This window comes from Pinus tabuliformis, chromosome 2_2, assembly GCF_031772625.1.
Source record: "Pinus tabuliformis cultivar Carrire ecotype Pingquan chromosome 2_2, CPIR1, whole genome shotgun sequence".
Classification (NCBI taxonomy): Eukaryota; Viridiplantae; Streptophyta; class Pinopsida; order Pinales; family Pinaceae; genus Pinus; species Pinus tabuliformis.
Genome location: NC_142300.1, coordinates 1074541660 through 1074830017, shown reverse-complemented (window position 1 = coordinate 1074830017; position 288358 = coordinate 1074541660). Strand labels below are relative to the sequence as shown.

At 40.0% G+C, this 288358-nt stretch overlaps 3 pseudogenes; all 3 read left to right on the top strand.

Moving 5' to 3' along the window:
- Window positions 1-63682: 63682 nt before the first annotated feature.
- Window positions 63683-244780, top strand: LOC149197119 (ubiquitin carboxyl-terminal hydrolase 6-like; annotated as a pseudogene).
- Window positions 244781-249177: 4397 nt separating this feature from the next.
- LOC149197118 (ubiquitin carboxyl-terminal hydrolase 6 pseudogene) lies at window positions 249178-250844 on the top strand (annotated as a pseudogene).
- Window positions 250845-268587: 17743 nt separating this feature from the next.
- LOC149197117 (ubiquitin carboxyl-terminal hydrolase 6 pseudogene) lies at window positions 268588-272000 on the top strand (annotated as a pseudogene).
- The last annotated feature ends 16358 nt before the right edge of the window (window positions 272001-288358 follow it).

Genomic DNA, 288358 nt, shown 5'->3' with positions numbered 1-288358 from the left:
GAAAACGCAGCAACTTAACAAATTACTTGATTAAAATGGAAATTTACTTTAAATAATAACGATTGAAATTCAAAGAAACATGCACAGAACTAAACTACTGTAGATGTTCAAGGCAACACCTCATCCAAGGTAGTGGGCCCAACTGCCCAAGACTCAGTTCTGCCTTCAAAAATAACTTAGATCAGATTACAAGTAACAAATGCAGAACTCAATGGATAACTTCCATTATTAAAATATATGAGAGAAATAACTACAGGATAATGAAGCTCTTAGCTTTTCCTCAAATTCAATAATTGTTCATCTCCCATCTTTCATCTCTTATCTCTTCTCCTACATCCTATATAATAATCATCCATCTCCTATCTCCTAATTATCCATCCTATTATCCCCCCAGTTATTGTTATGAAAGCGGCTCACAAATAGATAGAAAAGATATATGAACGCCTTAGAAATAAGCCTCTTCAAGGGGGGAACCTCCTTTACATTACACAAATGAACAATTCTTAGATGATACAAATGACAAGACCTCCTTTCTATATATAGGAGTCTAAGGGGTCAAAATATAATCAGAGCTGACATAACAATAATAGTGTAAGGGCACAATAATAACAATAGTGGGCTTCTATGGGGCACAATAATAACAATATGGGGAATACATGTGTACAACAATATAATAGGGGGGCTGTACTAATAACAATAAGGGGTTACCCTAGTAGTATAGGGGCTTAACATTCACCTCTCCTTCAAAAAGTGTTGTCCTCAATGCTTGAGTAGTTCTTGATGCTTCCGTATAAAAATATTTTCCTCCCATGTGGAATCTTCAGCGGGTAAGTTCTTCCACTTGATGAAATACTCTAAAATTGATCGATTTCGTAGCTGTCAGGTTCTTTTTTCTGTGACTGCTCCAGGTTCCAATATGATTTTTCCTTCCTCTTCAAGTTCTGGCAATATTGTTTGAATTGGGATATTCTGCAACTTTTGAATGAGTGGCCACACTTCTTTGTCCTTCTTCCATTTATCCCTTGCTTCATTTATCCAATCTAGTTGGATAATAGAAATAGCACAAAACAATGACTACACATGCTCATCCTTTCTTGAGAGTGCATCTGCAACAAATATTTTCTTCCCTTTTCTATAGATGATGTCAAAGTCATAACCCAACATATTTGAGACCCATTGTTTCTATTCTTCTAAAAATAATATTTGTTCCAAAAAGTATTTTAGACTATCATGATCCATTTTTACCTTGAAGTGTCTTCCCATTGGGTAAGGTCACCATTTCTTGAGTGCATGTAGTATTGCCAACATTTCCTTCTCATAAATAGCTTGCTTGAGATGTAGCCATAGAAATACCCAATCACCTACATCAAAAAAAATTTCACTGCGATGTTGATCTACGTGTTGTTTCATTCAATTCTGCGCCAAAATGGTGTTATCCTTTAAAAGTTGGAGAACTTGTTGTTGATGCTCAATGTGATCTTTCACTACGTCAACCTTTTTCTTCTTGATATGTCCTTCTATCTTGAGAGTTTGAGGAGTGGTAATTTCTTCCAATGCTTTCAAGATATGGTCAGGTTCATTTCTTGATGCTCGATGTGATCTTTCACTTCTTCGCCATTTTTCTTCATGATGTGTCCTTCTGTCTTGATAGTTTGAGAAGTGGTAATTCCAGCCAATGCATTGCAAGATATGGTTGTATTCATTTCTTCTTTCTTGTTGTGATCTTTCACTTTTTGAACCTTTTTCTTCTTGATATGCCCTTCTATCTTGAGAGTTTGAGGAGTGGTAATTCTTTCCAATGCTTTACAAGATATGGTCGGATTCATTTCTTCTTTCTTTGGGGTTGGGTCCTAGCATATATCCTCTTCTTTTGATGTTTCTTGATACTTTTCTTCCTCATCTTCATACTCTATGTAAAATAATTTCTTCTCTGCACACTTATGACCTTTAGTGCATTTGCTATCACAATTGTAACAAAGCCCTTTTTCTCTTTTTTCTTCCAATTGTTGTGGTGTAAAACTTGTAGGTTCTGGAAGGCTAGGAGAAGAAATTCTTCCATAATTATAGTAGTGAGTGGTGGGATTCATCATTCCCATAATTTCACTTTCAATTTTTCTTGCCCACCTGAATGCCTTCTCCAATGAATCAAGTTCCCAAAGACGAACCTGATGTTGAATGTTATCCTTTAAAGTAACTATGAAGACATCAATCCTTTTCTTCTCTAGAATATCATTTACCCTTATATTCAATTTTTGGAAGTCCTCAATGTGCTCTACCACTGAACACTTTTGTTTGATATTTATCAATTTGCTAAAGAAGGTGTTTCTCTTTGTATCCTCATAATGTGCTATCATTTCCTCCATGAAAATTTACCACGTAACAGGTGGTTTACAAGAACAAAGCCCTTTATACCATAAAGATTGAACCAATTCTAAATATGAAGACGCAATATGTACCTTTTGTAATAGTTTCACCTCATGTAGATCAAAATATTGCTCCATCTGTAGTATCCAATTTATCAAATCCTTGCCATCAAACTTCCTCATATCGCCTTTTCTTGATTTTAGGAGCTCGATCTTGAAACAACTATAACTCTATAATTTCAACTCTTCTAGTTCTAAAATTGGGATCTGCAGTAGCCCTCTGTGTCCTCTTTCCAATTCCACCAGTCTGATCAGAATTAGATTCTCCAAAAAAGAGTTATGCTCAATCTCCCAGGATGACTTAATTATATATACTTTCAGAAGAGCGAACTTGTATTAAGTTCCACATGTTAGTGTTTTGACCTTTGGATCTAAAAAATATACAAAGAAAACTACAGTTAGTCCACTTTAAGAAACTTCTTACAAAATTTCAATCTCATGCTCAGAGAGAAAGTTATGATGATTTTCCCAAGGTCACCTATTTAAAATGTAATTCGGGAGTCTACAAAAACCATAACTTCCTCAGATCATAAATCTGAAAATATAGCAAGACAAGATCTAAAATTCGAGTGCGAGCTTCAGTACAATTTCAACTCAAATGGGTTTTTCTTTTAGCTTCTGAAACATCACAAAAATGAATTTATAGTGAAAATACCACAATGTCCTATTTGGAGCAAAGAAAACCCTAGAATCCAAAGCTCTAATACCAAATGTTATGAAAACAACTCACGAATAGATAGAAAAGATAGATCAATGCCTTAGAAATAAGCTTCTTCAAGGGGGCAACCTCCTTTACATTACACAAATGAATAATTCTTAGATGATACAAATGATAAGGCTTCCTTTCTATATATAAGAGTCTAATGGGTCATAATATAATCAAAGCCGACATAACAATAATAATGTAAGGGCACAATAATAACAATAGTGGGCTTCTACGGGGCACAATAATAACAATATGGGGACTACATGGTATAACAATATAATAAGGGGTTTGTACTAATAAAAATAAGGGGTTACACTAGTAGTATAGGGGCCTAACAGTTATCCTCCCAATCATCCTCATTATCCCCCCAATTATCCTCATTATCCCCCTCCTCTTTGATCTTTGCTTTCATTTAAATGCGCAGAGAGAAAAGGGAAGTTACAAAAAATCTGATTACAAACTGATTTCCATTACAAATTTGGATTGCACAAAACAAATTTATCAGATCATATCTGAAAGATCTTTCCATTAACATTCAACAAGAACAAGTCGAATTTGGTATTGCAATTGGAAGAATTTGGAAAATGACCACAACAACAAATTTGAGAAAATTGTCCTAGAAGAACCTTCTTTTTCTCTTAATATAGACTTCATTTTGGAAACTTTATCATTACAAAATTAACTCGGTCCGTTTTGGACAAAACCCATGTTTCGGATTCTCTAGATTCTCCTTGATATGTACGAAACATCCAATGAAAAACAGTCACTTCTTATTCTAGTGAATTTCTGAGTTGGAATATTTAATTATGAGTTGGATATCAGATTTGCAATCTAGAAACAATCTTGGAGGCTAAAATCATGAGTGATGTTACAAAAAATTCATTAGTAAACCATCATTGATAAAATCATCCATAATCATCATCAATTTATTGAAAATAAAGGAGAAGAAATAATATTTATTCATAAGAGCATAAATAATTACAAAATGGAAGTATATGATAAATTATGATAAATGACATGATAAAAAAGGGTAGAAATTGATGAAATAGATGTTAAAAAGTGATAATAATAAAGAAAAATTAGTAGCCCAACGCACATCTCAATTTTTTTCTTCATACAATTTGTAAATTGATGTCCCAACCACTCCAGATCACTGCCAAATATTATGTCATCTGCATACACTACCACAATAAATAGATTTTCATATTCATGCTTTATATACATATTTATATTTTTCATGCCCTGCTTAAAACCTTGTTGCTAAAGGTATATATCCAATCCAAAATACCTGGCTTTGGGGGCTTGTTTGAGCCCATATAAGGCCTTATCCAGTTTGCAAACAAACCCTTTATTTTCTATGAGCATGAATCCTTCTAGCCACTTGATGTATACTTCTTCTTCCAAATCTCCATAGAGAAAAGTCAAATTCACATCCATTTCATACACCTTGACTTCTTTATGACAAAAAAAGCCAGAAACATTTTGATAGCTTCCAATATTTCTATAAGTGCAAAGGTTTCCTCCAATTATATCCCCTCTATTTAGGTAGACCCTTTGCATATTAAGCGGGCATTGTTCCTAATCACTTGACCTTGCTCATTTAGCTTATTTTTGAAGACCCATTTGGTGCCTATGGCATTCTTCTCTTTGGGTCTTGGAAAAATCTCCCGAGTGTCATTCTTCTCAATTTGATCCAAATCTTAATTCATTCCTTTTACCCAAGAATTATCCTCACTTTCCTGCCAAAGATTCTTGAGCTCAATTTGAGATAGTAGAACAATATTCGTGCAACTCAGGCTACTAAGGAATATCCTCCTTGTTTGAAAACCTAATCTTTGATTTCCATTAATTTGACTCTCAAGATGTTGTTTTTGCACATACCTGTAAGTAGTTTTGGCCCTTAATGATAAAATTATTTCTTCATCTTCCTAATCTACCTTTATTTATGCTTGATCTAAGAATCTGATGGATGAAATTGCATATCCATCTGAGTTCATGTTTCCTTTGGTAGACTTAGATTGTGGTACTATTTCATCCATTACTATGTCAATGCAGTCTTCGACGCTCTTTGTTATTTTTCTGAAACATTTGTACCCTTTACTTTGGGCCGAGTACCCGAGAAATATATTGTCATCAACATGAGAATCAAACTTTCCAAGGTTTTTATCATTTGTTTTGATAAAGGATTTTCTCCGAAGCACCTTATAGTGTTTCATTGATGCATGTCTCCTCTTCCATAACTAATAGGGAGTCTTATCACTAGTAGGCCTGAGTTTTATTCTATTTTCTAGGTACACTTCTACTTGAGTTTCTTCTCCCCAAAAGATATGTGGTACACTTGCTTCATCCATCATAGCTATGGCCATCTCTTGATTTTTCTGTTGGGTCCCTATAATACTAGTGATTACCCCATTACTATTGTAGTTATACCCCTTATTTATATTGTTGTGCCCCTATTACCCCTATATTGTTATTTTTGTGCCCCATAGAATCCCTCTATTGTTATTTTTGTGGCTTTATATTATTATTGTTAGGTTGGTTGGATTATATTGTGACTCCCTAGACTCCTATATATAGAAGGGAGGTTTTGTCATTTGTATCATCCAAGAATTGTTCATTTATGTAATGTAAAGGAGGTTTCCCCCTAGAAGAGGCTGAATTCTAAGGCGTTGATCTATCTTTTCTATCTTTTCTTGAGCTGGTTTCATAACATTTGGTATCAGAGCTTTGGATTCTAGGGTTTCGCTGCTCCAAACAGGTCATCATGGAATTTTCGCTATAACTTTTTTTCTGTAATGTTTCAGAAGTCGCAAAAAAAACCCATTTGAGAAGAAATCGCGCTGAACCTTGGATCCAAATTTCAGAGCTTTTTGCGCGATATTTGCGGAGATATTTGCAGACTCCTGAATTACATTCAAAACAGGTGACCTGGGGAAAATCATCATAACTTTCTCTCTGGGGATCGGATTGAAACTTCATAAGAAGGTATAGAAAGAGGACCGACTGTAGTTTCTTTTTTGTGTGCGTTAGATTCAAAGGTTGAAACAATGACGCATGGCACGTCGTACAAGTTCGCTCTACTAAACCAGTCTAAAAACAGGTCACTGTGGGAGATTTCACATAACTCTTCCTTGGAGAATCCAATTTGGCTCAGACTTGTGGCATTGGAAGGAGGACGTAGAAAGCTACTACAGTTAGCAATTTTAGAATTGTATGATCTGAAATTACAGAGATACATCAGATTCAATATCAGGCTTCTATAAAGTGAAAAAAGGTGTGTAGTTTTTTTTTAAATTTTTGTGTAAGCTTGGTTTAACGGAATTCAAAGGGCATAGTAAAGCATTATTATCGGTAACTGATGCCCCGAGGAAAGAAAATGCAAACACCTAGTAAGGAACCTGAAAGCTCTAGCATGACTCATGAAGAAGAGGAAGAAATGCTACATGATATATCAAAATTACAAGAACAAGTGCAACAAATGTCACACTCACAAAAGCTAACAGAAGCTAAGATAAGTGGCGTGGAATCTAAGATAAATGGCGTGGAATCTAAGATAAATGGTGTGGAATCTAAGATAAAGGGCATGGAAGCTAAGATGGATGATTCGAAGACAGATTTGAAGAGAGACATGGCAGATTTGAAGATAGATATGAAGACAAACATGGAAGAATTGAAGAAGTTGCTACAAGAAAGGGTCACTAATGGTGAAAAGGTAGTAAAGGAAACTCATGATGAGAACAAAAGAAATGTTAATCATGATTCCATAGACGCTAATGTTGGATCGAAGAATCACCATATTCCAAAAATCGATATGAGGAAGTTTGATGGCAAGGATCCCGCCACATGGATATTACAGATGGAGCAATTCTTCGATCTCAATAATGTGCAAAACACACAAAAGGTACGTATGGCAACTGTATATTTGGAACCAAATCAGTTTGTATGGTATCAATGGCTTTGCTCTCGTAAACAATTTATCACTTGGGCAATTTTTACGGAAGAATTGATAGCACATTATGAAGATACAAAAAGCAACACTTTTTTTAGCCAATTGATAAGTCTCAAACAAAAGGGTTCAGTAATGGAGCACATTGAGGAGTTCCAAAAATTGAACATAAGGGTAAAAGATATTCCAGAGGAGCATAGGATTGATGTGTTCATAGGGTCTTTAAAGGATAATATCCAACATGATGTTCGCCTTTGGGAACCTGATTCATTAGAGAAGGCATTCAGGTTAGCAAGAAAAATGGAAAGCAAAATTATGGCAACCAGGAAGCATACCACTCACAACTATAAAGACGGAAGTGTTGTTGCCCCTAGTCTTCCACAACCTATAAGGTTGACACCACAACAATTGGAAGAAAAAAGAGCAAAAGGGCTTTGTTACAGTTGTGATAGCAAATACACTAAAGGTCATAAGTGTGCTGAGAAGAAATTATTCTACATAGATTGTGAAGAGGAAGAAGAAAAGGAGCAAGAAAGGTCAAAAGAAGAAGATATACTTCAGGAACAAAGCCTAGATGAAGAACAAATAAATCCGACCATATCTTGTAATGCATTGGCGGGAATTACCACTCCTCAAACCATCAAGATAGAAGGACAAATCAAGAAGAAAAAGGTAATAGTGTTGATTGATTCAGGAAGCACCCACAATTTTATTCATTGTAGGGTAGCAAAAGAATTGAATTGCTTCCTATATCCAGCACCAGAGTGTCAAGTGATGATTGCAAATGGAGGAACAATAAATTTCTCTGGAAAGTGCCATAATATCAAGCTATCCATGGGAGAATATGTATTGACTAGCCCAATGCTTTCCATTCCAATGGGAGGTGCTGATGTTGTACTAGGAGTCCAATGGCTACAATCCTTGGGTACAATAGCTTTTAATTTTCAAGAACTTTTCATCAAATTTTCTACGGAAGGAAAGGAAGTTGAATTAAGGGGTATTGCAGGGAAACCAGGAAAGATAATCAGCTCTAATGGTATGACAAAGCTTCTAAAAAAGGAGCAAAGAGGTGTAATTGCACAATTATGTTCGCTAGATGTTTCCACATTGGAATCATCTATTTCTCCAGATCTCCAAAAAGTCTTGGACAATCATTCCAAGGTATTTGAGACTCCCAAGGGTCTCCCACCTATGCGTGATCATGATCATGCTATTCATCTGATTCCAGGAAGTGTTCCTCCAAACATCAGGCCGTACAGATATCCCTATGTCCAAAAAAGTGAAATTGAACGTATGGTTGCAGAAATGCTAGAGGCTGGTATAATTCAACCGAGTCAAAGTTCTTTCTCAGCTCCAGTAGTATTGGTGCACAAGAAGGATGGATCATGGCGCATGTGTCCGGATTATAGGGAGCTCAACAAGCTCACTATTAAAGATAAGTTCCCCATTCCTGTTATTGATGAATTACTGGATGAATTGCATGGATCAATTTACTTCACCAAGTTGGATCTTCGTTCAGGATATCATCAAATCAGAATGAAGATTGAAGACATTCCGAAAACGGCATTTAGAACTCATGAGGGTCATTATGAATTTTTGGTCATGCCTTTTGGCCTTACCAATGCACCTTCAACATTTCAAGGTTTGATGAATTCAATTTTCAAACCATTCCTTAGAAAATTTGTGTTAGTATTTTTTGATGATATACTAATCTACAGCAAGTCTTGGAAGGATCATGTTGAACATGTTGACAGGGTGCTACAACTATTGGAGGAGAAACAATTATATGCAAAAAGATCCAAATGTTTCTTTGGAGTCCAGGAGGTGGAATATTTGGGTCATATTGTATCTCATGAAGGAGTTAAGGTAGACCCTAGCAAAATTAAAGCCATTAAGGAATGGAAAATCCCCACATCCATAAAGCATCTGCGAGGATTTCTTGGGTTGACAGGGTATTATCGCAAGTTTGTTAAGAATTATGGGAGAATAGCAGCACCTCTAACAACATTATTGAAGAAAGATTCATTTTCATGGACTCCGAAAGCAACAAAGGCCTTTGAACATCTTAAAGAGGCAATGTGCCAAGCACCGGTCTTAGCTACACCGGACTTCACAAAAACCTTTATTGTGGAATGTGATGCTTCAGGAAATGGAATTGGTGCTGTTCTAATGCAAGATGAAAGACCCATTGCTTTTGAAAGTCGTCCAATCAAGGGAAAGTTTTTAAGCAAAGCTATTTATGAGAAGGAAATGTTGGCAATACTCCATGCACTTAAGAAATGGCGACCCTACCTAATGGGAAGACACTTCAAGGTAAAAACGGATCATGATAGCCTTAAATACTTTTTAGAACAAAGATTATCCTCTGAAGAGCAACAAAAGTGGGTCACAAAGATGTTGGGTTATGACTTTGAAATCATCTACAAAAAAGGGAAGCAAAATGTGGTGGCAGATGCACTCTCAAGAAAGGATGAGGATGTGGAAGCATTGTTGTGTGCCATTTCTATTATCCAACCAGATTGGATAAACGAAGCAAGGGAGGAATGGAAGAATGACGAAGAAGTGTGGGCACTTATTCGAAAGCTACAACAAGATTCCAGTGCTTCTGATACATTTAGCTGGAAAAATGATTCGTTATGGTACAAATATCGCTTATACGTCTTCAAGAATTCCCAGCTAAAACAAAAGATTCTTATGGAATTGCACACTTCTCCCTTAGGAGGGCACTCAGGATTTTTAAAAACTTACCACAGGGTTAAGAAGGAATTTTTTTGGGATGGCCTTAAATCGGATATTCAAAAGTTTGTTGCGGAATGTTTGGTTTGCCAACAAAATAAAGTTGAAACAATTAAGACACCGAGTCTATTACAACCTTTATCCATTCCAAGCCAACGTTGGGAGGAGGTTTCAATGGATTTTATCACAGGTTTACCCAAGTGTTGTGGGGAAAAATGCCTATGCAGGACGATCCTATCCACCTAAGGTGTGACAGTGCCTTAGCAAAAAACAGAGACAGCTATTCTAGTATTCTTCCTTTATGAATTAAGAATGAAGAGAGATAGGTGGACTAACCGGTGTCTTCCGTTTGTCCCTTGATCCGGTCTCTCTTCTCTTTGAGGGTTCCCAGCTACTTGCCTTCTCGCTCGCCCAGCTTCAAGAGGTTTCTGCAAGATCACAAGAAGAGAACACTACACAAGACATGGATTCATATTCATAACTAGTTCAGGATTAGAAATAAACTAAACATACTAATGCAATCATACATCAAAGATACATCAGTATATAGGAGAAACCAAGATAGCTTTATTGATGAATAACAAGGTTCAAGAAGAGATACAACCCAGAGGGCTCCAATCCAGCATCTCCTTCCTAGCAATGGAATTCCTATCTTCACCCCCTTCAAAGCATTAAGCACCCAATGATTCCAATCTCAAACCAACAGCAATTCTTTGCAATAACAAAATTCCAGCCTCTAGATCTCATGGAGGAGAGATCCATATATAGATGTTTCGAGAGAGGATGAGTCAGCTTGAGATCTGACTAGTGTCCTCTCCCTCTGTCAGTTCTTGATTCCACTTGGAGGTTCTTGCTTCCACTTGGAGATTAGGAACCTCTTACTCATCACCAGTCGAATTCACTGAGGCAAGTGTCATTGAGGAAGATTCTGGAAGCTTCCTCGGTCTTGACACCTCTTGGATGAACTTGCCATTTGGCAATTCTCGCTCAATGCACCCTGGTAGTGCTTCTACCTGCGTTGCAGTGTAGGTAGCCAGTGTTGGCTTTGACATTCAGCGCAGACAGCTAGTGGAGCCATTGAATTGATCCTCAATTGACTTGTTTTTGAGCAGTTTCTGGTGGACAACTTCTGTGAATTGCTGTGGTTTTTTAGCCTTGTTCCTCTAGGGGTAGGAACAACATGTTTAGGGATTTTGGATCCCTTAGATTATGGACATTTCATGCTCAATGCTGTAAGGCACAAAAATGTCTATAACAGTTGCCACCTAAAGTATGAGGCCGTTTATCAGGTGAAATGCTTTATCAGGGGGATCCAAAGTTCATCCAATGCTGGGAGGAGACCTGTAATAAGATACAATACAATACATTATTTTTCATACTGCTTTCATGATCTAGCTGAGGCGGGCATTCCCATGCTTAGCTTTATAAATTCATTTTTCTGTACATAGAACAGACAATCGTCTGATGATAGACTGATAATTTTGATGAAATTATCATCCTTTGAGTAGGATGATTATCTGTTGCAATGATGTACATGTCAATGTCTTTATTTTTCCTGAATATATATCGCAGCCCGGATGGATGAAACTAGATCCGGGGTCTTCAAACGCATTTGATCTTCACTCTAAGTACAAGTCGATCCATGTGAGAAATGTTCTGAAGTCGAACATGGAAAGACATCGCTTGATTACCGGTCAATGAGGTAAACCTTTAACAAGCACGAGAGGAATCACCGATAATGATAATGACCCTCAAGGTACTACAGTACAATTCACGTGGTGTGAATAAAGGACTTGGCGTCGAACACCACGCAAAATCTTTCGATCGAAGGTCATTGATGTATACCTGTCGCCGGAAGTGAGAAACTTGCCATTGAGGCATGCAAGCTTCAAAGTACTGAAAGGGTTGTTCCTAGATCAACTTCTTGGATAATGAGCTGATGTCGACAAGAAGCGATCCGTCAAAGGAGGGCCTTAATGAATCCCACATCAATGACATGGAACGGAGCTAATGATTTTGATGGAGGTGAAAATGATCTGTGACATATGATTCAGGGTGGCGGTCATGAAAGGATGAAAGATAATGTACGACAGTGGATGGGACACGGTTGACTTTTCTGAACGACTTCTCTTGAACATATGGCGACACTGATGCGATGGATCGGTAGCATTACCCCAAATATGGATGGTATGGCGAGACCATGGATGCGACCGGTGAATGAAACAACCCAGCCCGATTGTGGTACGGAGGAAAAGTGTCATGTTCAAGAGCGACTTGCTACCATCAAAGTTTTCTTGAGTTTCTCCCAATTTTTCCCCAGTCATTGTTGACCAGTACCTCTTTACTTTTGTCAAGGTTGAGGAGGATAACATATGCTTGTTCTATAACCTGCCCTTTGGGCAAGCCCATCGCTATGTTTTAACGAACCTAGCGATAGTGAAACTCATTCTCGTCTAAAGACAAGTTTGTCGCTATTTAATGCATTTAACGAGTCTAACGACAAAGATAACTCGGTCCTTTTCATTTTTAGAGAGTCTAAAAAGGTACATAAAGTTAACTCCAAAAGTCCTTTTTCGTCATCTAATCCCTTAAGTCCGAAAAAGTATAAAACAATACAGAAGGGATGAGTTTTCGATAGTTTTAACGAGGCGAATAAAACAAGCGCTCGATCTTTTTGTGCAATAATCCCTCAGGTCCAAAAAGATTAAAATCTAGAGGAGGGATAGCACTTCCTGTCCCTTTAACGAGCTGGAAGGCCAACGACTCGGCAACCTTTTCATGTTTTACGAGTCAGATGAAAAGAGCTTAAAGAAGACTCATCTTTTGAGGAATGAGTGATGAAACAGGTTAGCAGTTGATTCCAGGTACAGGTTGGAATTTTCCAATCATGACAGTGTCACAAGGATGGCTAGTGAAATCACTCTTCGCAACTTTTCCTCAAAATGGGTAAACAAACATATGGAGGTGAATGATCGGCCAATGGAAAAGTGGAGGTGACGGGCAAACACGACCAAGGCTTTAATGGCTGATGATATTACATTCACTGTGGTTATTTACCAGGATAGTTCATTTTTTAACGAGCTTAAATGCGGGTGGAAACATTTGCTCAGTCTTATGTTTATTTTTTAACGAGCATGAACTATGTGCTAAAACTGCTCGGATCTTGCGTTTATTTTTTAACGAGCATGAACTGTGTGCTAAAACTGCTTGATTACCCAGTCATATGATAAGAATGTCTCATTAAGATTCTATTTTTTATGGAGCTTCATCTTACAAAGCTATGCCCCGCATCATTTCTTTATGCAAGTTAGGAAACGGCTAATCCAAAAAACAGATAAATAACCGCTCTTTGCTTGCACTCCCAAAGGTTTGCATGCCCCCAGGCATAAAACAGAGTTTCAAGGTTACCTCTACTTCTTTTCCATCAAAACATTTGTTTTAACGGGAGAGGCTTACCTCTTTCAGGTTACCCAAAGATTGTCTCGTTAATCTTTCAAACAAAACACTTCTTCGGTGATATCTACCGAAATAGACAAAGGTGAGAGACTTCCTTCGTCAACTCACATAACTTTGACAAAAGAATCTTATTCTAGAATAACCCTCTTCCAGCATGGGCGGGGTACAGACTAGTCATATTCTCCCACGGAAACCTACCCTATACCCAAAGTTTTCCTGCCGAAGCAGACCAGGACGCATGCCCCCTGGGTTCCAGTCATATCCTCCCAGATTACTCGCGCTCATCAGGAGGATGGACCGTGGGTTGAGACATTTCTTGCGTGAAGAGACCATTTAGGGATGGTATATGACAATTTGCGATGCGTGATCCGGGAAATGAAAGTTGGTCCATGAGCTTGACCACTCTTCCTTCATGCGGAAAACACATTACTCTAAAGAGTGAGGAGACGATGGCTCCCATGCAATATATATAGTCTCGTCCAAGGAGTAGGTTATAATCCAAGGGTCCTTGAATGACCATCATGTTCATTTGAACGGTCTTCCCTTTCAATGTTATGGGCACATTGGGGAGGAGCCCTAAAGGTCGACTGGTTCCTTTATCAAAGCCTGATAGATTTCTCATTTCAGGCAAAAGCGCTGGTGAACCAAGTGCTTTCCAAGCAATAGAGGAAAGGATACTCACGTATGCCCCCTCATCAATGATGGTGCCAGCCATTACCATTTTGTATATTTGAACGATAATCCTGAATAGTATGCTTGCTGGCAAATGGGGTCTGCCTAGTTGGTTCCAGTTGAACGAGACAACTAGGTTGCTTGGTGGTGGGACCGAATAGACGGCCGGGTGTGACTCTGACGAAGTTCCTTCCTGTGACAAAGGAATGGGCAAATTTCCCCCTTGTTCGTCGAAGTCTGTGTTGATGAAGAGAATTTGGACGGTGTCGTCTTTATTCTCCTCTGTGATGGTATCATTCGAAGATAGAGCCTCTGAAGGCAAAACCGGGTCAATTCCCGCCTCAACCTTTTGAATTTCGTCAGGTATGGATTCAGACGGTTCATCTTCAATGATAGGTGCTTCAGCTGACCACCTGGGCGGGCCAGTCGGGTTCTCAACTAGTGAAGGACTTGGCAGGAGTTTTTGATATCCAGGAGGAAGTTGCACTGGTAAAACCGGGCGATCTTCCAGAACTCTTTTGGCCTCATCTAAGAAGGGACAACGGTGGATGGCATGGTCGCCTTCACACAGTTTGCAGGGAAATCTAGCTTTCCCTCTCTGTCCTGTGGCTTCACTTTCACTAGTTAACGGTGAGCAGTCAACATGGCTATCAGAGGTTGACGCTACCGAATTGTGCAAACGGGGAGACCAGTCCCCTAGTATCCGAGGGATGCAGGGACAATCTCTGTGGAAGTGGTCTCCCTTGCATATGACACATGGCGATTTAGGCCTAGTCAGTGTTGTGTGTGGATTTTTGTCAGACGACACTTGTTTGCCCCCAGTCGCTTTTGGATCCTTCTTCTTCTTCTCTTTCTTCTTCTTTTCCTTCTTCTCCTTAGGAACTTGGTTTTTTGTTTTACCAGTTCCGTCAAGCGAAGAGGAAGGAGGAGAGGAAGAATTAGATGAAGTAGAAGGCTGGTGGGTAACTCTGGTCTGGTCTAACTGTTGATTCGACTGTTCAGGAATGGTGGTGTTCTGAACGACATTGGTTGAAAAGAGCCAGACCGGCAGGCCAATTGTCAGTCCTGGAAGCAACAATGTGGCCATATGGGGCACACCAACATCTCCCCAAGAGGAGAAGGGACTAGGATTTCCACCAAGGGGAATTCCTTGGTTGGTGTGCTCCATTTTCTCAACCTAAAGATCAACGCAGGAATAGGGGTGATTGTTCCGTTTAAAATAAATTTTTAACGACGCTTTAGACACAACTTTCTTTTTCACTTTTAAAGAGTCGAAAAAAAGCTAAAGATGACTCTAGTCTCCTTCGATGTTTCAACGAGCCCGAAGTGACAAATGCTCGGATGGACTTTTTCTGTTATAGAGTCTGAAAAAGGCCAAAAGAAACTGCTCTGGAGTTCTAGGCAGAGGGTGTGCCAAACTTTTCGCAAAGCCGCAGAATACTTTTTAGGGTACGGGTGGTCGATCTTCCTGAATGCTGTGTTTAGTGCATTGCGATCAGTAGGGCGGCCGACACGACTTCCTAAGGATAAAGGTTTTATGCCTATAGGGGTCTCCCAATATATACGCGACGATACGTGGGAGCACAATCCGTACTGGCGCTATCGTCCCTCAGGAGGAATCACCCACCATCAATGCGATTGACAGTCACCAGGCTTTACGACGCCGGAACACGTCTCTAGCCTAGACCTCTATGTTGTTCGTTATGTTGCAAAGCGTTGTTAAGTTCATTCAATTTATTTTAGGTTGATATTTTTATAAGTTTGCCTTTTGAGGTTCACCACAAGATGTATGATACAATTCCTAAATGCAGTCTAAAGATGATAAGCAAGCTTTATATCTTTTCAACTTATGAAAATCCTGGCTACTAAGGGAAAAGAAAGACACCATCTTTTCTCAAAGAGCAATCAGCACACTCTAATGCACTTTTCCTAAATCATACATGTAAACTATCAAAATGCAAATGCACAATGCAGGTGTTTGTTTTCCGCTTTCTTAGTATTGATGCCTACAAAGAAATCTTTTTGTACAACTTTGAATTTTCTTTTAAATGACAGATACAAACAAGTTTACTTTTTCGAAATCAGAGAGGGTAAAAGATATTACAACACTTAACGATTTTCGAAATGAATACTTGTTTTGACAGTTAAAAGAGACAAACTCAAACCAAAAGCAAAAGTAAATGTATAATCAACTGTAAACAGCCAATGAACTCTCTCCTAAGATCACAATCAACAGATCTGAATCAAGGGCTACAGGATGACTATTTCACTCTTGCAAAGGAAAACTGCAAATGACGTCAAAAACACATAAAAACACTCACAGTCTTTTTGTACAAAAGGAGGCAGAATTTAAGCAGAGAAAAGGAGTTATCAGACTGGTACCTATGCTGGTTACAGGATGCAAAAAATCAGAGATCAAAACAAGGCAAAACAGAGCAGAGAACCCCAGCTGCACAAGGCCTAACTGGATCAGCGCAACCTCAACACAGGGGTTTTGACATTCAGCACAGGTAGCCTTCACGGGACCTGTGTTGAAATGCAGAACCTCTTCACAGGGGTCGCGCTGAAGGAGAAACGAGAGTTTCTCACTGGGTTCTGGGTCACATATTGCTAATTAATCTACTGTTTCAGGCCAAATAAAAGCAACAAGAAAGGTACAATCAAAGGGATGTTTTGAGGGAGTACTAAGATCTATCACAAAGGATCATCAAATCATTTGTGAGTCCATTGTTCGGATCATAGACAAGTCTAGTGATTGGATCAAAGCAGCAACTTCCTACTTTGCATCTGAGAATAGCAGATGCAGTTCGATTGTTGATGTCGAGTATATGAAACAAACAATGATAGAGACACAAATAAAATGACTAAACAGATCTCCCCAGTGGAGTCGCCAATTTGTTGTGGGGAAAAATGCCTATGGAGGACGATCCTATCCACCTAAGGTGTGACAGTGCCTTAGCAACAAACAGAGACATCTATTCTAGTATTCTTCCTTTATGACTTAAGAATGAAGAGAGATAGGTGGACTAACCAGTGTCTTCCATTTGTCCCTCGATCTGGTCTCTCTTCTCTTTGAGGGTTCCCAGCTACTTGCCTTCTCACTCGCCCAGCTTCAAGAGGTTTCTGCAAGATCACAAGAAGAGAACACTACACAAGACATGGATTCATATTCATAACTAGTTCAGGATTAGAAATAAACTAAACATACTAATGCAATCATACATCAAAGATACATCAGTATATAGGAGAAACCAAGATAGCTTTATTGATGAATAACAAGGTTCAAGAAGAGATACAACCTAGAGGGCTCCAATCCAGCATCTCCTTCCCAGAAAATGGAATTCCTATCTTCACCCCCTTCAAAGCATTAAGCACCCAATGATTCCAATATCAAACCAACAGCAATTCTTTGCAATAACAAAATTCCAGCCTCTAGATCTCATGGAGGAGAGATCCATATATAGATGTTTGGAGAGACGATGAGTCAGCTTGAGATCTAACTACTGTCCTCTCCCTTTGTCAGTTCTTGATTCCACTTGGAGGTTCTTGCTTCCACTTGGAGATTAGGAACCTCTTACTCATCACCAGTCGAATTCACTGAGGCAAGTGTCATTCAGGAAGATTCTGGAAGCTTCCTGGGTCTTGACACCTCTTGGAATGAACTTTCCATTTGGAAATTCTCGCTCAACGCACCCTGGTAGTGCTTCTACCTGCGTTGCAGTGTAGGTAGCCAGTGTTGGCTTTGACATTCAGCGCAGACAACTAGTGGAGCCATTGAATTGATCCTGAATTGACTTGTTTTTGAGCAGTTTCTGGTGGAGAACTTTTGTGAATTGCTGTGGTTTGTTAGCCTTGTTCCTCTAGGGGTAGGAACAACATGTTTAGGGACTTTGGATCCCTTAGATTATGGACATTTCATGCTCAATGCTGTAAGGCACAAAAATGTCTATAATAGCAAGTCTGAGGGAAAGAGTGTCATCATGGTGGTAGTTGACAGACTTACCAAGTATGCACACTTTTGTGCATTATCACATCCACTTAAAGCCAGTACAGTTTCTACTGCATTTATGGAAACAATTCAAAAGCTACATGGAAACCCAAAGATTATTGTAAGTGACAGAGATCCCATTTTCACTGGAAATTTTTGGACAGAATTATTTTCTTGTCTTGGTACTCAGTTAGCTCATAGCTCATCTTATCATCCTCAATCTGATGGGAAAACTGAGATAGTAAACAAATGTTTGGAAGGATATCTTCGTTGCTTTGTATCTGATAAACAGACACAATGGGTCAAATGGTTGCCTCTGGCTGAATGGTGGTATAATACTTCCTTCCATACAACAACAAAAATGACTCCATTTATGGCACTTTATGGGTATCAACCACCATCTATCACATCATATTTAAGAGAAAATTCTAAGGTTCAGGCAGTGGAACATCACATCGAACATCAACAACAAGTCCTCCAACTCTTAAAGGATAACCTCGTGTTGGCACAAAATAGAATGAAACAACAGGCAGATCAACATCGCAGTGAAAGAAGTTTTGATGTAGGTGATTGGGTATTCCTACGGCTACAACCATATAAGCAAATGTCCCTAAAGCAAGCTAAGAAGGATAATAAATTATCACCAAAGTATTATGGTCCGTACAAGGTGTTGCAAAAGATTGGTACTATGGCATACAAATTGGAGCTTCCTCCAGCTTCTCAATTGCACCCAGTTTTCCATGTTTCATGTTTAAAGAAGGTTATAGGTGACAAGCTCCCAATTCAAACAATATTGCCAGAACTTGACGAGGAAGGAAAAATTATATTGGAACCGGAAGCAGTCACAGAAACAAGAACTCGATAGCTACGAAATCGATCAATTTCAGAGTATCTTATCAAGTGGAGAAACTTATCCGCTGAAGATTCCACATGGGAGGATGAGAATTTTATGCAGAAGTATCCAGAACTACTCAAGAGTTGAGGACAACACTTTTTTGAAGGAGAGGGGCATGTTGGGTCCCTATAATACTAGTGATTACCCCATTACCATTGTAGTTATGCCCCTTATTTATATTGTTGTGCCCCTATTACCCCCATATTTTTATTTCTGTGCCCCATAGAATCCCTCTATTGTTATTTTTGTGGCTTTATATTATTATTGTTAGGTCGGTTGGATTATATTGTGACTCCCTAGACTCCTATATATAGAAAGGACGTTTTGTCATTTGTATCATCCAAGAATTGTTCATTTATGTAATGTAAAGGAGGTTGCCCCCTCGAAGAGGCTGAATTCTAAGGCGTTGATCTATCTTTTCTATCTTTTCTTGAGCTGGTTTCATAACATTTTCCTATTCTTTTTCTCTGCTACTCCATTCTATTGTGGATTTTTGGCCATAGAATACTGCCTCCTTATTAGTCATTCTCTTCACAATATTCTTTAAACTTTCTTGATGTGTATTCTTGTTCTAGGTGGCTCCAAACACACCCAGAGGTCAAAGAGGGCTTATTATAGCTCAAAATTTAGAGTGGTCAGAGCGCTCTCGAACTAGGACCAGATCGAGGGGCTCATCGCCTTGATTCCAATGACGTGAACGACACTCCAATCCGAGTTCGTATGAAGAAGATAGAGCTGGTCAATGTTTTGGTCAAAGTGGGGATGTGGGCGAGGTTTAATGATCATAAAAATTGACCGAGACCCAGTGCATGTAATCCGGCCAGCAGGAGGGCGAAATTGTTTCCTACTTAATTTTCCCAATATCCCTCAAAATTGAAAAAGTTTAAAAATTCGTGTTTGTTTAATAATATATATATATATATATATATATATATATATATATATATATATATCTATTAAAATTGAGGGGCGAGCTTCCACCCCCTCCACCCTCGGGCCGATCAAACTATTGTTATAACAAAGAAATAACAAAATATAAAAAGGGGTTGCAGGCGGTCAAACTCCGTCACCCCAAACCCATATATATATATATATATATATATATATATATATATTTATATATATATATATATATATATAGATATATATATATATATATATATATATATATATATATATATATATATATATAGATATATATATATATATATAACAAAAACTGGTGGGAGTTGAACCCATAGCCAAACCGGTGGCCTCACCACAACCACAAATGCGCATAATACATTGCCTTAAATATTAACTACCAACTTGGAAACTACGCCAAAATTAATGAATGTGATAACCATCAGTTTAAAATTATAGTGCGGAATTTAAAAGATCAATGAAGCGCCAAGTTTAGATGGGCAATGATTTGAAACCCTAACCACTTGGAGATGAACATCCAACTTAGTCATTAGGCTAATGACCCTTTGCTGGTAAATGCACCACCACAAATGTATTAAAACTTAGTTTTTCATTCGACCGGGGGCAGAACCGATGGACCAGAGGAATGGAAAGTGGAACCACAAATTATAGTGTGGAACCCTAACATGGATGCTGGGGTGGAACTATGCTAGCACGAATTTCGAGATGAAAGTGTTGCAGAGAATATTCTAAAAGATTCCATGCAAGGTAAAAATTCACATTATTAGAATGCTATTAAGTTTATAATCATTTTTATCAGATTTTCGTAGGGAGTGTGACTGTGAAGTCAAATTCACCATCTAAGAAGCAAAATTGCAGGTTCTCCCCAACACAGAATCTTGAGAGAATCTTGAGTAATCTTTAGATTCCCTTGGAGGTTGAATTTCTCAAGTTTCGGAATGTAGGTGACTTTATACTTATTCTTCTCATAATTTCACAAGGATCGTGATGGAATGATCAAATTTGTGAGCTCAGCAAAAGATCTCTAGTCCCTCAATGGAGATGAATCTTTTAGGGAATCTTTAGGATTCCTAAAGGCCCAAAATTTTACGTTGTCATAATTGGATGAGTTGACAATCAATTTTACACTACTCATCACCAGAAATTCAATGATGCAGTCAGTTTCAGCAGCTTATCCCTTCATTTTTTGGGCCACCTTCAAACTTGGAGGCACATGATGCAATTATGTTATGCATCCATTTGTTATTGCTGAGATGATGTCTTATTCTTGAGATCCATGTTTGACAATATGGTGAGGGATGATTTTTGCGACATTATTGTGAGATTGTATTAGATTGTCATGCTGAAGGAAGACCCATTTTGAGTGAGGGTTCATATAGGGAGAATGTCTCGTGGAGAGACGCACCACTCTTGTTGAGGTCATTTTTCTTTTTTATGAAAAAGAACATTCCATGTACTTCATCATCATTTGTAGCATTCAATGAAGTGACCTCCACACTCTTGACACCAAGCCCAAAGACGTAACTCACCCTAAGTGAACTCCATTATCAATGTGTTGTGTTATTGGTTTGTTGATCGTGATTATTTTTACTCTTGTTTAGTTATGCACATGTGGTTCTTTTATGCTTGTTAAAATGAAATTATGATAACGTCAATCACAAAAGTAAAATATCTTGGATAATTCTGGTATTTGAAGAAATCCAGATTAAGTTTGGTATCATTGCACTCTTCTTGTTAGTGTGAATTGCGAGTGTGAACAATTGAAGGTGCAATAATGAAGGATGAAAAATAAATGTACGAGGCCCTCCTAATGATGTCCAAAATGGTGGACATAATGTATGAAGCTTATGAGAAGAGAATAGAGGAAGAGGAGAAAGAAAGAGAAGATGACGATGCTCCATCTACCCCATCAAGTAAGCATTCATCACCTTCATCGTCTTCTCATTGTTCAAATGAGGAGATCAACCAAAGCCTTCAAGAAGAGAATGTTGAATTAAAGAGGCTTCTACAATAAGAGAAAGAGGAGAAGAAAATACTGCAGCTTCAATTGCGAGCCGCGGAAGAGGCATTGGAAGAATTGAAGTGCAATGACTAGAATCTTCGAGCATAGAATTCTGAATCAAGGAAGCTCCTAAAAGAAGAGAAAGAGGAGAAACAGAGACTACGGTTTCAGCTATGAGACATAGAAGAGGCCTTGGAGGAGTTAGAGATCAATGAAGGATTAAAGAATCCATCATCACCTATTTCAGAATCAATAGTTGAGGTAAACAATGTTGATCATTCTTCAGTTTCATACTCACGTGATGTTATTTATGTTAGAAATGTGGAGCTACCCATTTCAGGGATTGGCATGAGACTCCTTACCAAGATGGGGTATAAAGGAGGAGGACTTGGTGGTAATGGCCAAGGAATGACTCAGTCATTAGAGTTTGTGCAAATACCTCAATTCATATGTTTGGGATTCACTGGATGAGAATTCTCAAAGGTGTCAGAAGCTTCCAAGACATAGTTGAAACCGTGGAGGAAAGAGAATTATGGGAACACATCACCATCATCCCATGACAGTGAACATTGTAGAGGAAGAGCTAAGGCAAGCTCTCATTGCCATAATCACACTAGAGACAACCAAGAAAGGTATAACAAGTCTTAGTATTCTAGAGTTCATTTTGATTACAAGAATGTTGTTAATGATGAAGATAAATCGTATCATAGAGAAACATGTAGTTTTTGTGGGTTTACATAACCATGTGTTTGTTGAGTGCTGGAAGAGAATGCTAGCACGAAAGAGGATGAGGCATGAAATTCCTTCTCCACAATAGGGGAGGAAGCATGTTAAGCAGGTATGGAGGAAGAAGACTTATTACAGTCATTGTAACAGAGGAGGTCATCAAAGATCCACATGTTGGAGGCTCCATCCATGGCAACATCTTAAGGACAAAGTGCCCGTGTAGAAACCAACAAGTGAAAATGTTCAACAAGAAAATCATCCACATTCATCATGGTTCACTTTGTTGAGTGAGAAATGGCTAGATTACGTAGCTTATAATGGCCTCACTTTGTAAATCATGTGTTTCAGTTTAAACTATAAAAGTGATGATGTGTTTTCCATCACTTGTTGAAGTAACATTGATGTTTTGGCCTTGTATTGATAGCTAGGGTATTGTTTCCATTTTTATGTAAACTTGACCATAGAATATATGTTATAAACACATGGCAAGCATGGGATGTTTAGGTAATAATTGGTCATGTAATTAAGCACGTAAGTTTCACAATATTGTACAACAGGTTTGCAGAGGATACAGGTGTCGACTCATCGCTTATGGCTCCGAAGAACGAAGGTGAAGGAGAAGGAAGAGTGACTTGTTAGGACACCTATGGTGTAGATAAAATACATGATAATTTCATATTATGTTCATGCTTTTGGAGGACCAAAAGCTCCTTAGTGGGGAGGAATGATCTAGGTGGTTCGAGACATAGTTAGAGGTCAAAGAGGGTTTGTAATAGCTCAAAATTCAAAGTGGTCAAAGTGTTGTCGAAACAAGACCAAATCGAAGTTCTCGTCATCCTAATTCCAACAGTGTGAATGACACTCCAATCCGAGTTCGTATGAATAAGATAGAGTTGGTGAAAGTTTTGGTCAAAGTGGGCATGCAGGCCAAGTTTAATGATCCTACAATTTTACTGAGACCCAACACATGGAATTTGGCCACTGGGCAAGTGAAATTGTTGCCTACTTGATTTTCCCAATATCCCTTAAAACCAAAAAAGTTAAAAATCTACGGTTGTTTAATAAAAGTAAAATAGTATATGTTAAAATTCAGGGGCGAGGTGCCACCACCACCTTTCCCAGGTCAGTTGAACTATTTTTATAACAAAAAAATAACAAAATATAAAGATGGGTGGTAGGCAGTCAAACCCCGCCACCCCCAACCCACACACACACACAAATATATATATATATATATATATATATAGATATATATATATATATCTATATATATATATATATATATATATATATATATATATATATATATATATATATATAGATATATATATATATATAGATATATAACCAAAACAGTGGGAGTTGAACCCATGCCCGAAAAGTCCGCCGGCCTCACCCAACGTGATGGTATCACCGCAACCACAAATGTGCATAATGCATTGCACTAAATATTAACTGCCAACTTGCAAACCACGCCAAAATTAACAAATGTGATAACCACCAGTTTAAAATTATAGTGTGGAATTTAATAGTTAAATGAAGCACCATGTTTGGAGGGGTGGAGATTTGAAACCCCAACCACTTTTTTGGTAAATCCACCACCACAAATATATAAAAACTTGAATTTTCATTCGACTAGGGGGCAAAACCGATGAACCAGAGGAGCGGATGGTGGAACCATAAATTACAGTGTGGAACCGTAACACAGATGCCGAGATGTAACTATGTCAACATGAATTTTGAGACAAAATCTTTGCAAAGAATATTTTGTGATGCATAGAGGAATCTAAAAGATTCCCTAAGAGTTAAAATTTCACATTTTCATAATGTTATCAAGTTTATAGTCATTTTTATCAGAATCTTTGGATTCCCTTGGAGGCTGAATTTTTCTAGTGTTGGAACATAGTTGACTTTATACTCATTCTTCTCATAACTTCGCAAGGATCATGATGGCTAGATCAGATTTTTGATTTGAGCAGTAGATCTCTAGTGCCTCAATGGAGGGGAATATTTGATGGAATCTTCAATATTCCCAAAGGTCCATAATTTGACTATGTTAGAATTGGAAGAGTTGACAGTCGATTTTACACTACTTGTCACCAGAAATTTAGTGGTAAAGTTAGTTTCGACAGTTGAGCCTTTAATTTTATGGGCCACCTTCAAACGTGGACCTACATGGTGTATTTATGTTATGCGTCCTTTTGTTATTGTTGAGATGATTTCTTATTCTTAATATCCCTATTTGACATGATGTGTTAGTGTCATTATATGCATACTTCCATCAAGGACCAAATATTCTCTTTGCATTTTCACTTTAGGTGTCTCATACTGAATTTTTGATCATTCCACTAGTTCATGCCAAAATGGTCCACTCATGGTTGTCTTCTTCTCAGAAAATCAAATTTTCCCTCATGAGGTACATTCACTGACCCATCTCCATGTTGCATTTAGTTATGGCTTCAATTATGTTACTTTTAGAGTCAAGGCAGTCATGTTTCCATTAGGTCTTTGGGTTCATTTCCAATGTCAAAATCATAGTTTCGGTGTAAATAAAAGGGCAACGAAGGTATGACGATGACCAATAAACAAAGAGTGATTAGTAGCAAGTCATGGTTATTGTACAAAGTTCTTATTTTACTAATGTAATTTTCATCTCAAAAACATGGTTTTAAGATGAAAACAGAGTATTTTAGTTCGTTCATTTTTTTGATGTAATTTAAGTCATTTTATGTAACCAGTGTTCCCATAAGCAGCCCAAGCATTTCTCCTTGCTGCAAGAAATGATCCCTTGAAGAAATCAGCTCAATCAAAGCAGCTTCCACTTGAAAAGAGATAAAGAAAGAAAATCATTAAACAGAGATTTGAAGACAAAGTAAAAGTTCCAAACAAACATTATAAAGTGGGTTTTTTCTAAGGAAAAATCAAAATCATCCTCGATATAATATTTCAAAATAATTTGTCAAACTTCATCATGCTCATTTGACAAAGAGAGAAAAAGGGATTTGCAGTGACCTGGTGTCCAAAGAAACCTTGGGCACTGCGCATAGAGCAAGGAGCACTGTGCACAAGGCAAAGTGGTCAAGCGTTGCACATAGAGTAGGGAGTGCTACACATACAACCAAAGCGCTACGAATAGAGCCTGTGTGCTATTGTATTTTTGCATGGTGTTGCGAATAGAGCGTTGCACACATATACAAGGCAGTGCGCATAGCGCTAGCAAACACCAAAACTACCCTAAAAACCATCTAAATCGCTCCTTTTGTTATCTAGATCCTCTAAGAAAGTAAGCACACTCCTTATACCATCCTCCCAGCACTTCTTTCCTGATTTTTGAGTATGTTTGCAATTTAAATTTTCAAACCCGAAGTTGTCTAAAAACCCTCCCTGCTTACCATTTTCCTTCATTCCCACATCTTGTTGTCATATCCCTCATTCCCACATCCTATTGTCATATCCCTAAATATCATCCCTATTCCCTATTTCCTACTGTCAAATACACTTATCCCCTATACCCTAATCCCCCAAACAAAATCCCTAAACCCCTACTTACAAAACAATCCATACTAAAAAATACCCCCCTTTCTCACTCTCACATCATACATATCTCATCCTACATCACACAAACTCCTCTCCCCTTCCCCTATCCCTATTCACCATAACTCACTTCCTGATTACCTTCTCTAGGGTTTCTAAAGCTTCAAACTCAAAAAAATGGATAAAGAGGATAAATATTATGAGGAGGAAAACAATGGCAGTGAAAGCATGGAAGACAAAACTCAACATTTGATAAAACCACATAAGGGAGGTAGAATTATTAGAGAGGAACCATAAAACATCAGAGAGTTAGAGGCTTCCCATAGGACTGTATCTTGTTTCAAGTATCTAGGATGTTATGAGTTTTCTAAGTAGGTACAAAGAGTTCAACATCATCCTATGTTGACCAGGCTTTTTGTAGCCAACCTCTGCGACAACAAGGTAACTCTTGCTAGGGTAAAATTTACAGTTTCCTCCTGCATCATTGCTAATACTACAAGGATTACGAATGTTGGGGAAAAATGATATAAAGCACAAGATTTGGATGAGCACTACTATTCTCCATACATCAAATCCAAGTACATGAATGAAAATAAAAGGACCTTCCCTTTCAGGTTCCTTCACGACAAGGATGCCCCTATGATGAGGATCATTATGAAGTATTTTACATGTGAGTGTAGATTTTCTAGATTATACACCTATCATATTAGGCTTCTTATGCACTTCACAAGAGTGAAAATGATGAACATATCGTACTTCTTATTCAATAGCATTGAGAAGATGGCCCACCTTGTCCAGAAATGGTCATACCCCCAACAGATGAATAGTATTTATCACTATTCCTTGATTAATATTATTGTGCTACATCATCTCAACCTCCTCAACATCTCCTGAGATACATTTATTGCCAATGACATCTTCAATGGTCCACAGATTCCACCATTGGTGCCTCAAGAAGCAGAAATGCCTTCCAATAGTGCCAAAGTAAAGAAAAGTAAGAAGGCTGAAGAGACTAAAGCTATTGAGAAGACAAAAACCTACAAAACATATCAAAGAGGGGCTAGAAAGTTGTTTGCAGTGGATAGGCAAGTGTTTACTCCACCTGATGTGGAAGGGACCTTGCCTTATTCATAAGCTCATAGGCAAATGATTTCTCCACAAACTGTGGAAGGGGCTTTGCCTTCTTCATCAACACAACAGGCACACTAGGTGTAGTAGGTGCATAAAGGGAAGTAAAATATGCTGGAGGAAAGTCTCAATGATGAAGAGGAAAGGGAATTTGATTTGATGGAACATGATGAAACATAACCACCACACATTCATCATGGCATTGAGATAGTCAACTTGGACGCTCAAGATAAGGCGACAAATGAAAATATAATCATAAAGGAAAAATATGCGCAAATCCAAAAACTGATGGACAACTTGGTGAGAGCTAAGTATGTCATTTCATACCTTGAGAAAGAGAACAAGTAGCTAAGTGACAAATAGGTCCTCATGGAGTTGGAACTTCTCACAAAAAAGAGGAAAGGTGGCAAAGTCAAATCAGTAATGCAAGAGGAAGAAACCCTAGCCACCTTGACTACAGAACAAAAGCTTGAAAAGGAGATTAAGGAGGATAGAGAAATATGGCTTGACAGGGTCAATTTTCATTTGGAGAATATGCTACAAAGGGCCAACAAGGACAATCAAATCATCAAGAACATCACTCACCATTACAGGACCAGGAACAAGATTTGTAACATAAGAGTCAAGCGAATGAAGACAAGGCTAAAACAAACCCTCAAAGGAAAAAAAGAGTGTGATAGGCTTAGGTTGCTTGCTGAAGCTTCCTTGGCTAACCTAAACAATTTATGGTGGTTTTTTCCACAAATTTTGAGTAATTTTTTAGAATTTTTTCATTTTTGAAGAATTTAGCAATTTTTGACTCAGAAAAAATGGCTCTATGCACAGTGCCACTGGCGATGCGCTGTGCCACTGGCGATGCACTTTTCCTAAGGGCATCCATTGAGGAAATGGTCAGAATTTTTAGATTCACAATGATGATTACATGCACCCTATGAAGTTTATAAGCTTTTGGAGCAAAAATGGTTAGCCAAAAGGTCAAAAAACACCAAAAAATGACCTTTCTGACCTCTTTTTAACCATGGCGCTGCGTATAGAAGAAACCTTGAGAGAATCCATTTTTGAGGCGTCAAATCAACTCTAAATGGGAAACTAAAAGAATATTTGGAAAGAATATAGCACAATCTTTCCAATGAGCTATCATGAGCTCAATTTGGACACCGGGAAGGCCTCCAAAATGGCCCTATAGAGAGTGCTGCGCATAGCCTTCTAGCGCGTGCATAGGACAATTTTATGTTGATTTTTCACTTTACTGTGCCATGACTGTAATTTTTGGGTTTTCTCTCAGATGATGTTTTTACTGATGTAAATGGTGACTAGGAATGTAAATAGGATGGATATTAGTTACTAGAGTGTAGATTCATTAGATCAAAAGTTATCTTGAGAACAAATGAATCAGTTTCCTTCCTTTAGAGGCAAGTTGTTAGGATTGTCTAGATTCCAGTTTCTTGTTCAACTTTCGATGGATTAAGATCCTAATCTTAGGGATTTTACACTTGAGGATGAGATGAGGTTGAGTTTATGTCTATATCTTCTTTTTCTTTCTCATTGTAAAGGGTTGGACTCAGTGGGATGCTTAGGCTTTGATAGACATCACTTTGTACCAGTTACAACAAGAGATTAATGAAAAATTGCAGCTATTTATTTGGGATCCATGTGGTATGATGCTTAGTTCAGTTTTTCTTATATTTTCATGTTTTAAAATGTTGACTCCATTTCATAATTTCATACTCTTTATGTGAATGTATACAATTTTGAAAGGCAAAATCCATAACTTTTATGCTTTGTTTTGGGTAAACATTTCACAGTGTGTGATTTCTTCAATTTAGGAAGAATCCATGAGGTTTAAATTCTCTTCCTAGCTCCTCGCTTTTCTTTTCACCTCATCCATCAAACTATAAGGTTATGATCATTGTGCCTACCTTGCCCCATCGAACACCCTGTAGTTTTGACCTAATTTCCTTTCCCTAATTGTTTGGCTCCTCCTAATCCAGTAAAACCCTTCAAAATCAAATCAAACCTTGTGCTACTATACATATCCGAATACCAGTTTCTAGATCCAGCTAATTTGGATAAGATCCTTATGGAGAGAGCCCTATCTTGGCCTAGTAGGGCTAGCTACTTGGCTAAGCATGGTTTGTGGTTGTGGAGTACCAAGGAAGGTATGTTTCGATGGTCATTTTGGTATCTTTTCATCAGAACTCAAAAGCCTTTTGCATGAGAAATCTAGATAATGATAAGAATTTATAATGAAACACGAGAGAATAATGAAAAGCACTGATAGTCGTCATTTCTATGTGCAGGAGGGAGGAAATATGGGAGATGGCCATTCCAAAAGTAAAGACAAGGATGAGTTAACTGCTGTGATCCAGATTTAAACAGGAACGCAACAAATTACAGAGATAACCATATACACAAAGATGCAGCGGAAATAATACTTCATTTCATTAATGGAAAATACTAAAATATGCTTACAACCAGAAATGGAAACAAACTAGCTAGGGCGATGGTAGCTTATCTCTGAGAAGAGATGTGATGGCTACATGCCTCTAAACTGTGTTACAATGAGGCTCGAAGGCCTATTTATTGTTGAGAAACAATGGAAAAACCCTTAACATTCCAAAACCTAACCCTAGGAGATGAAACGCCAAACTGTGGGCCCCGTTTGGGGGTAAGTTGGTACATCAACTTCCCGGGGTCGTAACTTTGGCATATGATCTCCGTTTGACGCATACAATAGCTCATTAGAAAGATCTATCCGAGCACTATCATTGTTGGAACAGGCAACATCGGTCCATTCCATGGACCCATGTTGCCCCCAGATTCCCCAAAAAACGTCGTTTAGGGCCTCAAAACGGCTCCGGAAGTTCAGGACCCGAAAAACTGCTAAAAATAGTAAGTTATGCTACAATTAAGGAAACTGAAAATGCTGAGAAAGACAATGGTGGGGGTCCAGGTGGACTTAGCAGGTGGCCACCAATATCCACCTGGATCATTCCTCCCCCCTTAGGAAGCAATGGTCCCCATTGCGTTGAGCTCCTCCATGAGATGAGGAAACTTCTGCTGAACTTGTTCCCTGGTGAGCCACTTGCCCTGCTGAAGGAGTTGGCCTGCTTTGACAACTCGATACAGTTGGATATTCTGTTGGCGAGTGTTCTTGATCTGTGTGTCCATGATCCGATCAGTTGCAGCTTGTTCCATGCAATCTGGATTTAATTCTATGGGTTTGAGCTATTCTGCAATGTCGGATGTGTCTAGCAATGGTGGAAAGTATGGCCGAAGGCGGTCCACATTGAACACTGTGTGCAGGCCAAGGAATGGGGGAATGCTGAGCTCAAATGCATTGTCTCCCATAGTCTTAGTAATGGTGTAAGGACCATATCGGAGTGGTCTCAATTTCCGATAGGCTCCAGTAAGGCGTTCCTTCTGCAAATGCTACCAGACTTTGTCGCCCACCTGAAACTTGTGTGGCACCCGATGTTGATCATGTCGCTGCTTGTACTTGGCATTTGATTTCTCAAGAATGTCATGGACCTGCTGGAGAATATGTTGGATGCGCTCAATGAAGCTGGTGGCCTTATCTGTTTCGGACTGGACATGAGCTGAATTCATGTGAGTAGCTACAAGTGGCATGGCCGCATCAATGGGGCATAGTGGCTGGAATCCCAAACCCACCTGAAAAGGGCTATGGCCAGTGGAGCTGTGAAGAGCTCGGTTGTAGCTGTGCTGAACATAGGGGAGGCTCTCGTCCCATGTGCGTGGATGCTTTGAGTTATACATGCGCAGAATGTGCACAATCATCCTATTGACAACCTTTGTCTGGCCATCAGTTTGAGGATGGAAAGCTGTGGACTTCGTGAGTTTGGTGTCCAGCATTGACCAGAGACTAGACCAAAATGTGCTGAGAAACCGACTGTCCCGATCTAAGATGATAGACTGTTGGATCCCAAAGTGCACCCACACTCGTTCAAAGAAGAGTTTAGCAGTGGCTTCTGCTGTGATATTCTTCTTGCAGGCCACCATAATGGCCATCTTCGAGAACCTGTCGACGACCACAAAAACACAGTCATTTCCATGCTTAGTGGAAGGAAGGCCTGACATGTAATACATGGAGATGGATTCCCAAGGTCGACTAGGGGTAGGCAACGGGGTATAGACGCTGTGCTTCTTAATGGCCGGTTTGGCAATGGCATAGGCAGTACATGATCGGATGTACTTCCCAACATCCTGTCGAAGATTCGGCCAATAGAAATAATTTTGCAGTACTGCCACTGTTTTCTCGACCCCGAAATGCCCAGCAGCCCGACTGTAGTGTGCTTCCAAAATCATCTTGGCACGCTCGCTTCAAGGAACACAAAGGTGACTGAGGTGGCATAATAGGGCATCCTAGAGGTGAAAATATGCAACCTGCCGACCCTCCAAGAGTGTTTGGTATGTGTGGCCGAATTCTGGGTCGCTTTTGTAGAGAAGTGGCCAATCAGAAGTCTCGTGCCCACAAGAGTTGAGCACGGTGGTTAGCGCCATGATCGGTGGTCGACTGAGGAAATCTGCAACATTATTGGTGTTGCCCTTTTTATACTTGATATTCAAGTGAAACTGTTGCAGGTATGTAGACCACTTCTGATGGCGATCATTCTGCAATTTCCCTTGGGTCTATATGAACTGCAGAGGTCGGTGGTCTATGTGGATAACTGTTTCCTTCCCTAAAATGTAATGCTTCCATTGTCGTCAGGCCTGTACAATGGTATACATCTCTTTATCATAAGTGGGGTACTTCCGGACTGTGTCTGAAATTGTTTCACTGTGATATGCCACTGGATGTCCATGTTGAGTAAGGACTGCCCCAATAGCATAGTCAGAGGCATCTGTCTCAACCTCAAATGGTTGTTGTAAATCTAGTAACGCGAGCACTGGTGCCGTGCAGAGGCGATCCTTCAACTCCCTCAATGCCTTCTGTTGAGATTCAGACCAAAATAAATTTGCTTTCGCCCCGCCCTTGCTGACTTGACTCAAGGGCCAAGAAACATGAGAAAACCCCAACACAAACCTGTGGTAGAAGTTGGCAAGGCCTAGAAAGCTGCGAAACTCTGTTAGAGTGGTTGGAGAGGGCCAATCCTGAATGACTTGGATCTTGGCTGGATCGACATGCACCCCTGTTCATCAATGATGTATCCCAGATATTGAACCTGGGTCATGCCAAAAGTGCATTTCTCCAAATTGGCACATAGCTGGTGTTGCCGCAGTGTTTGGAGAACCTATCGGATGTGGTGGAGGTTCTCTTCCCAACTCTGGCTGAAGATCAGAATGTCATCCAAGTATACTACTACAAAGGAGTTGGTGAATGGCCGCAAGATGTCATCGATTAGCCTCATAAAGGTTGCAGGAGCATTCGTCAATCCGAAAGGCATGACCAACCATTCGAAGAGGCCCTCCTTGGATTTGAAGGCAGTCTTCCACACATCAGAGGGTTCGATTGGTACCTGGTGATATCCCGACTTCAGGTCGATCTTGCTGAAATATTTTTCCCCCTTTAGTTGGTATAGGAGGTCATCAATTCGCGGGATCGGGTACCTATTACGGACAGTGATCTTATTCAGCGCCCGATAGTCAATACAGAGTCTCCACGTCCCATCCTTCTTCTGTACCAACACGATCGGGCTCCCACAGGGCGATGAACTCGGACGGATGTGACCTTTCTGCAGAAGCTCCTGAATCTGCCTCTTGATTTCATCGTTCTTCGGCGCACCTGGGGTCAGATCGATGGAGTGCTTGACTTGACAGTGCAGAGGAACCCCTGCCGAGGAGGTGAAGATGTCCTCGTACTCCTCCACAATCTTGTCCATCTGTAGTTGTCGTGCAGAGGGGCCCCGTTTGGAGGCCGCGACCACTGTCTTCTTCTTTCCTTGAGGGCGTATCATCAGGAAAACAAATTTCCTGGTTTTGGAAATGATCTTACTGCATTGTCTTGCAGTAATCAAAGAGAGGGCGGCAGGTGGTGCTACCTCTGGTATCCTGAACAACTTATTTCCCAATGTAATAATAACAGCACGGGGCCTTGATTCATACACAGCATGTCGCTTCCACAAGTATGGTTGTCCTAGTAATACATCACAAACTTCAAGGGGAGCAATGTCACACAATACCTCATCCGTGAAGGGCTTGATGTTGTATGGGAGGCGACACTGCTGGCTCACGCGAAGATCTCGTCCTTGGTGAAGCCACCCAATGGTGTATGGTTGTGGATGTGCTGTGGTCGATAAGCCCAACCGCTTCACGACCTCTACCGAAATGAGGTTCTTTTGACTCCCGCTATCAACAATGAACTGTATCGGGGAGCCCTTTACCCACATCTGGGAGTGGAAGAGACGCTCCTCCTCCTCTGGATCTTCGGGTTCATTTTTCTGGATCTTTGCGGTAGCAACAGTGGCGCTGGGGTCCGCATCAATGATCTGCTTCCCCTTTTCATACCCCTTATCGAGCTCTGACTCAGAGTCGGAACATGCATCTGATTCTGAAACCTTTAGCTCAGCCACCAGTGACTGCTTGGCCCGACACTCACTTGTGTTGTGAGTGGAGCTCTTATGGAACTCGCACCATTTTCTAGTGTTCTTTCTCGGCTTCGCGGCACTCTTCTTTGCTTACAGCTTCGGCTGGTTGTCTTGGGTTGTCCCGCCTTGGCTTTGTCCTTTGTTCTGTGGTTTAGGGGCACCTTTCCCCTGCTTTGGATTCACAGATCTGAAGTCTCGCTTCTTTTGTTTAAACTTCTGCTCGACCTTGATGACATACCGGTATGCTGCGTCGAGCGAGGGGATGTTTAGGAATTGTATTTCTTCCTGGATGTACTTGTGCAGGCAGCCACGGTATTTGAGTATCAAATGTTGCTCTGAATCCTTAATACCCAACTTTGTGCGAAGGGTATGGAAAAGATTGGTGAACTCTGGCACGTCTTGGTCCCTTCCCTGCCGCAGCGTGGTCCACTTTATGTATTCATCCTCATAGCTCCCGACAGGGTAGTACTGCTCCTTGATGGCATCCCGGAATGAATCCCAGATGGGTGCGGCTGAAAAGAGTGAACCAGTACTTTCATCCTTCTGCTCGCAGTAGGTTTCCCACCAGTCCTTGACGTGGGGGGCTGCTTTGAGGAGAGAAAAAACAATCTTTTCCCGACTCGAAAATTCATGAACAGAAAAATAACCCTCTAGCAGATTTAACCATTTATCTACGTCATCTGCGTCTATCTGACCCTCGAATATGGGGAATTCAAAATTAACTTGTACCTTAAAGGGTGTTGCGTTTCCAGAGTAGCTGCTGGAAGCCGATGCGTTGCTTCTGGGTAGCCACTGAAGGATCTGGGCAAAGTTGTCCATCATCGCGTTCCGTTGTCGCTCGAGGGCTTCTTCGAGCAAGATTTTGATGGGATATCCTGCCCCCTCGTCTTTCTTCTCGTTCGCCATGGGCGGCCGTCGGGATTTGCGAGGCTGGTCTTGCAAAGGTTCAACCAGTTCAAGCCCTAACTCCTTATATCCCGACCTTGTTGGGGACATGCAAAGAAAAAAAGAGAAAAAGCAGACCGCTCTGATACCACTGATCCGGATTTAAATAGGAACGTTGTTGTGGGGAAAAGTATCCGATGCGGATGACCCTATCCCTACTCTAAAGGTGACAGTCTTTAGCAACAACTGAAAGTAAAGTTTTGATGATTTCCTTTATGAAAGTACAGAGAGAATGAAGAAAGATTAACCAACCTGGTGTCTTTCGCTTAGTCGATCCTTGTCCTCTCTCTTTGTCTCCTGTTCCCAGCTCCTTGCTCTCTTTGCCAGTCCAGCTACACACAGATCCTGCACAAACAAAAGAGGAAACTACAAGATACAAGTACTCATAACTGATACATGGATTAGAGTGAATCAAATATACATGTAAATACAATACATCAATGCAATACAAGTATATAGGAGAACATGCAAAACTTTATTGATAGAAGTAACAGGGTTCTGAGAAGGTTACAACCAATGATGGCTCCAATCCAGCAGCACCTCCCCAGCAGCAAGAACTCTCCTCTTCACCTCTAGTAAAACAATCACCCAATAGCTCTAACTGTAAACCAACAGCACCTCCTTGCTTTACACAAAATTCCAGCCTCCTTAGACCTCATAGAAGAGCTCTATATATAGGAGAGAAGAAGAGAGGATGAGTCAGCTTGAGGCTGGCATAGCGCTGACTAGTGTCCTCTCCCTCTTCAGTTAATCTTCAGTTCTTGAGTCCATTTGGAGATCCTTGCTTACACATGGTGATCAAGTACCTCTTACTCATCACAGGGCGAATCTCATGAACCAAGTGTCAGTTTGGAAGCTTCCTGGGCAGTTGACACCTTACAGAATGACTGTGCCACTTGGCCAATCTCGCCCAGCGCAGGTAGCCTTCATTAAATTTGACTTCCAGCGCAGGTACAAGGAGGGACAGTTGCATTCCAGCGCAGAAGCTCAGTGGAGCAGCTGACATGATCCAAAATAAGCCTGATTTGAAGTATTTTCAGGTGGAGAACTGATTGGAAGTGTTGTTGTTTGATGACCTTGTTCTTTTAGGGGTAAGAACAACATGTTTAGGGACTGAGGATCCCTGTGATTATTGACATTTCATGCTCCATGATGCGAGGCACAAAAATGTCTATAACAGTTGCCCCCTAAAGTATGAGGCCGTTTATCGGGTGAAATGCTTTATCTAGAGGGTCCGAAGTTCATTCCAGTGCTGAGGAGGCGCCCTGTAATACAATACAATACAATACATTATTTTTCATTCTATTTTCATGATCTAGCTGATGCGGGCATTCCCATGCTCAGCTTTTATAAATACATTTTGGTACATATGACAGACGATCGTCTGAAGGTAGACTGATAATTTTCTGCTGAAATTATCATCCTTTGAATAGGATGATCATCTGTTGCAATGATGTACATGACAAATGCTTTTATATTTCCTGAATATATATCGCAGCCCGGATGGATGAAACTAGATCCGGGGTCTTCAAACTCGTTCGATCTTCACTCTAAGTACAAGTCGATCCATGTGAGAATTGCGCTGAAGTCGAACATGGAAAGACATCGCTTGATTACCGGTCAATAATGAAAACCGTTAACAAGCGCGAGAGGAATCACCAATAATGACGATGACCCTCAAGGTACTGCAGTACAATTCACGTGGCGTGAATAAAGGACTTGGCGTCGAACGCCACGCAAAATCTTCTGGTCGAAGGTCATTGATGTATACCTGTCGCCGGAAGTGAGAAACTTGCCATTGAGGCATGCAAGCTTCAAAGTACTGATGGGGGTGTTCCTAGATCAACTTCTTGGATAATGAGCTGAAGTCGACAAGAAGCGATCCGTCAAAGGAGGGCCTTAATGAATCCCACAGCAATGACACAGAACGGAGCTAATGAATTTAATGGAGGTGAAAACAAACTGTGACATATGATTCAGGGTGGCGATCATGAATGGATGAAGGATAATGTATGGCAGTGGATGGGACACGGTTGACACTTTCAGAATGACCCCTCTTGAACATATAACGACACTGATGCGATGGATCGGTAGCATTACCCCAAATGTGGATGGTTTGGCGAAGACCATGGCGATGAGACCGGTGAATGAAACAACCCAACCCGATGTGGTACGGAGGAAAAGTGTCATGTTCAAGAGTGACTTGCTACCATTAAACTTTGATGTTCTCCCAATTTTTCCGTAGTCATTTCTGACCAGTACCTCTTTATTTTTGTCAAGCTTGAGGAGGATAACATATGCTTGTTCTATAACCTGCCCTTCGGGCAAGCCCATCGCTATGATTTAACGAGCCTAGCGATAGGGAAACTCGTTCTCGTCTAAAGACAAGTTTGTCGCTATTTAATTATTTTAACGAGTCTAACGACAAGGAAAACTCGGTCCTTTTCATTTTTAGAGAGTCTGAAAAGGTACAGAAAGTCAACTCCATGATTCCTTTTTCGTCATCTAATCCCTTAAGTCCGAAAAAGTATAAAACAATACAGAAGGGATGGCTGTTCGGTACTTTTACGAGCCGAACAAGACAAGCGCTCGATCTTTTTGTGCAATAATCCCTCAGGTCCAAAAAGATTAAAATCTAGAGGAGGGATAGCTTTCGGTCGTTTAACGAGCTAGAAGGCCAAAAACTCGGCAAACTTTTCATATTTTACGAGTCAGTGAAAAGAGCTCAAAGAAGACTCGTCTTTTGAGGAACGAGTGATAAACAGGGATAGCAACTGATTCCAGGTACAAATTGGAATTTCCAATCACGGTAGTGTCACAAGGATGGCTAGGTGAAATCACTCTTCGCAGCTGTTCCTCAAAATAGGTAAACACACATATGGAGATGAACGATTGGCCAAATGAACAGATGGAGGTGACGGTGCACAAAACACGACCAAGGCTTTAATATGGCTGTCAAAGGTTACATTTACCACGGTTATTTACCGGTTCATTTTTTCTGGATGAGCTTGAACTCTAGGGGAAGATTGCTCACGACTTATGTTTTATTTTTTAACGAGCATGAACTATGTGCTAAAACTGCTCGGATCTTGCGTTTATTTTTTAACGATCATGAACTATGCACTAAAACTGCTCGATTATGCATGCCCCCAGCATAATAATACAAACGAGGCACATGCCCCCTAATCTTCATAGGGTCATTTCATTTTTTAACAAGGTTGACACGATAAAGAACTATCCTTATTTCATTTTTAACGAGGTTGACCTGAGATAGGAACTATCCTCGAAACTTTAGATCCATTAGAAACAGAAAGTTTCATACTCCACTGTAGCCATTTCCGCCATATTGTTTGAAGGCGGTAATGTGGAAGTACCCATTAAAGTAGGGTCTTTTAGGAGAATGACCCCGATATTTTGGAGAGAGTGATTCCTTCCCTGGATCATAGGAATGCTTCCCGTAGTAAATGGTGGCACAACTTTTGTCGAGGTTGTCGTTGAACTGCTTGGTTGATCATACCCTTTACTGTTCGACGACTGCGGATTCCCGCAGTTTTTGCACTTTGTCGAAATCAAAGCATCATTTTGCTGTTCAGAGGTCGACACCATTAGCACCTGGCACCGGGAAGTATCTCCATTATCAACCAGATTTTGACTTGGATTGGGAAACGGATCAGTTAATACAGCTGGGGTTTGTGAATTCTTTAAGAATCTTTTAAACTCGGCTTTATATGGACAATTTGCTGTCCAATGATCCTCATCGCATATATGACATGGACTCGTTGGTTTCCCTTTCCTAGGAGGGCTTGAAGAAGTTTTTTGAGGAGATGACTCATCCTGTTTCTTCTTCTTCCCTTCGTTTTGTTTCCTCTTGCTTCCTGGTTGATTGGAGTTTTTGCCTTTATCCGTAGATACAGCATTTACCTCCGAAGCAAGAATCTCTTGATTTGCTTTTTGATTCGAAGTCTTACGGGCTTTCTTATTTGAATCCCTTGTCGACTTAGCGTTTGCGGTTCCAATCACGCCATCACCGGCATGAGAGTCACTATTCGATCCGGGAGGAGGAGGGATTGAAAATTCCGGTCTGGGGGCGTCAGGTATCTTATCATAGAGCGTGCCCGACTGAGTATATACTAAGTCCAAATATTGAGCACGAGCAATCACTTGCTCTTCTGTTACGACACCTCCCTTGGCCACATCTTCTGTTATAGCAGGAAGAAGCGACTTTATAAACCACTCAGCTAATAGCTGATCTGGAACGTAGGTCTTTACCATTCTGCGACGACACCGCCACTCATGTATATGATCAGATATATGTGTGGCTGTTGTCTGCTTGAAATTGGTCAATATCTCTGTTCCAGTTTCGTACCTTATAGGTAACTGAAAGTGCGTTAAGAAAGTCGTGGCTAGGGAACTAAAATTGTCGAACGAGGCTCTAGGTAATTCAATATACCATTTGGCCACCGGACCAGTCAATGTCCTCTGGAAAAGACGAAGCCTTATCGAATCATCATTCAAGGTATTCGACGAACACCACAGATGGAATGTCATCACATGATTCGACGGGTCTTCGCCCGGATTTCCATTGAATTTAGGAATGTCCGAAGGAAGTTTGTGAGGAATCGTTGGCCACCAATGGGCATAGGCGATTGGATCGTTCGTCAATCGATGTAAATCTGGTAATTCTAAGGTCGCCACGAATGGCAACTGCTGATTCAGGTTTGGCGAGGCGTACCCAGGATACGATGGAATCGCCTGAGCAATAGGCCTTTGCACACCAGCATAATGCAACTGATGTTGATATGAATGATATGGTTGGTGGGCTTGGCCACTGTAAAGTGGTTGATTTAACCCGTTCTGAATATAGGGTTGCCCACTATTCGCAAAGATCTGTTTCTCAGATCCTTGGTACACCTGTTGAAACTGAGGTTGTTGGTATTGCACCATCCATGGTTGTGAAGCCATGTTTCGTTGTGCGACACTAACCGACGGACCAAGATGCGGGCTTATGGTTCCCGTTTGTATCTGTGTCGTCCCGGCAGTTGGTGATTGTGGTTGTGTTGCAGGGTCAATAGGCTGTTGCATTACAACTTGGGGTTGACATACAACAGGCATCGATTGAACTTGCGACACGGTTACAATTGCTGGTGTCGTCGGGATACTGGACATAGGTACACACTGTTGCATGGAATATACAACTCTTGGTTGTTGGGGTACCATAGGTACCCAACCGCTCGTCGTTACTTCAGTCAAACCTGAATGTTGTTGAAAACTGCCGTATGGGTATCCCCCCGGAAGGGGAAGTGAAAGGGCATATTGCCCCCCATACGGTAACAATCCGGAGCTCAAAGGTATAGATGGCCTTTGAGGACTGGATGGCCCAAACTGATTCCCAAAGGGATCAATTTGTCTAGTTTCAACATAAGAATTACCAGGCATTATACCGGAAGAACAAACTGGAACAGACCAAGTTGTCATAATAGTCCCTGGGTGGACTCCTTCTAGCTGATGAGAGCTAGTCGGGACGACTGGTATGCCGGCAAACATCGTCGGATTGGCAGCAGGAGCTTCTGCTATCGCTGTGTCATTTGGCACAGTCCTAGATGTTGACGGTTGCTCAGACATTTTAAGTCTATCCAATAAACTTCCTAACGATTCTTCAGGAACTTCTGGTGGCGATAGACAAACTTCTGATGCATAAGGAAAAAGAGGGGTACCTACTCCAAAATGAATTGGAGTATTCGCTTGCTGGTCCTCTACGATTTCCTCTATTGCAATCAGACCAGGAGGAAGAGGAAGACCGTCAGGTCCGTAAAAGATTTCTGGTGCCGAAGAAGGGGTTGCTTCGACAGCGACAGTCGTTTGAACAACAAGACTCTGTGGACCGGTTTCAGATGGAACTGGTTCAGTTATGCAAGTACTTGTCTTCAGACTAGGATCAGTACCGCTGTCCTTCTGTTGCTGTTGAACTTCTTCAATAGAGGCAGGGATTCCAGAAATATTGGGAGTGACCAGAATCTCAGATGTTGTTGGAACTTCCGTTCTAACTTTAAAAGGAGATTTTGACCTGGTCAAGCGAGTTCGCTTCGTCCGTACTACTCTCGGTGCCGTAGACAAAGGCGGTTGACTCGCAAGCCTCCTTGAACGACGGGGTTTTAATTGACTTTCCTCCACGGTTGCGGATTACTTGATCAACTAAAATACAAAAAGGGAAATTATGTTTCCGTATTGAATGAATTTTATTAGACGCTTTTAGACACAACTTTGCTTTTTCATGTTTTAAGAGTCGAGAAAAAGCTAAATATGACTCTAGTCGCCTTCGATGTATTAACGAGCCCGAAGTGACAAATGCTCGGTTGGACCTTTTCAGTTATAGAGTTTGAAAAGGGCCAAAAGAAACTGCTCTGGAGATCTAGGCAGAGGGTGTGCCAAACCTTTCGCGAAACCACAGAATACGTTTTACGGTACGGGTGGTCGATCTTCGTGAATGCTGTGTTCACTGCATCGCGATTAGTAGGGCGGTCGACACGGCTTCCTAAGGATAAAGGATAATTGCCTATAGGGGTCTCCCAATATACGCGACGGTACGCGGGAGCTCAAGTCCGTATTAGTGCTATCGTCCCTCAGGAGGAATCACCCACCTTCGTAGAGATCGACAGTCACTACGTTTAACGACGCCGGAACACGTCTCTACCTAGACCTCTATTGTGAGCGTTATGTTACAATGCGTTTTTAGATTCATTCAATATATTTTAAGTTGATCTTGTTTATCAGTTTGCCTTTCAGGATCACCACGAGATGTATTGGTACAAATTCCTAAATGCAGCTAAAATGATAAGCAAGCTTTCACAATCTTTTTAGCTTTGAAAATCCTAACTACTGAGGGGAGAGAAAAACAATATCTTTCCACACAGAGCACAAAGCACAAACTAATGCACTTTCTCCTAGATCAGACACACAAACTTATCAAAAATGCAAATGCAAGATGCATGTATTTCTTTTCTTTTCCTTTAATGTTGATGTAGACAAAAGGAAAACTGTTGTATGACTTTCGAATTCAATTTGAAGCGTAAACAAACAAGCTTTGTCTAAATGAAAAGACGCTTTACAAGTACTTGTTTCAACACTCAAAATATATGAATTCAAACCATAAAGTGAAAAACAAACAAACTCAAACAGCCATGAACAGTAATAAAACTAGCTCTTAAGATCACACAGACACTTTTACAGTTCAGGATCTAAGAGGTCACAGCTATACTGGTTCGCTTTTTCACAATGGGAAACTGTAACTGAAATAAGAAATACTGAAAGAACATTCACAGTTTCATCACACAACTGAGGCGGAATAATGTCAAGGAGAAGTGGTCTACATCAAGTACAATGACCAGCAAGCAATCAGCTAAAACTCAGTGAAAACAGGGCCAAGACACAAAGGGAAAGCTGAGCAAGACAATGGCTAACTGGACCAGCGCAGGTTCTAGTCTACCAGTTTGACTCTCAGCGCAGTTCCCGAAGGGAGTACCTGCGCTGTAATGCAGACTGCCTGTGGACAGCCTGCACTGACTCACGAGAGTTTCGTCTACAAAGAATTCCGGGTCATAAAAAGCTCAAAAATGCACTTTTTTTGCTGAAATAAAAAGCTATAGGTCAAGTACAGGCTAAGGGATGATCAAGAGGATGAAGATCTATCACAAAGAGTAAAGAGTCTTTTGTAGATAAGCTCTTCAAATCTTGAATCTGCTCAGTAAATGAGCAAGAGTAGCAGTCCCTCTACTTCGCTTTTGATATAGTCAAAAGCTTTTCGATTTGGTACTCTTTTCTTCAAGAAATGAATATCAAAATACTACAAACACCAACAAGATACTAGGCTCCCCAGTGGAGTCGCCAGTTTGTTGTGGGGAAAAGTATCCGATGCGGATGACCCTATCCCTACTCTAAAGGTGACAGTCTTTAGCAACAACTGAAAGTAAAGTTTTGATGATTTCCTTTATGAAAGTACAGAGAGAATGAAGAAAGATTAACCAACCTGGTGTCTTTCGCTTAGTCGATCCTTGTCCTCTCTCTTTGTCTCTTGTTCCCAGCTCCTTGCTCTCTTTGCCAGTCCAGCTACACACAGATCCTGCACAAACAAAAGAGGAAACTACAAGATACAAGTACTCATAACTGATACATGGATTAGAGTGAATCAAATATACATGTAAATACAATACATCAATGCAATACAAGTATATAGGAGAACATGCAAAACTTTATTGATAGAAGTAACAGGGTTCTGAGAAGGTTACAACCAATGATGGCTCCAATCCAGCAGCACCTCCCCAGCAGCAAGAACTCTCCTCTTCACCTCTAGTAAAACAATCACCCAATAGCTCTAACTGTAAACCAACAGCACCTCCTTGCTTTACACAAAATTCCAGCCTCCTTAGACCTCATAGAAGAGCTCTATATATAGGAGAGAAGAAGAGAGGATGAGTCAGCTTGAGGCTGGCATAGAGCTGACTAGTGTCCTCTCCCTCTTCAGTTAATCTTCAGTTCTTGAGTCCATTTGGAGATCCTTGCTTACACATGGTGATCAAGTACCTCTTACTCATCACAGGGCGAATCTCATGAACCAAGTGTCAGTTTGGAAGCTTCCTGGGCAGTTGACACCTTGCAGAATGACTGTGCCACTTGGCCAATCTCGCCCAGCGCAGGTAGCCTTCATTAAATTTGACTTCCAGCGCAGGTACAAGGAGGGACAGTTGCATTCCAGTGCAGAAGCTCAGTGGAGCAGCTGACATGATCCAAAATAAGCCTGTTTTGAAGTATTTTCAGGTGGAGAACTGATTGGAAGTGCTGTTGTTTGATGACCTTGTTCTTTTAGGGGTAAGAACAACATGTTTAGGGACTGAGGATCCCTGTGATTATTGACATTTCATGCTCCATGATGCGAGGCACAAAAATGTCTATAACAAACGCAACAAATTACAGAGATAACCATATACACAAAGATGCAGCGGAAATAATACTTCATTTCATTAATGGAAAATATTGAAATATGCTTACAACCAGAAATGGAAACAAACTAGCTAGGGCGATGGTAGCTTATCTCTGAGAAGAGATGTGATGGCTACATGCCTCTGAACTGTGTTAGAATGAGGCTTGAAGGCCTATTTATTGTTGAGAAACAATGGAAAGACCCTTAACATTCCAAAACCTAACCCTAGGAGATGAAACGCCAAACTGTGGGCCCCGTTTGGGGGTAAGTTGGTACATCAACTTCTCGGGGTCATAACTTTGGCATATGATCTCCGTTTGACACGTACAATAGCTCATTAGAAAGATCTATCCGAGCACTATCATTGTTGGAATGGGCAACATCAGTCCATTCCATGGACCCATGTTGCCCCCAGATTCCCCAAAAAAAGTCGTTTAGGGCCTCAAAACGGCTCCGGAAGTTCAGGACCTGAAAAAATGCTAAAAATAGTAAGTTATGCTACAATTAAGGAAACTGAAAACGCTGAGAAAGACAATGGTGGGGGTCCAGGTGGACTTGGTAGGTGGCCACCAATATCCACCTGGATCATTTTGGTATCTTTTCATCAGAACTCAAAAGCCTTTTGCATGAGAAATCTAGATAATGATAAGAATTTATAATGAAACACGAGAGATTAATGAAAAGCACTGATAGTCGTCATTTCTATGTGCAGGAGGGAGGAAATATGGGAGGTGTCCATTCCAAAAGTAAAGACAAGGATGAGTTAACTATTGTCCCTTTAACGGAAGACCGGAAACGAACTAGATCACAACGAATCAATCCAAGAAAGGATGCGGAGATACCAGCACGAAACAGAAAAGGGAAGAAGTAACGCAGTATTAATGATTCTGTGAATCCCTCAAGATATAAGATCCTGAGGGATCGCTATTTTACCTATTTTCTGTACCTAAATATCTCCACCATCTTCCCTATAAAAGGGGTAGCACTGTTGGCTTCAGGGACGATCTTTTGGGAGTGTAATTTCTTTTAAGGAAGATTAGGACTATGATCTTTATGTTCGGTTGAAGACTTGAGTTCCTGTAATTTTATTGCATGCTTTAATACAAACATGTTCACTCTTTTATCTTTGAGCCTGGATCTATCTTAAGCAGTGTATCCCTGGAGGCTAAGGGCCCGGCCCTGGAGGACACTTGCTCTTGTATTATTACGCGTGGTTTCCGTGTGGTGTGTTCATAGACGTACTCTGAATTCTTCACGATTGTGTTTTGCATTATAACAAGTCATCTGGAAAGATCTGTTGTACATGGGTATCGAATGTGACTATTCTTTATTATGAGACACAGTCGTATGTGTTTCAACAGAAGCAGATTAAGTATGGTGTGTTTCTAAGGTTCTATAGTATTGTTCCATCATATAAGATTGAGGGATTGGTGTTTTGATTGGCATGGTTAAATAGAGTTGCAGCTTAAAGAACTCAGTTATTACTTATTTCGATTACTATTCTATTCTTGAACTGCTGTTCCATTTACCTGTTGTTCCATTTATTTGTTGTTCCATTTATTTGTTGTTCCATTTATTTGTTGTTCCATTTATTTGCTGTTCCATTTATTTGTTGTTCCATTTCAATTTGCTGTTCCATTTCCAGATTGCTAATTTGCTGTTTCTTGAGGACGGACTTAGGCTGTAGAGGACCCCATCATCTGCTACTTGGTCCCCAGACCTCTGATCTGCTCCCATCAGCTATGAAAGGGATGTGTTATTGCTACCAAGCCCCTGGCTGATGTGCTGTTCCATTTCATTATCACTTCTTTTATCTTCTGTTTCATTTCTAATCATTAAGAACGATCCTAGGCTGTAGCGAGCCCAACATCTGCTATTTGGCTCCCAGACCTCTGATCTATTCTCATCAGTTATGAAAAGGATGGGTTATTGCTACCGAACCTTTGACTGATGCAATACTTGGTGTGATTTAGTCCGTTGAAGTAGTTAAGTTGTAGACTTGCATTAGTTTACTTTTGTAGTTGTAAATAGCTGTACTACAAGCATTACTCTGGCAAATACTAGCCTCAGACTGAGACACCCTTTGAAATAACCAGACGATCCTGGATTGACATATTAATGTGAGGTAACTAGAGGTGAAAGAGACCCTTTTATAGCTCTACATTTTGGCGTTGTTGCCGGGGAAGGAGTGTAGCCATTTGTCTTTTTCAGAGTAGTGTACGAACTTGCTGGGGAAGAATTGGGTTTTGAAAACGGAAGGTAAGAACCTACATACGGAGCATGTAAAATCCCTCCTCCTTTACCCGCTTTCCTGCAGATTTGTTGTTATCTGCTTAAGATTTAGTAGTTAAATTGAGTGCATGACTAAGCAGAAAAAGCTAGAGAAAAATACCAAACCGTTAGCGAAACCAGAAAAAGCTAAGGGACCGGTGACCCTTGGTCGATCGACATACATAGACGAAATCTATAAGAAAGCCGAATCTCAGCCTTCAGTAGGACCCAGGAAAGTTACTTCCAAACAACCTACTAGTTCCCTTCAGGCCTCAGGCTCACCATCTGAAGCCTTTGCTGAGGTGCATAGTCAGACTGACGAACAGGACTTTCAAGAAATTGAAAATTCTATTCTAGAACGACTGTAGGAGGGGAATCTAAGCAATATTTGTGAAGGAGAAGGAGAAACAGAGGAAATTGGGGAGCTAAGATCTCCTCCTAGGATAATTAAGCCATTAAATAGCCCAGACAAATGGAGCGCGGTAAAAATTATTATTGAAGACACCCTATTTCCTCAGACAAAAATTCCAGATAGAGGAAGTGTTATTAAAACTGTTCCTGTTGAAAATATTCCTCCTCAACCTAGGAATACCCTCTTAGATCTTCCGGAATGTTATTGGCATATATTTGACCCAATGGCTCAAAATCCGCCAAACACCCAAACCTCTACATTACAATACCCCATAGTGGATTCCGCAGCAAATGCTCCTATGAAATCAATCCCCCTTCAACACATTCCTACATTTCACGGACTTACATCAGAGGACCCCGATGCATTTTTATTTGAATTTGATGTGCTATGCAGGGGATATGATTACACCACTGACCCCCAGAAATTAAAATTGTTCCGCTCCACTTGAAAGGGTCAGCTTTAAGATGGTTTATGGGTTTAGGTGGTGGAGTTATAAATAACTGGGAACAAATGAAAGAATCTTTCCTAAAGAAATATCAAGATTACTGTAGGTTTAGAGAACTGAAAGATGAAATATTTCAGATGATAGCTAGACCAAATGAAACATTAGAAGAATACGTGGAACGTTTTCAGTGTAATCTGCAAAGATCCCCTTATGCATCATTGCCCTTGCCTGATAACGTGTTGAAAATAGCATTAATAAGGGGCATGAAAGAACAATGGATTGAAACATTAAACATTATGGGGAAAGGGGATATATATCAGGAAAGTTTTGCTGACATAATTGATTTATGTATCAGGAGTTCGAGAGGCAGTACACGAATCAAACTAGCAGAACATGATCGATTTGCACGGGAAAATAAAATTTCATCAGAAGGAGTAACACGTGTGGAAATTGGGAATTTACTTGAAAATTTTAAAAATGATATACTAGGAACACTGACTACACAATTGGACGTTTTGCAGGCTAAGCAGAAAAAAATGGAGGCAGAACATAATTTAGCAATTTTCTGCCCCAGATGCAGGAAGAAGCATAGCCATAAGGAATGCCCACTAAATACAGTTCAGACATGCGCCATTTGCACAAGGGATCACTCTACAGAAAATTGTCCCTCATTACCTGGACTAAAAGCGATATATAAGGAAGTGGAAGAAGAACCAGAAGCAGTGTATCTACTTAACCAGCGTCGTCAGTGGCAGCCGTGACAAACTGGTATGTTTTCAGACCCAGCTTCTTCTTTTCAGTATCCACAATACAATACTCAAGAGTATAATACATGGCAAAGTCAGTTTCAACCCCCATTTCCAAATTGGTCATCACAGTCATACCCTTCTGCAAACCCGTGGCTAAATCAGACAAGCCAATCTGGCTCGTCGAATCCTCCTTATCCCCCACCATACTGGGAAAACAACCCTTATCCACCGCAATGGACTCCCCCCACTTCACAAATTTCAAGCTGGCAGAATAACTGGCAAAGACCAACACAGTAGCCAGTAGGAAACATTCCTTTCCCTGAACCTACACTACCAGCTTTACAGAAAAACCCCCAACCTAATCTCAGACCCCAACTCCCAGCCTAGCCCAATCCCAATCCAAATAACATACCGGTCCAAGCACTCCAAATTCTAGAAACACCAGAAGAAGGACCCAATCTGAGGGAGTGCAATGATCTGCAGTTAAGATCTGGGCGTATCATTCAAACAGAGGGAAACAAAACAGTTCACATTGAAGATCGGTTACCTAGAGAACAGCTGTCACAAGCAGAGGATGAAAACAGGCAACAAACTCAGAATCAAGTAACTACATCCTCTCCCCCGTTCCCAGAACGTTTAGTCATACCTCGACCTATACAGCAACCTAATTTTGACATTCTCAGAGAATTACAAAATTTGTACATAAAAATCCTGTTCCTTCAGGCCATTCAGGACATCCCAATATACGCTAAAACTATTAACGAACTGTGAATAAAAAGACCAAGAAGGAATGTAATAGATAATCCAAGAGTTCAAGTAGTCGGCACTTTATCTGACCTATTATCAGGAAAGGAAACACCTATTAAGTATGAAGACCCAGGAAACCCAATAGTAACTATTCAAATTTATGGCCAAACCTTAACCAATGCCTTCGTTGATCTTGGAGCTGCAATCAATATATTGACCACCTCCACTTGCCAAAAGTTAGGAATTACATCTGCAGAACCTACTTCAACTTTGCTGGAATTGGCTGATCGATCTGTGGTCATGCCAGAAGGCATATTGCATGATGTTATGGTCTCAGTTGATTCCTGGGAATACCCAACTGATTTTCTGATAATAAATCCTAAAACCCGACTAGATGGACATCCATTGATCTTAGGAAAGCCTTGGCTCACTAATGTTGATGCCTACATCGGCTGTCGACAAGGAAACATGATCATAACTAAGGGGGTAGATATTAAGAACTTAGTATTATATCCCCCAGCGCAGCCAAGCATCACAATAGTCAAAACTAATAGGCACCCTGTATCATATTTTACTGACAACATTAGATCTCCATTAACTATACAAGAAGCGCTAGAGTTCAAAAATCAAACAGAAGATGATGCCATCAGTAATTTTATTAGTCAAACTGAACTCACATCTCGTACCCAGTGTCATATGATAAAAGCAGCATTCGATAACGAAGTAGAGGAGGAACCTCTGAAAGATGTGCAGGACCATACAATCCCTGTCACGTCAGTTGCACATAGTAAAATAGTGGAAATCGAACCTAGGAAGACCTTAAACATTAACGCCAACCTTACACCAGAACAAGCAACAAAACTCATCCATGTTTTAACAAAATATAAAAATGCATTTGCATGGGATTACCCCGATATGAAAGGAATTGATCCTCAATTGTGTACACACCACATCTACATAGAGAATGATGCAAAACCTGTTAGACAACCTCAGAGAATATTAAATCCTCATCTAAAAGAAGTAGTAAAAGCTGAACTCCAAAAACTTTTAGATGTTAACTTTATCTACCCTATCTCTGATAGTAAGTGGGTCTCCCCACTTGTGGTGGTACCGAAAAAGAATGGGAAGTGGAGAATCTACGTGGACTATAGAGAACTAAATAAGGCAACGCAGAAAGATCACTTTCTTCTCCCATTCGTAGATCAAGTATTGGACACTTTGGTAGGCAAGAAATTATTTTCTTTTCTTTATGGCTTCAGTGGGTATAACCAAATACAGATTGACCCTGAAGATCAGGATAAAACTACTTTTACTTGTCCTTGGGGAACATTTGCCTACCGAGTTTTACCTTTTGGTTTATCTAATGCCCCTGCCACATTCCAAAGAGTTATTCTTAGCATATTTGCAGATCTAATCAATGAAGGATTGGAAGTATATATGGATGATTTCACTCCATACAGAGAAGAGTTTGATCCAGCATTGGAAACACTAGAAAAAGTCCTACAACGCTGTATAGCTACCAGGATTTTTCTAAGCCATGAAAAGTGCTACATGATGATGACAGAAGGACTTATTCTAGGGCAATATATTTCAGCAGCCGGCATATAGGTAGACCCAGCCAAAATCCAAATACTTTTGCTTATTCCTACTCCTACTACTCAAACAGAGGTACATAGCTTTCTTGGATTCTCTGGTTATTACAGAAGATTTATAGAACATTATTCACGTATTGCTGCACCATTGTATGCACTAACTGGTAATATTGATTTCCTTTGGATAGAGAAATGTGAACCTGCTTTCAATGACCTGAAAAAGCTTCTATCTACAGCCCGAGTCCTTCGTGGACCAAACTGGGATTTGCCATTTCAGATATCATCGATGCCTCAGATACAGCCATTGGAGCGGTCCTTGGTCAGGAGGAGGATAGAAAACCATACGCCATTTATTACATTAGCAAAAATCTATCCCCTGCTGAATTAAATTATACTGTAACTGAAAAGGAATTTCTAGCTGTTATACATGCTATCAATAAATTCAGACATTACATCACTGGATATCCCGTTATCTTGTACACAGATCATTCTGCTATAAAGTATCTAGCAAATAAACATGTCACAAATGGCAGAATAACCAGATGGCTGATTTTATTGTAGGACTTTGACATTACAATCAAGGATCGACCTGGCAAAGAAAATCTGGTAGCTGATTTCCTCTCAAGAATGCCAAAACCAGTCGATGCAGCAACAGTTGAAGATCAGTTTCCAAATGAGCATCTCTTTGCTGTTGCTGTTCAAACACCCTAGTATGCTGATGTCGCCAATTACCTAGCAGTAGGTAAGTTACCAAAACATCTAACCCCTAATGAGCGAAAACAGATTGTCCAGCGAAGTACCAGATTTTCCTGGATTGGAGGCGATCTGTTTCACACAGGGGCAGACATGAAAATCAGGAGGTGCGTTCGACAAGATGAAATCTTTGATATGTTGAAAGCATGCCATGACCAACCATGTGGTGGACATTTTGATGATCCCAGGACTACACATAAAGTATTACACATAGGGTATTATTGGCCCACAATTTTTAAAGATGCAAAGAAATTTGTCCAAGCATGTGATAGTTGCCAGAGGACGGGACGCCCTAGTCACTCAGATGAAATGCCCTTGAAACCACAGCTAGTTATCGAACCATTTGAGCGATGGGCCCTTGATTTCATGGGGCCAATCAACCCACCATCAAACCAGAAAACATACATTCTAGTGGCAACAGAATATGTCACTAAATGGGTTGAAGCGAAAGCCTTGCCCAGGGCTACAGAAGAATCTGTTATACAGTTCCTGCTCCATCTATTTGTGCGCTATGGCCTCCCTAGAGAAATAATCATAGATGGAGGGCCACAATTTGCTGGAAACAGAATAGCGGCAATGCTCAAAAATTATCATGTTCAGCATAAAATGACCACCCCATATCACCCACAAGCAAATGGGCAAGTAGAAAGCAGCAACAAGATAATAGAAACAATTCTAACCAAAACAGTTGCATCACATAGATGCGATTGGGCTGCCAGACTACCAGAAGCACTGTGGGCTTATAGAACATCATGGAGAAGCACCACTGGCCACTCACCTTACCAGCTTATGTTTGGAAAACAACCTATCTTTCCTATAGAATTTGAAATCCAGACATTACGAACAACACAAGAAGTAGGGTTAGACTTAACCGAGGCGCAAGCTAATCGATTGCAACAGATTAATGAGCTGGACGAAATTAGACTCTCTGCACTTCAACATACTGCCCTGATACAGCAGCAAAGAGCTAAGTGGCATGATGCTCTCATCAAAAACAGAGTCTTCCATGAAGGAGACTGGGCTCTTTTATATGACTCTAGATTTCAGGACTTCCCCGGGAAACTCCAGACTCGTTGGTTGGGACCATATGAAATTCAGAAAGTACATGACAATGGTACCCTCACACTAATTACTATTGATGGTTCTGGGTATACCTTTAAGGCAAATGGCCATCGAGTCCGTCTCTATCGTAAACCACTTACTCGGGAGTCCTTTTGCCAGCAATTACGCCAAGATTCAGATATGGAGATCTTACGGGAGGAAGACAGGACTCCTCCACCTGTAACTCGCTAAGAAGTTTATTTTTCTTTACAATTTGTATATAATTCTTTGAATTATTTTTGTACATATTTTTTATTTACAGCATGTTGTGATTTTTGTTGTTCTTTTTTCAAAAGGAACAGCACTTGTGATTTTTTTGTTGTTCCTTTTTCAAAAGGAATAGCACTTGTGATTTTTGTTGTTCCTTTTTCAAAAGGAACAACAATTGTGATTTTTGCTGTTCCTTTTCCAAAAGGAACAACACTTGTGATTTTTGCTGTTCCTTTTTCAAAAGGAATAGCATTTGTGATTTTTGTTGTTCCTTTTTCAAAAGGAACAACACTTGTGATTTTTTTGTTGTTCCTTTTCCAAAAGGAGAAACACTTGTGATTTCTGTTGTTCCTTTCCAAAAGGAACAACACTTGCGATTTTTGTTGTTCCTTTTCAAAAGGAACAACACTTGTGATTTTTGCTGTTCCTTTTTCAAAAGGGACAACATTTCTGATTTTTGCTGTTCCTTTTCTAAAAATGAATAGCACTTGAGTGTTTTTGCTGTTCCTTTCTAAAAAAGAACAACATTTATGTGTTTTTCTATCTCTGAAAGAAACAACACGGTTTGATTTCTGCCGATATTTTTCCAGAGGAACGACATTTGTTTGATTGAACTGCACCATTGATTTCCACTGATCCTTTCTCTAAACGAACAACCGTTGTTGTATCTTTCTTGAAACTGCACTACAGCTTGTTCCTTCTCAAGGATGCAGAGTGCTAATGGTCTTTAGAATACAGCTATTTACTTATGTGATGGAAACAAAAGCATAGTATACGGAAATTGGTAAATCATATATCACTATCCTTATAAGAAACTGCCCTGAATTGATGAAAGAATGTAGGGAAAAGATATGCTTACTTATCACCTTTTGTTGCCATTGTTCTACTAACTCTGTTCTGATTGGTAATCTCTATCATGCTGATTTTTTTTTATCTATTTTAATTATCATTCGCCAATAAGATCAAAGAGTTTATATCTTCCTATTGGGATTTTAAGACTTCTTCCACCATTCCTACTCTTAAGGAGTGTGGAACCACCCTTTGTGTATAAACAGGAAAGGTTCTCTATTAAAACCAAAGAAAAAAGAAGCAAGCAAAGCAGTTTTGTCAAATTGTAGGATAGGGAGTCTCATTACGAGCTGGCCTACCATGATCATCAGGATGGAAGCGAAGTGGCATTCCCATTAGGGCCACCACACCCGGGAAATGGTCCAAAAGGTATATCAAAATAAATAAATAACCCTTGGAACAAGAGGTCTCACCACGAGCCGCCCTGCCCACTATTCGCTCCTTCCTCGTGAATGGCACTATGACTAACTGGTTACCAAACCTGCATAGTGGCCTACAGTTTTGACATCACATAACACTTCCTCGCATACACAAAGGACTATGGTTCCCGGGGTGAAATAAACAACTCTGCCAAGGTTATGGACACCTGTTGGCAGCAGAGCTTTGTTAATGGTATTGAAGTCGTAACCTTTATACCAATGGGTAAGCAAAATTATAACCTTTGTATCTTATAACGTGATAATTTAATTACCCAGCCATATACCGCATGACTATTTATTACCGCCAATCATTACGGAGCTAGTGACAGTGACCGCATGGGGCTCGCTAATTATGGCAAATGTCTATTCCCGAACTTCCATCAACTCACTGCAGTCGCTTACGTATTAAAAGCGATTTAACTTTTCACCTCGATTCCAGTAATACGCTGTTTTTGCGGACATGGCATATTTTCATAAGCTGCTCCATAAAGGCCTCGCGGATGAAGCAGATGCTGCTCCTTATTTGATGGCTGGGACAGCCTGTCATATTGTTGGGGGGGGGGGGGGGGGGGGGGAGTAACCTCATTATTCCCCAGAATACGTGTTGGCCCGTTATTCGAAAAGATCTTGTACTTGAGCACAGCACGGCTCAACGGTATGATCATTTGCCATTTTTGTTTCTTCTGCATGAATCGTTGTTCGAAGTTATTTCCATTGCATACGCCATCGTATTTAAACTTGAACGAGAAACTCGCCACCAGCTTCTATGCATCTTAACGAACAGCTGTTGTTCCTTTGAGAATTTGCAAGAGAAGCCATGGGTGGAAGGTCAGTCCGCAGAGAACCTCAGACATTGACTGCTTCAGCTGCAGCCCGAAGAATTCTGAAGAAAGCAGGATGGTTGACCTACCTCAACCACCTGAAGCAATCTAATGAAACTGTGGCGAAGGAATTTTTACAAAACCTGCAGGAAGAACATTCCACAATCAGAGGAAAACAAATAGAGGTCACGGATGATATAATAGCAAAAGTCACAGGACTACCGGCCACAGGGCCTGTGTGGACAACGAAGAAGGAAAGGCTACAGAAGATTGTGGAAATCTTTCAGGATGAGGGCCATAGCTTAACAGTTCGAGGAAAAGGGGTGCTACCAGCAACGCTAGGAGAGCCATGGGCGGAATTAGCGAAAATTGTCCAGAGCTACATTACTTGCGAGGGCAGAAAAGACGTGGTAAGACCAAGACATCTAAAACTCCTAGCTGTCTTAAAACAAAAATGTTCTGTGAATTTACCTGCATTTCTTAATTCACTATTGCATGATGTGGCACGAAGCATGAAAAAGGCACAGCACAAAGAATCTATGGTTAGCCACCACGGATTAATTCGTTTGATAGTAAACCATAGTCTCACCCAGCAGTAGAGCAGCTAGAAAGAATTAATTGATATCATTAATAAAGGGATGGCCACGTCTGGATGCCTAGAAAAATGAAAACAAATTGATAGCACACCCCAATGCCCAGAGAAGCGAAAGAAGGACGCTTGCACAGAAGTGCAAGCTGAAAGACAAGCCGAGAAACAAGCAGAAAAGCAACTTGAGAAACAACCCGACTCTGGTACATCTGAGCAACCAGCAAAGCATAGAAAGTCGGCACGGCTTGCAGGGTTACAAGCAAAGCTGAAGAAACCCCGGGCTCACACAAGCCAAGCAATAGAAATTATAGAGGAGCAATCGGTAGAGACAGATACAGAAGAAAAAAGTAAGGAGGACGCAGAACAATCCACAGGGACAGAGGCGGAAGAAGAAAATAGTAGAGAAACGGAGCAGTCCGCCGAGGCAGAAACAGGAGAGGAAGACGAAGAACAGTCAACGGAAATAGAAACAGAAGAGGAAGACGAAGGACAGTCAGCGGAAACAGAAACAGGAGGAGAGGAAGAACAGGATGAAGAAGGAGAAGGAGACGAGAAAGAAGAAGTTGAGCAGCTCGAGCAGGAGGAAGAAATGGAACAACAGGGAAGAAGCCCAGTACAAAACCCGATGGGGGAAGATGAATTGGCCAATATTCTGGCCAATATGGGCGAGTATGGCCAGCCCCTGAGTCCATCCAACCTCTAGGCTGAAGAAGAAACCCAGGAAAAAGATGCACCCAAGGAAGTGCATACGGAAGAAGCAGAAGTAGAAATTTCACCCGTCCATGATGAGAAGGAAACGAAAAATATCAGGCAGGAATGGCCCGTTCCTAGTCAGAAGGCACCAGAGGAGAATCCGGAGGAAATAAGGGCAGAGGAAGAATTGGCCCAAGAAACAACAAAGCCAAGAGAGGTTCTTACCCCGGATCAGCCACCTCAAGAAGAAAATCCGAAAATTAGTCACACTCCAACCCACGGCAAACAGTCAGCTATTCTTTCTGAGAAGTTGATGAAAATAAGGGAATTGTAAAAGGAAAAAGGGACACTGTTAAACGTGATAGTCAGGCTTCACCAGCAGATTAGGCTTCTAAAAGCAAGAGAAAGGGGGGTAGGGACCTCAACAAGAAAAAATTTGGCCACGCCAATAAGACCCCGTAAGAATAAAAGGCGAAGAACCGGGAGCCATTCCACTACTCAAAATCCTGACAGAAGCCAAACTGCTGTCCCTAATGAAGCAGAAAGACAAACTATTGTTCCAATTAAAACAAAAGGACAGACTGCTATTCCATTTGAAAAGGAACAGCAGTGGGCTGGAGTTCGTGTTAAAATTGAAAAAGATAATAAGGAGCCTCAGACTGAGACACCCTTTGAAATAACCAGACGATCCCGGATTGACATATTAATGTGAGGTAACTAGAGGTGAAAGAGACCCTTTTTATAGCTCTACAGTGGTTACCCTGGCATTGCCTTCCTTCAGCCTGAGGTTCAATCTAGGTGATAACATAGTGGCGACCATACTAGGGAATGAAAGATCATAAGTCAATCACCCCAGAAAGATGTTTTATTTGAATTCTTAAGCTTGTGGATGATGATTTTTAGACTTTAATCATAGGCTGGATTGGAAAGTTGTAAAGAAATATCTTAAATTTCAACATTAGACTTACTGGCTTCCAGAAAGTACACCAGATCCAATCTAGATCCGAATCCTCCAACCATTGGCAGTGATCCTCATAAAATTGGGCAAAAATCTAAGAAAGTTGAGAGAAATTTAGTGTAGTCGGAGAACAATCAAGTGAGGATTTAATTCCTCGAGTTAATTCACTCTTAGGAAGGTTAGACACTTTACAAGACATTGAGTTTGATATTAATTTTGAGCAAAGTTTATTTCGTAATAAATCTTTAAGTTGGATTTTTCAGATAGTTGTTGATTCCTCTATATCTCTTCATAACCCTGTTGAAGACTTGTTTTCACACAATAAATCAGGGTCACATCTTATTCACACACTTGACCATTTGCAGAACCTCTCTTAAAACTTAAACACTTGGGTTCAAAATAAGATTCATAGGCCATCTTTTGACTTTTAAAATACTTCCGTTACATCTACTACCACTCAAAATATCTCCCATCCTCCGCCTTCTTATTCAGAAATTGTTCACACCACTCAACTATCGTTAATCCCCCTTTGATTTTACCAAATATCCCAATCCTTGTTTTAAATCCACCACCTCCCCCACCTCCAGTTATGGCTACCCAATATGCACCCCTTGTTTTTCCTCAAAATCCTAATGCCATGCCCCCTGATTATCAAACCAAAATAGATTTCTTCAACGACACCCAAGCTATTACAACTCAAGAGCACATAGATAATATGAATGATTTCTTTGACCTCCATGAAGTTGAAATTGAAGATGTGATGATGAGGCTATTTGGACAAAGTTTTGGAGAAGTTCGGAAATGGTTCAGCCCTAGCAGTAGCTTCTATCACTACTCTACCTATCCTTCAGAGGCAGTTCCCAGATCAGAGGGAGGTGAAGAAGAATCCCCTTCAGATTTTTTCCAAATATGAGAACATCAAAATAAATGTTGGTGAGAGTGTACAAGACTATTGTGTGATATTTAATGCAATATACAATGCTATCCCTACAAATATAAAACCACTAGATGGATTGGATTTGTTTAGGTTTCCAGATTGATTTGATGTCGATATGGCATATCAGTTGTGTGATGTGATCCTACAACTCTAGAAGACATGCAAAAGAATGTTGTGAGCGTAGAATGAACTTGCTGGCCAAAAGAGCAAGAATGAGATCAGAGAAAAGTGTGATCATGAAAGAAGAAGCATCTACTTCAAATGTAAAAATGGATACATTGATTCGAACAATGGAAAGGATGGTTGACCAGTTGTCCATCATAAACAAACCTGAACCAAAAATCCATAACCCAAAGCTTAGAGGGTAGCAGCAGCCCCAATTCTAAATCAAGCAAAGATAGAAGAAAGCATCAGAAAAAACTAGCACAACAACGACAATAGATCAGTACTCCGTTACAACAGAATTATGTTCAAGAAGTGGAAGAAGAAGAGGAGGAAGATCTGGTAATTGAAAAAAATCACTTCTTCACTACAGATGGTATGCCTATATTTCTGACCGAAGATGAGAAGTATGCAGAAAGTTCGGACATTCTAAAGGATGAGGACTACATCTTATAAGATGATGTTGTTTTGGAGACTGAATCTGATGATTATCAATGTGGTTATATGAATGCTTTGAGTGCATAGTAGAAACAATATTCTTTGAGGAGAAGATATGTATCGGTCAATCCTATTCAAAAGAGGAAGCATGTTCAATCAAAGAGTGATCTCTCAAACAATTAGAAAAAAGGAAAGGATCATGCTGATTAGAATCCTAGAAAGGTAAATCAACCATCAACAAGTACAACTGCAAAAGAGAAAGACAATCAGGAAAAGGATAGTGCAATGAAGGAGCAAACAGATAAGAGGGACATTGGTGTCAAAGAGGTAGAAAAAGTCACATATTTTAATTTAGAAAGTGAAATCGCTAAATTGAAAGTGTCCATTCCTTTGACTGAGCTTGTTAAAAATAGCCATTACAAACACCATGTATCTAGAATATTGCAAATTGATCCTTTGCCTGACATGGTGAATGTTGAGGATGATCATCCTGAACTAATTGTTGGTCCAGCTATAGAAGGTCACCTATAATATAGTGAGGTCCCTCCCTTTTATTTGAGTCTTAAACTACATGAGCATATTCTTCATAATGTTATGCTTGATTCCAGAGCTTCTCACAATTTGATGCCCAAGGCTATCATCGAAAAGTTCGGCCTAGATTGATCTGAATGGAAAATGGCATCAACCCATGGGAGTCATCCACCCATATTATTCATCGACCCATGGAATTTACCCATGGTATTGTAAATGGCATCCGCCCGTGTTATTGTAAAATCCACCCATGGTATTCATTCACCCATGGAATTGACCCGTGGTATTGTAACTGAAAAATACTATAAGTAACAAGTCACATTTTGTAAAAAGATAGATTGTCCACCACAATGTAACCTTTACAGTTCAGAGGCATGTAGCCACCACATCTCTTCTCAGAGATAAGCTACCATTGCCCTAGCTGGTTTATTTCCATTACTATTTTAAATAAAAGTTTCTTTGTGGTTTTGTTTATTGGGCATTCTCCTATTTTTCTTTTGGCAATTCAACTTTTTAGATCTTGGGGGTCTCTACCCCAAGATCCATTTCAATTTTTTAGATCTTGGGGGTCTCTCCCCCAAGATCCATTTCAATCTTTTAGATCTTGGGGGCCTCCCCCCAAGATCCGGATCAGTGGTATCAGAGCAGGTTATGATTCCATGGGAATGAGGGTTTGATGCATATTTCAGTTTCAAATTTTGCAGCAATATTCAACAAACTTCAGGCATGTACTACAACCTCCACAGAGCACTTTCTTGGGTCAAGCAGGAAGAATTTTTGTTTTCTCATTTTTTTGCAGGAATTTTTTTTTGGGCGGCGATTTTGTAGATTAGATCTGAAACATTTGGCACAACATTTACAAAAACAAATACAAGATCTGGATTCCTCTCGAAAAAGCACCCAATTTCAAAAAACAAATGGGTCGAATCGGAGTTCGGATGTGGGAGATATCGCCGATTTAAAATCAGCTATTTTATCAGAATTTTTGTGACAGCGGAACTGTTGCAGCACGAATCTGAGATCTCAAAAGTGTCCAGATAGGGATTTCCAACTCATGGGAAGATGCAAAATGATGATTCTGCTTCTAAAAATAGGTTATAATAAATATTCTGAGTTATATCGGCTGAGTTATGTCCATTTTGATTCTGGAGCAGCATTCGGAGTGGGTTTCCATTGGAGAAGTGCCCTCCCACCCCACTTTAGTAGGCACCTGCTTCACATTCATCAGTTTCAACATAGCAGCATTCGGCTTGGGTTATTTGGAGACGTGCCCTCCCACCCCAGGCTATGTAGGCACCTGCTACTTCATCAACAACCAACATCATGGTTATGGGTCATCCACAAACCCACACTTCATCGAAGTCCATTTGCTAGGCTGCACACTGTCATCATCACAGTTGGTCACAAGCATTACAGGGTATCTCTATCCTCGGATCTTCGTTTATCATGGTTATGGGTTAACCACATAAAACCCTTATCTTCAATGGTTCTTCATATTCAACAAAGGCTTCACAGGAGGGAACTTTACGCAATGGGGACCATTGCTTCTTAAGGAGGGAGGAATGACCCGAATGGAAAATGGCATCAACCCATGGGACTCATCCACCCATATTATTCATCGACCCATGGAATTTACCCATGGTATTGTAAATGGCATCCGCCTGTGTTATTGTAAAATCCACCCATGGTATTCATTCACCCATGGAATTGACCCGTGGCATTGTAACTGAAAAATACTATAAGTAACAAGCCACATTTTGTAAAAAGATAGATTGTCCACCACAATGTAGCCTTTACAGTTCAGAGGCATGTAGCTACCACATCTCTTCTCAGAGATAAGCTACCATTGCCCTAGCTGGTTTATTTCCATTACTATTTTAAATAAAATTTTCTTTGTGGTTTTGTTTATTGGGCATTCTCCTATTTTTCTTTTGGCAATTCAACTTTTTAGATCTTGGGGGTCTCTACCCCAAGATCCATTTCAATTTTTCAGATCTTTGGGGGAGGCCCCCAAGATCTAAAAGATCCCCCAAGATCCGAAAAATTGAAATGGATCTTGGGGTAGAGACCCCCAAGATCTAAAAAGTTGAATTGCCAAAAGAAAAATAGGAGAATGCCCAATAAACAAAACCACAAAGAAACTTTTATTTAAAATAGTAATGGAAATAAACCAGCTAGGGCAATGGTAGCTTATCTCTGAGAAGAGATGTGGTGGCTACATGCCTCTGACTGTAAAGGCTGCATTGTGGTGGACAATCTATCTTTTTACAAAATGTGACTTGTTACTTATAGTATTTTTCAGTTACAATACCACGGGTCAATTCCATGGGTGAATGAATACCATGGGTGGATTTTACAATAACACGGGCGGATGCCATTTACAATACCATGGGTAAATTCCATGGGTCGATGAATAATATGGGTGGATGAGTCCCATGGGTTGATGCCATTTTCCATTCGGATCATAGATATCACTTGACAATATCATGATTTGTATTCATTTGATTCTGGTAGAGTTCGTTGCATTGGTCTCATCAAAGATTTAGTGGGTTCTTTAGATCAAATCCCAGCAAAGAATGTTTTGATGGACATGGTAGTAGCTGATATACCACCTTGATTTGGTATGATGTTGTCTAGATTGTGGGGAGCCAAACTCAATGGCACTTTCCAACTTGACTTCTCTTATGCTAAAATCCATGTTTTCAGTCAATTGAGGAAGTTTGACTGGGAAAAGAAGATGAAATATATGATCGCCAGTAAAGAGAAGACCATTAATCATTCGATAAATGTTGTACATATAGATTTAGAGTCTTTTGTTTTGTACACTAATAGTGGATTGAATGATGTAGATATTCAGCTCATAGAAGTAGATGATGTACCAGAAATTTCCAAAGGTTTTAGAGCAATTTTTAATCAAGCAAAGAAAAAAGTGGCAATTCCTTCTGAGCAACCTCCACAGGAGCAGAAAGCCAATGAAGAACAGAAAAATGAAGCAACCAACATAGGTAAGATTGAAACAAAAGAAGTATTCCAACATCTGGAAGATGAATACAACCTTTGGATCATGGACTTCGATGGTGCTTTGGGTAAGGATGGTGCGGGTATTGGAATTTGGATTTGAAGTCCTGTTTTTTATCCAGACAAAGTTCCAAGTAATGTTAGAGTGTGTTCTTATAAATTAGCTTTTGATTACTCTAACAATGAAGCAGAGTATGAGGCATAGATTATAGGTCTAAATATTTTGAAGAAGCTGGGTGTGAAAAGGATTTCTGTTTATAGTGATTCAAAGCTAGTGATTAAATAATTCAAAGGAGAATATCAAGCAAAGCATCTGCGGATGAGAGGTGCTTTGGGTAAGAATGGTGCGGGTATTGGAATTTGGATTTGAAGTCCTGTTTTTTAGCCAGACAAAGTTCCCAGTAATTTTAGAGTGTGTTCTTATAAATTAGATTTTGATTACTCTAACAATGAAGCAGAGTATGAGGCATTGATTATAGGTCTAAATATTTTGAAGAAGCTGGGTGTGAAAAGGATTTCCGTTTATGGTGATTCAAAGCTAGTGATTAAATAAGTCAAAGGAGAATATCAAGCAAAGCATCTACGAATGAGAGCTTGTAGGAATGCAGTCTTGGATATCTTGAAGATGTTTCCAAAATACACATTGATAGCAGTGCCGAGAAGTCAAAACATCATTGCCGATTCACTTGATACATCAGTGAGCAATCTGAAAATTCCAATGATTTCTAGCAATAAATTTGAAATTCATGTCAAACATAGGCATATTGTTCCCGATATTGGCAAGCTTTCTGGGATGACAATGAAATTAATTCCTTTTTTCAGAATGAAGGGAAGTTTAAGGATGCTTTCATTGATGATGTTTGTGATTCTGATGAACGAGACATTGAGGTAAATTAGATGGACATTTTACATCTGAAGGATAATGTTATCCCTAGAGGTCTTATACCTTTAGAGGAGTTGTTTGATCAAGATGATGTGGTGAGAAAACCAACATTGGTTCCTACTGACAAAGGAGTTGAAGATGTAAACATTGGGACAGTGGACCGGCCCAAGCTTGTTAAGTTATCAAAAACATTATCTCCCCAGTCAAAGGCTAAGTATGTTAAGTTGCTTTCTGAATTTTATAATTTTTTTGAATGTGATTACTTAGACTTGAAAGTGTATGACAAGAACGTCATTCAACACACCATTCCTATCAAGCTGGATCAAAAAAACTTTAGACAAAAGTTGACGAGGTTCAACTAAAAGCTATTGCCATCCATCGAGAAAGAGGTAAATAGATTGTTTAGAGCTAGTATCATTGTTCCAATTATATTCTCTGATTGAGTTTCAAATTTGGTCTCAGTATGAAAAAAGACCGAAGAGATAAGGTTGTGCATTGATTTCCAAAACCTAAATAAAGTATCCGTGAAAGATAATTATCCTCTTCTTGAGATGGACCACATTCTGCAAAGAGTAGTTGGAGCATCATGGATGTCACTGCTAGATGGCTACTTAGGTTACAATCATATTTTAGTGCACAAAAAAGACTAAGACAAAGCTGCCTTCACAACACCATGGGGGATCTTTCAGTATGCCAAGATGTCATTTGGGCTGAAGAATGCCAGGGCCACTTTTCAGTGAGACATGGATATAGCTTCTGCTAACGAGAAGGATGTTTTCTTAGTGGTTTACTAAGATGACCTCATAGTATTTTCTGGTTCTGATGATGAAAATTTACACCACTTGAGGATTGTTTATCAGAAATACAGGGAGTACGATATTTCTTTAAATCCAAAGAAGAGTATTTTTTTCCATGGAGGAAGGTAAGCTCCTTGGTCATATCATTTCCAAAGATGGTATTCGTATTGATCCTTCTGGGGTGGAGGTAATTTAGCAAATAGACTTTTCACGCAATAAAGAGATCCAAACCTTCAACGGTAACATGAACTTCTTACACAGATTTATACCAAATTTGGCTGAGCATTTGCGTGAGTTAATTAATTTGTTGAAGAAGGATAGCACTGTGAAATGAAACGAGGATGCCATGAAATATTTCAACTTGGTAAAGCTTGCTTTGGCCACATCTCTTTTTTTTTATCAGTCCCGATTATACTCATGATTTTATTATATTTTCATTTGCGTCTAAACACACTTTCGCTGCGGTGTTGAAGCAAAAGAAGGATCAGGTGGAGTAGACCATTGCATTTTTCAGTCGGACTATCATAGATGCTACTCTTCGCTATAACATCATTGAGAAACAAGCTTTGGCTCTAATAAAAGAATTGAAGGATTTTCGAGCTTACATTCTACATTCACATACCATAGCATATGTTCCCAACGCCGATGTCAAAGATGTCCTCATGCAAACTTATCTGGAAGGGAGAAGAGATAAGTGGATAGCAGCGATGTTAGAGTATTATATTGAGATTAAGCCCACGAAACTGATCAAAGGTCAAGGCTTGGCAAAACTCATGTCTGAGTCGAATCTCCATGCTCTGGACATAAACATTATTGCAACAATATTAGATGATGAAGATGGTGGTACACTCATTCAGGTATTAGAGATGTTTCTCAACTCACCTTGGTATTCCGATATGGTAATATGTTCTTGGGCATCTTTCTCCTCCTCCTAGAATGTCAAAAAGTAAAGGTAGATCACTAAAACTGAAGTCTGCAAAATTTTGCATTTTAAACAGTGTTCTCTATTGGAAAGATCCGGGAGGGGTTCTTCTTAATTGTTTCGTTGAAAATGAAGCTCAGCAGGTAATAAATGATTTTCATAGAGGATATTGTGGGGGTCACTTCTTTTGGAAAACAACATCTAATAAAATCTTGAGAGCAAGGTATTATTGGCCATCTTTATTTTCATATTTATATAAGACAATCATGAGCTGCCATGAATGTTAAGTTTTTTAAGGAAAAAGGAGGTTGTTTCCTCTTCCTTTGAAGCCAGTTGTAGTTAATGCGCCTTTCCAGCAGTGGGAGCTTGATTTCATAGGAAAAATTCATCCTACATCATCAACACAACACAGAAGTATTTTGACAGCTACCGATTACTTCACCGAATGGATAGAAGCCATTCCAACAAGGCAAGCTACAGACACAGTAATTATTCAGTTTTTAGAGTCCAATATCTTGTCTCATTTTGGTTGCCCTCACAAGATTGTTACAGATAATGCAGCAACATTTAAGTCGAAAAAAATGGTTGAATTTTGCAACAAATACAACATCACATTGGGTCATTCCACGACATTCTATCCGCAGGGCAATGGACTAGTTGAGTCTTCACATAAATCCTTGGTAAACATTATTAAGAAGATGTTGGAGGCAAACAAAAAGAATTGGCATCGAAAGCTTGTCAATGCTTTGTGGGCTAACAGAGCAAGCACTAAGAAATCAATAGGTATGTCACCTTTTGAATTGGTTCATGGTATTGATACGGTGTTTCCTACATCCCTTGCAACCCCAGTCATGAGATCATTGCAAGAATCCGGTAATGAAGAAGATGATATTCAGCGCCAGATCAATCAAATGATTCACTTTCAACCAACAAGGGAAAAGGTTTCTACAAATACTTTCTAACTGCAAGAGAAGATAAAGAAAATTTATGGCAGCAAGACCAAGGCAAAAAAATTTTAGTTGGAAGATGTAGTGTTGCGATGGGATGCATGAAATGAAGAAAAATGGAAACATGGTAATTTGACAATCTATGGAAAGGACCTTATAAAATCACAGCTTATCGAGGACAAAATGTTTTTTTATTAAAGGAAATGGATGGTGAAGAATGCTCAGGAGGACTAGTGAATGGTAGGCTTGTCAAATACTATTATTTCTAATGCAACTTGTTGAGGTTGTTTCACTGTCATTGTATATACTAGTTTACCTTCCTTGCAAGATTTGAAGTACAATTTCATTTGAGCTTGGGGGCCAAAGTGAAGGCTATAAAGCTTAAATGCTTTGTGTTGTTTTTAGTTGGTTTTTGAGTTAGTCTAGAGGCAGTTTTGAGTTAGTTTTCAGTTTGTATCGAGTCATTCCTCAAAAATTTCAAAAAGTTTTCATTCTTTCATTTGTTTGACCATATTGGCCCAATTAACTAGGCACTTGGTCTACGGTGTTCTTGACACCTCCAAGGAGCTTCCATCCCCAATAAGGCCAATGTTAGTGTTAGTATATGCATACCTCCATTAGGGATCAAATCTACTCTTTTCATTTTCATTTTAGGTGTCTGATACTAAATATTTGATCATTCCACTAGGTCATGCCAAAATGGTCCACTGATGGTTGTCTTCTTCTCATAAAATCAAATTTTGCCTCATGAGGTACATTTGATGACCCATCTCCATGTTGCATTCAGTTATGGTTTTAGTTATGTTATTTTTAGAGTCAAGGCAATGATGTTTCCATTAGGTTTTAGGGTTCATTTCCAAGATCAAAAGCATAGTTTCAGTGTAAATAAAAGGGTAGCAAAGGTATTAGGAAGACCAATAAACAAAGAGTGATTGGTAGCAAGTCATGGTTATTGTACAAATTTTTTATTTTACTAATGTAATTTTCATCTCAAAAACATGTTTTTGTGGTGAAAACAGAGTATTGTAGTTTGTTCATAATTTTTTGATGTAATTTAAGTCATTTTATGTAATAAGTGTTCCCATAAGCTTCCCAAGCATTTCTCCTTGCTGCAAGAAATGAGCCATTGAGGAAATCAGCTCAATCAAAATATCATCCACGTAAAAAGAGACAAAGAAAGAAAAGCATTAAACAAATATTTGAAGACAAGTAAAAGTTCCAAACAAATATTATAAAGTGGGTTTTTTCTAAGGAAAAATTAAAATCATCCTCTATATAAGATTTCAAAATCATTTGTCAAACTTCATCGTGCTCATTTGACAAAGAGAGAAAAAGGGAGTTACAATGAATCAGTGGCCAAAGAAACCTTGGGCGTTGTGCATAGAGCAAGGAGCCTTGCGCACAGGGAAAAGTGGTTTGAGCATTGTGCATAGAGTAGGGAGCATTGCGCATACAACCAGAGAGCTACACATAGACCCTGTGTGCCAGCGTATTTTTGCACAATGCTACACATACAACAGGACGATGCGCACCTGCACAAGGCTTTGCACATAAGGCCAGCAAACACCAAAAATACCCTAAAAACTATCTAAATCACTCCTTTTCCTATCTAGAGCCTCTAAGAAAATAAGTACACTCCTTAAACCATCCTCCCAACCCTTTTTTCACGATTTTTGAGTTTGTTTTCTATTTAATTTTTAGACTGTAAGTTGTCTAAAAACCCTTCGTGCTTACCATTTTCCTTCATTCCCACATCTTGTCATCATATCCCTCATTCCCACATCTTGTTGTCATATCCCTAAATATCATCCCTATTCCCTATTTCCTACTATAAAATACACTTATCCCCTATACCCTAATCCCCCAAACCAAATCCCTAAACCCCTACTTACAAAACAATCCATACTAAAAGAAAACACCCCCCTTTCTCACTCTCACATCATACATATCTCATCCTACATCACACAAACTCCTCCCCCATTCCCCTATCCCTATTCACCATAATTCACTTCTTGATTACCTTCTCTAGGGCTTCTAAAGCTTCAAGCTCAAAAACATGGATAAAGAGGATAAAAATTATGAGGAGGAGGAGAATAGTGGCAGTGAAAGCATGGAAGATGAAACTTAACATCAAAGAAAATGACATAAGGGAGGCAGAATTATCAAAGAGGAACCATCAAACATCAGAGTGTTAGAGGCTTCCCGTATGACTGTCTCTTGTTTCAGGAATCTGGGATGTTATGAGTTTTGTGAGCAGCTACAAAGAGGTCCACATCATCCTGAGCTTACTAGATTTTATGTAGCCAATCTTTGTGATAACAAGGTAAATCTTGTCGGGGTAACATTTATAGTTTCCTCCATCATTGTTGATGCTACAAGGATTCTGAATGTGGGGGAAAGATGGTATAAAGCACAAGATTTGGGTGAGCACTACTATGAGCCATACATCAAATCTAGGTACAACAATGCAAAGCAAAGGACCTTTCCTTTCAAGTTCTTTCATGACAAGTATGCCCCTATGATGAGGATCATTATGAAGTATTTTACATGTGAGGATAGATTTTCTAGATTATACACCTATCATGTTAGGATTCTTATGCACTTCACAAGAGTGAAAATGATGAACATCCCGTACTTTTTATTCAGTAGCATTGAGAAGATGGCCTACATTGTAAAGAAAAGGCCATACCCCCAGCATACGAATAGTATTTATCACTATTCCTTGATTAAGATTATTGTGATACATTAACTCAACCTCCTCAACATCTCCTGGGATACATTTATTGCCAATGACATCTTCGATGGTCCTCAGATTCCTCCACCGGTGCCTCAAGAAGCAGAAAGGCCTTCCAGCAGTGCCAAAGTAAATAAAAGTAAGAAGGCTAAAGATAATATAGTTGTTGAGAAGACAAAAACCTACAAGACATATTAGAGAGGGCCTAGAAAGTTGTTTGCAGCAAATAAGAAAGTGTTTACTCCACCTGATGTGGAAGGGGCCTTTCCTTCTTCATCAACTAATAAGAAAATGCTCTATCCACAAATTGTGGAAGGGGCTTTGCCTTCTTCATCAAAAAAATAGGTACAACAGGTGTAGGAGTTGCACAAAGGGAAGGGAAAGATGCTTGATGAAAGCCTCAATGATGAAGAGGAAAGGGAATTTGATTTGATGGAACATGTTGAAACAGAACAGCCACACATTCATCATGGCATTGAGATAGTCAACTTGGAGGCTCAAGATGACGCGACAAATAAAAATATAATCATAAAGGAAAAAGATGCACAAATCCAAGCATTGTTGGACAAGTTGGAAAGAGTTAAGTATGTCATGTCATACCTTGAGAAAGAGAACAAGCAGCTAAGTGACAAATAGGTACTCATGGATCTGGAACTTCTCAAGGCAAAGAGGCAAGGTGACAAAGGAAAATCAGTAATGTAAGAGGAAGAAACCCCAGCCACTTTGACTACAGAACAAAATCTTGAAAAGGAGATTGAAGAGGATAGAGAAATATGGCTTCACAGGGTCAATTTTCATTTGGAGAAGCTACTACAAAGGGCCAACAGGGGCAATCAAATCATCAGGCACATGCCTCACAATTACAGGACCCGGAACAAGATTTGTAACATAAGAGTCAAGCGAATGAAGACAAGGCAAAAACAAGCCCTCAAAGGAGAAAATGAGGGTAATAGGCTTAGGTTTCTTGCTGAAGCTTCCTTGGCTGACTTAGACACTTGATGGTAGTGCTATCCACCAATTTTGAGTAAGTTTTGAGAGTATTTGCATTTTTGAAGAATTCAGCAGTTTTTGACGTAGAAAAATTAGCTCCATGCACAGTGCCACTAGCACTGTGCTTTTTCTAGGGACATCCATTGAGGAAATTGTCAAAATTTTTGAATTCAAAATGATGAGTACATGCACCTTGTGAATTTACTAATATTTTGGAGCAAAACTAGTCAGCCAAAAGGTCAAAAAACACCTAAAAAATGACATTTATGCCCTCTTTTTGACCATGGTGTTGTGCATAGAATCAGTCTTGGGAGAATTAGTTTTTGAGAGGAAAAATCAACTCCAAATGGGAAACTAAAGGAATGTTTTGAAGGTAGATAGGAAAGGCTTTCCAATGCGCTATCATGAGCTCAATTTGGACACCGAGAAGGCCTCCAAAACGGCCTTGCAAAAAGTGTTGCGCATAGCCTTCTAGCGCTATGCATAGGACAATTTTATGTTGATTTCTCACTTTACTATGCCATGACTGTAATTTTTGGGTTTTCTCTCATGGATGATGTTTTTACTGATGCAAATGGTGACTAGGAATTTCAATAGGATGGATATTAGTTACTAGAGGGTAGATTCATTGGATCAAAAGTTATCTTGAGGACAAATGAATCAGTTTCCTTCGTTTAGAGGCAAGTTGTTAGGATTGCCTAGATTCCAGTTTCTTGTTCAACTTTCGATGGATTAAGTTCCTCATCTAAGGGATTTTACCCTTGAGGATGGGAGGAGGTTGATTTTATGTCTATCTTTCTCATTGTAAAGGGTTGGACTCAATGGGATGCTTAGGTTTTGATAGGCATCATTTTGTACTAGTTACAACAAGATATTAATGAAAAATTGCAGATATTTCTTTGGGATCCATGTGCTATGATGCTCAGTTCAGTTCTTCTTATGTCTTCATGTGTTAAAATGTATTTTTGACTCCCTTTCATCATTTCATACTCTTTATGTGAATGTATACAAGTCTGAAAGGAAGAATCCATAACTTTTATGCTATGTTTTGGGTAAACATTTCACAATCTGTGTTTTCTTCAGTTTAGGAAGAATCCATGAGGTTTACATGCTCTTCCTAGCTCCTCACCTGTCTTTTCACCTCATCCATCAAACCCTAAGGTTCTGATCATTGTGCCTACCTTGCCCCATCGAACACCCTATAGTTTTGACCTAATTTCCTTGCCCTAACTGTTTGGCTCCTCCTGATCCAGCAAAACCCTTCAAAATCAAATCAAACCTTGTGCTACTATACCTAGCCTAATATCAGTTTCTAGATCCAGTCAATTTGGCTGAGATCCTTATGGAGAGAGCCCTCTCTTGGCCTAGTAGGGCTAGCTACATGGCTAAGTGTGGTTTATGGTTACCTTGACATTGCCTTCCTTCAGCTTGAGGTTTAATCCAGGTGATAACATAGTGGCGACCATACTATGGAATGAAATATCAGAAGTTAATCACCCCAGTAAGATGTTTTATTTGAATTCTTAAGCTTCTGGAAGATATGTTTTAGAATTTAATCGTAGGCTGAATTGGAAAGTTGTAAAGAAATATCTTAAATTTCAAAATTAGACATACTGGCTTCCCAAAAGTACACTAGATCCAATCCATATCTCAATCCTCCTACCATTGTTAGTGATCCTCATAAAATTGAGTGAAAATCTAAGAAATTTGTAGAGAAATCTAGTTTAGTCGGAGAACAATCAAGTGAGGATTTCATTCCTCGAGCTAATTCACTCCTGGGAAGATTAGACACTTTGTAAGACATTGAGTTTGATATTAATTTTTAGCAAATATTATTTCGTAGTAAATATTTAAGTTGGATTAATCAGACAGTTTTTGATTCCTCTATATCTCTTCATAACCTCGTTGAAGACTTGTTTTCACACAATAAATCAGGGTCACATCTTATTCACACTATTGATCATTTGCAGAACCTCTCTTCAAACTTAAACACTTGGGTGAAAAATAAGATTCATAGGCCATCTTTCGATTTTTGAAATACTTCCATTGCATCTACTACCACTCAAACTATCTGTCATCCTCCGCATTCTTCTTCACAGATTGTTCACACCATTCAAAACTATCATTAATACCCCTTTGATTATACAATATATCCCAATCCTTGTTTTAAATCCACCACCTCCCCCACCTCCAATTATACCTACCTGATATGCACCCTTTGCTTTTCCTAAAAATCCTAGTGCCATGCCCCCTGATTATCAAAACCAAAATACCTTTCTTCGATGGCACCCAAACTATTATAGCTCAATAGTGCGTAGATAAGATGAAAGATTTCTTTGACCTCCATGAAGTTGAAATTGAAGATGTGATGATGAGGCTCTTTGTACAAAGTTTTGGAGGAGAAGTTCGGAAATGGTTCAGAGCCCTAGCAATAGCTTCTATCACTACTCTATTTGTCCTTCAGAGGTAGTTCCTAGATCGATGGGAGGTGAAGAAGAATCCCCTTCAGATTTTGTCCAAATATGAGAACATCAAAAGAAATGTTGGCGAAAGTGTACAAGAATATTGTTTGAGATTTAATGCAATATACAATGCTATCCTTGCAAATATCAAACCACCAGAGGGATTGACTTTTCTTATGTTTCCAGATGGATTTGATGCCGATATGGCATATTAGATGCATGAACATGACCCTACAACTCTAGAAGACATGCAAAATAATGATGTGATAGTAGAAGCGAATGTATTGGCCAAAAGAACAAGACTGAGATCAGAGAACAGAGTGATCGTGAAAGAAGAAGCTTCTAATTTAGATGTAAAAATGGATACATTGATTCGAACGATGGAAAGGATGGTCGACTGTTTTTCCGTCACAGACAAACCTGAACCACAGATCTAGAACACAAACTTTAGAGGGTAGCAATAGCCCATATTCTGAATCAAGAAAAGACAACAAAAATCACCGGAACAAAATGCCCAACAACAACAATAGATCAGAACTCCATTACAATAGAATTATGTTCAAGGAGTGGAAGAAGAAGAGGAGGAATATCTAGTAATTGAAACAAATAATTTCTTCACTGTAGATGGTATGCCTATATTTCTAACTGAAGATGAGGAGTATGCATAAAGTTTCAACATTCTAAAGGATGAGGAATACATCTTAGAAAATGATGTTGTTTTGGAGATCGAATCTAATGATTATCAGCGTGGTTATATGAATTCTTTGAGCACACAGTAGAAACAATATTCTTTAAGGAGCAGAGATGTATCGATCAGTCCTATTCAAAAGAGGAAGGATGTTCAGTCAAAGAATGATCTCTCAAACAATTAGAAAAAAGGAAAGTAGCATGTCGATCCGAATCCTAGCAAGGTAAATCAGCCATCAACAAGTACAACTGCAAAAGAGAAAGACAATCAGAAAAAGGATAGTTGAATGAAGGAGCAAACAAATAAGAGGGACATCGGTGTCAAAGAGGTAGAAAAAGTCACATTTTTTAATTTAGAAAGTGAAATTCCTAAATTGAAAGTGTCCATTCCTTTGACCGAGCTTATTAAAAATAGCCATTACAAACACCATGTGTCTAGAATATTGCAAATTGATCCTTTGTCTGACATGGTGAATGTCGACGATGATCATCTTGAACTTATTTTTGGTCCAGCTATAAGAGATCAGCTAGAAGATCACGAGGTCCCTCCCTTTTATTTGAGTTTTAGACTGCATGAGTATATTCTTCATAATGTTATGCTTGATTCTGAAGCTTCTCACAATTTGATGCCCAAAGCTATCATGGAAAAGTTGGGCCTCGATATCACTCGACAATATCATGATTTGTATTCATTTGATTCTGGTAGAGTTCATTGCATTGGTCTCATCAAAGATTTAGCAGTTTCTTTAGATCAAATCCCAGCCAAGAATGTTTTTATGGACGTGGTAGTAGCTGATATAGCACCTTGATTTGGTATGTTGTTGTCTAGATCGTGGGGACCCAAACTCAAAGGAACTTTCCAACTTGACTTCTCTTATGCTACAATCCCTATTTTCGATCAATTGACGAATTTGTACCAGGAAAAGAAGATGAAAAGTATGATCACTAGTAAAGAGAATCCCATCAATCATCTGATAAATGTTGTACATATAGATTTACAGTATTTTTTTTTGTACACTATTAGTGGATTGAATGATGTAGATATTTAGCTCGTAGAAGTAGATGATGTACCAGAAATTTTCGAAGGTTTTAGAGAAGTTCTTAATCGAGAAAAGAAAAAAGTGGCAATTCCTTCTGAGCAACCTCCACAGGAGTACAAAGTCAGTGAAGAATAGAAAAAAGAAGCAACCAACAAAGCTAAGATTGGAAAAAAAAAAAATATTTCCAACATTTGGAAGACGAAGAGAGCCTTCGGAGCATGGACTTCAATGGTGCTTTGGGTAAGGATGGTGTGGGTATTGAAATTTGGATTCGAAGTCCTGTTTTTCAGCCAGATAAAGTTCCAAGTAATGTTAGAGTGTGTTGTTATAAATTAGCTTTTGATTGATCTAAAAATGAAGCGAAGTACGAGGCATTGATTATAGGTCTAAATATTTTCAAGAAGCTAGGTGTGAAAAGAATTTCTGTTTATGGTGATTCAAATCTATTGATTAAACAATTCAAAGGAGAATATCAAGCGAAGCATCCGTGGATTAGAGCTTATAGAAATGTAGTCTTGGATATCTTTAATATGTTTCCATACTACACATTGACAGCAATGCCGAGAAGTCAAAACATCATTGCTGATTTACTCGCTACAGCAGCGAGAAATCTGAAAATTCCAATGAATTCTAGCAATAAATTTTTAATTCATGTCAAACATAGGCCTGCTATTCCTAATAATTTGAGATCTTGACAATTGTTCTAGGGTGACAATGAAATTAATTCCTTTTTGCAGAATGAAAGGAAGTTTAAGGATGCTTTCATTGGTGATGTTTTTGATTTTGATGAACAAGACATTGAGGTAAATCAGATGGATGTTTTATAGCTAAAGGATAAGGTTATCCCAGAGGTCTTATTCCTTTAGAGGAGTTGTTTGATCAAGATGATGTGGTAAGAAAACAAACATTGGTTCCTACTGACAAAGGAGTTGAAGATGTAAACATTGGGACAACGGATCAGCCCAAGGTTGTTAAGTTATCAAAAACATTATCTCCCCAGTCAAAGGCTAAGTATGTTAAGTTTCTTTCTATATTTTATAATGTTTTTGCGTGGGATTACTCAGATTTGAAAGTGTATGACAAGAACATCATTCAGCACACCATTCCTATCAAGCCATATCAAAAACACTTTAGACAAAAGTTGAGGAGGATCAACCCAAAGTTGTTGCCATCCATCGAGAAAGTGGTAAATAGATTGTTTAGAGTTGGTATCATTGTTCCAATTAGATTCTCTGATTGGGTTTCAAATTTGGTCCTGGCACAAAAAAGGACTAGAGAGATAAGGTTGTGCATTGATTTACGGAAACTAAATAAAGTATACGTGAAAGATAATTATCCTCTTCCTAAGATGGACCATATTCTACAAATAGTAGTTGGAGCATCAGGAATGCCACTGTTAGATGGCTAATCAGGTTACAATTAGATTTTGGTGCACAAAAAAGACGAAGACAAAGTTGCCTTCACAACACCATGGGGGACTTTTCAGTATGCCAAGATGCCATTTGGGCTGAAGAATGGCGGGGCCAAATTTTAGTGGGCCATGGATATAGCTTTCACTAATGAGAAGGATGATTTATTAATGGTTTACTTAGATGACTTGACAGTATTTTTTGGTTCTGATGATGACCATTTACACCACCTGAGGATTGTTTTTCATAAATGCAAGGAGTTCAGGATTTCTTTAAATCCAAAGAAGAGTATTTTTTCCATGGAGGAAGGTAAGATCCTTGGTCATATATTTTCAAAAGATGGTATTAATATTGATCCTTCTAGGGTGGATGCAATTCAGCAAATAGACTTTCTCCGCAATAAAAAGGAAATCCGAGCCTTTAACGGTAAGATGAACTTCTTACACAGATTTATACCAAATTTGGCTGAGCATTTACGTGAGTTAATTAATATGTTGAATAAGGACAACACTATGAAATGGAATGAGGATTCCATGAAAACTTTCAACTTGGTAAAGCTTGCTTTGACCACAACCCCTATTTTGATCAATCCTGATTATACTCATGATTTTATTATAGTTTCACTTGCATCTGAGCACACTTGGGCTGCGATGTTGATGCAAAAGAAGGATCAGGTGGAGTAGCCCATTGCATTTTTCAATTGGAATATCAGAGATGTTTCTCTTCACTATAACATCATTGAGAAACAATCTTTGGCTCTTATAAAGGCATTGAAGGATTTTTGAGTTTACATTCTGCATTCGCATGCCATAGCATATGTCCCCAATGCCGCTGTTAAATATGTCCTCATGAAAACTGATCTGGAAGGAGGAAGAGGTAAGTGGATACCAGTGATGTTAGAGTATGATATTGAGATTAAGCCCATGAAACTAATCAAAGGTTAAGCCTTGGAAAAACTCATGGTTGAGTCAAATCTTCATGCTCTGGACATAAATCTTATTGCAGCAATGTTAGATGATGAAGATGGTGGCACACTCATTCAAGTATCAGAGATGTTTCTCAACTAACCTTGGTATTCCAATATAGTATATGTTCTTCAACATCTTTTTCCTCCTCCTGGAATGTCAAAAAGTAAAGGTAGATCACTAAAATTGAAGTCTACAAAATTTTTCATTTTAGATAGTTCTCTCTATTAGAAAGATCTGGGAGGGGTTCTTCTTAATTATTTGGTTGAAAATGAATCTCAACAGGTAATAAATGATTTTCCTAGAGGAGATTGTGGGGGTCACTTGTTTTGTAAAAAATAGCTAATAAAATCTTGAGAGTAAGGTATTATTGGCCATCTTTATTTTCAGATTTATATAAGACAATCATGAGCAGCCACAAATGTCAAGTTTTTCAAGGAAAAAGGAAGCTTCTTCCTCGTCCTTTGAATCCAGTCGTAGTTAGTATGCCTTTCCAACAGTGGGGGCTTGATTTCATAGGATAAATTCATCCTACATCATTAGCACAACACAGATGGATTTTGACAGCTACCGATTACTTCACCAAATGGATCGAAGCCATTCCGAGAAGGCAAGCTACAAACATGGTAATTATTTAGTTTTTAGAGTCCAATATCTTGTCTCATTTTGGTTTCCCTCACAATATTATTACAGATAATGAAACAGTGTTTAAGTCGAAGAAAATGGTTGAATTTTGCAACAAATACAACATCACATTGGGTCATTCCATGGCATACTATCCGTAGGGAAATGGACTAGCTGTGTCTTCAATAAATCCTTGGCAAAAATTATTAAGAAGATATTGAAGGCAAACAAAAAGAATTGGCATCAAAAGCTTGTCAATGCTTTGTGGGCCGACAGAGTGAGCAGTAAGAAATCAATGGGTATGTCACCTTTTGAATTGGTTAATGGTACTGATATGGCGTTTCCTACATCCCTTGTAGTCCCGGTCATGAGATTATTGCAAGAAGTGGGAAGTGAAGAAGATGATATTCAACGCCTAGTCAATCAAATGATTCACCTTCAACAAATAAGGGAAGAGGTTTCTCAAAATACTTTCCAGCTGCAAGAGAAGATAAAGAAAATTTATGACCACAAGACCAAGGCAGAAAAGTTTCAGCTGGAAGATGTAGCATTACAATGGGATGCATGAAATGAAGAAAAAGGGAAACATGGTAAGCTTGACAATCTGTGGAAAGGACCTTATAATATCTCAACCTATCAAGGATAGAATGCTTTTCTATTAAAGGAAATGGATGGTCAAGAATGCTCAGGAGGACCAGTGAATGGTAGGCTCCTGAAACACTATTATTTCTGAAGTAGCTTGCTAAAGTTGTTTCACTGTCATTGTATATACCACTTTACTTTCCTTGCAATATTTGAAGTACAATGTCATTTGAGCTTGGGGCCCGAAGTGAAAGCTATAAAGCTTAAATGCTTTGTGCTATTTTTAATTGGTTTTTTAGTCAGTCTAGAGTCGGTTCTGAGTTAGTTTTTAGTTTGTATCAAGTCATTTTTTTAAAATTTCAAAAAGTTTTAAATATTTCATTTTTTTTACCATATTGGCCCAGTTAGCTAGGCACTTGGTGTACGGTGTTCTTGACACCTCCAAGGAGCTGCCATCCCCAATAAGGCCAATGTTAGTGTCAATGTATGCATACTTCCATAAGGGATCAAATCTTCTCTTTGAATTTTCATTTTAGGTGTCTCATACTGAAGTTTTTATCATTCCACTAGGTCATGCCAAAATGGTCCACTCATGGTTGTCTTCATCTCAGAAAATCAAATTTTCCCTCATGAGGTACATTTTTTGACCCATCTTCATGTTGTATTCATTTATGGTTTCAGCTCTGTTATTTTTAGAGTCAAGGCAGTGATGTTTCCATTAGGTCTTAGGGTTCATTTCCAAGGTCAAAAGCATAGTTTCAGTGTAAATAAAGGGCAACAAAGGTATGAGGAAGACCGATAAAAAAAGAGTGATTGGTAGCAAGTCATGGTTATTGTACAAAGTTCTTATTTTAATAATGTAATTTTCATCTCAAAAACATGTTTTTGAGATGAAAACAGAGTATTTTAGTTTGTTCATATTTTTTTTATGTAATTCAAGTCATTTTATGTAATAAGTGTTCCCATAAGCTGCCCAAGCATTTCTCCTTGCTGCAAGAAATGAGCCATTGAAGAAATCAGCTCAATCAAAGCATCATCCACCTGAAAAGAGACAAAGAAAGAAAAGCATTAAACAGAGATTTGAAGACAAAGTAAAAGTTCCAAACAAACATTATAAAGTGGGTTTTTTCTAAGGAAAAATCAAAATCATCCTCTATATAAGATTTCAAAATCATTTTTCAAACTTCATCATGCTCATTTGATAAAGAGAGAAAAAGGGAGTTGCAGTGAATTGGTGGCCAAAGAAACCTTGGGCGCTGCACATAGAGCAAGGAGCATTGCGCATAGGGCAAAGTGGTCGGGTGTTGTGCATAGAGCAGGGATCATTGTGCATACAACCAGAGCGTTGTGTATAGAGCTTGTGTGCTAGTGTATTTTTGTACGGTGTTGTGCATACAATAAGGCACTGCACACCTATACAAGGTGCTATGCATAGTGCCAAAAAACACCAAAACTACCCTAATAGCCATCTAAATCTCTCCTTTTGCTACCTAGAGACTCTAAGAAAGTAAGTACACTCCGTAAACCATCCTCCCAGCACTTATTTCATGATTTTTTAGTTTGTTTTCTATTTAAGTTTTCAAACCCTAAGTTTTCTAAAAACCATCCCTGCTTACCATTTTCCTTCATCCCCACATCTTGTTGTCATATACCTCATTCCCACATCTTGTTGTCATATCCCTAAATATCATCCCTATTGGCATTATGATACAGGTGTTATCCTTTATGGAAACTCACTCAGATGATAGATCATAGTGAAGGAGGTCAATAGCAAATATTTAATGATCAGATACAGGTATACGTAGGTTCACCTTGACAAAGGAGCGTATAAATGCAGTTTAATAGACCAAAAGGAGCATATAATGTACATACGCACTTCCATAGAAGGAAGGTGCGTATATCTTGGAAAACTAAATTTTCGTCTAAGGTATTTGGTCCATGGTATTGGTCCAAGATATCTAGTCCGAGGTATTGACCCCAAGTATTTGGTCCAAGGTATTGGTCCTAAGTGGTTTTGGACCATGGTAATGAGAAAGGCCTAAAACTATATAAGGAGGAGAAGATCATTAGGCCATGGTGTGCAAGTATTGAATATCCGATGAAGTGTGAGATCCAATATGTAGGTTATGGGTTTTTGATGCTTTGCTTGATTTAAACTAAGGATGCACCTATGTGGATGATGATGGATGAAGGATCGAGATCTTAAGGCTTGGAATGTATTATCATTATGTGGTTTGATCATGGATAGACTAGATTTGAATTACTGACGCATATTTTATTCTTCAAATGTTATGATCTGGGTATGACTGAATTCTTAAATAGTTGTGAAGTTTTTAAGTTAGTATTTGCATATATGTACGTGGGTTCGCTTTGGCAAAAGCGCGTATACACGCTGGTTCGGTTCATCAAAGTAGGCATACATTATGAAATATGATATCTTAATTTGCAGTTGGTTTTAGTGGTTGTTGCAGAGTTCTAGGTTCTGCTCTGTGTTCTGGTGACTGTGTTTTGATGACAGGCTTCAATTATTTAGTTGTTTGGTGATTCAGGGATTGATGATTGAGTTTTCAGTGATTGGTTAATGCAATGGTTGTATTGCAGTGGTGATTGATTTTGAGCTTCAATGTTATTAATGGGTCCAGTATGAAAACTGGATGAAACGTGGCCTTCAGATTATGGTGTTGTGTTCCAGGAGTATCCAGTCTTAAAAATTATGAAACGTGGTCCCTGGAGGAAGAGTGAAGGTTGGAGCCTTTAGTAGATCAGTTCCTACGTACTAGTAAACATATCGACCAGTACAAGAACCAAGGGGTTGGAGCTCCCATCCAGTAGTAGCTGGAAAACAAGAGAGGGTTGTAGCCTTATGTAGGTCGCTGCCTACGTACTAGTAAATATATTGGCTAGTAGAAGAGCCAAGGGGTTATAGCTCCCTTCCAGTAGCAGCTGGAAAATGAGAGAAGGTTGTAGCCTTCTGCAAGTGGGTGCCTACATACTGGTATGAGTCTATGCTAGTACAAGATTCTAAACAGGTTTTCTTATACTAAAAGGAAGACAGTAGCAAGTGGTTTTTGTCCCACATTGGGTTTCCACCTTATATCATGGTGTTCATGTGTGTCTCTTATGTGTGATGATCTATTCTATTTTTACTGCACCTGCTTACTGTTTATATGGTTAAAGAAGTTTTGATGCACTAATTAAAGATCAACATATCACGAATTAACTGAATCATAAGTTTGTTGGATATATGCTAGTTGCATTAAACACAGTTGCATGTACATGCGAGTTCCCTTAACTGAAGTAGTGTATATGAATATGATTATGGAAATGCAAAAGTTATTGATTTGCTAATACTAATTCACCCCCCTCTCAGTATTATTTCCAACAATTTGTATCAGAGCAAGTCCTTTGGTAGAATCTTGATCACTTGAAGGAGATCCGTAGAACAATGGGAGAGAAAGTGTGTCAGAAGAAGAAGACAACTCAAAGGATCAATGACAGCTTGTCATTAGGTAGAAGCAAGTATTTAGATTAAAATCTCAGCTAAAGTGTGACTTCAAAGTATGTCAAATGCTGCAAGATGAAGTGATATCATTAAAAAATAAGTAGAATCAAGCAGATGAAGAACAAGAAGATGAGATTCTCAAATTAAGGCAACAAGTGGAAGAAGGAAGAAAGGCTACAGAAATCTTGAAGAAGAAACATCTTGAAAAGGAAGAGAAATATCAGGTTGAGTTAAATATCTCAAAAGGTAAATTAGAAGAAAAGGATAAATTGTTACGATTTCAAGATAGTACTAAGATTTTGTATGATATTCTTAGTAGTCAAAGATCCCCTGCTATCAATACTGGTCTTGGTTTTTATGAATCTGTTGAAGGTGAATCTAGGTCACATGGTGAGGCAAGGAACTCTAATGCAAAACCTGAAATGCTCAACAAGGAGATAAGAGGTCAACCACATCAATAACCAAGTAAAGAAATCCATCAAAGAAAGTCTTTTACTCCAAACTATGAAGTGATAGTCGATTATTTTCTTAGATGAATAATGTTGAGCATTATGTATGTCATAATCTTTGACATGTTGGAGTGAGATGTAGAAGTAGAATGGTGCAAGACCATCACACAGAAAAATCATTACGTTTCGGGTACTTCAAGGGATATTGTTTTTCTTGCAATATGTTTGTCCACAAAGCCATTGACTGCTATAGAAGGAATATGAATCATATCAGATGCTATGCATGTAACAAGCTTGGACATATAGCAAAGGAATGCAGAAGAAGATTTTGGGCACCATACCAAAAGGATAAAACATCATCACAGTCGAAGATCTGGAAGAAGAAGGAAGTACAGTCAGAAAGATGTGTCATAGAAAAGTATATAGACATGATAGACTCAGAGGGTACTGAAAGTGTGAAACTTCATTGTTCTAAATCTCATATGCAAGTTTCATGAAGACAAGTCACATATATACATGAGTTCAAAGATGCACAGTCGCGTATATGTTAGTTTGAGGAAAAGCAGTGGGACAGACTTAGGAAAGGGGGTCTGATATGGTTCAGTCAATTATTTTCTCCATTTGATGATGGTTACTATCTGCTAATGATGTGTGGAAATGTGTTGGTACTCATAAGATGTTATTTAGAAGTGCTTTTGATCCTCACAAGTTAACTTAATGTATATCTGATTCATGATGATGCCTTGATACTTCTTGCTGACATATGCATGATCAAATCTGACAGTGAACAGATGGAACAGGCTTAGGGGGAGCATATGCTTCAAATAATGCATTGTTGACATTATGGTTGGAAGTCTTTGGTGATGATGCTTATGTGGCTAAATGATACATCTTGCTACTTATTGTTGTTTGGTCAAGAGAATGGTATTGCAGGTGACATATGCTTATGGTGCAGATCATATATGGTGAATGATAGTTGCTAATGACTATCATGGTATTTTTTATATTGTTGGTCCTTGTTATAAATGTCATGTATGTTAGGTAAAATTGACTCAGGATAGAGTCAAAGTTGACCAGGATAAACAGTGATGGTTTTGGGGCACATGGTATTGTGCACCCATAGTATTCTGCCCGTGGTATTATATGTAATGGAGCCTATAAAAGGCTGGAAGAATTTCATTGTAATGCAAGACCTGGAGGTGAGAGGTGAAGTCTCACTTGGTCAGATTGGCCAGGGTTTTGGCCAATGCTAATGAGATTTTATTAGGTTGGGTTTTTCCCTGGATTTGGGGTTTTCTCAGACAAACATTTGTGTTTATGTGTTTATGGCTGTTGCTGATTATTTTTATTTTTGTTTCTCTCAGTAATTCTCCGTAATTAATTTGTGTTCTCAGGAAAATTTCTTAACAACTGGTAGAGCCAGATATTGGCTTCAAAGGGATTCTTTTATGCCAGGGGTTTATAGTGCCTGATGAGATCAATGCAGCCTTTTTACAGATCTGGGTCTGAAAATAATGGTGGAAGAATCGTACGTGGCAGAAAATTGAGGCGAATGTGCGGAAGATAGTGCCATAACTGCTAGGGATCGCAATGCATTTGCGAAATTTACTGGTTTGGAACATGTTGACGAATTGTTAGGGATTCATGTGGCTATTTAAAGAAGGTCAGCAGAAGAAAATTGTTCATGCGACTTCGAAAATTGTTCGTTTTTTGCTACGTGAGGCCACTAGTGCTAGAATCTACGAGGGCTTATAGTTGGAGCAGTTTGATAGAAGTTTTTGAGTAAATCAAATTGAGAGAGGATGGATCAGAATCACAGCAATGAAAAAAAAATTAATGAAGTCAAAATTATTCCATGTAAATGGGCATACTACTATAAGACTTTGTAAGACATGTGTACCCCTCGACAATCACCGATAAAGTCCGGGTTAGACCTAGGTGATAGGGGGGATGTCGGGTTAATAATAACCCGGGTAAAAACTCTGAGGGGGGTAAGAGCTAGAGCGAGCGGGATTGTCTCACTTAGTAAGTTTGGCTGGAGTTAGTCAAGGAACCCCAAGTCAAGTTTAAGGGGGGAATTTTTAGGTAAACTTGACTCAGGATAGAGTCAAAGTTGACCAGGATAAACAGTGATGGTTTTGGGGCACATGGTATTGTGCACCCATAGTATTCTACTCGTGGTATTATATGTAATGGAGCTTATAAAAGGCCAGAAGGACTTCATTGTAATGCAAGGCCAGGGAAGTGAGTGGTGAAGGCTCACTTGGTCAAGTTGGCTAGTGTTTTGGCCAAGGATAATGAAATTTCAATATGGTTTGGTTTTTCCTGGATAAACTTATGCGTTTATGTGTTTATGGTTGTTGCCGGTTATTTTCTTATATATATTCCTCTCATTAATTATTAATGTTATGCAGTAAATTTCTTAACAATGTATATATTTCATATGATGTAACTTGTAATCCCACTATGCATGGGAAGGATGATGTAGTAATTTATATTTGACTCATGTATAAACATTTGGTATATCCCCACTTGGTTGGGTGGATGAGTCAAAAATGGTGTATCCCCACTTGGTTGGGAGATTGATGTATGTATGAGTCATTGGTGATAGGAAGGTCATACTCACATAGTTGAGTCATAGAGTCATGTTGTTCTTTTGAATATATTTTTGCAAACTCTGCATGTGCTCAGGGGGAGCAAGGATGGTTTAGTACATCTTAGCATGTACAAAGGGGGAGCTCAATCAAAGATTTCAGCATGTACTCAAGGGGAGTATGGACAACATAATGAATATCAAGGGAGAGAATATCTTGGTCAAAGGGGGAGAGTGACTTAGTGTTGTTGTTGCCATCAAGTCCAAAGGGGGAGATTGTTGGCATTATGATATAGGTGTTGTCCTTGGTGGCAACTCACTCATATGATAGATCATAGTGCAACAAGTCAATAGCAAAGATTTAATGATTAGAGAGAGGTATAGGCAAGTTCACCTTGAAAAAGGAGCATATACACATGGGTCAGCATACCAAAAGGAGTGTATAATGTACACACGCACTTTCATAGAAGGAATGGCACATATATCTTGGAAAACTAAGTTTTGGTTCAAGGTATTTGGTCCATCGTATTTTGATCCATGGTATTGTTACAAGGTATCTGGTCCTAGGTATTGACACCAAGTATTTGGTCCAAGGTATTGGTCCTAAGTGGTTTTGGGCCATGGTATTGAGAAAGGCCTAAAACTATACAAGGAGGAGAAGAGCATTAGGTCATGGTGTGCAAGTATTGAATATCTGATGAAGTGTGAGATCTAGTATGCAGGTTATGGATTTGTGATGATTTGCTTGATTTGAACTAAGGATGCACCTATGTGGATGATGATGGATGATGGATCGGGATCTTAAGGCTTGGTATGTATTATCATTATGTGGTTTGATCATGGATAGACTAGATCTGAATTACTGACGCATATTTTATTCTGCAAATGTTATGATATGGGTATGACTGAATTCTGAAATAGCTGTGAAGTTTTTAAGTTAGTATTTGCATATTCGAACGCAGGTTCGCTTTGGTAAAAGCGTGTATACACGCTAGTTCTTTTCATCAAAGTAGCATATACATTATGAAATATGATATCTAAATTTGCAGTTGGTTCTAGTGGTTGTTGCAAAGTTCTAGGTTCTGCTCTGTGTTTTGGTGACCATGTTTTGATGAGAGGTTTTAGTGATTCAGTTGTTGGGTGATTTAGGGATTGATGATTGAGTTTTCAATGATTGGTTAATGAAATGGTTGTATTGCAGTGGTGATTTATTTTGAGCTTCAATGTTGTTGATGTGTCTAGTATGAAAATTGGATGAAACTTGGCCGTAAAATTATGGTGTTGTGTTCCAAGAGTATCCAGTCTAAAAATTTATGAAACGTGGTCCCTAGAGGAAGAGTGAAGGTTGGAGCCTTAAGTAGGCTGGCACCTATGTAGTGGTAAACATATCAACCAGTACAAGATCCAGGGGGTTGGAGATCCCTTCCACTAGTAGCTGGAAAACGAGAGAGGGTTGTAACCTTCTGTAGGCCGGCGCCTATGTACTAGTAAATATATCGGTTAGTACAAGAGCCACGGGGTTGTAGTTCTTGTTAGTGTCAGTCTTTCCAACCTTCCTCCAGTGATCAAATATGCTCTTACAAAGTGGTCTCAGAGTGTCAAGGTCAAATTTTGTCATTTCAGTGAGCCTTCAAGCAAAATTTGGTCATTAGGCATTAGGTCTAGGGTTTGCTTTCACTCTATTCAAAATTGCCCAAATGCCAATCTATGTCACTATTCAGATGATTCTATCATCATTCATAGGGTTTTCATTATCATGTCAGTGTCTAATCAGTCATTTTACACCTTGTTCATGCTTCAGTTGCGCCCAGGCAAGGTCATTTCCCTCTCCTAGGGTTTTGAAGGCAATATCTCTTGGACGGTCAAATCATCAGCGAAATTTGTATCCTGATGTTCATACACCTTCCCCTATCCTTAAAGTACCTTATCAAATGCTTCCCATCACTGAGATCCCCCAAAATCCTCATTTTCGTACAAACCCTAGTTTCTTGCTACAACCTGGCAATTTTCTAGGTTGGGCCTGTGTTTTGCCCTTTTGGACCCCTTCCCCTCACTCAATATTTGATATTCCACTTTCCCCTGCTTCCTAACTTTCCTCCCTACTCCAAAAAATTTCCTCAAGAATTTAGAAGCCCCTTATCCCCTTCATTTCGCTTTATTTCAGCAAAATCCCTTGTTCCACACATCGGGATAAGTTTCACTCAAAAGATGTTTCATAGAAATAAAAGATGAATTTGGGAAAAATTAGAGAGGTTTTTGTCCACAACATGCCAAAGAAGAAAAACCTCCTTCACTTTTTGCACAGGTGTCATGGTTTTAGAGAAATGTCAAAATTACAATCGCTAGATCTAAGGAGGTTGGCCAAGGCACTAAAACGATGGAAAAGGCCCGATCCACTCCAAATTTTGGCCAAAGCCTCTTTGACTGAGCATGGTACTTGATTGGGGACTCCCAGCCCAAATTTCAAGAAATTTGGAGAAAATTTTGTCAATTGTGAATTTTTTGTGCCAAACACAGGTTTTTGCCCTCAACGCGTAGCGTGCCGCGCACTACCCTGAAGATGGGAAACTCCTTTTCATGAAAACTCAGAATTTTTGGATTTTTCATGCAAAAATACACTTTCTCAGCAATTTCCAAGATATTCCATCAAGTTTTGAGCCTCCAGAAGGTCAAAAAACAAGCAAAAAATGACTTTCTGCCACTTTTTTGACACATAGGAAGCAGTCTTGGGAGATTGCAATTTTGGAGGGGTAAATGACCACCAAATTGAGAAATTCCACTTGGTTTGGATAGTAGAAATCCAGACCTTTCCAACAAGCCCATTTTTTCCGCCCTTGGACACCTAGAAATGCCTCAAAAGTTGCTCCAAAGGCACGCTACGCGTTGGGCAATTTTCACAGAAATGCACCTACAGCTCAGCAAAACGCAGTTTTGACTGGATTTGAATTTTTGGAGTGGATTTTGATCCTCCTCATTGTAAATGATGTAATTTTATGATATTTTGACACTCATTTATCTCTTCTAGAAGATTCATTCATGAGATAGGTAAAAATTTAATGAATGAATTGGTTTCCTAGCTTATAGAGGCAAGTTGTTTTGATTGCCTAGATTGTAGTGCTCAGTTTAGAATTGGTTGAAACAGCTCCTAGGATGATGAGCTCGACCCATATAGGCAAGGAAATATGTTATATTGCATATATTATGTACTTTCTTGGTCATTTTCATGGTTGGACTCTTGAGGGAGAAGCTTCTATTGTATTACTCATTGTATCTCTGCAATTTTTGGCAAAGGAAGACCAGGGTTTTGCAGTCCTTTTTGGGATTACTATGGTTACATGTATTGATGGTGTGTTTCTCTTTGTACTTGTAAGTTTGTTATGTGATTCATATTCTTACTTTTCCTTCTGCAAATTAGGCAAATGAAGTGTTAAAGTAGAATTCATGATTGCCATGCTCTGCTTTTAAGTTTGCTTAATATTAATGTTTTCATCTGTTTAAGGAGAACTCAAGGTGTTTACTTGCTCTCCTTAGCTCCTCATCAATCATTCTTTCCCATCTGACTCTTTCAAAGGCATCAATACAGTCTCCTACCTTGCCCCAAAGAACCCCCTGCAAAAACTGTGTCCAATCCCCACACCCGAAATTGCCTTTCCTCGATTTTCCACCAAAATCCTAAAAATCTCAAATCAAACCTTTTATCATTTTACTAGCCTAAAATCAGTGTTCTTTATTGGTTATCTCCGCCCTTTGAAGATCTTTGCTGAGATATACCAGAGAGAGCCCTCTCCTGCCCCGTAGGGCTAGCTACGAGGCTAAGTGGTTTGATGTTGCCTTGGAGTTTGCCTTTCTCAGCCTGAGGTGAAATTTCAAGCGCTAACATACTGGCGACTATGCTGGGGTGAACATTTGACTTGTTGATTGTCTTGTCCCAGTACATGAAATCAAATTGCATATCTGATGCTGATGGTGGATAGCAGTCAGACACATATGCAGGCTGAACCATTCACCTGGCGACTCCAACTCGATCTAGACAGTCCAGTGCTCGCTGATCCATTTATGCAATGGTGGGGTATGTGGCAAACCCTGCCCTGTGTGAAGCTCTAAACGAAGTTAGAGAATGGTTAGTGGATATTGAAATTAATGAAGAATTTTTCAGTACCTTCCTTATGTGTTTGAAATCTCCAAAGTTTCATCTTGAAACTAAAACTGGTGTCTGTGAGTTAGTTGTTGAAAGAATCGAAAAGGAGATTCAATGTTTAGATGAGCAAATCCAGTCATATGATTTCCAAGACCCTAAAAAGTTCTTGGAAATCCTTCCTCCTTCGCAACAAGAAATAATAGACTTACCTAGAGATGTTTACATTGACAATGTGCAGCTGGAGGTATGTATTGCAGAGTTGGGGCAGCCAACAGAGTTCGGTTTCCGTGATCCAATGGCAACATACATGGACACATTTTTCAGTTTGATTGATAGATCAGGCTGTCTTGTACGTGACCAGGCTCATTACGTGCATGAAAGGCTGCCAGCAATTACATCCGTGTCCTCGCGGAAGCATTCTCGAGCGGCATCATTTTCAGGTTTACTTGAATGGTTAATCTGGCATTTTAGTATTACCTGATCTATTGTTTGTACAGAAAATTAGGGTAGATTTTGTAAATAAATAAGCAGCCAAAAGGCAGCATCTTGTTCCAGGTTCATTACAGTTTAGTTTGAAGTTTGCCGAATTAGTCTTTCAATCAATTCCGTCAGTTTCCAGTTAATAAGTTGAGTCTTCAGTTGTATAGATTTGTTGAAATAATGGACTCCATTTCCCAATGATTGTAAGGCACTGGTCTGCTCTCCTAGAGGTCTAAGGTTCTTGGTACCTCCAAGGAGCTACCATCCCCATTGGAGCCAATGTTAGAGTCGGTCTAGTAGCCCTCCATCAGCGATCAAAACTCTTTGCATTTCATTAGTAGGTGTCTCATCAGTGTCCTCTTATTGCATTCCATTAGGCATGCCATAACCCTGATGGAGGAGCTTGTGTCTTTTATTCCCCTCTTGGCACTGCTGGTTCAAGTTGTTTCAGTCAATAAATGCTCTACAGGGTCATTTGTCTTGTCTTGAAAGTCAAGGTCCTAGGTCTAAGGTTTAGTCCAATTTGTCTTTGAGGTCATGTTTTTAAGGTCAATAAATGCCCAGCAGGCCAGAGGGATGTCTATCAAAGCATCACTTCAAAGGATTTCATATTGTACAGCTAATTTTTACCTTGAATTCAAAAACCCTGTTTTTGAAGACAAGGTCATTTTCTCATTTTTTGTAAAATTGGTAAAAATTCAAACTCTTCGGAAGTCAGCATGCGGCCCTGGTCCCCTTTGCCAAGACTCCTTAGAAGCTACCTCTGCAAAAAATTTCAAGAAAAAGCATCATTTCAACCAATTTCAGGACAAAAAGGAAACCATAAGTCAGCAACATTTAAATTTTGAAAAGTGTCATGTTATAAACATTAGAAAGTGGGTTTGAGGGGAAATTAATTCAAATCAAGTTTATAAAAGCCCCCCTCCCTTCATTTTATCAGTATTTGCCTCCAAGACTCCAAGAGCAAGTGTGAAAGGCAACTTAGTGAAAAAACTGGGCGAAATTGTTGTTAGAGCCCGTGCGCTACGCATCAGGACCTGCACGCTATGCGTTGGGCAGGTGCTACGCGTCGGGGCAGTCATCGCAGTGGGAAAAAGACACAGGCGCTATGCGTTGGGCGCGCGCTACGCGTCAGGACCCGCGCGCTACTCGTTGGGGTTTACACACAGAAAAATTGCCTTCAAACCTCAAATCGACCCCAAATCTCTTCAAGGTTGCAGGTAGGCCTCCAAACATCAAAGTATATTTCTTGCTAAAGCTTGAATGAGCATTTAAATGTCATCATTTTGAAATGAGAAGTTCATGTATATTTTGCTTACAAATGTCAAAGTGCAAGTAAGGCTAGGGTTTTGCTTTTGCTGCTCAAGGTCATCCCTTTTCACCCCCAATTTTTCCCCACATCCCATTACCATCTCCCTTGTCATTTTCACCTAATCTCCCTAAAAAAAATACCAAAAGCCCTAAAACCCTACCCCTATCCCTAAAATTCAATAACATAACCCTAAACCCTACTTCCCGTAAAACCCCTGCAAATTATAATTATATGATGTTGTATATGTCATGATTCCTTCCCTAAATCCCCTTTTACTTATATTTTCCCTCAGTTCCCTCAAAAGTCTTCCTTCCCTAACATCTCCCTTGTGTTATTTGTCCCCTTGAAGCAACATTTCAACAGTTAAAACAACAGGTTTTTTGAGCAGAAGCAGCAGTACATTTCAGCCACTTTGCTCTTGAAACCATGTTAGAAACCGAAACCGACTATGAGCAAAGTGATGACCGTGAGTCAACACCAGAGGTTGAGGTACAAAGGAGGCCTCACAGGGGTGGTAAGGGTGGTCACCATGTGAGATAGGAGCCCACCTCTTTGACCTATTTACAGGCTTGTCCACTTGCAGTCGCATGTTTCCGCCATCAATCATGTTATGAATTTTGCGAGAGGATTTCTCAAATTCAGCACCATAGGGAATTGGTCCGCTTGTTTGTTTTGCATTTGCATGATGGGCATGTGAATCTTGCAGGGGTGGATTTTACATTGTCACCTGAGATTGTTGCTCAAGCAACAGGGATACCCAATGTTGGAGAAGAGTGGAACAAGCGCAAACTGTTGGACAGATTTCAGTATGAGCCCTACATTAAACCTGTGTACATGAGGCACATGACTGGTGTATTTCCTTTCAGATTTTTGAGGGATGAGTATGCTCCCTTGATGAGGCTCATCATTCGCTATTTCACCTGTGAGGGCAGATTTTCACATTTGTATTCGTACCATATCCGCTTGTTGATGCATTTCACACGGGTACGGATGATGAACATACCATTTTTCATGTGCCAGAATATTGAGAGGATGGTGCCCTTGATGCAGACAAAGAACCCAGCACAGCAACACAGGAGCATCTATCATTATGGTTTGATCAAGCTTGTGGTCATACATCAGTTGGCCCAGCAGGGTATCCCATGGGAGGATTTCATCTCTCGAGATTTCTTCACAGCACCACCACTCCCTGAGGTTGTCCATGAGGAGGGAGGACCATCATAGCAGTATGACATCCCTGAGCCCAGACATGTCAGCTCCCCTCCATTGGTCACATATCAGAGAGGCCACAAGGCCTTATTTGCATAAGCTCGGCGAGTATTTTCTCCACACCAGGTGGAAGGGGTCTCGCCATCTTCATCAGCACCGCGAGTGTTATCTCCACATCAGGTGGAAGGGGCCTCGCTTCCGACAGCAGCACAGGTATCAGAGAGGGGCAAGCAGCCCATGATTGAGGAGGGATTGTCAGGTGATCCAGATATCGACATCATTGATCTTGACACCCGTTCTCCTAGCACGGAGCTTCACAAGATCATTCAGCAAAAGGAGGCTGAAAATTGCTTGTTGCAAGAAAAATTAGAGATGGCACAATGGATGATTACATATTTGGAGCAGCGCAACAAGCAATTAGAAGATGAGCACACTCTTGATGAGTTGTGGAGGATCCATGAAGACCGCAACTTGGCTCGTAAGAGACCTGGTGATTTGGTACTCATTGAGCAAGAGGCTATGCTTCTCCAGGTGAATGCTTATTTGGAGAGGTTGCTGGCCAAGGCTAACAAAGATAAGGCCCTACTCCGGAACATGAAGAACCACTATTGGGTCCGAATGCACGTATGCAAGGCGAGAATGAAGGTGCTCCAAGGACGGTTGGCCAAAGCACTAAAATGAAGAAAAAGGCCCAATCCCCTCCACATCTTGGCTGAGGCTTCCTTGAAGGAGCATGATGCTAAATGAATCAACTCCAGCATAAATTTCAGAAAATTTTGAGCATTTTTGGTCACTTGTGAATTTTTTGGGCTAAAAACAGGTTTTCTTCACCAACGCGTAGCGTGCCGCGCGCGACCCTTAAGATGGACAACTCCATTCTAGTAAAACTCAGCATTTTTGGATTTTTCATGCAAAAATACACTTTCTCAGCAATTGCCAGGAAATTTCACCAAGTTTTGAGCCTCCAGAAGGTCAAAAAACATGCAAAAAATGACTTTCTGCCACTTTTTTGACACACAGGAAGCAGTCTTGGGAGATTGCAATTTGTGAGGGGCAAATGGACACCCAATTCTGAAATTCCACTTGGGTTGTAAAGTAGACATCCAGACCTTTCCAACAAGCCCAATTTTGCCTCATTGTGACACCTGGAAGTGCCTCAAAAGTTGCTCCAAAGGCGCGCTACGCATTCAGAATCAGGGCGCTACGCGTTGGGCAATTTTCACAGAAATGCACCTACAGCTCAGCAAAACGCAGTTTTGACTGGATTTGACTTTTTGGAGTGGATTTTGATCATCCTTGTTGTAAATGATGTAATTTTATGATATTTTGACACTCATTTATCTGTTCTAGAAGATTCATTCATGAGATAGGCAAAAATTTAATGAATGAATTGGTTTCCTAGCTTATAGAGGCAAGTTGTTTTGACTGCCTAGTTTTCAGTGCTCAATTTAGAATTGGTTGAAACATCTCCTAGGATACTGAGCTTGACTCCTAGAGGCAAGGAAAGATGTTATATTGCCTATATTATGTACTTTCTTGGTCATTTTCATGGTTGGACTCTTGAGGGAGAAGCTTCTATTGTATTACTCATTGTATCTCTGCAATTTTGGCAAAGGAAGAAAGACCAGGGTTTTGCAGTCCTTTTTGGGATTCCTATGGTTACATGTATTGATGGTGTGTTTCTCTTTGTACTTGTAATTTTTTATATGAATCATATTCTTACTTTTCCTTCTGCAAATTAGGCAAATGAAGTGTTAAAGTAGAATTCATGATTGCCATGCTCTGCTTTTAAGTTTGCTTAATATCAATGTTTTCATCTGTTTAAGGAGAATTCAAGGTGATTGATTGCTCTCCCTAGCTCCTCACCAGTAATTCTCATCCATCCAAATCTTTCGAAGGCACCAATACAGTCTCCTATCTTGCCCCAAAGAGCCCCCTGCGAAAACTGTGTCCAATCCCCGCACCCAAAATTGCCTTTCCCCGATTTTCCACCAAAATCCTAAAAATCTCAAATCAAACCTTTTATCAGTTTACTAGCCTAAAATCAGTGTTCTTTATTGGTTATCTCTGCCCTTTGAAGATATTTGCCGCGAAATACCGGAGAGAGCCCTCTCCTGCCCCGTAGGGCTAGCTACAAGGCTAAGTGGTTTGATGTTGCCTTGGAGTTTGCCTTTCTCAGCCTGAGGTGAAATTTCAAGCGCTAACATGTTGGCGACCATACTGGGGAGAACAAACTTGTTTGTGGATTGATGTGTTTGTTTCATAAGTCTTAGACGGAGCCTGAAGATATGCCAGGTAGCCTTCGAAATGCTTTTGCTTTACATAAGCGGAAGTAGATAAACGCTGCTTCAGTCCATCTCCGTGACCTTGTGAATACAACACTTCATTTGTGTGTTACCCTAGTACATTTGTAAACTCTGAACTTTTGATGATAAGTTGAGAGTTTTCACAGGCTGAAATCATTCACTTGGCGACTCCTTTCACTGAAGAATCCAGCAATCTGTGCTTCATGGTGACTTCACTGCAGAGAGATCAGTAGCTGTGAGATTTTCAAGATGGACCGAATCACAAGAAGATATGCTCCCATGAGCCGAGATCACATTCCAGGTTTTCCAAATAAAATTCCGAAGGTCGATTGGTCAAGGAATTTGCCTACATTTAAAGATGATGGTAGGAAGGATGCTGCTTTACATCTAGTTAGATTTCATATGCATATTCGCAAGTTGAAGGTGGATTTTCCCGAAGATTGTTTGATGAAGATATTCATGGCCACTCTGGAAGGTGAAGCCCAATCTTGGTATGAAAGTTTGCCGCCTGCTTCTATTTACTGTTTAAAGGATTTTCACGCTATGTTCATTGAAAGGTATAAGGACTTTTATCCATCATTAAATTTAGTACAAGACTGTTGCAAGCATGCTTATAGTTTTATTGAAAGCCTTGAGAAGTTTTATGAAGATGATAGTTTCATGGATGAAGAGATCATGGAAGCCCTGTATGAAAATCCATATTAGCAGCACACAGAAATCTTGGAGGATACTTGTCAAGATCAGCAGGCTGAAGATGGTCATACAGTGGAAGATGATGAAAGAGAAGAGCTTGTTTCAGATCTGCCCACAGAAGAAGACCAGATTGCAGAGTGTGATAATGTTAGGACAACTATTTCAGATCAACATTCAGATTATGATGACCAGGAATATCTTGTGCTGAAGCCCATCAAAGAGAGCTCTACTGTTGAGATCATAGACAGAGTTTTGGATTCAGATGTTCACGAACAACAAGGTGAGATCTTTGTGCAAGTAAGTGATAAATCTCCTTTCAATAACTCAGTAATTAATGATAGTTTGAATGCCCTGTCATATGAAGATAATTATTGTTTAAACAGAAGAAAACAAAAGGCATTGTCTCCTTTTTCTGAAGAGGAGATAGATCAGGTTTTGAAAGGTCTTGTTACAGCCCAAGCTACAGCAGATTTGCAATACACACATAGTCAGGAAAGTGTTGGGGAAACTTCTTCCTCTGTTGAAGAAGATGACTGTCTTGTAGATCAGCAAACAGATAATGTTTTCCTTCACAAATATGATAATCTGGATGTCATATCATATGAAGATGACCTACCATATTGTCAGACTACCGAAGATCATAGCAAACAGGATTACCTTTTAGATTCTTCATATGTTCCATGTGCTGAAATGCTTTTCCAAGAAGAGATCTGCCCATCCATTTGTTCAGAGTTTTTTGAAGCCCATGAGCATACTTTCACCGAAGCACATGAGGAAGGCAGATCAGAAATTGAAACAAAGGACACCTTGATCTTTCAGCAGGAGGTGGCAATGGCAAATCTTCATGTTTTTTACGATCCTCTAGCAAGTTTGTTGCAACCAGCAGTGAAAGTGTTTATTACAGTGTTTTGTTGCAGCCATGGTCAACTATGTTTTTGGATGCCCAGTGATAGGTTTGTACTGTTGACCAGAAGATCTAATCAGGAGAATCAATCAAGAAGGCATCTGCTTGATTGGTTGCATTGGCATTTTGATATAGTTTGATGTATATTGTCTTGTAAGAAACACAGGTGGTTGTCATCATGATTTCAAATCTTGATGGACTACTGCCCTTCAATAAGCTTTGTAAGATCTTGTTTTCGTTAAGTCAGTCATGAGTCATTTATGAGTCAGTTTTCAGTCATGTTGGTTTCATAATTGTGTCGGCTTGAGTCAGGTTTCAGTCAATAAATGAGTCAAAGTCTTGTGTCGTTTGTCAAATAATGACTCCATCGCCCAATGGATGAAGGCACTGTCTAGCTCTTACAGAGATCTGCGGTTCTTGGCACCTCCGAGGAGCTACCATCTGCATTGGAGCCAATGTTAGTGTCAATCTTTCCAACCTTCCTCCAGTGATCAAATATGCTCGTACAAAGTGGTCTCAGAGTGTCAAGGTCAAATTTTATCATTTCAGTGAGTCTTTAAGCAAAATTTGGTCACTAGGCATTAGGTCTAGGGTTTGCTTTCACTCTTTTCAAAATTGCCCAAATTCCAATCTATGTCACTATTCAGATGAGTGTATCATCATTCATAGGGTTTTCATTATCATGTCAGTGTCTAATGAGTCATTTTACACCTTGTTCATGCTTCAGTTGCGCCCAGGCAAGGTCATTTCCCTCTCCTAGGGTTTTGAAGGAAATATCTCTTGGACGGTCAAATCATTAGCAAAACTTGTATCCTGATGTTCATACACCTTCCCCTATCCTTAAAGTACCTTACCAAATGCTTCCCATCACTGAGATCCCCCAAAATCCTCATTTTCGCACAAACCCTAGTTTCTTGCTACAACCTGGCAACTTTCTAGGTTGGGCCTGTGTTTTGCCCTTTTGGACCCCTTCCCCTCACTCAATCTCTGAGATTCCACCTTCCCCTACTTCCTAACTTTCCTCCCTACTCCCAAAAATTTCCTCAAGAATTTAGAAGCCCGTTATCCCCTTCATTTCGCTTCATTTCGGCAAAATCCCTTGTTCCACACATCGGGATAAGTTTCACTCAAAAGATGTTTCAGAGCAATAAAAGATGAATTTGGGAAAAATGAGAGAGGTTTTTTTCCACAACATGCCAAAGATAAAAACCTCCTTCACTTTTTGCACAAGTGTCATGGTTTTAGAGAAATGTCAAAATTACAATCGCCAGATCCAAGGAGGTTGGCCAAGGCACTAAAACGACGGAAAAGACCTGATCCACTTCAAATTTTGGCCAAAGACTCTTTGACGGAGCATGGTACTTGATTGGGGACTCCCAGCCCAAATTTCAAGAAATTTGGAGAAAATTTTGTCAATTGTGAATTTTTTGTGCCAAACACAGGTTTTTGCCCTCAACGCGTAGTGCGTCGCGCGCTACCTTGAAGATGGGAAATTCCTTTTCATGAAAACTCAGAATTTTTGGATTTTTCATGCAAAAATACACTTGCTCAGCAATTTCCAAGAGATTCCATCAAGTTTTGAGCCTCCAGAAGGTCAAAAAACAAGCAAAAAATGACTTTCTGCCACTTTTTTGACACACATGAAGCAATCTTGGGAGATTGCAATTTTGGAGGGGCAAATGACCACCAAATTGAGAAATTCCACTTGGGTTGGAAAGTAGACATCCATACCTTTCCAAAAATCCCACGTTTTCCTCATTTGAACACCTAGAAGTGCCTCAAACGTTTCTCCAAAGGTGCGCTACGCATTCAGAATCAGGGCGCTACGCGTTGGGCAATTTTCACAGAAATGCACCTACAGCTCAGCAAAACGCAGTTTTGACTGGATTTTAATTTTTGGAGTGGATTTTGATCCTCCTTGTTGTAAATGATGTAATTTTATGATATTTTGACACTCATTTATCTCTTCTAGAAGATTCATTCATGAGATAGGCAAAAATTTAATGAATGAATTGGTTTCCTAGCTTATAGAGGCAAGTTGTTTTGATTGCCTAGATTGTAGTGCTCAGTTTAGAATTGGTTGAAACAGCTCCTAGGATGATGAGCTAGACCCCTAGAGGCAAGGAAAGATGTTAGATTGCCTATATTATGTACTTTCTTGGTCATTTTCATGGTTGGACTCTTGAGGGAGAAGCTTCTATTGTATTACTCATTCTATCTCTGCAATTTTTGGCAAAGGAAGACCAGGGTTTTGCAGTCCTTTTTGGGATTCCTATGGTTACATGTATTGATGGTGTGTTTCTCTTTGTACTTTTAAGTTTTTTATGTGATTCATCTTCTTACTTTTCCTTCTGCAAATTAGGCAAATGAAGTGTTAAAGTAGAATTCATGATTGCCATGTTTTGCTTTTAAGTTTTCTTAATATCAATGTTTTCATCTGTTTAAGGAGAACTCAAGGTGATTACTTGCTCTCCTTAGCTCCTCACCAGTCATTCTTGACCATATTACTCTTTCAAAGGCATCAATACAGTCTCCTACCTTGCCCCAAAGAACCCCCTGCAAAAACTGTGTCCAATCCCCGCACCCAAAATTGCCTTTCCCCGATTTTCCACCAAAATCCTAAAAATCTCAAATCAAACCTTTTATCATTTTACTAGCCTAAAATCAGTGTTCTTTATTGGTTATCTCCGCCCTTTGAAGATCTTTGCTGAGATATACCGGAGAGATCCCTCTCTTGCCGCGTAGGGCTAGCTACGAGGCTAAGTGGTTTGATGTTGCCTTGGAGTTTTCCTTTCTCAGCCTGAGGTGAAATTTCAAGCACTAACAGCTCTAATATAAACTTTTTGGGCACTGCAACCCCAATCATAAATGTCCATAACCCAAGGGCTCCTAAGTCCCTAAAAGTGTTGTTCCAAAGCCTAAAATAACAAGGTCAACTGATTACAGCATCTCCCAGAAGTTCTCCATGAAAAACTACTCAGAACTAGACAAAACTGGACCATCTCACCTGCTCCATGGTCAAAGTGCGTTGCATCCCACCTAAACGCACATGGGAGTTGTGATGCATACTGAAAATCCCTTCTATGGGGTGTGATTGGTGAGAGTGGACAAATGGCAGGGTCAATTTGCGAGGTGGAAGATCATGAAATCTTCCAAAAACTTCTCCTGTGACACTTGCCTCTCTGCATTCGCCCAGGGATGAGTAAGAGATCATCAATCTCTAAGTGGAATCAAGAACTATCAGAGAGAGGACACTAATCAAATCTCAAAAGCTAACTCACCCCATTTGCAAACATCTATATATGGATCCCTCATCCCAGAGATCCAGAGGCTGGAATTTTGAATCTTGTAAGGAAGTGTTGCTGGTTTCTTGGTGTAACATCATAGTGTTGGGTGATCTAAGCATTTCATGAGGTGAAGAAGTGCTTTCTTGCTGAGAGGGTGACGCTAGGTCAGAACAATTAGTTGTAATCCTCTTTTCTATTCTTGATTATTAATAAAGCTATTCAAGCTTTCCTCCACATTCTTGTATGATTGATGATATATGCATTTGTGTGGTCAATATATATTTGGTCCTATATTGTTTATGATAGCAGATCTCTGTTCTTGGATAGTGTTATGATGCTTTGATTCTACAGGTGCTCTTTGAAGCTGGGTAGACGAGGAAGCGAGTGGCAAAGATCTATCAGAAGGGAGAGGAATCAAGCAAGGAACCAAGAGCAAGATAGAGGTTGGTCTCCTTTTTTCCCCTCTTATCTACTTCTTATAAAGGAAAACGAAAGTGGTTTTAGTTTGTTTGTTTCTAAGGTAGCTACCAGCCTTAGTTGGACTAGTAGCTCTGCATAGACACTAGATTTCCCGATAACAAAATGGTGACTCCACTAGGGAGCGAATAGAGTGTTTGTTTGTCTATATTTGTTTTCTTTATAAACTTACAGACGGAGCCTAAAGTCAAGCCAGCTAGCCTTCGAACTGCATTTGCTATGCAAGTGAAAAGTAGATCAATGCTGCTTTAGTCTATCTCTGGGTTTTGTTTATGAACTGAACAATCGATTTACAAACTCTCTAATTGCCCTTGTGGTGGCTCTAGTAACCTCCTTAGATATACCCTTGTGATTTATTTATTGATTATCACTTGCTCGGCCGAAATCCCTGAACTGTGCTGCAAACTGTGATCAAGAACTGGATCAAAAGTCTTGCATTGTACCATCGCACCCTCTCTTCAAGGATATCAGTATGCATCACACTTCCCATGTGCTGTAGGTGGGATGCATACTGGAATCCCTATGTAACAGGTGCGCTGATCAGAAAAGCATAGTTTTGCCTCCATACTTTGGTTTTTTCACTCTTTTCAGCTCTATTCAAGAGTTTTGTTGTCTGTAGTCAGTATAACTCTATTGGAAACCCCCTTCCTTGCCATTATTCTGCCTCCATTGTGTAAAGAACTGTAAATGTTTTTATGTATTGCGAGCCATTTTCAGTTCTCTTTTACAAAGAAGTATCGTAATTGAACTATCATTTCTTGATTTGGAAGTGTCGCAGGTGTCGTTTTCAGTCATAGAAGAGAATCTGATTGTTCTTGATAGTCGATTACACTATTACTCTTGTATTTGATTTGAATTAGTAGTTTTTTCAAGTGTCGAAAGCAAGTTTTCAATTCCAAATAACAAAGTGTCGTCATTGTCTTCATGTTTTTTTGAAAAGAAGCTTGTTAGTAATGTCGCTTTGAAAATAGTTCAGATTTACACTTAGATTTCTTTTTGTCATTCACACATTAAGAAGGCTGAAAAAAAAATACATGCATGTGCATTTGCATTTAGACTGTTTGTTGGTTTGATTTAGGACAGTGCATATAGTGTGTGCTCTCTGCTCTATGTTGAAAGAATATCGTCTCTCTTTCCTTAGTAGCTAGGATTTTCATTGCAAAAAGAAGATTAAACTATTGTTTATCATCTTAGATTGCATTTTAGGAATTGTATATCTACATCAGGCGGTGAACCTAAAAGGAAAATTTCTTAAGCAAGATCAACTGTAAAATAAATTTAATGAATCTAAAAACGCTTTGGAACCTAACGCACAACATTTAGAAGTCTAGGCTAGAGATGTATTACAGCGTCGTAAAGCTTGGTAACTGTTATTTTCATTGCTGGTTTGGTGATTCCTCCACTTTGAAACGATAAGTGCCAGTACAAACTTGTGCTCCCACATACCATCGAGTATATATTGGGAGACCACAATAGGCTTTATCCTTTATCCATAGGAAGCCGTGTCTGCCTCCCTATCGATCGCAATGCACTAAACACAGCATTCAGGAAGATTGACTGTCGTACCGTAAAAAGTATTCTGCAGTTTTGCGATTGGTTTGGTAATCCCTCTATCTATATTTCCAGAGTAGTCTCTTTCATTCCTTTTTAGACTCCTTAAAGGAAAAGGTCCATCTGAGCACTTGTCACTTCAAGCTCATTAAAAATTGAAGGCGGCTAGAGTCATCTTTTGTTTTTTCTTGACTCTTAAAAATTGAAAAAACAAGTTGTGTCAAAGCATATAAAATTTATTTTAATCGGAATAAACATCGCCTTTCCTACGTTAGCCTTAGGTTGAGAAAAATGGAGTCCACCAACCAAGGATTTCCCCTTGGAGTAAATCCTAGTCCTTTCTCCTCTTGGGGAGATGATGGTGCACCCCATATGGCCACATTGTTTCTTCCAAGATTGACAATCGGCTTGCCCATATCTCTCTTCTCGACCTCTGTCATTCAAAACACCGTGATTCCTGAACAATAAAGTCAGCAACTAAATGATACCAGAGTTACCCCCCAACCTTCTACTTCTTCCAATTCTCTCTCTCCTCCTTCCTCTTCACTTTATGAAGCTGGTAAAGCCAAAAATCAAGTAGATGAGAAGAAGAAGGAGAAGAAGAAGAAAGAGCCAAAGGCGAAAAGGGGTAACCAAGCATCGTCTAGTGAAAATCCACACACTGCACCATCCAGGCCTAAATCGCCATGTGTCATTTGCAAAGGAGACCACTATCATCGAGACTGTCCTTGCATCCCTCGGATCTTAAGGGACTGGTCTCCTCGTTTGCACAATCCGGTGTCATCAACCTCTGACGATCATGTTGAGAATACACCGTCAACTAGTGAAAGTGAAGCCCTTGGACAAAAATGGAAATGTAAATTTCCTTGTAAATTGTGTGAAGGCGATCACGCCGTCCATCGTTGTCCCTTCTTAGATGAGGCTAAAAGAGTTTTGGATGACCGTCCAGTTTCACCGTTACGGTTTCCTCCTGGATATAAGAAACTCTTGCCAAGTCCATCACTAGTTGAAAATCTGACTGACACGCCCCTGTGGTCGGTCGAAGTGTCTATCATTGAAGATAAACCATCTGAATCCACACCAGACAAAAGTCAAAAGGTCGAGGCGGCAGTTGACCCGGTCTTGCCTTTAGAAGGTCCATCTTCGGATGATACAGTCACTGGAGAGAACAAGAACGACACCGTTCAGATTCTCTTTCGTAAGCATAGACTCCGATGAACATGGGGGTAGTCTACCTATTCCTTTACCGCAAGAAGGAAGTTCGTCAAAGTCATATCCGACCGTCTATTCGGTCCCACCTCCAAGCAACCTAGTTGTTTCCTTCGATTGGAATCTACTAGGCAAACCCTGTTTACCAGCTAGTGTACCATTTCTAATCATTGCTCAAATATATAAAATGGTCATGGCCAGTACCATCATAGATGAAGGGGCTTCTGTGAGTATCCTTTCCTCAATGGCTTGGAAAGCGCTTGGTTCACCATCGCTTTTGCCTGAAATGAGAAATCTAACAGGCTTTGACAAAGGAACCAGTCAACCGTTAGGGATCCTTCCCAATGTGCTGATAACATTGAGAAGGAAAATCGTTCACATGAACGTAATAGTCATCCAAGGATCCTTGGATTATAATCTACTCCTTGGACGCGACTATATTTATTGCATGGGAGCCATTGTCTCGTCACTCTTTAAAGTAATGTGTTCTCCACATGAAGGAAGAGTGGTCAAGCTCGTAGACCAGCTTTCATTCCCCAGTTCACGCATAGCAAATAGTCAAATACCATCCCTGAATGGTCTTTTCATGCAAGGAATGTCTCATCAATCCCTAGTTCGTCCACCGGATGAGCGCGAGTGATTCAGAGGACATGACTGAAACCCAGGGGGCATGCACCCTGGCCTATTTTGACAGGAAAACCTTGGGTATAGGGTAGGTTTTCGCGAAGGATATATGACTGGTTTATGAGATTAGATTGGAATAATATTCCTTCATCAAAGTTATGTGAGTGGAGCCAGTTGCACCACTCACCTTTGTTTATTTCGGTAGACATCACTGAGGAAATGTTTTGTCTGAAGTATGGATAGAAGAATCCTTGGTAACCTGGAAATTTTTCGCTATACCCGGGGACATGCAAACCTTTTGGCATGCAAGAAAAGAACGACCATTTATTTTTAAAATTTGTAGGTCCTCTAACCCTTTCAACTCGTAGGATTGGTCGTTTCCTAACTTTCATAAAGAAAGGATGCGGGGCAAAGCTTTGAAAAATGCCATTTTAAATGAGACATCCTTATAATACGACTGGATCGAGTAGTTTTGACGCGGAATTCAAGCTCGTTAAAAAATAAACATAAGCAATGAGCAAATGTTTCTTCTAGAGTTTAAGCTCATTTATTAAAAAAATTGAACCAATTTCCGGTAAATAACCATCGTGAATGCATTATCATCAGCCTTTGAAGCCTTGGTCGTGTTCTCATCATCACCTCCACTCTGTATTGGCTGATAATTCACCTCCATTTGATTGTTTACCCTTTTTGAGGAACAGCGACGAAGAGTGATCCTGTTAGCCATCCTTGTGACACTGTCGTGATTGGAAAATTCCAAACCTTACCTGGAATTACTTGCTACCCGAACTTATCACTCGTTCCTCGAAAAATGAGTCTCCTTTAATCTCTTTTCATCTGAATCGTAAAATATGAAAAGATTTCCGAGTAATTGGCCTTTCCAGCTCGTTAAAGTGACTGGAAGTGCTATCCCTCCTTTAGATTTTAATCTTTTTGGACCTGAGGGATTTTTACACAAAAAGATTGAGCGCTTGTTTTGTTCAGCTTATTAAAATTACCGAAAATTCATCCCTTTTGTATTATTTTATACTTTTTCTAACTCAAGGGATTATATGACGAAAAAGGATTATTGGAGTTCTCTTTACATCCCTTTACAGACTCTCTAAAATTGAAAAGGACCAAGTTATGTTTGTCATTAAACTCGTTAAAACCGAATAGCGACAAACTTGTCCATACAGACAAGAACGAGTTTCACTATTGCTAGGCTCATTAAAACATAGTGATGGGTTTTCCCAAAGGGAAAATTATAGAACAAGCATATGTTATCCTCCTCAAGCTTGAAAAAAATAAAGAGGTACAGGTCAGCAATGGCTGGGGAAAAATTGCGAAGAAAACTTGAAGAAACTTTATTGGTAGCAAGTCGCTCTTGGACATGACACTTTCACTCCGCATCCGAGTCGGGTTGGGTTGTTCTGTTCACTAGTCATATCACCATTGGTCCATCACACCATCCATATTTGGGGTTAACGCTACCAATCCATCATGTCAATGTCGCCGATATGTTCAAGAGAAGTCGCTCAGAGAATTCACCTGTCTCTCATCCACTGCAATACATTTACGCTCCATTCTTTCATGACCGCCACCCTGGACCTTGTATCATCAGATCATTTTCACCTCCATTAAAATCATTTGCTCTATTCCATGTCATAGACGTGGGATTCACTAAGGCCCTCCTATGATGGATCTCTTCTTGTCGACATCAGCTCATTATCCAAGAAGTCGATCTAGGAATAGCCCTTTTAGTACTTTGAAGCTTGCATGCCTCAACGGCAAGTTTCTCACTTCCGACGACAGGTTTACATCAATGGCCTTCGACCGAAATATTTTGCGTGGTGTTCGATGCCAAGTCCCTTATTCACACCATGTGAATTGTACTGTAGTACCTTTAGGGTCATCATCATCATCGGTGATTCCTCTCGCGCCTGTTAATAGCTTACATCATTGGCTGGTAATCAGGCAATGTCTTTCCATGTTCGACTCCAGAACATCTCTCACATGGATTGACTTGTACTTTGAGTGAAGATCGAATGAGAGTGAAGACCCCAGATCTAGTTTCATCCATCCGGGCTACGATATATATTTAGGAAAATAAATACATCAAATGTACATCATTGCTGCACAGATAATCATCCAATCCAAGGGATGAAGGCTCTACCAGAATCATCAGTCTGCACTCAGACGATTGTTTGTCTTATGTATATGAAAATGAATTTATAAAGCTGAGCATGGGAATGCCCACCTTAGCTAGACCGTGAAAATATTATGAAGATAATGTATTGTATTGTATCTTATTATAGGTCACCTTCCAACTTGAAAAAACTTCGGATCCTCATGATAAAGCATTTCACCCGACATCAAAAGATTAACAACCTCATGCTTTAGAGGGCAACTATTATAGACATTTTTGGGCACTGCAACCCCAATCATAAATGTCCATAAACCAAGGGCTCCTAAGTCTCTAAAATTTTTGTTCCAACCCCTAAAAGAACAAGGTCAACTGATTACAGCATCTCCCAGAAGTTCTCCATGAAAAACTACTCAAAACTGGTCAAAACTGGACCATCTCACCTGCTCCATGGTCAAAGTGCACTACATCCCACCTAAATTCACACGGGAGGTGTGATGCATACTGAAAAGCCCTTCTATGGGGTGCGATGGGTAAGAGTGGACAAATGGCAAGGTCAATTTGTGAGGTGGAAGATCATGAAATCTTCCAGAAACTTCTCCTGTGACACTTGCCTCTCTGCATTCGCCCAGGGATGAGTAAGAGATCATCAATCTCCAAGTGGAATCAAGAACTATCAGAGAGAGGACACTAATCAAATCTCAAAAGCTGACTCACCCCCCTTTCAAACATCTATATATAGATCCCTCATCCCAAAGATCCAGAGGCTGGAATTTTGTATCTTGTAAGGAAGTGCTGCTGGTTTCTTGGTGTAACATCATAGTGTTGGGTGATCTAAGCTTTTAATGAGGTGAAGAAGGGATTTCTTGCTGAGATGGTGACGCTGGGTCAGAACAATTGGTTGTAATCCTCTTTGCTATTCTTTATTATTAATAAAGCTATTCAAGTTTTCCTCCACATTCTTCTATGATTGATGATATATGCATTTGTGTGGTTAATATATATTTGGTCCGATATTTTTTATGATAGTAGATCTCTATTCTTGGATAGTGTTATGCTGCTTTGATTCTACAGGTGCTCTTTGAAGCTGGGTAGATGAGGAAGCGAGTGGCAAAGATCTATCAGAAGGGAGAGGAATCAAGCAAGGAACCAAGCGCAAGACAGAGGTTGGTCTCCTTTTTTCCCCTCTTATCTACTTCTTATAAAGGAAAACAAAAGTGGTTTTAGTTTTTTTGTTTCTAAGGTAGCTACTAGCCTTAGTGGGACTAGCAGCTCTGCATAGACACTAGATTTCCCAATAACAAGCTCCCTTCCAGTAGCAGCTAGAAAATGAGAGAAGGTTGTAGCCTTATGCAAGTGGGTGCCTATGCACTGGTATGAGTATGCGCTAGTACAAGATTGTAAATAGGTTTTCCCATATTAAAAGGAAGACAACAATAGGTGTTTTTTGTCTCGCATTAGGTTTCCACCTTATGTCATGGTGTTCATGTGTGCCTATTATGTGTGATGATCTATTCTATTTTTACTGCACCTGGTTATTATTTATATGGTTAATGAAGTTCTGATGCACTGATTAAACATCAACATATGATGAATTAACTGAATCATATGTTTGTTGGATATACGTTATTTGCATTAAACACAGTTGCATGTACACGCGAGTTCCCTTAACTAAAGTAGTGTATATGAATCTAATTATGGAAATGAAAAAGTTATTAATTTGCTAATACTGATTCACCCCCTTGCCCTCTCAGTATTATTTCCAACAATTGGTATCAGAGCTGCTCCTTTGGTAGAAGCTTGATCGCTTGAAGGAGATCCATAGAACAATGGGAAATAAAGTGTGTCAAAAGAAGAAGACAACTCAATGGATCAACGAAAACTTGCCGTTAGGTGGAAGCAAGTATTCAGATTCTAAATCACCTCAGATTGAAAATGAACAAGCAAATGAAGCATCAGATAAAATCATAAATCAACAAGTTCTATTTAACAAAAGGGAGTGTGCCATCAAAGAAGTAGTTACCAGATTAAAAGCTCAGCTGGAGTGTGCCTTCAAAGTACGTCAATTGCTGCAAGATGAGGTGATGTCATTAAAAAATAAGCAGAATGAAGTAGATGAAGAACATGAAGATGAGATTCTCAAATTAAGACAAAAAGTGGAAGAAGGAAGAAAGGTTGTAGAAATCTTGAAGAAGCAACATCTTGAAAAGGAAGAGAAATATCAAGTTGAGGTAAATATATTAAAAGGTAAATTGGAAGAAAAGCATAAACTATTACGATTTCAAGACAGTACTAAGATTTTGGATGATATTCTTAGTAGTCAAAGATCCCCTGCTATCAAAACTCGTCTTGGTTTTTATGAATCTGTTGAAGGTGAATCTAGCTCACTGGGTGAGGCAAGGAACTCTAATGCAAAACCTGAAATGCTCAACAAGGAGATAAGAGGTCAACCACATCAACAACCAAGTAAAGGAATCCATGAAAGAAAATCTTTTACTCCAAACTATGGAAGTGATAGTCGATTATTTTCTCAGATGAATAATGTTGAGTGTTATGTATGTCATAATCTTGGACATGTTGTAGCGAGATGCAAAAGTAGAATGGTGCAAGACTGTCACACAGAAAGATCATCACGTTTCAGGTACTTCAAGAGATATTTTTTTTCTTGCAATATGTTTGGTCACAAATCCATTGACTGCTATAGAAGGGATATGAATCATATCAGATTTTATGCATGTAACAAGCTTGTACATATAGCAAAGGAATGCAGGAGAAGATTTTGGGCACCATACCAAAAGGAGAAAACATCATCACAGTCGAAGATGTGGAAGAAGAAGGAAGTACAGTCAGAAAGATAGACTCAGAGGGAACTGAAAGTGTGAAAATTCAGTGTTCTAAATCTCATACACAAGTTTCATGAAGATAGGTCATGTATATACGCAAGTTCAAAGCTACACAATTGCGTATATATGTGAGTTCGATGTTGCACAGTCACGTATATGTTAGTTTGAGGAAAGGCAGTGGGATAGACTTAGGAAAAGGGGTTTGATATTGTTCAATCAATTATTTTCTGTATTTGATGATGGTTACTATCTGTTGATGATGTGTGGTAATGTGTTGGTACTCATAAGATGTTATTTAGAAGTGCTTTTGATCTTCACAAGTTAACTTTATGTATATCTGATTGATGATGATGCCTTGATACTTTGTGCTGACATATGGATGATCAGATCTGACAGTGAACAGATGGAATAGACTTAGGGGGAGCATATGCTTCGAATAATGCATTGTTGGCATTATGTTTAGAAGTATTTGGTGATGATTCTTATGTGGCTCAATGATACATCTTGCTACTTATTTTTGTTTGGTCAAGAGAATGGTATTGCAGGTGACAAATGCTTATTTTGCAGATCATATATGGTGAATGATAGTTGCTGATGACTATCATGATCTTGTTTAGATTGCTGGTCCTTGTTATAAATGTCATGTATATCTTTCATATGATGTAACTTGTACTCCCACTATGAAGGGGAAGGATGATGTAATAATTTCTATTTGAGTCATGTATAAACATTTGGTATATCCCCACTTGGTTGGGTAGATGAGTAAAAAATGGTGTATCCACACTTGGTTGGGAGATTGATGTATGTATGAGTCATTGGTGATAGAAAGGTCATACTTACATAGTTCAGTCATAGATTCATGTTGTTCTTTTGAATATATTCTTTTGCAGACTATGCATGTGCTCAGGGGGAGCAAGGATGGTTTAGTACATCTTAGCATGTACAAAGGGGGAGCTCAATCAGAGATTTCAACATGTACTCAGGGGGAATATGGATAGCATAATGTATATCAAGGGAGAGAATATCTTGGTCCACCCTTTGCCCTTGATGTCAAAGGGGGAGAGTGACTTGGTGTTGTTTCCATCAAGTCCAAAGGGGAAGATTGTTGGCATTATGATACAGGTGTTTTCCTTGATGGAAACTCACTCAAATGACAGATCATAGTGTAGCAGGTCAATAGCAAAGATTTAATGATTAGAAAGAGGTATACATAGGTTCACCTTCACAAAGGAGCATATACAAGTGGGTTAACAGACCAAAAGGAGCGTATAACATACACATGCACTTTAAGAGAAGGAAAGGCGCGTATATATTAGAAAACTAAGTTTTGGTCCAAGGTATTTGGTCCATGGTATTTTGATCCATGGTATTGGTCGAAGGTATCTCGTCTGAGGTATTGACCTCAGGTATTTGGTCCTAAGTGGTTTCGGACCATGGTATTGAGGAAGGCCTAAAACTATATAAGGAGGAGGACATCATTAGGCCATGGTGTGCAAGTATTGAATATCTGATGAAGTGTGAGATCTAATATCCAAGTTATGGGTTTGTGATGCTTTGCCTGATCTAAAATAAGGATGCACCTATGTAAATGATGATGGATGATGGATTAGGATCTTATGGCTTGGACTATATTATCATTATGTGGTTTGATCATGGATAGACTAGATCTGAGTTAATGGCACATATTTTATTCTGCAAATGTTATGATATGGGTATTACTGAATTCTGAAATAGCTGTGAAGTTTTTAAGTTAGTATTTGCAGATCTGTATGCGGGTTCGCTTTGGTAAAAGTTCGTATACACGCTGGTTCGGTTCATCAAAGTAGCGTATGCATTATGAAATATGATATCTGAATTTGCAGTTCGTTCTAGTGGTTGTTGCAGAGTTTTGTGTTCTGCTCTGTGTTCTAGTGACTGTGTTTTGATGGCAGGCTTTAGTGATTTAGTTGTTGGGTGATTCAGGGATTGATGATTGAGTTTTCAATGATTGGTTAATGCAATGGTTGTATTGCAGTGGTGATTGATTTTGAGCTTCAATGTTGTTGATGGGTCCAGCATGAAAATTGGATGAAACTTGGCCTTTAGATTATGGTGTTGTGTTCCAGGAGTATCCAATCTAAAAATTTATGAAACGTGGTCCCTGAAGGAAGAGTGAAGGTTGGAGCCTTCAGTAGGTTGACGCCTATGTACTAGTAAACATATCGGCCAGTACAAGAGTCAGGGGGTCGGAGCTCCCTTCCAGTAATAGCTGTAAAATGAGAGAGGGTTGTAGCGTTCTGTAGTCTGGTGCCTACGTACTAGTAAATATATCGGCTAGTACAAGAGCCAGGGGGTTGTAGCTCTCTTCCAGTAGCAGCTAGAAAACGAGAGAAGTTTGTAGCCTTGTGAAGGTGGGTGCCTGCATATTGTCTGCACTAGTACAAGATTGTAAACAGGTTTTCTTATATTAAAAGGAAGACAACAGCAGGTGGTTTTTGACTCGCATTTGGTTTCCACCTTATATCATGGTGTTCATGTGTGTCTCTTATGTGTGATGATCTGTTCTATTTTTACTGCACCTGTTTACTATTTATATGGTTAATGAAGTTCTGATGCACTGATTAAAGATCAACCTATGATGAATTAACTGAATCATAAGTTTGTTAGATATACGCTAGTTGCATTAAATACGGTTGCATGTACACGCAAGTTCCCTTAATTGAAGTAGCATATATGAATCTGATTATGGAAATGAGAAAGTTATTGATTTGCTAATACTAATTCACCCCCCCCCCCCCCACCCTCTCTCAGTATTGTTTCCAACAATTGGTATCATAGAAGGTCATTTGGTAGAAGCTTGATCATTTGAAGGAGATCTGTAGAACAATGGGAAAGAAAGTGCATCAGAAGAAGAAGACAACTCAAAGGATCAGCGACAGCTTGCCATTATGTGGAAGCAAGTATTCAGATTCTGAATCACCTCAGATTGAAAATGAACAAGCTAATGAAGCATCAGATAAAATCATAGATCAACAAGATCTATTTAACAAAAGGGAGTATGCCCTAAAAGAAGAAGTTACTAGATTAAAATCTCAGTTGGAGTGTGCCTTCAAAGTACATTAAACGATGCAGGATGAAGTGATATCATTAAAAAATAAGAAGAATGAAGTAGATGGAGAACAAGAAGACAAGATTCTCAAATTAAGGCAACAAGTGGAAGAAGGAAGAAAGGCTGTAGAAATCTTGAAGAAGCAACATCTTGAAAAGGAAGAGCAATATCAGGTTGAGGTAAATATATTAAAAGGTAAATTAGAGGAAAAGGATAAACTATTACGATTTCAAGACAATATTAAGATTTTGGATGATATTCTTAGTAGTCAAAGATCCCCTCCTATCAAAACTGGTCTTGGTTTCTATGAATCTGTTGAAGTTGAATCTAGCTCATAGGGTGAGGCAAGGAAATCTAATGCAAAACTTGAAATGTTCAACAAGGAGATAAGAGGTCAACCACATAAACAACCAAGTAAAGTAATTCGCAAAGAAAATATTTTACTCCAAACTATGGACGTGATAGTCGGTTATTTTCTCAGATGAATAATGTTGAGTGTTATGTATGCCATAATCTTGGACATGCTGCAGCGAGAGACAGAAGTAGAATGGTGAAAGATTGTCACACATAAATATCATCACGTTTCAGGTACTTCAAGGGATATTGTTTTTCTTGCAATATGTTTGTTCACAAAGCAATTAACTGCTATAGGAGGAATATGAATCATATGAGATTTTATGCATGTAATAAGCTTGGACATATAGCAAAGGAATGAAGGAGAAGATTTTGGGCACCATACCAAAAGGAGAAAACATCTTCACAGTCAAAGACATGGAAGAAGAAGGAAGTACAGTTAGAAAGATGTGGCATAGCAGAGTATACAGACATGACAGACTCAGAGGGAACTGAAAGTGTGAAACTTCAGTGTTCTAAATCTCATACGCAAGTTTCATGAAGATAAGTCATGTATATACACGAGTTCAAAGCTGCAGGGTCGCGTATATGTTAGTTTGAGGAAAAGCAGTGGGACAGACTCAGGAAAAGGGGTCTAATATGGTTCAGTCAATTATTTTCTATATTTGATGATGGTTATTATCTGTTGATGATGTGTGGAAATGTGTTGGTACTCATAAGTTGTTATCTAGAAGTTATTTTGATCCTCATAAGTTAACTTAATGTATATTTGATTGATGATGAGGCCTTGATACTTCGTGCTAACATATACATGATCAGATTTGATAGTGAACAGTTGGAACAGGCTCAGGGAGAGAATATGCTTCAAATAATGCATTGTTAGCATTATGGTTAGAAGTCTTTGGTGATGATGCTTATGTGGCTAAATGATACATCTTGCTAGTTATTGTTGTTTGGTCAAGAGAATGGTATTACAGGTGACAGATGCTTATGGTGCAGATCATATATGGTGAATGATAGTTACTAATGACTATCATGGTCTTGTTTAGATTGCTAGTCCTTGTTATAAATGTCATGTATATCTTTCATATGATGTAATTTTTACTCCCACTATGCATGGGAAGGATGATGTAATAATTTCTATTTGAGTCATGTATAAACATTTGGTATATCCCTACTTGGTTGGGTGGATGAGTAAAAAATGGTGTATCCCCACTTGGTTGGGAGGTTTATGTATGTAGGAGTCATTTGTGATAGGAAGGTCATACTCACATATTTGAGTCATAGAGTCATGTTGTTCTTTTGGATATATTCTTTTGCAGACTCTACATGTGCTCATGGGGAGCAAGGATGGTTTAGTACATCTTAGCATGTACAAAGGGCGAGCTCAATCAGAGATTTCAACATGTACTCAAGGGGAGTAGGGACGACATAATGTATATAAAGGGAGAGAATATCTTTCTCTGTCATTTCCCCTTGATGTCAAAGAGGGAGAGTGGCTTGGTGGCCCCCGGACCCCCCAGCCGGGGGCTCGGGGGCAACGCCCCCGAAGATAAAAACAGATGTAAAATTGCCTTGTAAATGTATAGTAATTTCTAGTCAATCTGAGTCGTTCATTAGGCGGATGATCTAATGGTAGATCTTATGTTTAGTTTAGGGTTTTTTCCCTAGAAGGAAACCCCTCGCTTTGTATGAGGGCATTGTATTTGAGACTGTGTAATAGATGTGTATTCGGTGAGCGAGAAATAGAGAGGTGAGACTGTGAGAGAAAACAGAGGATATTACAGCGGATCTATTGCAGGTTGTGTCTCTTCGTTTTGTTAGATAATAGAAAGGAAGGATTGGCTGTTCGGGGTGGACGTAGCCCAAACTGGGTGAACCACGTATATTTGTGTGTCTCTTGTTTTATGTGTTTTCTATGTTTATATTTCTGCAATATTTTATGTGTTTCATTGCTCCATAATATATAATTTTCTAACATGAATAAGAGTTATACAAGTCAGCATAGAGCATTCAAAGAGTTTCAAGTTGGAGAGCATGTGTACCTGTGCATCAAGCCCAAGAGGAGCTCCTTGAGGATTGGGTCATTTGTCAAGCTGGTGCCTTGGTATTGTGGGCATTTTGAGATCCTTGAGAGGATTGGACTAATGGCCTACATACTCACACTACTTCAAATAGTGAAAGTCCATCATTTTTTCCATGTTTCATTGCTTAAGAAATATTTATAGGATGTTGATCATGTGATTTATCGGCATGTATTATAGGTAGAACCAGAGGGAGAGCTCTAGCCAGAAACTTAGTTCATTTTGCAGCAGAAATAGCTTATGCTCCAGATGCAATAAATTGAGCAAGTTAGAGTGTAGTGGAAGCACTTTGGTCTTGATGAAGCTACATGGGAGACGGTTGATCAAATGCAGGATGCGTATTATTATATTTTGGTTGAGAAGATGTGCTTGGTTTATGTGTTTTGGGTTATATTTATATATGCATATGTGTATTGTAAATGCTATAATGAGTTGTGTTATAAAGCTTCAATAAGAAATGTTGGTGTTCATGGTTTGAGTAGGTTAGTATGATTTAAATGTTACATTGAGAAGTATTATAAAGCTCCATGGGAAGCATGTTTCTTTGGTTATAAGTGTCATAAAACACCAAGGATGGTGTTTCCCTAAGGGGGAGGGGTTTGTAACAACCCCTAGTTGATTTTCCATGTAAATAAAATAAAACAAAGCTCATGTGACATGTATTCTAAGCTAAAGCATGAGAAAAAAACTATAGTGGGCATCACTTATAGTTAATAATGGCTAGGGAAATTGGAAAAGGCATTAGAAAAGGAAAGGAGGCAATAATTTACATTTAATTAAAGAAAAAGAGAAAAATAGGAGAAAAGGAAGGTGAAGAGACACAAATTTGCATGTAAGGGAAATTAGAGGAAAAATAAAGGAAAATGAAAGAAAAAGAGACCTCAATAATAAAAAGACATCAGAGAATCAGTTCACAAATTTTGGTTGCTACAACTTTTGTAAGTTCAATTTTGGCTCTCTCATTTCATTCTCTCCTTCTCTCAACTCTTTCACACTTAGAGAATTCTTGGAGCATCCTTGGAAAACTCTAGAATCACTCGAATTAAAGAAAGAAAGCAAAGGAAATCAAGGAAGAACAATGGGATAGTTGGATTAGTAGCTACAAAAGACTTACTTTGCAGGTAATAGGTTGCATGTGTGCTCCTTTCTAGGTATTGAATGTATGGTATTTGAGTGTGGTTCCTTGATTATGTGTTTTCATCGGCATGGATATTTTCCTGAATTGATAGTGGTTTCAGCCTTGTCTTACCATTTCCCAGATAACCATGGTGTGGGTTCCCTGTTTAGTATTCTGATTGGTTCTCTGGTTTCTTATGGACGTGGGTTGTAAAAACTTCTCTAGAGCCCTAAAATAGCTTGGGTTCCCTAGAGGATATGGGTTGAATTACTAGTCCCTCGAGCGTATGGGTTGGAAAAAACAATATGAAGCCCTAGAACAACTCGGATTCCCTAGAGGTTATAGGTTGAGATACTAGTTCTTGGAGCCCTTGACAGCTTCGTTAGACACCTATTTGCATGATGTTAGTGATTTATGCATCATATAGGTGAGATCATTATGGTTGAGGGTTGATGTGGTTTGACCTCTCAAAACCCTGCTTGGATAATTTTGGTTTAACACTTATGATCACATTCATCCTTGGAATATAGAATGGGAGTGATCGGTAGAAAGAGAGATTTTGTTAAACTTAATCTATGGTTGGGTTATACGTGGAAGTCCCCTTACTTGGTTGGATTTTTCATATGTTAATATGAGTTATTTTCCTATTGTGATCTATGAGAACTTGTATTTATTATTATGTTGATCTTATGATTGATTCGTCATAGTTTCTATTGTGGTTATATGTTGGTTATATGCATGGTTTTATGATGTGCTCTAGAAATGCCTCTCATTCATTGTTTAATAATTAGTGAATGGTTGATGAATGCATCAGCTAACAAGTGTTATTGTAACTAGCTTGAGAGGTCGTCGAGTGTTCTTAGTGATTTTCAGATGAATTTCAGAAGTTTATGATCATACATGCATTCATGGCCTGTAGCTTATATGTTTATCATGTGTTTGAAAATTTCTATCTTGCATTAGGCATGGATAGGTAAAGATCTGGCTTGTCCTATTTTTTTAGATTTTTATCATTATTGTGAGAATTCTCGAAAGTTATATGTAGTTCTCGATAGTGCTTTGGAGGATTTCCTAAAAAGGTAGCATAGATCTCGTGACTGCATGCATTGAACTAAAGAATTTGGATCATAACCACTGGTAGCCAGGCCTATGTGTGTGGTTATAGCCTCCCAACCATATCAATTTATTGTTATGGTTGCGGTTGGGGAGTTTCTATTGTAAAAAAGAGTTCTAGCTTAGGGCTGGATCACTTGAGGTGGTTTGCAGACTCTTGAGTGGTATGTAGTCCCTAAGGGATGGTTGTAAATTGTGGATTAGTCGGTCCCACTTCCGTAGCTAGAACTTGGAGGTCAGGCCATATCATAGAGATAGTCAGCTCATGTTTACCTTGGAGAGGTTATAAAAATACGTAAATGTGGGAACTGGCATTACAGGTGCAAAGGGAAAAACAAATTTAAACTATTTTCCATTTAAAAGATTTATTGATTTGGTTGTGAGAAATTGTTATAGACATTTTTGTGCCTTACAGCATGAAGCATGAAATGTCCATAATCTAAGGGATCCAAAGTCCCTAAACATGTTGTTCCTACCCCTAGAGGAACAAGGCCAGCAAACCACATCACTTAATAAAAGTTCTCCACCTGAAAACACTCAAAAACAAGGCAATTTTGGATCATGTCAACTGCTCCACTGAGCATCTGCGCTGAATGTCAACTGCTCCACTATCTACCCGCATTGAATGTCAACTGCAAAAAGGCTACCTGCACTGGGCGAGTTTGGACATGTGGCACAGTCATTCCTCAAGGTGTCAATGCCCAGGAAGCTTCCAAAATGACACTTGGATCAAGGAATTCGACTGGTGATGAGTAAGAGGTTCTAGATCTCCAAGTGGAAGCAAGAACCTCCAAGTGGAATCAGGAACTTAAGAAGAACTGAAGTGAGAGAGGACACTAGTCAGCTTCATGCCAGCCTCAAGCTAACTTATCCTTTCTCCAAAAACTCCTATATATAGATCTCTCTCATGAGGTCTAGGGAGGCTGGAATCTTGTGAATGTAAAAAAATGTTGTTGGTTTGAGTTTAGAACTATTGGGTGATTTGCTTTGAAGGAGGTGAAGAGGAGATTTCTTTCTGCTGGGAAGGTGATGCTACATTGGGCCTCTTATGGTTGTATCACTTCCTAAACCTTACTTCTTCCATTAATAAAGCATTTGAGGTTCTTCTATATGCATGTGTCTCAATGGTGTATTGTTATACTTGTGTATTTGATTTATTCTAATCCTTGAATCAATTATGAATGTATGCTTCTTGTAGTTTCCCTGTCTTGCCATTTTGTAGGATCTTGGTGTAGCTGGGCCAGTGAAAGAGCAAGGAGCTGGGGGCAAGCAGCAAGGAGAGAAGATTGGATCAACCATTAGCAAAAGACATCGGTTAGTGGATCTCTTTCTCCCCTCTTTTACATCTCATAAAGAAGTAATCTCAGATAGCTTTGCTTTGATTGTTGTTAAGGAACTATCACCCTTAGAGTGGGATAGGGTCATTCCGTATTGGATACTTTTCCCAACAACAAACTGGTGATTCCATTGGGGATCCTATCTTGTTGGTTGTTTGTGTTTTTGCTATTCATTTCCTAAACACAGGGAGTACCGAATCGAACTGCATTTGGATCTTTCAAATGCAAAGTAGAGGGCAGCTACTCTAGCTCAGTTTCTGGGCATGTTTATGATTTGAAGAGCTGATCCACAAGGACTCTGAACAGCTCTTAGTGATAGCTTTTCATCCTCCTTTGAATCATCCTTTAGTGTGTACTTGATTGGTAGCTTTGATTTGGCCAAAAACTGTTGATTTTTGAGCAATCTGTGACCCAGAACCTAGAGAAACGAGAGTTTCTCTCTTCATTGCAGGCACTGTGAAGGCAGTCTGCATTTCATCGCAGGTCCCGAAGGGGCTACCTGCGCTGAATGTCAAACTGACAGTGTTCTACCTACGTTGAACCAGTGTGGCCTTGTGCAACTGGGGTTCTCTGCTTTCTGTTGCCCTGTTTTCATCCCTGTTTTTGCAGCCCATTATCAGTCAATGTACCTATCTGAAACCACCTTTCTTTGCCACTATTCCGCCTCGGTTGTATAAAGAAACTGTATTTGTCCTTTGTGTATTTCTTACATCATTTGTAGTTTCCCATAACGAAAGTGAACTAGCCTTGCTGTGGCCTCTTAGATCTAGACTTGTGATAAGTGTCGTTCTAATCTTAAGAGTTAGTTTGTTTGTTGTTCATAGTTGATTGAGCTTTCGCTTTCGTCATATGGTTTGAATTTACGTATTTCTAATGTTGAAACAAGTAAATCTTAAGGTGTCTTTTGATTTTGGACAAAAGCTTGTTTTCTTTCACTTGAAATTAAATTCAAAGTTATACAACAACTTTCTTTTTGTAGTACACCAACATTAAGAAAGAGAAAAGAAATACCTGCATTGTGCATGTGCATTTTTGACAGCTTGCATGTTGATTTAGGAAAAAGTGCATTAGTGTGTGCTCTATGATCTGTGTGAAAAGATGATGTCTTTCTTTTCCCTCAGTAGTTAAGATTTTCATAAGTTGAAAAGATTGAAAAAGCTTGCTTCTCATCTTTAGACTGCATTTAAGAGTTGTACCATACATCTCGTGGTGATCCATAAAGGCAAACTGCTAAACAAGATCAACCTAAAATAAATTGAATTTACATAACGCTTTGAAACATAACGCAAACACATAGAGGTCTAAGCTAGAGACGTGTTCTGGCGTCGTTAAACGTGATATCTTAGCGTTGAGTGGTTGGGTGATTCCTCCACGGTGAAGCGATAAGTATCAATACGGACTTGTGCTCCCACGTACCGTCGCGTATATATTGGGAGACCCCTATAGGAACAAAGCATTTATCCATAGGAAGCCATGTCGGCCGCCCTACTGATCGCAATGCAGTGAACACAACATTCACGAAGATCGACCACCCGTACCGTAAAACGTATTCTGTGGTTTTGCGAAAAGTTTGGCACACCCTCTGCCTAGAACTCCAGAGTAGTTTCTTTTGGCCTTTTTCAAACTCTATAACTGAAAAAGTCCATCCGAGCATTTGTCACTTCGGGCTCGTTAAAACATCGAAGGAGACTAGAGTCATCTTTAGCTTTTTCTTGACTCTTAAAAAGTGAAAAAGCAAGTTGTGTCTAAAGCGTCGTTATAAAATTTATTTTAAAACGGAACATAATCACCTCCTATTCCTGCGTTGATCTGTAGGTTGAGAACATGGAACGCACCAACCACGGAATTCCCCATGATGGAAATCCTAGTCCTTTCTCCTCTTGGGGAGAAGTTGGTGCGCCCCACATGGCCACATTGTCACTTCCAGGACTGACAATTGGCCTGCCAATCTGGCTATTCTCAACCAATGTAGTTCAGAACACCATGGTTCCTGAACAGTCGAGTCAACAGTTAGATCAGTCTAGAGCTGCCCACCAGCCTTCTACTTCCTATAACTCTTCCTCCAATCCTTCATCTTTGCAAGGTAGAGTCGGCAAAAGCCAAGCTCCCATGGAGAAGAAGGAGAAGAAGAAGGAGCCTAAGGCGACTGGGGGCAAGCAAAAGACATCTGACAAAAATCCACACATAGCACAGACCGGGCCTAAATCGCCATGTGTCATATGTAGAGGAGACCACTTCCATAGAGATTGTCCCTGTATTCCCCGGATACTAAGGGACTGGTCCCCTTGTTTGCACAGTTCAGGAGCATCAACCTCTGATAGCCATGTTGAATGCTTACCACCAACCAGCGAAAGTGAAGGTTCAAGAAAAAGAGGGGGAGCAAGATCCCCCTGCAGACTATGTGAAGGCGATCATGCCATCCACCGTTGTCCCTTCTTAGACGAAGCGAAGAGAGTTTTGGAAGATTGTCCGGTTTCACCGTTGAGACTTCCTCCTGGATACAAAAAACTCGTGCCAAGTCCTTCGTTGGTTGAGAATACAGCTGGCCCGCTCAAGTGGACAGCTGAAGCGTCAGTCATTCAAAATGAACCTACTGAATCTAGACCGGACGAAAGTCCAAAGGTCGAAACGGCAGTTGACCCGGTTCTCCCTTCAGAAGTTCCATCTTCAAATGACACCGTCACTGAAGATTCATCTTCAAATGACACCCTCACTGAAGAGAATAAGGATGACACCATCCAGATTCTTTTCATCAACACAGACTCTGACGAGTGTCAGGGCAATGCGCCCATTCCTTTATCGCAGGAAGGAACATCGTTAGGGTCATATCCGGCCGTGTATTCGGTCCCACCACCAAGCAACCTGGTTGTGTCCTTTGATTGGAACCAACTAGGCAGACCCCGGTTGCCAGCCAGTATACCATTCAGAATCATAGTCCAAATATACAGAATGGTAATGGCTGGCACTATCATTGATGAAGGGGCATCTGTGAGTATCCTTTCCTCTGTTGCTTGGAAAGCACTGGGTTCCCCGGCGCTTTTGCCTGAGATAAGAAATCTCTCGGGTTTAGATAAAGGAACCAGTCGACCATTAGGGATCCTCCCCAATGTGCCCATTACATTGAAAGGGAAGGCCGTTCAAATGAACGTGATGGTCGTTCAAGGACCCTTGGATTATAACCTACTCCTTGGACGAGACTATATATATTGCATGGGAGCAATAGTCTCCTCACTCTTTAGAGTAATGTGTTTTCCACACGAAGGAAGAATGGTCAAGCTCATAGACCAACTTTCATTTCCGGGATCACGCATCGCAAAATACCAACCCTGAATGGTCTATTCAATCAAGAAATGTCTCCACCCCCAGTCCTTCTTCCCGATGAATGCGAGTGATTCGGAAAGATGGGACTGGAACCTAGGGGACATGCATCCTGGCCTGCTTCGGCAGGGAAACTTTAGGTATAGGGTAAGGTTTCCGTGGGAGAATATGACTAGTCTGTACCTCGTCTGTGGTTGGAAGAGGGGTTGTTCTAGAATAAGATTCTTTTGTGAAAGTGATGTGAGAGGGCGGGGGTCGTCACTCACCTCTGTCTATTTCGGTAGACATTGCCGAGGAAGTGTTTTGTTTGAAAGATTAACGAGACAATCTTTGGGTAACCTGAAAGAGGTAAGCCTCTCCCGGTGAAATGAAAGTTTCGATGGAATTGAAGTAGAGGTAACCTTGAAATCGTACTTTATACCTGGGGGCATGAAAACCTTTCGGAGTGCAAGCAAGGGGCGACTATTTATTTTTTTAAATTTCTAGGTCCTGCCTTTAAACCTGTAGGTCTAACCCTTTAAACTCGTAGGATTAGCCGTTTCCGAACTTGCATAAAGAAAGGAGCGGAGCAAAGCTTAGTGAGATGAAGCTCCATAAAAAATAGAATCTTGAGGAGACATTTATTATCTTATGACTGGTAAATCGAGCAGTTTTAGCATAAAGTTCATGCTCGTTAAAAAATAAACGCAAGATCCGAGCAGTTTTAACGCGGTCTTCATGCTCGTTAAAAAATAAATATAAGAAGTGAGCAATGTTTCCTCCAGAGTTTAAGCTCATTTTTAACTAAAAAATGAACCCATCCCGGTAAATAACCGTTGTGATCGTAAATTTATCAGCCATAAAAAGCCTTGGTCGTGTTTGCACCTGCCACCTCCACTTTCATTTGGTCGATCGTTCACCTCCATATGATTGTTTACCCATTTTGAGGAACATTTGCGAAGAGTGATTTCACCTAGCCATCCTTGTGACACTGCCGTGATTGGAAAATTCCAACCTGTACCTGGAATCAGTTGCTATCCTTGTTTATCACTCGTTCCTCAAAAGACGAGTCTTCTTTAAGCTCTTTTCAACTGACTCGTAAAATATGAAAAGATTGCCGAGTTTTGGCCTTCCAGCTCATTAAAGGACCGGAAGAGCTATCCCTCCTCTAGATTTTAATCTTTTTGGACCTGAGGGATTATTGCACAAAAAGGTCGAGCGCTTGTTTTATTCGGCTCGTTAAAGTTATCGAAAACTCATCCCTTCTGTATTGTTTTATACTTTTTCAGACTTAAGGGATTAGATGACGAAAAAGGAAGTTTGGAGTTAACTTTATGTACCTTTTTAGACTCTCTAAAAATGAAAAGGACCGAGTTTTCCTTGTCGTTAGACTCGTTAAAATGATTAAATAGCGACAAACTTGTCTTTAGACGAGAACGAGTTTCCCTATCGCTAAGCTCATTAAAACATAGCGATGGGCTTGCCCGAAGGGTAGGTTATAGAACAAGCATATGTTATCCTCCTCAAGCTTGACAAAAATAAAGAGGTACTGGTCAGAAATGACTGGGGAAAAATTGGGAGAACCTCGAAGCTTTAATGGTAGCAAGTCGCTCTTGACCATGACACTTTTCCTCCGTACCACATCAGGTTGGGTTGTTTCATTCACCGGTCTCATCACCATGGTCTCGCCAAACCATCCACATTTGGGGTAATGCTACCGATCCATCGCATCAATGTCGTTATATGTTCAAGAGATGTTGTTCAGAAAGAGTCAACCGTGTCCCATCCACTACCATACATCATCTTTCATCCTTTCATGACCGACACCCTGAATCATATTTCACAGATCATTTTCACCTTCATCACAATCATTAGCTCCGTTCCGTGTCACTGATGTGGGATTCATTAAGGCCCTCCTTTGACGGATCGCTTCTTGTCAACTTCAGCTCATTATCCAAGAAGTTGATCTAGGAACACCCCCCTCAGTACTTTGAAGCTTGCATGCCTCAATGGCAAGTTTCTCACTTCCGGCGACAGGTATACATCAATGACCTTCGACCAGAAGATTTTGTGTGGTGTTCGACGCCAAGTCCTTTATTCACACCACGTGAATTGTACTACAGTACCTTGAGGGTCATTATCATTATTGGTGATTCCTCTCGCGCTTGTTAACGGTTTACATCATTGACCGGTAATCAAGCGATGCCTTTCCATGTTCGACTCCAAGAAATTCTCACATGGATTGACTTGTACTTAGAGTGAAGATCGGACGAGTTTGAAGACCCTGGATCTAGTTTCATCCATCCGGGCTGCGATATATATTCAGGAAATAAAGACATTGACATGTGCAGCAGATGATCATCCTACTCAAAGGATGATAATTTCAACAGAGAATTATCAGTCTACCATCAGACGATCGTCTGTTCTATGTACAGAAAAATGTATTTATAAAGCTGAGCATGGGAATGCCCGCCTCAGCTAGATCATGAAAGCAGTATGAAAAATAACGTATTGTATTGTATCTTATTATAGGTCACCTCTCAGCGATTGAATGAACTTCGGATCCTCCTGATAAAGCATTTCACCCGATAAACGACCTCATACTTTAGGGGGCAACTGTTATAGACATTTTTGTGCCTTAAAGCATGAAGCATGAAATGTCCATAATCTAAGGGATCCAAAGTCCCTAAACATGTTGTTCCTACCCCTAGAGGAACAAGGCCAGCAAACCACAACACTTAATAAAAGTTCTCCACCTGAAAACACTCAAAAACAAGGCAATTCTGGATCATGTCAACTGCTCCACTGAGCATCTGCGCTGAATGTCAACTGCTCCACTGTCTACCCGCGTTGAATGTCAACTACAAAGAAGGCTACCTACGCTGGGCGAGTTTGGACATGTGGCACAATCATTCCTCAAGGTGTCAATGCCCAGGAAGCTTCCAAAATGACACTTGGATCAAGGAATTCGACTGGTGATGAGTAAGAGGTTCTAGATCTCCAAGTGGAAGCAAGAACCTCCAAGTGGACTCAAGAACTTAAGAAGAACTGAAGTGAGAGAGGACACTAGTCAGCTTCATGCCAGCCTCAAGCTGACTCATCCTTTCTCCAAAAACTCCTATATATAGATCTCTCTCATGAGGTCTAGGGAGGCTGGAATCTTGTGAATGTAAAGAATTGTTGTTGGTTTGAGTTTAGAGCTATTGGGTGATTTGCTTTGAAGGAGGTGAAGAGGAGATTTCTTTCTGCTGGGAAGGTGATGCTAGATTGGGCCTCTTATGGTTGTATCACTTCCTGAACCTTACTTCTTCCATTAATAAAGCATTTGAGGTTCTTCTATATGCATGTGTCTCAATGGTGTATTGTTATACTTGTGTATTTGATTTATTCTAATCCTTGAATCAATTATGAATGTATGCTTCTTGTAGTTTCCCTCTCTTGCCATTTTGCAGGATCTTGGTGTAGCTGGGCCAGTGAAAGAGCAAGGAGCTGGGGGCAAGCAGCAAGGAGAGAAGATTGGATCAACCATTAGCGAAAGACATCGGTTAGTGAATCTCTTTCTCCCCTCTTTTACATCTCATAAAGAAGTAATCTCAGATAGCTTTGCTTTGATTGTTGCTAAGGAACTATCACCCTTAGAGTGGGATAGGGTCATTCCGTATTGGATACTTTTCCCAACAACAAACTGGTGACTCCACTGGGGATTGTATCTTGTTGGTTGTTTGTGTTTTTGCTATTCATTTCCTAAACACAGGGAGTACCGAATCGAACTGCCTTTGGATCTTTCAAATGCAAAGTAGAGGGCAGCTACTCTAGCTCAGTTTCTGGGCATGTTTATGATTTGAAGAGCTGATCCACAAGGACTCTGAACAGCTCTTATTGATAGCTTTTCATCCTCCTTTGAATCATCCTTTAGTGTGTACTTGATTGGTAGCTTTGATTTGGCCAAAAACTGTTGATTTTTGAGCAATCTGTGACCCAGCACCCAGAGAAACGAGAGTTTCTCTCTTCATTGCAGGCACTGTGAAGGCAGTCTGCATTTCATCGCAGGTCCCGAAGGGGTTACCTGCGCTGAATGTCAAACTGACAGTGTTCTACCTGCGCTGAACCAGTGTGGCCTTGTGCAACTGGGGTTCTCTGCTTTCTGTTGCCCTGTTTTCATCCCTGTTTTTGCAGCCTGTTATCAGTCAATGTACCTATCTTAAACCACCTTTCTTTGCCACTATTCTGCCTCGGTTGTATAAAGAAACTGTATTTTTTCTTTGTGTATTTCTTACATCATTTGCAGTTTCCCATAACGAAAGTGAACTAGTCTTGTTGTGGCCTCCTAGATCTAGACCTGTGATAAGTGTCGTTCTGATCTTAATAGTTAGTTTGTTTGTTGTTCATAGCTGATTGAGCTTTTGCTTTCATCATATCGTTTGAATTTACGTATTTCTAGTGTTGAAACAAGTAAATCTTAAGGTGTCTTTTGATTTTGGACAAAAGCTTGTTTGCTTTCACTTGAAATTGAATTCAAAGTTATACAACAACTTTCTTTTTGTAGTACACCAACATTAAGAAAGAGAAAAGAAATACCTGCATTGTGCATGCGCATTTTTGACAGCTTGCATGTTGATTTAGGAAAAAGTGCATTAGTGTGTGCTCTATGATCTGTGTGAAAAGATGATGTCTTTCTTTTCCCTCAGTAGTTAAGATTTTCATAAGTTGAAAAGATTGAAAGAGCTTGCTTCTCATCTTTAGACTGCATTTAGGAGTTGTACCATACATCTCGTGGTGATCCATAAAGGCAAACTGCTAAACAAGATCAACCTAAAATAAATTGAATTTACATAACAACGCTTTGAAACATAACGCAAACACATAGAGGTCTAAGCTAGAGACGTGTTCAGGTGTCGTTAAACGTGATATCTTAGCGTTGAGTGGTTGGGTGATTCCTCCACGGTGAAGCGATAAGTATCAATACGGACTTGTGCTCCCATGTACTGTCGCGTATATATTGGGATACCCCTATAGGAACAAAGCCTTTATCCATAGGAAGCCGTGTCGGCCGCCCTACTGATCGCAATGCAGTGAACACAACATTCACGAAGATCGACCACCCGTACCGTAAAACGTATTCTGTGGTTTTGCGAAAAGTTTGGCACACCCTCTGCCTAGAACTCCAAAGTAGTTTCTTTTGGCCTTTTTCAAACTCTATAACTGAAAAAGTCCATCCGAGCATTTGTCACGTCGGGCTCGTTAAAACATCGAAGGAGACTAGAGTAATCTTTATCTTTTTCTCGACTCTTAAAAAGTGAAAAAGCAAGTTGTGTCTAAAGAGTCGTTATAAAATTTATTTTAAAATGGAACATAATCACCTCCTATTCCTGCATTGATCTGTAGGTTGAGAACATGGAACGCACCAACCAAGGAATTCCCCATGATGGAAATCCTAGTCCTTTCTCCTCTTGGGGAGAAGTTGGTGCGCCCCACATGGCCACATTGTCGCTTCCAGGACTGACAATTGGCCTGCCAATCTGGCTATTCTCAACCAATGTAGTTCAGAACACCATGGTTCCTGAACAGTCGAGTCAACTATTAGATCAGTCTAGAGCTGCCCACCAGCCTTCTACTTCCTATAACTCTTCCTCCAATCCTTCATCTTCGCAAGGTAGAGCCGGCAAAAGCCAAGCTCCCATGGAGAAGAAGGAGAAGAAGAAGAGAGAGAAGAAGAAGAAGGAGCCTAAGGTGACTGGGGGCAAGCAAAAGACATCTGACAAAAATCCACACACAGCACAGACCGGGCCTAAATCGCCACATGTCATATGTGGAGGAGACCACTTCCATAGAGATTGTCCCTGTATTCCCCGGATACTAAGGGACTGGTCCCCTCGTTTGCACAGTTCGGGAGCATCAACCTCTGATAGCCATGTTGAATGCTTACCGTCAACCAGCGAAAGTGAAGGTTCAAGACAAAGAGGGGGAGCAAGATCCCCCTGCAGACTGTGTGAAGGCGATCATGCCATCCACCGTTGTCCCTTCTTAGACGAAGCGAAGAGAGTTTTGGAAGATCATCCGGTTTCACCGTTGAGACTTCCTCCTGGATACAAAAAACTCGTGCCAAGTCCTTCGTTGGTTGAGAATACAGCTGACCCGCTCAAGTGGACAGCTGAAGCGTCAGTCATTGAAAATGAACCTACTGAATCCAGACTGGATGAAAGTCCAAAGGTCGAAACGGCAGTTGACCCGGTTCTCCCTTCAGAAGTTTCATCTTCAAATGACACCGTCACTGAAGATTCATCTTCAAATGACACCCTCACTGAAGAGAATAAGGATGACACCATCCAGATTCTTTTCATCAACACAGACTCTGACGAGCGTCAGGGAAATGCACGCATTCCTTTATCGCAGGAAGGAACATCGTCAGGGTCCTATCCGGCCGTGTATTCAGTCCCACCACCAAGCAACCTGGTTGTGTCCTTTGATTGAAGCCAACTAGGCAGACCCCGGTTGCCAGCCAGTATACCATTTAGAATCATAGTCCAAATATACAGAATGGTAATGGCTGGCACTATCATTGATGAAGGGGCATCTATGAGTATCCTTTCCTCTGTTGCTTGGAAAGCACTGGGTTCCCCGGCGCTTTTGCCTGAGATAAGAAATCTCTCGGGTTTCGATAAAGGAACCAGTCGACCATTAGGTATCCTCCCCAATGTGCCCATTACATTGAAAGGGAAGGCCATTCAAATGAACGTGATGGTCGTTCAAGGACCCTTGGATTATAACCTACTCCTTGGACGAGACTATATATATTGCATGGGAGCAATAGTCTCCTCACTCTTTAGAGTAATGTGTTTTCCACACGAAGGAAGAATGGTCAAGCTCGTAGACCAACTTTCATTTCCGGGATCACGCATCGAAAATAGTCACATACCAACCCTGAATGGTCTATTCAATCAAGAAATGTCTCCACCCCCAGTCCTTCTTCCCGATGAATGCGAGTGATTCGAAAAGATGGGACTGGAACCCAGGGGGCATGCATCCTGGCCTGCTTCGGCAGGGAAATTTTAGGTATAGGGTAAGGTTTCCGCGGGAGAATATGACTAGTCCATACCCCGTCCGTGGTTGGAAGAGGGGTTGTTCTAGAATAAGATTCTTTTGTGAAAGTGATGTGAGAGGGCGGGGGTCGTCACTCACCTCTGTCTATTTCGGTAGACATTGCCGAGGAAGTGTTTTGTTTGAAAGATTAATGAGACAATCTTTGGGTAACCTGAAAGAGGTAAGCCTCTCCCGGTGAAACGAAAGTTTCGATGGAATTGAAGTAGAGGTAACCTTGAAATCGTACTTTATACCTGGGGGCATGCAAACCTTTCGGAGTGCAAGCAAGGGACGACTATTTATTTTTTTTAATTTTTAGGTCCTCGATTTAAACCTGTAGGTCTAACCCTTTAAACTCGTAGGATTAGCCGTTTCTGAAATTGCATAAAGAATGGAGCAGAGCAAAGCTTAGTGAGATGAAGCTCCATAAAAAGTAGAATCTTGAGGAGACATTTCTTATCTTATGACTGGTAAATCGAGCAGTTTTAGCATAAAGTTCATGCTCGTTAAAAAATAAACGCAAGATCCGAGCAGTTTTAACGCGGTCTTCATGCTCGTTAAAAAATAAATATAAGCAGTGAGCAATGTTTCCTCCAGAGTTTAAGCTCATTTTTAACTAAAAAATGAACTCATCCCGGTAAATAACCGCTGTGATCGTAAATTTATCAGCCATAAAAAGCCTTGGTCATGTTTGCACCTGCCACCTCCACTTTCATTTGGCCGATCGTTCACCTCCATATGATTGTTTACCCATTTTGAGGAACAGCTGTGAAGAGTGATTTCACCTAGCCATCCTTGTGACACTGCCGTGATTGGAAAATTCCAACCTGTACCTGGAATCAGTTGCTATCCCTGTTTATCACTCGTTCCTCAAAAGACGAGTCTTCTTTAAGCTCTTTTCAACTGACTCGTAAAATATGAAAATATTGCCGAGTTTTGGCCTTCCAGCTCGTTAAAGGACCGGAAGAGCTATCCCTCCTCTAGATTTTAATCTTTTTGGACCTGAGGGATTATTGCACAAAAAGGTCGAGCGCTTGTTTTATTCGGCTGGTTAAAGTTATCGAAAACTCATCCCTTCTGTATTGTTTTATACTTTTTCGGACATAAGGGATTAGATGACGAAAAAGGAAGTTTGGAGTTAACTTTGTGTGTCTTTTCAGACTCTCTAAAAATGAAAAGGACCGAGTTTTCCTTGTCGTTAGACTCGTTAAAATGATTAAATAGCGACAAACTTGTCTTTAGATGAGAACAAGTTTCCCTATCGTTAAGCTCGTTAAAACATAGCGATGGGCTTGTCCGAAGGGCAGGTTATAGAACAAGCATATGTTATCCTCCTCAGGCTTGACAAAAATAAAGAGGTACTGGTCAGAAATGACTGGGGAAAAATTGGGAGAACCTCGAAGCTTTAATGGTAGCAAGTCGCTCTTGAACATGACACTTTTCCTCCGTACCACATTGGGTTGGGTTGTTTCATTCACCGGTCTCATCACCATGGTCTCGCCAAACCATCCACATTTGGGGTAATGCTACCGATCCATCGCATCAGTGTCTTTATATGTTCAAGAGATGTTGTTCAGAAAGAGTCAACCGTGTCCCATCCACTACCATACATCATCTTTCATCCTTTCATGACCGACACCCTGAATCATATTTCACAGATCGTTTTCACCTTCATCACAATCATTAGCTCCGTTCCGTGTCACTGATGTGGGATTCATTAAGGCCCTCCTTTGACGGATCGCTTCTTGTCAACTTCAGCTCATTATCCAAGAAGTTGATCTAGGAACACCCCCCTCAGTACTTTGAAGCTTGCATGCCTCAATGGCAAGTTTCTCACTTCCGGTGACAAGTATACATCAATGACCTTCGACCAGAAGATTTTGCGTGGTGTTCGACGCCAAGTCCTTTATTCACACCACGTGAATTGTACTACAGTACCTTGAGGGTCATTATCATTATTGGTGATTCCTCTCGCGCTTGTTAACGGTTTACATCATTGACCGGTAATCAAGCGATGTCTTTCCATGTTCGACTCCAAGAAATTCTCACATGGATTGACTTGTACTTAGAGTGAAGATCGGAAGAGTTTGAAGACCCCGGATCTAGTTTCATCCATCCGGGCTGCGATATATATTCAGGAAATAAAGACATTGACATGTGCAGCAGATGATCATCCTACTCAAAGGATGATAATTTCAACAGAGAATTATCAGTCTACCATCAGACGATCGTCTGTTCTATGTACAGAAAAATGTATTTATAAAGCTGAGCATGGGAATGCCCGCCTCAGCTAGATCATGAAAGCAGTATGAAAAATAATGTATTGTATTGTATCTTATTACAGGTCACCTCTCAGCGATTGAATGAACTTCGGATCCTCCTGATAAATCATTTCACCCGATAAACGACCTCATACTTTAGGGGGCAACTGTTATAGACATTTTTGTGCCTTACAGCATGAAGCATGAACTGTCTATAATCTAAGGGATCCAAAGTCCCTAAACATGTTGTTCCTACCCCTAGAGGAACAAGGACAACAAACCACAGCACTTAATAAAAGTTCACCTGAAAACACTCAAAAACAAGGCAATTTTGGATCATGTCAACTGCTCCACTGAGCATCTGCACTGAATGTCAACTGCTCCATTGTCTACCCGCGTTGAATGTCAACTGCAAAGAAGGCTACCTGCGCTGGGCAAGTTTGGACATGTGGCACAGTCATTCCTCAAGGTGTCAATGCCCAGGAAGCTTCCAAAATGACACTTGGATCAAGGAATTCGACTGGTGATGAGTAAGAGGTTCTAGATCTCCAAGTGGAAGCAAGAACCTCCAAGTGGACTCAAGAACTTAAGAAGAACTGAAGTGAGAGAGGACACTAGTCAGCTTCATGCCAGCCTCAAGCTGACTCATCCTTTCTCCAAAAACTCCTATATATAGATCTCTCTCATGAGGTTTAGGGAGGCTGGAATCTTGTGAATGTAAAGAATTGTTGGTTGTTTGAGTTTAGAACTATTGGGTGATTTGCTTTGAAGGAGGTGAAGAGGAGATTTCTTTTTGCTGGGAAGGTGATGCTGGATTGGGCCTCTTATGGTTGTATCACTTCCTGAACCTTACTTCTTCCATTAATAAAGCATTTGAGGTTCTTCTATATGCATGTGTCTCAATGGTGTATTGTTATACTTTTGTATTTGATTTATTCTAATCCTTGAATCAATTATGAATGTATGCTTCTTGTAGTTTCCCTGTCTTGCCATTTTGCAGGATCTTGGTGTAGCTGGGCCAGTGAAAGAGCAAGGAGCTGGGGGCAAGCAGCAAGGAGAGAAGATTGGATCAACCATTAGCAAAAGACATCGGTTAGTGGATCTCTTTCTCCCCTCTTTTACATCTCATAAAGAAGTAATCTCAGATAGCTTTGCTTTGATTGTTGCTAAGGAACTATCACCCTTAGAATGGGATAGGGTCATTCCGTATTGGATACTTCTCCCAACAACAGAAATGATGTGTGTAGTCCAAGATATATATGAGAGAACGAAGGTGCAAATGGGACTTTATAACTTTAATTTGTAATGTAATGATATTTCATGTTTGTCTATTACATATATACAAATTTTCTCAATATACATATTAATTGAGGTAGGGCTCTTTCAATTTGCATTTTCTACAATAATAGTTTTGATTCTACTTTCATACTCTACACAATTAAAATAGACAACTCTTTATTTGTAGAGAATTTTCACTGTGTGAAAATATTTCATTCTTTGAAGATTTCTCCAAGTTCAGCTTAATGTGTAGTAAATTAATAGCAATATTTACAATTAAAATATTACAAATAATATATAATAATAATAATAATGTCGAAGAAGAGTGTGGAAAGAAAATGGATACAAAAGCATAGAACATTGTGGCACACTTGTATCACTGCAAATATCTTTTCTCCCTCACTATACTAGCCATTAACAAATGCTTGTGTAGAGACCTTTGTGCAGAAAGCTTTCATTGTGCGGATAGCCTTGTCTAGAGAGATATCATTATGAGAGCACAGCCTTTAATCAATTAATTAGAAAACTCTATAGAGCAAAAGAAGTTGATTATGCAAGAGTTTCGAAAAATCACTATTCTCCACACTTCCACACTTCTTACTAAAACCAACTAATAACATAGTGGTGGTGACTAGTATTGTTTATACGTGTCGATATGGACAAAAGTATTTTTGTAAATTTTGTGTTTAAAAAGCTTGTTTATGAGTGTGAGTGTGTATGAATTGGGTAGAAGATTTTTCATTGTTCAAAGTGCAGAGGCCCACACAATGAAAGCTTTAAATATTCCTCCACACAATAGACTTCCTTTGCATTCGTATAGATATGCCTATTTACACAAAGATAACCATAAATAAATCTTTCATTGTGCGAAGAGATTTCATTATGATAGCATAACTTTGAATCAATTCATTATAAAATTCTTTAGTGCAGAAGAAGTTGATTATGTCAAAATGCTAGAAAATCACTATTAGTTTCACTTCTGGACTCGGTCTCCAATAGGTGTTCGCCAACATTTGTGCTTATGCAGAGGGTTTTGTGCAGAGAGATTTCATTGTGTGGAGAGCTCTCATTGTACAGAGTTTTGTTCGCACTCCACATACTTGTTGCTCAATTAACTAGGGATATTTGGAATATAGAAATATTGATTATTTAGTATAAAAATATTACTAATAATATCGTATGGGTCCACCTTTTTTCCTAGTTGTTGTTGTAAATAGCAGTATTTGTAATACAAAAATACAGATTATTAATATTAAAATATTAGCAATAATATGTATGTGCAAGTGCAAAGCATCACGACATACTTGTATGGAGAGCTTTCACTATGTAGAGAGATTTTTGCCGAGAGCTTTCATTATGAGAATACAACCTTTAATCAATTAATTAGTAGTAGAGGTAGGGTCTATGCTTATAGCAACTATTCCTTTTGTTAATGTTTGCTTTTTACTTTTCATTTTTATTATATAAATATAAAATTGATTCTACTTATAATTAATTTAACATATTTTTTCATTATTAGAATTATAATTGACATGATTTCAAACCATTTATATCATTTTTCGTAATATATTTCTATATTTTGTTAAATAAATTATTTTAAAATTTATAATTAATAATTAAATATTTTCATTTTTAATTATAATATTATTATATTTTTTATAAATATTATTGAAAGTTAAATTAATTTTAAATAATTTTTTATTTGATAATTATTTGATATTTATAATAAAATTGTTTATAGATATATTGATAAAAAAAATTTTAAGGTACTTTGCAATGGAGTGGTTGTTTATTTGAAATTTGTAAATACAAATCTAACAATAAATACAAATTGGTATATTTGATGTTATTATAAATTAATTTTATATAATTTTAAATAATATATATATAAATAAATAAATTCAATACCTTAAAAAACTTATAGACCGCTCTAATTCTAAATTCTATATATTAAATAACAAGTTTTTTAGAATCTTTTTCAAATTTTAGTTAAAGTTAACCAAAAAAAAAAGCCTAAAATATATATGCCACAATAAATATATATATTTGTGTATATCCTTATGAATGATACACCTAAATTATAAATGGCAGGAACCTGTATTACATAAAGATAAGAGACGTGTTTTCCAAAAATAAAAAAGACACTCGCTTTCACTAATAAAAGAAGTTACATTTTCATGCATTATTGGCTGACATTTCCCATTTTGTGTTCTATCACTTTTCACTTCTCTTCTTCCTCAGTCTGACCTTTCGTATAAATCAAACTTACTCCAGTGAAAAACAATACTTGGTTTGACCTCTTGTCCAAATCAAACTTACTCAAACAAAAAACAATACTCTATTATTTTATGAGTCTCCTATCTCTACACTGAGATTCTATATGACATTGGTATCTTAACAAAATACAAAAACAACACTACTATCGCTAAAACAATTATATCCTTCTTATTTTAATGTAACATGTGCGATGGAAGGAGCCATTTTCAAAAATAAATGTTTTATCATTCCCGGATCGATGTTTAATCCATCTTTCCACCAAATATTGATACTACCCCTATCGTCTCATACTAGAGGATTAAAAATGTGTAGGTTCTACGTCCAAAAGTGATTTCCCTAAAAATGTACACTGAGACAATCTATCTTCTTATGTTATGGATTCACCTGCTTCATTACTTAATAAAACTAATAGAAGAAGACGATCATACGCAACACAAACATGACATGGTATTATGTCCCCTCACAATCCCACAATGGTATTACATTCCATCATTCCATACTCTAGCCCCAAAATTTTTACCCATATATATAAATTAATCTGAATCATTTATTTAAAAAAAATACAAATGTAAATCTTTAATTTATAAAAAGAATGGACATCCACTTGTCTTTTCATAAATAATGGAAAATTAAGCCTGTTCGGAGAGAAACATTTATACTCTATGTAATGAAGTGAAAGATAAAACCTATTTATGCATCATGTGAGCTGGAAAGATCATCCTTCGCAGTTGTCACCCATCTTTAATGTCTTCCATTATCAGATTTTGTTTGTTCAGGAGTGTTAGTGTCTGTCTTTGAAGCCTTCCACCAGTGATCAAATATGCTCTTACAAAGTGGTTTTAGGATGTTACAGTCAAATTTTTTCATTTCAGAGAATCTTCAAGCAAAATTTGGTCACTAGATATTAGGTCTAGCATTTGTTTTCACTTCTTTCAAAGTTGTCCAAATGTTGGTCCATGTTACCATTCAGATGAGTGTACCATCGTTCAGATGGTTTTCATCATCATGTCAGGTTCCAATGGGTCATTTTACACCTTGTTCATGCTTCAATTGTGCCTAGGTAAGGTTCATTTCCCTCTCCTAGGGTTTTAAAGGTAATTTCTCTTGGATGGTCAAATCATCATCAAAACTTGTATATTGATGTTCATACACTTTCACCTATCCTTAATGTACCTTATTAAACATTTCCCATCACTGATATCCCTCAAATTCTGATCCAAGTGGATGCTGGTGGCCACCAACCTATCCCATTTGGACCCCTACAACTGTCTCTTTCAGTCTTTTTAGTTTCCTAAATTGTAACACAGTTTACTATTTTTAGGAGTTTTTCGGGTCTTGAACTTCTAGAGCCGTTTTGAGGCCTTAACGACATTTTTTGGCAAATCTGGGGCCAACATGGGTCCATGGATCGATGTTGCTCTTCCCAAAGTGGTAGCTCTCAGATAGATCTTTCTAACGAGCTATTGTACGCGTCAAACGGATATCATATGCCAAAGTTACAACATCGGGAAATTGATGTACCAATTTACCCAAATGGGACCCACAATTTGGCATTTCATCTTCTAGGGTTAGGTTTTGGGATGTGAAGGGTTTTTCCATTGTTTCTCAATAGTAAATAGTCCTTTGAGCCTCATTGTAACATAGTTCAAAGGCATGTAGCTGCCACATCTCTTCTCAGAGATAAGTTACCATCGCCCTAGCTGGTTTATTTCCATTTCTTGTTGTAAGCATATTTCAGTATTTTCCATTAATGAAATGAAGTATTATTTCCACTGCATCTTTGTGTATATGGTTACCTCTGTATTTTTTTGTGTTCCTATTTAAATCCAGATCAGCGGTATCAGAGCGGTCTGCTTTTCCTCTATTTTTCTTTGCATGTCCCCAACGAGGTCGAGATATAAGGAGTTAGGGCTTGAACTGGTCAAACCTTTGCAAGACTAGCCTTGCAAATCCCAATGGCCTCCCATGGCAGATGAGAACAAAGACGAGGGGGAGGAGATTCTATCAAGATCTTGCTCGAAGAAGCCCTCGAGTGACAAAGGAACGCGATGATGGATAGCTTTGTGCAGATCCTTTAGCGGCTACCCAGAGGCGACACATTGGCTTCCAACAGCTACTCTAGAAATGCCACACCGTTTAAGGTACAAGTTAATTTTGAAATCCCCATCTTCGAGGGTCAAATAGATGCAGATGCCATAGATAAATGGTTAAATCTGCTAGACGGATATTTTTCTGTTCATGAATTTTCAAGTCAGGAAAAGATTGTTTTCGCTCTTCTCAAAGCAACCCCCCATGTCAAGGACTGGTGGGAAACCTACTACGAGCAGAAGGATGAAAGTACAAGCTCACTATTTTTAGCTGCACCCACTTGGGATTCATTCCAAGATGCCATCAAGGAGTAGTACTACCCTGTCAAAATCTATGAGGACAAATACATCAAATGGAACACATTGCGGCAGGGAAGCGACCAAGATGTGCCAGAGTTCACAGACATTTTTCATACCCTTCGCACACAGTTGGGTATCAAAGATTCTGAGCTGCATCTAGTACTCAAATACCATAACTGCATACACAGATACATTCAGGAAGAGATGGAGTTCTTGAACATCTCCTCACTCGGCACAACATACTGATACGCTATCAAAAACGAACAAAAGTTCAAATAGAAGAAGCGAGACTTTGGATCTGCAAATTCGAAGCCCAAAGGACAAAGCCAAGGCAGGGTGACCCAAGACAACTCGTCAAAGTTACAAGAAAATAACAACACCACGAAGCCAAAGAAGGACACAGGAAAGTCGTGTGAGTTCCACAAGAGTCCCACTCATAACACAAGTGAGTGGAGAACCAAGCAGTTGCTAGTGGCCCAAAGGACAAATCCAAGGCGGGGTGACCCAAGACAACCCGTCAAAGTCACAAGAAAAGAAAACCACCATGAAGCCAAAGAAGGACACAGGAAAGTGTTGTGAGTTCCACAAGAGACCCACTCATAACACAAGTGAGTGTCAAACCAAGCAGTCGTTGGTGGCCGAGTTGAAGGCTTCCGAATCATATGCATGTTCCGACCCTGAGCCAGAACCTGACAAGGGGAATGGCAAAGGGAGGCAGATCATTGATGCAGATCCCAACGCCATTGTTGCCACCACCAACATCCAGAAAAATGAACCAGAAAATGCAGAGGAATGGGAGCATCTTTTCCACTCACATATGTGGGTTAAGGGTTCACCGCTACAATTGATTGTTGACAATGGGAGCCAAAAGAACCTCATTTTAACAGAGGTCGTGAAGCGGTTGGGCCTACTAACTGCGCCACGCCCACAGCCGTACAGTATCGGGTGGCTTCACGAAGGAAGAGATCTCAAAGTTCGCCAACAGTGCCACCTTTCCTACAGCATCAAGCACTTCATAGACGAGGTATTGTGTGATGTTACACCTCTGGATGTTTGTGATGTACTATTAGGCCAGCCAAACTTGTGGAGGTGACACGCTGTGTATGAGTCAAGGCCTCGCACTGTCATTATTTCTTTGGATAATTCATTATACAAGATACCAGAGGTAGCCCCACCTACTACCACCTCTTTGATCACTGCCAAGAAAGGAAGCAAGCTCATCTCCCAGACTAGGAAATTCATTTTTGTCTGGTTCGCTCCCAAAGTAATGGGAAGATCATTGCTACATCCATGACCCCCGCAAAGGGTTCCTCCATGCAGTAGCAGCAACAAAGGGATACGGTCATGACAGAACACAGGAGCAACTTCTCCTCACCAATAGGGGTACCACACAAGTTTCAGGTGGGCGACAAAGTTTGGTTGCATCTACAGAGAGAACGCCTTACCAGAACCCATCAGAAACTCAGAGCACTCTGACATGGTCCTTACACCAATACCAAGGCTATGGGAAACAACGCTTTGAAGCACAACATTCCTCCATTCCTTTGCTTGCACCGAGTGTTCAAAGTGGACCGCCGTCGACCATGCTTCCCACCATTTCTAGACACAACAGAGATTTCAGAACAACTCACCAAAGACCCAGCTCAGCAGAAGCTTCCTCATCTCAGGGAGGAACTCAACGCAATGGGGACCATTGCTTCCTAAAGGGGGAGGAATGATCCAGGTGGATGTTGGTGGCCACCCACCTATCCCATTTGGACCCCCACAACTGTCTCTTTCAGTGTTTTCAGTTTCCTAAATTATAGCATAGTTTACTATTTTTAGCAGTTTTTTGGGTCCTGAACTTCCGGAGCCGTTTTGAGGCCCTAAACGACGTTTCTTGGGAAATATGGGGGAAACATGGGTCCATGGACCGATGTTTCCCTTCCCAAAGTGGTAGTTCTCAGATCGATCTTTCTAACGAGCTATTGTACGCGTCAAACGGAGATTGTATGCCAAAGTTACGACCCCGGGAAATTGATGTACCAATTTACCCAAAGGGGGCCCACAATTTGGCGTTTCATCTTCTAGGGTTAGGTTTTGGGATGTGGAGAGTTTTTCCATTGTTTCTCAATAATAAATAGACCTTTAAGCCTCATTGTAACATAGTTCAGAGGCATGTAGCCACCACATCTCTTCTCAGAAATAAGCTACCATCGCCTTAGCTGGTTTATTTCCATTTCTGATTGTCAGCATATTTTTGTATTTTCCATTAATGAAATGAAGTATTATTTCAGCTGCACCTTTGTGTATATGGTTATCTTTGTATTTTGTTGTGTTCCTGTTTAAATCCAGATCAGTGGTATCAGAGCGGTCTGCTTTTCCTCTATTTTTCTTTGCACGTCCCCAACGAGGTCGGGATATAAGGAGTTAGGGCTTGAACTCGTCGAACCTTTGCAAGACCAGCCTCGCAAATCCCGATGGCCTCCCATGGCGGATGAGAAGAAATACAGGGGGGCAGGAGATCCTATTAAAATCTTGCTCGAAGAAGCCCTCGAGCGATAAAGGAACGTGATGATGGATAGCTTTGCGGAGATGCTTCAGCGCTACCCAGAGGTAACGCATCGGCTTCCAATAGCTACTCTGGAAATGCCACACCGTTTAAGGTACAAGTTAATTTTGAAATCGCCATACTCGAGGGTAAAATAGATGGAGATGTCATAGATAAATGCTTAAATCTGCTAGAAGATATTTTTCTGTTCATGAATTTTCAAGTCGGGAAAAAATTGTTTTCACTCTTCTCAAAGCAGCCCCCCACGTTAAGGGTTGGTGAGAAACATACTGCGAGCAGAAGGATGAAAGTACAGGCTCACTATTTTCAGCCGCACCCACTTGGGATTCATTCCGAGATGCCATCAAGGAGTAGTACTACCCTGTCAAAAGCTATGAGGACAAATACATCAAATGGACCACATTGCGGTAGGGAAGGGACCAAGATGTGCCAGAGTTCACAAACATTTTTCATGCCCTTCGCACATAGTTGGGTATCAAAGGTTCTGAGATGCATCTGGTACTCAAATACCGCAGCTGCCTAAACAGATACATCTAGGAAGAGATGGAGTTCTTGAACATCTCCTCACTTGGCACAACATACTGATACGCTATAAAAATCGAGCAAAAGTTCAAACAGAAGAAGCGAGACTTTAGATCTGAAAATTCGAAGCCCAGAGGACAAAGCCAAGGTGGGGTGACCCAAGAACACCCATCAAAGTCGCAAGAAAACAACAACACCATGAAGCCGAAGAAGGACATAGGAAAGTGGTGTGAGTTCCACAAGAGTCCCACTCATAACACAAGTGAGTGTCGAACCAAGCTGTCGCTGGTGGCCGAGTTGAAGGCTTCCGAAGCAGATACATGTTCTGACCCTGAGCCAGAACCCAACAAGGGGAATGGCAAAGGGAAACAAATAATTGATGCAGATCCCAGTGCCACTGTTGCCACCACAAACAACTTGAAAAATCAGCCCGAAAATCTAGAGGAATGGGAGCATCTTTTCCACTCACAAATGTGGGTGAAGGGTTCGCCGCTACAATTCATTGTTGACAGTCGGAGCCAAAAGAACCTCGTTTCAGCAGAGGTCGTGAAGCGGTTGGGCCTACCAACTACGCCACACCTGCAGCCGTACAGTATCGGGTGGCTTCACGAAGAACGAGATCTCAAAGTTTGCCAGTAGTGTCGCCTTCCCTCCAGCATCAAGCCCTTCACAGACGAGGTATTGTGTGATGTTACACCTCTGGATGTTTGTGATGTACTATTAGGCCAGCCATACTTGTGGAGGTGACATGCTATGTATGAGTCAAGGCCTCGTGTTGTCATTATTTCATTGGATAATTCATTATACACGATACCAGAGGTAGCCCCACCTACTACCACCTCTTCGATCATAGCAAAGAAAGGCAGCAAGCTCATCTCCCAAACTAGGAAATTCATTTTCTGTCTAGTTTGCTCCGAAAGTAAGGGGAAGATCGTTTCTACATCCATGACACCCACAAAGGGTTCTTGCATGAAACAACAGCAACGAAGGGATACGATCATGACAAAACATAGGAACAACTTCTCCTCACCCACAGGGGTACCACACAAGTTTCAGGTGGGCGACAAAGTTTGGTTGCATCTGCAAAGAGAATGCCTTACCAGAACCCATTAGAAACTTAGACCAGTCCGACATGGTCCTTACACCGGTACGAAGGCTATGGGAAAAAATGCTTTGAAGCACAACATTCCTCCATTCCTTCGCTTGCACCGAGTTTTCAATTTGGACCGTCGTCGACCATGCTTCCCACCATTTCTAGACACATCAGAGATTGCAGAATAGCTCACCAAAAACCCAGCTCAGCAGAAGCTTCCTCATCTCAGGGAGGAACTCAACGCAATGGGGACCATTGCTTCCTAAGGGGGGAGGAATGATCCAGGTGGATGTTGGTGGCCACCCACCAATCCCATTTGGACCCCCACAACTATCTCTTTTAGTCTTTTCAGTTTCCTGAATTGTAGCATAGTTTTCTATTTTTAGTAGTTTTTTCGGGTCCTGAACTTACGGAGCCATTTTGAGGCCCTAAAAGACGTTTTTTGGGAAATCTAGGGGCAGCATGGGTCGAAGGACCCATGCTGTCCTTCCCAAAGTGGTAGTTCTAGGATAGTTATTTCTAACGATCTATTGTACGCGTCAAACAGAGATCGTATGCCAAAGTTACAACCCGAGGAAATTGATGTACCAATTTACCCAAACGGGGCCCACAATTTGGTGTTTCAACTTCTTGGGTTAGGTTTTGGGATGTGAATGGTTTTCCCATTGTTTATCAATAATAAATAGGCCTTCGAGCCTCATTGTAACATAGTTCATAGGCATGTAGCCGCCACATCTCTTCTCAGAGATAAGCTACCATCGCCCTAGCTGGATTATTTCCATTTCTGGTTGTAAGCATATTTCAGTGTTTTCCATTAATGAAATGAAGTATTATTTCTGCTGCATCTTTGTGTATATGGTTATCTCTATATTTTTTGTGTTCCTATTTAAATCTGGATCAGTGGTATCAGAGCTGTCTACTTTTCCTCTGTTCTTCTTTGCATGTCCCCAACGAGGTCAGGATATAATGAGTTACGACTTGAACTGGTTGAACATTTGCAAGACTAGCCTTGTGAATCCCAACGGCCTCCCTTGGCAGATGAGAAGAAAGATGAGGGGGCAGGAGATCCTATCAAAATCTTGCTCGAAGAAGCCCTCGAGTGACAAAGGAATGCGATGATGGATAGCTTTGCGCATATCCTTCAGCGGTTACCCAGAGGTGTTGCATCAACTTCCAACAACTACTTTGGAAATGCCACAACGTTTAAGGTACAAGTTAATTTTGAAATCCCCATCTTCGAGGGTCAAATAGATGCATATGCCATAGATAAATGGTTAAATCTACTAGAATGATATTTTGCTATTCATGAATTTTCAAGTCGGAAAAATATTTTTTCGCTCTTCTCAAAGAAGCCTCCCACGTTAAGGACTGGTGGAAAACCTACTGCGAGCAGAAGGATGAAAATACAGGATCACTATTTTCAGCCGCACCCACTTGGGATTTATTCCAGGATGCCATCAAGGATCAGTACTACCCTGTCAAAAGCTATGAGGACAAATACATCAAATGGACCACACTGCGGCAGGGAAGGGACCAAGATGTGCCGTAGTTCACAAACATTTTTCATACCCTTTGCACACAGTTGGGTATCAAAAATTCTGAGCTACATCTGGTACTAAAATACCACAGCTACCTACACAGGTACATCCATGAAGAGATGGAGTTCTTGAACATCTCCTCTCTCGGTACAGCATACCGATACGCTATCAAAATCTAGCAAAAGTTCAAATAGAAGAAGCAAGACTTCGGATCTACAAATTTGAAGCCCAAAAGACAAAGCCAAGCCGGGGTGACCCAAAACAACCCATAAAAGTTGCAAGAAAAGAACAACACCACGAATCCAAAGAAGGACACATGAAAGTGGTGTGAGTTCCACAAGAGTCCCACTCATAACACAAGTCATTGTCGAACCAAGCAGTCGCTGGTGGCCGAGTTGAAGGCTTCCGAATCAGATGCATGTTCCAACCCTGACCCAGAACCCGACAAGGGGAATGACAAAGGGAAACAGATCATTCATGCAGATCCTAGTGCCACTATTGCCACTACCAACATCCAGAAAAATGAGCCCGAAAATCCAGAGGAAGGGGAGCATATTTTCCAGTCACATATGTGGGTGAAGGGTTCATCGCTACAATTCATTGTTGACAGTGGGAGCCAAAAAAACCTCGTTTCAGCAGAGGTTGTGAAGCGGTTGGGCCTAATGACTACGCCACACCCACAGCCATATAGTATCGGGTGGCTTCACGAAGGACGAGATCTCATAGTTCGCCAGCAGTGCCGCCTTCCCTACAGCATCAAGCCCTTCACAGATGAGATATTGTGTGATGTTACACCTTTGGATGTTTTTTATGTACTATTAGGCCAACCATACTTGTGGAGGCGACATGCTGTGTATGATTCAAGACCTCGCGCAGTCATTACTTCTTTGGATAATTCATTATACAGGATACTAGAGGTAGCCCCACCTACCGCCACCTCTTTGATCACTGCCAAGAAAGGCAGCAAGCTCATCTCTTAGACTAGGAAATTCATTTTCTGTCTGGTTTGCTCCTAAAGTAGGGGGAAGATTATTGATACATCCATGACCCCCGCAAAGGGTTCCTCCATGCAGTAGCAACAGCAAAGGGATATGGTCATGACAGAACACAAGAACAACTTCTCCTCACCCACAGGGGTAACACACAAGTTTCAGGTGGGCAACAATGTTTGCTTGCATCTGTAGAGAGAACGCCTTACCAGAACCCATTAGAAACGCAGACCACTCTGACATGGTCCTTACACCAGTACTAAGGCTACGGGAAAAAATTCTTTGAAGCATAGCATTCCTCCATTGCCTCACTTGCACCGAGTGTTCAATGTGGACCATCATCTACCATGCTTCCCACCATTTCTAGACACGTCAGAGATTGTAGAACATCTCACCAAAGACCCAGCTCAGCAGAAGCTTCCTCATCTCGAGGAGGAACTCAACACAATGGGGACCATTGCTTCCTAAGGGGGGAGGAATGATAACCCACCTATCCCAGTTGGACCCACACAACTATCTCTTTCCGTCTTTTCTATTTCCTAAATTGTAGCATAGTTTACTATTTTTAGATGTTTTCTGGGTCCTGAACTTCCGGAGCCATTTTGAGGCCCTAAATGACATTTTTTGGGAAATCTTGAAGCAACATCAGTCCATCAATTGATGTTTCCCTTCCCAAAGTGGCAGTTCTCTGATAGATCTTTCTAAGGAGCTATTGTACACGTCAAACGAAGATCGTATGCCAAAGTTATGACCCCGGGAAATTGATGTACCAATTTACCAAAACAGGGCCCACAATTTGGCGTTTCATCTTCTAGGGTTAGGTTTTAGGATGTGAAGGGTTTTTCCATTGTTTCTCAATAATAAATAGGCCTTCGAGCCTCATTGTAACATAGTTCAGAGGCATGTAGCCGCCACATCTCTTCTCAGAGATAAGCTACCATCACCCTAGCTGGTTTATTTCCATTTTTTGTTGTAAGCATATTTCAGTATTTTACATTAATCAAATGAAGTATTATTTCTGCTGCATCTTTGTGTATATGGTTATCTCTATATTTTTTTGTGTTCATGTTTAATTCCAGATCAGTGGTATAAGAGCGGTCTACTTTTCCTCGGTTTTTCTTTGCATGTCCCCAACAAGGTCGGGATATAAGGAGTTAGGGCTTGAACTAGTTGAACCTTTGCAAGACAAGCCTCGCAAATCTCGACGGCCTCCCATGGAAAATGAGAAGAAAGACGAGCGGCAAGAGATCCTATCAAAATCTTGCTAGAAGACGCCCTCGAGTGACAAAGGAATGCGATGATGGATAGATTTACGCAGATCCTTTAGCGGCTACCCAGAGGCGACGAATCGGCTTCCAAAAGCTACTCTGGAAATGCCACACCATTTAAAGTACAAGTTAATTTTGAAATCCCCATCTTCTAGGGTCAAATAGATGTAGATGCCGTAAATAAATGGTTAAATCTGCTAGAAGGATATTTTTCTGTTCATGAATTTTCGAGTAGGGAAAAGCTTTTTTTTTTTTCTTCTCAAAGCAGCACCCCACATTAAGGACTGGTGGGAAACCTACTGCAAGAAGAAGGATGAAAGTACAGGCTCACTATTCTTAGCCGCACCCGCTTGGGATTCATTCCGAGATGCCATCAAGGAGCAGTACTACCCTGTCAAAATCTATGAGAACAAATACATCAAATGGACGACACTGTGACAAGGAAGGGACCAAGATGTGTCAGAGTTCACAAAAATTTTCATACCCTTCACACATAGTTCGGTATCAAAGATTCTAAGCTGCATCTAGTACTCAAATATCGCGGCTGCCTACACAGATACATCCAGGAAGAGATGGAGTTCTTGAACATCTCCTCACTCGGCACAGCATACCGATACGCTGTCAAAATCGAGAAAGAGTTCAAATAGAAGAAGTGAGACTTTGGATCTGCAAATTCGAAGCCCAAAGGACAAAGCCAAGGCAGGGTGACCTAAGACAACCCATCGAAGTCACAAGAAAACAAAAACATCACGAAGCCAAAGAAGGACACAAGAAAGTGGTGTGAGTTCCACAAGAGTCCCACTCATAACACAAGTGAGTGTCGAACCAAGTAGTCGATGGTGGCCAAGTTGAAGGCTTCTAAACCAGATGGATGTTCTGACCCTGAGCCAGAACCCGAGAAGGGGAATGGCAAAGGGAAGTAGATCATTGATGTAGATCCCAGTGCCACTATTGCCACCTCTAATATCTAGAAAAATGAGCCCAAAAATCCAGAGGAAGGGGAGCGTCTTTTCCACTCACAAATGTGGGTGAAGGGTTCATCGCTACAATTCATTGTTGACAGTGGGAGCCAAAAGAATCTCATTTCAGCAGAGGTCATGAAGCGGTTGGGCCTATTGACTATGCCACATCCACAGCCGTACAGTATCTGGTTGCTTCACAAAGGACGAGATCTCAAAGTTCTCCAGCAGTGCCACCTTCCCTATAGCATCAAGCCCTTCAAAGATGAGGTATTGTGTGATGTTAAACCTCTGGATGTTTGCGATGTACTATTAGGCCAGCCATACTTGTGGAGGCGACATGCTGTGTATGAGTCAAGGCCTCGTGCTATCATTATTTATTTGCATAATTCATTATATAGGATACCAGACATAGCCCCACCTACCGCCACCTCTTTGATCACCAACAAGAAAGGCAGAAAGCTCATCTCCTAGACTAGGAAATTCAATTTTTTGTCTGGTTCGCTCGTAAAGTACGGGGAAGATCATTGCTACCTCCATGACCCACGCAAAGGGTTCATCCATGCAGTAGCAGCAATAAAGGGATACGGTCATGACAGAACACACGAACAACTTCTCCTCACCCACAGGGGTACCACATAAGTTTCAGGTGGGTGACAAACTTTGGTTGCATCTGTAGAGATAACGCCTTACCAGAACCCATTAGAAACTCAGACCACTCTGACATGGTCCATACACTAGTACAAAGGCTACGGGAAACAATGCTTTGAAGCACAACATTCCTCCATTACTTCGCTTGCACCGAGTGTTCAATGTGGACCGTCATTGACCATGCTTTCCGCCATTTCTAGACACATCAGAGATTGCAGAATAGCTGACCAAAGACCCAGCTCAGCAGAAGCTTACTCATCTTAGAGAGGAACTCAATGCAATGGGGACCATTGCCTCCTAAGTAGGGAGGAATGATCCAGGTGGATGTCGGTGGCCACCCACCTATCCAATTTGGACCCCCACAATTGTCTCTTTCATTATTTTCAGTTTCCTAAATTGTAGCACAGTTTACTATTTTTAGCATTTTTTTGGGTCCTAAACTTCCAGAGCCATTTTGAGGCCCTAAACGACGTTTTTTGGGAAATCTGGGGGCAACATGGGTCCATGCGCCGATGTTTCCCTTCCCAAAGTGGGATTTCTCGGATAGGTATTTCTAACAAGCTATTGTACCCGTCAAACGGAGATTTTATGCCAAAGTTACAACCCCGGGAAATTGATGTACTAATTTACCCAAACGGGGCCCGCAATTTGGAGTTTCATCTTCTAGGGTTAGGTTTTGGGATGTGAAGGGTTTTTCCATTGTTTCTCAATAATAAATAGGCCTTTGAGCCTCATTGTAACATAGTTCAGAGGCATGTAGCCCCCACATCTCTTCTCAGAGATAAGCTACCATCGCCCTAGCTGGTTTATTTCCATTTTGGTTGTAAGCATATTTCAGTATTTTCCATTAATGAAATGAAGTATTATTTCCGCTGCATCTTTATTTATATGGTTATATATGTATTTTGTTGTGTTCTTATTTAAATCCGGATCAGTGGCATCAGAGTGCTCTGCTTTTCCTCTGTTTTTCTTTGCATGTCCCCAGAGAGGTCGAGATATAAGGAGTTAGGGCTTGAACTGGTCGAACCTGTGCAAGACCAGCCTCACAAATCCCAATGGGGCAAGAGATCTTATCAAAATTTTGCTCGAAGAAGCCCTCGAGTGACAAAAGAATGCGATGATGGATAGCTTTGCGCAGATCCTTCACCAGCTACCTAGAGGCGACGCATCGGCTTCCAACAGCTACTCTGGAAATGCCACACTGTTTAAGTTACAAGTTAATTTTGAAATCCCCATCTTCGATGGTCAAATAGATGCAGATGCCGTAGATAAATGGTTAAATCTACTAGAAGGATATTTTTCTATTCATGAATTTTCAAGTCGAGAAAAGATTTTTTTTGGTCTTCTCAAAGCAGCCCCCCATGTCAAGCACTGGTGGGAAACCTACTGCGAGCAGAAGGATGAAAGTACAGGCTCAATATTTTCAGCCGCACCCACTTGGGATTCATTCCGGGATGCCATCAAGGAGCAGCACTACCCTGTCAAAATCTATGAGGACAAATACATCAAATGGACCACACTGCGGCAGCGAAGGGACCAAGATGTGCCCAGGTTCACAAACATTTTTCAGACCCTTCACACACAGTTCGGTATCAAAGATTCTGAGCTACATCTGGTACTCAAAAACCATAGCTGCCTACACAGATACATCTAGGAAGAGATGAAGTTCCTGAACATCTCCTCACTCGGCACAACATACCGATACGCTGTCAAAATCGAGAAAAAGTTCAAACAGAAGAAGCGAGACTTTGGCTCTGAAAATTCAAAGCCCAAAGGACAAAGCCAAGGTGGGGTGACCCAAGAAAACCCGTTGAAGTCTAAAGAGAACAAAAACACCAAAAAGTCAAAGAAGGACACAGGAAAGTGGTGTGAGTTCCACAAGAGTCCCACTCATAACACAAGTGAGTGTCGAACCAAACAGTCGCTGGTGGCCGAGTTGAAGGATTCTGAATCAGATGCACGTTTCGACCCTGAGCCAAAACCTGACAATGGGAATGGCAAAGGGAAGTAGATCATTGATGCAGATCCCAGCACCATTATTGCCACCACCAAGATCCGAAAAAATGAGCCCGAAAATCCAGAGGAAGCGGAGCGTCTTTTCCACTCACAAATGCGGGTGAAGGGTTCATCGCTACAATTCATTGTTGACAGTGGGAGCCAAGAAAACCTCGTTTCAGTAGAGGTCGTGAAGCGGTTGGACCTACCGACTATGCCACATCTGCAACCATATAGTATCGGGTGGCTTCACGAAGGATGAGATCTCAAAGTTCGTCAGTAGTGCCACCTTCCCTACAGCATCAAACCCTTCACAGACGAGATATTATGTAATGTATTATTAGGACAGCCATAGTTGTGGAGGCGACATGCTGTGTATGAGTCAAGGCCTCGAGGTGTCATTATTTCTATGGATAATTCATTATACAGGATACCAAAGGTAGCCCCACCTACTGTCCCCTCTTTGATCACTGCCAAGAAAGGTAGCAAGCTCATGTCCCAGACTATGAAATTCATTTTCTGTCTAGTTCGCTCCCAAAGTAAGGGGAATATCATTGCTACGTCCATGACCCACGCAAAGGGTTCCTCCATGCAGTAGTAGTAGCAAAGGGATACAGTCACAATAGAGCACAGGAACAACTTCTCCTCACCCACAAGGGTACCACACAAGTTTTAGGTGGGCAACAAAGTTTGGTTGCATCTGCAGAGAGAACGCCTTACCAAAACCCATCAAAAACTCAAACCACTCTGACATGGTCCTTACACAGTACCAAGGCTATGGGCAATAATGATTTGAAGCACAGCATTCCTCCGTTCCTTCGCTTGCACCGAGTCTTCAATGTGGACCATCGTCGACCATGCTTCCCACCATTTCTAGACACATTAGAGCTTGCAGAATAGCTCACCAAACACCCAACTCAACAGAAAATTCATCATCTTAGCGACAAACTCAACGTAATAGGGACCATTGCTTCCTAAGGGGGGAGGAATGATCCAAGTGGATGTTGGTGGCGACCCACCTATCCCATTTGGACCCCCACAACCATCTCTTTATGTCTTTTTAGTTTCCTAAATTGTAGCACAGTTTACTATTTTTAGCAGTTTTTCGGGTCCTGAACTTCTGGAGCCGTTTTGAGGCCCTAAACAACAGTTTTTTGGAAATCTCATGGCAATATGGGACCATGGACCGATGTTGCTCTCCCCAAAGTGGTAGTTATTGGATAGATCTTTCTAACAAGCTATTGTACGCGTCATACGGAGATCGTATGCCAAAGTTACGACCCCGGGAAATCGATGTACCAATTTACCCAAAAGGGGCCTGCAATTTGGCTTTTCATCTTCTAGGGTTAGGTTTTGGGATGTGAAGGGTTTTTCCATTGTTTCCCAATAATAAATAGACCTTCGAGCCTCATTATAACACAGTTCAGAGGCATGTAGCCCCCACATCTCTTCTCAGAGATAAGCTACCATCGCCCTAGCTGGTTTATTTCCTTTTTTGGTTGTAAGCATATTTCAGTATTTTCCATTAATGAAATGAAATATTATTTCCACTGCATCTTTGTGTATATGGTTATCTCTATATTTTGTTGTGTTCCTATTTAAATCCAAATCAGTGGTATCAGAGCGATCTGCTTTTCCTCTGTTTTCCTTTGCATGTCCCCAATGAGGTTGGGATATAAGGAGTCAGGGCTTGAACTGGTCAAACCTTTGCAAGACCAGCCTCGCAAATCCCGACGACCTCCCATGGTGGATGAGAAGAAAGACAAGGGGGCAGGAGATCCTATCAAAATCTTGCTCGAAGAAGCCCTCGAATGACAAACGAACGCGATGATGGATCGCTTTGCACAAATCATTTAGCTTCTACCCAGAGGCGACGCATCAGCTTCCAACAGCTACTCTGGAAATGCCACACTATTTAAGGTACAAGTTAATTTTGAAATCCCCATCTTTGAGGGTCAAATATATGTAGATGCCGTAGATAAATGGTTAAATCTGCTAGAAGGATATTTTTATGTTCATGAATTTTCAAGTCAGGAAAAGATTGTTTTCACTCTTCTCAAAGCAGCCCCCCACGTCAACGACTGGTGGGAAACCTACTGCAAGAAGAAGGATGAAACTACAAGCTCACTATTCTCAACTGTACCCACTGGGGATTCATTCCGTGATACCATCAAGGAGTAGTACTACCCTGTCAAAAGCTATGAGGACAAATTAATCAAATGGACCACAATGCGTGTTATGCCTCTATTCCTGCAAAGCGAGACCCAGACATAGAAATAGCGAAGAAAAGATACCGAGACACAAAATATGCGAAGAAAATATACCCAGAGCACAGAATAGCAAAGATTTTATTATCCAGAGAGAAATGTTCACAGGCCTCTTCGAGGGGGCAACCTCCAATAGAGCAGAGCTCGATTACAAAACAAGACACAATACTCCTCGCAGGGAGTCTCTATCCTTTATATATGACTCATACATGCAATACCACGAGCCAATATCGTGGATTTTATTAATACCACCTATCTAATACTACCGCCTATTTACCATCTAACTAATACTTCCGCCCATTTGCAACTAACTGTGGTCCCGTCACTAATTGCGGGTTAACCACTTACAATTATTAATATGGGCTTTATTGACTCTTGACTATGACGTGATCCCATGGCATAAATAAGGGGGTTAGGGTGGGACCCTAACATGCCCTCCCCCTTAAGACTAGCCTTGTCCTCAAGGCTGAAGCTGCGGAAACTGCTGAAGAATAGCAGCTGGTTCCCAAGTTGCATCTTCTGGCGAGGTGTCTTTCCATTTGACTAGGACCTCCTTAATCACGCAGCCACGCAAGTGCTTGTCTCGTGTGTCTAGAACTTGTTCAGGTTGAAGCCAGATTGATCCTTCTTCATCCAATTCAGGTAGACTGGTTTGAACTCGGCAATTGTTCCCAATCACTTTCTTGAGGCACGATACATGGAAAACTGGGTGGATTTTTGCTGTAGGTGGTAAAGCCAGCTTGTAAGCCACTTCTCCAATGCGCTGAAGTACTTGATATGGTCCATAGAATTTTGGAGAGAGCTTTTGACAGCCCTTGTCTTTGAGTGATGTTTGCTTATATGGTTGCAGCTTCAAAAAGACCTGATCCCCTTCTTGAAATTGGCGCTCTGAGCGATGTTGGTCAGCCTATTGCTTCATACGGTTCTGAGCTTGATGAAGATTCTCGCGCAAATGGGCCAGCATGGTTGCACGGTGTTGTAAGAGTTGATCCACTGCTTGTACTTTGGAGCACCCCGTGAGATAAGAAGTAGGGGACGGCGGAAGTTGTCCATAGACTGCTTCATAGGGAGTCATTTTGGTGGTGGCATGATAGTTGGTGTTATACCACCATTCTGCTAGAGGTAACCACTGTGCCCAAAGGTGTTGTTTTTCTGAAGTGAAACACCTAAGGTAAGTTTCTAGGCATTTGTTGACGGCTTCGGTTTGACCATCTGTTTGCGGATGATATGAAGTACTGAGTTTGAGTTGAGTGCCTTGTATTCTGAAGAGCTCCTGCCAAAAATTACTGGTGAAGATTGGGTCGCGGTCGGACACAATCGAAGTGGGCATGCCATGCAATTTGAAGATTTGATCCATGAAAGTTTGAGCAACCAAGGTAGGTGTGAATGGTTGGGGTAGAGCGCAGAAATGAGCATACTTTGATAGTCGGTCCACAACCACCATGATGACGGATTTGTTCCCAGATTTTGGAAGACCTGTAATGAAATCCATGGAGACCTCCATCCAAATTGACGCCGGAATGGGCAATGGTTGTAATGTACCTGGTGTGTTGACTGTTTCCCCCTTGTGGCGTTGACAGACGTCACATTCTGCTACAAAAGTAAGGATGTCCTATTTCATGCCAGTCCAAAAAAATGATCTTCTGGTGCGGGCGTATGTCTTCTGAAAGCCCGAATGTCCTGCAATGGGAGAGGAGTGCAATTCTGCCAAGATTCGAGTTTTGAGGGTGGATGTTGGTGAGATGACCACTCTGTCCTTGTAGCGAAGAATATCATTCTGCCATGAGTAGCCCTTGCTGGAATTAGGATCTGCCTGTAAGTGAGAGATGAGTTGAGAGAGCTCAGGATGTGAAAACCATTCCCTGCGAGCCTCTTCAATCCAGTCTGGAATGGGGAGGGATATTGCAAGCAGAGTACTTTCCTCCTCAAATTGGCGTGACAAGGCATCTGCTACCCTGTTGTCTTTCCCTTTCTTGTAAATGATCTCATAATCATAACCCAACATTTTGGCTAACCATCTATTTTGTTGGGGGGAAGAGAGGCGTTGCTCCAAAAAATATTTAAGACTGTGATGATCTGTGCAGATTTGGAAGCGTCGCCCCAACAAGTAAGGTCGCCAGGTCTCAACTGCATGTAAGATGGCCATCATTTCCTTCTCATAGGTAGATAGGCCCAAGTTTTTCCCACTTAGTTGTTGGCTAGTGAAGGCCAATGGTCGCCCTTCCTGCATTAAGACTGCTCCAATACCTGTTCCCGAAGCATCAGATTCAATGACAAATGTTTTTGTGAAGTCCGGTAGTGCTAAGACCGGAGTGGAACACATGGCGGTTTTGAGAGCGGTAAATGCCTGTTGTGCTTCTTCGTTCCAGAAGAAGGAATTTTTCTTGAGAAGTTGTGTCAGGGGCTTCGCTATGCGGCCATAGTTGCGGACAAATTTACGATAGTAGCCTGTGAGGCCCAAAAATCCTCTCAAGCTTTTCAAGGTCTTAGGTTGAGGCCATTCTTGCATTGCCTGGATCTTTTTGGGATCAACCTTGACACCTTCACGGCCCACAATGTGGCCTAAATACTCCACTTCTTCCATGCCAAACGCACACTTAGACATTTTGACAAATAGTTTATGCTGACTGAGCAGTTGCAAGAGGATATCTACATGCTTAAGATGTGCCGCCCAATTGCCACTATAGATGAGGATGTCATCGAAGAAGACCAGGACAAATTTTCTGAGATATGGTCTGAGGAGGTGATTCATAAGGCTCTGAAAAGTAGAGGGGGCATTACAGAGACCAAATGGCATGACCAAGAACTCATAATGGCCTTCATGAGTTCTGAAAGCTGTCTTGGGGATGTCAACTTCCTTCATGCGAATTTGGTGGTAGCCTGAGCGAAGATCTAATTTGGTGAAGAACTGGGCCCCATTGAGTTCGTCCAACAAATCGTCAACCACTGGAATGGGGAATTTATCTTTGACTGTTAACTTATTGAGGGCCCTGAAGTCGGGACACATCCGCCACTCCCCATCTTTCTTGAGGACCATGACGACTGGAGATGAGTAAGGACTAATACTAGGACGAATGACACCTGCTTCCAGCAATTCCTTGATGATTTTTTCTATTTCATTCTTTTGGGTGAACGGATGTCTGTATGGCCGCACATTTGGGGGTTGGGCCCCTGGTACCAATGTGATGCTATGGTCATGTTCCCCTCGCGAGGGTGGAAGTTCATGAGGTTTGTCGAAGACCGTCCGATGTTTATTCAAAATCTGTTGCATCGCCAGATGAATTGGTGAAGACATGGTATCTACCACCTGGATGGCATTAAATTGAGCTACTACTCCATGATGGCCCTTTTTTAACAATTTTTCCATACGATGTGAGCTTATGATCGAAGGGTCTCCCGCTTGAAGCCCACGGAGAGTATGTGTGTAGTCATTCTGCTTAAAACTCATATATAACTCCTTGAAATCCATTGTGATTGGCCCAAGAGTGCGGAGCCATTCCGCACCTAGGACAATGTCGCAACCCCCCATGTGTATTGCAAACAGGTGGGTTTTCAAGTGATAATCCCCCATTTGAATTTTGACGTTGTCACAGCGACCTGCACATTTCATTGTGCCTCCATCTGCAATCTGGACTTGAAAGTTAGAAACTGCTCGGACATAACAATGTGCTGCTTCAGCGATCTTTTGGTGGATGAAATTATGGGTGCTTCCACTATCAATCAAAACTATTAGTGGCCGATGTTTAAGATAACCCCTGATTTTGAGAGTTTGAGGTGAAGAAATTCCTGCCAGTGCATGTAGCGAAATCATTGGTTCATCAGATACCATCTCCTGTTGGTTATCTTCGTCAGTCTCCTCTGGTTCCTCAAGTGGTGGATCTTCCTCGGTTTGGCTGGAGTCATTGGCATCTATTTGAAAAAACTTGTGCTCTTTGCATTTATGACCCGGGGAATATTTTTCATCACAGTAGTAACATAGTCCTTGCTTCCTTCTTTCGGCCATTTCTGCAGGTGACACCTTTTGAATCTTGAGTGTTTGGGTCATATTGGGGGCTTGTAGGGAACGCCCTTTAGCGGGAAAGTTGGGGCGGCTGGATTGAGCTGCTAAGGATCGTTCCACTTTACGGGCTACCTGGCAAGCCTCGTTCCATGTGGGGGGGTGGTGGAGTAAAACTTGAGCTTTGATGGCTTCTTTAAGACCGCTGACAAAGCATTCCATGTAGAATTCATCTGTGAGACCCTTAGTGCGAAAAGCTAATGCTTCAAAAGCTGTAATATATTCATCCACTGAACCTGTCTGTCGGAGCTTAGTGAGACGACCCAAAAAAGAGTCTTCCTGTTCAAAGCGATTTCGAAGAGCTTTGGTAAATTGGCCCCAATTCTTAAATTGTCCATTGCAACGCTCATACCATTCCTTCCATTGCCATCGTTCACTGTCCAGGTACATGGTGCCCACCATAAGTTTAGTCCCCTCCTCTATGATATGATTCAAAAAGAAATACTGCTCCATTTGTGCTAGCCATGCGGACGTGTGAGATCCGTCAAATTTAGGCATATCCAACTTGGGAGGTCTCTGATTGGGTGGTGGACGGGTGTGCCAGAGGTGAGGAGAGTGGCTAGACTCCCCCTCATGGTATTCATGACACTTATACGCCTCCTCGTGTGCTGGCTCCTTATCCTTCATCATGCCTTCGAAGCCTTTAAGATGCTTTTCGAGGCTTGTCACCGTAGAGTGGAGGGAGTCCAGCTTTTCTTCTAGTTTGTCTATCCTTTCACTGACCATTGCTTGAGCACGAGTTTCTACCATACACCCGTCTGATGAAAATTTGGGACCGCCGAAAAAATTTCACTTAGAATTGAATGGTACCACCTTGCTCAGCTCGTCGTCCTGATTCTGATGGGCTAGGTCACCAATAAGCGCCTTGGAAGATCTCAGACTCTTTTTTTTTTTTTTTTTTTTTTTTTTTTTTTTTTTGGAAAACTCCTAACGGAGTTTTACTCCTTTCTGATCAATACTGCAGTCACCAAATCCTCAAAATGTCAATGCCACCAAAAGTCCTGCGAAAATCATATGCAGGTACAGGAACCCTTCGCAACTACTCTGATCTGATGGATCTGAGATATCTGAATGGTGGACACTGCCGCTGCTGATCTGAAATATCCGATCTGGTGGATCTAAGAGATCTGAATGGTTGAACAACTGCCGCTCCTGACTGGAATAGATGATGTGTGATCCCCCAATAGAAAAGGGAACTATGGTCTTGGGGAGTGTCAGGTGCTACAGATCGCAATATACATAAGGGTCTGACAGTAGTACTCGGCCCAATGTTTCAGGGCTCTAACTAAGGAGGATCGACCGTACCCTTAGCCGTACAACCCGACTACCCTATCGTACGGGCGAGTAATCTCTCCGAGTGCTGTTCTTGGTGTACTGTAGCAACAAGACGGCCGAAGGATTATCTATGGCGAGGTTTCAAGGGAGCTAGGGGGCTTCCTATATACCCAGAGGGTACGTGGAAGACAGTCCGTGCGCGGTTCTGTCTAATGCGCTACTACTCAAAGGGGTACCCACAGGGGTTACAAGGGAGTCCAACAGACGTGACCACCTCTTGTATTTCCTGCGTGCATGCCTCCCCAAATCCGCAGGTTTATGCGCTTAACGACAGATCCCGTGGTTTAAAGACGCCGGAACACGTCTCTAGCCTAAAAAAAATTTGCTAAAATTTGGCGATCCCACCGAGCCCTGGAAAGTGCTCTGATACCACTTGTTATGCCTCTGATCCTGCAAAGCGAGACCCAGACATAGAAATAGCGAAGAAAAGATACCGAGACACAAAATATGCGAAGAAAATATACCCAGAGCACAGAATAGCAAAGATTTTATTATCCAGAGAGAAATGTTCACAGGCCTCTTCGAGGGGGCAACCTCCAATAGAGCAGAGCTCGATTACAAAACAAGACACAATACTCCTCGCAGGGAGTCTCTATCCTTTATATATGACTCATACATGCAATACCACGAGCCAATATCGTGGATTTTATTAATACCACCTATCTAATACTACCGCCTATTTACCATCTAACTAATACTTCCGCCCATTTGCAACTAACTGTGGTCCCGTCACTAATTGCGGGTTAACCACTTACAATTATTAATATGGGCTTTATTGACTCTTGACTATGACGTGATCCCATGGCATAAATAAGGGGGTTAGGGTGGGACCCTAACAATGCGGCAGGGAAGGGACCAATATGTGCCAGAGTTCACAAACATTTTTCATACCCTTCGCACGCAGTTGGGTATCAAAGATTCTGAGCTACATTTGGTACTCAAATACCACAGCTTCCTACACAGTACATCCAGGAAGAGATGGATTTCTTGAACATCTCCTCACTCGGCACAACATACCGATACGCTGTCAAAATCGAGCAAAATTTCAAACAGAAGAAGCTAGGCTTTGGATCTGCAAATTCGAAGCCCAAAGGACAAAGCCAAGGTCGGGTGACCCAAGACAACCCGTCAAATTCGTAAGAAAATAACAACACCACAAAGTCGAAGAAGGACACAGGAAAGCGGTGTGAGTTCCACAAGAGTCCCACTCATAACACAAGTGAGTGTCGAACCACGCAGTCGCTGGTGGCCGAGTTGAAGGCTTTCGAATCAGATGCATGTTTTGACCCTGAGCCAGAACCCAACAAGGGGAATGGCAAAGGGAAGTAGATCATTGATGCAGATCCCAGCGCCATTGTTGCCACCTTCAAGATCCAGAAAAATGAGCCCGAAATTCCAGAGGAAGGGGAGCATCTTTTCCACTCATAAATTTGGGTGAAGGGTTCACTGCTACAATTCATTATTGATAGTGGGAGTGAAAAGAACCTTGTTTCAGCAGAGGTCGTGAAGCGGTTGGGCCTACCGACTACGCCATGCCCGTAGCTGTACAGTATCAGATGGCTTCACGAAGGATGAGATCTCAAAGTTCGCCAGCAGTGTCGCCTTCCCTCCAGCATCAAGCCCTTCACAGACGAGGTATTGTGTGATGTTACACCTCTGGATGTTTGTGATGTACTATTAGGCCATCCATACTTGCGGAGGTGACATGCTGTGTATGAGTCAAGGCCTCGTGCTGTCATTATTTCTTTGGATAATTGAGTATACAGGATACCAGAGGTAGCCCCACCTACCGCCACCTCTTTGATCATAGCCAAGAAAGGCAACAAGCTCATCTCCCAGACTAGGAAATTCATTTTCTGTCTGGTTCACTCCCAAATTAAGAGGAAGATCGTTGCTACATCCATGATACCCACAAAGGTTTCCTGCATGCAGTAGCAGCAGCAAAGGGATACGGTCATGACAAAACATAGGAACAACTTCTCCTCACCCACAGGGGTACCACACAAGTTTCAGGTGGGTGACAAAGTTTGGTTGCATCTACAAAGAGAATGCCTTACCAGAACCCATTAGAAGCTTAGACCACTCGGACATGGTCCTTACACCAATACCAAGGCTATGGGCAACAATGCTTTGAAAAAAAACATTCCTCCATTCCTTCGCTTGCATCGAGTGTTCAATGTGGACCGTCGTCGACCATGCTTCCCACCATTTCTAGACACATCAGAGATTGCTGAACAGCTCACTAAAGACCCAACTCAGAAGAATCTTCCTCATCTCTGGGAGGAACTCAATGAAATGGGGACCATTGCTTCCTAAGCAGGGAGGAATGATCTAGGTGGATGTTGGTGGCCACCCAGCTATCCCATTTCGATGCCCACCACTGTCTCTTTCAGTCTTTTCAGTTTCTTAAATTGTAGCATAGTTCACTATTTTTAGCAATTTTTCGGGTCCTGAACTTCCGGAGCCATTTTGAGGCCCTAAAAGACGTTTTTTGGGAAATTTGAGGGCAACATGGGTCCGTGGATTGATGTTGTCCTTCTCAAAGTGGCAGTTCTCGGATAGATCTTTCTAACGAGCTATTTTACGCGTCAAACGGAGATCGTATGCCAAATTTACAACCCCGGGAAATTGATGTACCAATTTACCCAGCGGGGCCCACAATTTGGCGTTTCATCTTCTTGGGTTATGTTTTGGAATGTGAAGGGCTTTCCCATTGTTTCTCAATAATAAATAGGCCTTCGAGCCTCATTGTATCACAGTTCAGAGGCATGTATCTGTTATAGACATTTTTATGCCTTACAGCATTGAGCATGAAATGTCCATAATACAAGGGATCCAAATTCCCTAAAAGAGTTGTTCCTGCCCCTAAAGGAACAAGGTCAACCAATGACAGCTTCTCCGAGAAGTTCTCCACCAAAAACCACTCAGAACTAGTCAAATCAGGATCAATTCAGATGCTCTACTAGCTGCCTGCGTTGCAATGCACCCCAGTACACTAGCTAGGTGCGTTGCAACACACCTAAATGCACTACTAGGGTGCGCTGAGCGAGAAATGCCAAATGGCAGTGTCATTCCGCGAGGTGTACAGACACTGGAAGCTTCCAGAATCTTCCTCAATGACACTTGCCTCAATGAATTCGACCAGTGATGAGTAAGAGGCTCTCAGCCTCCAAGTGGAAGCAAGAACTGACAGAGAGAAGCCACAAGTCAAAACATAAGCTGACTCATCCTCTCTGCTTACATATATATATGGATCCCTCATCCAAGAGATCCAGAGGCTGGAATTTTGTACTTTGCAGAGAATTGTTGTTGGTTTGAGATTCAGATTAGTGCATTGGGTGATTTATGCTTTGTTGGAGGAGAGGAAGGGATTCCTTTGCTGGGAGGTAGATGCTGGATCGGGACTCACTTGGTTGTATCTTCTCTTGGACTTTCTTATCATATCAATAAAACTATTTGAGTTTCTCCTATATGCTTGTATATCAATGATGCTTTGTTATATTTTCATGTTTAGTTTAAATCTGATCCTAAACTAGTTACGAATGTAAATCTATGTCTTTTGTGTAGTTTCTCTCTTCTGTGATCTTGCAGGAACTTGGTGAAGCTGGACCAGTAAGGAAGCAGGCAATGCGAAGCGAACAAAAGAGAGAGCGATTGGAACAACAAACTAGCAAAAGACACAGGTTAGTTACATCCTTCCTCTTTGTTTACATTTCATAAAGAAGAATACGAAAATAGTTTTCCTTGTTTGTTGCTAAGGCACTATCACACCTTAGAGTGGGATAGGGGCGTTCCGAATGGATACTTTTCCCAACAACAAATTGGCGACTCTGTTGGGGATCGTATCTAATTAGTTTATTCGTGTTTCTATTGTTGTTCATCTCATAAACTCAGGAGTGCCGAATCGAACTCCATTTGCCATTTACAAATGCAAAGTAGAGATCTGCTACTCTAGTCCATTCACTGGGCCTGTTTATGATCTGAACAGCTTATCCACAAATGCTCTAACAGCCCTTTGTGATAGCTCTTAGTCCTCCTTTAAATCATCCCTCTAATTGTACCTAATTGATAGCTTTTATCCGGCCAAAAACAATAGATGAAACTGCAAACCGTGACCCAGAACCCAGAGACAATTCTCGTTTCTACTTCAATGAAGGCTCTGTGAAGAGGTTATGCATTTCAACGCAGGTCCCGAGAGGGCTACCTGCGCTGCAATTCAGTTTCTCTGTGCAAGGGGTGCGCTGATCAGCCTTTGCCTTGTGCAGCTGTGGTTCTCTGCTTCTTTTTGCTCAGTTTTCTCTCTGATTTTTGCAGCCTGTTATCAGTGTGTGTACCTATCTAAAACCCCTTTTCTTTGCCTTAATTCCACCTCAGTTGTATAAAAGAAATTGTATTTGTTTTTGTGTATTTGTTACATCATTTGCAGTTTCCCATTACAAAAGTAAACTAGTCATACTGTCGCCCTTAGATCTAGACCTGTCGTAAGTGTCGTTTTGATCTTAGGAGTGAGTTTGTTTGTTGTTGATAGTTTATTGCACTTTTACTTTTGTCTTTTGGTTTGAATTTATGCATTTCTAGTGTCGAAACAAGTATTTACTTCAAAATCATAAAGTGTCGTAATCGTCTTTTTTGATTTCAAAAAGAAGCTTGTTTGTGTTTTCACTTGAAATCGAATTCAAATTTGTACAACAACTTTCTTTTTAGGCATCAATATTAAGAAAGTGAAAACAAATACATGCATATGTGCATTTTCATTTTGACAGTTTGTATGTTGATTTAGGAAAAGTGCATTTACAGTGTGCTCTATGCTCTTTGAGAAAAGATTGTGTCTTTCTTTTCCCCTTGTAGCTAGGATTTTCATTGTTGAAAAGATATAAAAGCTTGCTTATCATCTTTAGACTGCATTTAGGAATTGTATCTACATCTCGTGGTGATCTAAAAAGGCAAACTTCTAAGAAAGATCAACCTAAAATAAATTGAATGAACTTAACAACGCTTTGTAACTTAACGCACAACATAGAGGTCTAGGCTAGAGACGTGTTCCGGCATCGTAAAACTTGGTCACTGTTCGCCTCACTGATGGTTGGGTGATTCCTCCTGAGAGACGGAAAGTGCCAGTACGGATTGTGCTCCCACGTACCGTCGAGTATATATTGGGAGACCCCTATAGGCATAAAACCTTTATCCATAGGAAGTCGTGTCAGCCGCCCTATTGATCGCAATGCACTGAACACAACATTCGAGAAGATTGACTGCCTGTACCTTAAAATGTATTCTACGGTTTTGCGAAAAGTTTGGCACACCCTCTACCTAGAACTCCAGAGCAGTCCCTTTCGTTCCTTTTCAGACTCCTTAACGAAAAAGGTCCATCTGAGCACTTGTCACTTCAGGCTCATTAAAAATCGAAGGAGACTAGAGTCATATTTTGCTTTTTCTCGACTCTTTAAAATTGAAAAAGCAAGTTGTGTCCAAGCGTCGTTAAAATTTATTTTAAACGGAATATACATACCCTTTTTACTGCGTTGATCTTTAGGTTGAGAAAATGGAGCCTACCAACCAAGGAATTCCCCTTGGTGGAAATCCTAGTCCCTTCTCCTCTTGGGGAGATGTTGGTGCGCCCCATATGGCCACATTGTCGCTTCCAGGACTAATAATTGCCCTGCCGGTCTGGCTCTTCTCAACCAATGTCGTTCAGAACACCACTATTCCTGAACAGTCGAATCAGCAATTAGACGAGTCCAGAATTTCCCACCAACCTTCTACTTCCTCTAATTCTTCTTCTCTTCCTTCCTCTTCGCGTCACAGGACTGGTAAAGTTAAAAACCAAGTTCCCAAGGAGAAATAGGAAAAGAAGAAGAAAGAGAAAAAGAAGAAGGAGCCAAAAGCAAATAAGGGAAAACAAGTGTCGTCTAATGAAAATCCACACACAGCACTGACCAGGCCTAAATCACCATGTGTCATCTGCAAGGGAGACCACTTTCACAGAGATTGTCCTTGCATCCCTCGGATACTAAGGGACTGGTCTCCCCGTTTGCACAATCCGGTGTCGTCAACCTCTGATAGCCATGTTGAAAGCACACCGTCAACTAGCGAAAGTGAAGTCCTAGGACAAAAAGGGAGGGCTAGACCTCCCTGTAGACTGTGCGAAGGCAGCCATGCCCTCCACCGTTGTTCCTTCTTAGACGAGGCTAAAAGAGTCTTGGAAGATCGTTCGGTTTCACCGTTACGACTTCGTCCTAGATATAAAAAACTCTTGTCGAGTCCTTCGTTAGTTGAGAATCCAGCTGGCCCGCTCAAGTGGTCAGCTGAAGCGTCTATCATTGAAGATAAACCAACTGAATCCATACCAGACGAAAGTCAAAAGGTCGAGGCGGCAGTTGACCCGGTCTTGCCTTCAGAGGTTTTATCTTCGAATGATACAGTCACTGAAGAGGATAAGGATGACACCATCCAGATTCTTTTCATCAACACAGACTCCGACGAACATGGGGGCAATCCACACATTCCTTTATCGCAGGAAGGAAGTTCATCAGAGCGATATCTGGCTGTCTACTCAGTCCCACCACCAAGCAACCTGGTTGTATCCTTCGACTGGAACCAACTAGGCAGACCCCGGTTGCCAGCAAGCATACCATTCCGAATTATCGTTCAGATATATAGAATGGTCATGGCTGGCACCATCATCGATGAGGGGGCATCTGTGAGTATCCTTTCCTCTATTTCTTGGAAAGCGCTTGGTTCGCCATTGCTTTTGCTTGAGATGAGAAATCTGACAGGCTTCGATAAAGGAACCAGTCGACCTTTAGGGATCCTCCCCAATGTGCCTATCACATTGAAAGGGAAGACCGTTCAAATGAACGTGACTGTCATTCAAGGACCCTTGGATTATAACCTACTCCTTGGACGAGACTATATTTATTGCATGGGAGCCATCGTCTCCTCACTCTTTAGAGTAATGTGTTTTCCGCACGAAGGAAGAGTGGTCAAGCTCGTGGACCAACTTTCATTTCCCGGATCACGCATCGCAAATAGTCATATACCATCCCTAAATGGTCTCTTCATGCAAGAAATGTCTCAACCCACGGTTCGTCCTCCCGATGAGCGCGAGTGATTCGGAAGGATATAACTGGAACCCAGGGGGCATGCGTCCTGGTCTGCTTCGGCAGGAAAACTTTGGGTATAGGGTAGGTTTCCGTGGGAGAATATGACTAGTCCGTACCCCGTCCGTGATTGGAAGAGGGGTTGTTCTAGAATAAGATTGTTTTGTCAAAGTTATTTGAATCGGCGGGCGTCGTCATTCACCTTTGTTTATCTCAGTAGACATCGTTGAAGAAATGTTTTGTTTGCTGCGCAAATGAGGCAATCTTTGGTAACCTGAAAGAGGTAGGCCTTTCTTGGTAGAACAAATATTTTATCTGCAAATTGAGGGGTAACCTTGAAATCGTACTTTATACCTGGGGCCATGCAAACCTTTTGGAGTGCAAGCAAGGGGCGGCTATTTATTTTTTAAATTTTTAGGACCTCTAACCCTTTAAACTCGTAGGATTAGTCGTTTCCGAACTTGCATAAAGAAAGGATTCCGGGGCAAAGCTTTGTAAGGTGCAAGCTCCATAAAAAATGGCATCTTCAATGAGACATTCTTATCATATGACTGGATTAATCGAGCAGTTTTAGCACATAGTTCATGCTCGTTAAAAAATAAACATAATATCGAGCAGTTTTAGCACATAGTTCATGCTCGTTAAAAAATAAACATAAGATCGAGCAAGTGCTTCAATCCGCGTTTAAGCTCGTTAAAAAATGAACTATCCTCCAGTAAATAACCACCATGAATGTAACATTATCAGCCATTAAAGCCTTGGTCATGTTTGCACCGTCACCTCCACTTTTCCATTGGCCGATCATTCACCTCCATTTGATTGTTTACCCATTTTGAGGAACAGCTGCGAAGAGTGATTTCACTAGCCATCCTTGTGACACTGCCGTGATTGGAAAATTCCAACCCTTACCTGGAATCAGCTGCTACCCGTCTTATCACTCGTTCCTCAAAAGATGAGTCTTCTTTAAGCTCTTTTCATCTGACTCGTAAAATATGAAAAGATTGCCGAGTTTTGGCCTTCCAGCTCGTTAAAGCAACCGGAAGTGCTATCCCTCCTCTAGATTTTAGTCTTTTTGGACCTGAGGGATTATTGCACAAAAAGATCGAGCGCTTGTTTTGTTCAGCTCGTTAAAACTATCGAAAATTCATCCCTTCTGTATTGTTTTATACTTTTTCGGACTTAAGGGATTAGATGACGAAAAAGGACTTTCGGAGTTATCTTTACGTACCTTTTCAGACTCTCTAGAAATGAAAAGTACCAAGTTATCTTTGTCGTTAGACTCGTTAAAAAATATTAATAGCGACAAACTTGTCTTTAGACGAGAACGAGTTTCACTATCGCTAGGCTCGTTAAAACATAGCGATGGGTTTGCCTGAAGGGTAAATTATAGAACAAGCATATGTTATCCTCCTCAAGCTTGAAAAAAATAAAGAGGTACTGGTCAGCAATGACTAGGGAAAAATTGGGAAGAAACTCAAAGAACTTTTATTGGTAGCAAGTCGCTCTTGAACATGACACTTCCACTCCGTGCTTGAGTCGGGTTGGGTTGTTTCATTCATCGGTTACATCACCATGGTCTCGCCATACCATCCACCTTTGGGGTAAATACTACCAATCCATCATATAAATGTCGCCGATATGTTCAAGAGAAGTCATCCAGAGAAGTCAACCGTGTCCCATCCACTACCATACATTATCCTTCATTCTTTCATGACCGCCACCCTGAACCATATATCATCATATCGTTTTCACCTCCATCAAAATCATTTGCTCCGTTCCGTGTCACTGATGTGGGATACATTAAGGCCCTCCTTTGATGGATCGCTTCTTGTCGACATCAGCTCATTATCCAAGAAGTTGATCTAGGAACACCCCCTTCAGTACTTTGAAGCTTGCATGCCTCAATGGCAAGTTTCTCACTTCCGGCGACAGGTATACATCAATGACCTTCGACCGAAAGATTTTGCGTGGTGTTCGACGCCAAGTCCTTTATTCACACCACGTGAATTGTACTGCAGTACCTTGAGGGTCATTATCATTATCGGTGATTCCTCTCGCGCTTGTTAACAGTTTACATCATTGACTGGTAATCAAGCGATGTCTTTCCATGTTCGACTTCAAAACATTTCTCACATGGATCGACTTGTACTTAGTGTGAAGATCGGACGAAATTGAAGACCCCGGATCTAGTTTCATCCATCCGGGCTGCGATATATATTCAAGAAAAAAAAAGACATTGACATGTACAGCATTGCAGCACAGATAATCATCCTACCAAAAGGATGATGATTTCATCAAAATCATCAGTCTACCATCAGAGGATTGTCTGTTCTATGTATAGAAAAATGAATTTATAAACCTGAGCATGGGAATGCCCACCTCAGCTAGATCATGAAAACAGTATGAAAAATAATGTATTGTATTTTATCTTATTACAGGTCTCCTCCCAGCATTGAAAGAACTTCGGATCCTCCTAATAAAGCATTTCACTCGATAAACGGTCTCATACTTTAGGGGGCAACTGTTATAGACATTTTTGTGCCTTACAGCATTGAGCATGAAATGTCCATAATACAAGGGATCCAAAGTCCCTAAAAGAGTTGTTCCTGCCCCTAAAAGAACAAGGTCAACCAATGACAGCTTCTCCCAGAAGTTCTCCACCAAAAACCACTTAGAACTAGTCAAATCAGGATCAATTCAGATGTTCTACTAGCTGCCTGCATTGCAATGCACCCCAGTACACTAGCTAGGTGTGTTGCAACACACCTAAATGCACTACCAGGGTGCGCTGAGCGAGAAATGCAAAATGGCAGTGTCATTCCGCGAGGTGTACAGACACTGGAAGCTTCCAGAATCTTCCTCAATGACACTTGCCTCAATGAATTCGACCAGTGATGAGTAAGAGGCCCTCAACCTCCAAGTTGAAGCAAGAACTGACAGAGAGAAGCCACAAGTCAAAACATAAGCTGACTCATCCTCTCTGCTTACATCTATATATGGATCCCTCATCCAAGAGATCCAGAGGCTGGAATTTTGTACTTTGCAGAGAATTGTTGTTGGTTTGAGATTGAGATTAGTGCATTGGGTGATTTATGCTTTGTTGGAGGAGAGGAAGGGATTCCTTTGCTGGGAGGTAGATGCTGGATCGGGACTCACTTGGTTGTATCTTCTCTTAGACTTTCTTATCATATCAATAAAACTATTTGAGTTTCTCCTATATGCTTGTATATCAATGATGCTTTGTTATATTTGCATGTTTAGTTTAAATCTGATCCTAAACTAGTTACGAATGTAAATCTATGTCTTTTGTGTAGTTTCTCTCTTCTGTGATCTTGCAGGAACTTGGTGAAGCTGGACCAGTAAGGAAGCAGGCAGCGGGAAGCGAACAAAAGAGAGAGCGATTGGATCAACAAACTAGCGAAAGACACAGGTTAGTTACATCCTTCCTCTTTGTTTACATTTCATAAAGAAGAATACGAAAATAGTTTTCCTTGTTTGTTGTTAATGCACTATCACACCTTAGAGTGGGATAGGGGCGTTCCGAATGGATACTTTTCCCAACAACAGTATCCGCCACATATCTTTTGTTATGAAACCAACTCAAGAGAAGATATGGTTGTAGCCATAGGAATACCCAATCAGCTACATCAAAACTTCTTTCACTACGATGTTGATCTGCCTATTGCTTCATTCTATTTTGTGCCAACACGAGGTTATCCTTTAAGAGTTGGAGGACATGTTGTTGATGTTCGATGTGATGTTCCACTGCCTGAACCTTAGAATTTTCTCTTAAATATGATGTGATGGATGGTGGTTGATACCCATAAAGTGCCATAAATGGGGTCATTTTTGTTGCTGTATGGAAGGAAGTGTTATACCACCATTCAGCCAGAGGCAACCATTTGACCCATTGTGTTTATTTATCATATACAAAGCAACAAAGATATCCTTCCAAACATTTGTTTACTATCTCAGTTTTCCCATCAGATTGAGGATGATAATATGAGCTATGAGCTAACTGAGTACCAAGACAAGAAAATAATTCTGTCCAAAAATTTCGAGTGAAAATGGGATCTCTGTCACTTACAATAATCTTTGGGTTTCCATGTAGCTTTTGAACTGTTTCCGTAAATGCAGTAGAAATTGTACTGGCTTTAAATGGATGTGATAATGCACACAAGTGTGCATACTTGGTAAGTTTGTCAACTACCACCATGATGACACTCTTTTCCTCAGACTTGGGTAAACCTGTGATAAAATCCATTGAAACCTCCTCCCAACGTTGGCTTGGAATGGATAAAGGTTGTAATAGACCCGGTGTCTTAATTGTTTCAACTTTATTTTGTTGGCAAACCAAACATTCCGCCACAAACTTTTGAATATCTGATTTAAGGCCATCCCAAAAAAATTCCTTCTTAACCCTGTGGTAAGTTTTTAAAAATCCTGAGTGCCCTCCTAAGGGAGAAGTGTGCAATTCCATAAGAATCTTTTCGTTTAACTGGGAATTCTGACATAGGTATAAGCGATCTTTGTACCATAACAAATCATTTTTCCAGCTAAATGTATCAGAAGTACTGGACTCTTGTTGTAGCTTTCGAATAAGTGCTCACACTTCTTCGTCATTCTTCCATTCCTCCCTTGCTTTGTTTATCCAATCTGGTTGGATAATAGAAATGGCACACAAAAATGCTTCCACATCCTCATCCTTTCTTGAGAGTGCATCTGCCACCACATTTTGCTTCCCTTTTTTGTAGATGATTTCAAAGTCATAACCCAACATCTTTGTGACCCACTTTTGTTTCTCTTCAGAGGATAATCTTTGTTCTAAAAATCATTTAAGGCTATCATGATCTGTTTTTTCCTTGAAGTGTCTTCCCATTAGGTAGGGTCACCATTTATTAAGTGCATGGAATATTGCCAACATTTCCTTCTCATAAATAGCTTTGCTTAAAAACTTTCCCTAGATTGGATGACTTTCAAAAGCAATGGGTCTTTCATCTTGCATTAGAACAACACCAATTCCATTTCCTGAAGCATCACATTCCACAATAAAGGTTTTTGTGAAGTCCGGTGTAGCTAAGACCGGTGCTTGACACATTGCCTCTTTAAGGTGTTCAAAGGCCTTTGTTGCTTCCGGAGTCTAGGAAAATGAATCTTTCTTCAATAATGTTGTTAGAGGTGCTGCTATTCTCCCATAATTCTTAACAAACTTGCGATAATACCCTGTCAACCCAAGAAATCCTCGCAGATGCTTTATGGATGTGGGGATTTTCCATTCCTTAATGGCTTTAATTTTGCTAGGGTCTACCTTAACTCCTTCATGAGATAAAATATGACCCAAATATTCCACCTCTTGGACTCCAAAGAAACATTTGGATCTTTTTGCATATAATTGTTTCTCCTCCAATAGTTGTAGCACCCTGCCAACATGTTCAACATGATACTTCCAAGACTTGCTGTAGATTAGTATATCATCAAAAACTACTAACAAAAATTTTCTAAGGAATGGTTTGAAAATTGAATTCATCGAACCTTGAAATGTTGAAGGTGCATTGGTGAGGCCAAAAGGCATGACCAAAAATTCATAATGACCCTCATGAGTTCTAAATGCCATTTTCGGAATGTCTTCAATCTTCATTCTGATTTGATGATATCCTGAACGAAGATCCAACTTGGCGAAGTAAATTGATCCATGCAATTCATCCAGTAATTCATCAATGACAGGAATGTGGAACTTATCTTTAATAGTGAGCTTGTTGAGCTACCTATAATCTAGACACATGCGCGATGATCCATCCTTCTTGTGCACCAATACTACTGGAGCTGAGAAAGAACTTTGACTTGGTTGAATTATACCAGCCTCTAGCATTTCTGCAACCATACGTTCAATTTCACCTTTTTTGACATAGGGATATCTGTACGACCTGATGTTTGGAGGAACACTTCCTGGAATCAGATGAATAGCATAATCATGATCACACATAGGTGGGAGACCTTTGGGAGTCTCAAACACCTTGGAATGATTGTCGAGGACTTTTTGGAGATATGGAGAAATAGATGATTCCAATGTGGAAACATCTAGCGAACATAATTGTGCAATTACACCTCTTTTCTCCTTTTTTAGAAGCTTAGTCATGCCATTAGAGCTGATTAAATTTCCTGGTTTCCCTACAATACCCCTGAATTCAACTTCCTTTCCTTCCGTAGAAAATTTGATGAAAAGTTCTTGAAAATTAAAATCTAGTGTACCCAAGGATTGTAGCCATTTCGACTCCTAGTACAACATCAGCACCTCCCATTGGAATGGAAAGCATTGGGTTGGTCAATAGATATTCTCCCATGGATAGCTTGATATTATGGCACTTTCCAGAGAAATTTATTGTTCCTCCATTTGCAATCATTACTTGACACTCTGGTGTTGGATATAGGAAGCAATTCAATTCTTTTGCTACCCTACAATGAATAAAATTGCGGGTGCTTCCTGAATCAATCAACACTATTACCCTTTTCTTCTTGATTTGTCCTTCTATCTTGATGGTTTGAGGAGTGGTAATTCCCGCCAATGCATTACAAGATATGGTCAGATTTATTTGTTCTTCATCTAGGCTTTGTTCCTGGATTATATCCTCTTCTTTTGACCTTTCTTTCTCCTTTTCTTCTTCCTCTTCACAATCTATGTAGAATAATTTCTTCTCAGCACACTTATGACCTTTTGTGTATTTGCTATCACAACTATAACAAAGCCCTTTTGCTCTTTTTTCTTCCAATTGTTGTGGTGTCAACCTTGTAGGTTGTGGAAGACTAGGGGCAACAACACTTCCATATTTATAGTTGTGAGTGGTATGCTTCCTAGTTGCCATGATTTTGCTTTCCATTTTTCTTGCTAACCTGAATGCCTTCTCTAATGAATCAGGTTCCCAAAGGCAAACATCATGTTGGATATTATCCTTTAAAGACACTATGAACACATCAATCCTATGCTCCTCTGGAATATCTTTTACGCTTATGTTCAATTTTTGGAAATCCTCAATGTGCTCCATTATTAAACCCTTTTGTTTGAGACTTATCAATTGGCTAAAAAAAATTTTGCTTTTTGTATCCTCATAATGTGCTATCAATTCTTCTATAAAAATTTCCCAAGTGATAAATTTTTTATGAGAATAAAGCCATTGATACCATACAAACTGATTTGGTTCGAAATATACAGTTGCCATACGTACCTTTTGTGCGTTTTGCACATTATTGAGATCGAAGAATTGCTCCATCTGTAATATCCATGTGGCAGGATCCTTGCCATCAAACTTCCTCATATCGATTTTTGGAATATGGTGATTCTTCAATCCAAGATTAGCGTCTATGAAATCATGATTAACATTTCTTTTGTTCTCATCATGAGTTTCCTTTACTACCTTTTCACCATTAGTAAGTATTTCTTGTAGAAAATTTGTCAAATTTGTCTTCAAATCTGCCATGCCTGTCTTCAAATTTGTGTTCAAATCTATCTTCAAATTGTCCATCTTCGCTTCCATGCCATTCATCTTAGCTTCCATGCCATTTATCTTAGCTTCTGTTAACTTTTGTGAGCGTGACATTTGTTGCACTTGTTCTTGTAATTTTGATATATCATGTAGCATTTCTTCCTCTTCTTCATGAGTCATGCTAGAGCTTTCAGGTTCCTTACTAGGTGTTTGCATTTTCTTTCCTCAGGGTATCAGTTACCGATAATAAGGCTCTACTATGCCCTTTGAATTCCTTCAAAATAAATTTTCAAACCAAACTTAAGCAAAAATTTAAAAAAATCTACACACCTTTTTTCACTTTGTAGGAGCTCGATATTGCCTCTGATGTATCTCTGTACTTTCTAGTCATCTAGTTCTGAATTTGTGACCTGTAGTAGCTCTCTGTGTCCTCTTTCTAATTCCACCAGTCTGATCCAAATGGGATTCTCCAAGGAAGATTTATGCACAATCTCCCAAGATGACCTGATTATAGACCTTTCCAGAAGAGCGAAGTTGTAGGAAGTTGGTCTTTTTGCCCAGGTCACCTGTTTTGAATGTAATTCAGGAGTCTGCAAAAGGACCAACTTCCTCAAATCATATCTCTGCAAATATCATGCAAAAAGCTCTGAAATTGGGACCGAAGGTTCAGCGTGATTTCTTCTCAAATGGTTTTTTTTTGCGACTTCTCAAACGTCACAGAAAAGAATTTATAGCGATAATGCCACGATGACCTGTTTGCAGCAGCGAAACCCTTGAATCCAAAGATTTGATACCAAATGTTATGAAACCAGCTCAAGAGAAGATAGAAAATATAGATCAATGCCTTAGAATTCAGCCTCTTCGAGGGGGAAACCTCCTTTACATTACATAAATGAACAATTCTTGGATGATTCAAATGACAAAACCTCCTTTCTATATATAGGAGTCTAAGGAGTCACAATATAATCCAACCGACCTAACAATAATAATATAAAGCCACAAAAATAATAATAGAGGGATTCTATGGGGCACAAAAATAACAATATGGGGGTAATAGGGGCATGTTGAAGCCCCGAAAATTAGGTCGACAATAAGGGGGATACCCGCCCGGTCCGGACCTTGGTTGGCAGCTCCTTATCCGTTTGGTATAGCAGGTCCGACTAGGGATAATGGGACCAGTTTCCCAATCTAAGGGTGTGTGTGTGCAGAATTGGATGTTGCTGATCTAAGGATTCTTAAAGCTAATCTAATTCAAACTTTTAAATTAACTCTATGCTATTGTAATCTAATGAAAAACAGCACATCTAATCTATGCTAACCCGGGGTGTATTTCTTCTATTATGCAATCTAAAGAGATTTCAAACAATAACTGGTAATAAAGATCATTCAGCTATCATAAGAATGGAAATCAATTAAGATAAACCACTTCGCATAAAAAGTTAGGCAAAACAGTTGTGAACAGTATATTGCATAATAAGTTATTCATATATCAGACATAAATAAATGGCTCCACCGTACAGAAGTGCCAAATGGTAACTCACACATTCATGCAATGACATATAAACAACAAAAACTGTATATCACTTTAAGAATATAAGAAGAAATGGCCAAGAGATAAAAGTACCATTTATGACTGGTCCTACTCATAAGCTTCAAGCAAAAATGATTTATCTCTACTTGTTCTAACATCTACTAAGAGTACAAAAGTGCAACATCAGTAGCAGACATCAAATGCAAACATTAATAAACCTCGATCCATCCATTCATCAAAACCTCCTCTGAGGGTGCAGAAGTGCATGTTCTGAGGACAAGTTTTTGACAAATTTCTGGACCCTTCTCCAACTGCATGAGAAGGGCTAAAATACTACTTCCTAATTCTAATAATAGTTTATTTACAAAATTTAGGATGCGGTTTTCAAATGACCTTCCTTTTTCTAATCTAATTTTAAAGAAAAAACAACATTCTAAATAAGGCTACTTCTGAATATGATCTTTAAAGCTGCAAGTGTTCATCATGGGCTTGAGGAGAGTCGGCTGGCTGACTTCTGCTTTGAGCTGGGCTGAGAAAACAGAATCTATGAGAGCTGGCACCACTTTCTCGGCCGCATTTACGATACATTTCACCGTCATCCACTGACTATACGGCTTCACCAAGTATGCCCAGTAACACTCCCAATTTGACCTGTTTAGTGCTTGGATCACTTTTCCCTTTTCCCGTTCCTTCTGCTTCCATTTTGCTTCTAGTCGTAGTTTATTTGGTAGATACCTCAGGGTGGTCTCTTCGATTAAATTTTCTCTGTGCAAATTCTCATTTACACAGTCGATAAGAATGCTTGCTTGCGTGGCCGCTGTTTCTGCTGCTTGTTCTGCCTCTCTGATATGATCGTCCCACTTGTTGAAGAGCAGCTCTTTATGATTCTCGTTTATTCTGGGTGCACTTGCTCTTTTTCCCTCGTCTTCATCCTGCCAAGCCAAATACTTCGTCACTCGTTTGTCAATCTGATCATAGTCAGCTTGCAAGTCTAGCACTTGATTGGTGATTTTATCACTTAGTTCGCAATAATGACTCCATTGTGATATCTTCCATCCCAACTCTTCCTGTTGCTGCAGTAGTTGTTCATTTAAGCCAATAGACTCTGAAATAAATTCTGTAAGCTTAGGCTCATCTTTGTGCATTTCTTGTAAAATTTGTAATTGTTTTCCTTTCTCGTCTAGACTTCTTTGATAGTCTATTTGCATCTGCTGAAAGTCTTCCTGCAACTTCTCGAGCTGTTTGTGAACTTCAATATTAGCATTGGCTTGTTGCAATTGTCGTTGTAGTAGCTGTATTTGATCTTCTTGTTCTTTCAACAGTTGTTGAACCTCAGATACCTTGTTAATAGTTGCAGAAGCATATGCTCCTGCGATCTGCGACAATTTAGTGAGATTTTCAGTTGGGTTATTGTTGGGGTCTTTCCATAAGACATCCAATTGTTCAGCATCTTGTGACAGTGTATTTTCTATTTTTCTTTTCTTTCTCTGTCTTCTTACAACTGCTTTATGTTGGGGACTATAGAATACGTCCAGTGGGGGAATTTCTTCTACATTAAGTAGAAGCTCAGAAGGTGGAGCGATAGGAATGTGCTCTGTTTCTGTGATACTGTTGACTATGGTCGAAACCACTTCCTGTGCTACCTGTGTATTGCTCACAGGAGTTCTTGGGGCTTGCCCTTCAAGATTGATCAGCTCATTGAAGGTTTCCCATTCTTTGTCTAATTCTGTCGTGACGGGCGGTGCTTGAATGACGAGAGGGGGGACATCTCTTAGCGGGGAGGCGATAACCTGTTGTTGCGACATTGCACTTGACTGAGTCGTGCCCTTAGCTGTTTCTTCGTTCTTTCCTTGGTCGCTTCCAAACTCTTTAGAATGTTCAGGTACTCCTTGCGCAATGTTATATTTATATCTGGAAGTGCTTGAGTTCCCACTGAGGCTAACGCTTGGAGTTGGTTCTCTGGCAGGCAGTTGCAGCTTTTCTAGAGGAACACTGGCTAGACTTCTTTCCCTGTATAACATGAATCTTTGGAGGTCATCTGGAGACAATTTCGACTGAGCTTCCCGCAAAATTTCCTGGAGTGAGCTTTTATTCTGAAATAAATCATCAAATAAATCTTTCTTTCCAACGAATACTTATATTTTGACGTTCGTTGTGAAACCTTGGGCAACTTCATTTGGGTCAAATGGACTTGCCGGGAATTTAAATAATTGCAGACACGTCACGTTCTCCACTTCGGTGAACACGTGACCTACATCGAACAATGAAAAGGCCCCACAAGCTACAAGAAACTGAGGCCATATGGCCTTCCTTTTGTCTTTTAGGTCTTTAGTTAGGCCGCCTTCTGAACAGGTTTGATATGCAATTTCTCGAGCCAATAGTTTGTCAAGAATATACAAAGGCAGGACATGAGGAGGGACGGTGCTTTCAAATACTCTAATATAGGTGAACCATTCTTCCCCGAACCATCTTGCGATGGGGATGATATCTATCTGTGCCTCGGGTGAGCACCTCGGGGGGTCTTCATCATACATCATTCTATACAAGGGTAAGATAAGCCCGTGAAAAATCTAGTAGAAATGTGGGATGAATTGAGAATCCCATAATACCTTATGATAAACATGGATAGGTAATAGGTCCTGGGTAGTCCATTTCCAACCCATAATGGGAAATTTAGACACATGACAAATAGAATCCATAACATATGTGGATAGATAAAAAGGAGGATAGATCCTTTGAGACAAGGATCTTTTAGACCGGTAATTGATAATAGCCATGTATAGATTATCAGAAAAGATCTTGGCCCAATCCATAATATCAGAATTTGTGGCAGCATCTATTAATGGTAACCATTCAGACAAAAACTTATTGATATCTGGCATCCCAAATAACCTACAAAGCATGGCCGCAGCAAAACAATATGGAGAGGTGAGGGAACCAGTGTTGTACATACCGTTTTTGTCTTTCTTGAGCGGTTCCTCTTTTCTGGACCAATCTTTGGTGTTCTTTGATAGATTTGGGTTCTCCGCCACAAATTTCTTAACGAATTGTGCATTGTAAGTCGCCTGCGGTTCAGGGAGATGATACATAAGCTTTAAATCTTGTGCAGCGAATGATCCGATGAGCCCATGTCCTTGAATCTTGAATTGTCTATTGTTCATCTCTGCATTGTCAAGTATCCACTTGATCATATCCGTATATGGTATAATTTTGGGCCTTGCTGCTATCCAATGAAGAAATGAGCATGCTAGCTCTTCTAAGGATGCTTCGGAAGAGCGTTGTGAGCCCACGACAGCAGTAACCTTCATTATTCTGCGATTCTCTTCTTCAAGCAGTCTGTACATGCTTTCCCACGTCGATATGCCTGTGTCTCTGTTGCATGCTGTGTCTGTATACAAAGGCACCATTTCCTTCACCTTCTCCTTCACCTCAGAGCCCTAAGCTTTATTTTTCTTTCCCATTTCTTCTAGCGTTTGGCTTTGAATCATCCTTCGTTCTTCGTTCCTGCAGCTCACAAGTGAAATGAAAATGACTGATCAAGAAAGGTGATGGGAGAGTTTTAAATGCAACAGATATATCAAATATGCCACCTTACGTGAAGTAATTCTTTATAGAAGCACGCGTCTACATTTCATTAATAGCTGACAACTAATTCCTTTACTATTATTAAAAGCGCATGATCTTGAGTCAGATTATGATAAGTGGCTTTTCTCGACTAGTGTGCCCGAAGGATTCGTGATGAAGTGATTTTATGATTTGCTTACGTAACATCGCAGATTGCGCCATCGCAAATCGCACCATCGCAGATCGCACAAACACACGAATATAACATCGCAGCGTTGGTCCGTCTTAATATCGCAACCATCATTTTATCGTGATATCGCAACATCGCAGATTGCAGAAGTTTTATGCTTGCCAAATCTTGTCAGCTCATTTTCTGTGATATGCGATCTTGCGATCGGCGTTATCGCAGATCGGTAAATCTTGAAGTTTTTTCCTTATGAGTATTACTTTATTGCGATGCGATATATTGCTTAGCATGAGAGTCTTGTACATACCGGGATTATAGCGAAATGGAGGCAACTTCCTATCTTTTTTGCAACGCGGCTTTAAAGATTTTTTCCTTATCATAGACTTAGGTTTTAAAGTATTCAAAAGGTCTTCCTAAGTTTACGATGGTAACCTTATTCTGAAGAAAGGAAACTCTTGCTTTTCCTGAATTTTAACTAAGGGTCCCCATTCATTTAGTATTTTGGATAACACTTAAATGAAAAAGGGGGGGGGGGGTTGTTGCTGGCCACAACAATTGGCGATTCACTTGGGAGAACCAGTTATCTCTGCATTTTTTATTGAATTTTTCAAACTTCCGAAACAAAAAAAAAAATTCTCAGAAAATTTAAACTTTATTATAAAAAGATCAAGCATATTATACTCCAAACTGTCAATGATATTTTGTTTCAACTTCTTTCTATTTTAATTGTTTGCTTCCTCAGCTTGTCCTTGCATTTACATCAGCCATTACTTGGTCTTGTAAAGATAAAATAAAGTCTTCCCTATGTAGCAGCTTTTTAAATATGCTCCTTTGTCGCAGGTAGAGCCTCTGCTGTCAGCAGGCGTCCATAGCCTCGACAGGGTTACCTATTACCCAGTAATGATCCTTTATCTTGCTTAAGGTGATCTACAACTTTCAAAGAAAAAACTCAGATTGACACTTTTTCCTTTTTTATTTTTAAAGAACAATGTCTTGGTTTGGTAGCCAAATTATGACACAATCATTCACTTGATTTACACTTTTGCTGAACAAGCTGGCTCGTGATGAGACCCCTTGTCTTGTGATTTCAATAATATTAAGTCGTTGCCCTGTTTTGGTGGACAGTAATGGCAAAGTCAACGAGTTATAATATCTGTGATCATGATAAGCCGGCTCGTGATGAGACCTCTTATTCTTCAAGATATAGTGTATCCTTGGGTCATTTTTCTAAATGCTGCAATTTTTTTTTAGCAGGGAGGAAGTAATTTTTATATTTTTTTTCCTTAAGAAAGCTCTGGACGACAATAATAGAGTTTTTTGGAAATGGTTGTTTCTACATGGAATCCTTATTTTTTTATTGATACCTTTCATCGTACTCATATAAAACAATTTATTCACTAGGATTGCTTTCATCAAATTTCTTGAAGTTGAAACTGGTATCATATCATGGTTAAAGTTTTTTCAACTGTATGTATTAATAATAAAGATCAAGTTTCCAAAAGATTTGCTATTTATAGAAGTAGAAGTTCAAAATCTTGATAGAGAAAAGGTGTCTTTAGTAAATGTCAAATGTTGTTAACCACAACAAATTTTATTAGGAAACAAAAACATTTAAAGAAATGAGAGGTAGACATTCCCTAGCATTATGTACATAATAGGGATAATCTCTTCTCTTACTTTGCCTACCAACTATTAAAAGTAAATTATCAACCTAATAACCTAGCTAAATTACTCCTACTCCTATTCTAACTATACACAGAAGAATTAACTAGGTGAAATGATATTTCCAGTGGAACCATTTTTTCATTTTTATTCCTGCACGTATGTGACTTTCAAACATCAGTGTTAAGAACAAAACTTTTCTTGGACTGTTAACGTTGGATGTGGAATAAGAATGTGTAACTTCAGTTGGAATTCTGTCTGAAATTTCTTTCTTATGAAATTTTTTTTCCAATTGGATACCTATTGGATCATAAAAATCAGGATGAATCTTCATTATGTATTGGTGATCGTGCAATAGGAAAGATGACAAGCTAGTTGCGAATAAGATTTTTTGGTTTTAATGGCCTGTAATCTACTATGCGTTAAGGTCAAGCTTTTAGCAATTTCTCGTAAATGGAAAGCTTCCACATATAAATCACTAAATAAATCAATGAAGAATAGATGGAAATTTCTGGAAAGAGATTTATCAATTAGCGTGAATTGCCGGCAAGTTTCCAAAAGTACTTTCTTTCGTTGATGGTGCTTTGGATGCCAAACGAGTTTTTTAAGGAAGTCTAATATTGATTGATCTTGGAATTGAAAAAGTTCTATACTTCCTTGACACAATTTAGTCTTCCAAAATGGTAGCACATCTTTCGAATGTTCTTTGATAAGGTGCTCAACATACCATAGTAATCTATCAAAAGTCTGAAAATTTAAAACACAATCCGATTTTGTACAAAATGAGTGCAAGTGAGAAAGAATGAAATGATTATATGTACAACTAACATTATAGCACAACTGGGATTGACTTGAAAGGTCTTCCTTTTTACAAGAACTGGCCAGAATTATGGGATCCGAGCAATTTCAAATTCCATCTTGTGAATCAGAAAACAAGTTATGATTGGGAACAGGCATGGGGGTTTGCTCATGATATGAATCATAGATCGGAAGATTGTCTTGGATAGTAAAATCATGTAAATGATCCGTCACTCTAGAATGAGGATTGACTGATATGATTCTTGAATTAGAATATCTCTCATTATCTGAGCTTTGTTGAGTTACTTGAGATAAATCAATATCATCATCATCAAAGTAGCTATCATAAATGATTTTACAGGTTTCCCTAGATTTCTCTTTTTTATCCAATATTTTCAGACAAGGAAGGTCAAGTGGTTCTTGTTTGAAAATGATCAAAGGATGTTCTATAGCTGTCTTTTTATCTTGAAAACCTAATGATGACTCATTTGAGTAATCCTCTATACTTTTTGAGATATCTTTAATACTGAGAGGGGGAAAATTATCATCACTAAAAACATCAGGATAAAGAGAAAAATGCAATTCTGGAACAATATATTTGAAAATATCATCGTGGAAAAATCTTTGTTCATCAGATTCATCATAGACATCGGGCTTTAGATCATACCTTTGTGTACTGATATTTTTCGAAAGAGAATTAGTTTGTTGTTCTAACCTTGGTATCTGCATTTGTTGACTTGTAATGATATTATCTGACCTTGTATCAAAGTCATCTCCTAGTTCCAAGGCAGGCTTTCCTCCAACATTCTCGCTTTTGTCTTCTTGCATTAGAGCATGCATGTCCCCTAGGCTTTGGGAACCTTCTTCATCATGGCTGATTTGTATATTCAAATTGGAATTCTCATTCATATTAGAAGAAAATGAGACAAAGCTTGGACTATTTTCTGCTGGATCAGACATAGGAGGTAGGGAATGCTCAGCACAATCTGAAGATTCTTCATCCATGAGTTCACTTTCAAGATCATACTTTAGACAATTAAGATGAAATCGCATATTAAAATTCCTAACAGATTCATCTTGTTTCCGTAGATAATCAATTTCATCATATACCTCGTCATATTCATAACAATCAAATTTACAAATGAAAGCCTTGACGAATTGGTCCCAGCTGTGAATTGAGGCAACTGGGAGGGTTCTACACCATTTTCTAGCTTCCACCATGAATGTAAGAGTAAAAATTCTGCATAAAATGCCTTCATCAATTCTTTGAACGTTCAAACTTGAAACTCTTTGAATAAATTGAAGAGCATGATTAAAAGCAGAAGAATTATTCTTACCATTGAATTTTACCTGAGACAAGAGTCTTACCACTTGAGGTGGAGTGTTGGAAGAGGCACGAACATGGATGCAACTCCAAATGGGAAGTTTGTGAGGAGCCATCCTAATTCAAATGTTATGTTTTCAAACCATTCCAACAGACAATATGCTTCAGGCCTTCCTTCTAGCGCCAAATATGTTGAAACCCCGAAAATCGGGTCGAAAACAAGGGGGATACCCGCCCGTTCTGGACCTTGGTTGGCAGCTCCTTATCCGTTAGGTATAGCGGGTCCGACTAGGGATAATGGGACCAGTTTCCCAATCTAAGGGTGTGTGTGTGCAGAATTGGATGTTGCTGATCTAAGGATACTTAAAGCTAATCTAATTCAAACTTTTAAATTAACTCTATGCTATTGTAATCTAATGAAAAATAGCACATCTAATCTATGCTAACTCGGGGTGTATTTCTTCTATTATGCGATCTAAAGAGATTTCAAACAATAACTAGTAATAAAGATCATTCAGCTATCATAAGAATGGAAATCAATTAAGATAAACCACTTTGCATAAAAAATTAGGCAAAACAGTTGTGAACAGTATATCGCATAATAATTTATTCATATATCAGACATAAATAAATGGCTCCACCATACAAAAGTGCCAAATGGTAACTCACACATTCATGCAATGACATATAAACAACGAAAACTGTATATCACTTTAAGAATATAAGCAGAAATGGCGAAGAGATAAAAGTACCATTTATGACTGGTCCTACTCATAAGCTTCAAGCAAAAATGATTTATCTCTACTTGTTCTAACATCTACTAAGAGTAAAAAATTGCAACATCAGTAGCAGACATCAAATGCAAACATTAATAAACCTCGATCCATCCATTCATCAAAACATCCTCTGAGGGTGCAGAAGTGCATGTTCTGAGGACAAGTTTTTGACAAATTTCTGGACCCTTCTCCAAATGCATGAGAAGGGTTAAAATACTACTTCCTAATTCTAATAATAGTTTATTTACAAAATTTAGGATGCGGTTTTCAAATGACCGTCCTTTTTCTAATCTAATTTTAAAGAAAAAACAACATTCTAAATAAGGCTACTTCTGAATCTGATCTTTAAAGCTGCAAGTGTTCATCATGGGCTTGAGGAGAGTCAGTTGGCTGACTTCTGCTTTGAGCTGGGTTGAGAAAACAGAATCTATGAGAGCTGGCACCACTTTCTCGGCCGCATTTACGATACATTTCACTGTCATCCACTGACTATGCGGCTTCGCCAAGTATGCCCAGTAACACTCCCAATTTAACCTGTTTAGTGCTTGGATCGCTTTTCCCTTTTCCCGCGCCTTCTGCTTCCATTCTGCTTCCAATCGTAGTTTATTTGGTAGATACCCCAGGGTGGTCTCTTCGATTAAATTTGCTCTGTGCAAATTCTCATTTACACAGTCGATAAGAATGCTTGCTTGCGTGGCCGCTGTTTCCGCTGCTTGTTCCGCCTCTCTGATATGATTGTCCCACTTGTTGAAGAGCAGCTCTTTATGATTCTCGTTTATTTTGGGTGCACTTGCTCTTTTTCCCTCGTCTTCATCCTGCCAAGCCAAGTACTCCGTCACTCATTTTTCAATGTGATCATAGTCAGCTCGCAAGTCTACCACTTGATTTGTGATTTTATCACTCAGTTTGCAATAATGACTCCACTGTGATATCTTCTGTCCCAACTCTTGCTGTTGCTGCAGTAGTTGTTCATTTAAGCCAATAGACTCTGAAATAAATTCTATAAGCTTAGGCTCATCTTTGTGCATTTCTTGTAAAATTTGTAATTGTTTTCCTCTCTCGTCTAGACTTCTTTGATAGCCTATCTGCATCTGCTGAAAGTCTTCCTGCAACTTCTCGAGTTGTTTGTGAACTTCCATATTAGCATTGGCTTGTTGCAATTATCGTTGTAGTAGCTGTATTTGATCTTCTTATTCTTTCAACAATTGCTGAACCTCTAATGCCTTGTCAATAGTTGCAGAAGCATATGCTCCTGCGATCTAAGACAATTTAGTGAGATTTTCAGTTGGGTTATTGTTGGGGTCTTTCCATAAGACATCCAATTGTTCAGCATCTTGTGACAGTGTATTTTCTAGTTTTATTTTCTTTCTCTGTCTTCTTACAACTACTTTATGTTGGGGACTATAGAATACGTCCAGTGGGGGAATTTCTTCTACATTAAGTAGAAGCTCAGAAGGTGGAGCGATAGGAATGTGCTCCGTTTCTGTGATACTGCTGACTATGGTCGAAACCACTTCTTGTGCTACCTGTGTATTGCTCACAGGCGTTACTGGGGCTTGCCCTTCTAGATTGATCAGCTCGTTGAAGGTTTCCCATTCTTTTTCTAATTCTGTCGTGACGGGTGGTGCTTCAATGACGAGAGGGGGGACATCTCTTGGTGGGGAGGCGATAACCTGTTGTTGCGACATTGCACTTGACTGAGTCGTGCCCTTAGCTGTTTCTTCGTTCTTTCCTTGGTCGCTTCCAAACTCTTTAGAATGTTCAGGTACTCCTTGAGCAATGTTAGATTTAGATCTGGAAGTGCTTGAGTTCCCACTGAGGCTAACGCTTGGAGTTGGTTCTTTGGCAGGAAGTCGCAGCTTTTCTAGAAGAGGAACACTGGCTAGTCTTCTTTCCCTGTATAACATGAATGTTTGGAGGTCATCTGGAGACAATTTCAAGTAAGCTTCCCATAAAATTTCTTGGAGTGACCTTTTATTCTGAAATAAATCATCAAATAAATCTTTCTTTCCAACGAATACTTTTATTTTGACGTTCGTTGTGAAATCTTGGGCAACTTCATTTGGGTCAAATGTCCTTGCCGGGAATTTAAATAATTGCAGACATGTCACGTTCTCCACTTCGGTGAATGCGTGACCTACATCGAACAATGAAAAGGCCCCACAAGCTACAGGAAACTAAGGCCATATGGCCTTCTTTTTGTCTTTTAGGTCTTTAGTTAGGCCGCCTTCTGAACAGGTTTGATATGCAATTTCTCGAGCCAATAGTTTGTCAGGAATATACAAAGGCAGGACATGAGGAGGGACGGTGCTTCCAAATACTCTAATATAGGTGAACCATTCTTCCCCGAACCATCTTGCGATGGGGATGATATCTATCTGTGCCTCGGGTGAGCACCTCATGGGGTCTTCATCATACATCATTCTATACAAGGGTAAGATAAGCCCGTGACAAATCTGGTAGAAATGTGGGATGAACTGAGAATCCCATAATACCTTATGATAAACATGGATAGGTAATGGGTCCTGGGTAGTCCATTGCCAACCCATAATGGGAAATTTAGACACATAACAAATAGAATCCATAACATATGCGGATAGATAAAAAGGAGGATAGATCCTTTGAGACAAGGATCTTTTAGACCGGTAATTGATAATAGCCGTGTATAGATTATCAGAAAATATCTTGGCCCAATGCATAATATCGGCATTTGTGGCAGCATCTATTAATGGTAACCATTCAGACGAAAACTTATTGATATCTGGCATCCCAAATGATCTACAAAGAATGGCCGCAGCAAAACAATACGGAGAGGTGAGGGAACTAGTGTTGTACATATCGTTTTTGTCTTTCCTGAGCGGTTCCTCTTTTCTGGACCAATCTTTGGTGGTCTCTGATAGATTTGGGTTCTCCGCCACAAATTTCTTAACGAATTATGCATTGTAAGTCGCCTGCGGTTCAGGGAGATGATACATAAGCTTTAAATCTTGTGCAGCGAATGATCCGATGAGCCCATGTCCTTGAATCTTGAATTGTCTATTGTTCATCTCTGCATTGTCAAGTATCCACTTGATCATATCCATATATGGTAGAATTTTTGGCCTTGCTACTATCCGATGAAGAAATGAGCATGCTAGCTCTTCTAAGGATGCTTCGAAAGAGCGTTGTGAGCCTGCGACAACAGTAACCTTCATTATTCTGGGATTCTCTTCTTCAAGCAATCTGTACATGCTTTCCCACGTCGATATCCCTGCGTCTCTGTTGCATGCTATGTCTGTATACAAAGGCGCCATTTCCTTCGCCTTCTCCTTCGCCTCAGAGCCCTGAGCTTTATTTTTCTTTCCTATTTCTTCCTACGTTTGGCTTTGAATCGTCCTTCGTTCTTCGTTCCTGCAGCTCACAAGTGAAATGAAAATGGTTGATCAAGAAAGGTGATGGGAGAGTTTTAAATGCAACAGATATATCAAATATGCCACCTTACGTGAAGTAATTCTTTATAGAAGCACGCGTCTACATTTCATTAATAGCTGACAACTAATTCCTTTACTATTATTAAAAGCACATGATCTTGAGTCAGATTATGGTAAGTGGCTTTTCTCGACTAGCGTGTCCGAAGGATTCGTGATGAAGTGATTTTATGATTTGCTTACGTAACATCACAGATCGCGCCATCGCAAATCGCACCATTGCAAATCGCGCAAACACACGAATATAACATCGTAGCGTTGGTCTGGCTTAATATCGCAACCATCATTTTATCGTGATATCGCAACATCGTAGATCACAAAAGTTTTATGCTTGCCAAATCTTGTCAGCTCATTTTCTGCAATATGCGATCTTGCGATCAGTGTTATCGCAGATCGGTAAATCTTGAAGTTTTTCTGTTGGCATTATGGCACAGGTGTGACACTATGGTACAGGGGTTGTCCTTGATGGCAACTCTCTCTGATGACATATCTCAGTTCAGATTACAAGAATGAAGAGAAAATTCATATACGCAGATTCATTAAGATCAAGTCGCGTATACACACAGGTTGGAATTTATAAAAATGCGTATGCGTATACATGAACTTTCATGCAAAGAAAAGCGCGTATATGTTGGAAATATTACCTTTGGTCCATGGCTGTTAGTCCTTGGAATTTGAACCTATGGTTTTGGACCATGGTATCTCAACAGATGTGTTGATCCCTAGTATTGAGTTGATGGTATTGGTTTATTATGGTTTTGGACCGTGGTATTGAGAAAGGCCTAAAACTATAAAATAGGAAGGAGATCATGTGGCAAGGATCATCGAATTATTGAATATCTGATATTGTAATAGATCTGGAATACGGGTGATTGGGTTATGGTGCAGATCTAGATCTGAATGAAGGAGGAACCTGAGTGCAAGAAGGATAAGGACTATTGATGGATCTAAATCTCAAGGCTTGAACATTGGTATCTCTGTATGATTTTGATCTGTTATATGTGGCACACTCTTGATCTATAAATCTGGGCTAACTGATGTCTGAATGCTTAAAAGAATAAATTATCCTTTATAGATCTGTACGCAAGTTCAGTGAATTGAAGGTGCGTATATACGCTTTTTTTGTGAATGAAAGGCGCGTATACGCAGGTTGGTTGTGGTACAGAAGCGTATACTCGCAGGTTTATGAAAAGTGAAGTAGCGTATATATCTTGATTTATGTTCTAGGTGCTTCTGTTTTATTGCTGCAGTGTTGTGGGTTCAGAATGTGTGTTTGATTACAGTTACTGTGTTCTGAGTTTAGTGGTCAGAGAAGTGCTTATTTGTTTCAGCTTTTGATTGGTGAAAAGGAGTTTGGGTTATGCAGAAATTCTTGATGTTACTTATGGATCCAATCTGATAATTAATGAAACGAGGTCCCTGAAAGCAAAGAGAAGGTTGCTGCCATCTGTAGGTAGGAGCCTGCATACTAGTATCTCAAGCTAGTACAAGAACTAAGGGGGTTGGAGCTCCCTTCCAGGGAAGCTAGAAAACGAGAGAGAGTTGTAGCTCTCTGCAGGTTGCAGCTTGCGTACTGGTAAAGTCTGCTCCAGTACAAGACATTGTAAAGAGAAGTTTCTAATTAAAAAGAAGATAGAGACGAATTGCAGTAGGGGGTTTTCACCCACTTTGGGTTTCCCCCTTATATCTTGTGTTCTTGTGTGTGACTGTCTTCTGCTTTGTTTCACTGTTTCTGGTACTGTTTATGTGCATCTGAATCATAGATTAATAACTGACATCTGAAAGATAATTTAAATTATAAGTTTGATTTATATGCGCAGGTTTCTTTATCTGGAGTTGCGTATATACACGATTTTTATTAACTGAAGTAGCGTATATCATCTGGAATTTAAAAAGGAATTATTTGGCTTGATAATACTGATTCACCCCCCCTCTCAGTATTATTTCCAACAATTGGTATCAGAGCAGGTCCTTTAGAGAAGCTTGATCGCTTGAAGGAAGATCATTCATCATGAGCAACTACGAGAGGGAAGCATCAATCAGGCCACCAATTTTTGATGGGACAAACTTCAATTATTGGAAGGTAAGAGTTACTGCCTATCTTCAATCTCTTGGTACAGAAGTTTGGGATATCATAGATACAGGCTACACTTTTCCTTCAGCTACTCTTACAGATCCAGCCGAGAAGAAGTATTATGAAACAAATGCTAAAGCAGTCAATACTCTGCTGGGATGCTTATCTCAAACAGAATTCATGAAGGTTATGCAGTATAAATCTGCAAAAGAAATATGGGACAAGATTGTCTTGAGCTACGAAGGAGATGAACAGGTAAAGCGTGCTAAAATTAAAACCCTCAGGATTCAGTATGAGAATCTCAGAACGTATAATGATGAAAGTGTGGCTAACTATTTCCTTCGGGTAGACGAGATTGTTAATTGCATGAAAAACTTGGGTGAAGAAATAAAAGAGGCTATTGTGGTTGAAAAAGTCCTAAGATCATTGTCTCCCAAGTTTGAATCTAAAGTGTCTGCAATAGAAGAAAAGGAAAATCTATGAACTCTTACTATGTCTCAGCTACACGGAATTCTAACTGCTTATGAAATGAGGAAAGGAGGTCCATCTGACAGGAGAGAAGCTGCCTTCAAGGCTTCAGGCAAAGAAGAGTACTATGAATCAAGACATGGGTCAGAAGAAGAAGAAGAATCAAATTTTGTCAGAAATCTTCAACGGGGTGCTGGACGGTTCAGAGGTAAGTTGCCCTTCAAATGCTTTGCTTGTGGAAGAGTAGGTCACTATGCTGCCAAATGTCCTCACAAGGATAAGATCGACAAGGGAAGGGAACCTATTAGATGGAGCAAGAAACAGAATGCAAATAAGAAAAGCTACTACACTCATGAAGACAGTGATGGTCTATCAAATAGTGATGAAGATGAACGAGGTAATGACTATAAACTTTTAATGGCCTTTGAAGATGATGATTACATGGATGCTATAGATGTGGATAGTTTTTATGAAGAGATTTCTAGACTCAAGACATGTATAGAAGAAAAGAATGTGATCATTGATACTCTACAATTTCAAATTGATGAGAAAGAAAAATTTCTTGAAAAATTAGAAGGTGAAATTGCTGGCCTTAGAAAAGAAATTGAGAAAACAAAGGCTATTAATCTTAAGTTTGTCAAAAGATCTAAAACTCTGGATGAGATCATCAATGTACATCGTTCTCTGCTAAACAAGACAGGTCTGGGGTATAATGGAGAAACATCTCAAGCTTCCACCTCAAAGAGTTATCTTGATGCAGCAAGAAGGAATGAGAAAAAGCACAATGGAGATCACTAGGTGAAACAGGGACGAATTACATCAAGAACAAACAAAGACTATCAGGTAAATTAGGGGCAATCCGTCTTAAACAAAAGCTACAACCAGCCACAGGTAAAATCCTCTCAATTTTCTTCAAGAATGAATGACAATAGAAATTACAATCATTCGGCTGGTAGATTTGATAACCACAGAAGTTTCTTCAATGGACAATGTTTCTCTTGCCATAACTTTGGTCACAAAGCAGCTCAATGTGTGGCATATAAAACAATCATGACTAGAGAAGCTCAAAAACGAAGAAGTATGACTGGGATTACAAAAAGGACCTATAACAACTTTTCGGCTCTTGAAAATGAAATTGAATGTTCTATTTGCAATAACTTCGGTCATGAAGATTCTGAATGTAGGAGCAGGTTTCAGCAGACAAAGGAACAAGCCTCAAGCACAAGAACATGGAGAATAAAGGAACCACAAACAGAAAGATGTGGGATAGGCTTCTATGCAGAGGGACAGGAAAATCTATGGTACATTGACAGTGGATGTTCGAAGCATATGACAGGTGATAAAGAAAAACTTGAATCATATTCTGCTTTAGAAAAGGAAAAGAAAGTTTCTTTTGGAAATGATACTCCTGCAGCTATAAAAGGAAAAGGCACTGCTCAGTTGAAAGAAGAGGTCAAAGCTGGAAATGTTTTGTATGTTGATGGCTTGAAGCATAATCTTCTAAGTGTCAGTCAGATGTGTGACCAAGGAACCGAAGTAATATTTCGATCAAATGGGTGTAGTGTTCGTGATCTTCATACAGGGAAAATGGTGATCAAAGGTAGAAGAACTCCAAATAATCTATACATATTTGAAGAAGGACAACAACAATGCTATTTGTGCAAGGATGATGAACATTGGTTATGGCACCGAAGGCTGGGGCATCTAAGCTTTTCACAAATAAGGAAGGCATGCAAATATCAGGCAATTCATGGTCTTCCAAATATCAAAATTCCAGACAACACCATATGCAAATCATGTTAGTTTGGAAAACAAACCAGAACTAACTTTCCGGAGAAGGAAGGATCAGCTAGCATGCCTCTTGAGCTAGTCCATACAGATGTATGTGGTCCCTTTAGGAAAAGGACACCTCGAGGAGAAGAATAATTGATATTATTCATTGACGATTTCTCCAGGTTTGTTTGGTTAGGACTTATGAAGCACAAAGATGAAGCATTCGAAAAATTCAAATCCTTCAAAGCCTTGGTTGAAAATGAATCAGGTTACAAAATTAAGTGCCTCAGGTCCGACAGAGGTGGGGAGTTTACCTCAAATGAATTTTTTGATTTTTGTGAAGAACATGGGATAAGAAGGGAATTCTCCACAGCTAGAACTCCACAGCTAGAACTCCTCAGCAAAATGGAGTGGTAGAAAGAATGAACAGAACAGTCCAACAAATGGCTCGTGCTATGCTTGATGAATCCGGAACTCCCGCAACTTTCTGGGGTGAAGCTGCATATGCTGCGGTTGTTATTCTCAACAAAACAAATGTCCGAGTGAACAGCACTCAAACTCCTCATGAGCTCTGGTATGGTGAGACTCCTTCGGTAAAGCATTTCAAAATTTTTGGGAGCAAATGCTATATTAAGAATACTGATGAGCAGCTTGGCAAACTTGAACCTAGAGCAGATGAAGGCATTCTTCTTGGTTATTCTCCCTACAACAAAGCATATAAGTGTTACAATAAAAGACTTGGAAGAATTGTTGACAGTATTGATGTAGTGGTTGATGAAAAAGGATACATCCCCAGGCAAGTATATCATGAAAAAATTGATGAGGATGAAGACTACTCTCCAAATCAGGCAGATGATGAAGAAGAACCCCAAGAGGCACCACAGGAATAGATAAGGATAGAAGAGAAGACTCCATCCAGATATGTTCAAAAGAACCATCCAGAATCTCAAATTTTGGGGCAGAAAGAGGCAGGTATACAAAAAGGAAGAACAATAGCAGAAGCTTCAAGCTATTTGGCATTGCTCTCTTCCACTAAACCACAAAATGTAAAGGAAGCATGCAAAGATGAGTGTTGGGTTAAGGCAATGGATGAAGAGCTTGAGCAGATCGAAAAGAACAACACTTGGGAGTTGGTTCCTAGACCAAAAGACAAGAATGTCATAGGAACAAAATGGATCTTCAAGAACAAGTTGAATGAAAATGGGAAGTTATTAGAAACAAGGCCAGGATTGTTTGCAAAGGGTATGCTCAACAGGAAGGAAGAGACTTTGAAGAAACTTTTGCTCCTGTTGCTAGACTTGAGGCCATCAGAATGTTCCTTGCCCTCTCTAGCTTTCAAAATTTCAAAGTATTTCAAATGGATGTGAAGTCAGCCTTTTTGAATGGAGACTTAGAAGAAGAAGTGTACATTGAGCAACCAGATGGCTTTATCCTTGGAAATGATCCAAATCTTGTATGCAGACTTAAAAAAGCTCTCTGTGGGCTTAAACAAGCTCCAAGGGCTTGGTACTATCGGTTGGACAAATACCTTCATCAACAAGGATTTTCAAAAGGATCAACAGATAGCAATCTATATATAAAAGTTGAAAATAACAAATTGCTAATACTTGTTGTGTATGTAGATGATATTATTTTTGGGAGGAATGAAGAAGCTATGAGTCAAAGCTTTGCCTTGGTGATGCAGAAAGAATTCGAAATGTCATTACTTGGAGAATTGACATATTTTCTTGGATTGCAAATCCAACAAAATGAAGGCGGTATTTTCTTGTCTCAAACCAAGTACCTCAAGTAGATCTTGAAGAAGTATGGCATGGAAGATTCGAAACCTGTATGTACCCCCATGGTTACAAGATGCAGCCTTAGTGCAAACGATGAATCAGCAGCAGTGCATCAAGCAACCTATAGATCCATGATTGTGAGTTTGCTTTATTTGACAGGTACCCGACCAGATATTATGCATGCAGTGGGAATAGTTGGAAGGTTTCAGGCAAATCCAAAAGAAACTCATCTTTAGGCAGTGAAGAGAATCTTCAAGTACCTTCAAGGAACTCAAAACTATGGCTTATGGTATCCTAGAGATTCAGATCTCACGCTTCATGCTTACACAGATGCAGATTGGGCCGGAAGCGTGGATGACAGGAAGAGCACAAGTGGTGGTGCATTCTTTATGGGTTCCAGATTAGTATCTTGGTTCAGCAAGAAACAGAGTTCGATTGCTTTATCTACAGCAGAAGCAGAATATGTGGGTGCTGCATCTTGTTGCACACAACTCCTTTGGATGATGCAAACCTTGCAGGATTTTCAAATCACTTGTACTCCACTTGTCTGTATCTTATGTGATAATACAAGTGCAATAAGCATTTCAAAGAACCCAGTCATGCATTCAAAGACAAAGCACATACCAATCAAGTATCACTTTCTCCAGGAACAAGTGTTGGAACAAAAGGTCAAATTGGAGTATGTTCCTTCTAAGGAACAAGTTGCTGATATTCTCACCAAACCACTTCCCAGAGAAACTTTTGAATATCTCAGACAGAAGCTGGGAGTCATTGATGCTTCATCCTGCTGTTGAAGCTTGTCTGTTCCAAAGAAAAGTTGGTGTACGCGAGTTGGATGAGGGTAATCCGCGTACATACGCTAATTTGTACAGGTGCAGTCGCGTATATGGAATTCTAAAGAAAATCAGCAAGGGCAGACTCTGGTTGAAGAGCATCTGATATGGGTCTGTTAGAGATCATCAGGCACAGGTTTAGGGGGATCAATTAATCTTCTAATAATGCATTGTTGACATTACCTTAGAAGTTCTTGGTTCTAGTACTCAAGCTATTTTGGTTCAGGTGGATCAGATGCAGAAAGGGATCAGAAGGAGAACTTGATTACTGATATCAACAGTGATTGTCAGATGATAATTGTCATTGGTGTTTTTCTTAGTCTTGATATTTTGTCTCTATGTCATGTATATTTTGTTTTATCAAGGTCATGTAACGGCCTATTTTGGTTTCCCCACTATGCCTGGGATGATTGATGCAATTGATTGTCATATGTGAATTTTTGTTGTATCTCCACTTGGTTGGATGGATGATCCCCACTTGGTTGGGTGATGGAGTCTTTTACTGATAGGAAGGTCCTTTATGATGTTTAAGTCATGGTTCTTCTTGAAGAACATATTTTTGCAGATCTTGCCTACAGTCAGGGGGAGCATGTTCAGCACAACAGAGCAGAGATATCAGCATGAACTCGGGGGGAGCACAGCCCTTTGCCCTTGATGACAAAGGGGGAGAATGACTTTGAGGATCTTGGGGTTGCCATCAAGTCCAAAGGGGGAGATTGTTGGCATTATGGCATAGGTGTGACACTATGGTACAGGGGTTGTCCTTGATGGCAACTCTCTCTGATGACAGATCTCAGTTCAGATTACAAGAATGAAGAGAAAATTCATATACGCAGGTTCATTAAGATCAAGTCGCGTATACACGCAGGTTGGACTTTATAAAAATGCGTATGCATATACATGCACTTTCATGCAAAGAAAAGTGTGTATATGTTGGAAATCTTACCTTTGGTCCATGGCAGTTAGTCCTTGGAATTTGAACCTATGGTTTTGGACCATGGTATCTCGACAAACGTGTTGATCCCTAGTATTGAGTTGATGGTATTGGTTTATTATGGTTTTGGACCGTGGTATTGAGGAAGGCCTAAAACTATAAAAGAGGAAGGAGATCATGGGGCAAGGATCATCGAATTATTGAATATCTGATATTATGATAGATCTGGAATACGGGTGATTGGGTTATGGTGCAGATCTAGCTCTGAATGAAGGCGGAACCTGAGCGCAAGAAGGGTAAGGACTATTGATGGATCTAAATCTCAAGGCTAAACATTGGTATCTCTGTATGATTTTGATCTGTTATATGTGGCACACTCTTGATCTATAAATCTGGGCTAACTGATGTCTGAATGCTTAAAAGAATAAGTTATCCTTTATAGATATGTACGCAGGTTCAGTGAATTGATGGTGTGTATATACGCTTTTTATGTGAATGAAAGGCGCATATACGCAGGTTGGTTGTGGTACAGAAGCGTATACTCGTAGGTTTATGAAAAGTGAAGTAGCGTATATATCTTGATTTATGTTCTAGCTGCTTCTGTTTTATTGTTGCAGTGTTCTGGGTTCAGAATGTGTGTTTGATTACAGTTACTGTGTTATGAGTTTAGTGGTCAGAGAAGTGCTTATTTGTTTCAGCTTTTGATTGGTGAAAAGGAGTTTGGGTTATGCAGAAATTCTTGATGTTTGATTGATGTTACTTATGGATCCAGTCTGATAATTAATGAAACGAGGTCCCTGAAAGCAAAGAGAAGGTTGTTGCCATCTGCAGGTAGGAGCCTGCGTACTAGTATCTCAAGCTAGTACAAGAACAAAGGGGGTTGGAGCTCCCTTCCAGTGAAGCTGGAAAACGAGAGAGAGTTGTAGCTCTCTGCAGGTTGCAGCCTGCGTACTGGTAAAGTCTGCTCCAGTACAAGACACTGTAAAGAGGAGTTTCTAATTAAAAGGAAGATAGAGACGAATTGCAGCAGGGAGTTTTCACCCACTTTGGGTTTCCTCCTTATATCTTGTGTTCTTGTGTGTGACTGTCTTCTGCTCTGTTTCAGTGTTTCTGGTATTGTTTATGTGCATATGAATCACAGATTAATAACTGACATCTGAAAGATAATTTAAATTATAAGTTTGATTTATATACGTGGGTTTCTTTATCTGGAGTTGCATATATACGCGATTTTTATTAACTGAAGTAGCGTATATCATCTGGAATTTAAAAAGGATTTATTTGGCTTGATAATACTGATTCACCCCCCCTCTCAGTATTATTTCCAACATTTTCCTTATGAGTATTACTTTATTGCGATGCAATATATTGCTTAGCATGAGAGTCTTGTACATACCGGGATTATAGCGAAATGGAGGTAACTTCCTATCTTTTTTGCAACGCGGCTTTAAAGATTTTTTCCTTATCATAGACTTAGGTTTTAAAGTATTCAAAAGGTCTTCCTAAGTTTACGATGGTAACCTTATTCTGAAGAAAGGAAACTCTTGCTTTTCCTGAATTTTAACTAAGGGTCCCCATTCATTTAGTATTTTGGATAACACTTAAATGAAAAAGGGGGGGGGGGTGGTTGTTGCTGGCCACAACAGGGCACAATAATATAAATAAGGGGTATAACTACAATAGTAATGGGGTAATCACTAGTATTATAGGGACCCAACATCTTCTCGGAGATAAGCTACCATCTCCGTAGCTGGTTTATTTCCATTTCTGGTTATAAACATATTTCAGTATTATCCATTAATGAAATGAAGTATTATTTCTGCTGCATCTTTGTGTATATGGTTATCTCTATATTTTATTATGTCCCTAATTAAATCCGGAGCAATGGTATCGGAGACGTCTACTTTTCCTCTGTTTTTCTTTGCATGTGCCCAACGAGGTCGGGATATAGGGAGTTACGGCTTGAACTGGTCGAACCTTTGCAAGACTAGCCTCGCAAATCCCAACGGCCTCCCATGGCGGATGAGAAGAAAGATGAGGGGGTAGGAGATCCTATCAAAATCTTGCTCGAAGAAGCCCCTGAGTGAGAAAGGAACACGACGATGGATAGCTTTGCGAATATCCTTCAGCGGCTACCCAGAGGTGATGCATCAGCTTCCAACAGCTACTCTGGAAATGCCACACCGTTTAACATACATGTTAATTTTAAATCCCCATTTTCAATGGTCAAATGGATGCAGATGCCGTAGACAAATGGTTAAGTCACTAGAAGGATATTTTTTTTTGTCATGAATTTTCAAGTTGGGAAACGATTGTTTTCGCTCTTCTCAAAGCAGCCCCCCACGTTAAGGACTGGTGGGAAACCTACTGCGAGCAGAAGGATGAAAGTACAGGTTGACTATTTTCAGTCACACCCACTTAGGAATCATTCTGTGATACCATCAAGGAGTAGTACTACCTTGTCAAAAGCTATGAGGACAAATACATCAAATGGACCACACTGCGGCAGGGAAGGGACCAAGATGTACAGGAGTTCACAAACATTTTTCATACCCTTCGCACAGAGTTGGGTATCAAAGATTCTGAGCTGCATTTGGTACTCAAATACCGCGGCTGCCTACACATATACATCCAGGAAGAGATGGAGTTCTTTAACATCTCCTCACTCGGCACAGGATACTGATACGCTATCAAAATTGAGAAAAAGTTCAAATAGAAGAAGCGAGACTTTGGATCTGCAAATTTGAAGCCCAAAGGACAAAGCTAAGAAGGGGTGACCCAAAACTACCGATCTAAGTCACAAGAAAAGAAAAACACCATGAAGCTAAAGAAGGACATAGGAAGGTGGTGTGAGTTCCATAAGAGTCCCACTCATAACACAAGTGAGTGTCGAACCAAGCAGTCGCTGGTGGCCAAGTTGAAGGATTCCGAATTAGATGCATGTTCCGAACCTAAGCCAGAACCCGACAAGGGGAATGGCAAAGGGAAGCAGACCATTTATGCAGATCCTAGCGCCACTGTTTCCACCGCCAACATCTAGAAAAATGAACCCAAAAATCTAGAGGAATGGGAGCATCTTTTCCACTCACAAATGTGGGTGAAGGGTTCACCGCTACAATTCATTATTGACTGTGGGAGCCAAAAAAACCTCATTTCAGCAGAGGTCATGAAGCGGTTGGGCCTACTAACTACGCCACACCCGCAACCATATAATATCGGGTGGCTTCATGAAGGAGGAGATCTCAAAGTTCGCCAGAAGTGTGCCTTCCATACAGCATCAAGCCCTTCACAGATGAGGTATTGTGTGATGTTACACCTCTGGATGTTTGTGATGTACTATTAGGCGAGCCATACTTGTGGAGGCGACATGCTGTGTATGAGTCAAGGCCTCGTGCTGTCATTATTTTTTTGGATAATTCATTATACAGGATACTAGAGGTAGCCCCACCTACCGCCACCTCTTTGATCACCGCTAAGAAAGGCAGCAAGCTCATCTTCCAGACTAGGAAATTCATTTTCTGTTTTGTCTGCTACCAAAGTAGCGGGAAGATCGTTGTTACATCCATGACCCCTACAAAGGGTTCCTCCATGCAGCAGCAGCAGCAAAGGGATATGGTCATGACAGAACATAGGAACAACTTATCCTCACCCACAGGGGTACCACACAAGTTTCAGGTGGGTGACAAAGTTTGGTTGCATCTACAGAGAGAATGCCTTACCAGAACCCATCAGAAACTCAGACCACTCCGACATGGTCCTTACACCAGTACCAAGGCTACGGGCAACAATGCTTTGGAGCACAACATTCCTCCATTGCTTTGCTTGCACCCGAGTGTTCAATGTGCACTGTCGTCGACCATGCTTCCCACCATTTCTAGACACATCAGAGATTGCAGAATAGCTCACCAAAGACCCAACTCAGTAGAAGCTTCCTCATCTCAGGGAGGAACTCAACGCAATGGGGACCATTTCTTCCTAAGGGGGGAGGAATGATCCAGGTGGATGTTGGTGGCCACCCACCTATCCCATTTGGACCCCCACAACTATCTCTTTCAATCTTTTCAGTTTTACAAATTGTAGCACAGTTTACTATTTTTAGCAGCTTTTCGGGTCCTAAACATTCGGAGCCGTTTTGAGGCCCTGAACGACATTTTTTGGGAAATCTGGGAGCAAATGTTTCCCTTCACAAAGTGGTAATTCTCGGATAGATCTTTCTAAGGAGCTATTGTACGCGTTAAACGGATATCGTATGCCAAAGTTACGACCGTGGGAAATTGATGTACCAATTTACCCAAACGAGGCCCATAATTTGGTGTTTCATCTTCTAGGGTTAGGTTTTAGGATGTGAAGTGTTTTTCCATTATTTGTCAATAATAAATAGGCCTTCAAGCCTCATTGTAACATAGTTCCGAGGCATGTGGCTGCCACATCTCCTCTCAGAGATAAGCTACCATCGCCCTAGCTGGTTTATTTCCATTTCTGGTTGTAAGCATATTTCAGTATTTTCCATTAATGAAATGAAGTATTATTTCCGCTGCATCTTTGTGTATATGGTTATCTCTGTATTTTGTTGTGTTCCTGTTTAAATCCAAATCATTGGTATGAGAGCGGTATGCTTTTCCTCTATTTTTCTTTGCATGTCCCCAACGATGTTGGTATATAACGAGTTAGGGCTTGAACTAGTCGAACCTTTGCAAGACCAGCCTCGCAAATCTCGACGGCCTCCCATGGAAAATGAGAAGAAAGACGAAGGAGCAAGAGATCCTATCAAAATCTTCCTCGAAGAATCCCTCAAGCGACAAAGGAACACGATGATAGATAGCTTTGCGCGGATCCTTCAGCGGCTACCTAGACCCGACGCATCGACTTCCAACAGCTACTATGGAAATGCCACACCATTTAAGGTACAATTTAATTTTTAAATCCCCATCTTCAAGGGTCAAATAGATGTAGATGCCGTAGATAAATGGTTTAATCTGCTAGAAGTATATTTTTCTATTCATGAATTTTCAAGTAGGGAAAAGATTGTTTTTTCTCTTCTCAAAGCAAGCCCCCACGTCAATGACTGGTGGGAAACCTACTGCAAGAAGAAGGATGAAAGTACAGGCTCACTATTTTTAGCTGCACCCACTTGGGATTCATTCTGAGATGCCATCAAGGAGCAGTACTACCCTGTCAAAATCTATGAGGAAAAATACATCAAATGGACCACACTACGGCAGGGAAGGGAGCAAGATGTGTCAGAGTTCACAAACATTTTTCATACCCTTCGCACACAGTTCAGTATCAAATATTCTGAGCTGCATCTGGTACTCAAATATCGCGACTGCCTACACAAATACATCCAGGAAGAGATGGAGTTCTTGAACATCTCCTCACTCGGCACAGCATACTGATATGCTGTCAAAATCGAGCATGAGTTCAAATAGAAGAAGTGAGACTTTGGATTTGCAAATCAAAGCCCAAAGGACAAAGCCAAGGCGGGGTGACCTAAGAAAACTCGTCGAAGTCGCAAGAAAACAACAACATCACGAAGTTGAAGAAGGACACAGGAAAGTGGTGTGAGTTCCACAGGAGTCCCACTCATAACACAAGTGAGTGTCGAACCAAGCAGTCGCTAGTGGCCAAGTTGAAGGCTTTTGAATCAGATGCATGTTCCAACACTGAGCCAGAACCCGACAAGGGGAATGGAAAAGGGAAGAAAATCATTGATGTAGATCCCAGTGCCACTATTGCCACCACCAAGATCCAAAAAAATGAGCCCAAAAATCCAAAGGAAGGGGAGCATCCTTTCCACTCACAAATGTGGGTGAAGGGTTCACTGCTACAATTCATTGTTGACAGTGGGAGCCAAAAGAACCTCGCTTCAGCAGAGGTCATGAAGCGGCTGGGCCTACTGACTACGCCATACCCACAGCCATACAGTATCAGATGGTTTCACGAAGGACAAGATTTCAAAGTTCGCCAGCAGTGCCACCTTCCCTACACCATCAAGCCCTTCACAGATGAGGTATTGTGTGATGTTACACCTCTGGATGTTTGCGATGTACTATTAGGCCAGCCATACTTGTGGAGGTGACATGCTGTGTATGAGTCAAGGCCTCATGCTATCATTATTTCTTTGCATAATTCATTATACAAGATACCAGAGGTAGCCCCACCTACCGCCACCTTTTTGATCACTGCCAAGAAAGGCAACAAGCTCGTCTCCTAGACTAGGAAATTCATTTTTTGTCTAGTTCGCTCCTAAAGTAAGGGGAATATCATTGCTACATCCATGACCCACGCAAAGGGTTCATCCATGCAGTAGCAGCAGCAAAGGGATATGGTCATGACAGAACACATGAACAACTTCTCCTCACCCACAGGGGTACCACATACGTTTCAGGTGGGCGACAAAGTTTGGTTGCATCTACAGAGAGAACGCCTTACCAGAACCCATCAGAAACTCAGACCACTACGACATGGTCCTTACACCAGTACCAAGGCTACGGGCAAGAGTGCTTTGAAGCACAACATTCCTCCATTGCTTCGCTTGCACCGAGTTTTCAATGTGGACCGTCGTTGACCATGCTTCCCACCATTTCCAGACACATCAGAGATTGCAGAACAACTCGCCAAAAACCCAGCTTAGCAGATGCTTCCTCATCTCAAAGAGGAACTCAATGCAATGGGGACCATTGCTTCCTAAGTGGGGAGGAATGATCCAGGTGGATGTCGGTGGCCATCCACCTATCCCATTTGGACCCCCACAATTGTCTCTTTCAATCTTTTCAGTTTCCTAAATTGTAGCACAGTTTACTATTTTTAGCAGTTTTTCGGCTCCTAAACTTCCAGAGCCATTTTGAGGCCCTAAACGGCGTTTTTTGGGAAATCTGGGGGCAACATGGGTCCATGGACCGATGTTGCCCTTCCCAAAGTGGTATTTCTCGGATAGATCTTTCTAACAAGCTCGTATGTGTCAAATGGAGATCGTATTCCAAAGTTACGACCTCGGGAAATTGATGTACTAATTTACCCAAACGAGGCCCACACTTTGGAGTTTCATCTTCTAGGGTTAGGTTTTGGGATGTGGAGGGTTTTTCCATTGTTTCTCAATAATAAATAGGCCTTCGAGCCTCATTGTAACATAGTTTAGAGGCATGTAGCCCCCACATCTCTTCTAAGAGATAAGCTACCATCACCCTAGATGGTTATTTTCCATTTTTGGTTGTAAGCATATTTCAGTATTTTCCATTAATGAAATGAAGTATTATTTCCACTACATCTTTGTGTATATGGTTATCTATGTATTTTGTTGTGTTCTTGTTTAATTCCGGATCAGTGGTATCAGAGTGGTCTGCTTTTCCTCTGTTTTTCTTTGCATGTCCCCAGCGAGGTCAGGTTATAAGGAGTTAGGGCTTGAACTGGTCGAACATTTGCATGACAAGCCTCACAAATCCCAACGGCCTCCCATGGCAGATTAGAAGAAAGATGAGGGGGCAGGAGATCCTATCAAAATCTTGCTCAAAGAAGCCCTTGAGTGACAAAGGAACGCGATGATGGATAACTTTGCATAGATCCTTTAGCAGCTACCTAGAGGCGACGCATCGACTTCCAACAGCTACTCTGGAAATGCCACATTGTTTAAGGTACAAGTTAATTTTGAAATCCCCATCTTCGAGGGTCAAATAGATGCAGATGCTGTAGATAAATGGTTAAATCTGCTAGAAGGATATTTTTCTATTCATGAATTTTCAAGTTGGGAAAAGATTTTTTTCTCTCTTTTCAAAGCAGCCCCCCACGTCAAGGACTGGTCGGAAACCTACTGCGAGAAGAAGGATGAAAGTATAGGATCACTATTTTCAGCCGCACCCACTTGGGATTCATTCCGAGATGCCATCAAGGAGTAGTACTTCCCTGTCAAAAGCTATAACAATGTAAACTTTGAAACGGGAACTATAAACTCAAAACGGGAACTCTGGCCCAAAAACCCCAAAAAAACATCAAAAACAATGCTAAAAACGAAAAGTGTGTATACTGGAACGATGTTTTTTTTTTTCTAGGTGCCAATTTTGAACGTGTTTTAAAAATGGCAGTGACTACCAAATTTACTACAAAATTTTCGTGCAAAATATAGCTTCAAAACGAAAGTGTTGCTACTGGAATAACGTTTTTTTTTTTTAGGGTCAATTTTCAAAATTTTTAAAAAATGCTAATAAAACAAATTTTTTATGTCTCAAACAAAGTTAATTTTTAAGGAAAAAACACATTAATGTTTCTGGTAGAGTATCAATTTTTCTTTCCTAAGTATAAATTTAACATGTTTTCAACCACACCATGGTAGATACAAAAGAAATTGAAATTTTTTCAACTATAAAATTAAAAAACCATGACATTATGAACAAATTATATGAGTCAATGAAATCAAAAGTCTTTATTTGTATACTAAATAAAACAGACATTATATCTATAATTTGATATTGCATTGTAGATATTTAAACAATAAAATTTATCATACTTAAGACATAATCCAACAACATAAAAATTCTTCATAACTTCTCATTTAACAACATATGGAAAACAATAAGTTTATTTCAAGATATGATGCATACATCAGCTATATAATCTGTCTTAAACAATTATTCAAAATCACTCATATTTTCTTGCACACCATCACAATGCACATCTTCAGATGAGTGACTGGATGCTGACGAAGATGTTCCATATTCTTCTATTTCATCAACTAGTGCGCCATCTGAGTCCACATGCATGCCCAACATTCCAGGTTTCAAAAGTCTTCTAGATCTACGACTGGTTTCAGCAGACTCCCATGTCAACACTATTCCTTTTGGTAACAACCTTTTCAGAATCTCTATCGTCTTGAAGCGAAGAGTTCCTCTCTTTGTTAAATTGAAGTCATAAACAAGTATGTCAACATCCTCCAATTGTAATATGTCTGTGCGGCGACGATTTATATTTGTACCCTTTCTTTTTCTTTTTCCACCATTTTTTTTGTCAACTACCATCTCTGGCTTATACACACCATTGAATGGGTGTGTTTTGTGGCATACAAATGTACTTCAACACTTGTAACATCCTCATTTTCTGTAAAGACCTTTATAACTTTAGCAACCCAAAATGGATAGCCTTTGGGATCTCCATCTGCTAGCACTGCAATCATGCAACCCTCCTTAATATCATGTACGGAACCCCTATAAAGGTCTTACATGGCTTCACGTTGTGCACGAGATCTTCTAGAACCAATATACATCTCTCTTTCCATTGCCTGTGAAGAATTAATAATACCTTGAGTTTGTTGTTGTTCAACAATGTTTACTTCCTCTTGTTCATTCGACACATTTTGTGGCCAAATAAATGGATTTTTCAAAGGTATATCTTCATTGGTTGTTGTTGAAATGATATCACTTTGATTATTGAAAAATGACTCCCACCAAACTGAATCAGCAATGTCAAAGTACTCATATGTATATCTAATACATTTTTTAATTTCTTCTAGGCAATCAGAATAATTTATATGTCTATTATGTCTGCGTGCATTCTGAACTTCACCAACTGATTGTAATAACAATATTTTTGATGCAAATATTGGACGATCTGGAATGAACTTCAAAAATTGCAAACCTGATGACGGTGCCCATTCTGTAGTAGTTGAAAACTTCTTGCCCCATATTAGTGTTTTCCCATCAATTTTTTTTATACAAAATTGATGTTGGAAGCTAATATCATTAAGTTGTTCAATGCATTTCCCCTCACCATATGATCCTAGAATAAACCTTCGCATGTCAACAGTTTCTTCCAACACTTCAAAAGCAGGCTCTGGCATGTATGATTTCTTAATACATTCAATTAGTGATGGCAAGCTCCCAACTTCCTTCCTCCTCAATGTGACTGAAAAACGACTGAACATCTGATCAATATGGTCATGAGTGTGCCCAACAAGAAGGAAACCAACCTTTACCTTTTGAAAAATTCTCAATTCAACAAGCATGTTCAGATACCTAGAAACAACCTGATTTTTGTTTTCACGGCAAGTGTTGTCCAATTGTAGATACAAAACTTCAGGAAGATTACCAGACCAATGAGAAATCACATCATGAATTATGGTTATGGTCAGATTTGCATCATTATGAATATTTGGAGCTGTGAAGTACACCCTTGGCAACATTTTCCCATTGAAGACCATACAACCGACCAAGTGAAACTGAATAAAATTTTCCTCTTGTAGATTTTTGGGTGTGCGAACAAAATGTGGTAAAAGTGTTTTCTTCTGGTCCATACCATCAATTATCAAACCCAAATATTTATTTGGATTATCATAACACTTCTTTCGATGCTTGTACAACTTCTTCCTTTCATTTGTTTGTTGTTCGCGATGCTCCTGAAGTTCTTTGACAATTAAATCTACACAACATAAAAGAAATTCATTAAGAAATATGTTTTCATAGTTGATGACTATACAATTTTGAAAGTAAAAGTTATGAACACTTACCTCTTTCCGAGACTTCACATTTGTCCCTTTTTTATTTAAGAGAAGCACATGTACTGCAAATCCCCATCCTTGTCTTCTTAGGAATACGAACATTATTGAATTCTTTCTTCCATATCTTCAAAAAATATTGATATGTAATAAATTGGCCCTGTCCCTCAGCACTTTCTGCATATTCTTTGTATAAGTTGTAGATTTCTCGTCTTGAAAAATTATCTGGAATATGTACTGTCTCTCTATTTGGCATACACTCTCCATGCTTTGAAAAGAAATCTTTCATCCATGACATTGCAGTATTTGATAATGGCCCAAACTGTCTTTTATAACGTACTTCTGAATAAAATGTGGGATCCTTTTCCAAATTTTCTTGAATTCTTGAGAGACAAAAATTCCCAATTGAATGAAACATTTTGAAATCTTTTCTACACAATAATAAATTCCTAATATGATAATCATAACCTAACAATGTAGATTTCATGCAGCCAACTAAATATGAGTTTTGCATGCTTTTATTCATTGACAAATATCTCTTCCTGCTTTCTAATGCAAATGTGAAATCCATACATTTCAAGCAATTTTTTTGGCAACATTCACTTGAAATGAGAGCGCTGATAGAACTTCTTCTCGTCAGATATTCTGCTCTACCCCTTGTATAACTAGAGTAGTTTGCATTGATACGAAAAGGTCTGCTCCTACTCCTCGATACAATATTTCTTGGCAACATCTCCATCATTGGATCATCACTGCTTCTCTCATCCTGTTCTTCATCACTGCTGCTCTCATAGTCCTTAGAATAAGGACTAAGAGGAGATTGTGATACTCCAATATTTTGAAAATCATCATCTCGCGCTTCATCACTACTGCTCTCATAGTCCTTAGAATCAGGACTAAGAGGAGATTGTGATACTCCAATCTTTTGAAAATCATCATCCCGCGCTTCATCACTGCTGCTCTCATAGTCCTTAGAATCAGGACTAAGAGGACATTGTGATACTCCAATATTTTGAAAATCATTGTCCCGCGCTTCATCACTGCTGCTCTCATAGTCCTTAGAATCAGGACTAAGAGGACATTGTGATACTCCAATCTTTTGAAAATCATCATCCCGCGCTTCATCACTGCTGCTCTCATAGTCCTTAGAATCAGGACTAACTGGACACTTTGACACTCCATTCTTTTGAAAATCATCATCCCGTGCTTCATCATCGCTGCTCTCATAGTCCTTAGAATCAGGACTAACTGGACACTTTGACACTCCATTCTTTTGAAATTCATTATCACACTCATCATCATTGCTGCTCTCATAGTCCTTAGAATCAGTACTAACTGGACACTTTGACACTCCATTCTTTTGAAAATCATCATCCCGCACTTCATCACCGCTGCTCTCATAGTCCTTAGAATTAGGACTAAGTGGACACCGTGACACTCCATTATTTTGAAATTCGCCATCATGCACATCTAAACTGCTGCTCTCATAGTCTTCAAAATTAGGACTGAGTGGACACCGTAACCCTCCATTCTTTTGAACTTGACCATCACGCTCTTCAAAACTGCTACTCTCAGAGTCCTCAGAATTAGGACTAAGTGGACATCGTGACACTCCATTCTTTTGAACTTCACCATCATGCTCTTCATCACCGTTGCTTTCATAGTCCTTAGAATCGGGACTAAGTGGAAGAATTGACTTTCTATTCATAGTGGAAGAATTCCCAATATGAATAGAGTTGTTACACAATGAAGATGTTGATGGTGTATAAACCGAAACTTCACCATTAGAACAATCCATCCCTTTCAAATAGAAGATGTTGAATGATACAAATGGAGTCTCCTAAGAATATTATATAGCTTAAAGAGTGAAATATTCCCTCCAAAATTATTCCCTCCAAAAATTTTCGCGAAAATATTTCCCTCCAAAAGTTTGTTAGATTTATTTACCTTTATTATTTTATTCTACAATTCATTGAAAAACATAAACTAAATTTTTTTTTGAAATCAATCACTGAAATTCAAATTGTAAACAACTTCTATATTAATTATTCTAATAGCTAAAGTATATAATATTTACTAAACAACTATTTTTTTTTAAATTTTTATAATATATTCTAAAACAAATTAATCCCACATTCAATCCATTGTAAAATAACTCTACAATATTCACTCTATAATAATTTAAAACAAATTATCCCACATTAATCTTACAGAAAAACATCTTCGTATTTTCACTTATATATTAAATTTCGTTATCACTATTACTTACCTCACATCCAGGTTTTCTGAAGTTCGTTGAAAGACGTGAATTTGTGGAGCAGCTATATTGCTATCAACAACATATTCAACGAAGAATTATCGCAATTGAAAGGTAAGTTCAATTTTTTTTTCAAAATTTTCATATTAAATTAATTTAACGTCGAAGAAGATTTTTTTTTTAAATTAATAATTTTTCCAAGCCCCTAATTCCCATTCCCCTCCAATCTCAACTCCTCCCCCCCTTCCTTAACGCCGGCCCCATGGGCCCCACCCCCTAACTCCTTCCCCGTGCCCACTTACCCACCCCCCTTCTGCCCCTAGCCCTACCCCCCCCATCCCCCTACCCTACCCTACCCCGTCCCACCCCCATCCCCCTACCCCCCCCACCCTGCCCATCCCCCTACCCCACCCTACCCCCCCACCCACCTACCCTACCCTACCCTACCCTACCCCGTCCCCCCCCATGCCCCCATCCCCACCGGCCTCCCCACCTGGCCCTCCGCGCCCTCCCCCGCCCCCCACCCGGCCCTCCCCCGGCCCTCCCCCGCCCTTACCCACCCCCCACCCGGCCCTCCCCGCCCTCCACCCTCCCCCCCCTGCCCTCACCCGGCCCCCACCCGGCCCCCCCCCCCCACCCCGCCCTCACCCGCCCCCCACCCGGCCCTCACCCGCCCCTCCCCGCCCTCACCCACCCCCCACCCGGCCCTCACCCGCCCCTGCCCGCCCTCACCCGCCCCCCACCCCGCCCTCACCCGCCCCCCACCCGGCCCACACCGCCCTCACTCGCCCCCCACCCGGCCCCCCCCGCCCTCACCCGCCCCCCACCCAGCCCTTCCCGCCCTCACCCGCCCCCCGCCCGGCCCACCCGTCCTCCCCGCCCACCCCGCCGCTCCCCCTCCCCCTCCCCCTCCCCAGCCCCTCCCCGGCCCCCTCCGTCCGCGCAAGGCCACCCCGGGGCCGCCCCGCACTGCCCGACCGGCGGCGGGTCAATTCCGGGAATTGACCTGCCACCGGTCGGGCGGGGCGGGGCGGCTCAGGGGTGGCGCTGTGCGGCCCCCCACCCGGCCCTTCCCGCCCTCACCCGCCCCCCACCCGGCCCAACCGCTCCTCCCCCTCCCCCTCCCCCTCCCCCGCCCTTCCCTGGCCCCCTCCGCCTCCCCCTCTGCCCGCGCAGGGCCACCCCCGGGCCGCCCCGGCCCCCCCCCCGACTGGCGGCGGGTCGATTCCGAGAATCGACCCGCCGCCGATCGGGCGGGGCGGGGCGGCCCGGGGGTGGCGCTGTGCGGGCACAGGGCCACCCCCGGGCCGCCCCGCCCCGCCCGACCGGCGGCGGGTGGATTCCGGCAATCGACCCGCCGCCGGTCAGGCGGGGCGGGGCGGCCCGGGGGTGGCCCTGCGTGGGCGGAGGGGGAGGCGGAGGGGGCTGGGGAGGGGTGGGGGAGGGGGAGCGGGAGGGGCGGGTGGGCGGGGGGGGGTCCGGCGCGTTAGGGCGGGTGTGCCGGGTGGGGGGCGTGTGAGGGCGGGGAGGGCCGGATGAGGGCGGGTGAAGGCGGGGAGGGGCGGGTGCGGGCCGGGTGAGGGCGGGTGAGGGCAGGGAGGGCCGGGTGGAGGGCGGGGAGGGCCAGGTGGGGGGCGGGTGAGGGCGGGTGAGGGCCGGGTGAGGTCAGGTGAGGGCCGGGTGAGGGCCGGGTGAGGGCGGGGAGGGGCGGGTGGGGGGCAGGTGCGGGCGGGGAGGGGCGGGTGGGGGCGGGTAAGGGCGGGGAGGGCCGGGTGAGGGCCGGGTGGGGTGCGGGGAGGTCCGGGTGGGGGTGGGTGAGGGCGGGTGCGGGCCGGGTGACGGCGGGGAGGGGTGACGGCGGGGAGGGCCGGGTGAGGGGGGGGTGAGGGCGGGTGAGGGGCGGGTGAGGGCGGGTGGGGGGCGGGGGAGGGCGGGGAGGGCTGGGTGGGGAGCAGGGAGGGCCGGGTGGGGGGCGGGTGAGGGCGGGGAGGGTCGGGTGAGGGTGGGGAGGGCGGGTGGGCCGGGTGGGATGTGGGGTGGGGGGGATGGGGTGGTGGGTGGGGACGGGGGGGTATGGGGGGGATGGTGTGGGGGATGGGGGGATGGGGTGGGGGGTGGGGACGGGGTAGGGTAGGGTAGGGTAGGGGGTAGGGGTAGGGTAGGGGCGGTTGGGGTGGCGTGGGGTAGGGGTAGGGTAGGGTGGGGTAGGGGGGGTTGGGGTGGGGTATGGGTATGGGGAGGGTGGGGTAGGGTAGGGTAGCGGGATGGTGGGGGGGATAGGGGTAGGGCGCGGGTAGGGTGTAGGGGGGGGATAAGGGTTTGGGGGGGGGGGGGGGGGGAAGGGCGTAGGGATGTTGGGGGTGAGGTAGGGGGGGTCGGTGTGGGGAGTGGTGGGCGCAGTGGGGAGGGGCGGCCGCGGGGAGGTGTTGGGGGGTATAGGGGGTTTGGGGGCGGGGGTTGGCGGTTCTGGGGGCGGGGGTGTGGGGGGACGGTAGGGGGTGGGGTGAGGGGCGGGCTGGGAGGAAGCTTAGGGGGTTGTGGGGGGCGCGTGGGTGGGGGTTCACCCATACTTGCCTAAATGTCTACTTAGCCTCATTATCCCTCACCTGACCTCCCGCTCGCCCATCGACCCGCCTGTCCGTTAGAGGTGGCTGGGCAATTCTGATTATACAAATAAAAAATTTATGGTATATTTTTGTTATTAATTTAAGTTAATATGTTTTTTTATTTAGTAATTTATGTGTTTTTTTTAGGAAAATGGCATCAAGGAAAATTTCCGTGAATCTTTCTGGACCAAAGAGTCTTAAAGGTGTATCTTCAAAAAACATTGGTGAACGAACTCCACCTAAGCTCATGCCTACAAATATTTCAAGTGCTTCAAGTGATAAGAAGCTAATCTCAGATTGGAAAAGTTCAAAAGAGGTGAAATTTCCATCAAGAGTCTGGTATGTGAAAGAAAGAGAGAGCACAACTGTGAATATATATCTATACATTGATATATCCCAAAATAATGAAAATTTGGAGGTGATGGGAAGATTCATAGATATGTGTTCGGTAATAAACACTGAAGTTGTTTACGTACTTACAAAAGCTCCCAAGTCACGTGAAAGGATTAAATACCGACTATCATATTCATTATATGACACGAGAGAGGTATCTATAAAGTTGTGTAAACAAATCGTAAATGAGATGACACAAAACATCGTAAGTATTGTTATTTGTATTTTTATTTTGCGTTTTGAAAGTGTCTCGCTATATTTTTTAACTTTGTTTATATTAACATATGATATTTTGTTTGGCAGAATTTTGTTGAAAGCTGTTCAATTAGGTTGGGAGGCATTCATTACATAGAGAATGATATCATGAAAGTTGTCAGCCATTTTTACTCAGTGTCAGAAGAAGATATGGAAAACATGGAAAATGTAGTAATTGATGATGCTACAAAACTACATCCAAAGAATCAGGAAAAAAAGGCCTCTGGTGGATAAATCTAGCAAGGGTAAACAAGTCACTTTTGAGGACAATGAAGTTGAAATTGACAATGAAGCATATGTTGACATTACTGAAGATGACATTGGAACTGAAGAAGGTCATAAGAGACCAAAAGTAACAATGCCCAAGAATAGATCTCTTGAGAATGTTATGACGAAAAAAAGTAGAGTTGAAGATCTTGAAGTAGTCATTACCAGCAGTCAAGAACCTAGTGAAACTTCAAAAGAAAGCAGAGAAATCATTACACCAGGAGCTGATTTAGATGATGGCATAATCAAAACAAAACAAAATGCCATTCGACAGAATTTGACAAAGAGAAACTTAATTGATGGTGGTCGTACATTTCAGTTAAATGTCAGACAAACCTATAAGGCAAGTGAAGGACAATGCCAATATCAAATCAGAAAGCCACATCATCTGCATGTTCACAACTTGAAGACATTGATGAGGTACAATCCATATGCTCATGTGGTTAGTTATGTGCTTCTTGTTGATCCACTTCAAGTTCCCAACAAAGAAGCATTTGATAAGTCAAAATGTTTTGAATACAATTATTATGTGCTTGGGGGGAACCATTCTGTTGAAGCTCAAAGACAATTGATGGAGGAATATCCTAATAACCCACGTTTTGAAACAATGAAATGTGTATGCTGGTTTAAATGAAACAGAAGCAAAGTTAGTGGCATTGGATCATAATTCAGATAATGAATATAGGATGTCTACGACTTTGATCCAAAAGGTTAGATTTATTCATAGTGAATTCCTAGAAAAATGTGGTGGGGATAAGATAAATATTACTGCAGATTTCCGAAAGGAATGTTGTATGGAAATAGGCTATCAAATTGAAGAGAAAACCAATTCAAAAGGTGGAAAAGACAGCATATATAGCGATTTATTCTGAGGTATTGATAACATTTTCCAATTGGCATTTAGAACTGGAGATATTTGGAATTTGATTCATGACATTTTTAGCATGTGGGAAGACATTGGCATTAAAAACCAGAGGGTCAAAAAGTCTAAGCCATTGATATGTAGCAACAATAAATCAGCTCCTGAACTGAAGCAACTTCTAGACGATATGACCATCATGCCTTGTAGGGCGATGCAAGGAGTGAAAGATGAAAAAAATTTCAAAACAATATTATCTCGTGTGAGGTCAGGGGAATTATCATTGGAAGAAATGTCTGAAGAATTTCAAAAGTAAGTTTGCTGAATTATTTTTACTTATTTCCAAGATTATAGTTATCTTTTAAATAAAACATGTTGTTATTGGTAGTATTTGTTATACATATCATTATATTAACTTTTTCTTACTTTATCTATGCAGTCACAAAGTTTACATGAAAATTCGGGAACAAATGGTTAAACTGTTGAATGAATATAGTTGGGATGATGTTGTACGCAACTATCCAGATTCAAGTTCTACATCAACATTAAAAGCTTTTTATCTTGCATTTTAAAAGGTAACTTGATTTATACATTCAGTTTTAATCATCTGTGTACTATTTTTAATTTAAAACTTACACATACATTTGTTTGTTTGGTAAAAGATGAAGAAAGAATATAATGGAGCACCAGACAGTTTCAAGACTTTTATTGAAAAAATAAAGATTGAAAGACTGAGAAAGCAACGTATTAAGAATGTTATACTTGATCCAACTCTTCATCATTTCATTTGGAATGGGCTAGACACTATTCAATATCAAGTAATACAAGGCGACTGTGAAGACATTGCTAAACTCGTACCAAAAAGGGATTATGCCCTGGTTATTGGAGATATTCCCCATGGTTTCAATATTCCAAACATTTACTATGATAGTGACCCTTATACTTATCAAGCTTTTAATAAAGTGGTGGCGGGATTTATGGAAGTGACGCCATCACCATTATGGAGATTTGTGACATTTCATTCAGACACACAATTGGCAATGGTATTGTCAAGCTTCAAGGGGAAATCAAATTCAAGGATGCAGCTTACATGGTAAGATGTTTAAAGGTATATTTGATTAATGTTGAAAAATTCATTTATGTACAAGTTAATTGAACTTTTAGTATTTTATGTTACAGGCAAAAGTCAAATCTTCTTAAGAATGAAGATCAACAATTTATAAATGAATGTGAGTTCATTCATATTGATAGTTGGGCAAAAGATGATAGCCATATGTCTATGATTTTTAATCGGGTGGAGAGAAAGAGTCATAGCCAAATACTGACTTATGATGCTGTTGTGAGAAAACTAACATATGAAGAAAAAGAAATGAAATGAGAGATAGTTAACATTTATCAAAAACCACAATTATTGATTAACTATCTTATAGACATATGTTCAAATGAAGGAGATTGGGTTCTAGATTTATTTTCTGGCTCAGGTAGGTTTTTCCACATGGAATTGAATTTCAATATGTTCTTTTTTTTAATTAATATGTCATTGTACTAATTTACTTCATTATTTTTTTGTGCTTGATAATTAGGTACAACACTAGCATGCTGCCTTCAAAAAGGAAGAAATTGCATTGCAATTGAGAAAGATCCATTACAATGCAGTTTAATTCAGCAAAGAATTAATGCTCTTCAATTTCTTCTAGATGAAATGCAAGAAATTGGATTGAGGAAAGGGGACTTTAATGAATCACGTGTGGCAAAAAAGGCAAAGGAACCCCAACCACCATTACATGGAATGTTTGGAAAGACATATATTGGGAGATTTGTAGACATCAAAGACCCATTAGAAGAGGAAATTGCGCAAGAGGAAGCAGAAAATATTGTGGAAGATGACAATGATGAAACTCTAGGGGACGAAGAGTTTGGATTACGTGACATTGTTGATTAAATTTAATTTATACCTGGAAATCAAGCTTTGCAATGTTTTGACTCTGACATTTCATGAAAAGAATAATCAATGAATTAAAGTTGTTATGTGTTCAATATTTGTAATTTGTGATTTTCGCATTGATTTTTAAGTTAATTATTATTTTTTGAAAAAAAAATTGTTATTATTATTTTTTTGACATGAAATTCATAAAAAAAAAAACTATTATTTGACCATTTTTAGTTAATATTTTTGTATAAAAATTGTGATTTTGACATGTTAATTCTAGCAAAAAATTATCAAAATGTTTAGTTTTTTTGTTATATTTATGTTAAAAATGGTTATTTTTATGTCCATTGTTAAAAAATGTTGTTTTTTAGAAACAATTATTTCATGTGGATTGAAAAATTAATTAAGGATGTATAAATATGTACATTATCTAAAATTCAAACTATCGACTTTCTAATTTAAAAACGCAAAACATTAAAAACCCCCCTAAAAAAAAAAATTAAAATAGAGAACAAGAAAATATGAATAAAATGACGACTTCAAAAACTATCAAATTTAGAAAATAATTTTTTACATTTCACACACTAGAAAATTAAAAGTCAAAAAATAGGTCTTTTAAAAAAAGGGTGTGATGCAGAATACTCACTTTTTAAAATCAGCATGAAAATCACTACCATTCTAAAACTTGATTGCATCCTTGAACATGAAAAAAAATTAAAGTTCCAAAAACCGTGTTCTAAAAAAAACATGTGTATTCTGCATCAACACTTTTGAAAATCGGGTCATTTTTTTGCTACCTCTACGAAACAGGTAACAGTATCATTTCCCATTTCAAAGTTTACATTGTTCTATGAGGAAAAATACATCAAATGGACCACACTGTGGCAGGGAAGGGAGCAAGATGTGTCGGAGTTCACAAACATTTTTCATACCCTTTGCACACAGTTCAGTATCAAAGATTCTGAGCTGCATCTGGTACTCAAAAACCACAGCTGCCTACACAGATACGTCCAGGAAGAGATGGAGTTATTGAACATCTCCTCACTCGGCACAGCACACTGATACATTGTCAAAATCGAGCAAAAGTTCAAACAGAAGAAGCCAGACTTTGGATCTGCAAATTCGAAGCCCAAAGGACAAAGCCAAGGCGTGGTGACCCAAGACAACCCGTCGAAGTTGCAAGAAAAGAACAACACCATGAAGCCGAAGAAAGACACAGGAAAGTGGTGTGAGTCCCACAAGAGTCCCACACATAACACAAGTGAGTGTCAAACCAAGCAGTTGCTGGTGGCTGACTTGAAGGATTTTGAATCAGATGCATGTTCCGACCCTAAGCCAGACCCTGACAAGGGGAATGGCAAAGGGAATCAGATCATTGATGTAGATCCTAGCACCACTGTTGCCGCCGCCAACATCCAGAAAAATGAGCCCGAAAATCCAGAGGAAGTGGAGCGTATTTTCCACTCAAAATGTGGGTGAAGGGTTCACCGCTACAATTCATCATTGACAGTGGGATCCAAAAGAACCTTGTTTTAGTAGAGGTCGTGAAGCGGCTAGGCCTACCAACTACGCCACACCCACAACCATACAGTATTGGGTGGCTTCATGAAGGACGAGATCTCAAAGTTCGCCAGTAGTGCCACCTTCCCTATAGCATCAAGCCCTTCACAGATGATTTTGTTGTGTGATGTTACACCTCTGGATGTTTGAGATGTACTATTAAGCCAGCCATACTTGTGGAGGCGACATGTTGTGTATGAGTCAAGGCCTCACGCTGTCATTATTTCTTTGGATAGTTCATTATACAGGATACCAGATGTAACCCCACCTACCACCACCTCTTTAATCACCGCCAAGAAAGGCAGCAAGCTCATCTCCCAGAGTAGGAAATTCATTTTTTGTCTAGTTCGCTCCCAAAGTAAGGGGAAGATCATTGCTACATCCATGACCCCCACAAAGGGTTCCTCCATGTAGCAGTAGCACCAAAGGGATATGGTCATGAAAGAACAAAGGAACAACTTCTACTCACCCACAGGGGTACCACACAAGTTTCAGGTGGGCGACAAAGTTTGGTTGCATCTACAGAGAGAACGCCTTACCAGAACCCATCAGAAACTTAGACCACTCGGACATGGTCCTTACACCAGTACCAAGGCTACGAGCAGCAATGCTTTGAAGCACAACATTCCTCCATTCCTTTGCTTTTACCGAGTGTTCAATGTGGCCCGTCGTCAACCATGCTTCCCACCATTTCTAGACACATCAGAGATTGCAGAACAACTCACCAAAGACCCAGCTCAGCAGAAGCTTCCTCATGTTAGGGAGGAACTCAACGCAATGGGGACCATTGCTTCCTAAGGGGGGAGGAATGATCTGGGTGGATGTTGGTGGCCACCCACCTATCCCATTTGGACCCCCATAACTGTCTCTTTCAGTCTTTTCAGTTTCCTAAATTGTAGCACAATTTACTATTTCTAGCAGTTTTTCGGGTCCTGAACTACCGGAGCCGTTTTGAGGCCCTAAACGATGTTTTTTGGGAAATCTGAGGGCAACATGGGTCCATGGACAAATGTTTCCCTTCCCAAAGTGGTAGTTCTTAGATAGATATTTCTGACGACCTATTGTATCTGTCAAACAGAGATCGTATGCCAAAGTTATGACCTTAGGAAATTGATGTACCAATTTACCCAAACGGGGCCCACAATTTGGCATTTCATATTCTAGGGTTAGGTTTTGGGATGTTAAGGGTTTTTCCATTGTTTCTCAATAATAAACAGGCCTTCGAGCCTCATTGTAACATAGTCCAGAGGCATTTAGCCGCCACATCTCTTCTCAAAGATAAGCTACCATCGCCCTAGCTGGTTTATTTCCATTTCTGGTTGTAAGCATATTTCAATATTTTCCATTAACGAAATGAAGTATTATTTCCACTGCATCTTTGTGTATATGGTTATCTCTGTATTTTGTTGTGTTCCTATTTAAATCCAGATCAGTGGTATCAGAGTAGTCTTTTTTTCCTCTATTTTTCTTTGCATGTCCCCAATGAGGTCGGGATATAAGGAGTTAGGGCTTGAACTGGTCAAAACTTTGCAAGACCAGCCTCAAAAATCCCGATGGCCTCCCATGGCAGATGAGAAGAAAGATGAGGGGGCAGGAGATCCTATCAAAATCTTGCTTGAAGAATCCCTCGAGTGACAAAGGAATGCGATGATGGATAGCTTTGCGAAGATCCTTCAGCGGCTACCCAGAGGCGATGCATCGGCTTCTAACAGCTACTCTGGAAATGATACACCATTTAAGGTACAAGTTAATTCTGAAATCCCCATCTTCGAGGGTCAAATAGATGTAGATGTTGTAGATAAATGGTTAAATCTGCTAGAAGGATATTTTTTTGTTCATGAATTTTCAAGTCAGGAAAATATTGTTTTCGTTCTTCTCAAAGCATCCCCCCACGTCCAGTACTGGTGGGAAACCTACGGCAAGTAGAAGGATGAAAGCACAGGCTCAATATTTTCAGCGGCACCCACTTGGGATTTATTTTGCGATGCCATCAAGGAGTAGTACTACCCTGTCAAAAGCTATGAAGACAAATACATCAAATGGATGACACTACGGCAGGGAAGGGACCAAGATGTGTCGGAGTTCACAAACATCTTTTATACCCTTCGCACACAGTTGGGTATCAAAGATTCTGAGCTAAATCTAGTACTCAAATACCGCGGCTGCCTACATAGATACATCCAAGAAGAGATGAAGTTCTTGAACATCTCCTCACTCGGTACAACATACCAATACGTTGTCAAAATCAAGCAAAAGTTCAAACAGAAGAAGCGAGATTTTGGATCTGAAAATTCAAATCCCAAAGGACAAAGCCAAGGACAACCCGTTGAAGTCGCAAGAAAACAACAACACCACAAAGTCGAAGAAGGACACAAGAAAGTGGTGTGAGTTCCACAAGAGTCCCACTCATAACACAAGTGAGTGTCAAACCAAAGAGTCACTGGTGGCCGAGTTGAAGGCTTCCGAACCAGATGCATGTTTTGATCCTGAACCAGAACCCGACAAGGGGTATGGCAAATGGAAGCAGATCATTGATGCAAATCCCAGCACCACTATTTCCACCACCAAGATCCAGAAAAATGAGCCCAAAAATCCAGAGGAAGGGGAGCGTCTTTTCCACTCACAAATGTGGGTGAAGGGTTCACTGCTACAATTCATTGTCGACAGTGGGAGCCAAAAGAACCTCGTTTCAGCAGAGGTTGTGAAGCAGTTGGACCTACTGACTATGCCACATCTGCAGCCATATATTATCGGGTGGCTTCACGAAGGACGGGATCTCAAAGTTCGCCAGCAGTTCCACCTTCCCTACAACATCAAACCCTTCACAGATGAGGTATTGTGGGATGTTACACATCTAGATGTTTGCAATTTATTATTAGGCCAGCCATACTTGTGGAGACGACTTGCTGTGTATGATTCAAGGCCTCGCGTTGTCATTATTTATTTGGATAATTCATTATACAGGATACCAGAGGTAGCCCCACCTACCGCCACCTCTTTGAAAACCACCAAGAAAGGCAGCAAGCTCATCTCCCAGACTAGGAAATTCATTTTATGTCTAGTTCACTCCCAAAGTAAGGGGAATATCGTTGCTACGTCCATGACCCACGCAAAGGGTTCCTCCATTCAGTAGCAGCAGCAAAGGGATATAGTCATAATAGAACATAGGCACAACTTCTCCTCACCCACAGGGGTAGCACACAAGTTTCAGGTGGGTGACAAAGTTTGGTTGCATCTGCAGAGAGAACGCCTTTCCAGAACCCATCAAAAACTCAAACCACTCTGACATGGTCCTTACACCAGTACCAAGGCTACAGGAAATAATGCTTTGAAGCATACCATTCCTTCGTTCCTTCACTTGCACCGAGTTTTCAATGTGGATCGTCGTCGACCATGCTTCCCACCATTTCTAGACAAATTAGAGATTGCAAAACATCTCACCAAAGACCCAACTCAACAGAAACTTCCTCATCTCAGGGAGGAACTCAACGCAATTGGGACCATTTCTTCCTAAGGGGGGAGGAATGATCGAGGTTGATGTTGGTGGTGAACCACCTATCCCATTTGGGCCCCCACAACTATCTCTTTCAATCTTTTCAGTTTCCTAAATTGTAGCACAATTTACTATTTTTAGCAGTTTTTTGGGTCCTGAATTTCCGGAGCCGTTTTGAGGCCCTAAACGACGTTTTTTGGGAAATCTCAGGGCAACATGGCTCCATGGATCAATGTTGCTCTCCCCAAAGTGGTAGTTCTTGGATATATCTTTCTAACAAGCTATTGTACGCGTCAAACAGAGATCGTATGCCAAAGTTACGACCTTGGGAAATTGATGTACCAATTTACCCAAATGGGGCCCACAATTTGGCGTTTCATCTTCTAGGGTTAGGTTTTGGGATGTGAAGCATTTTTCCATTGTTTATCAATAATAAAAAGGCCTTCTAGCCGCATTGTAACATAGTTCAGAGGCATGTAGCCCCCACATCTCTTCTCAGAGATAAGCTACGATCGCCCTAGCTGGTTTGTTTCCGAATCAGTGGTATCAGAGCGATATTCTTTTCCTATGTTTTCCTTTGCATGTCCCCAACGAGGTCGAGATATAAGGAGTCAGGGCTTGAACTGGTCGAACCTTTGCAAGACCAGCCTCGCAAATCCCGACGGCCTCCCATGGCGAATGAGAAGAAAGACAAGGGGGAAGGAGATCCTATCAAAATCTTGCTCGAAGAAGCCCTTGAGCGACAAAGGAACGCGATGATGGATAGCTTTGCACAGATCCTTCAGCTTCTACCCAAAGGCGACGCATCAGCTTCGAACAGCTACTCTAGAAATGCCAGACTATTTAAGGTACAAGTTAATATTGAAATCCCCATCTTCAAGGGTCAAATAGATGTAGATGTCGTAGATAAATGGTTAAATCTACTAGAAGGATATTTTTCTGTTCATAAATTTTCAAGTCAAGGAAAGATTGTTTTCACTCTCTCAAAGGATCCCCCCATGTCAACGACTGGTGGGAAACCTACCGCGAGCAGAAGGATGAAAGTAGAGGCTCACTATTTTCAACCTCACCCACTTGGGATTCATTCTGGGATGCCATCAAGGAGCAGTACTACCCTGTCAAAAGCTATGAGGACAAATACATCAAATGGACCACACTGCGGCAGGGAAGGGACCAAGATGTGCCAGATTTCACAAACATTTTTCATACCCTTCGCACACGGTTGGGTATCAAAGATTCTAAGCTGCATCTGGTACTCAAATACCACAGCTGCCTACACAGATACATTCAGGAAGATATGGATTTCTTGAACATCTCCTCAATCGGCACAGCATACCGATATGCTATCAAAATCAAGAAAAAGTTCAAACAGAAGAAGCTAGGCTTTGGATCTGCAAATTCGAAGCCCAAAAGACAAAGCCAGGGTGGGGTGACCCAAGAGAACCCGTCAGAGTCGCAAGAAAATAACAACACCACGAAGCCGAAGAAGGACACAGGAAAGTGGTGTGAGTTCCACAAGAGTCCCACTCATAACACAAGTGAGTGTCGAACCAAGCAATCGCTGGTGGCCGAGTTGAAGGCTTCAGAATTAGATGCATGTTCCGACCCTGAGCCAGAAACCGACAAGGGCAATGGAAAAGGGAAGCAGATCATTGATGCAGATCCCACTGCCACTGTTGCCACCTTCAAGATCCAGAATAATGAGCCCGAAAATCCAGAGGAAGGAGAGTGTCTTTTCCACTCACAAATGTGGGTGAAGGGTTCACTGCTACAATTCATTGTTGACAGTGGGAGCCAAAAGAACCTCGTTTCTGCAGAGGTCATGAAGCGGTTGGGCCTACCAACTATGCCACACCCGTAGCCGTACAGCATCACATGGCGTCATGAAGGATGAGATCTCAAAGTTTGCCAGCAGTGTTGCCTTCCCTATAGCATCAAGCCCTTCACAGAAGAGGTATTGTGTGATGTTACAACTCTAGATGTTTGAGATGTACTATTAGGCCAACCATACTTATGGAGGTGACATGTTGTGTATGAGTCAAGGCCTCGTGCTGCCATTATTTCTTTGGATAATTCATTATACAGGATACCTGAGGTAGCCCCACCTACCGCCACCTCTTTAATCACAACCAGGAAAGGCAGCAAGCTCATCTCCTAGACTAGGAAATTTATTTTCTGTCTGGTTCACTCCCAAAGTAAGGGGAAGATCATTGCTACATCCATGACCGCCGCAAAGGGTTCCTCCGTGAGCAGTAGCAGCAAAGGGATACGGTCATGGCAAAACATAGGAACAACTTCTCCTCACCCACAGGGGTACCACACAAGTTTCAGGTGGGCGACAAAGTTTGGTTGCATCTGCAAAGAGAACGCCTTACCAGAACCCATTAGAAACTCAGACCACTCTGACAAGGTCCTTACACCAGTACCAAGGCTACGTGCAACAATGCTTTGAAGCACAACATTCCTCCATTCCTTCGCTTGCACCGAGTGTTAAATATGGACTGTCATCGACCATGCTTCCCACCATTTCTAGACACATCAGAGATTACAGAATAGCACACCAAAGACCCAGCTCAGCAGAAGCTTCCTCATCTGAGGGAGGAACTCAACGCAATGGGGACCATTGCTTCCTAAGGGGGGAGGAATGATCCAGGTGGATGTTGGTGGCCACCCACCTATCCCATTTGGACCCCCACAATTGTCTCTTTCAGTCTTTTCAGTTTCCTAAATTGTAGCACAGTTCACTATTTTTAGTGGTTTTTCAGGTCCTAAACTTTTGGAGCCATTTTGAGGCCTTAAACGACTTTTTATGGGAAATCTGGGGGCAACATGGGTTCGTGGACTGAAGTTGTGTTGTTGGGAAAAGTATCTATTCAGAATGCCCCTATCCCACTCTAAGGTGTGACAGTGCCTTAGCAACAAACAAGGAAAACTATTTTCGTATTCTTCTTTACGAAATGTAAACGAAGAGGAAGGATGAACTAACCTGTGTCTTGCGCTAGTTTGTTGATCCAATCGCTCTCCTCTTTGTTTGCTTCCCGCTACCTGCTCCCTTACTTGCCCAGCTTCACCAAGTTTCTGCAAGATCATAGAAGAGGAAAACTACACAAAGACATGGATTTACATTCATAAATAGCTTAGGATCAGATTTAAGCTAAACATGCAAATATAACAAAACATCATTGATACACAAGCATGTAGGAGAAACTCAAATAATTTTATTGATATAATAAGAAAGTCCAAGAGGAGATACAACCAAGTGAGTCCCGATCGAGCATCTACCTCCCAGCAAAGGAATCCCTTCCTCAACTCCAACAAAGCATAAATCACCCAATGCACTAATCTCAATCTCAAAACCAACAGCAATTCTCTGCAAAGTACAAAATTCCAGCCTCTGGATCTCTTGGATGAGGGATCCATATATAGATGTTTGCAAAGAGGATGAGTCAGCTTCTGTTTTTACTTGTGGCTTCTCTTTGTCAGTTCTTGCTTCCACTTGGAGACTGAGAGCCTCTTACTCATCACTGGTCGAATTCAGTGAGACAAGTGTCATTGGAGAAGATTCTGGAAGCTTCCATAGTCTTTCCACCTCGTTGAATGACTTTTCCATTTGTCATTTCCCGCTCAACGCACCCTGGTAGTGCATTCACCTGCGTTGCAAAGCACCTATCCAGTGTATTTGGGTGCTTTGCAACGTAGGCAGCTAGTGGAGCATCCGAATTGATCCTGATTTGACTAGTTTTGAGCAGTTTATGGTAGAGAACTTCTGGGAGAAGCTGCAATTTGTTGACCTTGTTTCTTTAGTAGCTGGAACAACATCTTTTAGGGACTTAGGATCCCTTGGTTTATGGACATTTCATGCTTATAGCTGTAAGGCACAAAAATGTCTATAACAGTTGCCCCCTAAAGTATGAGGCCGTTTATCGGGTGAAATGCTTTATTAGGAGGATCCGAAGTTCTTTCAATGCTGGGAGGAGACCTGTAATAAGATATAATACAATAAATTATTTTCATACTGTTTTCATGATCTAGCTGAGGCAGGCATTCCCATGCTCAGCTTTATAAATTCATTTTCATGTACATAGGACAGACAATCGTCTGATGGTAGACTGATGATTCTGGTGAAGTCATCATCCTTTTGGTAGGACGATTATCTGTGTTGCAATGCTGTACATGTCAATGTTTTTATTTTTCCTGAATATATATCGTAGCCTGGATGGATGAAACTAGATCCGGGGTCTTCAATCTCGTCCGATCTTCACTCTAAGTACAAGTCGATCCATGTGAGAAATGTTTTCAAGTCGAACATGGAAAGACATCGCTTGATTACCAGTCAATGATGTAAACTGTTAACAAGCGCGAGAGGAATCACCGATAATGATAGTGACCCTCAAGGTACTGCAGTACAATTCACGTGGTGTGAATAAAGGACTTGGCGTCGAACACCACGCAAAATCTTTCGGTCGAAGGTCATTGATGTATACCTGTCGCCGGAAGTGAGAAACTTTCCATTGAGGTATGCAAGCTTCAAAGTACTGAAGGGGTGTTCCTAGATCAACTTCTTGGATAATGAGCTGACGTCGACAAGAAGCGATCCGTCAAAGGAGGGCCTTGATGTATCCCACATCAATGACACGGAACGGAGCAAATGATTTTGATGGAGGTGAAAACGATCTGGTGATACATGGTTCAGGGTGGCAGTCATGAAAGAATGAAGTATAATGTATGGTAGTGGATGGGACACGGGTGACTTCTCTGGATGACTTCTCTTGAACATGTCGGCGACACTTATGTGATGGATTGGTAGCATTTACCCCAAAAGTGGATGGTATGGCGAGACAATGGTGATGTGACCGGTGAATGAAACAACCCAACCCGACTCAGGCACAGAGTGGAAGTGTCATGTTCAAGAGCGACTTGCTACCAATAAAGATTCTTTGAGTTTCTTCCCAATTTTTCCCCAGTCATTGCTGACCAGCACCTCTTTATTTTTGTCAAGCTTGAGGAGGATAACATATGTTTGTTCTATAATTTGCCCTTCGGGCAAACCCATCGCTATGTTTTAATGAGCCTAGCGATAGTGAAACTCGTTCTCGTCTAAAGACAAGTTTGTCGCTATTAATGTTTTTAACGAGTTTAACGACAAATATAACTCGATCCTTTTCCTTTTTAGGGAGTCTGAAAAGGAATGTAAAGATAACTCCGGAATTCCGTTTTCGTCATCTAATCCCTTAAGTCTGAAAAAGTATAAAACAATACAGAAGGGATGAGTTTTCGATAGTTTTACTAAGCCGAACAAAACAAGCGCTCGATCTTTTTGTGCAATAATCCCTCAGGTCCAAAAAGGTTAAAATCTAGAGGAGGGATAGCACTTCCCGTCGCTTTAACGAGCTGGAAGGCCAAAACTCGGCAATCTTTTCATATTTTACGAGTCAAATGAAAAGAGCTTAAAGAAGACTCGTCTTTTGAGGAACAAGTGATAAAATGGGTAGCAGCTGATTCCAAGTGAGGTTTGGAATCTTCCAATCACGACAGTGTCACAAGGATGGCTAGTGAAATCACTCTTCACAGTTGTTCCTCAAAATGGGTAAACAATCAAATGGAGGTGAATGATCGGCCAATGAAAAGTGGAGGTGACGGTGCAAACACGACCAAGGATTTAATGGCTGATAATGTTATATTCACGGTGGTTATTTACCGGAGGATAGTTCATTTTTTAACGAGCTTAAACGCGGGAAAACACTGCTCGATCTTATGTTTATTTTTTAACGAGCATGAACTATGTGCTAAAACTGCTCGATCTTATGTTTATTTTTTAACGAGCATGACCTATGTGCTAAAACTGCTCGATAATCCAGTCATATGATAAGAATGTCTCATTGAAGATGCCATTTTTTATGGAGCTTGCACCTTACAAAGCTTTGCCCTGGAATCCTTTCTTTATGCAAGTTCAGAAACGACTAATCCTACGAGTTTAAAGGGTTAGAGGTCCTAAAAATTTAAAAAATAAATAGCCGCCCCTTGCTTGCACTCCAAAAGGTTTGCATGCCCCCAGGTATAAAGTACGATTTCAAGGTTACCCCTCAATTTGCAGATAAAACTTTTGTTCTACCAGGAAAGGCCTACCTCTTTCAGGTTACCAAAGATTGCCTCATTTGCGCAGCAAACAAAACACTTCTTCGGCGATGTCTAATGAGATAAACAAAGGTGAATGACGATGCCTGCCGATTCACATAACTTTGATAAGAGAATCTTATTCTAGAACAACCCCTCTTCCAATTACGGACGGGGTACGGACTAGTCATATTCTCCCGCGGAAACCTACCCTATACCCAAAGTTTTCCTGCCGAAGCAAACTAGGACGCATGCCCCCTGGGTTCCAGTCATATCCCTTCAAATTACTCGCGCTCATCGGGAGGACGGACCGTGGGTTGAGACATTTCTTGCTTGAAGAGACCATTTAGGGATGGTATATGACTATTTGCGATGTGTGATCTACGAAATGAAAGCTGGTCCACGAGCTTGACCACTCTTCCTTCGTGTGGAAAACACATTACTCTAAAGAGTGAGGAGACGATGGCTCCCATGCAATATATATAGTCTCATCCAAGGAGTAGGTTATAATCCAAGGGTCCTTGAACAACCATCACGTTCATTTGAACGATCTTCCCTTTCAATGTTATGGGCACATTGGGGAGGATCCCTAAAGGTCGACTGGTTCCTTTATCAAAGCCTGTCAGATTTCTCATTTCAGGCAACAGCGATGGCGAACCAAGCGCTTTCCAAGAAATAGAAGAAAGGATACTTTCAGACGCCCCCTCGGGAATGATGGTGCCTGCCATGACCATTCTATATATTTGAATGATAATTCGGAATGGTATGTTTGCTGGAAAACGGGGTCTGCCTAGTTGATTCCAGTCGAAGGATACAACTAGGTTGCTTGGAGGTGGGACCGAGTAGACGGCCGGGTATGGCTCTGACGAACTTCCTTCCTGCGATAAATGAATGGGTGGATTGCCCCCGTGTTCGTCGGAGTCTGTGTTGATGAAGAGAATTTGGACGGTGTCATCCTTATCCTCTTTAGTGACTGTATCATTCGAAGATAAAACCTTTGAAGGCAAGACCGGGTCAACTGCCGCCTCGACCTTTTGACTTTCGTCTGGTATGGATTCAGTTGGTTTATCTTCAATGATAGACGCTTCAGCTGACCACTTGAGCGGGTCAGCTGGATTCTCAACTAGTGACGGACTTGGCAAGAGTTTTTTGTATCCAGGAGGAAGTCGTAACGGTGAAACTGGGCGATCGTCCAAAACTCTTCTAGCCTCGTCTAAGAAGGGACAACGATGGAGGGCATGGTCGCCTTCGCACAGTCTACATGGAAATCTAGCTTTCCCTTTTTGTCCTGGGGCTTCAGTTTCACTAGTTGACGGTGTGATTTCAACATGGTCTCCAGAGGTTGATGACACCGGATTGTGCAAACAAGGAGACCAGTCCCTTAGTATCTAGGGGATACAGTGACAATCTCTGTGAAAGTGGTCTCCTCTACAAATGACACATGGTGATTTAGGCCTGGTCAGTGCTGTGTGTGGACTTTCATTAGACGGCACTTGTTTTCCCTTATTTGCCTTTGGCTCCTTCTTCTTTTTCTCTTTCTTCTTCTTTTCCTTCTTCTCCTTAGGAACTTGGTTTTTACCAGCTCCATCAAGAGAAGAGGAAGGAGGAGAGGAAAAATTAGAGGAAGTAGAAGGCTGATGGGTAACTCTCGACTCGTCTAATTGCTGATTCGACTGTTCAGGAATAGTGGTGTTTTGAACGACATTGGTTGAGAAGAGCCATACTGGCAAGCCAATTGTCAGTCCTGGAAGCGACAATGTGGCCATAGGGGGCGCACCAACATCTCCCCAAGAGGAGAAGGGACTAGGATTTCCACCAAGGGGAATTCCTTGGTTGGTAGGCTCCATTATCTCAACCTAAAGATCAACGCAGGAAAAGGGTATGAATATTCCGTTTAAAATAAATTTTAACACGCTTAGACACAACTTTTCTTTTTCAGTTTTAAAGAGTCGAGAAAAAACAAAAGATGACTCTAGTCCCCTTCGATTTTTAATGAGCCTGAAGTGACAAGTGCTCAGATGGACCTTTTCCGTTAAGGAGTCTGAAAAGGAACGAAAGGGACTTCTCTGGAGATCTAGGTAGAGGGTGTGCCAAACCAATCGCAAAACCGCAAAATACTTTTTCGGGTACGGGCGGTCAATCTTCCCGAATGCTATGTTCAGTGCATTGCGATCAGTAGGGCGGCCGACACGGTTTCCTATGGATAAAGATTTTATGCCTATAGGGGTCTCCCAATATATACTCGATGGTACGTGGGAGCACAATCCATACTGGCACTTATCGTCTCACAGTGGAGGAATCACCCAACCAACAGTGAGGACAACAGTTACCAGGCTTTATGACGTCGAAACACGTCTCTAGCCTAGACCTAAATGTTGTGCGTTAAGTTACAAAGAGTTGTTAAGTTCATTCAATTTATTTTAGGTTGATCTTTCTTAGAAGTTTTCCTTTTTGGATCACCACGAGATGTAGATGTAATTCCTAAATGCAGTCTAAAGATGATAAGCAAGCTTTTATCTCTTTTCAACAATGAAAATCCTAGCTACAAGGGGAAAAGAAAGACACAATCTTTTCTCAAAGAGCAAAGAGCACACTGTAAATGCACTTTTCCTAAATTAAACCATACAAACTGTCAATATGCAAATGCACTTGTGCATGTATTTGTTTTTCACTTTCTTAATATTGATGCCTAAAAAGAAAGTTATTGTACAAATTTGAATTCGATTTCAAGTGAAAACACAAACAAGTTTCTTTTCGAAATCAAAAGGTAGAGAAGATTACGACACTTTGTGATTTTGAAGTAAACACTTGTTTCGACACTAGAAATTCACAAATTCAAACCAAAAGACAAAAGTAAAAGTGTAATCAACTGTCAACAGCAAACAAACTTACTCCTAAGATCAAAATGACACTTACGACAGGTCTAGATCTAAGGGCGACAGTATGATCAGTTTACTTTTGCAATGGGAAACTGTAAATGACGTAACAAATACACAAAAAACAATTACAGTTTCTTTTATACAACTGAGGAGGAATTAAGGCAAAGAAAATGGGTTTTCAGATAGGTACACACACTGATAACAGGATGCAAAAATCAGAGGCAAAACTGAACAAAATGAAGAAAAGAACCTCAGCTGCACAGGGCAAAGGCTAATCAACGCACCTGTTGCACAGAGAAACTGAATTTCAGCGCAGGTAGCCTTCTCGGGACCTGCATTGAAATGCAGAACCTCTTCACAGAGCCTGCGCTGAAGCAGAAACGAGAATTGTCTCTGGGTTCTGGGTCACGGTTTGCAGTTTAATCTATGGTTTTTGGCCGGATAAAAGCAATCAGTAAGGTACAATCAGAGGGATGATTTAAAGGAGGACTAAGAGCTATCACAAAGGGAAATTAGAGCATTTGTGGATCAACTGTTCAGATCATAAACAGGCCCAGTGAATGGACTAGAGTAACAGATCTCTACCTTGCATTTGTAAATGGCAAATGCAGTTTGATTCGGCACTCCTGGGTTTATGAGAGGAACAACAATAGAAACACAAATAAACTAACAAGACACGATCCCCAGCAGAGTCACCATTTGTTGTTGGGAAAGGTATCTATTAAAAATGCCTCTATCCCACTCTAAGGTGTGACAGTTCCTTAGCAACAAACAAGGAAAACTATTTTCGTATTCTTCTTTACGAAATGTAAACAAAGAGGAAGGATGAACTAACCTGTGTCTTGCGCTAGTTTGTTGATCCAATCGCTCTCCTCTTTGTTTGCTTCCCGCTACCTGCTCCCTTACTCGCCCAGCTTCACCAAGTTCCTGCAAGATCACAGAAGAGGAAAACTACACAAAGACATGGATTTACATTCATAAATAGCTTAGGATCAGATTTAAGCTAAACATGCAAATATAACAAAACATCGTTGATACACAAGCATGTAGGAGAAACTCAAATAGTTTTATTGATATAATAAGAAAGTCCAAGAGGAGATACAACCAAGTGAGTCTCGATCCAGCATCTACCTCCCAGCAAAGGAATCCCTTCCTCACCTCCAACAAAGCATAAATCACCCAATGCACTAATCTCAATCTCAAAACCAACAACAATTCTCTGCAAAGTACAAAATTCCAACCTCCGGATCTCTTGGATGAGGGATCCATATATAGATGTTTGCAAAGAGGATGAGTCAGCTTATGTTTTGACTTGTGGCTTCTCTCTGTCAGTTCTTGCTTCCACTTGGAGACTGAGAGCCTCTTACTCATCACTGGTCGAATTCAGTGAGACAAGTGTCAGTGGAGAAGATTTTGGAAGCTTCCATAGTCTTTCCACCTCGTTGAATGACTTTTCCATTTGTCATTTCCCGCTTTACGCACCCTGGTAGTGCATTCACCTGCGTTGAACCGCACCTAGCCAGTGTATTTGGGTGCTTTGCAACGCAAGAAGCTAGTGGAGCATCTGAATTGATCCTGATTTGACTAGTTTTGAGCAGTTTCTGGTGGAGAACTTCTGGGAGAAGCTGTAATTTGTTGACCTTGTTTCTTTAGCAGCTGGAACAACATCTTTTAGGGACTTAGGATCCCTTGGTTTATGGACATTTCATGCTTATAGCTGTAAGGCACAAAAATGTCTATAACAAGTTGCCTTTCCCAAAGTGTTATTTCTCGGATATATCTTTCTGACGAGCTATTGTACGCGTCAAACGGAGATCGTATACCAAAGTTACAACCTCGGGAAATTGATCTACCAATTTACCCAAATGGGGCCCACAATTTGGTGTTTCATCTTCTAGGGTTAGATTTTGGGATGTGGAGGGTTTTTCCATTGTTTATCAATAATAGATAGGCCTTCGATCCTGATTGTAACAAAGTTCAAAGGCATGTAGCCGCCACATCTCTTCTTAGAGATAAGCTACCATTGCCCTGGCTGGTTTATTTCCATTTCTAGTTGTAAGCATATTTCAGTATTTTCCATTAATGAAATGAAGTATTATTTCCGCTGCATCTTTTTGTATATGGTTATCTCTGTATTTTGTTGTGTTCATGTTTAAATCCGTATCAAATTTGTCATTTTCTCGCAAGCCCTAGTTTCTTGCTACAATTTGACAATTTTCTAGGCTAGGCCTATGTTTTGCCCTTTTGGACCCCTTCCCCTCACTCAATCTTTGAAATCCCACTTTCCCCTACTTCCTAACATCCCTCCCTACTTCCCAAGATTTTCTCAAGGATTTAGAAGCCCTTTATCCCCTTCATTTCACTTCATTTCGGCAAGTCCCCTATTCCACATATCGGGATAGGTTTTACTCCAATGATGTTTCTGAGAAAGAAAAGATGAATTTGGGAAAACTAAGAGAGTTTTTTGTCGAAAATAGGCCATGGAAGAAAAACCTCCTTCAATTTTTACACAGGTTTCATGGTTTTAGAGAAATGTCAAAACTACATTTGCTTCAAGAGAATTGATGCACCTCTGATGTGACCTTGGGAAAATCAAAATTTCTCCTAGCGTGGTTAACCAAATGACTTCCTTGATGAGTGATGTGATAACTAGACAGAAAGATCTTTCCAATGAGCTATCATGTGCTAAATTTGGAGTTGGAGAAGAAATTCAAAAGTTAACTACAATAGCACTCTACCTTTAGGCAGCCTCATTTTGCACATTTTGAGCAGTATTGGGAGATTTGACCTTGATAGGGCAAATGAACTCTAAATCGAAAAATTCAAGTTTTTTTTTGGAAAGTAGACGGAATAATATTTCCAACAAGGTATCGTATGCCCAATTTGGACACCAAAAAGGCCTCCAAAACGGGTCTGCAATAAGGCGCTACACACAGAATTGGTGCTCCGCACTTTCTCTTTGTCTTACCTACGGTCCCGCATCTTACCTCACCACACCTTCCACGTGGTAAAGATGCGGACCCTTGTAAAAGTTAAAGAGGTGTGGTGCATTGAGCCAGCATGGTGCATTGGGCAGTGATTTGTGGTGTATTTTTATAACGGGCGCGACGCATTGAGGCAGCGCGGCGCACATGACTTCAAGGTCTAAAATCATTCAAATCTTCCTCCAAAGCTCCCAAAATTGTAAATTCCTCATTTCCCAAGTAAGTTCACACTCCAATATGCTCAATGCATGAGTTTGTCTCAGTCTTCTTGGTGATTTAATAGGGAAATATTGAAACCCTAGCTCCTTGCAGTTTGATGAAAAAACATTGCATAGGGTTTATAAATTGCATTTTTTGCTGCTAAATCCCACTCCCATCATTCTCACTTACTCATTCCCTCACTCCCTCACTTCATTTTGTCCCTCCCTTTTCATTTATATTTATCCTTTCCATATTCCTCATATCCCTAAACTACAAACCCTAAATCCATAATATTAATATCCCAAACCCTAATCAAATATCCTTAATCCCTACATATTATACCCTAAACCATTTCATTCCCAAAAACCCTACAGTTAGTATAAAATCCTCCCCTCATCAGTCCTACTCATCCATGTAGCTCAAAAACATAAAGAAAAACTGACAAGCTACCAAGAGGAAGAAAACCAAATTGACAACACTTGAAAGGGAAATTCAAGCTGATCGTAGATCTTGGCTCGAGGTTACAAACATGCACTTGGAAAAGATGCTAGAGAAGGCCAATAGAGAAAAAATGATGTTGAGGCACATGGTCTACCACTGATTGGCGAGAAACAAGGTGTGCAAAGCTAGAATCAAGATTTTGAAGGCCAAGTTGAAGAAAGCATAGAGGAAGCGAAAAGAGCAAGATAGACTCCAGATCTTGGCTGAGGCTTCCATGGCCCAACACAGCACCTAATGAAGGACACTCAGCCCAAATTTCAAGAAATTTGGGACACGTTTTGCAATTTTGAAATTTTTGGCCTAAAAACAGGTTTTTATACCTGATGCACCGCGCCACCTAGCACGCACTTTTGCTAGGGACCTCCTTCTGAGGAAAACTCAGCATTTTTGGATTGCCATGGAAAATATGAATTCTCACAAATGGACAAGAAATTTTGACAGGTTTTGAGCTTCCAAAAAGGTCAAAAATACCTCAAAAATGACCTTTCTTCCCCTTTTTGGACACACAGGAAGCAGTGTTGGGATAACTCAGTTTTGGAGGGGCAAATGGAGGGAAAGTTTAGAAATTCGACTTGTTCTGGAAAGTATATAGGAAAACCTTTCCAACAAGCATAGTTGGAGCAAATTTGGACACCCGAAAGGCCTCCAAAATCAGCTGAAAAAAGGTGCTACACATAGGGAAATCAGCGCGGCGCATTGGAGGAATTTTTCTCATTTGGCCCAAAAAACTCTGTTTTTACCTAGTTTCTTGATAGTTTGACTTTTCTTCCTTCTAATTGTCAAAGTCATGATGTAATTTAATGTGACTTGATGGATTTTTATGTAATTATGCTAATTTTCACTCGTAGAGGTAGATTCATCCATGAAAAGGTAGTTTGCAACTAAATGAATCAATTCCCTAGTTTTTACAGGCAAGTTATTCCACTGCCTACTTTTTAGTTCTCAATTTAGAATTTATTGGAACAGCTCATAAACTTATGAGCTCGACCCCTAGAGGCTAGGATGAGTTATTTATTGCCTATATCTACTTTTTTTTAGTCATTAGCATGGTTGGACTTTTGAGAAAGCTTGGAGCTTCATTGTATACTCATATCAACAATTTTGGCTAAGGAATAGAGACCAAGGTTTGCAGCACTCTTTGGGATTCATGTGGAATTTTGTTTTGGTATAGTGCTTTCTTCTGTAATTGTGAATTACTTATGTGTTATGTATGCCATTATCTATCTTGTTTCTTCTTAACTAAATCAAACAAGGGAAAAGATAGAATCTATTGAAATTGCAGTGCTCTACCTACGGTTTGCTTTAGTGTTTTGATGTTTTCAGTTGTTTGAAGAGGATCCCTGAGTTTTCTTGCCCTCTTCAACTCCTCACCTGTCTAATCTCTCCATCTCATTCAAATTGAAGTGCCAAAATCAGTTTCCTACCTTGCCCCATTGAGATATTTGCAGAACTAAGCCTCATTCCCTGCACCCAAAATCTGCCTTTCCATTTGAGCCAACAAAACATCATTATATTCAATCAAACTCATTTACACATATACCTAGCCTAAAACTAGTCAGCATATTAGTCATCTCAAGCCCTCATCAATCATATTTTGCTGAGATTAACCAGGAGAGAGCCCTCTCCCGACCTGGTAGGGCTAGCTACTAGGTTAAGTGTGGTTTGATGTTATCTTAGATCCTACCTTTCTCAATCTGAGGTAGATTTAGGCACTAACAGGGATATTTTAAGTTTAAATTGATATGATATTCATAACTAATTTTAAATTGGGATATCATTTTATTTTGGATAATTTCGTTTCGTTTGTCAAGTTGTCTTAGTTTGAATTCAGGCTTAATTTATGGCTTGAAAAATTGTGAGCCAAGGTTCCAGGACCCCAAGTCGGCATCACCTCCATTGCATGAGTCAGGCACCCAACCGGGTGCTCATGACACTTAGGCAAGTTGCAGGTATAGGTGCACCCATGATATACGTCTAGACGTAGTGGTGGGTGCCCTCCCAACTCGTGTTTAGTTAAAGGTGTGTGGATGGAGAGTGCCCCTGATGGATGTTCGGTTAAAAGAAACATGCAAAGGCAAAGACTGATTATAGCGATATATGAGTGTCACATGGAATAAGTCGATCTTGCGGATAAGATAGACCTTCCTAGAATCTAAAGAAGACCTAATGACAAGCAAACCAACTAGACATTATCTTTCTCTAAATATGCTTTAATAAACAATGGCAAACAAGTGGTTTTAGGGCCTACATTAGGTCCAACGCAAGTTTGTGGATGCCCTCGCTCCTTTGATCCAAATGAGCTCCTTTGTCGCGAATCTGCAAACACAAACAAGGCAAACAAATTAAATAGCACCTGAAAAGCCAATATCATAAAACATATTCAACATGAAAGTCAAGGAGTCCATGAAACAAATAACATGAGATACTTGTTGAGAAAAATGAGTTTGATTGTATTAATTCAAAACAAGAAGAACTTTACAACCTGTGCCTTGACGTTGTACAAGCTCCTCCCAGGGTCCAGCAAGAAGTCTCCTCTACTTTGACAAGTTTCACTCACTCCCCAATGAAGCCAAAAAAGTATGTGATCTCTCCTCTTAAGCTCAACTAGGAAGTCTTGATTTCACCAGCATTTACCCTAAAAAATGTTCAGCTTCTAACCTCCCTAGAAACCAACCCAATGCCTGTATTTATAGTACAATGGAGGTTGGTTACTAGGTCCTCCTTCAAAGGGATAAAGCCCTCCTTCAAAGGGATAGCTCCTCTCATCAAGGGATTAGCTCCTTCTCTTTTGGGATGCATGAACCACCTCAGAGCGAACAATCCACGTCAAAATTCCTTCTAGAATCCTCTAGAATTAACCCAAAGTGAGTTTTTTAAGATAAAACTTGCGCCTTTTGACTTTCACAGGGGTCCACACCCACACCGTTAGGGACAGAGCGGGTAGGTCCACAGTTTTTGTAAACAGAAGGTGCGGGACAGTAGGTGACAGTGAGAAAAAGTGCGGAACCAGAGTTACATTGATTTTTAATGTCTTTCTCCCATTTTCAAAGCTTGACTTGAAGAGCTGAGGTCTGAGACTTGCTTAGGAGGACAATACAAGTGATGATAGACCCATACTGACTGCAAATAATCATGGTGACGATATTTTTGTGTAACAGATTTCCCCCTAAAGTGCGAAGTCTGTAGTAGATGAGGATTTCATTGATCATTTAGGAAGAGTGAAGTACTTTACCATTTCAAGGATCATCTTGTGGAGAGCCCGGTTGGAACGTGTAAAAACATTCAATGCAAGATATATATATGATATCATATCATCGCTGAGGTAGGCATTCCCATACTCAGGTCAAAACGGACTAGAAAAACTAACTACTGCTCTGATATAGGAATGATCTTGTAAAACATCACAAGTATAGACTCAGGTGGAAACAGTTGGACGCAGCCATCTGTTTATGAATAGTCCATTATATAATGAATACAAAATTCCTCGCACCTGTGATTGTGGAAACTAGATCCAGGGTCTTCATTTCTACTTCCTGAAATAGTACAATTCTATCCATGCGAATGAATGTGTTGATGTCGAACATGGTAGAAACCACTTGATTACCAGTCAATGATGTAAACTGTTAACAAGTGTGAGAGAAACCACCAGTGATGTCAATGGCTCCCAAAGTACCTAGTACAATCCATGAGATGTGAATAAATGTGTTGATGTCGAACATGTCATGGAATCCTTTGATCGAAGGTCAATGATGCAACCTGTCGTCAAAGGTGAGAAACCTGCCATTGAGGCATGCAGATCTCAAGGTACTGACGATTTCTAGATCATCTTTCTAGATAATGAGCTCATGTTGATAGAAAGCGATCCGCTGTAGGCAAGCCCACAACACGAAATCATAGATCAAGTTGAAGAAATTTAGTTGCAAGGACTGACTCAAGGATGGTCAAGATGGATGACAAATATTTTGCAGATGAATGGCTTATTGGCAGTGACCTCTTGAACACATAATGACACGACAGATGGTTTGGTGACAATTGAACCAAAGTTAATACCCAGAAACTGGCTGAAGACTTTCAATGTGGTTTGATCAACTTTTAGGAAAAGGATTTCCCAACCCATGTGAATAAAAGTGTCGTGTTCAAGAGTGGTTACGAAGTATGACAAACAGGCTCATTTTTCTCTCTTTTCCCCCACCATTTCTGGCAAGTACCTCTTTATTTTTTCCAAGCTTGAGGAGGATAACATTTGCTTGATTATAAGCTCATCCTTCGGATGAGTCCAACTTAGTTTAAATTCCAACCCTAAGAAGGAGTGGTTCGTTCCTATTTGTAATTGAACAGGTCCTTTACTGTGAAATTTTAACGAGTCTAGTATAGGAGAAACTCGACGTTTTTCAATTTTAGAGTCTAAAAAAACTTAAGAAGACTCCAGGGTTGACCTTTTTCGTAAATTTGTGTCTCCCAAGCCCAAAAAAGTATAAAATAATACTTGAGAGAACCGATTGATCTTTTACGACCAAGGAGTACTTTTCGTCATTAGTGCCGTTGATTCGAAAAAGTAAAAAAGCGATCAATGACATGTCGTTTTATAACCGATATCGAATTTGAAACGACAAAAATCCGACAATCTCTTCATGTTTTTACGGTCGGAAAAGAGTTGTAAGTGGACCGTCTTTTAATTCCGTTTTAACGAGTTTAAAAGAAACACTCGGAAATCTTCTCATGTTTCAGGAGTCAGAAAAGAGCTTAAAGGTGACTCTAAATGTTTTTCCGTTGAAAATGATAGATTTCGCCTGAATAATCCTTTATTCTGCACAAAAACACAAACATTACTCATACCTGTTTGAAATGGATAAAAATGTCGCAAAAATACCTTTCCAAAGTGAAACATAAACAAATTTGCAATTTATTTACTCAAAAAACTTATAAAAAGGGCCTTCGTCAATTCATTTTTACCGTTTGAGTTTGGGTGAGAAAATAGTGCTTTTGCTGAGAAAACTTCCCGTGAAGATTGCGGAAAATCCAACTGTCGGAATCGAACACCATCTTCTCCAGGTAATCCACATCATCCTACTCTTCACTTTTAACCGTTTCAATTTTTGTTTTAGTCATTTATTTCATTTTTGGGAGGGTTTTTAGGCATAAAACCCGTGCGCAGGGGCCCGCAGGTTTACCACTGTTGGCCTGCGGACCCCGACTTTTTCTCCATTTTTAAAAAGCTCGGGGTTTGCACCTTCCATGTAGACAAGGTGTGGTCCCACGCACTGTGTCTAACCCGGAGGGTGCGGTCCCTGTCACAAGGGTTTTTAACCGAAAAATTCTAAAAAATGGACCAATCAAGGTAATTTCTAGTAATTTAATTTATCCTTATACTTGATGCAGAGAGTACATCATGCTAGATTGGCGTGAACGAGAGCACGAGGACGTGGATTCCGCCACATGGAATCATCAACCTTCACTTAATGCTTTGAGGGCGTGCAGCTTGTACAAATTCTAGGCCATTCCTGGCATGAGGGCTCAGGTGGATTTCTTACAGTGGCTGGTTGACAGATGGAGCATATAGGACCAATGCTTCTTTATTGGCAGCCACTAGCTCGAAATCGAGCCGGCGGACATATATTTCTTGACTGGTTTGCCTAAGAGAGGCGAAGACTTGACTCTGTTTGTGGCTAGGGCAGGTGGCCAATTTGTCGATAGCCTCAGGCTAGAGTACTGCAACAACCAGGCTAGAGACAAAGGGATAGACATAAAGACCATATCACGTCCTGAACTCATGGTGATTGCATTTACTGTCACCAGTCTCTGCGGGGTTGTCGCATTACATATTACCACCGGATCCCAGATGCGTATGGCAGTTGTTTGCTTCCGAGGCACCATCTCCAACTGGTGCGATGCTGTGTTGGCCAACCTGAAAGGCCAACTGACCAGGGCCAAAAACGGACAACTAAATACCTTTGGTTATGGGGTTTTGGTTGTGAGTTTTGGCCTGGAGAGGGTTCCTATGCTGATCCTGCAGCAACTTACTTTTGGAGCTGGGCTCCCTCTAGAGCCCAAACTGATGCGATGGGTCGCAGTTATGGTGCGTCACCCGGACGAGAGGACAGAGGTTGTTCGATTCAAACATGAGTATTTCCAATGGCTAGAAAACCAGGTCTTTTCTATTCAGAACTTCCCTTATGCTGGGATAGATTTTCGTGGTGACCCAGACATGGCTCTTCCACCAAGAGAGCAGTGGGATGACTCAGGTAAAATCATTTTCAACATTTTTCCTAATTTAATTTTTTTATTATTTTTCCATCGTCTCAAAACTGATAGTAAAAGTTTGAAATGCAGATGTGGGTCCACAACGACCAGCCGCTCTCCGGCCTTACGAGAGGAAATATACAGTTGCACCTGCGCCAGCCCCACAGGACGAATCAGTAGAGGTTTTGGCCGAGTTGGAGGGTCATCTTGAGCGCTTGACAGGAGATATTCCGGAGACCACTATAGATGACATTCCTTGTCGACTTCAGCGCTATGTGATTGGGGTCCCGGGACCTTTTAGGAGGTTCCTTTGCAAGGTAGCTAGTGCAATGGTTTCTTATAGAGATCATCACCAGTGATAGGATGATCGCCTATTGTGAGCACATGTGACATTTTTGTTTTTTGTACTTATCATTTTTTCCGATCATAAGGTGTTTTTCAACCTATGATCGAAGACGATGTATTTTTGACACACTCCTATATATATCATTATTACCGGCTTATCTTGTAAATCATGTTATGGAATGGTTTTAAATTTACATGTATGATTATTGCAAATGTCTATTTAACATTCGCGAAGCAATTGCATCTGCTAATGTATTTAAAGATCTTGGAATATGTTGATATTCAATATAATCAAATTCACGTTCCAAGAGACACATTCTCAAAAATAATCTTAATAACACTAGATTTCTAATGGCATAGACTCTATTAAGCTGTAATACAACGAGTTCGGAATCTAACCTCACTATCAAACTTCGAATCCCAAATGAAATAGGTTCAGATAATAACTCAATCACTGCACTATACTCGGCAATGTTGTTCGTTGTTTGAACGAGGCTTACCCCATGCGTAGATACTAACTCGTTAGAGGGCAAATAGATAACCCAAGTTGCAGAAGAAATGTTCTGTGTATTACGACAAGCACCATCAGCGAAACCAATGTATGTTTTGAGAGGCATCGACATCTGCAATATCAAGAGTAAAACCAATATAAGTAGGAATAATGACGAAAAAACACTCTCTAAGCTAAGCACGTTGTTTAAAATAAAACACACCAGCTAGAAAGAAAAACTATCCTAACTAAAAATCTCCATACCCATTCTTTAAGCATAATACCTATTAAAGTAAAGACCATTTCTGGGTTTACCCAAAGAGTCCCAGTCAAAGTCTACCAATTCATAGGCCCCTTTTGCTAGCTTTCGCTTGACAACATAGGGACCATGCCACATAGGAATGAATTTTCCAGCGCCTAATTTATCATTAGCTTGATCGTAAACTAAGATTAGATCTCCTTCCGAAAAATTTCGAGGGGTCACATTTCGATCATACTGAGCTTTCATGTGTTTTGCGTTAGTCTCGATCGCCAATGCAGCATCACGTCGATTCTCATCTAATTGAGCCAAGTATAACAAACGCTTTTCCTCTTCAGAAGTGGTTGGAAGTAACTCGATGGCCATTTGCAGTGACGGGATTTTGCATTCAATGGGTAACACAGCTTCCAAACCATAGACTAGATTGAAAGGAGTGAACCCTGTTGATGTTTTTACTGAAGTTCGGTACGCCCAAAGCGCTGAAAATAGCATGTTATGCCAATTTGACTGATGAATCCCAATGATTCATCGGATCATGATGACTAAAACTTTGTTGATGGATTCAACCAGACCATTAGCTTGTGGATAATAAGGGGTTGAACTATCGTGACGTAAACCAAGCTGGCCTGCAAGTTCGGTCATCATAACGTTTCGAAAATGACGCCCTTGATCAGTGATTATCGCTTGCGGGACACCAAACCTAGCAATTATATGATTGAACATGAAAACTGCAGTTGTTTTGCCATCTGCCTCAAATGTAGGCATCGCCTCGGCCCACTTGGTAAAATAATCTACCGCAAGGATGATATACGCATGCCCCTCGGCCGAGTGAGGGTTACATGTAATAAAATCGATACCCTATTTGGAAAAAGGACCAACGGCAATTATAGGGTGGAGAGAAGTAGGTGGAGCGCGCATCTTTCGATCAAAAATTTGGCAGTTGTGGAATTTTCGGACCGCCGTAATACAATCTTTAAATAAATACGGCTAGAAGTAGCCAGCGCGCAATATCTTTTGGGCTGTGGCATACCCAGACATATGACTGCCACACGCTCTAGAGTGATATTCATTTAGAACCCTTTCAGCTTCCTCGTGAGTTAAGAAACGTCGAAAAATAGAGTCTGCCCCACGGCAATAAAGAGTATCTCCAATAATCCTGAATTGTTGGGACTAGAATCGATTTTTTCGACGTTCTTACCTTGAAATTTCTGGCTGAAAGGATTGGGTCTGGAGATAAACGATGATATCCCCATACCACGGATCTAAAGTGCTGATTAGAAATAAGGATTCGTCCACAATGGGCTCCTCTGCCACAGTTTCCACATCAGCACGCGGGAAGTCACACATTAACTCCGCAAAAACTAAAGATTTCTTAGACTTGGATTTCTCAAATTCCAAGTCGAACTCCTGCAGGATAACGATCCATTTAGAGTACTTGACCCCTAGCAATTGCTTGGTCAAAATGTAGATCATAGGGTTGCAATCCGAAATTATTGTAGTTGTACATAGTAAAATGTAGTGACGAAAACGTTGGACAACTTGAACAACTGCCAATGCCAATTTCTCCACATGTGAGTATTTTAGCTCAGTTGGATTTAAAGTTCGACTAAGGTAATATATCACATGTTCAGTTCCGAATTCATCTTCCTGAACTAAGACCATTCCAATGGTGGAATGAGAGGCAGCGAGATACAAGAAGTAATCCTGTTTGTAGTTGGGAGGATGCAACAACGGTGCATGGGTCAACACGTGTTTGAGTGCATCAAAATATTTCTGAGCTATCTCATCCCAATAGAATAGAGTATTCTGTTTCAACAACCGGGTAAAACCCTTTGTAACCTCAGCGTAGTTAGGAATGAACAGTCGTAAAAAGTTTGCTTTCCCCTGCAAACTTTGGAGTTGGCGAAGACTCGAAGGAGGAGACAATTTGATGATAGCTTCGACCTTCGAGGGACCAACACGAATGCCAGCTTTCGAAACTACAAACCCCAGCAATCGACCCGTTTCTATACGGAAGACACATTTTTGTGGGTTCAACCGAATCCGATAATGCCTACACCTCATAAAGGTTGCTCGTAAATGGACGAGGTGATCAGCTCGATGTAATGAATGAGTAGGCAAGTCATCGAGATAGGGTTGCACAATGTGATTTATGTCATGAAACGCATAAGACATGGCCCTTTGAAAAGTTGCTCCGGCATTCTTAAGCCCAAAAGGTAACTTGCAATAAGAAAATGTCCTCCATGGACAAATGAAAGCCATTTTTGGTTGATCGGCAGGTAGAATATTGATTTGATTGTATCCGGAAAAACCGTCCATGAAGGATAATATTTCGCTGCCGGCACAATCATCAATGATTTGATCGATATAGGGAGTTGGGTAATTGTCCTTTGGATAGGCTCGATTAATGTCCCTATAATCGATGCATATTCTTATTGTTCCCTGCTTTTTGTTAACCAGAACAATATTCGATACCCAATCCGTTAACGGGATCAGATAAATGAAACCTGCTTTCAATAAATTTTCAACTTCTGCTTTAATTGCAGCAGCTTTTCATGAATGAATCTGATGCAAACGTTGCCAGACGGGTTTAGCGTCTGGGTAAGTCTTGATCTCATGAACAACAATCGCGGGATCAATTCCTAGCATTTCCTCATAGGACCGGGCAAACACGTCGCAGAATTCTTGAAATAGGGCCTTATATATTCTCAACAATTCCAGGCTTAACCGAAATGTCAATAGGAATAGTTCGAGAGATGTTTCCAAATTTAACTCTGAATCGGGATGTTTCATTAGATTATGAAGTTCCTTGACATATTCAGTTGTAAAAATTGATTAGAAATCATTTTCAAAATGACCATCCTCGGGTAAAAAAAAAGATCTGTGATGGAGATCTTCCCATGGTAAATCATCTACACATAGGATTTCACGAATTTTCTCATCAGAGTGAACAAGTTTAGAAAACGTGATTAAATCCGAGGTTGATGTGAAAAGTGATTCCTCACGAACCACATTCATTAAGTCATTTTCGGTTGAAGATGGGTCAGCAAACGACTGCACAGCTTCATAGGCAATTTCATATGGACTCAAAGGCATGGCATTACCAAATGAGTCTATCTCAGATTCAGAAGGAACGATCCAAGGATCATCATAAATAATGATGTCTGATGTGATCATATGAATAGTTGCAAATGAAGATGATGCGTTGATCGAAGGAAAAGGAAAATTTCCCAGTAAACCGACATCTTTAACTAATCCTACTCCAACATCCTTATATGGGATAGTCGTTTTACTGACATGTTGAATACTCTCAGAAGAGGCTGGGTCGGATGAAAAGTAATCCAGTTGGTCTATTGTTATGATCTTTCCATTATTTGGAAACTTTATTACTCGAAAGACCGATGAAACGACCGCTGTCATAGTGTAAGACCAACTTCAACCCAAGAGAAGGTTGTAATCTAGAGGGGCATCAACCACCTCCACATCTAGACTAACAGTTTTTCCTTCAACTCCTATAGAAAAATCCTATAAAATGCCAAAAGGATGAAACCCACGGCCATCAAAGGCCTTTAGAATCATCGGGGATTGATTTAGCGAAGGAGAACCAAGCGATCTCCAACACTGTATCGATATAATACACGTTGAGGCTCCCTCATCAATTACAGTCCGATGAATAGGCCTGTTTTTTACTATCACTGAAATCTGGAAAGCCATTTGATGAGGCAAACATGGTGTACTATTTTCTAGATCGAAAATTATTAGGTTCGAATCCTGAATGTCAACAGCTCCTATAGCCGACAAAAGTAATTTACGTTGTGCTGGACATGATTGCAGCACTTCCAAAGCCGATTTTGTTGAGGGTGAAACAGCTAAATCCTCAACAATGTTATAATTCTGAGCCGCTCTCGCATGTGGATTGAAATATGACTTTTGAAGTATACCCTTGGCGGGCGGTTTGATTACCAAGTCTGGATTAGGTTTCTTGATCTGTAGTGGATCGGAACCGGGAGCTGAGGTTGATGGATTAGAATGAGAAGATTCTTCTTCTTTACCATCAATAGGACTTTTACTACCATAATCTTGTGATCGAGTCGCAATCCTAACATGGGACATCATAAGTATGGGTTCTTCGTTGGCACTCAAGGACGAACCTATCATCTTACTGTCTTGAGCTGGAAAAGGATCCTTCAAAATAGAAGGAGTTTGGGAACCTTTGACAATCTTCGCAACCTCTGCATGATGAGGGTAGTCTCATGTAAAATTTTCATCATCACAAATGAGACAAGGATAACGAGGTTTGCGCTTTTCATCATTGGATTCTGATTTTTCAGGTTTCTCCTTTGAATTTTTGTCTGTTTGTTCTTCTTATTTCCTTTCTTCTTCCCTAGTATGGTCGCCATTTTGTCACATGGAATAAGTTGATCTTGCGGACAAGATAGACCTTCCTAGAATCTAAAAAAGACCTAATGACAAGCAAACCAACCAAACACTATCTTTCTCTAAATATGCTTTAATAAACAATGGCAAGCAAGTGTTTTTAGGGCCTACCTTAGGTCCAACGCAAGTTTGTGGATGCCCTCGCTCCTTTGATCCAAATGAGCTCCTTTGTCGTGAATATGCAAACCCAAACAAGGCAAACAAATTAAATAGCACCTGAAAAACCAATATCATAAAACATAGTCAACATGAAAGTCAAGGAGTCCATGAAACAAATAACATGAGATACTTGTTGAGAAAAATGAGTTTGATTGTATTAATTCAAAAGAAGAAGAACTTTACAACCTGTGCCTTGACGTTGTACAAGCTCCTCCCAGGGTCCAGCAAGAAGTCTCCTCTACTTTGACAAGTTTCACTCACTCCCCAATGAAGCCAAAAAGGTATGTGATCTCTCCTCTTAAGCTCAACTAGGAAGTCTTGATTTCACCAGCATTTACCCTCAAAAATGTTTAGCTTATAACCTCCCTAGCAACCAGCCCAATGCCTGTATTTATAGTGCAATGGAGGGAGGTTACTAGGTCCTCCTTCAAAGCGATAGCTCCTCTCATCAAGGGATTATTTCCTTCTCTTTTGGGATGCATGAACCACCTCAGAGCGAAAAATCCACGTCAAAATTCCTTCTAGAATCCTCTAGAATTAACCCAAAGTGAGTTTTTAAAGATAAAACTTGCGCCTTTTGACTTTCACAGGGGTCTGCACCCACACCGTTAGGGACAAAGTGGGTAGGTCCACAATTTTTGTAAACAGAAGGTGCGGGACCGTAGGTGACAGTGAGAGAAAGTGCAGAACCAGAGTTACATTGATTTTTAATGTCTTTCTCCCATTTTCAAAGCTTGACTTGAAGTGCTGAGGTCTGAGACTTGCTTAGGAGGATAGTACAAGTGATGATAGACCCATACTGACTGCAAATAATCATGGTGACGATATTTTTGTGTAGCAATGAGTTTCAATAAAATAATACAAGGGAGCGCATGACCAGAGGTGGACGCCCAGGCAGGGCGCCCACACCTGAGCGTGTGTCAAACGAACGAGTGTGATGACACACCTTTAGATCATAGTGGGCATGTTGAGTGCATATGAGAAAAAGTGTTGCCATGGGTCGACTCATATGGTGGATGGGCAGAAGAATTGCGATGAGCTGACTCATGCACATAAAAAATAGGTTTGTTAACATTGGTGGGCAGGTTTGCTTGGAGCGGCTGACACCTCAAGAGACATGATGATTCATGAACATAAGTGGAGCATGCATATAAGTACATGGTGTGAGTTACTTGGAGGAACAAGACACCAACCGAAGTCAATAACAACAACTAGCATAGGCGGGTGACAGTGCGAGGGCCACGGGTCATGTGTTGGTCGCATGGCGAGCAGTGTTTACAGCTCAGGTTGTATAGAGGAAACATGAGTTAGATAGGTAAAAGGGTATGTGCCCACCCTTTCGAAAGTCGTAACGCATTGTAATTCGGGTGGAATGTAGCAATTGGTTAAGGGTTTAGGTAGAGTCTTACACCCTAGTAGGGGCAACCTCTCGACTATAACATATTGTAAAAAGATTGAAAATGATAATGAAAGTTTAATTTGATGAAATATTGTTGTTGGTCTCTTGATTGGTATTTTTGCATTGTATTGTTATGTTTTCTGCACATAACGATTTAATAATAAAAAGAGAAAGACTGTAATAATAATATAGGTGTACTTCGGAAGAAGAAAAAAAGAAGCCAACAGTTGGTAGGTGTACTCCAGAAGAAGAAAAAAAGAAGTGTTGGCTGCACAATTTGGGGTTTCTTGATTTGGAGATTCATGGTAGAGCCATCCAAGATTTGTTGGAAATAGGAGCAACTAGCAATTTTATGATGGCAAGCATAGTGAAAGAAGTTGGGTTGGAGCTTACTCCCAAGGAAGTGGAAGTCAAGGCAATGAACTCAAGGGCTAAAGTGTGTCGGTTCAAATTGCAGATTGGCATACTTTGACATGATATTAGGGCATGATTTTCTGAAGGGAAAAGGGGCAACTTTTGTGTCGTTTTATGTTGATATTATATTGATGGGAGACACACATATGTTCCTACTCACCAACAATGTAGGGAAATGAAGGTGAAATATGTGTCTTCACTAAGTATGGGTAGCGTGATGCATGATTTGGATGTTGAGACATATGCGACAATTATCAGGGAGGTTAAGGATGTTGATGGAGTGGGAATGCCTATTCTACCCAATATTTTCAATGCATTGGCCAAGTATGTAGATATGATGCCTAACAAATTGTCGAAATTATTACCACCAAGACATGCACTGAACCATAAAATTGAGTTAGAGTCGAGGAAATTACTGTAGAGCCTCCAAAATGTATTCAAAATATCATCCACGTTCACCTTTATCGCCACCATGTCACTCACATGTTGCAACTTCATGACCATATAACCTTTCATTAGCCTCCATTTTCATAATTATATAGGTTCCATTTGTGTTTTCCAAAAGATAATGATTTCTAGTATTTTAAGTGAATTTATGGTTAAATCTTAGAAAAATGACATATACTTGCTAATACTTAAAAGTGACTTGAGTTTCATGACATGTATAGGTCATTTGGAAGCTTCCAAGGCACCCTTATGTTGCCTCCAATTTTCAAATTCGAATTCCCTTCAAGATATGGAAGGAGATTTGGATAAAGGTCAAAGAGGATATGTGTCTCATCATTACCTATTTGAGTTGTAACTCTATGATATTGTGTGTCCCATCATTACCTATTTGAATTGTAATTTTCTAGGGATCTAAGGAGAGAATAGTGGACCTGCATTAATGAGGTAGATTCTTATTTTTCTGTATAAATAGGAGAGCCTCTTCCTTTCAAAGGTATGTGTAAAGTTGGAGATACTCAGGTGCAAATTTAATATTACTCATGTTTTGAATGGAATTTAGATTTAGCACCATGCTCATGAGTGATGTTTAACTTGATTGGTAATGCTTGCACTAGGAGCCTCTCAACTTGCCATCTCTCATGCTTTAGGATTGGCCACCTATAATGTGTGAGATTATTGTTTTTCATAGATTAAGATTTATTGCTTTCATAGATTAAGATTTATTACTTTCATATATGTTCCTGTGTGAGAGGTTAAAGGTGATTGTTTTTATTTTCTTTCATATCTCTTCCTATGTGAGAGGTTAAGAATGATTGTTTTTTCTTTCATTTCATTTCATGTGGGTTGGATTATTCATTTCATAAGATCCTGATTTGATAATGCACACATGATCCCTTAGAGTAGATTTCATTTTATGCAATTTCATTTCTGAAAGAGTGGTGTGCTTTTCAATTCCTCCAACTGTGGTAGATTAAGATTTAAATTCCTACAAGTGTGGTAGATTAAGATTTCGATTCCGCGCACTATACTATAATTCCTTTCAAATTGATTGTTGAATTAAAATAGGTGAATTTGGTTTTTCATTATTTGGTTTCATAGTTAGATTGATCTAAATTGGGAGTTAATTTCTAGCATATACAGTGCACGCACGATTTTCAAGTTTTACGAAACACCCAAATTGACAATTAAATGATAGGTAATTAATTTGCCTCAACATTTTGGTGTATTTTCTGGGGAAGTGTGCATAGGAACTAGCTTTCAGTCTATAGTTCATTTTTCAGTTTTTTTTTTCCTAAATGCATGATTAAAGCATGTAGATGCATAAATCATTTAGTTGCATATCATTTTTATAATATATATATATATATATATATATATATATATATATATATATATATTTCTCTTTTTTGATGCTAACCATTTATGGACAAAGGATCTAGAATGCAAATTAAACGTTCTTTGGAGCATAAGGACTACAGTGAGGAATGGTATCGAAATGCGATTGCGCCACGACATTCATCCATTCTTCAGGTGATGTTTGTGGCAAATCTAAAGGTTAAAACGATTTTTCATGTCTTCATGCACAATCAGGTACATTTCGCAAATTTGGATATGAGCATTTTAGAAAGTCTACTCTGTAAATGGCTCCATTGGAAACATTCATATACTTACGAAAAATAAAAAAATATTTTTTTTTTCTTTCAAGTAGGATAAAATAGGGAAATAAAATCAAGCTTGATTGCAATTTTATTTAGAATTTAGAGTTTTCAGATTGTATTTATTTTCTTTCATTTTATTAATTTGACAAAAATATTTTTAATAAATAAATAAATAAAATCATGTTAGATTTTCATTAAAAGAAAATTGTTTTTGAATAAGGGAAATGTAAATTTTTAAATAAAAATATTAATTCTTCTTTCCAAAAAAAATGACAATTTAGGTTCTCGTGCGACCTGTAAAAAAAAAATGAAATACGTTAGCTTAGTATATAAATTCAAAATTCATCATATAAAAAAAAATCTTGCTTTGAATTTGATCTGATTTGATGCATTTATCTTCGAAAAATGGGCAGTGTTATAAGCAATCAGCATAAAATCACAATTATTTACCTCTTGAAATGTTGTTTAAACAAAGGATTTGTTGAGCAATCGAAAGCTTTCTATCACTATTTGATTACAACAACAATCCTTTCATACACTCAACGATTCTCATTAGTCTGGCGCAAAAGCGATTCAAGTCGCGCTCCCATCATCTAATGATTAACGAAATTCACTTGGTTATAAGATCCATATTATTGGGAAATAACTTCAGAAGATTGAGCTAGAGATTTGTTGCACTTAAATGATCTATCTTCCTACTCTATCCAATAGTGATCTTCTCCCTCTGAGTTCTTCAACTATGGATTTACCTGAAATTATAGTGGCAACTCCTTTGAAACCACGAATTCTATCATGAAATCTGTTTCACCCTCTCCTCCATGTTCTAGAATATCTATGTCAGGGAAGCCCAAGAGAGGCTTAGTTAATGTGAATACTTATTGTGACTCTCCAAGCAATACTTCAAAGAACCTTTCCTGCAAAAGAATCAATGGAACAAACTAGAACAACACGATATGCCCATGTTAGTGCTGGGCCAATTTCCAAGAACCTTGTTGTGGCTGAGGTCTATGCTATGGTTCATTTATTTATTTATTTCCAAAGTATTTTCTTCCTTTATATCTCCAAATCTCCAGATCTAGCATTCGTTCTAGAAGAAATTGATTTCCTCACCAAAACAGAGGCCAAATACGTAACAGTTTTGACCAATCATTTTAAAATGCACTTTATGGGCAACTGGAAATGAATTTCAAAACAATAAAACATGGGTTTCCTTCATAATAGGGTCAACTGTATTATCCATGAGACATTTTCTCAAATTCATAACCATTTGAGATATTTTCGGGGTTCTTTGGAGCCTTATTTTGCAAATCGCATAAAAATTGGTTTTTCGATTTAATGCACAAATAGATAGTTTCTTTAGTTGTGGCCATGAAAGGATCATATTAGTTTACTTTATCTATAGGAGGTGTCTCCACCAAGATAACACTCAAAGGCTTGAACGTGAAGTTTGTTTTGGCCACAAAGTTGAATCTTGGCAATAATGGTAAGAGAATCTCAGCTAAAAACAAATCTGGTTGCTCTGATTTGTGGCAGTTTCAATTGCCTACAAATCCTCACGCATTTACACTCACCGTTTCCTAGTTAAAGCCACCCTAGCAATGTCATCATTTAGTTTGGAGTTTTGGTTATTGTAGAGTAGCGTTGGGGTCATATTTTGAGATTGGTTATACCCACATTTGATTGGTAAGTTTTAGTGGTGTTTTAGATTAGGCGTGGGATCAGTTAGCTGAGTGATCGAGGTGTGTCAAGATAGAAAGCAAGGGTTTCATTCTCGTTATCGCAGCTCAAATACAATTTGCTTTTTGGGTGCATTCATTTCGCAGGAAGTTGTTTGTTTCATATGGGGATTATAAATGTGGAATGTCAGATGAAGTGGCCACCCAATCATGTAACGAATGCAATCATGGGCATAAAAACGTTTTTTTAAAGGAGAACAGGTTGCATCTATGGGCCACATAGTTGGTTTATTCAATTTGGGCAATACATGCTATATTGAATTCAACTGTACAATGTTTAGATTCAGTTCCAGAGTTGAAGTTAGCATTAGAAAAGTACACATATTCTAGGAGGAGCAATGATTTAGACCCTTCATCTCATTTTTTAACTGTGGCTACTAGTAATTTATTTGGTGAGTTGGATAGAAGCACTCGAGCTGTCACTCCTATGCAATTTTGGATGATGCTGAGAAAGAAGTATCCTTAGTTTTCCTAGCAACATAATGGTAAATTTATGCAACAGGATGTAGAGGAATGCTACACTCAACTTATCTATACATTATCACAATCTCTCAAGTCCCTAGATTTGAGTGAATCTATGAAGTCTTTATTTTGGATTGAGCTTACAAGCAAGATTCGATGTGCTGAAAGTGGCGAGGAAAAGTTTGGAGACAAAGTTGGTATACTCGTTAAAATGTCACATTTCTCATCAGGTCAACCATTTGCATGAAGGACTGAAACATGGTCTGAAGTCTGAACTGGGGAAGGTGTCTTATACATTAGGCTGCAGTGCAATGTATTTGAAGGAATCTCGCATTAACACCTTACCAAATTATTCAACTATACAGTTTGTATGATTCTTTTTGAAAAGAGAATCAAACCAGAAGGTAGTAAATTATCCTTTAGAGTTGGATGTTCTAGATTTATGCTCTGATGGGCTACGTAAGAAGTTGAAGGAACCACTCCAACAACACCTCTCCATTCTTCAAATGTTGTGTAGTCAAAACCACGGTTCGTTTTCAAAACGCTTCAATGCTTTTCTACAAGTTCGACTTTTTTTTTTCACATATGGAAACACTTTATACATGGCAAATTTCATTTTTTTTATTACGTAGTTTTTTGTTATGTTTTATTTTTTTACGTTCTGTTTTTTTAGAATGTTATATGTTATGTTTTAATGTTTTGTTATGATTTTTTATGCTTTTTTTAATGAAGTGTTTTTAATAACATTTGTACATTTATGTTACAAATTTTACTATGATTTTTGTTATGTTTGTTTGTATATATATTTTAGTTAGTACATATGTTTTTCTTTTTATGTACATCTATTTTACTTTTTAGTTTTGTAAATATTTCATTAATTTTTAGATTGTATGTTTTATTATTTTTTTTAAAATTTGTCATAAAAATTGATGTGAAATTCATTTAATGCCTAGAGAAAATTGAGAAAAAGTTGTTGTGATGGTTCATTTACACGCCTATCGAAGCAAGAAAAAAATTAATAAAAAAATCATAAAACACCAAACAAAAACAATTGAATAAAAGCGCAATAGCTCACCTTAACTAAACTTAATTACAAATCGAATTTCATTAAGATTGAGTTTTTACATTGTAGAAATCATGCTCAATTTTTTTTTATTGGTTTTATCTAATGTTATGTCTTCAAGTATGATGCAGGAAAGAAGAAAAACTGTAAGGGCACTTTATCTACAGGATCAATTGATGAATGTTTGATTAAGGATTGTTTTGCATGAATCATTAAGCATTTGCAAATAATATTTCTTGATCTTTGTGAAATGCTATGACAAAAGAAATTGTGCATATCATCCTTTTAGAAATTGGACTTATTATCGCAATTCTGATAATTTGAAGCAAATACATGTCATGAACCTGTTTTACTATCATATGTATCAAAAATAAATTGATCACTTCTCTTTAAATACACTTACATTTTATTGCAATGTTAATGCCATGTTTGTTTTCAAGTTCCACGACAATTGGAGAATTGAAGGAAGCCAATTATGCATGATTGGTTTTCTATGACCAATTTCAAGAAACATGAACCAATTAAATCCATTTCTTTCATTCATAAATCCTTCATTTTTCCTCTCCAAACTCACAAGATATTCAAGCATTTTTTGCTAAACATCGTCGTCACCATTTTCCTTGCAAGAGTCGCATGTTTCCATTTATATTTTCCATTCACGTTTTCCATAATTTCCATTCATTAACCCATTAATAGAGACATTCAAATCACTTACATGTTGATTTTTCCATTTTCTTTCCTTTCACTTGTTTACCCTCTTTTCATTTTCCTTGAACATTAAATCCCGCTTAATACAAATTTTCCATCCATAGTCCTTCCAAAATCATTATTCCATACTCGCGTTAGATGAAGGGGGATTCATTAATGCCTCGCTTCTAACAAGTATTGGCCTATCGATATCATCACATTATCTAGGTTCAAGGCTAGAGTCCTTATTAGTACCTTGAGGCTTGTATGCATCAATGACAAGTTCTCTCGCTGACAATCATGGGAATACATCAATATCCCTTGATTGTTGGACCTTGGAAGTGGCTCGACATTAGCTCATCTATTCGCACTTTGCAAGATGTACATGCTAGGTACCTTGGCGCTTGTTGACATTAATGGTGATTTTACCTCGCATTGGTTAACAACATTCATTAATGGACGATAATCCAATGACTTCTCTTCATGCTCGAAAACAACACATTTATTCGCATGACTATAATTGTACAATTGGGATTTGTAGCAAGTGAAGGCTATCTGATTTCAGCATTTTGTAACAGATACATCATATTTAGCAGCAGAAATAGAAAATCCAAATTCGCCACCTCATCCAACATTTATGCAACCAAGAAGAAGATGTAATTCTACATTCTATTCCATGATCCAGCAGCAGCTACAACTTCTCTACATATGCACAGTTTGTCCACTTCCTAGGTAAGTAAAGGTATGTTGTTTTCTAGCCTTTAATCATAGAATTCCTTAAATACTGAAATTATAGTTTTTGGAAAATACTTCACCATATTTCCTTTCTCATTTAAAAAAAATAAATTGTAAACACCTTTAGTTTGGGGTCGGGGTGGGGTGGGGTGGGGTGGGGTAGGGACATCCATTTATGATCACTCTTCATATCACTTCATTTCATCCTAACATACTTATCCTAATCATTATGATTGCATTATGGTTCAAAAGTTATGTTATTTGCAAATAAAGACTAAATGATGAGAATATTATATCGTTGATTAAAATATACATTCTTAAATATGTTCAATGAGTCTTCTTACAACAAAAAGAAACAAAGTATTGAAACACAAGAACGAATACCAATTAAAATTTGGTTGTACCACAAGAACCAACCAAACATGTTGCTATTCAATGTATGACAAGGAATACTTTGCAAAAAGAAATGAAATTGTCAAATTCAAAGTTTAAGGACAATTGATATAAGCAAACTCATTTAAAAGCAAATCATGATTAAGAGATGCAGTAGATTTCATGCATACATGCAATAATGTCAGTTGGGGGGTATGTAGAGCCTCCAAACTGTATTCAAAATATCATCCACTTTCACCTTTATCTCCACCATTTTACTCACATGTCGCAACGCAATGACCATATAACCTTTCATTAGCCTCCATTTTCATAATTATATGGGTTCCATTTGTGTTTTCCAAAAGTTAAAGATTTCTATTATTTTAAGTGAATTTATGGTTAAAACTTTAGAAAAATGGCATATACTTGCTAATACTTAAAAGTGGCTTCAGTTTCATGACATGTATAGGTCGTTTGGAAGCTTCCAAGGCACCCTTATGTGGCCTCCAATTCTCAAATTCGAATTCCCTTCATGATATGGAAGGATATTTGGATAGAGGTCAAAGAAGATATGTGTCTCATCATTACCTATTTGAGTTGTAACTCTATGAGATTGTGTGTCTCATAATTACCTATTTGAATTGGAAATCTATGAGATTTTCTAGGGACCTAAGGAGAGAATAGTGGACCTCGATTAATAAGGTAGCTTCTTATGTTTTTGTATAAATAGGAGAGCCTCCTCCTTTTAAAGGCATGTGTAAGGTTGGAGATACTCAGGTGGAAAGTTAATATTACTCATGTTTTCAATGGAATTTAGATTTAGCACCATGCTCATGAGTGATGTTCACCTTGATTGGTAATGCTTGCATTGGGAGCCTCTCAACTTGCCATCTCTCATGATTTTGGATTGGCCACCTATAATGCGTGAGATTTACTGTTTTTCATAGATTATGATTTATTGCTTTCATATCTTTTCTTGTGTGAGAGGTTAAGAGTGATTGTTTTTATTTGCTTTCATATCTTTTCGTGTGTGAGAGGTTAAGAATGGTTGTTTTTGCTTTCATTTCATTTCATTTTTTTATTATTATTCATTTCATAGGATCCTGATTTGATAATGCACACATGATCCCTTAGAATAGATCTCATTTCATGTAATTTTTATCTCTAAAAGAGTGGTGTGCTTTTCAATTCCTGCAAATGTGGTAGATTAAAATTTCAATTCCGTGCACTGTACTATAATTTCTTTTGAATTGATTGTTGAATTAGAATAGGTGAATTTGGTTTGTCGTTATTTGGTTTCATAGTTAGATTGATCTAAATTAGAAGTTAATTTTTAGCATATACAGTGCACGCAGGCTTCGCAAGTTTTACAAAACCCCCGATTTGATAATTAAATGATAGGTAATCAATTTGCCTCAACATTTTGGCGCCGCTGCTGGGGAAGTGTGCATAGGATCTAGCTTTCAATCTAGAGTTCATTTTTCAGTTTATTTTTCCTAGATGCGTGATTAAAGCATGTAGATGCATAAATCATTTATCTGCATATCATTTTTGTAAAATAATAATAATAATAATAATAAATAAAATTCTGATACTAACCATTTATGGTCAAAGGATCTAGAATGCAGATTAAACATTATTTTGGGCACAAGGACTACATTGAGGAATGGTATTGAAACGCGATTGCACCATCACATTAATTTGTTCTTCAATAGCGACAAATCTAAAACTTAAAATGATTTTTCATGTCCTCATGCACAATCAAACACATTTTGAAAATTTGGATATAAGCATTCTAGAAAGTCTAATCTGTAAATGGCTCCATTTGAAACACTCATATACTTACAAAAAATAAAAAATATTTTTTTTTTCTTTCAAGTAGGATAAAATAGGAAAATAAAATCAAGCTTGATAGCATTTTTATTTAGAATTTAGAATTTATATATTGTATTTAATTTCTTTCATTTTATTAATTTGACAAAAATATTTTTAATAAATAAATAAATAAATCATGTTTTGATTTTCAATAATAAAACAATCTTGTTAGATTTTCATTAAAAAAAATTGTTTTTGAATAATGGAAATGTAAATTGTTAAATAAAAATATCAAATATTTTTCCCAAAAAAGTTAAAAATTTAGGTTCTCGTGCTACGTGCTACCTGTGAGAAAAAATGAAATGCATTAGCTTAGAATAGAAATTCAAAATTCATCATATAAAAAAAAAATCTGGCTTTCAATTTGATCTGATTTGCTACATTTATCTTCGAAAAATGGGCAGCGCTATAAGCAATAAGCATTACATCACAGTTATTTACCTCTTGAAATGTTGTTTAAATGAAGGATTTGTTGAGAAATTGAAAGTTTTCTCTCATCTGAGTACAAGAACAATTCTTTCATACACTCAACAATTCTCATTGGTCTGGCACAGTAACAATTCACAGCGGATTGCCATCATCTAATGATTAACGAAATTCACTTGGTTATAAGATCCATACTTTTGGGAAAGAATTTAAGCAGATTGTGATGGATATTTGTTGCACTTAAACAATCTATCTTCCTACTCTGTCCAATAATGATCGGCTCCCTCTGAGTTCTTCAACTATTGATTTACCTGAAATTGTAGTGGCAACTCCTTTGAAACCGCCAATTTTATCATGAAATCTATTTGAACCTCTCCTCCATGTTCCGGAATATCTACCTTAGAGAAGCCCAATATAGGCTTAGTTAATGGGAATATTTCTTGTGTCTGTCCAAGAAATATTGCGAAGAACGTTTCCTCTAGAGCAATCAATGGAACAAAGTAGAACAACATGAAACGCCCAGGTTAGTGCTCGGCCAATGTCCAAGAACCTTGTTGTGGCCTAGCTCTATCCTATGGTTGGTTTATTTATTTATTTACAGAGTCTTTTCTTCCTTTATATATCCATATCTCCAGATCTAGAAGTCATTCTAGATGAAATTGATTTTGTCACCAGAACAAAGGTCAAATATGTGACAATTTTGACTAGACATTTTAAAACTCGTTTTATGACCAATTGGAAGTGAATTTCAAAACACTAAAACATGGGTTTTCTTCAAAATAGTGTCAGTTCATAACCATTTGAGATATTTTTGAGGTTCTTTGGAGCCTTCCTTCGTTGATTGTGTAAAAAATGGTTTTTCAATTTAATGCACAGATAGATCACTGCTTTAGTTATGTCTATGAAAGGATCAGATCGGTTCACTTGATATAAAGGAGGTGGATGCACAAAGATAACACTCGAAGGCTTTAACATGAAGTTTTTTTGGCCACAAAGTTGAATCTCGGCAATGATGGTAAAAGAATCTCAGCTAAATACAAATCTGGTTGTTGTGATTTGTGACAATTTCAACTGGTTACAAATCCTCATGCATTTACACTCACTGTTTCACAATTAAAGCCAACTCAGTAATATCAGAATTTAGTTTGGATTTTTGATGATGGTAGGGAAGTGTTGGGGTCATCTATTGAGATTGGTTATACTAACATTTGATCGGTAAGTTTTATTGGTGTTTTAGAGTAGGCGTGGGATCAATTAGCTGGGTGATCTAGGTGAGCCAAAAGAGAAAGCAAGGATTTCATTCTCGTTATTGCAACTTGAATACAATTTCTTTCTTGAGTGCATTCATTTTGCAAGAAATTGTTTTTTTCATGTGGGGATTCTAAATGTGGAATGTTAGATGAAGTGGCTGCCCAATCATGTAACGAATGTGGTCATGGACATAAAAAAAGTTCTTTTAAGAAGAATGGGTTGCATCTCTGGGCCACATAGCTGGTCTATTCAATTTGGGCAATACATGCTATATGAATTATATTGTAGAATGTTTACATTCAGTTCCAGAGTTGAAGTTAGCATTAGAGAAGTACACAGATTTTGGGAGAAGTAGAGATTTAGATCCTTCATCTCATCTTTTAATTGTGGCTACTAGGAATTTATTGAGATGGATAAAAGCACTCAAGCTGTTGCTCCTATGAAATTTTGGATGATGCTGAGAAAGAAGTATCCTATGTTTTCCTAGAAACATAATGGTTTATAAATGCAACAGGATGCAGAGGAATGTTGGATCCAACTTATCTATGCACCGTCACAATCTCTCAAGTCCCCAGATTCGAGTGAATCTATGAAGTCCTTATTTGGGATCGAGCTTACAAGAAATATTTGATGTGCTGAAAGTGGCGAGGAAAAGTTTGGAGACAAAGTTGGTGTACTCGTTAAAATGTCACATTTCTCATGAGGTCAAATATTTGCATGAAGGACTGAAACATGATCTGAAGTCTAAAATGGAGAAGGTGTCTCCCAAATTAGGTCGTAGTGTAGTTTATTTGAAGGAATCACGCATTAATACCTTGCCAAATTATTTAACCATATAGTTTGTATGATTCTTTTGGAAAAGAGAATCAAACCAAAAGGCAGTAAATTATAGTTCAGAGTTTGGATGTTCTATATTTATGTTTTGATGGGCTACATAAGAAGTTGAATGAACCACTCCAACAATGCATCTCCATTCTTCAAACATTGCGTAGTCAAAACCACTTTTCATTTTCAAAACTCTTGAACATTTTTCTACACGTTTGACTTTTTTTCGAATATGGAAACGTTTTATACATGGCAAATTTCAATTTTTTTTATGATGTTGTTTTTTGTTATGTTTTATTTTTGTACGTTGTGTTTTTTTTAGAGTGTTATATGTTATTTTTTAATGTTTTGTTATGATTTGTTACGTTTCTTTTAATAAAGTATTTTTTTATAAAATTTGTACATTTATGTTATAGGTTTTGTTATGATTTTTGTTATGTTTGTTTGTATATATATTTTATTTTGTACATATGTTTTTGTTGTTTCGTTTTTCTTTTAAGTAGATCTATTTTACTTTTTAGTTTTGCATATATTTCATTAATTTTTAGATTGTATGTTTATTACTTTTTAAGAAAAATTTTATGGAAAATTGTCATAAAAATTGATGTGAAATAAAAAATAAAATAAAATAAAAAATCATAAAACACGAGACAAAAACAATTGAATAAAAGTGTAATAGCATACCTTAACTAAACTTATTTACAAATCAATTTCGATAGGATTGTGTTTTTATATTGTCAAAATCATGCTCAAAAATTGTGTTATTCGTTTTATCTAATGTTATTTCGATAGGATTGTGTTTTTATATTGTCAAAATCATGCTCAAAAATTGTGTTATTCGTTTTATCTAATGTTATGTCTTCAAGCATGATATAGAAAAGAAGAAGAACTGTAAGGGCGCTTTATGTGCAGGATCGGTTCATGAATTTTTTATTGAGGATTATTTTGTAGGAATCATTAATCATTCACAAATAATATTTATTTATCTTTGTGAAATGCTATGAATGAGGAAAGTGTGCATATCATCATTTTGGAAATTGGATTTATTATTGCAATTGTAAAATTGGACTAACCATGATAATTTGAAGCAAAGACATGTCATGAACCTGTTTTACTAGTGTATGTATAAAAAATAATTTGATCACTTCTCTTTGAACACACTTACTTTTTATTGCATTGTTAGAGCCATTTTTGTTTTCAAGTTCCAGGACAACCAGAGAATTGAAGGAAGCCAATTATGCATGATTGGTTTTCTATGACCAATTTCAAGAAACATGAACTAGTTAAATCCATTTTTTCATTCATAAATGCCATCATTTTCCCTCTCCAAACTCACAAGCTATTCACACATTTTTCGCTAAACATCGTCATCACCATTTTCCTTGCAAGAGTCACATGTTTCCATTTATATTTTCCATTCACATTTTCCATAATTTCCATTCATTAACCCATTAATAGAGACATTGAACTCGCTTACATGATGATTTATCCTTTTTCTTTCGTTCACATGTTTACCCTATTTTCATTTTCCTTTCTATTAAATAAATCCTACTTGATGCAAATTTTCCATCCATAGTCCTTCCAAAATAATTATTCCATACTCACGTTAGGTGAAGGGGGATTCATTAATGCCTCCCTTCTAACAATTCTTGGCCTATCATCATCAACACATTATTTGGGTTCAAGGCTAGAGTCCTTATTAGTACGTTGAGGCTTGTATGCATCAATGACAAGTTCTCTGGCTGAAAATCATGGGAATACATCAATGTCCCTTGATCGTTGGATCTTGCAAGTGGCTCGACATCATCTCAGCTATTTACAATTTGCAAGATGTACTTAGGTACTTTGCTGCTCGTTGAAATTAATGGCAAGTTTGCCTCGCATTCATCAACGACATATTTTAATGGCCGGTAATCCAATGACTTGTCTTCATGCTCGACAACAACACATTTATTTGCATGACTAGAATTGTCCCATTGGGTTTTGTAGCACATGAAGACTATACCATTTCATCATTTTGTAGCAGATAGAGCAGATTTAGTAGAAGAAATAAAGAATTTATTTTCACCACCTCATCCACCATTTATGCAACCAAGAAAGAGATGGAATTTTACATTCTTTTCCATGATCTAGCAATAGCTACAACTTCTCTACATATGTACAATTTGTCCACTTCCAAGGTAAGTAAAGGTATGTTCTTTTCTAGCTTTTAATCGTATTCCTTAAATACTGAAATTATAATTTTTGGAAAATACTTCACCATATTTCCTTTCTCATTTAAAAAAAACAAAACTGTAAACACCTTTACTTGGGGGGGGAGCGACATCCATTTATGATCACTCTTCATATCACTTCATTCCATTTCACTTCATTTCATCCTAACATACTTGTCCTAATCATTATGACTGCATTATGGTTCAAAATTTATGTGATTTGCAAATAAATACTAAATTATGAGCATATTATATGGCTGATTCAAATATGTGTTCTTAAATATGTTCAATAAATCTTGTTGCAACAAAAAGAAACAAGGTAGTGAAACACAAGAAACAATAGCAATTAAAATTTGGTTGTCCCATAATAACCAACCAAACTTGTTTCAATTCAATGTATGAAAATGAATACTTTACAAAAAGAAATGAAATTTTCAAGTGGAAAGTTTAAGGAAAATTAATATAAGCTAAGCTCATTCAAAAGCAATTCATGATTAAGCAATGCAACAGATTGCATGTGGAAATGCAATAAAGTCAGTTGGGGGGCATGTAGAGCCTCCAAAATATATTCAAAATATCATCCACTTTCATATCTATCGCCAGCATTTCACTCACATGTCGCAACGCCATGACCATATAACCTTTCAATATCCTTAATTTTGATAATTATATGTGTTCCAATTGTGTTTTCCATAAGCTAATGATTTCTAGTATTTTAAGTGACTTTATGGTTAAAACTTAGAAAGATGACATATACTCTCTAATACTTAAAAGTGCCTTGAGTTTCATGACACATGTAGGTCATTCAGAAGCTTCCAAGGCACCCTTATGTGGCCTGCAATGCTCAAATTCGAATTCCCTTCAAGATATGGAAGGATATTTCTATAAAGGTCAAAGAGGATATGTGTCTCATCATTACCTATTTGAATTGTAACTCCATGAGATTTCTAGGGATCTAAGGAGAGAATAGTAGACCACCATTAATGAGGTAGATTCTTATGTTTTTGTATAAATAGGAGAGCCTTCTCCTTTCAAAGGAATTTGTAAAGTTAGAGATACTCAGGTGGAAAGTTAAGATTACTCATGTTTTGAATGGAATTTATAATTAGAACCATGCTCATGAGTGATGTTCACCTTGATTGGTAATGATTGCATTGGGAGCCTCTCAACTTGCCATCACTCATGCTTTTGGATTGGCCACCTATAATGTGTGAGATTTTTTTTTTTTCATAGATTGAGATTTATTGCTTTCATAGATTAAGATTTACTGCTTTCACATATTTTCTCATTTGAGAGGTTAAGAGTGATTGTTTTTATTTTCTTTCATATCTTTTCCTTTGTGAGAGGTTAAGATTTTTTTTTTCATTTCGTTTGATGTGGTTTTGGTTATTCATTTCATAGGATCATGATTTGATACTTCACATATGATCCCTTAGAGTAGATATCATTTCATGCAATTTCATTTCTGAAAGAGGTGTGATTTTCAATTCTTGCAAGTGTGGTAGATTAAGATTTCAATTCTGCACACTGTAATATAATTTCTTTTGAATTGATTGTTGAATTAGAATAGGTGAATTTGGTTTGTCATTATTTGGTTTGATAGTTAGATTTATCTAAATTGGAAGTTAATTTCTAGCATATACAATGCACGCACACTTCACAAGTTTTACGAAACCCCTGGGTTGAAAATTAAATGATAGGTAATCAATTTGCATCATCATGTTAGCTTCATTGTTGGGGAAGTGTGCATAGGAGATAGCTTTCACTCTATAGTTCATTTTTTAGTTTTTGTTTTCCTAGATGCATGATTAAAGCATGTAGATGCATAAATCATTTAGCTGAATATCGTATATATATATATATATATATATATATATATATATATATATATATATATATATATATATATATATATATATATAACTTGGTTAATAGAGAGACATTGGGTTGGAGGCTTAGAGCGAGGGGAGAAAAGCTAGGGTGTAGAATGGGAGCAACAGGAGAAGTGAGCTGATTTAAATGGAGGGCTCAGGAGGAGGGAGTTCCACTCCCTCCTACAGTAACTTCGCATGAAATAGATTCAAGGAAATGAGTTTGAATGGACTCAGGAAACCCTTGGAGGTAGGAAAAAGGAATACAGACTCAAAAAAAACTAGAGAGCAGCAAATCCAATGAAGAGGAAGAAACTCACGAGGTGGTCAGAAGGGAGGCGAGACCAGGGGACAACAGCTAGAGAAATGAGTACAAATCTACAGTTGGACCTTATAAACCCAAGTCCACTATCAAACCCCAGGTGGTTTTGAAAAATCTTGCACTGCAGGTGCATAGAGATCACATGGCGATGTATGCTATTATATGCAAGTTTATGGGTATATGGCCTACAGAGAAGAATCTGTACACATGGATAAGAACCAATTGGAAGCCAAAGGGAGAAATAAATCTACATCTAAGGTCCAAAGGTTTCTTCATAGTGGTTTTCACTAGCCTAGAGGACAAAGACAAAGTGTTCGAAGGAGGACCCTATTTCTATGTTGCTGCAAGCCTATACATGTGACCCTGGGTGATGAACTTTGTCCTCGAGTGAGAAACGTTCACATCGATCCCAGTATGGATAAGACTATACTCCTTACCTTTAGATTATTGGCTGTCTAAATCCTTAAAATCAATAGGAAATAAATTAGGACATTTTCTAAAAATATCAGAAGCAACTCTGCTAGGTAAATATACCTCCTTCACAAGAATATGTGTGGAAATGGATCTATTGGGAGTACTCCCAGATGAAGTGGTCCTAGAAGTATATGATGAGGAATGGGTACAAGTGGTGGACTGTGAACATGTCCCATTTAGATGTCAGGAATGTCATGAACATGGGCACCTATTTAGAGACTACCCACAAAACAAGAGGGAGGATAATACGAGAACCAACACAAGCAAAGATCTTGAAGAATTTACTAAGATGGGAGGAAGAGGGAAAGGAGGGGGAAGAAAGAATGAAAAGAAACCTAGTGAAAACAAGCTATCAAGTTGCAACAGTTTTGAGATTTTAGAAGAAGGGAGGAACATTGAAAAGGTCAATACACTAGACAACCATCCTATAGAAAAGAAAAAGGAGGATAGTATGGAAATAATACAGGAAAACATTGAACAAAGGGAGACCACACCTACAAACATGGAGCTAAGAAAGGACCAGGAGATGAGCCCAAATGAAGTTGGGATAGAGCACCACGAACTACAAGAGATTCTTGAGAGGGAGAATCTTGATCTAGAAAAATTCTTAGATCAGGTAACCAACAAAGGGATAGACTCCCTACCACAAGAGGAGCTTGACATAGTACAACATATTTTCCTCTGGAGATCTCAGACAAAAAGCTCTGGAATCAAAAGAAGCCATGATAGCTAGGAGCATAGAGGGGTCACATCAATGGAGGAAGCATCAGGACACTCAGCCAAGAACCTAGGCAAGAAAAGAGGAAGGAAGAGACAAAATGAACTCCTAAAAGAGTGTGGGAAACTCATGCTCAACTCGGGTAAGATGAAAGATCTCACCAATTACTTATTTAAAAACCCATCATTATGAAGCTCACAAATTAGAATATCAGGGGTCTAGGAAGTAAAAGGAAACAAAGGAATCATAGCAATAGAATAAAAGAAGAAAACCTGGATATGGTGTTTATACAGGAAACAAAATGTTCCATAGATAAACTGTGGGGGATACATAGAAAATGGCTAAGTAAATATGAGCACGTAGAAGTCAAAGCCAATAATACAGCGGGTGGGATTCTTACTCTTTGGAATCCTCAGAAATTTGGCATTCTGGATGCTGAAGCATCCAGGAACTACCTTTCAATGGTTATCCAACCTTTGGGTGACAAGGAAATATATATGGTCACAAATGTCTATGGTCCTCAAAAACCTGAAGACAAACTCAAGCTGCTCACTTCATTAGAGGAGCTAAGGAAAAGAAACCCAGTAATGCCATGGATTTTGGGTGGAGATTTCAACATGATCAAATCTGTCACAAAAAAAGAAGAAGGAGGAACTAGAGAAATAGGAAGAGACTCTATTGCATTCCAGAACTTCCTAAACAACATGAAGCTAGTGGACTTGGAAACAAAGAATGGAACCTTCACATGGAACAACAAGAGGGGAGGAGCTTCCCATGTTGCCTCGAAACTTGATAGATTCGTCATATCGTAGAACCTCTTCCTCTCTAGACCTAACTTAAATGCTTTTATCCTTACTTTTGGAGGATCAGACCACTAACCTATTCAGCTAGAAGCTTCTTTTATTGGCACTCCAAGGAACAGACCTTTCAGGATCGAAAATGTTTGGCTTACTCACCCTGACATCATCACTAATATTGGCAAATGGTGGAAGGAAGATTTTCCCATTCAAGGCATGAAAATGTTCCTTATGCAACAAAGACTCAAACACATAAAAGCCAAACTCAATGAATGGAACAAAAGTGAGTTTGGCAACATTTTTAAAGCCAAAAGAGAATTGGAGCAAAATTTACAGAAGATTAACCAAATTCTCATCAAGGAAGGTTTCACTAAGGATAGGAAAGTATAGGTAGACTCTCTCCAACAGCAATGGGACATCCGATACCAGAAGGAATATATCTTCTAGAAGTAGAAATCAAGACTGCAATGGCTTAAAGAAGGAGAAAGAAGCGCAAGGTTTATCCACAAATAAACCATAGAACATCAGCCTCATAATCAGATTACAAAGCTCATAGATCCTAAAGGGAAAGAGCTGAGCACACACAAAGATATGGAATCCATTTTGATACAACATTTTCAAAATATTGCCAAGGAGCCTATCTTGGACAGATCTCTATTTATTCAAAGATTCACGCAGCACATTCCAAAACTAGTGACCAGGGAAGATAATTTTAATCTCAACAGTCCAGTAACGGAAGAGGAGGTCAAAGAAGCAATTAAAGAGATGCATAATGGGAAAGCTCCTCGACCGGATGGTTTCAACATAGACTTCTTTAAGGCAGACTCGGAAATAGTCAAACAGGACATACTGGAGGTGGTGGAGGATTCAAGAATTTCAAAAACAATCCTAAAAGCACTAAATGCCTCATTCGTAGCCTTAATTCCTAAACAGGATAAAGCAATGACTCCGGATCGTTTCAGACCCATAGCCCTCTGTAATTTAATATACAAAATCATCTCTAAAGTTATTGCAAACATACTCAAGCCCCTTCTGCCTACTCTTGTGTCTAAGGAGCAGACTAGATATGTGGAAGGAAGACAGATTCTCAATAACATCATTCAATCTCATGAAATAGTGCACTCTCTCAAGAATAATAAGCAAGCAGGGATGATCATACATCTTGACCTAGGGAAATCTTATGACAAGCTAAGTTGGTCATACGTCAAAGAAGTTCTAAAATCATATTGCTTTGACCATAATTGGATAAGATGGGTAATGGCTCTGGTAACATCTGCCAGTTTTTCGATCCTTCTCAATGGTTCTCCATCTAGACCCTTTTGGCCCTCGAGGGGTCTCAAGCAAGGAGATCCACTCTCTCCCTTTCTCTTTATCCTTATGATGGAAGGATTAGGCAAAGCGATCAATTATGCCAAAGGGGAGGGTAGAATCTAGGGCCTCAAGCTTACCTAGGACAGAGACTCTGTGACTCATCAGCAATTTGTAGATGACACCATGCTACAGGGCATACCAATAGTCAAATAAGTCAAAGATTTCAAACAAATTCTGCAAGATTTTCCTATGGCAACAGATACAGAGTTAAGTCTCTTAAAATCAAAAGTTTTCTTTTTCAATACTAAAATTGCCATTCAGAGAAACCTCTCCAGAATTCTTGGCTTTCACAGAGACCATCTTCCCTCCAAATATCTTGGAATACCTCTCACTGATAAACCTATGAGCAAGGAAGTATGGGAGCCATTGACTAATAAACTGAGGGGAAAAATCAGCAAATGGACAAGTAGATCTTTAAATCTAGCAAGAAGGCCTGTTCTCAAAAAGGTGGTCTTGCAAACTATTGCAATCTCATGTTTTCAGCTCTCCTTGTCCCTAGAGGAGTAGCACAACAAATTAGGAACATTCAAAGATATTTTCTTTGGGGAAAAGGGGAGGAAAAAAAGAAATGGGCTCTGGTAGCTTAGGACAAACTATGCAAACCCAAAACTCATGGGGGTCTAAGTCTCCATGACCCGAAAACTCTCAACAAAGTTTTAGGGGCCAAACTTTGGTGGAGATCACTGAAGGAAACAAGAAACCCATGGGCCAAGCTCTGGAAATAGAAATATGCAAAGGACTGGCAATAATGGGACCATATTGGAATGACTGGACATATCAATGGCTCCCATATTTGGAACAATGCTTGGGAGAACAGAGGATTAGTTTAGAAACATAGCTTCTAGGAGATCGGAAATGGGAACCTAGCCTGGTTTTGGAAGGATAATTGGTAGCAGGAACCCAACTTAAGCGGAGAAGGACTAGATATTCTCAAAGATGACACTGTCAATAGAGGAATAAAAAAGGCCAGTGACTACTAGGATCAGACAAGGAACAATAATAAATGGAGGACATGGAAGATACCAATTTATAGTGAAGAGACTCCTCTGAAGACCCAGGCTAAATCTCTTGCAACAATTCTAGAAAAGGGGAAAATTTTGATCTCAACTTTCACAGATAAACTTAGATGGGGAAGAAATAATGAGGGAAAATTCAACCTGAAAGAAGCCAAAACAATTGCCACTGGACACAATTTTTCAAACCCAGAAAATATTTGGAAGGATCTATGGAAGCACCGTCACTGGATGAAAATCAAGTTGTTTATGTGGATGGTGCAACACAAAAGGATTCTAACTTGAGAAAATCTTAGAAAGAAACATTTTGTTAGACCATACAAATGCCAGTTATGTGGTATTCAGGAAGAAATGAGGGATCACCTTCTTAACCTCTGCACTTTCACCTCAACCTTATGGAACTGGGTTGCCTCTATCTTTAGGAAAACTGACAGGGATGAAAACAACATCTATAAAACCTTAAAGAATTGGAGGAAAAAACTATCTGAGAATGAGACAGTCAACACAACCTGGACCTTGATTCCAGGCTTTTAATCTGGAATGTCTGGAAAGAACACAACAACAGAATTTTTAATGAAAAATTTGGCTTAACCCAAAACATAATAACTCAGATCCTAAGGCAACTCAAATAAACTATAAATACCCTTCAGAAGCAGCCTACTGAGAATCCTCCATCTCACCAGGAGCTCGCATTCTTCTGCTTTTAGGCCTCCAGAAGCTTGTCCCCCAGGGCACAGTCAAGATTTCAACTCACTCTTCAATGGTGTAGGACTACTGCCAACTACCCCCCTAGTTTCTTGAAATTCAATACAGGCGGAGCCTTGAATTACGGGTTATGGTGGAGCTGTAAGAGATGATAAGGGGAATATAATAGTTATCTTCCATAGCCATTTAGGGTATGATACCAACAATATGGTGGAACTAATGGCCATAGAGTAGGGCTTAGAGATTCTGAGAGATCTCAATATGCCAAACACTATCATAGAGGCTAACTCTAAATTAACAATTAATTCATTAAAAAAATATCAAATGGCTTAGCCCCATAGAAAGTCTCAAACCACTGGTGTTTTTTGCAGGTATATCATCGTATTCAATACATCTAAGAATACTGAGAACCCTAAGTCTCGTCCATGTGCGCAGAAATGCCAACCGATTGGCGGACTGGCTGGCAAATGAAGGGGTGCTCTGTAAAAAAAAAATCATAATATATACAGGTGGGAGCTGTTAGAGTTGGTCTGGTCAGCCCTCCATTAGAGATCAAAACTCTTTGTGCATTTCAATTCTACGTGTCCCGCTCCATCCACTCAGCTCCATTTCGCTAGGGACATGCCATGATCTGACGGAGAAAGTCATGCTACTCATTTTCCCTCATGTCTGGCCCCTGCTGGTTCAGGTCTTGGTCCATAATCACTAAAAGTTCATGATAGCCAAGGTCTGGTCATATTACAGGTCAAAGTCCTTTTTATTGTTGGGTCTAGGAAATCATCAATGTGGTCTTTGAAAAACATGTCCAGAACAAGCCATGCAGGCCAGATGGAGACCTCATACAGCTATGGTTCAGAAAGCTTCATCATCACCTAAAGAGACATCGACTCTTCTTCAAAACTCTGTTTTTAAGAAAAGTCAAACAAGGTCAACTATGAAAAAATTTTCCAAAAAATCGCACGTTGGCTTTTTCAGATGCAGTCATGGTTTTCATGGCCAAGTGCCCAGTCACACAGTCCCCGCAAAGAAATGCCAAAAATTTCATCACGAGAGCCAAAATTTCAAAGAAAAATGAAAAGCAGGGTGTTTTAAAGTCAATGAAAAAAGTGCAAAATACAAACATTAGAAAGTGGGTTTTCAAAGAAGAAAAAATTAAACCCAACTCTCCCAAGCCTATATATACTTGTTTTTGCCCAAAACAAAAACCATTTGTGCCTTGGCAAGCTTGGAGAGAAATTACAAAGGTAAGAGAGCAAATTCATGAGGGTTTGAGTGAAGGAGAGCTGGTTTCCAAAGGGCGCGGTGCACACACCAGGGAGCGCGGCACACACAGAGGGCGCGACGCATTGGCAGCCAGCCCACAGTGCAAAATCAACAAGGGCGCGACACACTCAGGGCGCGCGGCGCACTGGGCTTGGCGCGCGACGCACACAGCTAGGGAGCTCAAAACACTTGCAAATTGGTTTTATATCCCGGTTGAAGGCTAGCAAGCAAGAGGTAGGCTCGAATGAAACCTCTTCTCTGTCAATTTGGTCAATGACTGGTGTTTCTAAGATGTTGAAAGATATCCAAAGCACATTGGCCATCCATGAAAATAATCATCAAAGCAAAATGATAAACAGGGTTTGCAAATTTGTGAAGACGCCACCAAGGTTGCTCCCATCCCCTCGTCCCCTCACTCCTCGTCATTTGTCACCTCCATTCCACCTTGTCTCCCAAGGAAACCCCCTAGAAAACTCCACTAAAACCCACCCCCCAGAGTTCCACGCAAATTATTGTCATTTGACAGTGCGCGGTGCACACACAAGGTGGCGCGGCGCACTCGGGGCGCGCAGCGCACTCAGGGCACGCGGCGCACTAGGAGCCCGACCACAGTGTTAATATTGCACTGGCGCGGCGCATACCCGGTGCGCGGCGCACTGGGCAAAGCGCGCGGCGCACAGGCCTGTGAGCCTAAAAAAGCACCGAATCGCCCAAATTTTTATAAATGGCTCTCAAAATTGCAAAGGTGGCCCTAGATACCTTCACCATTGACCCTTAACTCAAAGAAAAATATGATGTTGGTGACCATGAAATCAAAGGCAAATTTTTATTAAGCAAACACAAAAATGACACAAAGAAGGGCAAAAAGCTAGGGTTTTGCTACAATAACATGATTGCTAAAATATGCTCCTACCCTACCTCTATCAGCTAATTCCCCTGGAGCAGTTTCCCCTAATGGTTACCCTAGCTACATTGCAGTCATATCCATTCGTCCCCTTTATTCCTATAGCTCAAAATATCCCAAACCCTACCCCATCAAAACCATACCCCAAAACACTCCCAAATCCCTGATAAATTTCTCCTTTAAACCCCTATTCCCCTTTTCATCATTCCCCTCCTAACACTCCCCTGTTTTATTGTCCCCTTGGTGACAAATTTTCATAGCATCTATCAGTTTCATTGGATTCAGAGGGCAGCATAAAACTCAGGGTACAAGCAGCAGTAATGGCATCAGAAAATTCATCAGAGTATGAGGAGGGGACCCACAACGACACATGTTCAAGGGAGAGGGCCCATAGGAGACATCACTGGAGCAACAGACATCTTAGAGATGAGCCAAGCACCCTCACTGAGCTGCAGGCATGCCCACTTGTCATGTCTTGTTTCCAGCACTTGGCATGTTATGAATTTTTTCAAAGGGTGGCGAATGTTAAAGTTCATCATGAGTTGGCCCGCCTTTTGTACTTCATCTACAGGGAGGCCAATCTATCCTCGCAGGGGTCACTTTCACCTTGACACTGGGGGCTATATCAGTGGCAACAAGGATACCAAACATTGGGGAGCAGTGGCATAAGAAAAACAAGGTGGAGAGGCATCACTATGAGCCCTACATCAAGAACAACTGTTTGAGCCAGCTCACCAGAGTTTTTCCATTTAGGTTTTTGAGGGATGAGTATGCCCCACTCATGAGATTGATCATGAAGTATTTCAGTTTCGAAGGGAGGTTTTCTCGCCTTTATGCCTATCACATCCGCTTGCTCATGCACTTCACCAGGGTGAGGATGATGAGCCTCCCATTTTTCATCTGCAACAACATCGAGAAGATGAAAAACTTCATGTAGCTCAAGACCCCACGACAGCAGCTAAATAGTGTCTATCATTTTTCTCTCATCCGCATTTGGTGGACCATCAGTTGGGATTGCAGGGTATTCCTTGGGAGGACTTCATCTCCCATGATTTCTTCAGCGCTCCAACGGTGATATCAGAAGCAGAACATGAGGTGGGAGATCCTTTACATCAGTCTGAGCATGAGCTGGGAGGTCCTTCACATCAGTTTGAGCCTGAGATGGAAAGTCCTTCACACCAGTTCGAGCACCATGAGACTGCCACCATGCCAGTGTACATCACATACCAGAAGGGCAGTAGACCATTGTTCGCAGTAGCAAAGCGAGTGTTATCTCCACCCGGGGTGGAAGGGGCCTCACTTCCTCCATCAGAATCACAAGAGCAGGGTAAGGGCAAGGAACCAGTGCAGGAGGAAGGGCCATCAGGTGAGTAGGAGATCGAGTTTGTTCTCCTCCAGGAGGATGAGACAGATGCAGAACCAACCAATGAAGAGCTTATAGAGATCATCAGGGAGCAACAATCAGAGGTTGAAGACTTGACCATTGATTTAGAAAGGGCCAAGTGGAACATGAACTACCTAGAGTGGGGAAACAAGCAGCTTGAGTACCAACAGACGATCATGGAGCTGCAGAACATCCGTGAGCAGCGCCAAGCTGCTCAACGAAGAAGGGTTCCGCTCACATCTTTGGAGCAAGAAATCAATGAAGACCGGGAGTCCAACCTTGAGAGGGTCAACATGCATTCGAAGAGGCTGTTGGACAAAGAAAACAGGGAGAAAGACATGCTGAGGTGCATGACTCATCACTACCAGGCACGAAACATGAGTTCCAATGCAAGAATCAGGAGCCTAAAGGCAAAATTGAGCAAAGCGACAAAAGAGGCAAAGGAGGTAAAGGAGGAAAAGGAGAAAGATCAGCTCCAAATCTTGGCTGAGGCTTCCTTGGCATAGAATAGCACTTCATAGGGAACCTCCAGCCCAAACTTCAAAAAATTTGGGCAAATTTTGGTCACAGACAAATTTTTTGGGCATAAAACAGGAAATTCCTCTGTGTGCGCCGCGCCACTAGCGCGACGCTAGAATTATAGGGCTCTAATCACGGAACGGGTTGCATATTTGGATTCATCATCGAAAAATACTACGACTGGTGTCTGGGCAAGAAAGTTTGACAAGTTTTGGGTCTCCTAAAGGTCAGAAAACACCCAAAAATGGCCTCTCTGCCACTTTTTTGACACACAAAAAGCAGTCTTGGGAGAATGAAGATTTGGAGGGGAAAATGAGCACCAAATTGAGAAATTATAGTTGGGTTAGAAATTAGACAGGACAGAGGAAAAAACTGCCAAATTGCTCCCGTTTCGTGAAATTTCAGGTCACGACTTCTCCAAGTGGGCCCGGTCATCTACTCTTCGGTTTTTTGGCACCAAAGGTGGCTTTTAAAGATTTTTTTCTCCAGGTGGGCATCTATCCAAGTGACAAAAGAATGCAAAGGGTCACCCTAGCCAAATGTCATGCTTGAGAGCGCTTCACCTGTAGCTGATGGTTGGCTCTCCATCTCCTTTTCGAAATGATTTGAGTAACTTCCCAACCCCTGGGCATTCCACCTCTTATACACACTTTCTATATATTGTATGCAAGTTATTTGCAAAGGGTTGGCTGGCTTGTAACTTCTGGGAGACTGTGGGAAAGAAACTCTGTTTCTGCACTGTGTATTTTTGACAGAGGATTAATGAAAGGCAACGGCTCTGTTTCATGAGATTCTTGTGGTCATGAGTGTAGTAAATGTGTTCTTATGTTCCAAATGTATCTTGTTATGTTTCATATTTCATTTCATGCTTCATTTCAATGAAATTTTCTAAGTGAGATTAGGCAGAATTCAATTTATATTGCTCTTCCGGTGGGAAAATTTCATGTGTAGTGTTATTCTTCTGTTGAAAAGGATTCATGCGACCATGCCCTTTTCACTCTCTTCAACAATATTTCCATTCTGCATTACCTTAAGCTGAAATTGTTGCGCTTGCCGCCTACCTTGCCTCAGGGAATAATCTGTGCCTTCATTTTCAATTCTCTGTTCTTTGCTGAGCACCAGTCCCATATACATCCTAGAAGCTCGGTCACTTCATAAAATCTTTTCCAAAATCCCTTTTCACTTACTAGCATAAGGTAAATATCGCATTGTAAGTCATCTCAGACCATTTTGCCTATCCATTTGCTGAGCGTGACTCAGAGAGAGCCCTCTCCTGCTCTGGTAGGGCTAGCTACCAGACTGAGCATGGTTTGTGGTTACCCTAATTTTTTCCTTCTTTAGCCTAAGGCAGATTCAGGTGCTAACAAGAGCTAGCACCTGCAGGGAAATTGCATGAGGATTGCCACAGTCTGGCCTGTGCAGACAATGAGAATTATCACAGTATGAAGGAGAAGTAGCAATTGGGCAATTAAGCAAATGGAGGACAAGGGATCATCAAGCAGAAGGCCTCAACATCGAAGCGAGGGGAGCTTTCAGATGAATGGAAGGATACAGAGAAAGAGCAGTCTAAATTTTTAAAGAATTCAAAGGTCAAGCGGTTTAGTGGTTTATCGGGGATCCACAAGCCTCGAAGTCGTTTTTCATGGTTCGTGTCTGATGCCATTCATCAATCGCCACGTGGTGGCAGGTAGAGAGAGAAAGCTGCCTACATCGGACAAGTATTCCTCGTGCTTCTTCTCTACCCGATATTTTTCTCAACTTTCAAATTTGGTGGGTGAAGATCTACGGTCATAATTCATCGAGCTTGTTGGTAGCAGTTTAGTGGTTTAGCGGGCATCCACAAGCCCCCAAGAGGTTTTTCATGGCTTGCGTCTAATGGCATTCATCAATCACCATGGTGCAGCGGGCAGAGAGAGAAAACCACCTATATCGGGCGGGTATTCCTCATGCTTCTTCTATGCCTGATATTCTCCTCAACTGTTAGATTCGGTGGGTGAAGATCTACAGCCATAGTTCATGGAGCTTGTCAGTAGCATTATCCTCCGTGCTTATCACTATCCCGATGGTGTCAAAGTTGGGTTTTGCAGTCTCTTTCTCTTAGGTTTCGGATGCCAAGTTTGCTCGGGATTTATCTCCCTAGGCGGGCCTGATTGAACTCTTAAAATGGGGTTAATTTCCCTTCAGATCTATGGTGTTTGTTAATTTGTGGGCTTATTGAGTTCCCGTTTTCCCCTTCGACTATGTGATCTTTAGTACCAGATCCCATGGTCGTAGGTGGTCACACAATTATGTGGGCCCAATGCCTGCTTTTCTGAAGCCAGGGATTGATCAACGGTGGCATTTTTGTCGTGCAAGTTGATGTTTTGGTTTTCAGAGGAGTTACGAGCCCGTCATTCTTTTTGGATGCGAGTGTATTTTTTTGGGAGTTTTTCCTTTTATGTGACTCGTTCGTGGGCCTTTTTCACCAGGCAAGCCCAGAAGGCTTTTGTACATTATGTAAGGTTCCACTCTTGCTTAAGCAATATATATATATATATATATATATATATAACTTTTTTTCTGATACTAACCATTTATGGACAAAGGATATAGAATGCAAATTAAACATTCTTTGCAGTACAAGGACTAGATTGAGGAATGGTATCAAAACGTGATTGCACCACGAAATTCGTTCGTTCTTCAAGATATCTTTGCGGAAAATATAAAGGTTAAAATGATTTTTCATGTCCTCATGGACAATGAGGTACATTTTGCAAATTTGTATATGAACATTCTAGAAAGTCTAATCCATAAATGGCTCCATTGGAAACATTCATATACTTCAAAAAAATAAAAAATAATTTTTTTTCTTTCAAGTAGGATAAAATAGGGAAATAAAATCAAGTGTGATTGCATTTCTATTTAGAATTTAAAAATTTTAGATTCTATTTATTTTCTTGCGTTTCTATAATTTAACAAAAAAAAAATTAACAAAAAAATAAATAAACAAATCATGTTTTGATTTTCAATAATAAAAAAGTCATGTTATATTTTCATTAAAAATAAATAAAATATAAAAAATAAAAAATAAAAATGCTTTTTGAATAAGGGAAATGTAAAATTTTAAATAAAAATGTCATTTCTTTTTCCAAAAAAATTGGCAATTTAGGTTCTCGTGCAACTTGTAAAAAAAATTAAATGCATTAGGTTAGAATAGAAATTCAAAATTCGTCCAAAAAAAACCTTGCTTTGAATTTGATCTAATTTGCTACATTTATCTTTGAAAAATGGGCAGCGCTGTAAGCAATCAGCATAACATCATAATTATTTACCTCTTGAAAGTTGTTTAAACAAAGGATTTGTTTAGAAATCAAAAGATGTCCCTGACAATCTGATTACAACAACAATCCTTTCATACACTCAATGATTCTCATTGGTCTGCCACAGTAAAGGTTCACGTCGCGATGCCATCATCTAATGATTAACATAATTCATTTGTTTATAAGATCCATATTTTTGGGAAATAATTTGAGCAAATTGTGCTAGATATTTGTTGCACTTAAACGATCTATCTTCCTATTCTGTCCAATAATGATTTGCTCCCTCTGAGTTCTTCAACTATGGATTTGCCTCAAATTGTAGTGGCAACTCCTTTGAAACCGCCAATTTTATCATGAAATCTATTTCACCCTCTCCTCCATGTTCTGGAATATCTACCTCGGGGAAGCCCAATAGTGGCTTAGTTAATGGGAATATATATTGCGATTGTCCAAGCAATACTTCAAAGAACCTTTCCTGCAGAACAAGCAATGGAACAAATTAGAACCACAAGAAATGCCCATGCTAGTGCTGGGCCAATGTCCAAGAACCTTGTTGTGGCCGAGCTCTATGCTGTGGTTCATTTATTTATTTATTTACAGAGTCTTTCCTTCCTTTAGATCTCCAAATCTAGCAGTCATTCTAGAAGAAATTTATTTTGTCACTAGAACAGAGGCCAAATACAAAATAGTTTTGACCATTCATTTTAAAGCATGTTTTATCACCAATTGGAAGTGAATTTCAAAACATAAAAATGGTTTTTCTTGAGAATAGGGTCAATGGTATTACACATGAGAAATTTTCTCAAATTCGTAACCATTTGAGATATTTTCTGGGTTATTTTGAGCCTTATTGTGTAGATTTGTAAAAAAATGGTTTTTCAATTTAATGCGTAGATAGATAACTTCTTTAGTTGCGGCCATGAAATGATCAGTTTGGTCTATTTGATCTATAGGAGGTGGATCCACCAAGATAACACTCAGAGGCTTGAACATGAAGTTTGTTTTGCACACAAAGTCGATTCTTGGCAATGATGGTAAAAGAATCTCAGCTAAAACGAAATCTAGTTGTTGTAATTTGTGGCAGTTTCAACAGCCTACAAATCCTCACACATTTACATTCAGCATTTCGTAGTTAAAGCCACCCCAGCAATGTCGACATTTAGTTTGGAGTTTTGATTATGGTAGGGAACTACTGGGGCCATATATTGAGATTCGTTATACCCACATTTGGTCAGTATGTTTTAGTGGTATTTTAGATTAGGCATGGGATCAGTTAGTCAGGTGATCGAGGTGCGCCAAGAGAGAAAGAAGCGATTTCATTTTCATTAGCGCAGCTCGAATAAAATTTTCTTTTTTAGTGCATTCATTTAGCAGGAAGTAGTTTGTTGCATATGGGGATTCTAAATGTGGAATGTCAGATGAAGTGGCTGCCCAATCATGTAACGAACACAGTCATGGACATAAAAACATTATTTTCAAGAAGAACAAGCTACATCTATGGGCCACAACTGGTTTATTCAATTTGTGCAATACATGCTATATCAATTCAATTGTACAATGTTTACATTTGGTTCCAGAGTTAAAGTTAGTGTTACAGAAGTGCACATATTATGGGAGTAGTGATTTGGATCCTTCATATCATTTTTTAACTGTGGATACTAAGGATTTATTTGGTGAGCTAGATAGAAGCACTCGAGTTGTCACTCTTATGCAATTTTGGATGATGCTGAGAAATAAGTATCCTCAGTTTTCCTAGCAACATAATGGTCAATTTATGCAACAGGATGTAGAGGAATGCTACATTCAACTTATCTATACACTATCACAATCTCTCAAGTCCCTAGATTCGAGTGAATCTATGCAGTCTTTATTTTGGATAGAGCTTACAAGCAAGATTCGATGTGCTGAAAGTGGCGAGGAAAAGTTTGGAGACAAAGTTGTTGTACTCGTTAAAATGTCACATTTCTCATCATGTCAACCATTTGCATGAAGGACTGAAACATGGTCTGAAGTCTGAACTGGGGAAGGTGCCTTCTACATTACGTCGTAGTGTATTGTATTTGAAGGAATCTCGCATTAACAAATTGTTTAACCATACAGTTTGTACGATTCTTTTGGAAAAGTGAATCAAACCAGAAGGCAATAAATTATCCTTTAGAGTTTGATGTTTTATATTTATATTCTGAGGGGCTACGTAAGAACTCGAAGGAACGACTCCAACAACACCTCTCCATTCCTCAAACTTTGCGTAGTCAAAACCACTTTTCATTTTCAAAAAGATTCAACGTTTTAATACACATTTTAATTTTTTTTTCACATATGGAAATGTTTTATACATGACATATTTCATTTTCTTTTTAAAAGTTGTATTTTTTTATGTTTTATTTTTTTAAGTTGTGTTGTTTTAGAATTTTAAGAACCTTCACTAAATTTATAAATATAATAAATGGGCGAATCTCTATGATATATAAGAAAAATTAGGAAAAATGGAAGGCGATTTTATCAATTGGCGAATCTCACACGCGAATATTTTACTCAATTATAAAATCTTATAAGATCTTGGCGAGTCTTTCACTAAATAATAAAATTTTGTAAAGTCCTAGTGAATCTTAGCATTGTGAACTCTTAGAGAATAGTAAAAATGGATCTATGCTGGTTTAATTCCCCCATTTAAATAGGCCACATTCCAGGTGAATACCATGGGTCAATACCATGTGCCATTTTGGTGAATACCATGGGTCAATACCATGTACCATTTTTATTTTTATTAATTCTAATATTAGGGTTAATAATGGTTTTTTGCATGGTATTAATAGCAATCTAGTCCATGGTATTTGTCCCATAGTATTTTTCCCATAGGTTTCACCTAAATATAACCCATTTCTTGAGTGTTCGTAAATATAAGGTGAATTATGGAGTAAATATAAAAAAATGTTTTATTTGTTTACCATACCTCTAGTTTATTTATATTTTTATTAATTTACCATACCTCTGTTACAAATATGGTATTTGGCCCATAGGATTCACTTAAATAAAACCTCTTTCTTGAGTCTTCACAAATAGAACGAGGGTTATGGACTAAATATAAAAAGAGGTTTTATTTATTTACCATATGTCTAGTTTATTTATATTTTTATTTATTTACCATACCTTTTGAGTAAGTATAAAAAGACGTTTTATTTATTTACCGTACCTCCACTTTACTTATATTTTTATTTGTTTACGCCAGGTGACTTATGGAGTAAATATAAAAAATGTTTTATTTATTTACCATACCTTTCATTTATTTATATTTTTATTAATTTACCATACCTTTTTTATAAATATGGTATCTGGCCCATAGGATTCACTTAAATAAAACCTATTCTTGAAAATCGGCGAATGGAAGGTTGTAACTCCTAATTTCAAGGGCTAAATTTACATTTTTTACCCTCTCCCTTAAAATAAGGTGGGCTATTTGAGGTGATGTGTAAAAATGTACTATGATACAAAATATTCGGCCACTAAAAATTTAAAACCCCTTAATTTCGCCAAGGGGCGAACATTCGCCCCTAAAATTATCCTTGGTTTGTTTGTATATATATTTTACTTTGACATATTTTTTTCTTGTTATGGTTTTCTTCTATGTACATCTATTTCAATTTTTAGTTTTGTAAATATTTCATTAATTTTTAGATTGTATGTGTTATTATTTTTTAAGAAAATTGCCATGGAAAATTGTCATAAAAGTTGATGTGAAAGTCCTTTAATGTTAGGAGCAAATTGAGAAAAAGTTGTTGTGATGGTTCACTTACACACCTATCGAAGCAAGAAACAAAATAAATAAATAAATAAATAATCATAAAATGTGAGACAAAAATAGTTGAATAAAAGTGCAATAGCTCACCTTAACTAAACTTAATTAAAAATCGAATTTCGTTAAGATTGGTTCTTACATTGTCGAAATCATGCTCAAAAATTTGTTATTGGTTTTATCTAATGTTATGTCTTCAAGCATGATGCTGGAAAGAAGAAGAACTATAAGGGTGCTTTATCTGCAAGATTGATTGATGAATTTTTTATTGAGGATTGTTTTGCAGGAATCATTAAGCATTCTCAAATAATATTTCTTTATCTTTGTGAAATGCTATGACTAAGGAAATTGTGCATATCATCCTTTTAGAAATTGGATTATTATCGCAATTGTGAAATTGGACCGACCATGATAATTTGAAGCAAAGACACATCATGAACCTGTTTTACTAACGTATATACCAAAAACAAATTGATCACTTCTCTTTGAACACACTTACGTTTATTGCAATGTTAGTGCCATGTTTGTTTTCAGGTTCCAGGACAATCGGAGAATTGAAGGAAGCCAATTATGCATTATTCGTTTTCTATGACCAATTTCAAGAAACATGAACCAATTAAATCCATTTCTGTGATTCATAAATTCCACCATGTTTCCTCTCCAAACTGACAAGCTATTCAAGCATTTTTCACTAAATATCATCATCACCATTTTCCTTACAAGAGTCGCATGCTTCAATTTATATTTTCCATTCACATTTTTTGTAATTTCCATTTATTAACCCATTAATAGAGACATTCATTTCACTTAAATGTTGATTTGTCATTTTTCTTTCCATTCACTTATTTACCCTCTTGTCATTTTCCTTTCCATTAAATAAATCCTCCTTAACGCAAATTTTCCATCCATAGTCCTTCCAAAATAATTATTAGATACTCACATTAGATGATGGGAGATTCATTAATGCCTCCCTTCTAACAAGTCTTGGGCTATCGACATCAGCACATTATCTAGGTTCAAGGCTAGAGTCCTTATTAGTACATTGAGGCTTGTATGCATCAATGACAAGTTCTCTTGCCGACAATCATGGGAATAGATCAATGTCCCTTGACTGTTGGATCTTGCAAGTGGCTCGACATCAACTCATCTATTCAGACTTTGCAACATGTACTTGGGTACCTTGGCACTCGTTGACATTAATGGAGAATTTTCCTCACATTGGTTAATGATATTCATTAATGGATGGTAATCTAATGACTTCTCTTCATTCTTTACAAGAACACATTTATTCGCATGACCAGAATTGTACCATCGATTTTAGTAGCAGGTGAAGACTATATCATTTCAGCATTTTGTAACGAATACAACAAATTTAGCAGTAGAAATAAAGAATCCACTTTCACCGCCTCATCCACCATTTATGCAACCAAGAAGCAGATGGGAATTCTACATTCTATTCCATGATCCAGAAACAGCTACAACTTCTTTGCATATGCACAGTTTGTCCACTTCCTTGGTAAGTAAAGGTATGTTCTTTTCTAGATTTTAATCATAGAATTTCTTAAATACTGAAATTATAATTTTTGGAAAATACTTCTCCATATTTCCTTTCTCATTAAAAAAAAGAAAAGAAGAAAATTGTAAAGACCTTTAGTTTGGGGGGGGCGGGTGGGCAGGGACATCCATTTATGATCATTCTTCATATCACCTCATTCCACCCTAACATACTTGTGCTAATCATTATGATTGCATTATGGTTCAAATGTTATGTGATTCACAAATAAAGACAAAATGATGAGCATATTAAATGGTTGTTTCAAAGATGCATTCTTAAATATGTTCAATGAATCTTGCTGCAACAAAAAGAAACAAGGTATTGAAACATAAGAAACAATACCAATTAAAATTTTGTTTTCCCACAAGAACCAACCAAACGTGTTTCAATTCAATATATGACAAGGAATACTTGGAAAAAGAAATGAAATTGTCAAATGAAAAGTTTAAGGACAATTTATATAAGCCAATCTCATTCAAAAAAAAATCATGACTAAGCAATGTAGTAGATTACATGCGGACATGCAATAATGCTAGTTGGTGGGTATGTAGAGCCTCCAAAATGTATTCAAAATATCATCCACTTTCACCTTTATCACCACAATTTCACTCACATGTCGCAACTCCATGACCATATAACCTTTCATTAGCCTTCATTTTCATAATTATATGTCTTCCATTTGTGTTTTCCAAAAGCTAAGGATTTCTAGCATTTTAAGTGTTTTTATGGTTAAAACTTCGAAAAATGATATATACTTGCTAATAGTTAAAAGTGGCTTGATTTTCATGACATGTGTAGGTCATTTGGAAGCTTCCAAGGCACCCTTAAGTGGCCTCCAATCCTAAAATTCGAATTCCCTTCAAGATATGGAAGGAGATTTGGATAAAGGTCAAAGAGGATATGTGTCTCATCATTACCTATTTGAGAACTCTATGAGATTGTGTGTCTCATCATTACTTATTTGAATTGGAAGTCTATGAGATTTTCTAGGGATCTAAGGAGATAATAGTGGACCTCGATTACTGAGGTAGCTTCTTATGTTTTTGTATAAATAGGAGAGCCTCCTCCTTTCAAAGGCATGTGTAAAGTTGGCACTACAAGAAAAAAGGACATTGGTGAGGGGCGAAAAATGTCACCATAAGCTCATTGGTGACGGTCAAAAGAGCCTTTGTCACAAAAAATGAACGTCACCAAAGGTGGCGTCGCCAAAAGTATAGGTGTTGTAGTGACATTCAAATTATTTCACCAATAATGATTTATAATGACGGATAGTGACCGTCACCATTTCATATGATCAATGGTGACGAACCATAACCTCTGTCACCAAAAACTGAACGTCACTAAAAGTGGTGTCGCCAAAAGTATAGGTGTTGTAGTGACATTCAAATTCCGTCACCAATAATGATTTATAATGATGGATAGTGACCATCACCATTTCATATGAGCAATGGTGACTGACCATAGCCTCCATCACCAAAACCTGAACGTCACCAAAGGTGGCATTGCCAAAAGTATAGGTGTTATGGTGACATTCAAGGTCCATCACAGATATTGATTATAATGACAGATAGTGGCCATCATCGTTTCATATGAACACCAATAATTTATTGTGATGAATCTTTCATGACTGTCACTATTGTTGCATATATTGTTGGCATTATGGCACAGGTGTTGTCCTTGATGGCAACTCTCTCAGATGAGAGATCACATTATAATAGGTCTACAACAAAGAATGAAGAACGAAAGGTATACACACAGGTTCACCATCGATCAAGTCGCGTATACGTACACATGCACTTTCACAAGAGCAAAAGCGTGTATGCCTTGAAAAACTAAGTTTTTGGTCCGAAGTATTTGATCCATGGTATTGGTCCAAGGTATCGAGTGCAAGTTATTGACCCCACGTATTGGATCCAAGGTATTGATCCTAAGTGGTTTTTCTCCATGGTATTGAGCAAGGCCTAAGACTATAAATGGATGAGTAGATCATTAGGCTAAGGCACTCAAGTATTGAATATCTGATGAAGGATAAGATCTAGTATACAGGTTATTGGGTTATGGTGCATAGTTGGATTGAGGATGAACCTTAGTGCTTGATGAAGAATAAGATCTAATGATGGGTCAAGATCTTAAGGCCTGAAGTAAAGTATCATTATGTGGTTTGATCTTGAACATTCTAGATCTGAATACTGACGCATGTTCTTTATTATATAAATGTGATGATTTGGGTATGAATAAAGTTTGAAATAGTTGTGATGCTTTAAGTTAGCATTTCTAGATCTCTACACAGGTTGGCTTTGGTAAAACAACGTATACACGCTGGTTTAGCATACGGAAGTCACGTATACACAAGTTCCCTTTGATAAAAGTGTGTATACACGTTGGTTCGACACAACCAAGTAGCATATAGATTATGAGATTTGGTATTTGAAGTTGTTGTTGGGTATAGTGGTTGTTGCAGAGTTCTGGGTCCTGCTCTGTGTTCTGGTGACTATGTTTTGCTAATAGGGTTTCAGTGATTCAGTTGTTGGGTAATTTAGAGATTGATGGTGCAAATATAGTTGATGGGTGTATTGCAGTGATGATTGATTTTGTGCCTTGATGTTATTGATGGATCCAGTCTGAAAATTTATGAAACGTGGTCCCTAGAAGAAAGAGAAGGTTGTAGCCTGTTACACTAAAAAATGTCACCTTGACTACTTACAGTTAGTATGGCTCAAATCAACAGTCATGCTACCCTCTTAGGCAAGTCTTATGCCTTTGTTATCCATCTCAAACTCAAAGAAGAGAGAAAGTCTTGTAAAAACTATGTTTATCTATGGGGTCGCAGGTTCTCTCTAGCCTTACCTGCGGGGACGCAGGCCATGTTCACAAAAACTGCGTCCATGGACGCTCTGTATGTTAAAGGACAGGTGCGTCCTTCTGTAAAAGGAAAAATGCGCAAGTTTTATCTTGAAAAAGTTACTTGTGGTTACTTCTAGAACATTCTAGAGGTCGGTTTGATGAAATGGATGCGCCTCCAGTTGGTTCATGTATCTCTATTAAGAGGGAGCTTATCCCATCAATAAGGGAGCTATCCCACCCATAGAGGGGGATGATCCCATTGATAGTGGACCTGAATAACCTCTTTACAGCACTATAAATAAAGGCATTGAGCCAGAAGGAGGAGAGGTTGGAGCTATACATTTTCTTTGGGTAAATGCTGCAGGATTTAGGTCTTCCATTAGAACCTTTGTGAGGAGAGATTGTCTTTACATGATTCTACTTGGAAGTGGGTGAGCTTTGTCAAAGTAGAGGAAAACACTTGATGGACCCTGGGAGGAACTTGCACAACACCAAGGCCAGGTTGTAAGAGTTTCTTTGTTTCGTTATTAATACAAACTGGTTTATTTTTCTCAATAGCTTGTGTTAATGAGTTATTTCATGTGTTCCTTGGTCTGCATGTTGAATGTATGTTTTATTATATGAAATACAAGTGCTCGGTAATTGTTTGATTGTTTGTGGTTGCAGGAATTGACTTGAAGGAAGAGCTCATCCGGATTGGCAAGGACGAACTACAACAACAGCATTTTGGAATAAGGTAAGCCTAAACACTTGTACTTTTCATGTTGTAAAAGGTATATTTAGAGAAAGATCACTCCATTTTGTCTTGTTTGTCGCTAGCGAGTTTAGACTCCTAGGGAGGTCAGTTGTGTCAGCCCAAATGACTTTTTCCACCACGACAAATTGGCGACTCCGCTGGGGAATCCATTAATGAGAGAGTCTTTTCCTTTATATGAACTTTGCTTTGAGAAAATCATTTTTATTTTCTGGTTTTTGACTGTGAGAATTAGTATTTGGGTGGCTTAGCTTTAGATTTAGTTAGCTTTGGTTTTTCTTTCTTTTTCCAGAAGGACACACCCTCTGAGTACTGCACAGTGCGTCCTTGGACGCGCTGTTGCCGTCTACACAGAGCGGGCCCGCACCTGTGACAACGGGTGGCCTGCGTCTTCCTGTAAAAGTTAAGAAAATTCCATTTTTGCTTTAAATTGCTTTTAGATTTTGATTTTACTTAGTGTTTTCTGCCCAGATCCTTTAGTACCCTGTCAAGAATTCTCACCTGAACTGGTTTTGTGAGCTTTGAGTGTTTTAGTGGATTTCAACGAAGTTTAGACCTAGGGTTTGATTTTTGGATAGGTTCTGTAGTGACTTTGAACGTAGAAAGTTGTCCAGCCTTAGATCTCTCTGGTTAGTCAACCTTCTTAGAAGTCGGGCCTGTCGTAAAGTCTCCTTGTTTGAGCAGCTTGCCATTTAAGTTGTTTTGGGTCAAATTTCGAATTGCTTGTTTATAAAGTGTTGATTTCCATTTTACAAAAAGAACAAAAAGATTAGAATTTTGTTTTGGCTAGTTTTTGGTTCTGCAATAAGCTAGTCCTTGATTTGATTGTGATCAAGTAAAACACCTTAGAATAATCATTGTTAGTTTTGGCCTTGTTAGAATTGCTTAGAATAAATTTGCCTTTAGTTTGCTTATGAGTGGATTTTCATAGATTTTGATAGTTGTTAAAGATTGCTTTTTGGTTATATTAGTTTTATTTGCTTTATTAAAAGAAAAATACAAAAACATCTTCTTTAAAAAGTCTTGTTTCAAGTAGCTTTTTGTTTTTCAAAGAAGAAAAGAGTTTTTTCGTGCATGTAAAGAGAAGTTATGTTTTTATGCTTGGAAAAGAAAATCGAATTGTTTCTTTGATTGTCTTCAATTAAGAAGTTGCTTTTATAAAGATTGCATTCTCTCAACTTTTTAGTTAAAACAATTCATCGAAAAAGCAAAAGTAGTGGATAAATCATCCTAGGTGCATTTTGTAGTGGTTTCGAGTCGAGTCAACACACCACTAGTTTCACTTCCATCACCTTTTGACTTAAGAAACAACCTTAAAAGTAACGCTTAAATTAAAATTGAACTAGTAACTTTTATTTTCTAGGGCTCTGAAGCACCAACATAGCTTAGGCTAGGGTCTTGGAGTAGGTGAGTACTTAACTCTCCAAGACTATAAAACCAAACAGTTAGTCTATCTTGAGTAGAACAAATCCAATTGTTTCAGTTACATTCTGGGAAAGCTCCTCTTAAAGGAGAAGCACGAGCTCGTGTCCGAACCAGTGAGGGGATCATTCCTCCCTCGTTGGGAACGACGCCAGACAGTACGTATTAAAAACGGTAAACCTCGGATTAACCATTGTCGAGGAGCCAGGGGTCACTTATCGGTAAACCTTGGATTACTGTCAAGGAGCCGGTAAGGGGATTGAGCTTGTTACTCTGCCCTTGCGTGCTGTCGGAGTTTAGACTGTTCCCCCAGGTGTAATTGTTGTGATTGGTAACCTTAGTGGCCATAATATCTAGGATTCTATCCAAGGTGACGGTGGAGGGAAGGTCCCACTGTACCTGGAGCAGACGTCGGCTATACTCACTTGGATTTTCTGGGGGGTACGCTTCACTTCGAGACGGTTAAAGTGGAGGTACTTGGTCCAGTCTATTCATTAAGCAGGTTGTCGGCGTAACTGTTCCACCCGCCATTTCTGTACTGAATCCTGCGAGGTTGGACCTAATCACCAACTAGCGCTTTTGGTCCGGAAGATACTGTTTGTGTGTGCTTTGACACTCTAGATTATTTAGGCGTGTGCTTCAAATTTGTTTGGTTCTTTAGAAGACTTAGGTGGTTTGATTTGAAATTTTTTACTTTGTTTTCGTGTGTTGTAGTTAAAAATCATTAATTGTGGCGGAATTACCGAGACGGTCCCGTCGCATTGCGGGCCAGTCTCCTGAAGTTGTTTCTGTGGCCGAATTGTTGAGAAGATCCCGTGAACTCAGGGGTTCACCTCCTCGAGACGACCCCAGTAATTTAGAAGGTTTAAAGGTCCTTGTAACTCCTCCTAGTGACAGTAGAGTAGGTTCACCTGAAGAAGGAGAATCTTCCTTGGTAGTCCATCCAGATTACCAAAGTTTAGAAACAGGTTACAATCCCGAAGCTGTTACAGTTTCCGAGCTTGCTGGTAGTTTTTCATCTGCCAGTGAAACAGGCGAAGAACCTGAAATTTCCGAACCTGTTACTCCAACTCCTAGTGTTCCTGATTCACCAAGAATAGAAAGAATTATCACCGAAAATCTTCCTGTTGGGTTAATTGCTATAGAAGAACTTGTTCCAGAGGAAGAAATAGGCGTTTCTGATTCTGAAGATCTAATTACCCTTGATCTAAGGGAGCGTGAATCCATCTTTTACAGTCCTCCTAGAAGTGAACCTTGGTACCTTGCATTAACCAATTTTTTAGACAACTCAGTAGGTTTTTCTACACCTCGTACTCCTTTTCCACCCGGAGGAATTCATACTCCTGTAAATATGTCTGGTCAGTCATCTGTGTTTACGCAAAGTCCTGAATCATTTTTACATGGTGGTCCTTCTGTTCCTACTGGGTATCAATCACTTTCTGGTACCTTTGCGGGAGCATCTCCTCAACCCATTGATCATGGGTTATTAGTTGGAAACAGTGGTAATGTACCATTGAGTATAGGTGATGTTTATATGATGTCAGGTTCAACTCCCGTTAACCAACCTCAAGGTGGCCAATTACCGCCTGGGGGGCAACCTTCGTTAATGCCTGGGGGGCAACCTCAAGGTACTTCATTCGTGTCTGGGGGGCAACCTCAAGGGTATCAACCCCAAGGGTATCAACCCCAGCCTCAATATGTACCCCAAAGTCAACCTCAGTATCAATATCAACCTCAAGGATGGCAACCTCAAGGATGGCAACCCCAAGGGTATCAACCCCAAGGGTATCAACCTCAAGGATACCAACCTCAAGGTCAAGGTCAACCCCAGTACTCGTATTTACCTCAAGGTTATCAACCTACGGGTCAATACCCTGGTCAAGGTTATCAACCACCTCAAGGGCAATCATATGGGACTGCACCTTACAGTTATCAACCCTATCCTCAATACGGCTATGGATCTCAGTATCCTCAACCTGTTACGAGTCAGTACCCTGGATTGTTAACATGGGATCCGTCACAGGGTCAACAGATGTTGCAGCCAAGTATACAGTCGGTACCTCAAGCAGGACAACCTGTAGTTCCTGGTCCACCCCAGCAACCGCAACCTGTCCAGTCAAGTGTTCAGACCCCTGTAACTTCGGTAGTTACTCAGCCGCCAATTGCACCTGGTACTCCACCTCACACGGCTGCAGCAACTACCGCTACATCTACCATGCTTACTTCTGGAGTATCGGCAGCTCCGGTTTCTACTGTCCCTGTAACCACTCCTCAGACATCTGTACCGTTGTCTGGATCTACGGTCCAAACCACAGTCCAGATGCCTGTAGGCCAACCTGGTACAAGTACGGTTGTTACTACTCAACCTCAATTTGTTCAACCTCCGTACCAGGGACAGTATCAACCTGGGCAAGCTGCCCAACAACCGGTTTACCAGTATCAACCGTATCCTGGGTACACTTATCAACAACCTCAGCAACCCCAGTACGGTCCGGTTAATCCTGGTTTTCCAGGAGGATATAATATCCCCAATGCGACTCCTGTTCCTAGTTATCCTGGATATCCTCCTCCTGGGGCTGGTATTGTGACTCAGAGTTTTAGAGATCCTAACCGGCAGTTACCGTTTATTGCAACTTTAGATTTACCCGACTTGACGCGCCTAACGAACGATCCAATTCAATATCTTCAGTTCTGGCCGCCAATGCCAAATAAGTTGCCCAGCGATATACCCAAGTTCGAAGGTAAGTCTGGAGAGGATCCGTCCAATCACGTGATGACTTACCACCTCTGGTGTGCATCAAATTCCATCTCAGATGATTCCATCCGCTTACGTCTTTTCCAGCGTACACTCATTGGTCTCGCGGCCAAGTGGTACATTGAGTTGCCACGGGCCTCTTTTTACAACTTTAGCCAGTTAGCTACCTCATTCTTAACTCATTTTCAGTTACCAGTCAGATACGATAATGGTACAGAATTATTAACTTCGCTAAAACAATCGACATCCACGTACATTTCTGATCACATCCATGAGTGGAGACGTCGAAGGAGATTAGTGAAAGTTTTTATCCCGGACCAAATCTTAGCTGAATGGTTTGTCAAATCATTATTACCAAAATTACTGAAGATGTAGCTAAGGCCGGAGTAGTTACTGAGGAGCAAGTCATTGCTCAAGCACAATACCTTGACTTAGTTTACACTCAGTCGGGTACGTTACACGAGAAAATTCCGGATCTTCCAAGTCAAACCAAATCGCTGCTGCTCCTTCGGGATCTCATGCCGCTGATGGTATGATTGGTATCGTGACTACGAAGAGCAAGAAGAAGTCTTCCAAGGCTTCAACTACTCCAATTATCACTTTGCCTGATTCTCCGACAGGAGAGTCTTCTCCTGAACTCACCGCCGACATTCACGCCGTAGAGTCATCTACGGCCAAACCAAAAAACGGTGGAAAGAAGAAGGCCAAAGCAGACAAGGCTCCAAAGGAGAAAACAGAAAAATCGGAAACCAATGACGAAAAGCGCAAACCTCGTTATCCTTGTCTCATTTGTGAAGAAGATCATTTTACGAGAGACTGCCCTCATCGGGCCGAGGTAGTGAAAATAGTCAAAGGTTCTCCCACTCCTGCTGTGTTAAAGAATCCATTTCCAGAGCAGGAGAATAAGATGATAGGTTCTTCTTCGAATGCCAGTGAAGAACCCATTTTGATGATGTCTCATGTCAGGATTGCGACTCGATCGCAAGATTATGGTAGTAAGGCTCCTGTTGATGGTAAAGAAGCAGAATCTTCTCACTCTAACCCATCAACCTCAACTCCTGGTTCCGATCCACTACAGATCGAAAAACCTAACCCAGACTTAGTGATTAAGCCGCCCGCCAAGGGTGTACTTCGAAGGTCTGCTTTCAATCCACATGCGAGAGCAGCCCAGAATTACAACATTGTTGAAGACTTAGCTGTTTCACCTTCAGCAATGTCGGCACTCGAAGTGCTGCAATCATGTCCAGCGCAACGAAAATTGCTTTTGTCGGCTATTGGAGCTGTCGATGTTCAGGACCCGAACCTAATGATCTTTGATCTAGAAAATAGTACACCACGTCTCCCCCATCAAATGGCTTTCCAAATTCCAGTGATAGTCAAAAACAGGCCTATTCATCGGACTGTGATTGATGAGGGAGCTTCTACGTGTATTATGTCGATTCAATGTTGGAGATCGCTTGGTTCTCCTTCGTTGAACCAATCCCCCACCATCCTTAAGGCCTTTGATGGCCGTGGGTTCCGTCCGTTTGGTATTCTACAAGAATTGCCTATAGGGGTCGAAGGTAAAACCGTTAGTCTGGATGTGGAAGTGGTTGATGCCCCTCTAGACTACAACCTTCTTTTGGGTCGAAGTTGGTCATATGCTATGACAGCGGTCGTTTCATCGGTCTTCAGAGTCATTAAGTTTCCACATAACGGTAAGATCGTGACTATTGATCAGCTGACATACTTTTCATCCGACCCAACCTCTTCAGAAACTATCCAACATGTTGGTAAAACGACAATCCCTTATAGGGACATTGGTGTAGGTTTAGTTAAGGATTCCGGTTTACTGGGAACTTTTCCTCTCCCTCCACTCAATGCAGACCCTTCGTTTGCAACAATTCATATGATCACGTCAGAAAACATTATTTATGATGATCCTTGGTATGTTCCCTCTGACTCTGAGCTAGACTCACTCGGTGATGTTATGCCGTTGAGTCCGTATGAAATTGCTTATGAAGCTCTTATGTCTTTTACCGATTTTCATTCAACCGAACCGACCAAATGAATGTGGTCAGTGAAGAGTCACTTTTCACCTCACCTTTAGAACGGATAACGTTTCCCGAAGAAGTGTCATCTGACGAACAACTTCGCGAAATCCTAAGTGTAGATGATCTACCATGGGAAGATCTCCATCACAGATCTTCGTTTTTACCTAAGGGCGATGCATTTGAAAATGATTTTTCATCTATCTTTACCGCTGAATATGTCAAAGACGCTCAGGATCCAACGAAACATTCTGATTCAGAGCTGAATTTAGGGAATATTTCTCGTACTATTCCCATTGATATTTCAGTGAAGCCCGGAATCGAGGAGAACATTCATATAGGTGCCGCATGTACTGAAGAAGAAATCCAAACTTACAAGGCCCTATTCCAAGAATTCCGCGACGTGTTTGCCTGGTCCTACGAGGAAATGCCAGGAATCGATCCTGCCATTGTTGTTCATGAAATCAAAACCTACCCGGATGCTAAACCCATTCGGCAACGGTTGCGTCAGATTCACCCTCGAAAAGCAGCTGCAATTAAAGCAGAAGTCGAAAAGCTGTTGAAAGCAGGTTTCATTTATCCGATCCCGTTAACGGATTGGGTATCGAATATTGTTCCCGTCAATAAAAAACAAGGAACAATAAGAATCTGTATCGACTATAGGGATATCAATCGAGCTTGTCCAAAAGACAACTATCCTACGCCTTATATCGATCAAATAATTGATGATTGTGCCGGAAGTGAGATGTTTTCCTTCATGGATGGTTTCTCAGGCTATAATCAAATCAATATTCTACCTGCCGACCAACCAAAAACGGCATTCATTTGTCCATGGGGGACATTTGCTTATTGCAAATTACCTTTTGGACTTAAGAATGCCGGCGCTACTTTTCAACGGGCCATGTCTTATGCATTTCATGACATCAAGCACATTGTGCAACCCTATCTCGATGATTTGCCTGCTCATTCTTTACACCGAGCTGATCACCTTGTCCATTTACGAGCAATCTTTATGAGGTGTAGGCATTATCGAATTCGGTTGAATCCCCACAAGTGTGTTTTCTGTATAGAAACAGGTCGATTGCTGGGATTTGTTGTTTCCAAAGCCGGCATTCGCGTCGATCCCTCGAAAGTCGAGGCTATCATCCAATTGCCTCCTCCTTCGAGTTTGCGCCAACTCCAAAGTTTGCAAGGGAAAGCGAACTTTTTACGCCGATTCATCCCTAACTACGCCGAGGTCACTAAAGGTTTTACACGGTTGTTGAAACAGAACGTACAATTCTTTTGGGACGAGATTGCCCAACAATCTTTTGATGCACTAAAACACGCGTTGACCCATGCACCGTTATTGCATCCTCCCAACTACAACCAGGACTACTTCTTATACCTCGCAGCTTCGCATTCCACCATTGGAATGGTGTTAGTTCAAGAAGATGAATTCAAGGCAGAGCATGTGATATATTACCTTAGCAGAACCTTAAATCCAACTGAGTTAAAATATTCACATGTGGAGAAATTGGCCCTGGCAGCCGTTCAAGCTGTCCAGCGTTTTCGTCACTACATTCTTCTCCGCAAAACTACTGTTATTTCGGATTGCAACCCTATGATTTATATCTTGACAAAACAACTGCTAGGGGGCAAGTACTCTAAATGGATCGTCATCCTGCAAGAGTTCGACTTGGAGTTTGAGAAGTCCAAGTCTAAGAAATCTTTAGTCTTCGCGGAATTGATGTGTGATTTCCCGAGTGCTGACACAGAGACTGTGGCAGAGGAGTCCATTGCGGACGAATCTTTGTTTCTTATTAGCACTGTAGATCCGTGGTATGGGGATATAATCATCTATCTCCAAACCCAAACCTTTCGGCCTGAAGCTTCCAAGGAAGACCGTCGAAAAATTCGGTTTCAATCCCAGCAATACAGAATTATTGGAGATACACTTTATCGCCTGGGGGCAGACTTAGTTTTTCGACGTTGTTTAACTCACGACGAGGCTGAGAGAGTTTTGAATGATTGTCACTCTGGAGCATGTGGCGGTCATATGTCTGGGTATGCCACAGCTCAGAAGGTGTTGCGCGCTGGCTATTTCTGGCCGTCTATGTTTAAAGATTGTATCCTTGCCGTCAGAAAATGCCACAACTGTCAAGTGTTTGATCGAAAGATGCGCGCTCCACCTGCTCCTCTCCACCCTATAATTGCCGCTGGTCCATTCGCCAAATGGGGTATTGACTTTATTACTTGTAACCCTCACTCGGCCGGGGGGCATGCGTATATCATCCTCGCGGTTGATTATTTTACTAAGTGGGCCGAGGCGATGCCTACATTCGACGCAAGCGGCAAGACAGCTGCAGTTTTCGTATTCAATCATATCATAACTAGGTTTGGTGTCCCACAAGCAATCATTACTGACCATGGAAGCCATTTTCGAAATGTCATGATGACTGAGCTTACAAGCCAGCTTGGTTTGCGCCACGATAGCTCTACTCCTTATTATCCGCAAGCCAACGGTTTGGTTGAGTCAATCAACAAAGTTCTAGTCATCATGATTCGACGGATCATTGGTATCCATCGAACGAATTGGCATAACATGTTATTTTCGGCGCTATGGGCATATCGAACTTCAGTGAAAAATTCAACAGGTTTCACCCCTTTTCAGCTAGTTTATGGCTTAGAAGCTGTGTTACCTATTGAATGCGAAATCCCATCACTTCAAATGGCTGTCGAATTACTTCCAGCTACTTCCGAAGAGGAGAAACGGTTGTTATACTTGGCTAAATTAGATGAGACTCGACGTGACGCTACTTTAGCTATCGAGACTCACGCAAAACGAATGAAAGCTCAGTACGATAAAAATGTAACTCCTCGAAGTTTTTCGGAAGGAGACCTAGTACTATTATATGATCAAGCTAACGATAAGCTAGGTGCCGGAAAATTCGTTCCCATGTGGCATGGGCCCTACATTGTAAAGCGAAAGCTAGCAAAAGGGGCTTATGAGTTAGTTGATTTTGATGGGGACTCTTTGGGTAAACCCAGAAATGGACTTTACCTAAAGAGGTATTATGCTTAAAATGATGGGTATGGAGAAATTTTTAGATAGGTTAGATTTTCTTTCTAGCTAGCAAGTGTGTTAGTTTAGTCAGTGTGCTTAGCTTAGCGAGTGTGGTTTTTCGTCATTATTCTGGCTTATCTTGGTTTTACTCTTGATATTGTAGATGTCGACGCCTCTCCAAACATACATTGGATTTGCTGATGGTGCTTGTCGTAGTACACGGAATATCTCTTCCGCAGCTTGGGTTATCTATTCACCCTCTGACGAGTTAGTTTCTATGCATGGGGTAAGCCTCGGTCAAACAACGAATAACATTGCAGAATACAGTGCAGTGGTTGAATTATTATCCGAATCTATTTCATTTGGAATTCGACGTTTGATTGTGAGGTTAGATTCTGAACTTGTTGTATTACAGCTTAATAGAGTTTATGCCATTAGAAATCCTGTGTTGTTAAGGTTGTTTTTGAGAGTGCGTCTCTTGGAACGTGAATTTGATTACATTGAATATCAACATATTCCAAGGTCCCTGAATACATTAGCAGATGCAATTGCTTCTCGAGTGTTGGACAGACATTTATAATAATCATGCAAGTAAATTTAAAGACATTTCATCATACATGTTAAACAAGATAAGCCGGTAATAGTGATATATATAGATAGAAGTGTGTCCAAAAATATATACATCGTCTTCGATCATAGGTTGAAAACACCTTATGATCGGCAAAATGATAGTACAAAAAGTCAAAAATGTCACATGTGACTACAAAAGTGACTAGTCAATCACTGGTGGTGCTCTCTGTACGACACCACTGCGCGGGCTACCTTGCGCAAAAATCTCCTAAACGGTCCAGGGACCGCGACTACAAAACGCTGAAGCCTGATAGGAATGTCGTCCATAGTAGTCTCAGGTATGTCTACCGTGAGACGATCTAGGTCATGCTCCAACTCAGCTAGTACGTCTGCAGCCGCGTCCTGTGGGGCCGGTGCCGGTGCAGCTGGATGTCGTCTATCATAAGGCCGGAGATTGGCTGGACGCTGTGGGCCAACATCTGCATTTTGAAAATTTTACTGTTAGTTTGAGACGATATATATGAAAAATAAAAAAATACATAACTAGAAAACTTGTGAAAATAAAAGTACCTCTGTCGTCCCATTGTTCTCCCTGTGGAAGAACCATGTCCGGATCACCTCTGAAATCCATTCCGGCATATGGAAAGTCTTGTATCACAAAAAGCTGGCCCTCTAACCAGTCAAAGTAACTGTCTGAGAATCGAACCACTGCCGCGCCCTCGTCAGGATGCCGGGCCATCACCGCAACCCATCGAATCAGCTTTGGCTGCCGAGGACCCAAATCATCAACAGTGAGTTGCTGAGGGATCAGCATTGGAACTCTCTCCAAGGCAAAGCTCACGACTATAGGCCCATATCCAAAAGTCTTTAGTCGTCCGTTCTTTGCCTTGGTCAGTTGGCTCTTCATATGAGCCGACACAGCTTCACACCAGTTGAAGATGGTGCCTTGGTAACAGTCAACTGCCATCCGCATTTGGGATCCGGAAGCAATGTGCAAAGCGGCCGCGCCGCAAATTCTGGTGACCGTGAACGCAATGACCTTGAGTTCCGGCAGAGCGATGTGTTTTATCTCTACGCCTTTTTTATGGCGAGTCCCAGGTCTGCACCACTCCTCGCGGAGATCATCAAGGGATTGGCCACCCGGCCTGGTCCCCGCAAGATTGAGTTGCTCACCTCTGTTTGGCAAGCCAGTAAGAAAGTATACATCCGAGCGCTCTATCTCGAGCTGATGCCCTCCTATGTAAAAGCATTGATCTTGAACGTTCCATCGCTCAACCAGCCATTCCAAGAATCTTACCTGGCCCCTCATGCCCGGTATGGTCCAATATTTGTATAACCCGCATGTTCTTAGGGCATCCAGAGAGGGTTGGTGGTTTATTGCAGCTTCATCTTCCTCTACGTGCTCTCTCTCTCTCCAGTCTAACATGATTAATGCCCTGCATATAAAAAAAGACAATTAGAAATTGATTTGAAGAATTTTGGTGGTTTTTTGAGGGAGTTGGGGTTTTCAAATGCGCACTTCTCGGAGGACGCACCCCAGCTTTATAGCACAGGGCGTCCGGACGCAGCTGGCCTGAAGGCGGGCTGCGTCCCCCGACCATTTTCCCGTGTGAGAAAAAGTCGGGGGACGCAGGTCACCCGAAGGGCACCTGCGTCCGCCGAGAGGCGCATTTTGAACCCAAAACCCCCCCAAAAAATGAAACAGAGACCTAAAACTTAATTCTAAACGGATAGAAATGTAGAGTAGGATGTGTAAAATACCTGGATGAAGCGGCGTTCGATTCCGACGGTCAGATTTTCCGCAGCGACCACGGGAAGTTTCTTGTCAAAAGCTCCTTTTTCAACCTCCAAAGTCAAACGGTAAAAATGACATGGTAAAAGGTCTTTTTATAGGTTTTTTGGGTGAATGAGTTCATTTTTTACCATGAAAAGATGTTTTTCGACGTATTTTTGCCTATTTTAAACAGGTATGAGTAATGTGTCGCTTTTGTGC